Source organism: Rhipicephalus sanguineus, chromosome 4, assembly GCF_013339695.2.
Source record: "Rhipicephalus sanguineus isolate Rsan-2018 chromosome 4, BIME_Rsan_1.4, whole genome shotgun sequence".
In the NCBI taxonomy this organism is placed as follows: Eukaryota; Metazoa; Arthropoda; class Arachnida; order Ixodida; family Ixodidae; genus Rhipicephalus; species Rhipicephalus sanguineus.
In genome coordinates, this window is record NC_051179.1 from 151,916,518 (window position 1) to 152,204,875 (window position 288,358).

The window sequence follows — 288,358 nt, forward strand, 5'->3', positions numbered from 1 at the left end:
AAACATTCGTTGCCGCGCCTGCGGAGAGAGCCATTCTTCAAGCGAATGCTCCGCAACATCAGAAAAGTGTTGTCTCTGTGGCGGGAGTCACTCTGCCGACTACTCCGACTGCTCTGCTCGTGTTCAGGAAGTACGCGTGCTAGAAATCATTGACCGCCGCCGCTGTTCGCGAAGGGAAGCTATTGACATGGTTAAAGACAGGGCCTTCGGATATTCTGGTGTTGCAGCACGCCACATTTCAAGCCTAGATTCCAACCTATCACAGGCAATTGAGTCTGCTGTGGAGAAGGCAATGACTAAGGCTATGGATAAGCTAATATCCAACCTATCTGAATGTTTGATCCAAATCATTTCAAATCAGATGACGCAAGGAAGCCAGGTTCCTCCAGCACCTCAATCAACTATCACCATTGACACCACTGAACTACATAGCCTAGTGCTGGACAAACTTTCTACACCTGTAGATAAGGCTAAGCAGTCTGTATCACAAGTGCAATCAGACCGTTACACGCCTCAGCCAAGCACAAGTGATGCCACAGATATGGAAATTGAAGTTCGAGCTCATAAACGTACCAGATCTCCTATTTCTGCCGCTCTAAAGTCAAAAACTAAAAAGAGTGAATCGTCGCATACGAGCAAAGATAACAGCAAGGAAGGGGCAAGTGCCTCTGCGGTGCACCCAACACCATTGGCCAGTTGAGGGTACTTCAGTGGAACTGCCGATCTATATTCTCAGCCTCAACCGACTTAAATTACCTTTGTACCCAAATTAATCCTGATATTGTAATTCTCCAAGAAACTTGGCTTACACCGGATAAAAATTTCTATCTTCAAGGGTTTCGTTCTTTTCGATTAGATTGCCAAACACGTGGTGGTGGTTTAATGATTCTTGTATCAAGTAAAATATGTCATAGGGCGAAAATTTCTTTCAGAATGTTGGACTCTGAATGTGAAATTATAGCATTAGATTTGTGTCTTCCAGGTTACCACCCTTTTTCGATCATAAACTGCTATTTCCCCACCGGTGTGCAAAGTACGCGCCACCTTGACAGCGTTTTGACAGCCTGTAGAAAGGAAATTGTACTCACAGGAGACTTTAATTCACATCATTTGTCTTGGGGGCTAAGAACAGATTTATGTGGGAGGCGACTGTGGGAGTGGACTATAGACAAAAATCTCTCGTGTATGAATAAAGGGCAGGTAACTTTTGTTCGAGGTCAGGCTCGCTCAGTGTTAGAATTAACGTTTTGCACAAATGCAATTAATCTTTTGTCATGGTCCGTGGTTGATTCTGCCACTAACAGTGATCACCTTCCTGTAGTTTTTGATATTACTTGTCCAATAATAACTTTAGATCAGCCAGAACGCATATATGTCAATCATAAGAAATTTCAAAGCTGTCTGCGTTCGGCCCTTTCAAAACTTCATAATGCCAGTAGTCAGGAAATTGTGTCTAAGATTGGCTCAATACTAGACGGATCTCGGAAGAAATCAGAGTTCGTTATCCCATCGAGTAAACGATCCTCTTCTCGTTGGTGGAATGATGAATGTACGCGTGATTACAGAAGGCGAAAAGCTGCCTGGAAAAAGCTGCTCCATAATCAATGCCCAACAAATTGGAAAGACTATCAGTTTCTTGCTGGCGTATTTAAGCGCACTGTTAACCGCGCGAAAGAAGAATATGACAGTAGACATTACGATTACCTTTCCAAATCAAAAAATAAGCGTGCTTTGTTCGCATATCTTCGGACAAGAAAAGTACTACCAACGCCTTTAACATTAGAATCATGTATCTTGACTCCGCAAGAAATGAACACCTCACTGGAAGAGATAGCCAAAGGTTTAGAACGTCGATTTACTACTAATCTGTCGGCTATCCGCGACATGTCGGTATCTTCGCTTGAATTTCCGGAAATTTCTTTATATGAATTGAGTCAGAATGTACTATGTTTACCGAACACAGCTCCTGGACCAGATGGAATTACGAATTCAATGTTAAAAGTGTTACTTCAGGAATCGCCTAACGTTCTTTTAGAACTTGTGAATTATTCCTTAAAGAACGCATGGATACCGTTAGAATGGAAAGTTGCTAAAATTATATTGTTGCTTAAGAAACAAGATGGAGGGTATATTTTGGATAACATAAGGCCAATCGCCTTGACATCAAATCTAGTGAAATTGATTGAGAGAATTATCCATACTCGAATCAATGGTTTTATTGACGAGAGATCCATTCTAAGCCCCTGTCAAATTGGATTCAGGGCTGGTTGTTCAATTTGGAATGCTCATGTTGATTTAGAAAGTCGTATACACTTAGCAAGACTACGTAATCAATATGCGGCTTTAGTTACTTTAGACATCGCTAAAGCATATGATACTGTAGAACATGGTATTTTATTAGATCGATTGGAATATCTCAATTTTCCGGCATACATAGGAGCGTGGATTAGGAAATTCCTTATGGACAGAAAATTTTATTGTTTCAAACGCGGCTTTTCATCGAATACTCACACACAAACGAGAGGAGTACCGCAAGGCTCAGTGCTTTCCCCGGTGCTATTTAATATACTAATGAGCACCATTCCACGACACGAGGAAATAACAACGTATGTGTATGCTGACGATATCGCTTTCTTTGCAATGGCAGATAATATCCAGACATTATATGAACGGATGCAGAATTACCTTAATACCCTGGAGAACTGGCTCGATCACAATCACTTTCTGCTTAATCCGAGTAAATGTGCCCTTCTTGTTTTTCCACTGCAATTCCCTGTGCACATCTCACTGAGTTATCATTATGAGGACATACCACAGGTGGAGTCTATTAAGTACCTTGGGGTAATTTATGATCCATTCCTAAACTGGCGACCCCACATCGAATATACTGCTGGAAAAGGTGCGCGTGCTGTTGGCATGTTGCGTAGGCTTAGCAACTACCGCACAGGTATGAGAAGAGACACACTAATAATGATTTATCGCATGTACGTTCGCCCTATTTTGGAATTTGGTTGCGTGCTATTCTCTGGTGCTCCAGCTTACAAGATACGGCCGCTAATTCTTTTGGAAAGAGAGGCGCTACGCTTATGCCTCGGCCTCCCTAAAACGGTTTCTAACCATGTTTTGTATTTAGAATCGAGGGTTCCTTCCCTTCCATGCCGCTTTCGCCTTCTGACTGTTCAGACATTCTTAAGAATTTACGAGTCACCACTACGACAATCAGAAACAGCTTTTATTTCCAATCCGGAATTATTTTTTGGGGCTAGATGGCCGCGGTTTCACACACCACAAATTATATTTGTACAACGTTTACTGGACCCTTTGAATGTACGTATCTGCGATATAACCCCGACTCGTGATAATTCGGACCCTATTGATATTCAATTTGATGATATTTTTCCTAATAATGCAAAATTACTCCCCCATCATACTTTAGACGGTTTACTACAAGAACACCTGCAGAGCATTAGAACTAGCGTTATTATTGCTACAGATGCATCACAGTGTGACGAAAAGTCAGGTGTCGGTATATTTAGCCCGAATTTGGATTGGTCGTATTCCCTTCGACTACCCGATTTCATACCCGTTTTTGTGGCTGAATTTCTGGCAGTTGTGCTCGCATTGCGCAAGTTAAACTCGGCAATTAAATCTGCCGTTATAATTACAGATTCTCTATCTCTCTGTGCTGCACTTTCTGCTGGGGCTGAATCCTACGTAATAAAGGCGTTTCGTGCACTGGTACCCGCGCATTTGAGAAAAGTTCGCTTAGTTTGGGTTCCTGGACACAAAGGGTTGTTCCTAAATGAAATTGCCGATTCTTTAGCGAAGTCGTCGATCAGTGGACCGATTTTACCTTATTTTCCAACATCCGCTTATGTGACGGCTGCGCGATTTCGCAGGCGTAGCATTATGGAAGCCTTTGCAGACACAGCACTGACAAGTTCCACAGAATATCGGCACTTATTATATCCTTGGCGGCGGTCATTTTGTCAAACCCGTAAACTGGAAGTGTCAATTACGAGATTGCGCTGTCGTGTACCGAAACTAAATTTCTATCAACACAGGTCTGCTCAGGCACCTTCTCCACTGTGCGCTTTCTGTGGTGAGCTAGAAACTATTGATCATTTCTTTCTGACCTGCAGGCGATATACTACAGCACGAAAAATCCTTTTGGAAACACCTTTACGTGCTATAGGATTGAATTTATCTGTGCCTGTGATTTTGTCTTTTGGAGCCTCTATTTCTGGGTTCTCCAATGCGAAGGTTTGCGTGGCTGTGCGGGATTACCTCAATGAAACCAATCGGTTAACTAGATAATCTATATTATTATCCTTGTGTGTAGAGACATGGATATATTTTTAAAGATTCGGCCATTGATTTTTTTTTATTTCATTATTACTATATATATTCATATTTGATCGAGCGCCAAAATTTTCTATCAAACTTGTAAAGTTTCTATTCTGTAACCTCCTTTCTAAAGTATTCTAACATGTTATAAAACCACTCACTTCTTGGCCAATCCCCCGCAGTGGGTGTGAGCCATAGTTGAAGGCAAACAAGAACAAGAACAAGACAGGGTCTGGAGCTGCCTTTCGACCTGCGTTCCTGTGCACTGTGTGCAGTGTTAGCTCGGGCAGTTCTTGCCGAATAAATAATCCCCGTAACATCTTTTTGGTGGAGGTTGCGGGTCTTACAACACCCCGACTCTGGATCTCTGTAGCGGACGCCACCTTAATCCAGCCACGATGCCTGAAGACGGCGCGCAGTCCTCGCCGTCTACGCCAGCTCCGGCACCCGTGATCCCTTCCCACTTCCTTGACCCTGGCACATTTTGCGGCACGGACACAACTGACGTCGACGAGTGGCTCGTCTTATACGAGCGTATCAGCAAGCACTACAGGTGGGATGAAACGCTTATGCTGGCCAACATCATTTTTTACCTAAGAGGCACAGCGCGTGCATGGTACGAGACGCATGAGGAAGACCTCACAAGTTGGGACGTGGGTAAGCAGAAGCTCCGTGACCTGTTCGGCCGCTCAGTTGCTCGACAGATGGCAGCCAGGCACGAACTCGCGTCACGAGTTCAATCATCCACGGAGTCTTACGTCGCGTACATACAAGACGTCCTAGACCTGTGCCGTAAGACTGACAAAGACATGACAGAGGTTGACAAGGTCAGCAACATGTTGAAGGGCATAGCTGACGATGCCTTCAACATACTAATTTGTAAGAACTGTTCCACCGTTGACTCAATCATCACTGAATGTCGCCGGTTTGAGCAAGCTAAAAGCAGGAGGATTACTCAACGCTTCAACCGACTCCCGAACACCGATGCGACTTCTTCCTGCGAAGATCCTGTGACGCCGCGTCCATTCACGAATCCTACCAACATCACAAGGATTGTTCGCCAGGAGCTGGAAGCCATGGCCCCCGCAACTTATCACCCCCTGCGCAAGACAACTTGGCAACCATATCGCTTATTCAAGCCGTCGTGCGACAAGAGTTTGCCAACATGGGTGTCCTAGTTCCCCAAACCACCAGCCGGTGTCCCCCAGCCCCTGTGCACTCCCGCCCACAACGCTGAGCAACGCGCCGCCCCACTTGTTGCTGCTGCCACTTCGGTTCCACGCTTCCCACCACACTACCGAAATCCATCAGAGTGGCGCACACCAGATGATCGGCCAATCTGCTTTTCTTGCTCTCGTGTTGGTCACATTTCCCGCCACTGCCGCAACAAATGGTATTCCCGACCAAGTTTTCCGAACGACCGTCCTCAAGATCGCGGACAGTATTCACCACCACGTTTTGCCGATGACCACCTTCAGGACCCTTCACCTCGCCGTTCATCTCTACGCTCCGAACCATCCTACGCTGACGTCGTCGCTCAGAGACACTGGTCCAGCCGCTCGCCGTCGCCTCAGTGTCGCCAGGCACGCTCCCCTCAACGCCGCCGCTCTCCATCGCCGGCTTATTCTGCACAGGTTTCGGGAAACTAGCGCATGCAGCTCCTGGAGGTGGCGCTGCATTGACAAATCGGACCGAAAAACCTCTACCGACCGCTAATTCCAGACGAAATTTACTTACTGTTCTCATCGATGGCCTGACCGTTACCGCTCTAATCGACACTGGCGCCCACATATCCGTTATGAGTTCTCATCTTCGATCCCGCCTGAAAAAAGTTCTCACACCCGCTCTGTCTCCTACAGTGCGAGTGGCCGACGGCAGCCGAGCATCAGTCCTTGGTATGTGCACCGCCCGCGTCACTGTTGCCGGCCACCATACTTCAGTTCTCTTCGCAGTTCTCGACGCTTTCCCACACGATGTCATTCTTGGCATTGATTTCTTGACCGCGCACTCGGCCCTCATCGATTGTTCCGCCGGCACTTTACGGCTCGAGTTGCCCTTGTGTTCTGATGTCGCTTCTGCAAATCGCACACGGCTGCGGTCCGTCGAGTGTCTACGGCTACCGCCTCAGGCTGCTATGTACGTCCATATGTCGCCGTTCCCACCAGTTCCTGATGGCGACTATCTGGTAGCTCCCCTCATTGACCTGACCCTTTCGCGCAACATCGCACTTCCGCATACTGTAGTGGGTGTTGCCAACAACAGGACGCTTCTCCCTATTCTAAACTTCTCTACGTCGACCCAAGTCCTTCCTGAAGGCATTACCTTAGCAGAACTCTCAACGCTGGAGCAATGTACGGTTTCAGCTTTCACCCCTGACACCAAGACCGTAGCCGAGCCTGTCATAACCGCGCACAATAGGGCATTCTTGGACAAAATGATAGCCAGTGACCTGTTACCTTCTCAAGTTGAAGCACTACGCAGTGTTCCCTTTTCTTACCTCGACATTTTTGACATCGACGACCGTCCCCTGGGCCGCACACGCGTCGTAGCCCACCGTATCGATACCGGCGACGCCAGTCCCCTTCACAAACGCCCTTACCGTGTGTCTCACTCGGAGCGCCAAATTATACAGAAGGAGGTAGAGAAAATGCTCGACAAAGACGTCATAGAGGCTTCCTCGAGTCCCTGGGCATCACCTGTGGTGCTTGTTAAAAAGAAGGACAACAGCTGGCGATTCTGCGTCGACTATCGCCATCTCAATAGAATCACCAAGAAGGACGTCTATCCTCTACCTCGAATTGATGATGCGCTCGACTGCCTCCATGGTGCCAAGTATTTCTCATCAATTGACCTTCGCTCTGGATACTGGCAAATTTCTGTCGATGACCGCGACCGCGAGAAGACAGCATTCATCACACCCGACGGCCTTTACCAATTTAAGGGTCATGCCTTTTGGGTTGTGCAATGCTCCTGCAACTTTTGAACGCATGACGGACTCTCTCCTACGCGGTTTTAAATGGTCGACCTGCCTTTGCTATCTCGACGATGTCATTGTTTTCTCGCCCACCTTTGAAAGCCACTTTCCACGTCTGTCGGCCATTCTTGACGTTTTTCGCTGTGCTGGCCTCCAGCTTAATGCATCGAAGTGCACCTTTGGACGCCGCCAGATTAAACTACTTGGCCACCTTGTTGACGCTGCTGGCGTCCAACCCGACCCCGACAAAGTCCGCGCTGTCCGCGAATTCCCGGTTCCACGTTCCACACAAGAAGTCCGCAGCTTTCTGGGGCTCTGCTCGGACTTCCGCCGTTTTGTCATCAACTTCGCGGAAATTGCTCGGCCACTCACGGATCTCCTCAGAAAGAACGTGGCTTTCTCCTGGGGTGACGACCAAGAACATTCCATTGCGTAGCTGATTTCCGCACTCACATCACCACCTGTGTTGGCTCATTTCGACCCAGCCGCTCGAACAGAGCTTCGCACCGACGCAAGTGGCCATGGCATTGGTGCTATACTCGCTCAGATACAGAATGGCACAAACCGTGTGATAGCGTACGCTAGCCGCCTTCTGTCACCGTCGGAACAGAATTATTCCATTACCGAGCGGGAGTGCCTAGCTCTCGTCTGGGCTATCGCGAAGTTCCGTCCGTACCTATACGGACGCCCGTTCCAAGTCATCACGGACCATCATGCGCTCTGCTGGCTGTCAACACTTAAGGATCCCACAGGAAGACTAGGCCGATGGGCATTACGATTGCAGGAGTACACGTTCTCGGTAGTGTAGAAATCTGGCAAGTTGCACAGCGATGCCGACTGCTTATCACGACACCCTCTTGATCCACCCAACTCCACCGAGGTGGAAGCTGATGACTGCATCTTAGCCATCACTGACTTTCTGCAGGTGGCGGATAAACAACGCCGCGACCCATCGCTGCTCTCCATCATCGACCGCCTTCAATCCGGCGATACCGACCCTTCACTGAGCTCGTTCTTGCTTCAAGACAACGTTTTGTACCGCCGCAACTTACATCCCGATGGCGCGGAACTTTTACTCGTCGTCCCACGTCATCTGCGCAAGGACGTCCTGCAAGAACTTCACAACGCCCCAACTTCTGGACATTTAGGCGTATCCAGAACCTATGACCGCGTTCGACGACGGGTATTTTGGAAGGGCCTTTATCGTTCAGTTCGCCGCGACGTTGCATCGTGTGACCTGTGCCAGCGCCGAAAAAAACCTACAACGCTCCCCGCCGGACGCCTTCAACCTATTGAAGTCCCAGCCGAGCCGTTTTATCGAGTGGGGTTGGACTTGCTAGGTCCCTTCCCAACTTCGACAACAGGTAATAAGTGGATCGCAGTAGCTACGGATTATGCTACTCGGTATGCAATCACTCGAGCGCTACCGACCAGCTGCGCGACGGACGTTGCAGATTTCCTTCTTTACATCATTCTCCAGCATGGCGCTCCTCGTCACTTACAGATCGTGGTCGCTGCTTCCTGTCTCGTGTAGTTGACGACTTACTTCGATCTTGTGCTACTCGACACAACTTTACGACTTCTTACCACCCTCAGACTAACGGGCTTACCGAACGCCTCAACCGGACACTGACGGACATGCTTTCCATGTACGTTTCTGACGACCACAGCGATTGGGACATTGCCCTCCCGTTCGTCACCTTCGCCTACAACTCGTCGCGTCATGAAACTGCCGGCAACTCACCCTTTTATCTTCTCTTTGACCGTGATCCCTTACTACCTTTCGACACCCTGCTTCCGCCTGACCCACCATCTACCGCTTCATACGCTCAAGATGCCATCACCCGTGCTCTCATCGCACGTACAGTAGCCCACGCTCGGTTCTCGTCATCCCAGACTGCACAAAAGTCCCTCTATGATAGTCGACATAGGGATGCCAATTTTCCTCCGGGCTCTCTCGTTCTACTCTGGCTCCCATCTCGTCGTGTTGGCCTTTGCGAGAAGCTTCTGTCGCGATACGTTGGGCCCTACCGAGTCTTGCGCCAGGTGACACCTGTCACGTATGAGATTTCCTTGACCACAATCTCATCCACTGCTACACCCAGAACTGACATCGTGCATGTTTCTCGCCTGAAGCCCTACAACGGTGACACGCCCTTCTAACCATAAGAGGCACCGGGACCAGGGGCGTAGCCAAGGGGGGGGGGGGTTGGGGGGGTTCAACCCCCCCCCCCCGAAATTTTTCAGTTTTGCTTGCGTACATAGGCATGCACACATACAAACGAACGCACGAACATACATAAAGTATGGTTGAACCCCCCCCCCCCCGAAAAAAATTTCTGGCTACGCCCCTGACCGGGACGGTGCTTTGCCGGCCGGGGTAATGTCACGGGTATGGAAAGGTCACTCTGGCACGGGCGCCGCATTGATACCGGATGGATGAAGACGACGACGTTGTTGCTGTGGGGACAGGGTCTGGAGCTGCCTTTCGACCTGCGTTCCTGTGCACTGTGTGCAGTGTTAGCTCGGCCAGTTCTTGCCGAATAAATAATCCCCGTAACAATATGATAAGTACACTTTGAAAACCGTGACGTCACGCGGGGAGATTTCAGCGCGAAATTTAAAAATGAAACTTTGAACTTGATTTTCTCCTCTATAATTAAACCTATGATGGCGAAATTAACGACATTAGACTTCTCACAGCACAATTTATCGATCTAAACCAATTCAATGTTCCTGTTCAGTGTCCCTTTAAGGTGATGCATCGGGAAATTCAGCGGAAGGTAAGTGCTGGTTCTGAGCGCATTGGACCGAAACTTTCGGTAAGTTCATGCAGCAATGACGGGACCACGGGAACGCTGTCAACTCCTGCCATCCACATTAGCGCAAAATTATGTTAAGAAGCTTATTTCTTAAGCACGGAAGCATCGGATCTTCAGACCTGCATGGTGCGCTGAGCCTTGCCTGACGATATCAGGAGGGGCCGTAACTATTAGTGCGACGAAATTACGCAATATGTTTTCAATTATTGTGAAAGCGAATGTGGAGGAGAATAAGTGGACAAAGTTTATGAAATATAAAAAATGGTTTCTTTAATTGTCGTCTGAAGTTTCCATTGTTCGGTGTTTTCTTGAACTTAGCCCGATCGTATCTCTTTACTGAAAAGTTATATAAATATAAGCTTCAGGAGTTTGGTAGATAAGTACGCGAAGAACGTAATGCGGAATTTTTGTCGCTCTGCTACAAGGCTTTTTTGAGATAAAAACCTTCAAAGTAAAGAAAATAACGTTTCCTGGGCCAATTTTGAGGTTTTTTATAAACACATCTACACTACACATCAAAACAAAAATACCTGAGAAGAAGCAAAAACATGCATATATTTAGTGAAAGAAATTTCAGCTATCTAACTTTAATATATTTTGTGCAATTCATAACGAAAGTTGGCCAAAACAGCAGAGTGGATGAGCGCCCCACTCCACCTCTCCGACATTATTGATTTCCTGTGCCTCAAAAAAATTTTTGGCGGCAAAACAAATTGCGGGTCTCTTCTTTCCACTCATCAGGCAATGTTATATAAAATATTGAAATAAATTTAAGAGGTCGACCAGCCATCGTTTGTTCGATCTTACGTGGAATCACCCAGGCAGACATTGTTTCGGGCACATTTCTTAGTTTTGCACATCTCTACTCTGCTTGCTATTAGGCGCCTGCCTACGCATGTCAATTGATCGCAGCTTACGCTCGCACCTTTACACCCACTGGGTAATTCGAAATAGGAATGCACTGGGTTCTTCGAGAACTCCTTCTTGGATTAGGACTTGTAGTGAGGCTGGTTAAAATGTAATGCGTTTTATTATGGTATACAACCTCGCAAAGGGGAAACAGACGCAAAAGTGTGGAACAAATGCTGGCGATAAGACTTGTGCTTCTTTCCCATTTTCTCGTACCAGCGTCAAGCTTGCATCGCCCTGGCATAGTTACGACTTTCTTGGGAACACCCGCTACGCACTGCTGCAGTCAACAGCTCCATAGGGGGATCGATGTCAGGAGTGGCAGCCCTTTGTTTTAGGACGCGAAATTATTCATGCGCGTTAGGTCTGCAATATCTGAAAGCGACATGACGAATTTCAGAAAGCACACGGCACGAAACCATGTAAAATCAGGCTCCAGGACCCTTTCTTTGAAAAGGATAAACATCGACGTGTCACGCCTACGGTCGATATAGACATTTTTTTTAGTACTGTGAACAGTTTTTAATAACGATTGGCGAGCATATCTTGTCGAGATGTTTCTCGAAAAGATATGCTACAAGATATGCTTTCTCGGACCGGCACGGTCATGGCATCTCTAATGTCCTTGTATGTTGGTCTCCTTAGCGACGTTGAACGAAGGCAGTAGTGTACTGGACAGACGTGCAGCGTTTGTGCCCGAGACAGTCTCCTTAGCTGCTGCGTGTGGTGGCTGTGAATAAGTGGCTCATTAACTCCACAGCGTTCGAAGACGCACAGCTAAAGCAACCCACCAATTCTTAGGCCACGAAGTTCCTTTTTTGTTGTTGACCTTGGAAAAAATCTACTACAGCTGCTCTCGATGTCGTCAAAGTCAAGCGGCTTACCTGACTGACAACTCTATATACACGTCAAGTCTCACTGCGCGACTGATGACAACTAAAGTAGTACACCGGTGTCTTGATGAGCTGACAGAATCGTTGCGCACCAACCCAACTTTCTCGGACATTGAAGACCTAATATTTCAAGTGAGTCTCTAACAGCCAAAGGCCACAAAGAGCTTCATATGCCAGCGTTACTCTCGGACGTTATCTATATGACTTGACTGCAACCGTGTTGTTCTGGTATCTAGGAGAAAGTTTTAGTGTTGGTGCATGTTAGTGCTGTTTCCGCAGTTCTTCAATTTAAACAAGTTTCGGGCCGTTATACTTGCTAACAAGCCGAGATGATACTTATCGATTTCGTCACACCTGTAGTTCGTGAGAGAAGTTCACTGTGCTGACTGTTTCTATTTATGTTCAGTTCCGTTCCTTCGGTGTCGGTAAGTTAATGTATTATTTCACGTGTACTGTACGAAATTTTATCATGTGCTATAGCACCCTCTAGTACTAAAGTTTACCCTGCGCTACAGGAACTAAGAATCACTCTTGACGAAACCACCGACGCTTACTGAGAAGACTATAGCCTTTTTATTATCGCAAGTTGACCATCTTTAGAAAATGAGGCGCACTGCTTACGCGCTCATAATCCTATTGAATATCCACCCGCATATTTTAGCTTCACAAGACGAATCACCTGAATACGTAGTCAAAATTCTTCAGCCTTACATTGGGAGGTACGATCGCCAGGCAATAGCCACTTGTAATGGCCATTGGAACACAGGGGACAAACTCCTGCTGCATCATTTGCCTTGGCCCCTAACGCTGTGGACACTACCAAGTAACCATTTTCTCCGTTATCTCGACGCTAATGCCGAATACGGTATAAGGACGAACGTGATTGTACCAAGCCCTGGCCGTGGATTGTCCAGCTGCCTGATCGCCTGCCTGAGCCGTTCCAGAGCTTTACATTTGGTTGATTGGTTAGTGATCGAATGCAGTGATGAAGCGAAGGCCACATTCAAGAAATACGTGGCCACACCTCCAGGAAGAACCTTTTCTTGCGACGTCACTGGAAACACCATTGACAAACAAAGCGCAAGTTCTTTTGTTCGACCTCCAGCTGCGGATAATCTGTCAATATTCACAAGAGAGTGCCATCACAGGTATCGTGGTATCCATCAAGGTTTTCTCGGTGAAAACCACCTCAGAAATTCAATAATATACGTATTTCCGAATGACCGCTACGTATCAAGCAGCGTTTTATTTGTTTTAGATGCACTGCGGTTATACAATGTATCGATAAATAGGGTGTTTGAAAACGCGCGGCATACTATGTTGCTAAAACTCCAGAAAGGATATTTCGACATCTTAGGCGAGATGTGGCCGATGCACGATGACTTTGGAAGATTGCTAGACATTTCTGCTGTCATTGAAGAGGCCTATGAAACGTTCTACAATCAGCGTGGAGAATTCTCCCTCATCTCTGTTGTCGGCATTCTCTTGGAGTCTCACCTTGCAATCTGCTTGCTCTTAGTTGCAATGGTTTGTGCGATACTGGTGTTAGCTGTTGCTGACCAGAAGGAAATGAACGCGTGGAATTCAGGATCAGCTATCGACAGCTTCTTGTTCCTTCTTGCCTCCTTCTATGCAACTTCGTCAACTCACCCTCGGAGACGGCGTTGGCCAATAACTCGCGCTATCGTGCATAGTTCTTGGCTCATCGCAATCCTTCCGTTATCCAACTATATCCGATCTGAGCTCGTTTCACAGCTTACCTTGCGGTCCCCGGCTGATGTTGTGGACACAGCTGCTGAACTTGAGCTTGCCCTTGGCAGGCAGACGATAGCTCCTTGTTTTGTCGAGGGAACCGTAACGTATATGAATATTAAGGCAGGCCGTAAGGACGTAGGCCTTTACGCAAATTTGAACTTAATAGTGAATTCGAGAAGAGACAGAAAGTCGCTGCAAAAGGGAAACGCGGAAGACTGCTTATCATGCGCACGCAAACACGACCACGTTTGCTTGATGCCCGCGGGATTTCGGAGTGTGTGTTGCAAAGATTATTCCCGGACCTTATTGAATCTCATGATAAGCTACACAAAGTATTTCTCGCCATCCCGGTACGCAAGAATTTCGCGCTCAGAAACGCCTTCCGTAATTTCGTGAGAAGAATTGTGGAAACCTCCCTTTTAAGGAACTCCCGGGATTGTACGCAATTTCCGCCCTTGGTTGAGCAACACGACGAAGGTACTGATTCGCTTCACATTGGGGAGCTCTACAGATTTTTCGCGCTGTTCGCGGTGTTGTTAGGTTGCTGTAGTGTCGTTTGCTTACTGGAAGTGATCGTTGCAAACTGGATGGTCTGCTATGCTTGTTCGTGTCACGTATTGCGACGAACATGCGCTATTATTGTACATCGATTAATGCAACCGAGGTGATGATATATGCGCATGTGCGAGCGATTGTGGTAACTGGAATGTTGGAATAACTTTGTTTACATCATTCTGGTGTACACATTGCTTCCCTTAAATTGCACTTGTAATGCAACTTGCTGTGTGTATTCTGCGTGGTATGCAGGACATTGTTTGAACTTCAATTTTACGTCACCTTTGCTGGGGTGCGATGCCGGGCTGGGCAGTATCGTGATACAAGAGTACAGCGAGAGTATTTCAGAGATACTTTTGTGTATCTGTATTTCTGTATCGAGATACATTTGAAAAATGTATTTGTATCTAAGTAGTGAAACACTTTGACGATGTATCGTTTGTATCGCGATACTATGCAGGACACGGGTGTCTCGTTTGCATTTTATTTTTGTCGGAAATGAGTTGAGGCGTGTTTCCAACGGGGGAATGACGTTTTTCTTTATTGCGATAGCAATTATATGGACAGTCTCGGCTAGATTTTGTCGTCGCCGTCGCCGTCATGCACCGTATATGTATAACTATGTATATATATATATAAGCCCCAAAGAAAAATAATTCAGAAAAATGCTTCCGAAGCGCGGAATCGAACCAGGGACCTCTTGCTCCGCAGCGAGCGGCGCTAACCACTACGCCACGGAACGCAGGTACTCCACGTAGCTAACGGCGAGCGTTATATACACACCCTTTACCGCTGGATGGACTCGGAGACGGCCGGCGCTTATAAGCGTTTCTTCATTACCAGCGAGATGGCGCTAGGAGCGCGACGGGCGCATTTAAAAGCCGTCGGCGAGCTCCCTCGCTGTCTGCTCGCGCGGTTTTCTAGGGGTGAGGGTAAAAGGGATGTTTCAAGCTTTCACCGTGATGTCCGCGCCCATGTTACGGAGCGTACGAAAGTCACTCGAGCTCAAGAGACGCCTCTAAACGAACAAACAGATGATGAGCGCAGACTATCAAGTGTCACAGCTCGACACTTGAAGCACGCTAGTTTCCTTCGCTGCTTCGGCCGCCTTTGCAACAGGAGCGCTGTTCAAACTGAGAGTATCCATTGGCGAGCCTCACTTCGTACAGCATTAGTTTCTTGTTTTGGTGCCAAGACAAGCAAAGGCGTGCCGCCGGTCGCCGACAGATAGGGCGGCGATGGCTTCCCCTCAAGCACGGAATGGCCCATGTGGTAAAGTGCGCGACGCCGCTGACAGCAGAATCGCGGAGGCAGTGTTAGCCTCTGCCGACGAAAGTCGCTGTCTCTCAAGGCCAGTGCAGCACGCCTAATATTTTTTTCGGGTGGCACGCCATTACTTCGCGACCCCCGCGCGGATACCGCCTTGGAACAGAGGTGTTGCAATGCTTCGCGTGCGTTCAATTCTCAAACCGGCGGCACTTCCAAAAGCAGTTCCCGTAGTCGCGGCGGAAGTGACTAGAAGATGGGTATCTTTGTCCCGCTTTCAGCCACCTCTCCAACGTGTCAGGGTGCGTTCCTAATTGATTACAAGCGTGAAACGGTTTTTTTGTGGTACCAGGCTCCCCGACCGCCGGAGCCGACTTCGCCTGTTGCGGCTTGCTGAAATAGGTGCTGGTAGCGTCGGTAGTGGTGACAGCTTTATTGAAGAGTGACCATTTCGGCCCAGGCCACGAGTGCTTGCTGTAGATTTTGATGGGGTGCTCTGAGCAGCTGTGCCTGTTTCCACGTCTGTTTAGAGAGATAGCATGCGCAACTTGGGAGGGCTTAAACCCTCTCACCCACAAAGAACGCGATTTTAGGAATTGCCAATGTTTGAATTGTGCAGTTTTGATATATTGGGCTGCATTGCGCGTAGGTAATTATGGACGGCCTATATGGGCAGCGGAATTCTCAACCATCTCACTCGGTGCCGACCGCGTCAGACAGCTGAGAATTCCGAAGATGGGGACAGACTTCGGCGTCTGAACGCTCAGAAGAAACCACGCGAGGGCGGAAGTGTTTCGGTACCTGGATGACCTGATATGAAATATCACCACCCTACAGGGCAATCCGGCTATGAAGGCGGTATTTATTCACTGTAACACGAATTCGTGCTCGGCTTCAGCTGTAGAGAGACTTTCTTTCGCGAGCTTTGTGCTGAGGCTGAACTGACGCTGTCTAGAAGACAGCCTATTTGAGAAGCCTACAAAGCAATCTTGCCAGCAAAGCTGATCTTATGTGCTTGATAAATGTATGCTTTTTCTCAGTCCATTGGTGTTGATTAGTGATTCGAGTGATTTGCTTAAACTGTGCCATTTCTAGCATAGCTTATTTTGTTGTCACCAAGTATGTGAATTTCGGTGTCCATTGCTTGTTACTGTTGCTGTGAAATAGTGCATTTTTTATTGCAATTTACACTAGTAGTTATGTCATTATTGCTAATTATGTACGCTGTACCCCCCCCCCCCTGCAATGTCTTAATGGCGCTGAGGGTATTGTAATAAATAAATAAATGAACTGAAGGCTTCAATGTACTGCAACTTTAATTACAACATTATGCTGTACTAATAAATGTCTTTGCGGACTACGAGCATCCTTATAATAAAAAAAAAAATAGTCCAGTATCTGGATCGCTGTAACTGTACTCCGGAATAATTTTTTCTTCTTATTGCAAAAGTATCTCCGAAATATCCCTTTACGTTAAAGGGAGATGTATCTCAGTATCTGTATTTTGGGATTCCAGTTCCTGTATTTCGATATCTGTATTCCGGAATACTTTTCTGAGTATCTCTGCCCAGCCCTGGTGCTATGCAGGATGGCCCGAGGTTCTCGGGAACACGTGTTTGCTCCCAGCTCGCACTACGGCGAACGTGATAGGAACGCAGGGGGAAGAGCGCGATAGCAGCATTAATAAAAACGGCTAGAAGAACGAGCATGGCGTCACAAACACATGTGCGGCAATTGCGGCGGTTTTCAAAAGAACACCGCGTGCGAACGCGTCAGCGCCGCGACTCATTCATCATTTCAATAGTGCAGCGACGTCAGCGTGATTGTCGCGCTATCGTTTTGCCAACTGATCATCGCGCCTCCCACGGGCGTGTTCGTGGGCGTTTGTCCTCTTTCGGAAAGTTCTTTCGTTCCACCTGCAGCATGGAAATTTCCACTCTCGAAGCAACAAGGGCGCACACGCAGCACTCACGTGCAGCTCGTTTCGCTTCTCTCGAATATTACAGATAAAGAAATGGACAAGTTCCTCCTACACTCTAAGAAAAAAAGCCAGGCCTGCGCTGAAACCGCAGCACAGTCACAGCGAAAGCTGGAAGAGCGGCGTTTCTAGAGCCCGTTAAGCTCTCTTGGGGCTACAATACAAGTACACTAGAAAGGTACCCACTACGCCACAAATCAAAATTTTTGTGAAGTTGGGAAGCACCCACTAAGCCATTATTCGTCATTCTATGGAGAAGCGAGGCACCAGCTACACGTCTGTAAGGCATTATGTGCACTTTGTTGACGTGACGACTGATGACGATGAAGAATTATGGCTCAGCCCTTTGTAATGGGTTGAAATCTTTAAACGGCCCACCAGTTATGTAATTTGCATTGGGCGACGCCCGGTCGCTATTTCCCTCTCCCGTCATGCTGTATACGTTGACGTGGAAGAGAGACGGGGGGGGGGGGGCGAAGAACTTTATTGAGACCCCGAGGTAATGGATCATGCGCTTATGGGCTTCCTTGGCAACCAATACAAGTGCACTTGCGAGGAACCCACTACGCTATAAATCATTGTAATCTGACTGAGACCCCGAGGAAGTGGATCATGCGCTTATGGGATTCCTCGGCAACCAATACAAGTGCACTTGCGAGGAACCCACTACGCTATAAATAATTGTAATTTTTTAGAAGTAGGGCAGCAGGCACTGTGCCATTTTTCGTCATTCTACAGAGGGCGTTGGTACCAGCTAAACGCATGTAAGGGATTATGCGCACTTTGTTGATGCTGTGCCTGATGACGATAAAGAATTATGGCAGAGCCCTTTTGTAATGGGTTGGAAGCATTCAACAACCTACTCGTTGCGCAATTCGCAATTGTTTGACGCCTGGTTACAGAATTCGCGTTGTGCGGCGCTTGGTGCTTATTTTAATCTTCTACCACGCTATATTGCATATGCTAATGTGGTTCCTTCCCGACATGAAGCCTGTATAGGACCTTTTTGCAAAGCAGTTTCAAGCACCGGCATGGCTCAGAGGTTGAATACTGGGCTCCCACGCAGAGGGCCCAGGTTCGAACCTCGTTCCATCCTGGAATTTTTTTCTTATTTAGTTTTTTTTCTTATTTCGAGCGATACTGTTACGGACACCAACGGCGGCGGCGGCGGCGGCGGACAACTACGGCGCCAAAAACGGCCGGAGAAATGATCTCATAACAGCTTTCGCTGTAAAAAGAGAGTCAAAAGAGGGTCATGGAACCGTGACTCTCTTCGGGTGTCCATCTGACCCCTTTTGGAAAGTACAGGCAGAGAAAAAGAGTTCGCATTTGGGAAGGAGTCAGTGGACCCTCCTGAAGCGCGTTTCGATTGGCTTCGGTATACGGAAGAGCCGCCGTATGCGCCATACATATCGCACGCTCGCCCTTTGGCGCCGTTGTGGCGCCTTGCTCGGCAACGTAGACGGGGCTGGCGCCTGGGTGCCGCGCCGCTCTCCTCTCTCAGTCGTTTCAGTATGTCTCAGTCTCTTGGTCTATTGGAATGCGTTGCGTGGTTGCGTAGGTTGCGCGTCATCGGTGGTGTTGACGCCAGCTCGAGCCGTGCACGAAGTGACGCTTGGAGGGCGGAATATTCATGGAGCTGCAGACACCGACAACGGGCGCCAGTTAACGGTGAGTGTACTGCTTTCGTAGGTACTAATTATACAGCTTTAGCTGGACGTCTGCAGCAGCTCTGCGGAACCTGCCAGCCATTTACAACGGTAGCCTGTATCCGCGGGGCTGTTGCGGATGCCCAACTAAAGCTGTCAGTTAACGAGTTGCCACCGTTATGCGCGTTGCTGCATAAGCTCCCATAAAGTGAGCGATGGAAACAATAATCGAGGGTCATTTCTTGCTGATCGCACGTCGTGTCTGCAGCACTACTGACGGTGCAAGATGTCGTTTTGAGATGCACTTTAGTCTACTTCATAATAACATTTCCATCGACCTTGATTGTGCAGCGTGCTTCCACGCGTGGGAACGTGAAAAAAAAAGCCTGTGTACAGAACGCTCAGACGCACTATATGTAATGGTTTTTGTTGGCTTAAAGACGGTAGTTTGAGGTGCAGAAATAGTACGGTGGCTTCCAGAACGTACGCGGTAGTCATTCAAGTTGGACACGCCTCGCCGGTAAAGTGAAAAAAAAGCCGGCAGATCCCACGCATTGTGGGAATCGATGTAATGCGAAGCAGCCAGAAAAGAGCTGCATACATCGTCTTGTATGTCATTGAGGAAAATGCGTGTCATGGTTTTCATGTTAACTCCTATTATTTATGTTTGTCACACAGTAACGTCGCGCAATACCAACTTCGGGGTCGATCAAGCTAGAGAAACGGCCGCCAGCGCCCCATGAGCGTGGCACGCAAGTCATGCTGTACATGACATACGTGTCATGACTTTCATGTTAACTCGTGTTATTTAAGTTCCTCACACGGTCACATCGCTCAAAACCAATTCCCGGGTAGATCAAGCTAGCGAAACGGCCGCCAGCGCGCCATGATCGTGGCACGTAAGTGATGTTGTACATGAAATGCGTGTTATTATTTTCATGTTAACTCGTGTTATTATGTTCGTCACATATTCACGTCGCGCAATACCAATTTCGGGGTAGATCAAGCTAGCGGAATGGCCGCCGGCGCTCCATGAGCGTGGCACGTAAGTCATGCTGTACATGACATGCGTGTCATGATTTTCATGTTAACTCGTGTTATTGATGTTCGTTACACAGTCACGTCACAAGATACCAATTTTGGTGTATATAACTCTAGCGAAACCGCCGCCAGCGCCCCATGAGCGTGGCACGTAAGTCATGCTGTACATGACATGCGTGTCATGATTTTCATGTTAACTCGTGGTATTTATGTTCGTTACACAGTCACGTCACAAGATACCAGTTTTGGTGTATATAAATCTAGCGAAACCGCCGCCAGCGCTCCATGAGCGTGACACGAAAGTCATGCTGTACATGACATGTGTGTCATGATTTTCATGTTAACTCGAGTTTTTATGTTCGTCACACAGTCACGTCGCGCAATACCAATTTCGGGGTAGATCAAGCTAGCGAAACTGCCGCCAGCGCTCCATGAGCGTGGCACGTAAGTCATGCTGTACATGACATGCGTGTCATGATTTTCATGTTAACTCGTGTTATTTATGTTCATTACACAGTCACGTCACAAGATACCAATTTTAGTGTATATAAAGCTAGCGAAACTGCCGCCAGCGCTCCATGAGCGTGGCACGTAAGTCATGCTGTACATGACATGCGTGTCATGATTTTCATGTTATCTCGTGTTATTTGTGTTCGTTACACGTTCACGTCGCAAGATACCAATTTTGGTGTATCTAAAGCTAGCGAAACGGCCACCAGCGCACCATGAGCGTGGCACGTAAGTCATGCTGTGCATGACATGCGTGTCATGATTTTCATGTTAACTCGTGTTATTTATGTTCGTCACACAGTGACGTCGCAAGATACCAATTTTGGTGTATATCAAACTAGCGAAACGGCCGCCGGCGCACCATGAGCGTAGCATGTAAATCATGCTGTATGCTGTACGTGACATGCGTGTCATGATTTTCATGTTATGACTTGTCATGTATGTTCGTCATACAGTCATGTTACGCCATACCAATTTTGGCGCACATTCGATGAACCAAGCGACCAGGAGAGCACAAAGTCGTAGGCGGATAGATAGATAGATAGATAGATAGATAGATAGATAGATAGATAGATAGATAGATAGATAGATAGATAGATAGATAGATAGATAGATAGATAGATAGATAGATAGATAGATAGATAGATAGATAGATAGATACGCTCAAAGTCGCAGAAGTTCGCTAAGAAATGCTTCGCATTTAAAAGCTCTAGACTTTCGACGGCGCGCGTTGTTGCGGCCTCCGGTGTGCACTCTTTTCCCTCGTTTCTGTTTGCTGTTTTCGTGGTTTGCAAACACTGCGATGACGTTGGGCGCTATAAAACAGAATCGAGTGAGTGTACGTGATTGTGGGAGTTATGTGCGCTTATTCTAGCATATGACATGTCTGATCTCGACGTAGACGGCGTACGCACGCGCTGGGTGTCGTTCGGGCCCTAGTACTCGCATCTGTTTATCTGAGTATTCAAGGATGGGTTACGTTTGTAAAACATGCGGTCAATAACCGCTCACGGCATGCCCCTGGCTGCCGGAGGATGTGCTTTGTTGTTTCGTTGTTAGCTTTTATTATGTCTGTGTGAACCACTTATTGTGTAGGTTTTGCAAACCTTTACTGCAATTTCATTTTCTCATCATAATATCACGTTCTGCTTTTCAGATACGGTTTTTCATGGTGCTCACGCTGGACAGGAGCGACAACCTAGCAAGCCACAATTCTGATGCCTCAAGCCGTCACCACTTTTTGATTTATTCTTCATCACAAGGAATAAATATGGAAACATGATGGCGATTTCTGCTGTTCATTTAGCACCATATGACACTGTGCACATCACAGTCACACATTTTAGTTGGCTATACTCATAGAAGCATGTAAATGAGGAATACCCAAACTTCTTAATAGGAAATAACAGACCATCTTTTCGCGCTTTCTATATAACTTTGCTGGAAAATATGTGTTGTCTTGACGAGTTTTATTAAAATAATGCTAAAACTGAACTATTCTTTCTTTACAGTCGCTGGGCAGAACGGCAAGTATTATTCGACTTGCTTAAAATGAATACTCCACTATTTTCAACAGTAGTCGCGCAAAAGTAGAGCAAGGATCAAATGAGTAGCTTAAAATACTTGTGGAGTCGCTTGATGCTTCGGTGTGGGTCCCTTGACCCCCCTAGGAGCGTTACCGGCAAGAGTCGTCTGACTCCCTATAAGTGGTAACGTGATCCTCCCGATGAGAGTCTTTGCCCTCTTCCTAGAGGGTCAGGGGACTCTCCTAGAGCGAGCCGACCCTGACCCACCAAGAGAGTCACCGTGACTATTTCAAGAGAGTCCTATACGTGGCAAGTCAGAACTCTCCGAAAAGAGTCACGCATACTCTTTTTTTCTTAGAGTGTACTTACATTTCACGTCGGGAGATTTTTCTGCAGTAAGGAATCGGTAGAAACAATGTCTCCACAAACAAGTAAATAGCAACATTTCTCGCCGAAAATGCCACCAGGGGTGCTTGCTTCATGGCTGTGAGTGGTATGTCGTGAGCGCGGGGAAATTGATAGGGAGACATCGTAGCCACGTGACGATATAACATTTAGTTTTTCGTGCGTGTGTGCATAGTATGTGCGATTACGCTCATAGATGAATCGTGCCGCTCGCTGGCGTTGCGTCGTGAGCACTGTTCCTCGGCAAGAGGAGACGCGGTGGGCGGACCTGATCTTCGCCGCGGGCGTCTGTATATCAAACTGATTGACGCGCGAACTCGGGTACGAACTCGTTGTTTCTGAAAATGCCCTAGTTCAACTCGTGACTGTCGTAGGGCCGGTGTGCCTCTCAAGCGTTTCATGTGGTGGACACTAAGCAACAGCTTCTTCGCATATAAAATAATTCGGTCAGCTTGCACTACTTGTGCAAGGCTGGAGGCATCGGAGGAGCGTGTGATAATCTAGCTTTTTCCAGCTTTTTACGTGGCTCGTCTGCTCGGTCTTCTCTAGAGTGAATGCCACGTATGGTCGGTCTAAATTTTGATATTAATTAGCTAGGTCTTAATTGACGTGATACTGAATAGTTCCAGCTGTCTTATGTGGTAATGCTTTAGTCAACACGGCATTAATTAGTCAAGTGTAATTATCAAGGTATTAGATAGCATGCGGCTAATTAGCGTAATCCTATTCAGTACGATCATAATTAGCATGACCTTACTGAGGAAGGCCATAATAGGCTTGGTTTTAATCAGCGCCCCTAATTAGCGTCGTGTTAATTGGTATGTCATTAATTAGCTATGTCAGCTTCTCGCGGCTTCATTACCATGGGCTTTGTAAGATGCGGCTTAATTAGGTCAGTATTACCATGACTTGGCTTAATAAGCTTGGTCATATCTTGTCCTAGTTTAATTATCTAGGTATACGGCCCAGCCAATTAGCTAATCGGCCGTGCGCACGTGCTCGGGAACGGAGTAGGCGATTATTAAGAGGACGATGAGGGCGCGCGCCGGCCGGGCAGCGCGCTAGAATGTACAGACCGACCATGACGATTAAACACGTGGCCCTGGCATTAGCTCCGGCCGCGGCGTTGTAAGGCGCTCGGCCGGAGCTAAGTTCAGAGGCCGCGGTGCTGATTATGCTGAAGGATGCTTAGTGCAGACATTAAACACTTGAAAAGAAATTGAAACAGGCCGGACCTCTAAAAAATATCGTTAGTAAACGTTAACTGACACTTTTCTTGCATGGGTGCACTTCTGCACTCCGTGGAAAGACAAACAAATGAAAGAAGATGCCTCTCGTTTGAAGACACCACCCGACTTTGTCGACCGCCCTTGACGTGACGCCGCGTTCTATCGTAACCGACGGAAAGCAGAGCGCGCTGAGGGATGCAATCGACCTTTTCGCACTGTTTGCTCGTTCAAAAGAGGGTGTCGCCAGAGCTCGGAAATATTCCGAGTTTCGCCAAACTCGGACCATCCTGCATAGCACCCCCTGTTCCCACTTTGTAGTATCCGCGACGATGGCTGGCAGGCGGTTAGCCCACTGAGCTATCGCGAAACACATTGCGGAGGCGACATGAACGCGCCTTTTATCTTTCACACTTGCCTTTCTCAGCGCTCTTGGATTAATGGATGGATGCTGTGAGCGTCCCCTTTATAAGGGGGTGGTGACATCTGTGCCACCAGGCTCGAAAAAAAAAAATAACAAGAAAAAGTCACAGCTTCGCCGCAAGGGCGAAGCAATGAATGCGATAGCAAGAAACTAATGCTATACGAAGTGAGGCTCGCCAATGGATACTCCCAGTTTGAACAGCGCTCCTGTTGCAAAGACGGCCGAAGCAGCGAAGGAAACTAGCGTGCTTCAAGTGTCGAGCTGTGACATTTGATAGTTCGCGCTCATCTTCTGTTTGTTCGTTTAGCGGCGTCCCTTGAGCTCGAATGACTTTCGAACGCTCCGTAACATGAGCGCGGACATCATGGTGAAAGCGTGAAACATCCCTCTTCCCCTCAGCACGAGAAAACCGCGCGAGCAGACAGCGGAAGGGCAAGGTTCTCCCTGCGCAAATATAAGAAGCGAGCGAGCTCCCCGACGACTTTTAAATCTGCCCGTCGCGCTCCTAGCGCCATCTCGCTGGTAATGAAGAAACGCTTATAAGCGCCTAGCGTCTTTGAGTCCGTCCAGCGGTAAAGGGTGTGTATATAACGCCCGCCGTTAGCTACGTGGAGGATCTGCGTTTCGTGGCGTAGTGGCTAGCGCCACTCGCTGCGGAGGAAGAGGTCCCTGGTTCGATTCCGCGCTTCGGAAGCATTTTTCTGAATTATTCTTTTTTGGGGCTTTTATATATACATACATATTTATACATATACGGTGCATGGCGGCGGCGACGGCAAAATTCAGCCGAGACTGTCCATATAATTGCTATCGCAATAAAAACGCGCCGTTTGCAACGCCCATCCCATTCGGCGCGTTTCCAACACAATTTCGTCAACGCTTTAAGACGCCTTGAGGTGGCGGCTTTAGCGCAAGCCTCGCTGGTGATGACGAGCGTGTTTTGGGACAGGAAGGGGTTATTGCTTTGCGAATTTACGCCTCTCGGTTCAACAAATAATGCGGGCCGCTACTGTGAGACGCCGAAGAAACTTCGCGGTGCGATTCGAAAGGAGAGGTGTGCTCACGAAGGGAATACGTTCGCATCAGGACAACACTCGTCCGCACATCGCCCGTGTAAGGAACGATCTCATCCCCAATTTTGCATAGGATGCTGTCACACACCCGCCCTACAGCCCAGACATATGCCCAAGAGACTACCACCGCCTCCCTGAATAGAAAATCAAGGACAGACACCTGGTTAGGACGCATTTCAGAACCAGGGAGGAGCCGAAAATTGGGTTTTATGCTACATTCGCGGCTCGGCGGGAGAGTTTTAGGTTTCGGGCATAAATAAAATTGTACACCGCATGCAAATATTCACTGATCTCAAGGGCAATAATTTAATAAAATAGGAGAAGATCTCAGCTTTCCAAGAATGTATTTTTCAATGCCGGTAACCATGTTTCTCGTTGTGAAAAATCATTGGGAACTTTATTTTATGGACAACCCTCGTATTTCAAGGTGAAGCGCTTTACTGCTTGAAGCGAGGTGTGGTTGCCTTAGAACGCGCAGTTACAAAGCGATAGTCAATAAAGAAGAAGGAAAATACACATGCTGTTGGGAAGCTAAAGAAACGACGGCGCATGTTCTGATTTAATGTGTAGATATCCACCCCGATTTATGTTTTGGCGCAAGCCTGGATGAAGCCTTGAATTTTAGGGGCAACAATGGAAAGCTGAACACGTGCGCGATAGAAATAAGTAATACCCGCGTCACACGGACACTAAAAAGCCTTTTAAGCAAGAAGACTTTTTCCGAGAAAGAGTTCCGCGCGCTGTCACACGACAGAGAGCGATCTCCTTTTCAGAAGCGGTCTTTTCTGGAAACGGCGTTTACGGCGGTAAAGGAGTAGCCTCGAAACCAGCGGGCGCCAGCATTTATGAAGCGGTGAAAAAAATTGGCAACTCTTCATTTCGGTGTCGATTGGGCTCACCATAAATATAAATTTCATTTGTCGTAAGCAGCGTAAGAAAACCATTTAAACCTTATTTTTTGTGTATTATCGTAAACATGGTGAACGGGTCGGGGTTATGTCCGCCCGCATAGACGCGAGCATGGACGCGAGTGAGCGCGGAAAGGCGAACGCCGGTGTGCAATCAGCCCGTCGCCGCGTCTGCTCGCCGCGTCTGCCTCGTTTTCCAGAGAGAGATGGTACACTCCAAGACTTGCAATTGTCACTTTTTCCTCCGTACGGTCATCCACGGCGAGGCAGACAAGAGCCAAACCTCCTTGACAAGAGCGCTAACAAGGAAAACAGACGCCCACTGTTGCCACAATAATATATAAAGGCCGCCAGTTGGGCAAACGCTGCTTAAGATACTACTGCGTGAACCTTTTTTTTTTCAACTGGAGTTGTGAAATTTATGTCACCAACTACGCCATACAATAAATTTGGACATCTTCTATCGAGATACATAATTTTCTTTTCACTGGTTCTGTTTTTAAAGCGAGCGCCACTCTTTTGGTAGTGCATTGGGAAGGAACCTCCAAAAAGAGATCGTCAATGCCGTGTGACTGCGAGGGAACGCCTCTTCATAAACAGTCATTCAACATAGTGAAATACCGCTTGCGTAAAAGACTTTTTGCACGTCCGTGTGACACGGGTATAAGAGACGGTTAGAGTATTGGTGGCAAAGTAGCGGGAAAAATAAGGTCATTGTGACGTAAGGGGCAAAAGCTGGGCTGTGAATTTAGGTTTTTTTTTCTGTAGTAATATTGATTCAATGAAAGTAGACAAGACATTAGGCTATCTCAAAAAGTGTTTTAGCAGCAAAGCTGTTTAAGGCAGCGCTGTTACTGTGATCCAGCTTTTGCGGCCTGTGTGGTATGTGCCACCGAAATGAGGTGAATCCCACTAGACGCCACTAGTCCACTAAAAAAAAGTCAGAGTTTCGCCGCAAGAGCGAAAGCAATGAACGCGATAGCAAGAAATTGAAGTGTCACACGAAGAACGAAAAGGAGCTCGATATTTCCAGAGCGCCGGTGCAGCCCAAAGAAGGACGCTCTGAAAGAAGACACATACATGCACAGGGCAAGCGTCGACTAACAACTGTCACAGTTCTTACGTACAGTACGGTCCACTGTTAAAGGGAACACTCGAGTGTGCTCCTTTCAAATTGCTGGCCTCCTAACTTCAAGTACCTGTGAAAACATTGGTCGTTCACTGCACGAGTCTGTCAAGAGAAGTCAGAAGTGTCAACTACCAGTAGTCTTATGCAAATCGATGCCACTGTGATATCGCAAAAGATCAAAATCTGGACATGCCCTGCACGTAAGTGTTCCCTTTAACAGTGGACCCGTCTGTACATGTGCTAGAGCAACGCGCTGCAAGTGTCGACAATGGAGAATCAGAAGCTCTTAGATATTTCTTCTTCTTTTAAACTGCGGCGCGTGGAGTGACCCCCTGCGTCTCCTGCCACAGGGGGGCGTCTGCTGCAAGGTGTGCCTAAAGTCACTGGAACGGGAAGAGTAGCACGTTCGTTTTCTCTTCGCCGCTGCGCCCTTTCGGTGGCTTCGCCACATAAATGGGCCAGCTCGCTCGCCTCGCTAGTGTCTCCCGGCCGCCGACGCATGGCGCTTTGAAGGGCGATTGTTTTTATAGCCTTAGAGAAGCGTGCAGGGACATCACGACATCCCGCATCGTTTTGACACTTCATCGCAAGCCTGTCGAGGCATCGAAGAAGGCCTGGATTCTGCGCTTTTGGGTCCAGCAACAGGCGGGGAAACGGGCAAAGCCATCTTTGCTATTCCCAGCGGGAAAAATGATGCCAAGCGACGGGCTGTGTGGCTGCGTGCACAGAATACGGCGCGAAAAATTTGTTCCCACGACTGATACCCGCGTTCGTGAGGCAAGCGTTTCATTGCCAATTCGCAAATGTTCTTTCGAGGAATGTTTGCGTCTCCGCTGCACCAGTGCAGCTTGTTTCGCGTGGATGCCGCAGAAGGTTCATGCACAATAATGATTCCCGGCCCGCTCTTAATCATGCTTGGCGTAAAATTGACGCCTTCGGGCTCACACATGACGATCAGTGCGCCATGAAAACTGACTGCTACAGATTGGTAGTGCGTGACGTGACTGTATGACGAACATAAATAACAGCGTGTACCATGAAAATAATGGCACGCATGTCATGTAAGGCATACCATACATTCCATGCTCATGGTGCATTCGCGGCCGGTTCACTGGCTTCATATGCACCGAAATCGGTATTTCGTGACGTGACTGTATGACGAACATAAATACCAGGTGGTAACATGAAAATAATGGCACGTATGTCATGTAAGGCATGATTTACATGCCAAGCCCATGGTGCACTCGCGGCTGGTTCGCTGGCTTGATATGCACCAAAATTGGTAGCACGTGACGTGATTTTATGTGGTAGAGTTGCACCACAGGCGCATACATCGCCTTGTTCGTCTTTGAGGCAGATGAAGTCATTCATGTCATGACATCTAGTTCACTATATATTGCATGTTTGTGACGTATGCATGGATGTAGAATCTGGTATACACAACGCATGACATGTAATTTATGTTCGTCACACACCCATATCATGCCATACCAAATTTGGTATACATCCAGTTAATAAAACGGCCGGAAGCGCACAAAGACAGTGTAATGTAAACCATGCCGTACGTGGTATGCATGTGATGATTTTCACGTTACCACCTGTCATTCATGTTCGTCATACAGTCACCTCGCGCTATGCCAATTTTGGTGTATATCAAGCTACCGAACCGGCCGCGAGCGTACCATGAGCGTGCCAAGTAAGTGATGCTGTACATAACGACAAGTCATGATTTTCATGTTACCACCTGTCACTAACGTTCGTCATACAGAAATATCTCGTCATATCAATTTTGGTATATATGCATTTCATTAAACGACCGCGAGCGCCCCGAGACCATGTCATGTAAATCATGCTTTACATGCCTGCCATGATTTGCACGTTATGACCAGTAACTTATGTTCGTCATGCACTCTTGTCACATCATATCAATTTTGGTGTGTATCAAGCTAGCAAAGCGGCTGTGAGCGCACCATGAGCGTGGCATGTAAGTCATGCCGTATATGACGTACATGTCATTATTTTCATGTTACCACCTGTAGCTTATATTCGTCCTACAGTCATGTTATGCCATACCAAATTTGGTAGAGGGAACCCAAGCTCAAGTTTGCGGCGCGACGACAACGCCGCGCCAGCCGCGGTGCGGCTCTGTCGGAAAGCTCTGAACCTTCGGCGCGGCCGACTGAGCCCCTTTCACGGTAGCGGTAGCGCACGTGCGCACGCGTTCTTCTCTCGGTGCGGGTAACTGGGGGGCGGTCAGCTGGGTACGTTGAACCTAGGGGCTTGCTGTGCGAAGCTGGGCATTTCAGCGATGGCAGAAGCGACCCCGCGGAAGCGCAAGCGTGGTCCGAAGTATTGCGGTTTAGCGGCCAGCCACAACAGTGCTGACAACACCAAGGCACGCGATTCACGTGTTAAACTGTATCGTTTCCCGGGCGTGTCGTACGAGAAATAAAGGCGGCAAGCGTGGATAGCTGACAGCGCTGTCTCGCCTTCTATTTTGGCTGTCTGAGTTCATCGCTTTCGTTCGTTCCGACTACCTGAATCGGTAAGTAACGCGGCGCATGCACGCAGCGACTACATTAATGATTACTCGCTGTCTTCTCGTATTGTTAAAGTCCAGTTACGGTTGTAGGTGAAGCAACTTTGTGTTTTGATTCCCCGTGTTCGTGAGACCTACCAGTCGTTGTTGAACGTTCACATTCGCGTTATACCGTTAGCATTGCGCGGTTGGTTGAATTCAACTGAACTTGGCACATCGTCAGAAGTTCGGCGCCTGCATTTCACGCGTCGGGAAGGCTGCTTTATCACGCCGGAACGGACGTCTGTGCATTTGCAGCAAGCTTTGACATCGTTCTGCAGGTTTGCTTTGTTTTTGTCACTTTATTAGGGTGATATATATTTAAGCCGCTAAATATAACTGGCACTTAATACATGCTTTGCAATTGCAACCTTGAAGTAACCACCTTCTGACTTTGTGCGATTTTCTAGCCGCGTTCACGCAGCAGGTTTTATACGCCTGTCAAGTCGATATCATAAAAAGAGACTGCAAGCATGACGCGAGAGCCGAAAAAACGAGGCGAGCAGTTCATCTTGCTTCACAGTGGTTGAAGCTCAGCTAGCTGCCTCGCGTCTTAATCGGCGGGTGATTCTCCAGCGGCACGGAGGACTTGACTCTTACCTTCTCAGGAAGCAGTGCCATGGGCGTATAATCTTTTTTTCGCACGCCGCAAACGTTTGTTCACGAAAGTACACGGCTGCTACTGTAAGTATGCCATATCAAAACAACAAACATATGATTCGTAGTCCACGCCGCAGAACATCGATAGCGTGTACGGCTTCATTTCGGAGTGCATGTGGACCATTATTCATCTTTAACATGACAGAATGAGACTTACCTCGAGGTATACGTCCTACACGGTGTAATCGCGACTTGGGAAATGCATTTCGCTTTTAGTCGGGCGTCGTTGTCGTCGATCGACTGCTCTTCACCATTAACGTGATTGACGAGCCTTTCTCATTTTATCAAGTTCGCTTTTCGGAAGTGCCAGTCAAGCTTGAAATTCCTTTTGAAGCCGCATTGCAAGCGGTACATTGTGAGGCGGCGCAAGTGCACCGCGAGAGCTCTGCACGTGCAAAGCGAGCGGCAACGCGGTGGAGAGAAGGGAAAACGCGCGCTGCTAACACCCCAGTTTCTCTTTTTCTGCCAGAGATGGCGCTGCCTGTGACATACTGCTTGTGTAAGCAGTATGTCAACAAAGAGCGTTAAGCGAAAAGTCAGAGAGGCGGAGAGGATTTACTGGATGACAGCTATGGAGAAAAAACCGGCTTTGAGTAACTACCGAAAGGGCAAAAATGAAATAAGGAGGGAGGCATTTTACGACAATTCAATGGGAAGCGCTTTACTGTTTGAAGCGAGATCGGGTTGCCTTAGAACGGGTAGTTATAAAGCGAGATTCAGTAAAGAAGAAGAACAATGCACGTGCTGCGGGGAAGATCAGGAAACGGCGGAGCATGTTCTGATTGAATGTGGAGACATCCACCCAGGTGTACGTTTGGGCACGAGCCTACATGACGCCTTGGGTTTTAGAGGCAATGGAAAGCTGAACACATCCGCGATTGAAATAAGTAAGAGACGGTTAGAGTATTGGTGGCAGAAAACTAGAGAGAAAGGACAAAAATAAATAATGGGGAAAAAAATAAGGACATTCTGCCGTAAAGGGCACAGAACGAAGCTGAAAACTTAAGGTTTTTTTTTCTTCTGGAGTAAAATAGTTTTAATTGAAGTAAAGACACTAGGCCAACGCTAAAAAAAAAGAGTAAAGGTTTTTTTTTTTTTTTTCGAGCCTGGTGGCACACTTGTCACCGCCCCGTTATAAAGGGGACGCTCATAGCATCCATCCATCCATCCAGCAGCGCCGCTAAACGTTGCTTGGGAAGCCTATACATCTCATAAATGAAACGGCCAGGAGAGCACATAGTCGTGGGCGGCTAGATAGATAGATAGATAGATAGATAGATAGATAGATAGATAGATAGATAGATAGATAGATAGATAGATAGATAGATAGATAGATAGATAGATAGATAGATAGATAGATAGATAGATAGATAGATAGATAGATAGATAGATAGATAGATAGATAGATAGATACTATGTTGAAACTCGCGGAAATTTGCTAAGAAATGCTTCGCATTTATTAATGCCGACAGCCGAACGCGCAAATGCCGCGCAATTCGCATTTCTTTATCACCTTAGTACGCGTGCGTGCGCGTGTATCCAAGTGAAAAGTGCTGCTATTTCTTTCCTAATCAGGTAGAGAACAATGGTATACTTGAAATAAACAGCGCGAAAAACGGACGGCGACGGAAAGGAGACAAGTTTATTGACAAGTTTATTTCAAGTATGCACAGCCAATTAGTTCTCTCAGCTACATTGTTAACAATGGTACGCTTCATTCGGGGCTGCAAAAGCGTACGCACTGCGCACGCATTCGTTGCTCCACGTGAAATCAACACCGCGCCGCCGCAGCTTCGGCCGCGCTGAACCAAATATGGCGGCGGGCAGGACGGTCGCGGTACTTTTGCTATGGTGTACTGGAATGGGGTAGTGTGCCGTCTGGCGCCTGAGAGGTGGCTCTTTTTGCGATGACGGTCTCGTCAACAGAGCACACCGTTCTGTGGTGGCGCCACCACGCGTTGGCGCTTGGAGTCATTGTTTGTCAGGGGATAATGTACGGCCTCCGAGATGGGCTCGGCTTTCGCGGAGGCCATGTTCAACAAGCACGACTTAGTGCACGAGTGTTTCGCCTATCTTGGCGGACAGTTGTTCCTGCGGCGTTCACTTGTGTTCTTAGCATTGGTGAATCTTTGCGACTATCTTCAATTTGAATGCGCTGTATGCAAAAGGAAATGGCATGTGCCTTATTGCCACGTTTTTTTTTTTGTTCTTTTTTTTAATATAAATTATTTGTGGTTGCGCGCCATGAATTTCTCGGATCGGGCTCTTCGCGCGCTGATCAATCAGGCTATTATAACGCGCAGTTCTTGTTTCCTTAGGCGGGGTAACAAAATCAGCAATTAAAGCTACAGTTTCACTGCTAATGCGACTGTATTATTATATATGCTGATATGCAACTGGGTTGTGTATGACGGTGCGCGCGCGCGCACGCGTGTTTTATCGCATGGTCCTTCTGCTATAAACGCACCGGACTCTGCGATATTATATTCGCCCTTTCAGATGAATATAAGAGGTAGCGCTGGATGTTTGGCTTTTTTGTCGGCCGTACTATCTTTCCTTTTTTTTTTTTAATTATTTCCCTCGAGACGAATAGAAAGCGTTTTTCGCAAAAGTTAGTACACAGATCTACCTTCACATCTTGATTGTTTTTTCGCTGTTGTTGTAGTAGTTGTTGTTGTTGTTGTTGTCTCGTTGTTGTTCTTTTGGTGGTTTTAATGTTTCATAAAACATATATTGCATGGTCAAGGGACAAAATAAAAAACACCAACCTTGTTCATATGTATACTAGCTAGTCTTTGGAAAATTATTGTTATATCTATAGGGAGGAAGAAAGGCGATGGGTGCATTTATTTTCAGAATGCCTTTATTCCCAGGAAATGAACGTGTGATATATAAAAGTATAAAAAAGTCATACACACGTTTTGTGCGCATGCCTACTTGGATCTCCTTAGCTTAAGGTGCTTCATTTGTTCTCGTTTGCAAGAGCGCTCTCGATTTAGGGACTTCACGAAGAAGCAAAGGCGCAGCAACACATAAAATTCGAGCACTCGAAGCGTTAGCTCCCTGTTGTGTGCGCCGCAGCCGAGCTTGGGCAGTTCCACTCCTTCGAGAAAGCTCGCGAAGTCAGACATGCTTGCCGCCGTAACTCTCCTTGTGCTGAAGAACACCGTGAACGAATCTTCGAGCACGCCAACTAGACTTGCCATGCAGCCGGACGGGTATACTAAGCCGCCCAAGTCAAACTGTTCGATGAATTGATTTCTGATGTCCATTGTTGCACGTGTTCTCGATGCAGACAAGCATTCAGCACAATCTTTGCAGTTGGTTTTCTGGAGAGTCTTGCGCGCCACATACCCCGCGATATAATGGCTAAGACGGCTGGAACTCTTGGTGACCACGTACCCTTCATGGTCTTCAGGTGGAAGTAAGTCCAGGGTCACTTCCGCGTCATTTATGTTGCCTTCGTCGACAAGCTTATCAAGTGAGTCTATGGCACGTTCCCTGGGAACCTCCGCTGTTTTGCAATTACCTAAAAACGCACTAACGAGCTCAGGTCGACAGTTACCTGCCATCGGCGGCTTAGCCAAATTGTAAAAGGCAAGCGCATTTAAAGTGAAAAGAAATTGTGTGGGGTTTGGGTAGTCATTCGTGCCATTCGACCTTCTCACAATACCATACAGATTTTCCCGTTTGTCTTGGCCTAATCTTGAAGTCATAATGTATTTGAAGTTGCATTTTGAGCAGAGGTATTGTACAATATCAAGTGTGGACTGTAGGGTCACGCGGAGACCTTCTGCTGTGCTTTTACTTAAGAAACCGATTTCATTGGCATGAGTCTCTCAGGTGTTCAAGAAAACAAGGAATTGTCTTAGAAAATCGGTGTCGGCCGAATTAGGTCTTAAAGCCCTCTTTGGTGCACGTGATGTCATTATTTTGATGAGCCTCGACATCTTCGAAATGAACGCCTCAGTTTCTGACGCAGAGCCATACGCCTTCTGAACTTGCTTTCGGTAAAAAAATAAGCCTTTAAGTACTTCTTCGCTGAAAAGGCGTAGTGCGGGCCCAGCTCTCATTTTCTCAAACGCGTTTGGGAACAGGTGTATTTGGTTAATGTGCGGCATTGACCTTTAGTGTTACATTCTCGTTGTCCTTCCTCCATGCTTCCCTAATGTAGTCAGCGTGCACGCGGCCTTCTGGTGTATTGAAACCCCTACTCAAGAACGCGTTGCGCACGTTCTTTACCAAGTGCACAAAATCGGAAAAAAAGTAGAGGGCCCGGCTGTCATCCACTGGGTGCGGACACTTGCAACGGACGTCTGCAGTGGAACCTGCGTGTTTCATAACGTACAATGAAATAAAACATTCAGGTAACGCGACACAAATGGCGCTCATCAGCATGGAACAAAAATCTGTCAAGCGAACAAATGTTTCTGTCCTTTTTTTTTTAAAGGAATGTGGAAATATGTGGAGGGAGTGTTTATATATAGTATTACGTTTAGAATTTCTTTTGTGTGTACGTGACAAAAAGATTGCTGCGGCTGTGCCGGGGTAATAATAAGGAGCAAAAAGAGGCACCTTTTATTCCGAAGATCTTCCACATGCTCCGATTCCAACTCGCCGCGTCACATGTTAGCCCGTCTACTCGAAGTCCTGCCTCCTCACATAGGAACGTGGCTTGCAGCATGATTTTCGCCAGGACAGGTGCCTTCACGTTGTTTTTCGAAGCGAAAACTCCCAGTATTTGAACACAGTTTCCTGCAACAATATACAATTACATGCACGGCGCTTTTTCTCTTCTCATATGTTCATTTTAACTGGAAACATTAAGCGGAGATAGTTAAATAAAGGATGCACTACAATTTAATATCGAAATGATGTACCTGTAAAAGGCTGAAATAAAACGACCAAACCATGGTCGGCAAGGTCGCTGGAGTTCCTTTCACCGAACTCTGCTTGGTCAGCGAACCCTTCAATAAGACCTAGATGTGGTTGAATCAAGGGGAAAGAAAAACAATACGATTCTCACTGAAATTACACGTTTCTCACAATAATCATAAACAGCATATAATTGAAACACGCAAAGCAACGTAAAACGGCATAAAAGCTATAGGTACGGAATGTCTTACCTGAGGATTTGACGTCGATGTGCTCACTCAGCTTCATTTCATCGAATACTATTGCACCGTGTCGGCTGAACTCGTCCATTGTTTCTGTTTTTTTCTTTCAGCGCTCTGAAAACAGCTGGATTGAAGCCAAAGCCACTCTTGAAGTGTTGTACGGCCTTTTTTATGCAACTCCTCCCAGGCAGCGCTAGGATTTCGTGTCTTCTCAAGTGCTCGTACAATTTAGGGCTCCTCATGCGCATCAATACGCACTCAAGCAACCAGTCTCTGTCGTATCTCATCCCTTTTTTTGATTTTCGGCGAGCTGCTTCAAAGCACGCTTTAACGCCAGCTTGCTGTTTTTGTGGAAGGCCTTTGATTTTGCTGGCGAGTGCTTCTTCTGTTAGCATCTCATTTTTCGTTTTCATTTGGCTGAGGCTTATGTTCGCTTTTTTCAAGCGAGAACGCATCCGTCTTATCGTCCGTCGAATTGCAGTGTTGTTCTTGCTGGCGACTTTCTGACGCCGTCTTCTGGAAAGCTGATTCAGCACCAGCTTACGTTGGTATTTGCAGTATATGCATGGCCTGTCTGAACTTATTTCGACAAAAAGAGAGCACTTTTCTGAAAAAATTGAATGATGAATGATGAACGTTGAATGATGCACATTTTCCAGCCACAGGTTGTATCGCTAGACCAGGGCACAGTTTCAGCTCGGCGACATGTTCAAGCAAGACTTCGGCTTCTTCTGGCGTAGCAACCTCTCTCTGAAACGACTTCTTTCCTTTCAAGTGTACTTCAGCGACAACGACGCCTTGATGTACTTTAGAATGCAGCGCTCCGATTTTGACCAGTTTCTTTAAGGCCAATCTGCTTACTGTGGCTTCAGCAGCGTCCAGTTCACATTCTCCATATATAATGAAACTTGGACGCATTGACAGTTCCACTTTTGTCCACCCTTGCGGCGTCTTGAGGTCAGCAAATTGCACGAGCTCACCTGGAGTTTCACTCGTTGCATTGTTATCTGGCGCCGACGTGATTTCAGTTGTCTCTGTTGTATCCGGTGTCACATTACGTCGCCTTTTTGCTGGCTCTTGCTCGGCCATGTCTTCATTTTTCTCTCTTCGCTCGCTCTTGCTCTCCCGTGCATATTGGTGCTCTGAGGAATAACGATGGAACAGCGTCCCTACTCAAAAGCGGCAGCCCCCGTGGGATTTCCACGATTTCGCCATTAACTGTCGTCTTGTACGATCTCTCTATGTAGCGTGGCTCAAAGTGCCGTTCACATACTGTGCAGGCTTCATTAAGCTCCCTGTCAGTTCTTTGAATGACTTGAGACCAGACTTCACGACGTTCAGGTTCCTTGGGCACACGAAAAAGAGACCACTTTTCCTTGCAAGACCGGTAGCCGCTCCTACAGCCTGGTACAAAACAGGTCGTGTCCCTATTCTCCCTCTTCCGCTTCTTCATGTCCTTTGTTTCGCGACTTTGCACACACGTTGGAGATGCACTTCAATCAGAGGAACAAGTTAAACGTAGACTCATGCGAAAGATAGCAGCAGTAGCCAGGGCAGCACCGTTGCGAGTCTTGCGGACACCAGCTACATAGTAGCAGACGATCGCGAAAAACACCCGCATCATTCAGCAATTATCTTTCGTTTTTATTACCGTCTCCAGAGTTCATTTATTAATTTTAGCGAAAAGAGATTTCTTTTTATTGCATTATGCAAACACAAGGCCTACATGCACAAAAAACGAAGTCTTTTGCCGTCTGCATTATGTGCAGACGACGCTCAACACAACCAGTGAAAGCAGACGATTAGAAATGTAGTGCCGTGCACGTATGTTATTATTGTTTCGTTTCCTGATGTTACCAGTGTGTTAAGAACTTCGAAGCCGTTATGTTACGCCGCATTTTGAGCTCTTCATTCAGTACGCAACGGCAAAATGTGGCCTCCAAGCTGGCTTAAGTGACATCAAGTAAGTATACATATTCGCTGCCACAATCGCACTCTGTGTGCGGGCACGTTTAGGAATTTCTTCTTATATTTGTCGGGGGTTAGTCGCCTAATGGTATGAAACCGAGAAGCAAACAAAACTGTGTGAAAGGATGATGCTTTTTCTGCTTAAACCACCATTAGGCCCCGCTAAACAAATTCAAATTTCGCGCCAAGGGCACACCGTTCGATCGCAGCGCCCTTCTGGTGGCGTCATCGCAAAAGTGACCACGTCGCTCGCATTGCTTTCCGCCGCAGACGGCACACTACCCCATTCTAGTACACCATACTTTTGCCGTTCCAGTGGTTTTAGGTGTGCCCGGTGTTCTTTTTTTTTTTTCCTTCCACATCACGAGTGGGTACAGAAAATGGCCACTTTGTCGTGCGCGTCTCAAGGGCAGCATTCGAATTGAAAGAAAATTAGGAGCGCTGCGTCTGCAAGTGTCGACAATGAAGAATCAGACGCTCTTAGATATTTCTTTTTCTTTATAACTGTGGCGCGTGGAGTGACCCCCAGTGTCTCCAGCCACACGCGGACGTCTGATGCAAGGTGTGCCCGGTGTTCTTTTACATGCGAAAGCATCTTATGCTCGGGGCAGTGTCAGTTCTGCGGCGTCCGCACCCATACTGCGCATGCGCCAACTCTCCCCCTCTCCTCGCGTGAGCGCGAGGAGGTGGCGTGAGCGTTGCCTCCACTTCGTTTCTCCTCTCCCGTTTCTCTCTCTCCGCCACAGCTGGGCGCTCGTACATAATGCGGCGCGCGCTCGCTCCCGTTGCACTCTCATTCGCAACGGCGCTATGGACGCTCGCGAAGCTGAACGTAAACGGCAACGCCGTTTTACGTTCAGGAACACTACCGGTAAAAGCACTACCGGTAACGGTAGTGTTTTTACCGACATGATGATTTACCGGTAAAACACTACCGGTAAACGGCAACGCCGTTACAGGAACACTACCGGTAAAAACCTTTTTAGAGGAGCGAGGTTTCTATATGCCATGGGGCTCCGATTGCTTAATATGTAACCAACCTGAAACAATTGACCACGTCTTTCTGCACTGTTGGGAGGGGGTGTACTTTTGGGACGTGTTCAGAGGACACTAAAAAAAGAATTTCCGTTAGACCCTCATGGAATTCGGTATTTAGCAATAGACAATGAGGACGGACTACCTTTTGACCTAATCATGATGACTGGCTTGCACAGTATATGGCGCTCACGAATGGCTGGATTTTACTGTGACCCGGATAGAAGACCAGCAAGACAGTATTTTCAAGAAAGTATGGCCCGGTTTCTTGAAGTAGAAAAAACAGAAGAATGTGTTCCTTCATGGTTGGCTAGGGTAGAACCCCTGCTTACTATGAAGGAATTTTAAATCATAATGTTGGTTATCCAGTAGCTGACGGTAGATGTGTGCCTACATGTTTGTGGTGTCTTGTAACATAATTCTGTTATCCCCATTTGTGTGATGTACAACCGGAAATAAAGAAAAAAAAGTGTGGTTGAGTTGTCTAACGCACCGCGCTGTGGAGAGCGGAGTTGCTGGTTCGAATCCGCAGTCGGGTACTTCAGAATTTTTTCTTCTACTTTATTGTTCTTTATGCCTGCTACTTTATTTTTCTTTGTGGTTTTTTTACGGCGACGGCAAAATTCAGCCGACAGTGTCCATATAATTGCTATCGCAATAAAAAAGTCACAGTTTCGCCTAAATGGTGAAGCAATAAATGCGATAGCGAGAAATTGGCATGCCACATGAAGAATGACAAGCAGCTAGAAACTTGCTACGTGCTGATCAGGCACGAAGGACACAGGAAAAGAAAACACACAAGGCGAGTGCAAACTAACAACTGTCACAGCTCGACACTTGCAGCGCGTTGTTTAAACGCAAAGAAAGATGCACGAAAAGAACGCACAGGTATAAATAGGACGAGCTCGAACTGTCACAGTTGTTACTTCAACTAACCCCTAATTCGGCTCTTCTAGATAGCAGATAACTGCTGTCGCAAGCGTGGCCGCTGCTGCGAGCAAAGTGACCTTCGTTTGGTATATAGGTTCAACGCAAACTTCGCGGTGAAAGCACTAGACGTACAGAACTCCCCCTCAAGAGACAATCGCGCCAGCACGGTCGACCACGCCGTGTATGTTAAAGTACAAATCAAGGCGCACATTCCAACTCCGGCGAAACACTGGACAGTTTTAGAATTGTGGACCCAGAGAATTTGCGAGCCGTTAGGACGTATGCGCAGAGCGCAAGCCACTCTCGGGCCCTTGCGCTCGCGTTGTCCCGATACCCTGCAGAGCCTTCCTTTGGGCGGCAAACAAAACCGCAGAGCGCACCACGCCAAGAAAAGAAAATTAAGACGGCTCTTGGCAGTGTTACGTAAAGCCATGGCTCGCGTTCTCTGTGGGCGTCGATTCTGGTCACTAGAATAAAACTTCATTTGAATCTAGTTGGTACATTCCTGGGGCTAAAAGTAGAGCGCAAACGCACTTCTTTGTCCTTCTTACTTATTCTTTACTTCGTTGTCCCTGCACCCATCTCAATATAATTTCATGTCTTCGTGCATCTGATACACTATCATCCTTGTTACACGTTTTGGTTTAGAGCTATTCTTGTGTGCGCATCTGCGGTAAGTTGGCCATGCGCGTATATATGCGTTGGAGTATGAAATAATAAAGCAATTGTTAGTCAGCGCTTCTGTCGTACGTTTCTTTTTTTCGTGGTTGTCTTGTGCATTTGCGCTGTAATTTTAGCCTTAGGATTCTGGTCGCGGTGTAACATATGTTGAATTCCAATGGCAGAGTTGGAGCAGCCGATGGACTCTGCGAGCGAGCAATCGACTGTGGCGTAGAGCAACGCCTCCAAATCCGCGATTGGAACACTATCCGCGCCGCCGGAGCAAGCATGGGAGCAAGAAGGAAGCGGAAGTGCTTGAGTTGCCCAGAATGCCTTGCGTGTAGTTATTCCATTCTGCTAATTGCGCTGTGGAATTCCCACTCGTACGCGGCATTTTCAGCGTTGCTGTCACTATCCGATGAATCACTCGTGCAGGAACTGGAGTTTGCTCACTCGGAGCTGTCGCTATCGATCAGCGGAAGCAATGCTGCACGATTAGCCCAGATGCCCATGCTGTCCGCCATTGCTGACAAAACAAGCGACAGCGGCAAAAAGGAAGTACGTCACGCCGAGTTCCGGTCGACTCCGGCGATTTTGGCTGAGCAACTTTTCCTGCTCTACGGAGTGACTCCCGCTCCGAATCCACTCCGGCTCTCCCATTGGAACGTTTGACTCTCGCCTTTACTCTGCCATTGGAACACACTTGTTCCAAAGGGAGCAGATAAGCTTGTTCCGACTCCGCCATTGGAATTCAACAATATATACTGTGATTCTGGTTCAGCCGTCTCGTTTATCCCTCCTGAGGCATAAGTCTGCATACCTGCCAAGTCTCCCGGATTACCCGGGAGACTCCCGGATTTTGAACGTTTCTCTCGGTTGTACGGGTCATAAGAAAATCTCCCGGAAATCCAGTTTTGCCCCACGCGTCCAGTGCATTGCGCGCCCCGTGCGTCACGGTGACGCGAGGTGGGACGTTTCGCGTACAGATGCGCTACACGCAATTTAAAAATTGATCCTAAATGTGTTATAGGTTATATCAGCCGCTAAAGGGCCCCTCACCAGGTTTGGCAATTTTGAGCTAACGAGCGCAATACATACAGTGGGCGTTCACGATCATGTCTGCCAAAATTTGCAACGCTACGCGCCGCGGAAATGGGTCAAATTTCAAGGTGAACGCTACTTGCCCTTCCTCTCGCGGGCGCGCGCTTTAGAGAATGAGGGGATGACGTACATGAGAAAATGGCCCTACGTAGGTGGTAGTGCTGTGACGTCGCTCCTCGACGTAGACGATTGTGCTCTGACGTCGCCAACAGTAGCACGTGACACTGCAATAATTATTTGACACAACATGTGTAGTTTGTGTAATTTGTTGCTTGAATAGATTAATAAAATTTGAGAGAAATATAGAGAGACACAAAGGGAATGTATGCGTCCTTTTCATTTTTTTTTCGCGAATTGCAGCGAGATGCGGGGCTAATGTGCCTCCCTTTCCCGGGCGTTCGTGTCCCCGCGGTTAGCGCATCGAGCAGACGCCAGCCCTGGAAACGAAAGTAATGTTCTGGCGCGTTCGAGCACTCGATCATTATGCTCATTTATTCTACCGCGTCCAAGTAAACGTTAATGCTGCACTGGCTCATGATACCACCACTCTCGTGCCCGTACAAATGTCTCAACTTTAATGCCCGTCCCGCAGAAACAGGCAGTACACCACAGAGAACGCCGACAAAACGCCCACGGCCGCCACATAAAAAAAAAAAAAAAGGTAGCGACCGTGCAACGCCGCTCGCGTGCTCGGGCTGGCTGGGGCACGTCATGCGCACGTGACCATGCATGCGCATGACGTGTTAATACGTATGTGTCAAGTGAAGAGGGCAGGGAAGGGATTTGGCTTGCTAAGGCTACACGGGGTGAGTGGCAAGGGTTTGAAACTCGCCTCCTCGCGTCATGGTTTCGCGCCGCTACAAATTATTGTTTTTCTCAGCTCGTAGTGAACCGATTTGAAAAATTCTTGCGGCATACTGCTCTTCATTCGGCACACAACAACTTCCAGCGTCTAACTAAAATTTGCTATGTGGCCTGGTGAGGGGCCCTTTAATATTTCGTACATGATGCGTCTGTGTACACAAAAATCTATCCCACAAGTTATCTCGCCTTCAAAATTTTGTGTCACTACTGCTTTAAGTGGAGAGCCCAGCACTTAAAGGGTAGCCGTTACCGATGTCTGTCGAGATAGCGCGTTCGCCAGCGCTCGCGACCGTCCCCGTCTCAACGGCGCCCCTTATGGTCCCTTGCCCGACGAAATAACTGGTAAGCAAGCGACGACAGGCCTCGCACGCGGAGCGATGTTATCGCATGTGCCCTTCGCGCGACGGTGACGGCCGGGTCGTTTCATCTCTGCTTCAACCGCGTTCGTCCCTAGCGCTAGCGCGCTTTTACTCGCACGTGAAACAGACGATGCATAAGCGATGTTATCGGTTTTGACTCTGTACAGGTCAGCGGCGACCGCAAAATCCCGCTGACAGTGTCCATATAATTGCTATCGCAGTACTCCCCCCCCCCCCCCCCCCCCCGTTGAGTAGATCTCCCGGATTCCGTTTCTCCAAACTTGGCAGGTATGAGTCTGCAAGAGCCAAAGTGTTCTCACTAGCTCGCGCCACCACGAGCCACGGGACGCTCTACTTTTAGATGCGAAAGCGTTTTACGCTCGGGGCAGTGTCCGTTCTGCGGCGTCCGTACGCATACTGCGCATGCGCCAACTCTCCCCCCTCTCCTCGCGTGAGCGCGAGGAGGTGGCGTGAGCGTTGCCTCCGCTTCGTTTCTCCTCTCCCGTTTCTCTCTCTTCGCCATAGCTATGCGCTCGTATATAATACGGCGCGAGCTCGATCCCCTTGCCCTGTCCTTCGCAACGGCGCTATGGACGCTCGCGAAGCTGAACGTAAACGACAACGCCGGCAAGCGAATCTCGGAGCTGCGAGGCTGCGAAATCGCGCGTTCGCTGTCCTTCCGTCATTCGCTCTCTGTGCAACGGCGTGCGATACGCCATAAACAACATCAACGTCGGCGCTAGTTGCAGCGGCAGCGCCATTGCCGCGGAGCAGAAGAAGGCTCGGGAAGCCGAACGTAAACGTCAGCGTCGGCAAGCGGTAATTCAAACGCCTCGACAACCACCGTCTCATAAGTCACATAAGAGAAACGGAAACTCGATGCGCAGCTCCCGCGATCCTCTCGGATCCCACGATTGCCCGTAGGGGGAGATGTGTAATTTTTTCCCCTGGCCGACTGACCACGAGTGGCGTGGCGCTACGACCCCAAAATGGAAAACCATCGTGGGTCACCAGCGATCCGACGCAAACGCAGCGCGGGCAACAATGCGCATGGCCCGCGTCTCTAATAATTTTAATTTCGCCACGTGTGGCGTCCCGTGCGTTTCATCCAAGTCCGCGTGCGTTTGTATTCTGAAGCAAAAGGAGCTTGATGTGGGCGAGTTGGTGAAGCATACTGGTAAATTTAACGTTGCGCAACGTACACGAAGACAAGAAAGGAACACTTAAACAGACAAGCGCAAACTATGAACTGAAGTTTATTTCAAGAAACACTGATATTTATACACGTAAAAACCACACGTCACATCATCACATGCTCAGGCTCTATCGCGACATGAAGCCGAACCAATTGAACATGAAGCCGACGAATTTTGAATCAGACTTAATTCTTAGCACTATCCAGTGATAGAGAGGGAGATCCTCGAAGCGTTTCACATTGCACGTGCCGGAGACAAGTGCATCAGCTGCGCGTCAGTAGCACTCCAAGAAAAAGAGATTACCTTCATGTCGCGATAGAGCCTGAGCATGTGATGATGTGACGTGTGGTTTTTACGTGTATAAATATCAGTGTTTCTTGAAATAAACTTCAGTTGATAGTTTGCGCTTGTCTGTTTAAGTGTTCCTTTCTTGTCTTCGTGTACGTTGCGCAACGTTAAATTTACCAGTTTGTATTCTGCCGTTAGTATCCTGGAGAACGAATGAGGCATGGCGTAATTCTCTAAGACAGCGAGCTGTGAGTGAGGGAACGGAGATTCGAAACCACCGTCGAGCGCACGGAATTCTTTCTTTTGAATTATGTTTATTTGTGGTGTTTATTTACATATATATAGATATAAATATCCGGAACATGACGGCGACGACGACGGCAGAAATCCACCGAGGCTGTCCATATAACTGCTATCGCAATGAAAGAAGGCCAGAGATAGACCAACAAACGGTTATATGCCACACAAATTTGTGCGGCCTACGAGAAAACTATCATAATCATTAACGAGTATGTGCCACAGAAATTAGGTAAATCCCACTACTCACCACTGGTCCACTAAAAAAATTACACCATCTCCCGCTAAAGGGGACCATGAGGCGATGCGAAGCCGGAGCACTTGCACGATCGCGTTCCGTTGCACGATCGCGTACCGACCTCGCGTCGTGGAACGCGAAGAGGGACGCTACGCGCGTCGTATCTTCCATCTAGCCTGGCCGTTAATTCTCACGGGGCGAGCGGGGAACGCGGTCGACAGGCGGGCGAGAGGGGGGCAGCGTAGGAGAGGAGAGAGAAGGGGAGGGGACGCGCGTGCGCTCGAGCTCATCGCGGCGTTGCGCAGGAGAGAGTTTCGGCATGTCTAGCCCGCGTTTCTGGGAAGAGTGGAAAGGGTGAGGGGAGAGGGGAAGTGGAAAGGGGTATGGGATAGGGGAGTGGAGAGGGGGAGTGGAAAGGAGGTGTGTGGAGATGGTATGCGCAGTAAGGGCGGTCACGCCGCACACCACCACCACCACCACCGGATTGAGCTCCGCCTTAAGATACTTCGCATCTAAAAGAAGGCAACCGTTAGCCGAACACTAGGGAACGGGAAAAGCTACGGCGGCTGCGAGGAGACCCCGAAGCGATAGAAGCCCTAGGCCAACGACGACCTGCCCGTAGATCTATGAGAGGTGCGAACACTTGGTTTCACTGTGAGTTACTGCCTGTGGAGTTTGGACATCTGTGTTGTGTACAGGGTTGCCAGGTCGAAAAGACGAAAAATAACCAAACAAAATTGGAAAAACCAGCCGAGAATTAGCCAAACTAGAACTAAGCGCCGTAAAAGTAGTCAAATTGTAGCCTGGGATGTATGAAAACAACTGCGACGTGTTCATTTAAATGACTAAATGCAAATACGTTTCGGTGGAAATATAAATAAGTACAACGAAAACCGCTCAGGATCATAACAAGGGATATTCATATTTCTTTGTGCTCGGCAACTCTGGGCGCGTCCGCCATTTTTTGTTGGGCGCTGTCGAGGAATTGTCTGCTAGCGTCTCCATGAGGAGAGGCCACGGAGAGGCTGAGCCGCAGTCGTTGGCGAAGCTTTTGAACCTAGAAAATACGGCTCTTTCTTTCGTAATCCAGCGCCGAGCGGTCAGTGAAACTCACTGCCATGCCACAAATCGACGAGAACGCAATATCGGAGCTCCGCGCGCTTCAAAACTCCTCCGGACGGCAGCTGCACGAGGCTCATCACTTCGCAAAGCCGAAGTGCTGTACTCTATTGGCGTGTGCTTCCGAACTGAGGTAAGCGTTCAAGAAAAGTGTGCATTGTTGAGGAGATGTGACTATCAAACTTCTAAGATAACCTTGCAAAGCAATACAGCTCCACTGTATTTCCCACGGCGACTATAAACACGCGTCTGATACTGAAACCACGCTGTTTCTGCGCGACCTGTGCAACGCTGTGCTGCATTCCTCGACTCATTTTAGGGGCGAAGCTCCTTAAAACGGCACCTGTTCGTCCCCGTCGTAGTGCGTAACCAGTCTTAACGCTAGTACCAGATCTTGACCTCCAAGGTGGTGCCGGTGGAAGATTTCTCCTGTGCGTTGTTGAACAATAAAAAATTGGCGGCGTGCGCGTTAACTAAAAGCCGAATTCTTCTGTCTCTCATTCCCCATTAGCAGACATTGGCATGTTCTAGTAGGAAACGTTAGTAGAAGTAGAAGTGTAAGTGTTAGCTAAAAGCCGACTTCTTCTGTCTCTCATTCCCATTTCTCCTGTGCGTGATTAAACAATACAAATTTTGTTCAGAACGCCGTTGATTGATGAAATAAACCAACGAAAGACGCCAGATGTTTTCTAAAAGCAAAACGAAAAGACGCCAGATGTTTCTAAAGCAAAACGAAAAGGCGCCAGCTGCTTAACAAAAGACGCCAGATGTTTTCTAAAGCAATGGTTTTCTAAACAATGAAAATTCACAGCGTACATGTAAAATTAAAGTGAGCTGCAAGTCGTCATAACTCTCATCGAACCTTTAGTATAAACGTGCCCGATCTCACGTCGGTGATGATGTACTGGGCAGAATTCACGGAAGATTCACGGTTTACCGATGAACCTCCGCAGCTTCGCCCACTCATCATCATTCACTCCGTGGATATGCTGTGATTTTTTCTAGCCACACCTATCTCTAGATCCTTCGCAATAGCGTGGGTCGTAGTTTTGCGAAATGAACAAGGCTTGGACATGTTCGTGAGCGGTGCGCCGCAAACCAAACGAAAATACTGATCGGGCGTTTGGACTGTGTACAGAGAGAGCGGCTCAAGCAATGCTCTTTTAATGAACTCTGGTTGTTTATTATCCTTGTGGCCGTAATCTTTCGCGTTGATTTAGTATTATCGCTCTGGTTTTCTATACGTGAGCGTTCATTGCGCTCTTTGCTTTCGCATGCCACAGATGCGTGCATTTTCGCGTGCCGCGCGGCATTGCGAACAGCATACAAGCGTACAAATGCCCGCGATGAGCTGAAGGATGAGTACGATGATCTACCGAACAAATATCAGCGCACGCTGACCGAAGGAAGCGAAAGGAAAATAAAAGCGGAGGGGATAAGGGGCTGTAAAGCGAAGGGCAGACGCGCTGTGCGGACTATGCACTTCGGCGCACATTACCTTGCGAAGCTTGAAAAGCGATGACTGTGTTCATCTTTGTGATCGGGTCTCGAGTGGCGGCACTTATTTACCGCAGACGCGCGCAGCAGCGTCTGTGGCACTGTTTACGCACGTTTATATGCGGAAATCCTTGCTTTCGTCGATCTGCAACACCGACAAGCGATGTTCATCAATCATGCTCTCTCACGCGTGTGCGACGTCGGCCGTCTGTGTTAAAATGCATACATCGTAATATATTTTAGGGGTGTAACACCTCTTAGTCTAACCTTGTCACGTCTTCGTTGTCCGGCGTAAACGGATCTCCCGTACAGTACGTGATATGTATGGCCCTCTCCTCTCCTACGCTTCCCCCCTCTTTCTCCTCTCCTACGGTCCCCCCCCCCCCTATCATGCCTCGCGGCGCAGAGGCGCCGACGCAGGCAGCGTCGCGAGGCAGCGTCGCGGCAGCGTCTTGGTTGAAAAAACCGACCGCTCGCGCTGCACAACCGTTCACTGACCACCCCGTATATGTATTGGCCTCGAGGCCCACCACTGGAAACGCCGGCGCCACCGTCGGCGTGACGTCTTGGCAGGATCACGTGGTCTCAGGGGCCGCGTCGGCTGCTTGTGGCGCACTGCCGCGTGCTTTGAAAACGAGTTTCAAGTCCCACATGCGCTGCGGTCTGTTCAAATTCGGAAGTTTTCTCTCATTTTCTACTCAATTGAAACCATTGTAATAGAGTGGCTGCCTCCAAAGGCGACGAACATGGGGCTCTACCGCTCGGTGCCGCAGTGCCGCGCTTACGCAAAGGAGCCCAGTGTCAGCCTGCACAATGGTAACCGCGGGACAAGAAACAGCGTGAAGCATGGGTTGTAAAGCTAAGAACCGGCAAGTAGCCATCCGCTACGAGTCTTGTGTGCAACAAGCACTTCCGCGACGAAGACTTTTGTTACTGCGTCGGGCCTGCGATGTTCGGTGAGTAGCAGACAGCGCGCACTGAGACGATGGCTCACGCGCGCTTCCCGGCGGCAAATGATGCTTATCTGCCACAGGATGATAATAGCGCTACCTTTCACCACGTAAGATGCCATCTCAGAACCCTCCAATGCGACCTCTTGATCGTCGGCCCCGTGCTCAGCGTCCACAAAATCGGCAGCAGATGCGCAAGTCATTGTTTAGATACGTTAAATTAAAAAACGCACAGGGTCCCTTATGCATTCGTTAAAGATGACTAGAAGGCGAAGCCATCTTCTTGTCAGTCGATGTACTGATTCTCCCGCGCCCCCCTCCAAAAGCGTTGTGCACCTAACGCGGTTTTGCACGGCGTCCGTGACCGATCACGAAGGCAATGCAAAGCGACCATGACGTGTGAATCATGTCACGTCACATTATGTGACGTCATAATGACGCTACATATTTTGGCGATCTGTGACGTCATGATGACGTCATATGGTGACACCATCACGTGACGCTTATTTTTTGCATCACTAGTGTTGACGCCGCCGACGCGGGACGCCGACGGGCAACCTTCCCATTTGATGAGGCATGTCTTGCTTCATAAGCTACATAAATTTTGCATTGCCTCTGTGATCGGCCCACCGATGATCGGCCCACCGGCCAACCCCATGTATTTTCTTGGAGCCTCATTTATTTACGTGGGAAAGATGCCACCTTGTTGGCGTTAGACACGGCACTGCTGCCAAAATTGCTGTAGTACACGCCAAATAATTACTATCCTGTTTTGCGGCTGCTGGTTGCTGCAATACCTTCTATTTTATTCACCGCTGTTTCAAGTTCATGTGGGTCCTAGTTCACAGCCGACGTCTGCAAAACAAGTCCGGCAAACGTGACTGTATTTTCTTTTTTTTTCCTAAGAGTCGCGTGCTACTACATGCTCGGTCTCGTAGACTGGTTCTCCTTCCACCAGCAATCTCGAAGTGGTGAAGCTTTGGTCTATGAATTTGTTGATCACAGTGAGCGGCAAGTTCACTGGAATGCAAACGGTACGATAATTAAGGAGCATTAAAAAAAGGCGTCGCATTTGCTCACGTTTTGTGTGAGCACCAAACGAAACGAATGCGCTGAATAAAGAAACAGAAGCAGCGGCATTTGCCCGCTGAAAAGACCGATCAATACGCAGTGCGAGACAACTTGTCAAATGACATTGAAACGTACCCGAATTTAGACCGAAAAAGAAAAAAAAAACACTGAATCATCGGGACGGCAGACCACGAAGTTGCCATGCGCACCAAAGCCGCAGTTGCAAGGAAATTGTTTTTGAACTGCTCTGATAGCGTCCGCGCAACAGTAGTCGTTTGTTTACTCACAAATTCTCATATTTTGCTGCCTAAAGTTCACAGCGCGGTGCCAAAACGCGCTCGTATAGCAAAAGCGAAACCATCAGTACGAACATACATGCAGACGCTCATACATGCAGAGGCACCGTCAGTCGTCGCGAACTCGTGCGATCGCTGGCTTGAGGCTTCTTTCTGTTATGCTCCGTTTGGTTATACAGGCAGTCTACTCTAAAGAGATATTTCACATAATTTGCACTCAGCGAATGACTACCTTCACGCAAGAAGCCGGTTCAAGGGTCTCCAACGCGGTGACAGCGTGAAGCGGGTGCTCGGTTTTCTGCAAAGAGACAGCGACTGTAGACTATCTTGTGCTTTCAGTTCGTCAAAAATGATTATCTTGACAGTAAAGAACACAGTTCATTTCGAAAGTACTTACAGAAATGCCCTGGAGGGCTTCCGCGATGTGTTTTTGTTGAGCGCCGACAGCAAAACCTATGGGGAGCGGGCTGGCGGTATCCTGCCTAGCACGCAATCGAGGCGCGTCCGATAGAGGGCGACTCCGTAACTCCTCGAGGCCCATATAGGCACTGGATTTTGACCTCCAAGGTAGTGCGTGTGTGTGATTTCTCCTGTGCGTGACTAAACAATGAAAATTCACAGCGTACATGTAAAATTAAAGTGAGCTGCAAGTCGTCATAACTCTCATTGAACCTTTAGTATAAACGCGCCCGATCTCACGTCGGTGATGATGTACTGGGCAGAATTCACGGAAGATTCACGGTTCATCGATGAACCTCCGCAGCTTCGCCCACTCATCATCATTCACTCCGTGGATATGCTGTGATTTTAGGGGCGAAGCTCCTTAAGGCGGCACCCGTTCGTCCCTCGTAGTCGTAGTCGTAGTGCGTAACCAGTCTTACGCTTTAACCTCCAAGGTGGTGCCGGTGGGAGATTTTTCCTGTGCGTTGTTGAACAATAAAAAATTCGCAGCGTGCGCGTTAACTAAAAGCGGCATTCTTCTGTCTCTCATTCCCCATTAGCAGCCATTGGCATGTTCCAGTAGGAAACGTTAGTAGAAGTAGAAGTGTAAGTGTTAGCTAAAAGCCGACTTCTTCTGTCTCTCATTCCCATTAGCAGCCATTGTTTACCTCCAAGGTAGTGCCTGGTGAGATTTCTCCTGTGCGTGATTAAACAATAAAAATTTTGTTCAAAACGCCGTTGATTGATGAAATAAACCAACGAAAGACGCCAGATGTTTTGTAAAAGCAAAACGAAAGAACGCCAGATGTTTCTAAAGCAAAACGAAAAGACGCCAGCTGTTTAACGAAAGACGCCAGATGTTTTCTAAAGCAATGGTTTTCTAAACAATGAAAATTCACAGCGTACATGTAAAATTAAAGTGAGCTGCAAGTCGTCATAACTCATCGAACCTTTAGTATAAACGCGCCCGACCTCACGTCGGTGATGATGTACTGGGCAGAATTCACAGAAGATTCACGGTTTACCGATGAACCTCCGCAGCTTCGCCCACTCATCATCATTCACTCCGTGGATATGCTGTGATTTTTTTTTCTTTAAAGGGCCCCTCACCAGGTTTGACAATTTTGAGCTAACGAGCGCAATGCATACACTGGGCGTTCACGATCACGTCTGCCAAAATTTGCAACGCTACGCGCCGCGGAAATAGGCCAGATTTCAAGGTGAACGCTGCTTGCCCTTCCTCTCGCGGGCGCGCGCTTTAGAGAATGAGGGGATGACGTACATGAGAAAATGGCCCTACGTAGATAGTAGTGCTGTGACGTCGCTCCTATACGTAGACGACTGAGCTCTGTCGTCGCCAACAGTAGCACGTGACACTGCGATAATTATTTGACGCGACATGTGTAGTTTGTGTAATTTGTTGCTTGAATAGATTAATAAAACTTGAGAGAAATAATGAGACACACAAAGGGAATGTGTGCGTCTTTTTCATTTTTTTTCGTGAATTGCAGCGAGATGCGGGGCTAATGTGCCTCCCTTTCCTGTGCGTTCGTGTCACCGCGGTTAGCGCATCGAGCAGACGCCAGCCCTGGAAACGAAAGTAATGTTCTGGCGCGTTCGAGCACTCGATCATTATGCTCATTTATTCTACCGCGTCCAAGTAAACGTTAATGCTGCACTGGCTCACGATACCACCACTCTCGTGCCCGTACAAGTGTCTCAACTTGCATGCCCGTCCCGCAGAAACAGGCGGTACACCACAGAGAACGCCGACAAAACGCCCACGGCTGCTACATAAAAAGAAAAGGTAGCGGCCGTGCAACGCTGCTCGCGTGCTCGGGCTGGCTCGGGCACGTCATGCGCACGTGACCATGCATGCGCATGACGTGTTCGTGCGTACGTGTCAAGTGAAGAGGGCAGAGAAGGGATTTGCCTTGCTAAGGCTACACGGGGCGAGTGGCAAGGGTTTGAAACTCGCCTCCTCGCATCATGGTTTCGCGCCGCTACAAATTATTGTTTTTCTCAGCTCGTAATGAACCGATTTGAAAAATTCTTGCGGCATACTGCTCTTCATTCGGCACACAACAACTTCCAGCGTCTAACTAAAATTTGCTATGTGGCCTGGTGAGGGGCCCTTTAAGGTGGCGGTCCCACTCCGGCGAACCCCCCTCCGCATTTTAAGCATTGTTTGCGGATGCGCTGTGCTCGCTGCGCTTGACAAATAAATATTAATTGTAATAATTCAGAAAGCTTATGATCTCCGCTTTCTAATGACACCTGGTGTTAATGCTTGTTCGGAAGCGTTACCTAATAGCAATGAAAATAGTGTGAGCAACAAAAGGCATTTTCGTTGTACAAGCCTCCGTTGTACTGCCAGTACGGCGAAACTGTTCAACATAACAAGACCAAATTTACCGTGCCTTTAGAACAAGTGCTATTTAAGGTTTCTATGAAGAGATATTAGCCATAAAATAATTGGTAATTTATTTACGCTCCAATGAAAATGGGCAAAATATTAAAAGTTTTTGTGAGAATATCTTTTTTACTTTTCAAAGCAGAACAATAATATTTAGTGGCTACGTAGACTACATTACACTTATTTTCCATGCGAAGTTGCTTTGTGTTCTGACGAAAGCTTGATGAATTATTATTGTGTCAATGCGGCAGTTTATGGCCGTACTTGGTCACGCATTACCGATGAAGCGACAAAACTATACAAGCTGATACTATGAACTTCTACATAATGAAGAAGCAAGGCCCTTTCTATGATTCTATGAAGAGAAAATTCCTTTATCTTTATTAGGGAACCTGCAAGACAGCAGTGAATTTACGTAATTTTCCTGCTGACCAGTCCCGTAGAAACTCGCTTTTTTTTTTCGTTTAGACGCTAATTGCCAACGAGTATTGCACATTAGTAGATGCATATTGTGTCTTTTATCTACTTGTGCTCACTAACTTGACCACTCAGTGCTTCAAACAAAATATTTTCAATGAATCATAAGTCTCACAGGCGTTTTTTGGTGGTAGCTCCATCTATGAAATGAAACATCAAGTTGCTTTATGCGAGTTCAAGCGTTCGCCAAAAGTGGCGCAATTAAACATAATAAAACGGGTAGAACAGGCATGAATTATATCTCCAGGCCTCATAGTTTGCTTCACTAGCTAAGTCTAGTCGCCGCGCGTAACAAACGCCAACCGTAAAAGGAGGAGGGCTTAGTGATAAACCCTTTCCACTCGTCCCACGTCAGCAGGTGGGGCGGTCTCATCAAGCGGCAAATGGTTTCGGTATGCAGGAAGATTGCGCGTTCGTCACGCGTTCTTAGAACCAGTGTTCCCCGGCACGTCTTTAGTAATGTGCATCTCTTTGTGGTTCAGCTGCTCGTGTTTTGCGCGTTCCTTTGAGTGTTTTCGTGCCTGTGAGGTTCGAAATTGTGAAAGGAAGGACGCTGACATGCCGTGTGAATGATTCGTATGTAGCGCCGCTTCAAAGGGGACACGATGGTGAACGTATGAAAGCTTGTCATTGCCGGAATTTTCAAAGTATGCCTGTCGAGCACTGTGCCGACAACTTCCACTGACCAGTAGTGGTAAGTTGTACCCAATCAGGTAATTACATCCTAGTTGCAACGATGCGACAGAAGCGAGACTTTGTTGAAGATGCAGAACGTTCTAGTCAACGTGGCAGAATATTCAATATACGGGACCCTGGAAAAGTTATATTGTGCTTTGTGAAAAGACGCACTCACTTCGGATAAGGCGATCACTGTCTTTGCCACTAATGAGCGCTACGGTGTCAGGAAACAGTTCGACTGAGGAGGACTACTCTACCTAGTGGGATAACGCTGTTGCGCACTGCTACTTTGTCGTAAAGCGGCTTGCTGCGTAGCCAGAACTACTACTAATGATCGGATAACAACTAGTTCGTAGCAAAGTACAAGGCGGACAGTGCAATGTCTGGTCAACGAAGAATAAGCTGACTTAGACGCACGTGAGAGTGGCCACATGAACAAAACAGTGCCGATACATATGCTACTGACGAACATTTTGTTGAAAAACTTTTGCGGCAACCTAAATGAAAAACGTGTCGATGGTGCCTGTAAGTCAAAATAAAGGAAAACCACAGCTTTCCACAACTAATAAATGTATTCATGCTTTTATAGAACAAGCATAAATAAAAACTGGATTCTGTAAAAGCCTACATGACCGGTCATGTAAGCCCCCAAGGCGACCCTGTCCAGCTCTGACCCAGTGCAGCAACAAGCCCTGGTCGACCGTCGTGCCCGGGCGGCGGCAAGAGCCAATGGTCTTCCGGACTAGGAGGCCCACCCCCAATAGCGACTTATTTCTACCAATAAATGTTGTATTCTCTCCCTCCCAAGAGGGGGGGGGGGGGCGCCCAGCCCCCTCGTGTGCACGCCTACACTGGCCGATGTACCTATGCCTATACTCAGTTTCATACAATATATGCAACGCTGTGGAAGCTATACAAGAAGTTCAGTCAGCAGTATGTGTGACTACGCGCGTCTTGCGCCTGGCTTTCATCGTTGTAAACGCTCGTGCGAGGCGACCACGAACGCGCCTGCACAGCGTCGCGAAAGGTTACAAATGAGAACAAAGAGACGAAAATAACGGGGTGTCTTGCCCTCCAACGCACAAACCATCTTGGTTTATTACTGTTCCCAAGAGAAAAAAAATCATGCCTCACATGGAAAAATTATTGTCTTCTTCCTCACGCAAACGCATTCATTGTAAGACGTCTCGCTGGCCGAAGCATGTGTTCTAGGAGGTTCTAACTCCGGTAATTAGTGGTAGTCATGTGTTCAACTGATCATCAAGATGTACTTTAATTTGATAACCGTTTATTGCAGTTTGAGAGGATGAAATTTCGCAGATAACTCTCGACTTATAATTTCCTGAAATCTGTCTGTCCATTTTTTCCTCCTCCAACTGTAATAAGCAAAAGCACGCCCCCCCCCCCCCCCCCCCCCCCCCACACACACACACTCACACACACACAAAAGACATGCGCTCGCGCGATGCTATAAAAGTCACTGGCACGGTTGCTAAAATGAACCAAAATGATTGTTTTAGTAGCGGCCGTGCAATTCCACTGAAACGCTGCGAAGCGTTTGATTGATGTTTTGTTCAATACTATTTCACTGAGGCACATTATATTATGTGAGTGAGTGCGTTAGTGGGAGCGTAGCGCGTGCGTGTGGGTGAGAGCGTGTGTGTGTGCGTGTGTGAGTGCACGCTGTTGTACGCACCAGTGTGCGTGTGTGTGCGTGTTTTTTTTTCTTTTGTTCTCAAGCGATTGTATTTAGACGCTGCGCTGTCCTTTCTCAAGGGCTGCAATAGGAAGCGAGCGTTTGTCCTTACAAACTGGGGCACTTATCGTTATGTCGTTGAAACGACGCCAACAGTTGGCCCCGATTGTAGGTGAAAGGCGCCGTCCGCGTTTGTGCTCCTTGCTTTTTGTCGGCCGATTTCCGTCACCTAGCGCGACATATAACATATAAAACACGCGCGAGGCGACGCTGACCATACTTGGCGCGCAATTTTCTCGCTTTCTGCAAACGTGGATGAGTGGCGTCGTCTGTTGTCATTTTTCGAACTATTGGCAAGATGGTGGTAGTGGAACCGCCACCTTAAGTCTAGCTTATGCTGCAGGCGAATAACTAAATTGCACGGAGAAATAATAACTCAGGTTGAAGAGCCCCATTGCGCGCACGGGTCATTTCCGAACCAAGACACAGTGCCGATGTTGTTGATGAAACAAGTTCGCCTCGGTACATCTTTTGATTCTTTCAGGTAACTGATAAATTCGATTAAATTAGTGTTACCTTGTTCCCGGCATTCTCACGGCTCCCTCGTAGCCTGAACAGCGCGCGAGGCATTAGGAACTCATAGCAGAACGAAGATAAATAATCAGCAACTAGCAGCTGAAAGGCTGCGATATGCGACTGGTTTCGTTTACGCGCCCAACAAAACATGGCGGAGCGAACTTACGCGGTGGTCGACAGAGTGCAACAAAATGTGGATTGATGGTATTCAATGATCACGAAGACCATGTGGTCTTTATACAGGGCCAAAAAATACCGAGGGTAAGCGAGTACAAGTACCTCGGAGTATGGGTAAATGAGGGGGATAGATATATGGAGGTACAAGAGAAAGCATCGGTAGCAAAGGGAAAGAGGAATGCTGCAATTATGAAGCACAGAGCTTTATGGGGATACAATAGGTACGAGGTGCTTCGAGGGCTGTGGAAGGGTGTGATGGTCCCGGGGCTTACATTTGGGAACTCAGTAGTGTGCATGAAGTTAGAGGTACAATCAGGAATGGATGTAAATCAAAGGACGGTGGGCCGCCTCGCGTTGGGCGCTCACGGGAAGACGACAAATGAGGCTGTAAAGGGTGATATGGGATGGACAGGCTTTGAAGTGAGGGAAGCTCAGAGCAAAATGAGATTCGAAGAGAGGCTGAGGAAAATGAAGAACAGTAGATGGGCAGAGAAGGTTTTCAGGTATTTGTATAAAAAAAGCGTTGACACGCAGTGGAGAAAAAGAACTAGGAGGCTCACCAGTAAATATACGGCTAGCAGTGCGGGCGATATGGCAACAAGGAGCATTAAGCGGAAGGTCAGAGAGGCGGAGAGGACTTATTGGATGGCAGCGATGGAAAAGAAGCCGGCTCTGAGTAACTACCGAAAGGGAAAAAACGAAATAAGGAGGGACAGGTTTTATGATAATTCAAGGGGAAGCGCTTTACTGTTTGAAGCAAGGTCGGGCTGCCTTAGAACGCGTAGTTATAAAGCGAGATTCAGTAACGAAGAAGAACAATGTACATGCTGCGGGGGAACTAAGGAAACGATGGAACATGTACTGATTGAATGTGGCGATATTCACCCAGGTATACGTGTGGGTACGAGTCTACATGAAGCCTTGGGTTTTAGGGACAACAATGGAAAGCTGCACACGTCCGCGATAGAAATAAGTAAGAGACGGTTAGAGTATTGGTGGCAGAAAAGTAGAGATAAAGAACAAAAATAAATAATGGGGAAAAAATAAGGTCATTCTGCCTTAAGAGGCAGAGAGATGGACCGTGCATTTATATTGTTTTGGTATAATAACATAGATTTAATCAATGTAGATAAGGTATTAGGCCAACATGAAACAAGGAAGCTTTTTTTTTTTTTCTTCGAGCCTGGTGGCAGACATGTCACCGCCCCGTTTTAAAGGGGACGCTCATAGCATCCATCCATCCATCCAGTCGATTCCCCCGGTGAGTAAAAGTACGCAAAGGAGCGCAACCGATGAAGATGTAGTACTAGAGAATTTCAATTGGAAGAAGGCCGAAGGAAAAATTCCTAAGCGCACTACTCCGGGCTTAGATGGGGTTCCCGTCAGCCTCATTAACGAACTCGGACATAACACTAAAGAAGCACTGCTGAAAGCCGTAGAAAAGTGCTTGCAGAAGAGGGAAATACCAGACAGTTGGCGAAAAAGTAGAATGAACTTAATCTATAAAGGCAAGGGAGAAAAGGATAACATTCGCTCGTATAGAGCGCTAACCATTACATCAGTGCTATACAGGTTGGCGATGCAGGCAGTAAAATTTAAAATAGAAGGGTGGGTAGAACAAAATGATATTTTGGGAGAACTGCAGAATGGATTTCGAATCGACAGGCGGTTAGACGATAATCTGTTTGTTCTTACCCAGTGTATAGAAATATCGAAAATAGAAAACAGACCCTTATACTTAGCTTATCTAGATATCACCGGGGCGTATGACAACGTTAATCAGGAAATTTTGTTGGATATATTGAAAGAAATGGGCATAGGGGACGACTGTATACAGCTTTCGAGGGAAGTATACCGAGAAAATACAGTTTGTATAGAATGGGAAGGAATAAGTAGCAAGGACAGCGTTGAAATTAGCAAGGGGCTGAGACAGCGATGTCCTTTGTCCTCGCTGTTATTCATGCTGTACATGGTGAGGATGGAAAAAGCGCTAGAAGGTAGCAACATTGGATTTCATTTGTCACATAAACAGGTAGGCACGATGGTTGAACAGAAGCTTCCAGGTCTATTTTATGCTGATGATATTGTCTTATTTGCGGACAGTCAAGATGATATACAGCGACTGGCAGATATATGCGGAAGGGAATGTGAGGCACTAGGACTAGGATTTAGTGCAACAAAATATGGATTGATGGTATTCAATGATCACAAAGACCATGCGGTCTTAACACAGGGCCACAAAATACCGAGGGTAAGCGATTACAAGTACCTCGGAGTATGGGTAAATGAGGGGGATAGATATATGGAGGTGGAGGTACAAGAGAAAGCATCGGTAGCAAAGGGAAAGAGGAATGCTGCAATTATGAAGCACAGAGCTTTATGGGGGTACAATAGGTACGAGGTGCTTCGAGGGCTGTGGAAGGGTGTGATGGTCCCGGGGCTTATATTTGGGAACTCAGTGGTGGGCATGAAGTCAGAGGTACAATCAGGAATGGATGCAAATCAAAGGACGGTGGGCCGCCTCGCGTTGGGCGCTCACGGGAAGACGACAAATGAGGCTGTAAAGGGTGATATGGGATGGACAGGCTTTGAAGTGAGGGAAGCTCAGAGCAAAATGAGGTTCGAAGAGAGGCTGAGGAAAATGAAGAAGAGTCGATGGGCATAGAAGGTTTTCAGGTATTTGTATAAAAAAGCGTTGACACGCAGTGGAGAAAAAGAACTAGGAGGCTCACCAGTAAATATACGGCTAGCAGTGCGGGCGATATGGCAACAAGGAGCATTACGCGGAAGGTCAGAGAGGCGGAAAGGACTTATTGGATGGCAGCAATGGAAAAGAAGCCGGCTCTGAGCAACTACCGAAAGGGAAAAAACGAAATAAGTAGGGAAAGGTTTTATGATAATTCAAGGGGAAGCGCTATACTGTTTGAAGCAAGGTCGGGCTGCCTTAGAACGCGTAGTTATAAAGAGAAATTCAGTAACGAAGAAGAACAATGTACATGCTGCGGGGGAACTAAGGAAACGATGGAACACGCACTGATTGAATGTGGCGATATTCACCCAGGTATACGTGTGGGCACGAGTCTACATGAAGCCTTGGGTTTTAGGGACAACAATGGAAAGCTGAACACGTCCGCGATGGAAATAAGAGACGGTTAGAGTATTGGTGGCAGAAATGTAGAGGTAAAGTACAAAAATAAATAATGGGAAAAAATAAGGTCATTCGGCCTTAAGAGGCAGAGAGATGGACCGTGAATTTAAATTTTGGTATAATAACGTAGATTTAATCAATGTAGATAGGGTATTAGGCCAACATGAAACAAGGAAGTTTTTTTTTTTCTTCGAGCCTGGTGGCAGACATGTCACCGCCCCGTTATAAAGGGGACGCTCATAGCATCCATCCATCTATCCAGTCCCGATTGCTGAGACTAGAGCATAAATTTTGAGTTTAGTAATAATTTCGTGAGGCCTGACAAAGATACTTGTGCTGTTGCAGAATGTTTCCCTGCATGCGTATTGCGTGAGTTTTCTAAAAAAAGACAAGGGTACCAACTTTGGAGCGACAGACGATAAAAATGAGTACTGCATGAGTGTGTTCAAAATCCAAGTTGGAGGGATTGAAGCGAAAATTGAAGTTACCTTCGGAATCGCTTCGCGCGTGATGACTCTTAGAAGCCGAAGTTTTAGGCACTAAAAAGCACGTTTTACAGCGAAAGCTCTTATGAGATCATTTCACCGGCCGCTTTTGGCGCCGTAGTTGTTCGCCGCCGTCGCCGCCGCCGCTGGTGTCCGTAACCACTTCCGCTCTAAATAAGAAAAAAAAAATCGAAGAAAAAATTTCTGGATGGACCGAGGTTCGAAGCTGGGCCCTCTGCTTGGGAGCCCAGTATTCAACCTCTGAGCCATGCCGGTGCTTAAAACTGCTTTGCAAAAAGGTCCTATACAGGCTTCATGTCGGGAAGGAACTACATTAACATATGCAATGTAGCGTGGCAGAAGAGTAAAATAAGCACCAAGCGTCACACAACGCGAATTCTGTAACCAGGCGCCACACAATGCGAAATGCGCAACGAGTAGGTTGTTGAATGCTTCCAACCCATTACAAGGGGCTCTGCCATAATTCTTCATCGTCATCAGGCACAGCATCAACAAAGTGCGCATAATGCCTTACATGCGTTTAGCAGATACCACGGCTCTCCGTAGAATGATGAAAAACGGCACAATGCCTGCTGCCCTACTTCTCAAAAATTACAATGATTTAGAGCGTAGTGGGTTCCTCGCAAGTGCACTTGTTTTGGTTGCTAAGGAAGCCCATTAGCGCATGATCCATTCCCTCGGGGTCTCGGTAAAATTACAATGATTTATAGCATAGTGGGTTCCTCGCAAGTGCACTTGTATTGGTTGCCAAGGAAGCCCATAAGCGCATGATCCATTTCCTCGGGGTCTCAGTAAAGTTCCTCGCCCCCCACCCCCGTCTCTTTCCCACGTCAGCTTATGTTATACAGCATGGCGGGAGATGGAAATAGCGACCGGGCGTCACCCAATGCAAATTACATAACTGGTGGGCCGTTTAGAGATTTCAACCCATTACAAAGGGCTGAGCGATAATTCTTCATCGTCATCAGTGGTCGCGTCAGCAAAGTGCACATAATGCCTTACAGGCGTGTAGCTGCTGCCTCGCTTCCCCGCAGAATGACGAATAATGGCTTAGTAGGTGCTTTCCAACTTCACAAAAATTGTGATTTATGACGTAGTGGGTACCTTTTTAGTGTACTTGTATTTGTAGCCCCAAGAGAGCTTAAAACAGGCTCTAGAAACGCCGCTCTTCCAGCTTTCGCTGTGACTGTGCTGCGGTTTCAGCGCAGGCCTGGCATTTTTGGTATCGTGAAAGAGTATTTTACTAATAGAAGAAAGATCGTTTTGCTCTTTAATGTCCCTTTAATATTTCCGAGTCGCAGTCTATGCCTAACATTAAGAAATATCAGCAAGGACAGTTCGTCAGATATCCGATTTCCAATGTCAATGATTGCAAAGCTTCCTGGATGGGGAGCACTTCTGACTGACCTGTTCGCTTCCAATTGCAGTTTAAAGTCGTGTTCGGCAACAGATGTTCTTCAATACGAGGCCCCTGGAACAGCTTTCCCCGGTGTCTCAACCACGTATGCAAACATACTTTCTTTTGTGTAACGCAAGCGCGATATTCAATTCCGGCAGCTGGAAACACTCCTTGGTCGCCATGTCTTGACACCGCATACTCAAGCGCCAGAGGCTGCGACGTCGCAATATATTGATTATATGGTTGAAATCGAGGGAATAAAAAAAGTAGGCAAAATAGCCAAGTAGCCAAGGTATTTTATCTGGTGCCATCGGCCTCAAAAAGTAGTCAAAGTGGCCCAAAGTAGCCAAACCTGGCAACCCTGGTTGTGTCTGTGACTGTATGTGAGGTGCAAACGCTTGGTTTCAGCGCGAGTTTCTGTCTCTGGAGTTTGGACATCCTTGTCGTCTCTGTAACTGTCAGTGGTTGAACTCGAGCTCGCCTCCAATGAAAATCAACGTAGAAACAACCTAGCACCACCTAGCTAAAGCTTAGCAACAACCTTGAAGCAACCAAAAATCAATCCTCATAATCTGTCTAAGGTCTAGAAACAACCTAGAAGCAACCAGATTAGTCTTCAGAATTGTCCAGTTTTGCTTTTTTAAGGCTTGCGCGGCTTTGTGCTTAGTGCAAGCTACGCCATTTTTAACAGGGACGCTGTCCTTGGTCGAACCTTTCATGTGCAGGATCCATGGAAACGCTTGTGGGCATCATAAACGGATATGCGCCAGAGACATTTGGTAAATCTCACTACTCGCCACTGGTCCACTACAAATGAAGCCAACAGTTCGCCGAACAAACGGGTATGCGCCACAGAAAGCTGTGCGGCCTGTCCGAAAACTATCATCATCATAAACGCGTATGGGCCACAGAGATTCATTACACACCACTTACACTAAAAAAGACGAAGTCAACAGTAAGCCAAACAAAGGGCGTGCGCGTTACCACAGTCACACCAGTCACATGATACTTGGTGGTTATAATAGCTGGTGGCTACACAAAGAATGTTTATGGTATAAGGCGGGGCAAAACGCGATAAAAATTTGAAAATAGTGAATATCTTTTTTTTATTTCACTCGTTACCATAAAATGTCAACACAGGAACTTTCTTTTGGGTACAAGGTATGCACTACATAAATATTGCCATGTTGTGATGGTTCAAAATATTATTATAAAAAGAAACAAAAGATGCCCCACATGTCTCATTTTGCCTCAACCTGCGGGGCAAAACGAGACGCTGCGTGATGCAACACGAGACAGCATGAAAAAATTTTATCTTTTCAGTTCTTGCAGTAGAAGCACTTAAAATTCACTTCAATGCATGCAGTCTTTGCACTGCATGCATTGAATCCACACAGAAACCGAGGCTGTGCTGCTCCGAAACTCCTGAAAAGCATTCTGTGCTTTTTTCATGTCGCTTTCCTCCCAGAAAACTGTAGATGATATTGTCTTGTACGTCCGCACCATCCTTAACAAAAAATATCATATATAATGAGCGTAAATAAATGGTCCACTTAATAAGACACTCTGTAAGGCAATTCAATGCTTTTTGTCGCGTTTTGCCCCTCTCACATGCCCGAATTAAAAAAAAAAATTCTCTTTTGGCCCACGGCACCAAATGAAGTAAACTTTTGGTGGCATGTAGCTAGTGGCATAAAGTAACAACATAAATAATTACATTGCTGTACTGATGCCGGAGTAGCTTCATGCACGGATCCCAAAATTTGGCCGAGCAGAATTTCACCCCTTTTTTGTGGGTCCTGAACACACTGACATCAAGTACGGTCTACAGTGAGAACCTCTATGGTTTTCACCTGTGCTGTGATGCTATAACACCGTAAATGCGGGGACGCCTTTGTGCGTTTTCTGATTTTGGACTTATGTTTATTTCTTTCATCTTGTTTTCCACCATGATACACCGCGCCCATCGAACAACATTGCTTTCTTTTAACATATTGTAATGCAATGTCTTTGATCGTTTGCCTTGCAACGCTCGACATCATAAGAGATAGACTTACGGAAAGCCCTTCTGTCGAGCTGGCCTTCAAGCCAGCATGAAGGAATTTTGGCGCGATTCTCAATTTATGAGCGTGCCATCTGCTCAGAGGATGAAGCTATTATCATTATCTGAACACTCAGAGTGTTTTCACTTGAGTTCGTGAACAATGCTTGTGTCTATGACAGCCTGAAATTTATCTGTCTCGCTGGAGTGGTCAATGCCATTAGGAACTAAAGTTTCAGTACTTTCTTTCTCGAGAAAAACAGGCATCAAGAGACGTGCTGTTGCTCACTGATGAGCATCGGCGGACACATAATGGTCTGGTTAGTTTCTGCATGCAGGGAGCAATCGGTTGCGACCTCTTGATCAATCGGTTGCGCTTCGCACTTCACAGCACTCCGTAATCCTAGACATCTGGATTGAGTATCAAGACTACTGCCAATCACCATCTTGTTTAAGCCTCGGTATGAAAAGACCGGGCTTCAGGACTCATAACAAAGTTTTGTGAATGAACGAAAAGCGTGGCTCTTCGACAAGCAGGTCCTGGTGAAATTTGTTGAGCTCAAACTCCTTTCTGCATATACTTTGCAGCATCACCATTGTCGCGTTCTAGCTGGAGCCTCTGTATAAGAGCTTCAACATCTTCGCGTGTTGACCAATGAGCGCCTTGCATTCAAATTCATGAGTTTCTTCTCTCTCTTCCCGTGTGCTTTTTGCTTGTTCTTCTGCCCTTGCTCTAAGTTGCGCGCCCCGCAAACGAAGCTTTTCGCCTGCTTCGATTAGCTCTATCTTCCGTGCATTGAGGTGCCAAAGGTTATTACTGCCGTGCGCGTGCTGGCGCGTTTATGCCACCGTTTTGCCGTCGACGTCGCTCCGATGTCGGGGTATTTCGTGACAACAATCCAACGGCATATGAATCACTAATAGACAGATTTAGTTGTGCTTCCGCGGCAGCTCTGTGGACGCAGCCTGCCAGCCATTTCCCATGGCAGCCTGCGGACGTAAACCAGTTGCAGACGCTCAACTAAATCTCTTCAATATTCAAGCATCAGGTAAGAAAAATTAGTTCACATGACTAAGTGAAATGTTGTGCACAGCTACTAAGCGCACCACATTCTTTCTTAGGAAACGAGTGTACGGTTCGCGTGAATGTGTCCCTCGTATACGGTAATGATAGGCTATGTCAAACGAAGAAACAAACATACAAAACATCAAACGAGGCAGACACAGGCAGGCACAGCGGTGGGGCGTTTCTGAAAGATCAACACCAGTGAAAGATAAGGAACTTATACTGCAAGGTGGGAACAGCATAGGTGAGGTAAAATTCAAGTTCACACAATTTTATTGAAAACCAGCAGATAATGAAGCCAAAGAAGCCAAACCTACGACATTCGGACCCTAGGTTCGGTCCCTGCCAGCGGCAAGTTGTCTTTTAGTCCACTTTACTTTCTTCACATCTATATCACTATTATTACAATACACTTAAAACAGCACAATTACCATAACCTATAGCTTCATTGGCTTTCCTTTTATCAAGTTCACACAGTGTGCTACATACCATAGAGAATGTATACACCAAGTCGTATTACACGTGCATTTCAAGTAAGCAAGTTGTACAACCAGATATAAACAAGCTTACTCCAAAAACAATCGCTGGCACATGTGCCGATTGCGTTACTCGGTTGCGTTGCTGGATGAACGTCAGTAGCGCATGCCAAAGCGCTGCATGGCAACACGTGACGCGAACATTAAGTTAGGGCAGACTTTCCAGTTCGCAACGAACACTTCCAGTAAGAAAACGACACTGCAGCAACCTAGCAACATCGCGAACAGTGCGAAAAATCTGTAGAGCTCACCAATGTGAAGCGATTCAGTATCTTCGTCGTGTAGCTCAGCTGAGAGTGGCAAAGGAGTACAGCCGCGCTTGTCCTTTATAAGGGACGTTTCCACCATTCTTCTCACGAAATTACGGAGGGCGTCTTTAAGCGGGAAATTCTTGCGTACCGGTATGGCTAGAAATACTCTGTGTAGCTTATCTTGAGATTCGAGAAGGCCTGGAAATATTACTTGCAACACACACTCCGCAACCCCGGGCATCAAGCAAACGTGGTCATGCTTGCGAGCGCACGATAAGCACTCTTGCATGTTTTTCTTTTGCAACGACTTTCTGTCTTTTCTCGCATTCAGCATGAAGTTCAGCTTTGCGTAAAGGCCTACGTCTCTACGGTCTGCCTGAATATTCATGTACGTTATGGTCCCCTTCACAAAACACGGAAGAATCGTCTGCTGGCCAAGGGCAAGTTCAAGTTCGGCAAGTGTGTCCACAACATCAGCCGGGGATCGCAAGGTAAGCCGCGAAACGAGCTCAGAGCGGATGTAGTTGGATAACGGAAGGATTGCGATGAGCCACAAACTGTGCACGATAGCGCGAGTTATTGGCCAACGCCGTCTCCGAGGTACAGTTGAGGAAGTCGCATAGAAGGAGGCGAGGAGGAACAAGAAGCTGTGTATAGCTGATCCTGAATTCCACGCGTTCATTTCCTTCTGGTCAGCAATAGCCAACACTAGTATCGCACAAGCCAGTGCAGCTAAGAGCAAGCAGATTGCAAGGTGAGACTCTAAGAGAATGCCGACCACAGAGGTGAGGGAGAATTCTCCACGCTGATTGTAAAACGTTTCGTACTGCTCTTCAATGACCGCAGAAATGTCTAGCAATCTTCCAAAGTCATCGTGCATCGGCCACAGCTCGCCTACCATGTCGAAATATCCTTGCTGGAGTTTTGACACCATCATAGTATTCTGCGCGTTTTCAAAGACCCAATTTATCGATACATTGTATACCCGCAGTGCATCTAAAACAAATAAAACACTGTTTGATACGTAGCCACCATTAGAACCTACATAAATTACTGAATTTCTGAGGTGGTTTTCACCGAGGAAACCTTGATGGATACCACGATACTTGTGGTGGCACTCTCTTGTGAATATCGACAGATCATCAGCAGTTGGAGGTCGAACAAAAGAGCTTCCGATTTGTTTGTCGATGGTGTTTCGAGTGACGTCGCAAGAAAGGTTCTTCCGGTCGGTGTGGCCACGTATTTCTTGAATATGGCCTTCGCTTCATCAGTGCCTTCAATCACTAACCAATCAACCAAGTGTAATGCTCTGGAACGACTGAGGCACGCGATCAGGCAACTGGACACTCTATGGCCAAGGCTTGGTACAATCACGTTCGTCCTGATACCATATGCGGCATTTGCGCCGAGATAACGAAGTAAATGCTTGCTTGGGAGCGTCCACAGCGTTAGAGGCCAATGCAAATGATGCAGCAAGACTTTATCCCCTGTTTCCCAATGGTCTTGCATGTAGCTATTGCCTGGCGATCATGTCTCCCAATGTAAGGCTGAAGAATTTTGACTACGTATTCAGGTGTTTTCTCTTGTGAAACTAAAATATGCGGGTGGATATTCAATAGGATTATGAATACGTAAGCAGCGCGTCTCATTTTTGTAAAGATAGTTAACTTGAACTTGCGATAATAAAATGATTAGTCTCGTCAGTAAGAAGCGTCGGTGGTTTTGTGAAGAGTGATTCTCAGTTCCTGTAGCACTGGTCAAACTTCTCGACTAGTGTGTGTTATATTACCTTATAAATATTTCACGCAGCACACGTGAAAAAACGCAGTAGCTTACCGACACCGACGAAGAGAAACCGAACAGAGATAGAGCATGTCAGGAAAAGACATTTGTCTGCACGAATGGCAGGTGTTACAAAATAAATTAACAATGTCTTGGCTTGCTGTTAGCATAAAGATAACTAACCTGTCATAAATCAGGAAACTACGCAAACAGCACCAATATGCACCAACACTAAAACTTCTTCCTAGCTACCAAAACCACATGCTTGCAGTCAAGTCAGGTAGGCAAAATCAGAGACTACAGGTAGCAAATGAAGCTGCTTGTGGCCTTTGACTCTTAAAGACTCACTTTAAACGTTAGCTCTTCAACGCCCGACAAACCCGCTAATTAAGTTGGGTTAGTGCGCAGCGATTGTGTCAGCTCAGCAAGACACCAGTGCATGTGTACTTTTTTCTAATTGTCATCGTTCTTGCAGTGAGATTTAAGGTATATAGTTTCCAGATGCAGGGGGACCGTCTGACTCCAAAGACGTCCAGGGTAGCTGTAGTCGATTTTTGCCACGGTCAGCACATACACCCACACACACAAAAGATGCTCCGGAAACTCCGCGCCCAGGTGGGCCACCTCAGAGGACCACCTTCGAACTTTGTGAAGTTAACGAACCGGTTATTCACAGTCACCTCGCGCAGCAGCTGGGGAGGCTTATGTCTAGGGCACAAACGCTGCACGTGTGTCTATCGTCTTCTATCGACGCCGCTAAGGAGACCAACTTACAAAAGCATTTGCAACATATAACAGCACGAAGGACGGGACGAAAGACACAAAAACCACAAGACGAGTGCCGAGACGTCATGACGGTGCCGGTCCGAGAAAGCACAAGCTGCACCTTTCTGTTGGCTGGTAGTCGCGCCTGTATAAAAAAAATAGCATTGATCATTCTAACGACGGCGAAAACTGTCTTTGCTTTTCTCGCATAAATTGAGCACACACGTCAGCATCGCCCCTAAGGGTCCTTCCTGTATAAACGCTCTGGCCACATGACCATCGCAGAGCAACCAATGGTACGCAAGCGAACAGTTAGCACATGAAAATGGCTGCCACGGACACTTTAAGCAGCTAACACAAACCGAGGTCCGTCCATATTATGGAATTATAGAAACAGATTATTATGCAAAACTCGCCCTACGGGGTGCTGATTTAAATAAACGCTCGCTTTTAGCATATAGCTGTAACCTGTATTACGCGCAAACTGGAATTTCGTGCAGTACTTGTTTCGCAAGCAACGTGCTCAGCATAAATGCCCATTTTACGTACCCGCGCAATTTTCACCCGCACCTTGGCACGGCTGAAAGTATTGTGGATGTTTTCAACATATCGACAGGGCAGGCTTACCGAAGCCCATTAAAAACTGTCCCCACTGTGAAAAATAAGAAAGAATGTCCATGTCGACCATAGGCGCGACACGTCTGTGTTTTTCCCTTTGAAAGCAAGGGTCTTAGAGCCTTCTCCTACGCGGTTTCGCGTCGGGTGCGTTCTAATATCCACAATGTTGTTTTCGCACATCGCAGATGTGACGCGCCCGCATAATTTCGCGTCCTAAAACACAGGACTGCCACGCTTTACATCGATCCCCCTGCGCAGCTGTTGACTACAGCAGTGCGTACCGGGTGTTTCCAAGAGAGTCGGAACTATGCCAGGGCGATGCAAAAGTGACGCAGGTACGAGAAATAGGAAAACAGGCACACGTCTCAACGTCCGCGTTTCTTTCACACTTCTGTGTCTGTTTCAGCTTCGCGGCGTTGTACTATAATTAAACGCATGACATTCTAACCAGCCTCACCGCAAGCCCTGATCCAAGTGAGACTAGAGTTCTAGAAGAAGAAAGTGCAATTTTTCTTGGAATGTGTGAACGTGAGCTGCTATTAATTGGCACGTGCATAGACAGAGGCGTAAGTGAAATAATGAGAAAAGAAATGCGAAAACTAAGAAAGCTTCCCGAAACAATGTCTACCAGCAATAATAGAAGCTGACGGCAGTTTGGCCTACTAGCTTAAAGTCTCTTGCTTCGTGAACGAATAAAATTTTCTTCCTTTAGAGGTTTTTAGCTTTTACATATACTCTTTAACGTTACCGTGTTACCAAAAGCACCGGATTACGTTTACCATGTTACCAGAGGGAAGGTCTAGGAAAGTTTTAGCTCTCCCCATACCTATGCCAACGTGTACGCTTACGCAAACCACTGAATAATGATGACAACTACATTTAAACTATATTTAATTTATATAAGATTCAATCATCGCGGTGGCAAAATCGTAATAGAGGTCTTTAGCGTCTACGGTATTCCGCTATACGCAAAGGCGTGTAGGAATACCGGGTTGCCGGACGATGGTATCAGACTTTGTGGAGTTTCGTATAACCACATTCATAGACAAGTGTGTTTTCGCCTAGTTTTTTTTAGGGTAAAAAGGTGAAAAGGGCAACTAATTTGTAATTACACCGCTACAAGGAATTTACACGAGAACTGTTTTTTACACCAGATTGTCAATAACAATCTTGCGCTTCCTTGGTTCATCTCGGTCCCGCTAGTTGGCAGTACCTATCCAACCGCTTGGGAGCTTTACGCTTCTGACGTTTACGACATCGGTGTTCTATAGGTGACTCTAGCTTCGGTAATCCGACTCAGACAACGTGGTCGTATGAATTGGCCCTCGAAATTCGGCTTATGTTGGCTCGGTGGTGGAGCCTCCGTAAAGCGTATATCACGAGTAGCCACGAACGGAGAGAATTCACGAGATATGGCGGTAAACGTAAAGTGTATCCCCCGACTGGTTTACGTTCCGTGAAAGCATGTATACCTTCAGTAAAGGTGCGCGCATGCGCAGATTTCATCAGCTATTCCGGTAACACGGTAAGGTGAAAAGTATGCGGACAAGCTGAAAGCCTCTTTTCCTTTTACAAGGATACTGAACAAAACTTTTGCCGCCGAGATTTTTAGGCCAAGCGAAAGGTTGGGTGCTGAAAGTGGTTAACAATACCTTGTTTTCAGGCAGGATCGGGCAGAGAAAAATCAATTTAATACATTATAGAGCGGTAGCCCCGCTCCGTCCTCTCGGTAGTCTCCCACTCCTCCCGGTACCAACCCAGAAGGCGCCTTCATGGATGAATCTGACCTTCAGTATCCGCCAAGGTCAACGCCGGCGAAGTACTGCAGCGAAAACACTAGAGCGGCCCGTTCGTGCAAATGTAGACGGGCTGAAATTGAGTCTTTCCTGCCCAAGGCGCTGACTGCATCTAAGTTCAGAAAAGAAAGGAGGTTAGAGGACAATCTATATTCTCATTGACGTTGTATCAGTAATGGCGGCTGACCGACAGAAGACGCCAGCTTATGCCGAGGGAAGAAAAGCGTAATAATTTATTGCGTCATATTTAAAGCCACATTGGGCGAGGAGGGTAGCGTGAAAAGAAAGGGAAGGAAGTTAGTACAAAATGAAACACCGGCACGTTTGTGCTCAAAACCAAAGTGGGCGCACAAGCAGACGGTTCTTCGGTTCTCGGTGCATGCCTCAACCGTGCCGTAAGGAAACGAATGACTGCGCACGCAACATTGGCAGTTTCAAACTATCCTAGAATGCCTACTGCAAGTACAGTTGTTAAGTTTCCCCTACCCCATAATTCTAACTTTTGCGAATCAGCGAAGGCCCCACTACGCGTCCGTAAACGCAACACGCGAACCTACTCAGCTGGTCACTTTGTTGATGCTTTTGCAGCTGATGATGTTTCGATATGTCTGAGTGCTGTGTAATGGGTGGTCCTTTAAAACACCTACTCGTTGAGCAATACGCATGTTTTGACTCCTGGTGCGATTCTACGCTTTTGCCACACAATATTACATGCGTTAAGGAGACTCCTCCCACTCATGTCATTCATATAGTGTTTTCTTCAAAAGCAGTTTCATACAAATGGCTATACAGCTACAAGACTTTTATCAACAGCTACAGTTCCAGCCGGACTGGTATCCACTGTTCATGAAATGCACTGCTCTGATTCCCCTTTAGAACACAGTGTTATTTGTAACTACGTTTTTGCACGTATATGTACCGCAGAGCACATAAGCGCGAAGACGAACGGCACAAAGTGGACGGCAAAGCACTTTGTCGCCAACTACGTGTCTTTCGTCTTTGTCCTGCCTTACTCTGTTGTAAAACACATAGCAAGGCCTAAGCGCCGAAAAGAAAAAAAAAATAAAGCTACAGAAGATGTGGGTCACGGGTGTCAGCTCTGTACGTGCAGGTTTCGCGAAGCTGTAGTGTGCACCACTGACTTCGTCGTAGCGCATGGACTCGGATGAAAGTGCGAAGGCCTCGTCGAGGGCTCAGAGGTAACACGAAGCGGCGGGTCGAACGAGTCTCTCTCCGTGGTCTGTCTATTGCGAAGCCGCGTGGATTAATGTGACACGAACCCACACCACGTCAGGACAAGGGATCTCTCTCTGTACGCACCACAACACGGTCTGGCTGCGTTGGTTTACCTCTCGCGTCTCGCTTGACCAAACACGCGACGGCCAAGCTTTTCGGCCCGAAAGCTGATGTGGAAATTAATCCCCTCGGGACCGGGAGCGCAAGCACGGCAAGCGTTGCAACACTGCAGAGCACGATGGCCAGCAACGGTGCTGCACGGGGTGAACAGCATCTCGTGGGGGCGCTGACGCGTTGCGCACTCCGGCCCCGTTACTCAACGAACACGCCAAGCCTAGTTTTTACGGCTGCGGGTCGTTTGATGCCGACTACGAGTCGAGCCGTTGGCTATATGCTGTAATTTGAGGTGTTGCCATAGGCGTACATGAGAGCATAGATTCTTCTATATATACCTTAAAGTATATAGGAGGTAATGATGAGAAATAGAGCCCACGTCTGGTTAAAAGGCAACCGAAAAAAAAAAATTCACCCACGATTGCAACATTGCCAAATGCGAATTCTGAGTGCAGTTTCGTGTTGGGGCAAGGCCAACTGTTTGAAGTTTTGTCTTTCCGCATGGTATCGACTACGCCATAAATCATAATTTTGTGAAGTAGAGAGCACCCACTACGCCATTATTCGTCTTTCTGCGGATAAGCGAGGTACCCGCTACACATCTGTAAGGTATTATGTGCACTTTGTTGGTGCTGCATGTGGCTGATGGCGATGAAGAATTATGGCTGAGCACTTTGCGGTGGGTGGGAAGCATTAAATCACATGCTCGTTGCCGAATTAGGATTGTGTGATGACGGTTCTTATTTTACTCTTCTGCCACGCTATATTACATAGGTTAACGCGATTCCTTGCAAGACATGACGCCTGTATAGGGTCTTTTTGCAAATGATTTTGAAGCACCAGCGTGGCTCTGTGGCAGAACTGCCACGCAGAGGGCCCGAGTTTAAATCCCTTTTGATCCTGGGTATTTTCCCTCATGTAATTGTTTCGTAGCTATCGGTTACATTTTCATGTCTATCGGTTACGCCAGCAACGACGACGCCGCTCAACGCAGGAAGGGGCGCCTAAGAGCTGCACTCTAAAAATGCCTGAGATCATAAGTAACCAGATGAATCCAACATACATTCAAGCCAAGGAAGTTGTGCGTTCGGTTCCTACCGACGGAAAGGGTGTTTTTTCGCCCACTTTAATTAATTTCGGTTGGATATTTCAATCGACTGTCCATTGCAGTTACTACATAATTACTACATAGCACTTAAAAAACATGCTTTCCTGGGCTTGAATTTCTGTTTGATTCATGTGGTTGTGTCTAACAAAGAAACGAGTCCTTTCAACAATTACCCTTCTTGAAACTATAAATAAAATTAGGCTGTTTACAATTCTGGGGTATTCAGCCTCAAAACCACCACGTGATTGTGACCCCGGGTCCTCGAGCATAGCAGCGCTATATCGTATCCGCTAAGCTACTACGGCGTCTAACTGGCGTTCGCCGTAAAACCTGGGCAGGGAAAGCGCACCAACTTCGTTTGTTTGGCTTACCTTATCAAGTCATTTGAAACTCAAATAACTGTACAAGCGGGATAAAAAATTTCGGCATCGATGTCATGCGAAGCATGCAGCTGGAAGGTAACTGTGGAGCAATTTCTATACTATTGAGCGAAACGTTACTAAGTGACGCTAAAGATATTGCCACGCCCATTCTTGTTTCATGTTATGTTTTTTGGGTTTGACCAGCAAGGACGGTTATCAACGCTCGAGGCTGTCCGTGAAGTAGTGTTCGAGAAGCTTCTCGATTGTAGTAGATCGTTTTGTTAAGATTTCGCGCCGCACGCGAATGTTCCAGCTTATCGAGAGATAACGCCGCCACCAGCGATATCGCGGAAAGTTCGATAGCGGTATAAAAGCCGACGCACTTAGCCGCTGGTCAGTTGATCGACGGTCGACGCTCTGTTCGACGCTATCAGTGTATGCTGTAGTTTGAGTTTCAGTTTCCCGGCACACAAGTTCGGCCAAATAAACAGTTTCATATCGGACGTGCTGACTGCTGTCTTCGTCGACGTCACGACACAGTGACAATATGTACGAATCTTATTCGCACAAATATGTCGAAGGGGCATGTGTTATATAACCAGGTGTTTACAGTTATATAACGAGTTGTTTACAAATATGTCGAAGAGTCATGTGTTATATAACCAATTGTTTACTCTTGCGTAAGATGTGAACAGCAGCATGGGTATTACCGACACCAGAAGCACACACATGTGGGCTTATATTGCCCAGTTATGACGAAAACGCCACACGCTCATGAACCCCGCGTGTAGGTGTGCAAGGGGTTCTTGACAGTTCTTGAGCAATGTCACCATCACCGTGATACCAGCAGCTGGACATGACTTGTTTTGTATCCGTCGTGATCGCGGTGACGGGCGTCTATGTGTAGTGAAATATGAGGTATAGTACCGCTTGGAAACCATGGATGCCTCATACGAAGAAATTATCTGTCCTGTCCTGGACGTGGGAACGAGGTCTTGTGATGCGCTGACACAGAAAACGTCTCTATGTAGTGTAAGAACCAGGCGTTGTGGATTTTGATAAATCGATGTTGATGTCACGACAATGATGAGGGGCATGATCCTGTCGGCAGAGTTAATGTAGGAAGCATTCACCCCCGTTTTTTGCGTAGTCGACGAGGTACGTTGATAAGAACCACTAGATGGACTCCTTTGCGCTCAGGTTCAAGTATATGGTGGCGAGCGCAATGTCTTAGTTTGATGATATGCGCAACTCAGATGTCGCCGCTTCGGGCTTGTCTGTGTGTGCTCGGTGTCTTGCGGCCCGCGAAGTGTGATGCGGCCTACGTCGAAGTTGTGCATCACCGTGTTCTGATGTATGGCCGCTGCTGAAATATTTTTGTTTATGTATATTTTGACAATAATTATTTATCAAGATAGCTAATTACGAATTGTTGTAAGATGGATAGTAAACGCTACAACCACAGCTGACGTTACACCACAGCTGTTGTACTAGGTGAGTGATCATGATATCTATTCTCGCAATACGTGGGATGTGCCGAAATTTCAATGTGTATGCTCGCTTGCTGTTTTGATTGAGCCTGTGAGTCACCTGTGACGCTTACCCGCAACATGAACTGCGGTGTGCGGGTATGCGCACGTGTGACTGAGGGAAAAGGCTTCATGACGTACGCGATAGGCGTTTGCATTATCGTGTCATGACCAGTGAATCGTTTCGTCATACACTGATGCCCTACTATGCCAATTTCGTATGTACAGAGAGACATAGAGAGAAGAGCAAAGGAAACGCACGGAAGCAGGGTGGCAACCGATTTGCTACCCTACACGGAGGAGGGGAGAGGGGAGAAAATGAATAGAGAAATAGGATAGACGGCCGCCTGTTGCACATGTGGGAGGCCAAACGATCATTACAGCCCAGGTGGCAGAAACAAAGACAAACAGGAAGTTGCGTAAACGCGTTGCGTTACTCAACAAACAAATTCAACAACATCGCAGAAGTCTTAGTAAACAGCAATGGACGAGATCTGCAACACGATGGACGGACGGATTGGCACGGTCACACGTGGCGTCTGCTCCGACGTCTGCTAGACCCGACCAAGACCACGGTAACATATAGAAAAACCGTGCGCAGGATAATACACCACACACACACACCACACACCCACACACACACACACCACACACACACACACACACACAAACACACACACACACACACACACCACACACACACACACACACACACACCACACACACACACACACACCACACACACACACACACACACACACACACACACACACCCCAACACACACACACACACCACACCACACACACACAACACACACACCCACACACACACAACACACACACACACACACACACACACAACACCAAACACACCACACACACACACACACACACACACAAACACCACACACAAGCACATCAAGACGAAGAAGAAATCCTCTCCGAGCTCTGCGACAGGTACGCTTCTCAGAACCAGGTCATTCCACACGCGGAATACATGGGAAAACTGAACCCTCTCTGGATAGAGACTTTGACGAGGCGGAAATCTGGGCCGCTCTGCAAAAGCTCAGCAGCAAATCGGCCCCGGGACCGGACGGCATAACCAATAAGCCCTTCGTAACTTAGACAACGATACCGTCACCGAACTGACCAAGTACATCAACGAATGCTGGACCCGAGTATCCATACCTGACCAATGGAAAAGAGCGAAAATGGTGCTCATCTTCAAGACCGCAAAACCCCCAAATCTTGCCGACCTTCGCCCCATATCCCTTACGTCGGGCGTCGGAAAGTTGATGGAACACGCCTTCCTCAGTCGTATCAACGCACACTTGGACGAGATCGCAGTGTATCCGGACAGCATGCTCGGGTTTCGAGCTCATCTCTCCACGCAGGATGCAGTGTCGAAAATCAAACACGGGATACTTGACAACAAGACGAGGAGTATGAGGCTCTTCTAGGATTAGACCTCAAGAAAGTCTTCAAACAGCGCAGCCCACGCAGCCATTCTACGCAACATAGCCGCCATAAATCTAGCACAACCGAGCGTACAACTACGTTCAGGATTTTCTCGCAAACAGGAGAGTCGTGTTAACGCTGGGCAAACTCGCATCTGAAGACAGCACCCGAAGGCATGGGCCACGTCGGCACCCCACGGGCTCCGTCATCTCGCCGATGCTCTTTAATCTCATTATGATCGGCCTCCCCGAACGCCTAAACTCCCATAGAGGGAGTGCATCACGCCATAAACGCAGACGACATTACGATTTGGGTATGCGAGGGAAGCGACGGAGAAATCTGGCAGCGTCTACAGGCCGCGGGTTGAGGTAGTGGAACAGTCCTCGTAGGAACCAGTTTTCTCTACTTGCCGAAAAATGGGAACTTCTCGCCAAGATACGTTTTCTATCCCGACGCGTACCCCGGCGACACGTGCCCCACGTGCGGATACATGGCGACACTCACACACGTGCTCTGGATGTAGAAACGCTCATCCCGGCTCTACCTCAGACAGTGGGAGACGCCCTCAGAAGCTCGCTTCTCGCCGACCAGCAATGGGCTGTCCACGAGGCCCATGAAGAGGCCGCCAGGTATTCTCTGGCGGTCCCTGCGTGGGAGAGGCCCGCCACGCGCTAAGCTCGTGCTGAAGGACATAAATATTTTCCAATCCAATCTCCTCTGCTGCCCGATGCTTAAGACCCCCAAGTGTTAAATCCGGCATGCTGAGTACGAAGAAATTTGCGTACGCACCAAAGAGGGACAAGAAATGCCCAGGGTCAAGCAGATTGAGGTGCTCGGACTCATAATGGAATCTAATGGCGCCAACGGAGCAACGATCAGGAATCTGGAAACTAAAGTGACGACACGATGAGGCTCATCAGAAGAATCACCAAGAGACATCGGGGTATGAGGAGGCCAGTGTCGTCAGACTCATAGACTCCCTCGTCATTAGTCACGTAACCTACGAGACCGCCTACCACAACTGTTACACTGCTTAAAAGAACAAGCTTAACATTCTAATTAGAAGAACACACAGATGGCGCAGGGCCTTCCAGATATAACTTAACAAGGTGTGGGTTCGAGCTAGTTGGTACTCCATGATCAACACTTCTTGCGCAAAATTTTCTCAGACAACGGATCCTGCGTGGAGGCAGCAAAAATGCAACGGGAGGGCAGCAACTGCGTGAGCATGACGTCAGTGTCGTTGACACAGAAGGAAATGGCCTTCTTGGAAGGAACACTACATTTGGGGAGGGAGTAGCTGATGCGCGCTGACACACTGCACACCTGTGCCATTGGTTTTTCTTTTGTTATAGTCATATTGTGTACATATATATATATGTCACTTGTTGAATAAAAATCAGTTGGAAGTTTGCGCCCGTCCGTGTCTGTCTCGTCCGTTGTCTGAAAAATTTGCGCAAGAAGTGTTGACCTTCCAGATAGCACGAGCACGGAACTTTTACTACGGCTGGGTATCCACAATAAGCTCGAAGAGTAATTAAAGGCACAATAAATCTCGCAACTCTAGAGACTAACCAGGACACGAACGGGCAGGAACGTCCTAGACAAACTGGGAACAGCCTATCAAAAGGAGCACGGCGACAAGATATCCCTCCCCAGCTCTATCAGAGAAAAGCTCCAGGTGGCTAACGCACCTAAGAACATGCATCCCGAACTCAATCAGGGTCAAGAGACAGTAGAGCCGGTATATACTACAAACCTTCGGTAGGGACAAGGAAGCGCGTTTTGTAGACGCAGCAGAATACGCGGATCGACGAGTCTTCGCAGCGACAGTCCGCAAGACTGATAAACAATTCGTCAGCTCGTGTAGTGTACGCGGCAAAGACCCTGACATAGCGGAAGCAGTGGCTATCGCCCTAGCCATCGTTTGCCCCGGTTGCAGATACGCGTATGTACCAAGCTACTCGCAGGCGGCGGTGCAAAATTATGCACAAGGCAGAATTTCGCCTGAGGCCGCGGCTATCCTCAAAGCCAACGCGAACTGTATCATCTCTGAAGAGACGGAAGAAGGACGCAGCATTATATGGTTTCCGGCTCATACGTCCGCCCACACCCCGTACCCAACCTCAATAGAGAGCGGTCTCACGTTCCGACCCCTGTAAAAACGACCCCCCCCCCCCAAGCCCCAAACTCGACAGGGGCCAACCCACACCTTCCTCAATCCCTTTCATCTTAGGAGCATATACCCAGACATCTCTTCAGATGACAACTGCAAATATGCGGCTGTACTCGCGCATCTCTTAGGCACATTCTCGGGGAATGTGCGGTTATAGAGAAGAAAATGCAATCTCCCCAGGTGAAGCTGCGGCGCGGTAAACGGCCGCACTGCTCAGGTCAAACCTCCAGGGTAAACTGTGGGCCATCCACCAAGCCCGTGCGGCGAGGAGACAGGGTCTCCGGTCCTCCTCGGGAGTGCCTAGGCCCAGACCATGAATTTGTCGGAGTTCCTAAAAAAAGTTGTTACCACCACCTCCTGGGGGTAACACCGCCAGGAGGTGGTAAAGACAGGGAAACTAATACGCTCGCATGCATAGCAGCGTCCATCGCGCATACCGGAAGGTTTCAAACTGCGAACTGTTACAAGTACGATTCAACTACGCCTTTCTTATATAAAGTACACTGCAACCCATGATGTTAATGAAGGCTTGCAAGCAGTAGCTTCAAGGTATCCAGGACTTGCAGTTCACTTCGAACTGACGGGTTGTCATTCTGGTGAGGGTGTGCGCATTGTGCTTATCAGCGACACAACACAGCGATGAACGTCGGTCTTCGTTGCGGAGATCGTCATTGGAATCTTGTGCCGGCTTTCTGTGAGTACGCATGACGGCCAAGTGAATCCGCCGCCGCTTTCATGGCCTCTGCTTCTTTTCGGCTCTCCTAAGTACTCGTGGCTGGCGGTGATGGCGGTGGCGGCAGTGGGGGTAGCTGTCGGCAAAGAGAATTCCGGTGGTCCGATGGAGTAGGAGATCGCGGTGACGGTCCAGATTGAGCAGCAGTTTGTTAGGCCTCTGTCGGCAACGGGTACGTGATTGTCGCTTTTGACGACATCAGCGGACTCTTTGTATGTCGAGCCACCCTTTACCATCTGTTCAATACGCTCCATTCTTTTCTCTTTAATGGACAGCCCCTTGAAGAAGCTTCATGCGATCCATGGCAGTTGGGACATTTCAGGGCAGTTGCTCGACAGAATTCTGCATTGTGGGGCTCTGCACATCGGCGAGGAGGCGACCAGGTGAGCGCCCAGTCAGTAGATAGATAGATAGATAGAGATAGATAGATAGATAGATAGATAGATAGATAGATAGATAGATAGATAGATAGTAGATAGATAGATAGATAGATAGATAGATAGATAGATAGATAGATAGATAGATAGATTTCGCATTTAAAGGACACACAAGAGTAACAGCGCGAAGACAGTTGAAGGGCAGACAGTTAAAGCGAATTTCTGTTAACCCATATGCCCAAACTGAGAAAAAATGACAAAACAAATATTTTTTTTTTCACAAAAAGTGTACTTCTACCCTCAAAAGAAAGCACAAGTTCTTTATTTACTGCCAGGTAAACGCAACACTGTTTTTCAAGCCGTCTTATACATGGGTAGCCAGCGCTGCCCAGGTGGCGCGCCTAAAATGTACAAGCTGCGCCGCCCTGGCGAGCTAGCTGAGAACATCTAGTAATACAGAGCCGCCGCGAGGCGTTACGACGGCATGTTTCAACTTGCCCTCCACATACCTCGTGGCACGTTCAAACGCATGCTGAACGTCATTCGGACACTACCGCGGCTTTTGCTAGATGTGCGTTCGTTTGTAGGTACTTTGGAACGCGCAAGACTAGTGAAGATCGGGACACTTCACTGCACTATGGCGCAGCGGGCGAGCAGCGAGCCACCGATTATTCTCCGATGCGGTTTCAGCGATGTGATTGTGTGCGGACGTGTACCTTCGCGAGAGTGTGCTGTCGAAAGGACGGAAGCTGTCCAATGCGATGTCTCTGACGTGGACGAAGCTGTTTTTCGCAGAGACTGCGATTGATACCTTTCGGCGAAGTGTCAAGCACCGTACGACGTAAACTACAGGTAAGTGTGTTCAAATTGCGCTAGAAAGCTCGACGGTGTATGCAGTGTGCTCGTTGTGCACCCGCTTTGAAATAAAATTAGTGCCTCAGGCAGCACCGAGAATATTCAGCCAGCGGAAGCGTAGCCAGAAATTTTTTTGGGGGGGGCTCAACCATCCTTTTTTTATGTTCGTGCGTGCGTATGTATGTGTGCGTGTATATATACACGTGCAAAATTGAAAAATTTCAAGGGAGGGGGGTTTCAAACACCCCAACACCCCCCCCCCCCTGGCTACGCCCTGAAGCCCAGTGAGTGACATCTGCTTTGAGCGAGCATATCGCATTTACGTAATCTGTAGTTACAGCTCTCGTACTGTATTACAGAAGCTGTTTCGCTACACGCTTTCCTTTGCGGTGTTTAACGGCTTGCATGTGCCCACTAAATGCTAGTATCGCAGTCTTTAAAAAGAAACGTTTTTGTAGCTGACGGTGAAGCGTGAAATAAATGCAAAAAGGCCGGTGAAAGTGGAGATCAGTGGTGTTAGCGGAAATACAAGTATGTCGCAGGTCTCGTGCTTTAACGACTTCGACTCGCCATCATCTGCAGACCGTTTGCAAACCTTGCGATCGGCCGTCGTCTAAGCCTGATACTTAAAAAATGCCTTTGAGGAACCTAGTGGTAATTGACTTCGTGGTGGTTCCGAGTTTGACATGCAGTGTGTGATCAGCAATGGAACATGCGTAGACAACACGGTTTTTCTAGCGGTCATGGATTTGTAACCAATCTAGAGCTGTGCACGTGACAGTGACGTATAATACCGTTTTACTCGAATGTAACGCGCGTTGTTTTTTTTCTAGATTTTCGCAACCTAAAGTCAACCCTCGCGTTACAATCGAATACCGAAATTCTATTTTTTCTTCCTGGACGTAATGAAATGTCACCCCTGGCGTTGCAATCGTGGTCATGTTACAATCGAGTAAATACGGTATGTGTAATGTACGGCGCGATGCTTACGCAACCTAAGCTGTTATGTGTTTTCTCTAAATTTTTCAAGGCCAGTTTCAAATAAAAGATTGTGATGTTTTCCAGAGCGCTCAACCCGTGTGCATCGGTGGAAAGCAAGGGCCGAATGGAGTCAACTATGCTCTGGACTATATTTTTTTCAGTTAATAAAGACATTTGTGATTGTGGTATTTGTGAATACAACAATACCGCCGGCCTCGACGCTTCTTTTACCTCGTTTGATGATCGCGCACGGCGGCATGGTTCACGTTGGCAGCCACTCGTATTTGTTTGTATGCCCGAGTGGTTTCCGACCGTGCCCGGCAGGGCGGCGCACCCTGTCCGCGGAAACTCCAACGCTGGTTCCCCATATAGGACACTGGGCATTAGGGCTGCTATGTGCGGGTGTGGTAAGCCTTGAAACATGTCACGTGCACACCGACATTGCACTTCTTCCTCTATACATGACGTTCTTTCACACAAAGCACGCGTTTTCCCGGAGAAAGCGGTCGGCACAGGGAAGAATGAAAAACAAGAAATTTCTAGGCTTGCACACGTTGAGAATGAGGCCTGCTGATGTTGCTGTAGGTGGCACTAGTCATCAGCTAAGAAATAGCGAGGTTAGAGTGCATCAAGAAGCGTCCTATATGTAGGACACTGGGCATATATGGGTTAACACGAACAACTAGCTCCTCGAATGCCCTTCGCTTATTTGATTGATTGATGAGGTTCGACGTGAGAGATATACACTAACGAGAGACGCTGCAGCAGAGAGAGAGAAAGGGAAGGGAAGGAGGTTAACTTAGTTTCACCTCGTTGGCTACGCACCCACGCTTGTGGCAGGGTATGCGGGGCGGAAAAATGACAGGGAGTGGGAAATGGTGAACAAGTGACACGACAGAGCGCTAACCTCAGAGGAGAAAGAATGCTGGGATCATGTCATAGGCCGTCATCCGCTCTCCTGGCCATGGTGCTGTTTCACTTTTCGGAGACAATTGATGTCTGCGACCACTTATGAATGCTGTGCAGTTTATGAACGCAGATGGTGGGGTCATGGTGCAGAAAGTGTGTTCGGCTTTACGTGCCCCTGCCCACTTGCCTGATAGGCCAACTGAACCACGTTTCTTCCGACTCGTCCAGAAGCTCGCACAGAGTCAAGATCGTGGGTTCTTCTTCCCAACCATTTCATTGGATCGTGAAAAGGACCTGCACCAAGATTACGGTGCTTGTAAAAACATTTCCGCCACCGGATTCTGCTAACCGGGAAGAGAAACAAGCTTGGAGGCGCTAGCAAAAGTATTACACCAGCAATTTTAAACTAACATCTGTAAGGACACAATTTGCGAAATCGACCAGCCATTAGTCGGGCTCGGTGGTACAGTGGTTACGGTGCTCCGCTGCTGATCCGAAGGCCGCGGGTTCGATCCTGGCCGCGGCGGTCGCATTTCGATGGAGGTGAAATGCTATAGAGGTCCGTGCACTGTGCGATGAGAGTGCACGTTTAAAGAGCACCAGACGGTCGAAATTTTCGGAGTCCGCCAGTATGGCGTACCTCATAATCATATCGCGGTTTTGGCGCTTGAAACCCCGGTTATTATTATTGTTATTATCGACACGCTGATATGCGAATGTCGGCAGATGGCACCATCCCTGAAAGCTGCTTCGGTATCCACTTCTGAGACGCATTTCTTCTAAACACCTTTGTTCCAGCGTCGCATCTAGCAGAGCCTATTTCAAATGGAGATGCGAAATACCCGTTCAAGTGGTCATTTGGTAACACCACTACTTCGCAAATAGGGTCCACGAAGGTATTTCTGTAAGAGAACGCCGCTTGGCATGGAAACATTCGCACATTGGATTTAAGCTCCCTCGTCATATTATATAGCACTGAATTGGTTTAGCAACGCAATTAGGAACGCTACAGCTGTTCCCTTTTATTCACTCATGGGCGTACGTTAAAATGTCATACTCGATCGCGCTGACCTGGTTTAAATCATTTTTAACACTCTATTTGACAAAGAAGTAATGAACAATCCGTGCGCCCGATACAATAGGCCGGACCATTAGGTACGCGTACGAAGGTGACGTTCTTTCGTCTGTCTCCAGCAAGACTTGTTGATCAACGCGACGTTGCTCAACCCGAAGCGAGTCCTTGACGAATGCTCGTTCGTATCACCTGTATCTTGCGCACTCTCTCGCGCCCTGCCAACGTTACTATACAGCCCGTGCACGCTCGGCAAACATTGACCTCACTTTTGCTTCCCTCCTTCTTTCGGCGTACTTCTCCGGCGGCCTCCGTGACGCCAGCTTTAATAATTTAGGGTCACTGCCCGCTTTGCAGTCCTGTGCAATAACCACGGCAGCGTACCTGTGTGTAACTTTGTGGCTATTCGTTGGTTTTTGCTATGACGTAAGCGGACTAAACGTATGGTCTTTATGGAGGGCGTAGCGGGTTTTTTGCATCCCCTTTCACGTCTATACTGAACTATTCTTGCAGGGGTATGTGCAGGATGCATAGGAAGAATTACGTTACGTAGCTCGAGCAAGGAGGGCCCTTTTGTAAATTGAACCGAGTCGATGCTCGCTGAATGCACGAGACAGTAATTCAGGGTAATGTTCGCGAACGAGTACGGGGCTTTGGGATATGACAACGAGGACAGCATTCAACCAAACACAGAGAGAATACATGATCGCTTTATATGTAAAAAGGAAATGTTGGACAATGGTTTGCGTCTCTATAATACATACGATGACATCTGCATGTGTATCCGAATGTGCATATCCCTTCAGGCTCAAATTATGATGCACTGTTGGCAAATTTGTCAAATTCGCATGGCATGATTTCAAGGTAGTCAGTATTACATTCCAAGGAAGAAAATGAAGGAATGTGTTGTTTTGTGCAAGTTTCAGTAATTAACGTTAATTAGCATGTCATTAAATATCTAACTATCAAGCAATCAGTCAGCTTCAATCCTTGCATAAAAAGAATCAAATACTAGGCCCAAAATGCATGCACAGTTTGTTTTTGGTTGCATTCAATTCAAGCAAAGAACAAAAACACTCTTGACGTTGCTCGTGGAGTGCAGCACGTCGAACGTTTGCCGAACATGGTAGTGTCTCCAGCAAAGTGATCCTCTGCAGCAATGCGCAGTGCATTGAAATTAAATGACCGCCACTTGTCCACTCAGGAAGCTTGCACGAATGTGCACACTGCTTTTCAAGCCATTTGAAGAAACACTCGGTGCGTGATGTGCCTCTGATGTTGATGTGTGCGATTGTACACACCACCGCTGAAGGGGATATTGACACCGCTGCCCGTCACTGAGGTGCGTAGAGGGCTGAGCATCGCATGGGTAATGAACTCGTTGTTCAAAGTGCCATGCTGGGAGCGTTCACATGTGTAAGTATAGCAGGGTAGCTTTCTAAGCTATAAATTAACGTCTGCAACTGACACTACCCTGCTCAACCGCGCTGTACGTGGTTTAAAACTGACGAGCGAAAATAGTCATCGGTGTTTTGAGGACTAATACGCCATGGTTCAACAGCTTAACATCGGTAGTCGGGACTCCAAAAGCTGCCCGACCGGCCCCACAACTGTCGTTGGAGCCTACGTTTCGGCGAGCGGACTTGTCTTGGCCCAGGCGAACACGAAACAGACAGGGCCCTGACGAAGACAAGTCCTCTCGTCGAAACGTCGTCTCCAGCGCCATTATATGTTCTCACACTTCTCATCACTTCAACCCTCCACGTATAACTTCTGTCTTGTGTGGCCTTACAAATGTGGTTCCTTCTTTGTGTGACGAGGAAGTTTATCTCTAAAGGGCGACCCAAAGATAACCGAAATTGTTTCATAAAAACATGGACAGGCAAGATAACTTAAAAAGCGATTAAAGTCTTGTGATTGGTGGATGACTAACTTCTAATACTCAGATGTGATCCCGTGAGTTTTGAGAGGAATATGCACTGTGTTCTGAAATAGTTTTAAGTTGGGATCGAAATCTTACATCAATGACTCACACACACCTTGGAGGATTGGCCAAGGAACGGATAGTCTAACAAAATAGGAGACATATGAATGGTATGACTACTTAAAAATCAACATAAATTAATAATGCTAACTTAATAATTTAGCGTGTTCAAGCACACACGGCAGCGTCTCATTATCATCCATGAGCTGCCGTTTCAGCTTTCGCTGCGGTGTCTGTAAGTTTCGCTGAAGGTTAGGCATGATCGCTTATGTTTGTCATATGAGCCACGTGGCAGAAAACCCTCCTTACCTTTCGCTTCAGACCACACGCAGTTAGTTAAAAGGTCGACGGTGCAAAAGTGTCGTGCGAGGGTCTTGCAAAAGCAGGGAAATACATCGCATGCAAGACAGCGGCTGGAAGCAGCGAGGTATCCCCAACATCTCGTCACGTGATTTGCTGAAAAAGCGTACATATTCACGTAACATCATGCATGAAAGGGAATGTAATGAGATACGAAGACCGCGATGGCCGCAGAAAGGTGAAAGTAATTCCCTGCGCTTCACTTCGTGTGTGTGTGTTGTCTTTTCGTCCTTACGTCAGTTCTTGGCAGCGGCAACAGTCATGAAGTAATCACACGACGCAGTAATGCCAGGAAGATGCTTTACTTGCATGTATCCCTACATGAACCACGAGGCTCAAACTTTAAGTAAGATTGGTAAACCAGCATTTGTGAAAATCGTTATGTGGGCATCTGAGAAGTTATCTGGGCTATGCATTGCTACCTCTCCGGTTAAGAAGCTGGAAAAGAGTCGTGTTGTCAACCATCGCAACACGTTTGTGGATTGTTCGGAGGGAGTGTTGTATAGAACTCAACTGCCTTGTGGCCGAGTTTGTTTACGCCACACTCAGTGGAGCATCAACATCAGAGAAAGCATTACAATAAGGTGCGCAAATGTTTTGACGATAATTTGGTGGCGCACTGCCACGAATGTGATTGCCAGCCATTTTCTGATACTACCGTTGTTTTGGATCGGGGCTCGGACACTAATTTCAAGTTGAGTGTTGATGGTTGGTTTATGATGTTTACCGTACCAAAGCAACTCAGGCTATGGGAGTCGCCGTAGAGAAGGGCTCCAGATGATTTCGACCACCTGGGGTTCTTTAACGTGCAATGAAATCGCGCAGTACACGGGCCCCTAAAATTTTGCCTCCACCGCAATGCGGCGGCGACGAACGGAATCGAACCCGCGACTTTCGGGTCTTTCATGGTGGCGTTTAATCTGGCTTTTATACAAGTGCACGATGCGCCGGAGCAGGATTCCGGTTAGTTTTGGGAACACACAAGTCATTGCTTGAGTGTTCCCAGTTTACAGGAGTTTACCTTCTTCAATTGAAGCTATACGGCCGAAAAGCCACTCGAGGACGAATCTGACAAGAGTTATTTTCGAAGCGGGCCACGTCCCTTAAACCTTGCTCGTCTCGCTCGACAAGCGTCGTCATCGAAGGGTGCGCTTTGCCCAATCTGAATAATATAATGAGGACGCGAGCGAACCAGTACGTACAAAACAGCGCTACCCGTCACGCCTTCGCGTGCGAGCCCGTAATTAACCGGCCCGTCTATACAAGCCAGGTTTGGTTGCACGCCCGTCTGCTTTAGTCGCGGGTAGGCGTTCTGTCCTTTAGTGCTGTGGCCCTGGGTTGCGGAAAAGCCGCGCAGTTGTACAAGCTGCCCGTGCTTCTTTCGACGCGCATGTGCTGTCGACATGTGGCTCGGTATCGTTAGATGCCAAAAGGAAATAGTGGCCCATCTAGCTTCCTCTTTGCAACGCGTATGGCTTTAACTCTTCTCAGTCCAGCTACGACCAGATAACGGACACGCCCTGAGGGCTGAGGTAGTGTGCGCGGTCAACGTTTCGCGTTTCGCAAAAGCGCCTCCAGGCTTCACAAATACTGTCGTTCCGGAACCATCCTCGTGCTCCATTAACGCCGACGTTGTCGTTCATTTGCCTTTTTAAATTCTTTGCGAACGAGCAGTGCGTCACTCTCTCGTAGCTGTTTTTTTTTTCACCGTATGCCTTGAGGCCTCGGCTGCTGCTGACACCGTGGTTTCGGCGCTGTAGGTGCTTGTACAAAGAGAGGGAGAGGAGGATATAGGAAAGGCAGAGACGCTATAGTATAAGATTGCTGTGAAAGTCCCCTGAGGGCTCACACGCAGCACTGCCGGTATTATACACGTCTGTGCATGGGGCTCGATTAACTTAACGGGAGGCGGTGTCAAAAAGACAGGAACAACGCATTATGACCGTCGTTCTTTGTCCCTTATCTGGGCTCAGCAAATACCTGCGCATTTAAGTTCTGCGCAAACCGGCAAGACGAAATTATTCGGCAGATCCCACACCTTGTGGGAAACGGTTTCATGCGAAGCAATCAGCCAGTAGTTCTATGCCGCATTGTTTTTTGCTTCGAGTCAAGAATTACGAGGTGGATCGACGTATGTAGTAAGTGTAGTAGCTGCGTGCACATCGTGGCCTTACCATGCACGTCGAAAACACTGGCATTTAAAGGGTGACTTACGGTATGACGTAACGTCAGCACTCACGTTAGAGCACATGCGTAATTATTGTCGAAACGAAGTGCACCTTGTGGCGCGATGATGTGAATATCGTACGTAACTTCCGTTAGCGTATTCATCCAGGATCGAGCGACGCTTGATTATAGCTTGCTGAATCATAGAAATACCAATATAATGTTTATTAGACTGCTATAAAAGCGGAACCAGCACTGGAACCACAGGCGTTAACCTGACATGACCCCTGCATCGTAGGAGTACATGTGTAGCGCTTATTCTTTGTTATAAAATTTAATAGCCAGCACCTCAACCACAATTGACGTTGCACCGAGATTACGCTTGCATAGGGTGTTTTTCCAAAGCAGTTTCCAGACCTGGCGTGGCTCTGTGGTAAAATACCTAACTGCCACGCAGAATGATTGGGTTCCATTCCTACTGAGATCCTGATTTTTATTCTTTGCATTACTCGCGTCAGCGCTGCAGGTGTCGGTTTTTATCAGTGTCTGTCTTCGCCGTTCTTTGGTAGATATAAACTATCAATCACCTGTCGCGCATAGCCGCATATTCATGGTAAACGGGTATGTTCCACATGTGTCTGGAATAAAGCGTTTGACGACGTACGCTACAGGATTTTCACGTTATTCATGTCATCACCAGACAGTCATATTCTTCATGTCCTCTTACCATCCCACGCTAATTTTGGTCTATACCAAGTTAAAGAGGCGATCACGCGGCTGCATTTTCGATGGAGGCGAAAATGTCTGAGGCCCGTGTACTTTGATTTAGGTGCACGTTAAAGAACCCCAGGTGGTCAACATTTCCGGAGCCCTCCACTACGGCGTCTCTCATAATCATATCGTGGTTTTGGGACGTTAAACCCCAGATATTATTATTATTAAAGAGGCGATCACGAGAGCACCCAAATGTAGGCGGATAGATAGATAGATAGATAGATAGATAGATAGATAGATAGATAGATAGATAGATAGATAGATAGATAGATAGATAGATAGATAGATAGATAGATAGATAGATAGATAGATAGATAGATAGATAGATAGATAGATAGATAGATAGATAGATAGATAGATAGATAGATAGATAGATAGATAGATAGATAGATAGATAGATAGATAGATAGATAGAAGCGCCAAAAGTGCCAAAGGTTCGCTAAGAAATGCTTCGCATATAAAAAAAGTTTAAGAAAAAAAACGTTGTCATGCTACCTGGCAGTATAATATGAAGCTAAAATAGAAATCTGCATGGGTTCCTTCAGTACCTCGAATTGTTTCACCATTGAACGGCCTTCTGGTTAGATGAGTTGGTAGCATGCAAGTTTGGACAAGGCGGTATAGTCCTGCTTACATTACTCAAACCGCGGCTATTTTTTCTTCGACTGCGAGCCTTTTGTCATACTTGCACCCTTTTAAGTGAATCCGACAGACAATGAAACCAAGGAAAGCGTACGGGACACTTGTTGTTTTCAACTGTGGTGGAATACTTATGACGTAAATTGAAAGGAGTTAGATTTGATGAAAAAAGCACCCTTTTCTCTCGGTGTAATACAAACCCAGAACGTTGAATTACGCGTCCGACGCTCTACTAAACGAGCTACGATGGAAGGCGTTTCCTGTCCGGGGAAGCGCCTTCAGTTCTTTGTAAACAACAAAACTTTCAATGTCACGCAGCCTCAAAAATGCACCATGCAGTTTAGAACTCCGACATCTGCGTTTGGGTGCAGAGCTAAGAGTTCGCAACAATATGGTGACAACTGTATTCCTTTTACTAGTTTTTGGAGACTTTTGTAACAAATGTGATAGCTTAGCATTATATATACGATATGCTTTCCATGACACACTATAGTGATATCCTCAGGTATTACTACATACCGTATTTCAACATTTAACGGAACTGCGCTATGATATTCCATAGCGCAGTTCTGCATATATGATATCTGCACAATGCTGCGTAAGCCTGCATGTATGATGATAAAAATGTTTTGTTGACAGGAAAAGAGAAACGGTAATTACGAGAACAGTGGTCTGATTCATATTCCGGGATTCCATCGCCAAAGACCGCCGCCCTGGCTCTTTCCACAAGAGCTTGCTAGTCAGGGGCGTAGCCAAGGGGGGGGGGGGTTGGGGGGGTTCAAACCCCCCCCCCCCCCCGAAATTTTTCAATTTTGCTTGCGTATATAGGCACGCACACATACAAACGCACGCACGAACATACATAAAGTATGGTTGAACCCCCCCCGAAAAAAATTTCTGGCTACGCCCCTGTTGCTAGTCCTTGATGGTCGAGCTAGGCTGGGCTGCTTACCATCCTTCCCACGTTGGCGGTTGTGTGGTGTCGATATTGGCACAAGCGAAAAAAAATCATGCTGCATTTCTAACCTGAGGTCTGATTCTGTTTATGCAAAAACAGAACATGAATGACTTCAGCATAGTTACGCATTTAATTACAGTTTAATTACAATTAATTACTGTAAGACACATAAATCAGCTTATTATTATGGCTGCTTAGGTATAACAAAATGTTGTTTAACCCTATTCCTCACACGAAGTAGCCTGTCGGTAAACCGCGTCTAATGTAATCACATGCTCTATGGGACTTATATTTGTATAGAAGAGCCTTTTGGACGATTATCTGACAAACAACTGCATGCATTGTTTCCTTGGCCCGTCGAGAAAGAGAGAGGGACGGAGTCTATTTGTTTTTTTTTTTTTTCTTCTTGCCTTTGTGTGACCAAACTGAAGTAAGTCCGTAATTCTCTCGCCACCGCTGACCCGTGACATCATATCCGTAGAAAAAGAAGAAAGAGAGAGAGAGAGGAGAGAGGAAGAGAGAAAGAAGGAGAGGCTGGGAAGGATAAACTTTGTTTTCCAGCCACAGTCACGGTCTGCACGGCAGGACGATCCCACTTGAAACGGTGTAGAAGAAGATGCAAAAACGGCTTGCGCCTTCCGCGACTCTCCCTCTATATTCCGCGTGCCTGAGACTGAACGTGAGCCCGTTCCGGAAGACCGTGCCGGAATCAGAGCTCCGCTACACTTCACTCGCGCACGCTTTGTTCTCTCCGCTTTGTTAATCCGGCGCAGAGACCGAACACATCGTCGTCGCCGAGTCGCCTGCACGCACGCACACACGTTGCGCACGAGTCCGCGGTCTCGTTATCCGCCGCTGAGCTTGGGAAGTTATGTAATCTGCATGGTGCTTCCTCTCCTTCCCTCTCTTCTTCTCGCGCGGGTTCATTCACACAGAAGGATACACGGCGGCGGAGAGCGTGAAATTCTAGAGCAGTTCGGGGCTCTGCGAAAAATGGCGGCGCAATCGAGAACGATGAAATCTTTCAAGGAGTTGGTTCGACGTTGTTTGAATCGTAAGGCCGTGTGAGGAATGGTAAATCAGCGCCTTTGTGTCTGTGTTTTACGCATTCCTCTTTCATCCGCGTCTTTCCTTTCGCGCTGCGTTACGAGTGCTGGAGGCAGAAAACGCGGAGTGCAGCGCGCATTCGCTGACAGTGCGAACCGTTGCAGAGTCGCGTGTGTGAGCAACGCGATCGCCGCGTGACTCGTGAAAAACGTGGTATGACGAAAGGTTGGAGGTCAGGCGAGTAAGCGTGACGGCGTTACATTGCTCGCGCGGCCTCTCGACATAAGGGCAGCAGGCCTTCTCGGGCCTTGTGAATGCATTTGTCACTTAGGCTGCATCGCGTATGACGAGCCTATGTGAGTGGGATGTATTTGTCGCTGTGCGAGAATGGATAAATTGGTGGCATACGCGTGCATATAGAGGGGTTGGGGTTGAGCAAGGGGGGAGGGGGGAGGGGGGCTTCCCTGATCATCTAAGGGGGGCGCGAAGTAAGTCGCACATATTTACTCAGTCTGGCGATTCCCATCATTCTCTAATTTGTAGGGTTATCGCCATGTAGGTTTTTGTCATGTGGTGACCGAGGACTCCTGATGTAACGTACCAAGAACGGTTTACTTTATCACTCTCATTCACTAAAAGCCAGAGACCAAAGATGGCACCTTGTGAGCAGCACATCATCGGTTCATTTTAATTGTTCCATGCGTTGTGAAAGTTTATTACTTTTTTTTCTTCAGCAGGGCTCTCGTGCTTTTGTGCTTTTTGTTACGCCGTTACGCGTTCGCAAAAACTATCATGGTGATGAATGGCCTCTACCTCCTAGCGCGTGCTACGCAACTCGGCCGACGCGCTCTCTCACCGTCCTCTTCTTCAACTTCTGCTTCACCCCCCGAACATGTGCGCCCGGCGCGCGCTCTCTCTCTATCGACACACCGAGATCAAACTACACGAGAAATAATTGAAGCTTGTAATATCAGAAAAAGGGGAGAACAGTGCATTAGTGTGCCTTCTATTGCCCTACATGATAGCGAGGTTAGGTTTCTAGATAGCACGATATCTTAACTTCTCTGGTGCTGGAGAGTACACGTGGTCTGCGTAAGGCTCTTTATTGTTCAGGATGTCAGCTGACTTGCCGTTTCATTGGTTTTGTGTGTCACATGGGTGTAGGGTTGAAGTGCCCCCCTTTTTTCGTTCTTGTCTTCTAATAAAATATTCAGTTGCGAGTCAGCGCTGTGGTTTGTCTCCTCTTCTCTTGTGTCCTCGTCGTCGTTGCGCTGTGTTAAACATGTTCACGTACGAAATGTAGTTTTATTATGGTTCGGCTATATATATATATACATATATATATATATATATATATATATATGTATAGAATAAAGAGAAAAATTCTTGGCGAAACAAATTTCTTGACGAGGCGGGATTCAAACCTCCATGCCCATAATCCGAAGGCGATCACCGTAACCACTCGGTTGTCCAGGCACGCCAGCAGAGCAAAACATAAAACTTCTATGGTGTGGTATAGTATAGTGTAGTACAGTATAACAAGGGGTTGGGAAAGGGAAGTGATGGTGAGGAGGACCGATGCGAGGGTGAGGAGGAAGGAAAGGAGGAGGGCAGATAGTAAAGCATAGCATAGAGAGAAAGAGAGAAATAGAGAGAAAAAAACAGAGACAGAAAGTGAGAATCAAAGAAAGAGAGAGAAAGACATAGACAGAGAAAGATACAGAAAGGAAGAGGAATTGAGAAACAGAGAGGAAGAAAGACAAAGGAAGATACAAAGAGCGTGAAAGAGGAAAAGCCGGCAGATCCCACGCGTTCTGGGAATCGATGTAATGCGAAGCAGCCAGCAAAGAGCTGCATATATCGTCTTGTATGTCATTGAGAAAAATGCGTGTCATGGTTTTCATGTTAACTCCTATTATTTATGTCCGTCACACAGTAACGTCGCGCAATACCAATTTCGGGGTAGATCAAGCTAGTGAAACTGCCGCCAGCGCTCCATGAGCGTGGCACGTAAGTCATGCTGTACATGACATGCGTGTCATGATTTTCATGATAACTCGTGTTATTTATGTTTGTTACACAGTCACGTCGCAAGATACCAATTTTGGTGTATGTAAAGCTAGCGAAACGGCCGCCAGCGCACCATGAGCGTGGCACGTAAGTCATGCTGTACATGACATGCGTGTCATGATTTTCATGTTATGACTTGTCATTTATGTTCGTCATACAGTCATGTTACGCCATGCCAGTTCTGGTGCACATTCGATGAACCAAGCGACCAGGAGAGCACAAAGTCGTAGGCGGCTAGATAGATAGATAGATAGATAGATAGATAGATAGATAGATAGATAGATAGATAGATAGATAGATAGATAGATAGATAGATAGATAGATAGATAGATAGATAGATAGATAGATAGATAGATAGATAGATAGATAGATAGATAGATAGATAGATAGATAGATAGATAGATAGATAGATAGATAGATAGATAGATAGATAGATAGATAGATAGATAGATAGATAGATAGATAGATAGATAGATAGATAGATAGATAGATAGATACGGTCAAAGTCGCAGAAGTTCGCTAAGAAATGCTTCGCATTTAATAAACATATATAGAGAGAATAAAAGGAGATTGAAATAGACAGACTAAAAAGTGCATAGAAAAATAGAGGGAAGAGAGAAGAGTAAAGAAAGGGACAAAGAAAGAAAGAGAAAAATGAAGAGAAACAGAGAAAGCCACCCAGATCAGCACTTCCTTTATACTTGCACCGCGAGTGCGAATCTGCTTTCACCTTAAGCACATTGAGTGCTTCTATCTACGTATATATCTAGCCGCCTACGTCTGGGTGCTCTCGTGATCGCCTCCTTAACTTGTAGACCAAAACTGGCATGGGAGGGTACGAGGATTTGACGAGTATGACTGTCGGTTCGTGACATGGATAACGTGAAAATCCTCTCGCGTACTTCGTCAAACCCTTTCGTCCAAACACGTGTGGCACATACCCGTTTACCACGGGCCGCTGTGTACGGGTATGCGCCACGGGTGATTGACAGTTTATATCTAACTAGGAACGGCGAGAACAGACATTGGTAACTTAAATGCGAGAGCGTTTAGAAAAACCGACATCGGCAGCGTTGACCCCACTAATGCAAAGAATAAGAAATTAGGATCCCAGCAGGAATCGAACCCAAGCATTCTGCGTGGCAGTCAGCTCGGGCTACAGGTGGCAGCACCGTCGCCGCGCTAGTGTGGATAGGCGGTTTTCTGCGCGTATACAAACATGCACAACAGCGCTTCGTTGCGAGCGATGTGACCCGATTTCCAGCAAACAAAATGCGTTGACTGCAGCTTTGTGGTAATATCTGCGCTCTTCATTCGCGAATTAATGCGCGAAGCGCGCCGAACGTTACAATTACTTGTGAGAGAAGCGCATTCTGCCAACGAACGGATTGCTCGCCTTCGGCGACAGTCGGCGTTTTCGCAATGGGTGACGCTTTCTTGTTGTTTTATTTTTACATGTTTAGCTTGTGTTCCGCTTACTACGCACTGCTGTATAGCGCGACTGAATTAACTATTTACTCCTTGTTCATTTCGATGCCCCTCAACAAAAAGAAAGCCCGCATTCCTGCACGATGAGTTGAAATAGCACTTTGTGCACTGCGTGCTCAAATATTCATTCGCATTTCTTATTCAGTTCTCCATGAAATATAAGACAGTTGATAGCTTTTCCGAGGAAAGCTACGTGGCTGACAGCGCTTTAGCGCTACGGAGACGTTTAACACGCACACGCTTGTTTTTATTCCAGTAACAGTACACAAAGGTAACTGTACAGCACGGCAATTTTTTCGATTGATTACTTGCACGACAGTAACAGAACAAAGGTCCGGTTATTTCACGGGGCCAAAGTACGTTTTTTCATACGAATAATGTCCGCTGCATTCCGTCAATCTAAACAACGCAACACAAACGCTCAAGATAATGTAAAGAAAAAAAGATGTGGCTTCGCGTGAAATTACTATGACATAAATGTGAAGTATGCCGTTTGGATTAATTTTGACTATCAGCGCTCTTTAACGCGCACCTTAATCAAGTACACGGGTGTTTCTGCATAAATTTCGCCACAAGTTAAAATTGCGCAAGGCAACTCAGTTTTGCGATTTCCGTGTCATTTCATTTTCTGTTGTTTTTAGGGGACAATTTAAGTACCCAAGTGTCAGACGTGACTTAACAGTAATATTTCTCTCTAGTGAGACGAGGACCGTACACAACTAGAGCTCGTCGTGTAACGTATCAACAACACCTAACCACAACGCAAAAGTACATGCGAGCCTTTTTTTTTACCACCGCGCCGCTGAAAGGCTATATTCACAAGAGATTTAATACTTCTCATCTTTAAGGCAACGCCAAGTGCACTTTGCAATGCGCTTGAACCACAGAGCGGCACCTACACTGATATGACTCTCGTGATCGGAGGGTACGACGACCACACACAGCACTCTCGACAAGTGCACTCTCTGATCTTATTACAATACATATACAGCCGATCATGGCCAAATGCTTCTTTACATCGTGTTAGGCATACGTATGAGCGGTTAAAGTTGCACTAACGCGACGGAACAAACCGCCTTTTGAGGATCTGCATGACGTACGCGCACATGCAAACACAACGGGGTTAGCAGACGACGCATGGAGCAATCCACACTAGGCGCGGTTCAGCCAGAAGCCGCTAGGCGGCGACTCCGCTCGATCTCGCGGCCAATACTAACCACAGAGCCATGCCAGATCTACAAACTGCTTTGGAAAAACACCCTATGCGGGCGTAATGTCTGCTGTGCAACGTCGATTGTGGTTGTGGTGCTGGCTATCTAATTTTGCAAGAAAGTAATAAACACTACATATGTACTCCTACGATACAGGCGTCATGTAAGGTTAACGTCTGTGGTTCTAGTGTTGGCTCCGTTTTTATAGCAGTCTAATAAACATTACATTTGTATTCCTATGATTCAGCAAGCTATATGCAATCGTTGCTCGACCCCGGAGGAATACATTAACGAAAGTTAAGTGTGATATTCACATCATTGCACCGTAAAGTGCACTTAGTTTCGATAATACTGATGTATGTACTCTAACGTGAGGGCTGACGTTACGTCGCACCATAAGTTACCCTTTAAATGCCAGCGTTGTCGCCGTGCCTGGTAAGCCCACGATGTGCACACAACTCTTACACTTACAAAAACACGCCAGTCCACCTCGTAACGCTTGGCTCAACGCCATAGAATACAACACAGAAGTACTCGCTGACTTCTTTCCATGAAACCGATTTCCACAAGGGGTGGGATATGCCGATTTCTTTTTTTTTTTTGTTCGGTCTCATCCACTGAAAAGGGAGGGTGGGGGGAAGGAGCGTTACAAGAAAACCTGAGCCCCCTTTAATAGACAACCCTGCATGCGCACGCCTATGATCGGCGGTCACCTTCCTCAAAAGGCAAGTGTATTCCTGAAAGACTTCATAGTGATGCAGAGTTAGATGGATGTTTTTGATAAATAGTCACGTGCAGTTATATACGGATGCCCTAGTGGTCTCTGCTGGGGACGAAGTGAGAATACGTGTGCGTTCGTGAACTCTCTGGCAATGAGCAATGAACTCTCGCCAGTGAAGTCTCATATTCGATGTTGTTATGTTAACTTACTTCATTTTATCTGTTATTCATACATTTACTCTGTACGTATTCTGTAAGCAAGTAGCGTCTGTAAGAAAGTCTGCGCTTTCATTTTGGCCAAGATTCTCATTTTGACTGCAAAAACTTCTCTAGTTCCGAAAGTATTTACAGAGATGTCCAGAAGAGCTCCCGTGAGGTGTTTTCGTATAGCACATGGCCGCCAAACCTTCGAGTAGCGTGCCGGCGTTATCCTTCATAGCACGCAAGTGCGAGGTACGTTCGATAGAGGGCGACTCCGCAACTCCTCGCCCCCAATATTAATGAAAAGAACTCTAGAGAGGCATGTACGTAAAGTTACAGACTATCCTTTATTTGATGTTTTAATTATTCCTTAAATATTTCTTTTAATTGTCGTTATTTTTCGTTTTTCGTTCCTTTTTGTCATTTTTGCGATTATTATTATTATTTTTAATTTCCTGTGTAACTTCGGCTTTGACGGCGTGAGCTGCAGTTGCATCTAACTTGTTACTTTATATTTCTTTATCCCTTATATTATTTTTTTCTATTTTTGTTGTTTATTTTTTATTAGTTTTTACTTCCTGTTTCGGCAGCGGAGGTTTCATAGTAATCCAGCCGGCCTCGGCAAAAGGAAGAAGAGCGTCATGTGATCGGAGGCGCGCGACACTTACAAAAATATATTTATACAGTCTATAGACACTGTAAAAGTGGGTTCAGGCAGTCTATAGACTGTATAAATTGATTTTTGTAAGGGAAGACAGGCGCGTACGACGAGGGCCAACAAGGGATGGCGCTCAACGCATGATTAAGCACCTAAGAGCTGCACTCGAATAGGGTTTACCTAAGTGGTAACGCAAAACAGCATTCTATCTGCATCCTAATTGATTCTAGCCCATCCTGCTGCGCTAGTCCGGTGAGAAATGTAGAAAAATGTTGCGAGCCGATGCAGCTCTCGATTCTGTAATAATCATCACTTGGAAGCGGAGCCTAAACATGCCAGGTACGCGCACTGTAGACCAGTCAAGGCGGTAATGCGGGATACTTCGTTGTGATCACTGGCATTAATTTCGGTAGCGCAAAAAAAAGAAAAAAAAATGTTTCTACACGTAGGTAGGACCTGTCAACACGTATACAGACTGCGTGTCAAGGGAAAATAAAAATGAGAGGGGTGCAACGTCCTTTGACAGTTTGTCACGAATAGTGTCCCCGTTTCGGCTAAAGCAACGTGTTTCTGAAAGCCTTCTCAAGAATGGAAAAAAAAATGTTGCTTTAAGTGCAAACGTGTTTGTTATGTGCATTCGGAATGCAACCGCGATGGCCTCCGCGTTCGTGCCTGACTCAAGCGACAAGCATTTTCGCGCCGAAGAATTTGTAAGGGTGCCAGCGAGCGCCTTTGAGAGCCGCGCCCATATGTTTTTTTCTTGGAACGCATACAAGAATGACTTCACCAGGACTGTTCTTTCTTTAGTGGACTGCAATGCAAGGATGTCTCATCCGTTACGAAGTACGTGAAGCGCAAATGTTTGTCAGGGCTTCAACAGGGCGCAAATATTTGTTATATAGTACGGTGTGCTTGAGTGTCGAAATATTACCGACAGTTTGCCAGCTCAGGAACTGTGAGTCTTTCATAGCGAGTGACCGCGCCGCACTGGGCAGAGATGTTCTTTACGACAAAGTGGAAATCTTAATCGCCGCACGCGTTTCTTAGCGAAGTTATCGAGCTGACTTTCTAAGCGGCTTTAGTGACACGGCTGGACAGATATCGATATATAAAGACAGATTGCTGAATACACGTACAGCCACTCATCGAATCGCGTAAAATGATACAAAAAAAGCCAATTCTTTGATGTACAAAGAAACGGACAGAATTTTATACACTCCGCTCCTTCCAAAGTTAGCGCACATGTTGCTTCCGTGTTCATGGTTCTTGCCTCGTTTCAGCGCTTAAAATTTGTTACCACATATGATTATGCAAGTCGTGACTGCTGCTGGCGTACGCAAGTGCACGCGAATAATTAAGTACAGCTGGAGGCGGAATTAGGTCGTAGTTATAAGACGCCATTCTCATCATTCTTCAGTACAGTCATCAACAATCAGCATAGAATTTTGCTTCGTACGTACAAATGTGTGTTTCTCGAAGTTACGCACTTTCGATTACGCGTATATATGTTCCCGATTTCGTTTTGCGACCCATTTGAAGCTTACAGCGACATGACAACTTCCTGGCTCCGGCGTTTTCCTCATCCGAACTGTTTCTTTTTTTTGTTTTTTGTTTTTTCAAAGCACGCATAAGATAATTCAGGAAAGCCGAAAAAGGAATATCGACGTGGGAAACGAACAGTCATTAATTTATCTGCAGTCAAGTGAAACAAACGTCGGAGAATGGCTTGTAAGATAACAATTAATGGGAACTTAACAGACAACCAGGGACGATATGTAACAGCACTTCGGGGACGAAGTATATAGGCAAAAGAAAAAAAAGTCGAGCAAATGAGACGCGCGGCCAATCTGGTGGAACGGCCGGGCAAGGCTGGCAAGGCGCGGCCTTATATAAATAGCTGTGCGGGCGTCTCCCGTATAAAGCGCAGACAAACTCTCTAGTCCCCGTTCGAGCCTATGGTAAGATTCCGATGCGACGCTTCCGTTTTCCGCCACTCAAAGCAAGCAGAGTTTACTATGTGGCGGGTCGTGTGTCGCTAATTGCATTACAGTGCAATCGGTGAAAAAGTTTCGCCGGTTGCCACTTTGCAGGATGCCTGCCAACTTTGGAAAAAAAAGGGCGTGATTCGTTTTTCTTTTTTTTTTTTGCATTTCTTGAAGGTGCTGGTTGACTAAAATTTATATGCGAGTGCGGGATATCAAACGACGTATCTATGGCTTTGCGAATAGACGGGAAAACTGACTCTTCCGCTTTTAATAGCAGAACGCGGTTCCTTTGTTTTAAAATGAATTGAGAGGGTTAATTCCGAACATCAAGCCAGCTGTAGAGAAATTTCAGGAAATCTGTCATTACGTGCTTTAAGGATCGATCAGCTGGCTGTGACCTGCCCCCAGACATCGTCTCACTGGCAAGTGCGCGCGTGCACACAACACAGACACACAAACAGGTGCACAAACTGTTCGCACATGCAGCGACGCCCGAACACTGACAACCACATACACAAACACGCACATGCACATACACCGCAACACACATGTACACAAGAACACAAAAGCAGTGGCACATTTCCAGATTGAGGCACTGGCAATCTACCCGCCGCCGTAGCTGCTGCTCGTGTAAATATAAATACCGCTAGCACATATAAATATCGCTAGCACATTTATATTTTATATTTTATGGATGTGCTCATTTACATGTATAACTAATTCTCATGTGCTCCTTGTATAGCATTGAAGGTGTTCTTTTTTACTAGTATGTTCACTATTCACCTACGTTTGCACTGTTTGATTTTGACCTGCTGTGGTGATTAATTATTTTATGTTTGTCGCTAACCGAGGGTCCCCCTGCAGACGCTCGACTTTGGGATCCTCGTTTGCATTCTACTAACCATGAACCTTTGTATATTGAACAAATAGTAAAGTGAACTGAACTGAACTGAACATCGAACATCGCCACTTTTGCCCAAAGCACTTTTGCATGAGCATAGAAAACCGCGGATTTACGTTCTTGAGCAAGCATCATTTCTAGCGGCATTTTCAATGCTCCTGCTACATACAAATAGGCAACAGTCGTAAAAGAAAAGATACAGAAAGAAAAGACGTATAGAAGGAGTGAGGGACAGAATGACGCCAGTGCATCGCATACGTTCTTGTGGAGCCTGAAGTTTGTGTTCGAGGAGACAGCTTTCTGCGTTCTCTGTGTCGCTTCATAGAACGTATAGGTTCTCTATAACGGTAGCTAGTATTTTTGCATTAGCAGTTTCTGCAGCGTTGACATAATCGAGAAATGGTGTAGTGCTACCACGTTTAAAACTCAACCGTTTTCTTTCTTCTTTTTTTTTTTTTTGCAATATGTATTTTGACTGTGGAAGAATCATCAGTGGAACAAGAAGCTACCAGTCGACTCGCCACCTCACGTACAAAATAATAACTGATTCGGCGATTCGGTGTGAACTCAGTCTCACGTAAGAAACGGCTTCGCCAGATGCCGTACACGTGTATATCTCGACGCAATATCCATGAAATGCAAAAAGAAGATAACGATACAGTCTAGCACAACGTTACATGAAGCGGCTTACGGTTTATGAGACTCCTCCGCTAACAGATCGCTGCGTAGCTTCAGGGCAGTAAACACCATAATTCACGGTGACGTTTATTTATCATTGAACACCAGAACCTTGAATTCCATCTGAATAAAAATGCGCTTCCATACGACGAACACCAGCTATGATGACATATCCTCATTTAGAACACAACCTGAACGCGCTTGCAAATACAAATGAGGCTGTAGTGCGTAGTATCGATTACGTTCTCAATGCTCAACAGTCGATGACTGTTGAGCATTGAGGACCAAGAGCCATTATTGACTTTACGTGGAAGTCATTGGCCTGCTACCCAGCTGTAACTGACGGGAATAGTATATCTTGCGAAACCTATCACAAGTTTAGTCGGCATCGACCGCGATTTACCTTGGCCAAAACACATCGTAGCATTAAGAGAACGCTAGTAACTTTGTTCAGGTCGTTCAGCATATTCCTGGAAAATGCTCAGGGCCATCGAAATCAAAGCAAGCACGTTTTAACATCTCCGATACAGTGCGCCTGCCTAAGACGACTCGAAAGCGAAAGCCATCTCGTGTGGCTATTTCATCTTGCACTAGATATCGACATCCACCGTTCTCTAATTACCTCTAGAGAATCAACTGTCACGAATCTCACATTCACTAAGTTTCGCTAATTAACTTTGACTAACTAACTCAGTACTCACTTGCTTGTCCATCATATAATTTAGTTTCACTAACTTAACACCTGCTGCGCCAGGAGATCATCTTCTTTATCTTAGTGGTTATTGCCTCGGTTTCATGTTTTCGCAAAGGGGAAGTAAAAGTCACGCGAACGACGTTTTCTTTTTTCTTTTTGTTAACTTACGAAGTGATCGCGCAGTTCGCGCGCCTGAAGCTACGAGGAGCGTGGCTGGCCTTTCTTTTTATTTCATGCGCTTTTTTGTACCTCACAGCGCGTGCTTGCAACATAGAGATCTAGAGCTTTCGCCTTAGATCTCTATATATATTTCTAAATAAGGAGATATAAGGGATCTATATTTCTATAACTAAATATTTGAGGCAGATGCCTCAATTATTTGCCTGCGACAACTACCTCGATGGCCTTCTAGATGTGTCACTAGCTATTACAGAACCACGCGCTTGCACAGTTCGAATTTGCCACTTCGGCTGGGACTGGCATTACTGACTAGGCATAGAGACCATTAACTGTCACGCATTACTTGTACGTGGCCTAACACTGCCTACTCAAAAGCCGTGATGTCGCAGCAATATATGCCACAGTCGGTACTATGGAGTCGTTCTCCGCAGCACGTCAACACAGTCGGTACGCCGCAGGACATTTTAAAAATTCCGCCATTGACGATACTCTAGCTGATGCAGAGCCTGTTGAAATAAAGCTTTACACGTTCACATAGATTGCTCGCATGTTCGGATATTTCGAGCACGTTTTTGCAAACTGGTCTGTAACACAGGCCTCTTCAGTGGAAGCTCTTGCAGTAGGTGTAATGGGCATCACTTCAACGGTTAAAGATGACGCAAAGAACATCGGCGTTTAGTGTCGATGAGATGATCAGTATCCGACATGCATTCCGTGGCATGCTACAACAAAGATTTGCGAAATGGGCAGTACATTGTGGTTCTAAGCCGGCACTCCCAGTGATAAGCAATCATATGAAGCAAGAAACAGCGTAACAGTCCACTCGTTTAGGACATCATGAATCTGCCGACTGAGGAGGGCTTTCGTGTGGGCAACTCGGTGCGACATTTGCGAAGTTAACCAGCACGAAAGAGGAGACGAAAGACACATGTGCAAACAGGACCAGTGCTGAACTACCAACTGAGCTTTATTTGATAAAAGTGCTTTTTTTTATAGTGCCACTCGTCACCACCGTCTAGAAACTGCGCGCACAAATTTAGGCAGTGATAACAACAAGCGTGACTGCTATCTCTGAACAAGAAATAAAGCGGCAAGATGGTTGAATATACACTGCAATCACAAATTATCACTGTGTAACATGTTAGTACGCATATTCAGCATCTCGTTAAAACACAGCACTGGCGTGCTCCTCCCAAATCAGCAAAGAAACCAAGACATTAAGGTTACTAGAACGTGCCAGGTTAAAGATAATAATGCACTCAATTCGAAAACTGAAAAAAAAAGAAAACCGGGAGATCGAGGATGCTCTGTCATACAGAAGTCTGGTCATCGTACGAAAAGCTAGCCTTGTTGAATTAAAACCTAGAAACTTAAGATTGCTCATACATGGCCTCCCAAGAACGCCGTCTCGTCTTTTGAAAGAAAGATGGATGGTTTGCGAACCCCAGCCTTTTTGATGAGAAACACCTGCATTATTTTTCTTTCTAATTCGTTGCTCGCTGATTTTAGAAAACTGCTCCTCTGAAAATCTGGTTCATACGCAAACCTGTGGCAGTTCTCTGCCAGGTGCCCTCCCGCATTGTTATGCACATTTAGCCTATGCTCTTCGTGCCCTCTCATTAAAACACCTGCCCGTTTGGCCGATGTATTTCTGTCCACAGCTGAGTGCAATTTCATAAACGACTTGAGATGAGCAGTCAGTGAATTTGTCCCTGTGCTCATTCTCGCACAATTCTGGCCACCCTGTCTACTAGGGAATAAACCTTAGACAGCTTCTGAGGGTCGGAAAAAACAACATTGACACCGTATGTTGTGTGATACTCTGTGTAGGCACGGAATTACGTGTACTGTCTTCTTTTCCTTCTTGCTGTTCCTACCCTCAGCATGTTTTATTGTCTGAGGCAACTGGTCACACACGGAAGTAATTGTTAATGCCGGGTATCGTGAACACAACAGGTGCGTAATTTGGGAGGAAGAACCCGATTGCACAGAATTGGAACAAGACTTCCTTAACTATGCGCCAAGACAAGTGATGGTGATCACTCTTTTAATAGTTTTTGAATGTGCACTATCATACGGAAGGAACCCTGTGGCGGAACGCGGATTGTACACCCAGCAGACATGAGCTTCATGAAAATGCATGCGTACATCTAAGAACCGTATGATGTTGTTCTCTGGTTTCTCAAAAGTCAAACTTAACCCACTGCCATACAACATGAACGTTCTGATCACACCATCAGTGCAACCGTCAAAATCAGAATTAGGAACACATTTCAGCACAACTAGTTTCAAGTTTCAAGTTTATTTCGCATTTCCTTTTTACAGGAAAAAATAAAACGCAAGGGCAAGGAACAAAAAGCTGCAAAATAGCAGCTTGATGAGGTTCCTGCCCCCTTTATTTCAGCGTACATAAAAAATGTCAGCGTACATAAAAATCATAAATCATCAGCGTACATAAAAAATTTTACCATCGTTGAATCAGAAAGATTAGCCTGCAGATCGTGATCAACTACCAGTTGACAGTTCAGCACTGGCCCTGTTCGTAGCTCTGTCTTTCTTCTCGTCTTTCGTGCTGGTTAACTTGGCAACTGCTGACTGAGGCGTCTCAGTCTGGGCATATTATCACACTGCAGAGCATTCATAATGACGGTCGGGCTGGAAATGAGAGGGCCGGCGTATAAGCAAAAAACGGCTCAAAGCCTTTATCAGTTAGTTTTTCCCAGTACGACATTAAAGGGACACTAAAGAGCAAAACGATTTTTCTCGCGTTAGTAAAGTAGTCTTCCAGGATACCAAAAGCACCGCGCTTGCTGCGAGAAGACGCTTAATAAGCGGGAAAACGCGCAAAAAGAAAATACAGGTGGCGACGCCACCTTGGAATTCCCGCACCATTTGCCGTGACGTCACATATTTTTGACGGCGCCTGCTTGGGCCTACGTAGTTCCTAATCGGTTAAATCGAAGTATATTGTCGTCTGAGGGGGCCAGAGACTTGACATAACGAGTTTGTGGAAATTTCGTCGAGCCAGTGGCGCCAAAATACGTTAGATGCTCTTTGAAGTCTTTTACGTCACGAATTACAAAGTTCGACGCGAAATTTAAAAATGAAACTTTGAACTTGGTTTTCTCCTCCAATAATAAACCTATGGTGGTGAAATAAACTACACTAGAGTTCTCCGAGCACACTTTATCAATCTAAACCAATTAATTGTTTCTCTTTATTGTCCCTTTAACACCTTTGTCACTAGCTCCATCAAAACTACATTGACTGGACTGTGAAAAGACCTTCACCATCGGCCGTAGCGCTTCCGCTTACTGGACACGCTTTTTGCAATTCCCTTCCGGCTTCTACTCCTGGTGCGAAGAGGCCAGAAAATACTAATCCTTAGATTATGGCTGAGTCTTTTGCACTCTCGCCACTATCTTCACAACAGAGACGGGGAGAACACCATAGCTCTTGCGTTTTTCACACTACAGGGACTGTACATAGATAACATAGTTACATACATAATATAGCACAACTACACTCAATATAGTTGTGCCATCAATACGCGGCTGTGCGAATGTCACTTAAGTATAACGTGCACCGTCTGAACTCCCGGACGTTTTCAAAATGAGAAGGTTGCGGATGCATGGTGACGTGTGGACCACGTCCAGCGTGGTTTAAAATTCATGTTAACATTTTTTGTTTCTATCGACCATGTGCGATGTTAATACTACTGCGCGCACTACAGCTATAGGGAAGTTTCGTGCACTGGACAACGTGTAGACAGCAACTCACTGTAGTGCAGCATAGTCACCTGTCATCTAGCTCTCTATTCCTGTCGCTCTCATTTCTCCTTTTCCCGGCGAGGAGCAGTAGTAGGTTACATAATAAGCAGAGGGGCGCGATACAACAGTACACAAAAGGAAAAGAATGGACACGGGACGACGCGCTACTAGCAACTGAAAAATTTTATTGCGATAGCAATTATATGGACAGTCTCGGCTGGAAAATGTCCGTCTCTGTCGCCGTCATTCACCGTATATGTATAAGTATGTATATATATAGAAAGGCCATAAAGAAAAATAATTAAGAAATTCTTTCCGACGCGCGGAATCGAACGGGCGACCTCTCGCTTTACAGCCCGCCGCGTTAGGCGTTAGGCCACGACAACACCGTCTCTCAGCCTGCTAACGGCGAGCTATTTATATACACCATGTAATTCAGCATGCTTTCTTAGTGGTCACATAGATGGCGCGACGTGCGCGCGTGTTGCGCGCTTTAAAGATCGTCGCACCGCCCCTGCAAACGCCGTTGCTGTTCGCTCTACAGGGCGTCGTCGCTTTCGTGCGCTTATCTCAAGGAAAGAAGGGGCGGCCGGTGGGGTGCTTCGCTTCGCTCACTGCAGCGGCCGCGTTTGCGAAAGGAGTGCGCTGTTCAAACAGAAATAAATAACTACTGTGACAATTAGTTCGCGCTCTTCTTGTGTGTACCTGTTCGTTTGTTTCGTGCGTCCTGCTTTATGTTTGAGCAGTGCGCTTCAAGTGTCGAGCTGTGACCCATTAGTTCGCGCTCGTCCTGTGTGCGTTCTTTTCGTGCGTCCTTTGGGCTCGAGCGATGCGCTGTCAATTTCGAGCTGCTTTCCGTTCTTCGCGTTACATTACAATTTATTGCTATCGCAATCATTGCTTCGCCGTTGCGGCGAAACTGACTTTTTTTTATTCAGGACGACATATTTATCCCCCGTGCAACAGACACGTTCTCTAAGCCAACCTCTCCTCCTTTGTCTTCATTCACTCTTCTGTTCCTCATGATCAACACAGTGTGTTGATGTCGATTTGCTGTATTCTTTAGTGTGGCCAGTGACCGCATATGGGCAGGTCTTCTGGCTCCTTCTTCGTGTTTGTATATTCTGAATGTGATAAGAGATCACTATGGGCGCATACAGAACAGCATGCCTGTCAACTTTAGTGACAGATCTTGGCCGTATGGTCTATCGTACACTAAAGCCTGCCCTTCCATCTGGCGCGAGTTCGGGCCCATTTTGGCAGATATTCAGCGGCTCGAGAAGTAACTAACCAAATGAAGGGGAAATTTGCGCACTGACATCCGCAGAAAGCTGCAGAGCAAGCCCATGCGGAAGATTCATAATACTGTCCAAATGGTTGACGTTTTTTTCTTGCAGTCTTCGTCCAGTGGACTTGCGGATTTCCGCATAACTGTTTCGCGACACTGACGATGTAATCCGAGCAAGAATGTAATGTAACCCTCCTCGAGCGACTGTCGTAACCCGTGCTTGTTAAGAAACGGTCGCATATTTTTTTTTCTTCTTCTTCTTCTTTAGGCTTACGTGTCACCCGCGCGTGAGGGTTAATTCCGAGCGAGGTTCGTGAGGCTGTGGCTCGTTCCCCGCACGCGGGAACGTCGCTGCAACGAGGTTACCGGAGTTGCATGACAACAAACAACGTCGGATCGCCGGGGCCGCATTCGCACGTTATTCGCGCTAAATACTTTCGCGGCGTTTTCTGATTCTTACTTCAGCAGAAAAAAAAAAGAGAAAAAAAAAAGAACGTGGGGAGTGTACGATGGAGGAGGGCGACCCATTGGTGTTACGGAGAGTTATAGCGCCTCAAGCAGCGGGCATCCAGGAAGCGAGAGAGCTTACGGCAATAGCAGGAGTAAGCGGCCGGACTCGGGAAACTCCCTCCTCCGACGTGCTTTCCAGCCTCCGTTCGCTGCCTGGAGAGCTGCTCTTGACCGCCTTGATTCGAGCGCGAGCGCTGTCCCTCTCGCGTGCGTCGACGCTACCTGCTAACGCCGGCGGCAGCGTTGTCTCAGCCTACACAACGCGCTCTCTCCGCTTCACTCGCACCAGCGACAGTATTGTAGTAGCCAGACTGAACGCCTCTTGTTTGTTTTTGTTTCGTCGGCGGTTTTCCCTTTCTAGCCGGCACTTCCCTTTCCTTCCTGCTGGCTACAGCGGCGGCCGGAACTGCGGTGTATGTAGACCGGCGCACCGAGAAAGCCTAAAGGGGGGCAACCACGCTCAGATCTAAACGAATATCACCCCCCCCCTTCCCTTCACCCCCCACCCCCCACTATACGCACCCCCCCCCCCCTACCTCCGAAGGCGAGGAGACACTCGCTCCTTGAGGCACCGTTCGTGGCCAGTGCAGCGCGGGCGCCCGAGACTGGTGCGTCTCGGAAGGTTCTCCTCGTCAAGTCGTAGACTTCTCTCGTGCCTGTGGTACAGTGGTGGGTGTCGTCGTCGTCGTCGTCACAGGTCGCCAGTGGCAGGACCCCGAGGAGCGTGTGCAACCAGCCGTGAGAGCAGACGGCGCGGGGTGCCCCGCTTTTGGTCGCGCTTGAGACGTCTCGGAGGAAAAGAATCGAGGACTTTTGGTGGTTGGGTATCTCCCCGCTTCAACAAAACACGACCGCCCCCTTCGAACGCCGTCGTCGCCGTGCGTTGAAAAGCGCCGACGCCGGCCGGGACATCGGACTCATCGAACGAGAAGCTCAGTCGATGAAGATGACTGCGAATCCCTGTATTCCTGGTAAGTTCTGCCCTGGCTGTGTACGTGTGCGGCACCGCCGAATGGGGGCCTAGATTGGACCGAGGAATCATTTACTCTACTGTCCATTTATTCTTCTCTTGTTATGTCTTCATTTCTTTCTGTTCACTTGCTTGTTTATGACTAATTATCTTATCAATTTCGTCACTGTTATGATTCGGTGCACGGCAACAACGGAAATGACCCTAAGTAGCCTACTCACCAAGCGCGCAACCCACCATGTATAAACCCTGATGAAGGTTAGCAATTTTTCTCTGGTAGATTTCTATGCATTCTAGTGGTACCACATTGTCTACCCTTAAGCTCGGTTCAAATATGAGAGCTCCACTATAATATACCGATGGCATGTTTCGGGCAAGCACAGCGTTCTGTCGCCCTACATCTAAGTAAACTTTATGCTTGATTGATGATGCTTACAATTTGTAACATTCGAAATTTTCGGAGTACACGCTTTCCTTTTTTGATTGACTTGCTTAGTCAGGCGATGTAGCACTCGTGACTCAAACAGTGGAAACAATTAAGCGCGATGACATACCGTCCAGAAGGCCTTAAGTATGGTGTGTGCGCGCATCAAGTGTAGTATAGAAGGCGGCTCTGTCTGTATTGCAACTACCATGCCGATTTATCCAAGAAAACGATAATCTGTAATTCCTTGGTTAGTCCTTGCGATGGCTGAATATTACTGAGCTATACGTTCATCAGAGTCGACTCCTTGACCTGAAAGAGAGAGAGAGAGAAAAAAGGCATCACGATCGTGCATTCTTTCCGGCGCTAACTGCTGCAGATTTGGATTGCGAACACATGTGACATGGGTACGAGATATCTATTTTTGCGTATTGCTTCAAGTAGCAAGACACTCATCTGCGCAAATGATGTAGCCGGCATTAACATACAGGGTGTTTCAAGAAATGTGTCCGAAAATACTCAAAAATCAGGGAAATGCGATATTTGTCCCATGCCTTTACAATTACTTCTCCTGCAGCCGCAGGCAACTTAAGATGGCTAAAGACATCATTTGGGACAGTACTTAAGAAAGTTAAATGTTAAATTAATTGACTTCGAAGTCCTTCATGCGAAGCACCCATTGAAGCTTTCAGATTTCAAAAAAGCGGCCTCTATCTAGCAAAAACTGCGAAGTAATGAGATTCAACCAAGTTCAGCGGCGAAACCGCAACGCGGAAGAGCGCAAGATCGATATTCTTCTGAGACGTCCAGACTGGGAGAGCGTCGTTATGTCAACCATCAACCGGCTTCGTTGCGTGGGTGTTCGGGCTGCGCTTGCACTTGCACCAGGCATGGCGCACATACGTTAATGAATGCGGCAGATGTACACCTCTGTAATCGAAGTGTGGAAGAGTGGCGGCATTCTGGTCGTCTGCTTGTTCCGCTCGTCGGTGCTACGCTTTCACCGTTGAATTTTACTGAATCTCATTACGCCACAATAATTACGAGAGGTCGCTTTTTCGAAATCTCAAAGCTGCGATGGCTTCTTCTCGTGAAGAACTTCAAAATCTCCCATTTGACATAACCGCCTAACTCAACAAATTGAAAAGCTAATTAATTGAACTTCCTAATTACTGCCCCAAGTTATGTCTTTAATCATCTTAAGATGCCTGCAGCTACAGAAAAAGGAACTGTGAAGGACGCGAGCAAACATCGCATTTTCCTGATTTTTGAGGAATTTCGGACACATTTATTGACACAACCTGTATATACACTGCAAAAATGACCGGTGAGACTTGTCTTACTTTTTTTTCATGCGTACAGTCATTTTTCCAGTCAGTTTTTTTTTGTTTCGTCTTATTAAGTTTCATAAATTAAACTCAGGATTGAAGTTCGAGCTTCATGCTGTAAAACTTGGTATAAAATATGTCTTCTCACTATTAAGAAAAGCTTTCAGTGGTGGTTTCTTAAAGCCACCAAACGTTTCGTAGTAATCATAGTGGAGGTCGTTATCAGTTATTCGTTACCAGAGGGTCCGGATTCGTTGCACGCTTAGTTTAATGCGGCGCACAGTCATGTAAGGTTTACAATTCTACAACCGGCAACGCCAGTCTCAGCCACCTTCTTTCCACGGCATGTCTGCAATGCATTTGGAGCATTATGCACTTAATTACTGTTCTCTGCACATGTCGAACTGGCTTGCGTCCAGTCAGATGCAATCAGCGCCGCTGCGCACGCTCAAGGCGCCGGCTATTAATGCGGCGGGAATTAACGACGGGTCTTTGTAGTGCCACGCACGCTTATGCATGTCCGGCAAGTCCTCGATATGCCTACAGTTTCCCAGACTCTTCCAGCAGTCTCACGCAGCGAGCGCATTCAAAAAGAATAATAATAATTGTTGGCGTTTTACGTCCCAACAACCACGATACGACTTTGAGAGAAGCCATAGAGGAGGGTGCCGGAAATTTCGACCACCTAGGATTCCTTAACGTGCACCTAAATCTAAGCATACGGGCCTCAAACATTTTCGCCTCCATCGAAAATGCAGCCGCTGCGGCCGGGATTCGATCCCGCGACCTTCGGGTCTGCAGTCGAGCAGCATATAACTACTAGACCACCGCGGCGGGCACATGGTGAGCTTAGCACAGCGCTAATTGGAACGAGCCCCTGTTTGAGAATGCGGGACAACACAACGATTCTATTCAAATCATCTTCCATTTCACGTTTTGCCAGTCGTCCAAGCGCCGCTCCACTTGCGTTATCTAGTATATCACCAGGACCGACAAGGACGTCCGCGTTGCATGACAGTCGAGGTCCAAAATGAAGCGAAATAAAACAAAATGGCTGCACTACGCCGGATCAGGTTTCCATTCGATATGGCGAACTGCGCTGACGAGTGGACGGATTTTATAAGCATTCCTGGTTTAAAACGGTGCAGTAGTAGCATAGTGCCACCAAGCCTGCTATTTTTAAATTCCTGTAGCGTTTATTATGGGTGCTTTAAGATTTCTGTTTCCTGTAAGCAATCCGTTGAAACCTGCCACCCTAAACTTAATACATTATTGTTCCGCGTGCTCTCTGGATCTATGCCAGCAACTTAACCTCAATAGAACGGAGGCTAACGGTTTCTTGTTTCCGAAAGGTCGGGCTTCATCTATTGAGCTGGCTCACAAAGCTGTGCATCGGAATTTTTCTAAGCTACGACGAGACTTGACTTCTGATTGTAGTAGATGCATTAGTGTGTTACGTAATGTGTTACGGTTGCACACTCCTACTCTTCAAGAGGATGGGCGTAGTGTCCCTTAGGCTGCAAATACTACACGGGTTCCCTTTATCTGTTTTTGATGTTCAAAAGTTGCCATAGCCATCGTTTACTATTCATTAGCTCTAATTGACTCACCATTTACATTTATATTTAAAAAAGGTCTATCGCCTCAGGCACGATAACCACGCCCTTTAATTTACTCTAGATTGGCATTAGAGTGCCACAGGCAGGTCCATTTTCCGCATTCCTAAAAACCTATTTGTCTCTGCATTCACTGAATCTACGGAAAGCGAAATCCCAAAGTAGAGATGTGGGGTAAAATGCGCAAAAAAAGAAATAAAGGAGAGAGAATGTAGTTTATCGTAGAGATCAAGGTGATTATAGACAGCTTTCGGATGGCTTCGTTAGCGCTACCGCACGGCAGCAACCGGAAGCCCTTCTCGAATAAAGAAAGTAACCGAAGCGCAAAAGTGCGGCCAACGTACACTTCAACTGTTTTTGCGCTGCCAGTGCGATTATCTCGGTTCTGTCGCGCCTATGGAAACGAGCTCAGCTTCGCCTGCATGCCTGGCAGACCGTGCTTGCCCTGCGGCTTCGAGTGGCCACTCGATGCGCGTGGCCAAACGCGACACGCTTCTTTTTTTTTCGCCCCTCTACGACGACAGCCATGCTCTCTCTATAGTAATCGGATAGACAGAGGGTCTACTTCCGGTCTCGTCCGTACTTCCGCACCCTCTCCCCCCCTCTCTCTTCTCCTCCACTTCCTCGCAGTCCCACGGGTAGACACACCCCGGATGGAAGAGACAAGGAGAGCCGACCCGGTTCCGTTTCTTCGCTCTCGTATCTCTGGTGCGTACGCGGACGTGAAGAAGGGTTGATATCTCGCCGTGAGTCCCGCCGATCGTTCCTCCCGATAAGGAAGCCGATTACGTAGCCCGGCCTACGTGCAGTATTGACTCGCGTGAAAGACCCGCTGTGTTCAGTGTTGGATAAGGGAGGCTAATTCCTGTCGCGTTATCTGAGGCGTTGAGGTGAGCTGTGGGCGACGATACGTGGGGCTATCTGTATTGCGACGGTATACGTTCCAGCTCCCTCACAATCGATACAAGATGCACGCATTCTCACGTAACGTTTAGGAGAGGAATTGCGACTCGTACCGGCATGATTTTAAGGTGCGCTGGTGAGATAACTGTAAGGCCGAATATCATTTAAAAAAAACAAACAAGAAACAGTAGTTTTGCGTTGTGGGAAGTTAGCCTTGCGGGAGTCCAATCGAGAGAGACTGATTGCCATTACGTTTACGCGTACTATGCCAGCGATGGCTTCTTGACAACGCCTTAAACGATATAGTGAACTGAACAAACAACGACGATCGGCAACAAAAAAACGAAAAGGAACACAAATGTAAGAAGGTCACTAGTGCAACGATTCTATCTTGGAACTGCCGTGTCTGTAGCGTTTGGCCTGACCATGAGAACTAACAGATAACCGTACAAGGAAGGCCATGGCGCGAGAAGTCGCAGGAGAAGAATATTCTACCTATGCTTATATCAATGGCCATCGCTATACTGTAGATAAGAGTAGGCGCCCTTCTTTGGTGGTTGCTCCGCGCCGACGGGGCACGACGCATACTCAGTTTGGGTTATCGTAAGATTTTCTTTATAGGTGAATTAGACTAGAATTGTTGGACCGCTCAGGCAGAGTAGTGCACGAGACATTCTGCCGGCGCAGGACGTTCGATCCTCAGTGGACCCAAAGTCGCCTTTCTAGTTTATTATATTAAAAGACAGATAGAGATAGCCGAATAATTTCGGGACTTCAGTTTGAACCTCACTTCTAAGAAAGACAGGGCTGTCTTTGAACACTGTTCGCCTCTTGCCTTTCTCTTTCTCTTCTTTTATTTCACTAACTGTGCGGCTTTCTTTCACCTCCAACAGTAACTGACTTCAAGCGGTAATTGCATCACAGCGAGACGGTAATAACGTCGTACGGCGGAAACTTTCCGGTGTGACTGTGTAATTGCGTTTGTCCGCATCTGATTGTGTGCTCGCATGCGTGAATTCTCTCTCTCTCTCTCACCTTTATATTGCAGTTTATTATTTCTTTTTTTTTTATAAGAAAGCCAACCGGACGCCCTCCTGGTTGGCCTCCCTATACGTTCCGCTCTAAGGCTTTATCTCTACGCACGCTGAAAATCGTCTTCTAGTTCGTGTCTCTAGCTTCACTCCACAAACGATCACCGAGATATCTTTTTTTTTCTCTTTTTTTAAAGCTGCGGGTGCCTATCCTCCAACGTGCACTCGGAAGTGAAGTGTTTCCGCGGCAGAGTCCACATCGTCTGAAAAATATAAAGAAATGGAAAAGTAATCCAGAGAATAATGGTGAAAAAACGACGAAAGTCTAGCTGCCCACACATACACGGCGACACCCGTTCGTATAATACGCGGTGCCATACGGAAGTTCATTGACTTTCAAGACCCGACCGGCGAGCGTTCTTATTTCTGGAGGAATGCACGCGCGTCGCGCTTGTCGACGTTTCCTCCGCGGGGCGACAACGACTCTGCGGCCGCACGTCAGCTCACGTCACTTATCCCTCCGCGTCCAGTGATGGCGGCTAACACGCGAATTATTCGTATTGCGGCCCCGTTTAATAACAACGACGCAGTGTCGCTACATGACAGCTGTCAGCGGGCTTTATGCGTATTATTATTTTTCCTGAGTGTTCGCTCGATGTCATATATGCATTCACGTGCACCTCCTTTCCGAACTGTGTGTTGAACAGTGTGTGCTTCGTGTTTAACTCTCCGCAAACGAAGCGCTGCTCGGCTAAAGGTCTTTTGGACGGTTTTCTTGTGTTCGCCATCTCCTGTCCTTAGCTGCGGAGATTACTTGCAGGTAGGTCATAATTAGTACTGTGCCGGTACTCGAATCCACGTTCCATGTGCTTTCGTCGGTAACGAGCATTCGACTGACTATGCCGGCCCAGCTAGGCCCACATAACGACTCGGTACCGCAGCTTGGGCCATTGTCGCCGCTAAATGAGACAAACTGCTCCTCTGTTTCTGCTAAAAATCTGAGGCCTTCTGCAGCTCTGCTGCGGACCATTTCCCCTTCAATGTATTACATTCGCCTTTTACTGCGACAGGAGTCAAGAACTCAGGACTGCGTTTGCGTTGTTTGTCCGTCCGTGCCTATGGGGTCACCTTCAAACAATTTCCTCATTCTCAGCTTCGCTTGTTGTGGATCAAGCTCGCATTCTTCTTCGGTAAAATGCAGTTAGGCCAATGGGTTTACCGCTTCGCTAGCGCGCGTCTCTGGAACCCGGCTATTATACGGAATATCGCGCGTCATGGCACCTTGCGTATTTCGATATCAGGCAAAGACAGCGTTCAGTGCATCGCAAAGATGTGTTTCTGGTGAGGATGGTGATGCCTGTTGTGTGTGTGTGAGAGAGAGAGAGAGAGAAAACTTTATTTCAAAAAATCAGTCAATCACGTCAGGTTTTGCCCGTCGCCCCTAGCCGCGATTCCGGCCTGTTGTGAGAGCTACGAGACTTTCCCTGTAAACGAGTGGGCGGCTGCATGAATCTCTTGTGTCGGCTCATTTTAGCGTATACATGTGCCAAGGGGCCATAAAACTACAAGATAAGGCTTTACTTATTAGAAAAGTAAGCGACCGCATGATATATATGATATGCGCAATCGTGGAGATGTTGTCACTAAGAACACGCGAAAAAGAAAAGAAAAAAGTGCTAGAGTCGTTCCGGCAAGGGAGTGCAGTTCTTTAACCTATCCTTTCCTCGGGTATACCGCTTCATCGCTGGGGCCGCTTGCATAAATCCGTCGGACGGCGAATAAATGCCGGAAGATGTTGACCCTTCCTGGTTGCGGGTCACGGGGTGCAAGGCGGAGGTGATCACACAGCAGGTGGGACATACACGTGCTGAAGCCCTGTACTAAAAAAAAAAAAACAAGAAAAAAACCTGTTGCGCTAACATCAATAAATGCGCCTCTTGCACGATCGCACGACACGCCACCTCCGTATTACCACACTCATGAAGCTCGCGCGAATCCCGTTTATCGAACGCTTCAGTTCAAGGTGAGAGCTGCAGGTCGTCCTCCGCATCGCCGTTTCCCTCCTTCTTTTACCATCGCCATCTGCGAATCGTAAGCTTTTTTTTCGCGATTTGCATACACATTCGAAGGTGACGGTACGTAAGCTACCGGTTCGTCATGCACTCGTTGGGCGCCGATGCGATGAACTCGCGATCGCGTCGCTTTTCTTCGGTTAGCAATTCCCTGCGAATCGATCGCCTTAAGGTCGTCCTTCCCCCTGCTATCGAGAAACCGGCCGGTAGTCATGCAAAGCGGGACGCGGCCTACATTCCTATCTCTCGTATATATATATGTTTTTTTTTTTTCGGATGCTTTGTATAGGTGCGCACCTTTTGGTGCGAATTATGCGGGAGCGTTGTCAGCGAGCCGCTCGCTGGGTCTCGTCAAGAAGGAGCAACGACATGACTTTCATAGCGTGTTTATTCGTCGTTTCCGTTAGTGAATGTTCTTTGCTTTCTTTCTTTCTTTTTTCTTTTTTGAAATATTTGAGTATCCACGCTCGCTTACCTGTGTCTGCAGGCATTGTTGACAGGCCATTTTTTTACAACGACAGTACTTTTCGCAGCATACAACTCTTATCGAAGCCCGTAGACTTAAGGCGGTTGCTTTTGTGCAGGAACCGCGGTTGCAGTTGGGCACGGAAAAATATTTTTGTGAGTGATCACGTGACGCCAATCTAGCCTGCGGGACTTGAGGGGAGAGACAAGGGGACGTGGAGAGGAAGAGAGGGACGGAAAATGGCTGGCGCTGAGCCGCGCTTCCGCAAGGGCCGCAGGAGATAGCACAGCACTCTTTGCATGCTCATCCTCCATAATCACATTAAGAGAAAGTTGTTCTCCGTTTACTTGGAATAGTGCAAAAGTGTTACCCCCTGAACGTTGTAGCCGACAACTATGCCGCCTTCGGAAGAAAGCAAAAAAATAAAAGCTATAATGTTAAAGAGAACCATGGCAAAGTTGTCAAACAAATAATCGCCGTACCGCGATCAAAGGAACCATATTGCACAGTGAAATAGCAAACAAAAGAGTGGCAGAATGTTTAATTACTGAATTGTCGATTGGAAGTTCACTTGAAGATATGAACCAACGCAAGACGGGTGCAGCTTCACTCGTAAACTTTAGTGACTGACAAATTTTTCTCTCGACGTCGGCAAGAAACAATTCGAGCCAGCCCTGTGACACGGAAGTGCGAAGCTGCGAAATCTCTGCTTGAACGATACGGCGAAAAATAAAGTGCCAATCCTAAGTAGGGGGCTTTTGTTGGCTTTACACACGCAGTGCGCGAACCACTTCCGGCGGCGCAGTAACGTTCCCAAAATCGCAATCGGAGCGAGAATGCATTAGACACAACTCTCGAAAAGTCCTCGCCTCACACACACCCTGCGCTTAAGACCTAACTAAGAGACTCCACTTACTGCTGCGACATCGCCAACTTGTATGTTAATCCTCGTTCCTATCTTTAGAGAAAACTTTCAACTTGATTGCACCCTGGGACCGGAAGTGCCCGGAATCGCGGGGACTAGGCGCGTAACGCAAACTTAACTAATAACCAGCCGTCCATACTCGCCGGTGCAGCGGCGGCAGCAACAGCAGCGCTATCAGCGGCGTTGTTGGCAAATTCGAGCGGCGCTGGCCCGAAGGTTGAACTCGTTTTTATGGCGCCTCGCGTACGCCTTGCCGTCGTGACTGGCTGCTCGCTCGCGTCCATGAATTTACGACAAGGAAAATACAAGTTACAAAACTAAGAACACCTTGCTCGAAGGAAAGGAGCATTTCGGGCAGCCGTACGCAGCCTTGTTATTACCGTGCACTGTTTTGGAAGCAGTAGGGTGTCGGCCGGCTGTTACATTGACGAAGTGGCATTCGTAAGAAGCCGTTCGCACCTTCCCTTGGACGCTAAACTTTCGCTTTCCAGAGTTCGCTCGCCTCACTTTATGTGCGCGTACTCACTCTCATCTGTGGACATCCACATTTCCGGCTACTTCTCAAGCTATGTGTGTAGTTGTCTTAATGTGCTCCAGTTACTAAACCTGTTCTTTTACTCAATGGTTCTCTGACTAATGCTAAAACAACAAGACCTACCACTACTACTACTACTACTACTACTACTACTACTACTACTACTACTACTACTACTACTACTACTACTACTACTACTACTACTACTACTACTATTACTACTGCTAAATACTACTACTACTACTACTACTGCTGCTGCTGCTGCTACTACTACTACTACTACTACTACTACTACTACTACTACTACTACTACTACTACTACTACTACTACTAATACTACTACTAGTGCCACCGGTACTATTGCTATGAGGAGTAAAACTAATAATATAGGGTGGAAGTTATGGGAACGTCAGTCAACAAGTTTCATTGGCGACCAGCTCCATTCAGCCCAAATATAGCACACATCACTGTACTAGCATTCGTAGTCGAATACCACGCGAATCTACCTCTACAATTTACCGCATTGTAATTTCCAGCAGTAGTAATAGTAGGTCCCTGAAGCATTACTTTTAATCCGGCTACTAGTGTATTGTCGCGGCTGGCGTAGTCTAAGGAGCTTAAAATTCTAAAGTTATAAGGCAATGTCGCTATAATGCAAAGCTGCTACGATAGTTTTACAAAAAAAAAAATGTAGGAGGAGAATCTCGTTCAAAAAAATACGGTCCTTCGTAGGTCAGTACATTATTATTGTTTTATTATATGTTGTATAGGAGATGTTGGCGCTTTTGTATAGCGCCGGCTACTCCTTTTCCCAGATAATACGATACGTGAAAATCAGAGAAATGAAAAAAAAAACACAAAAGAACAGCTAGGTAGAGTTCGTGTAAAGGTCAGCACACTGAGAAGTGTAGTTTTCTTAACGTCCTCAAGTGTTTAAGTGTATCGATAGTGTAACCTGATACTGCTAGTCAATCAAAAAATTCCACTGTGCACGGCCGCGGTATGGAAAACACGGCGGCCAATAGGGGCGCGTCAGCTGCCACCTCCACAGCGCTGCACTGTTTTAGTCAAACGCGGTATGCACAAGCACTCAACCGTAAAGAGAAAGAAAACAAAATTCAAATACGACAAGCAAAAATGCGCCGCGGCCGCGCCAAAACGCGCGGCCCGAGCGAAGGTCGTTCCCTGACGCGAGTAATTGTCCGCACCGCAGACATCGCACGCGATCTTATACGCGCTGTCACAGCGCTGCTCCGCAAGGATGATTGCGCATAAGTGGAGCGCGGCGGCGCGTACGTCTTGTATACACTCTCGCGGCGGGCGCACGAAAGTGCTTACTTCGCATGTATTTTTTTTTAGGGGCGCAGCAGCCACGCGTGCAATGGCAGCAACGAAACACGCCAGTTTGTCAGCGCTGCTGGCATAAACACGACGCGGACCACTGCTGCAAGTCAACAGCACGCGTTAAGGCTATAGAAGTCCTGTACGTAGAGTGCGCGCCACACAGCCGTAGTACATTGTGTGACGTCTGTAGAAAAGCGGATTGTTATGGTGTACTCTACGGTACTGCGAGTGCAAAACCATTGTTAACTCCACGGCGACGTCACCCTTACGTCTACGTTGAGATTACGCGGGAAGTCTAGCCGTAACACTACCGGTTTTCAGCGTTGAGGCCTGTACCGGTTTGTAGCGCTGTAGTAAAACTTATTCAGTCGGCGAGACATTTTTCTTTCTTCGTCGGTTGGTTTTTACTGCCCTGCAGGCATGGCCAGCGGGTTGCCCGTTATGTTCGATTTGAATACAGCAACCGAGTGCTCGTCCACTGTTTGGGCTAGCTCGAAATAACGAATAATCTAGAAATAGAAAAGTAGCTGACGATCGTCCTCACGAAAGTGTTCAGCAAGTTGAGCATGAGATAGTCTATAGCTGCCGGAGTTCGTGGCGGCATACCGACTCACCCAAGCTTCCTCTCATGCGTGCCAGAGTTCATTTCGATTTCGTTTTGTAGCTGACGAATTGTGCCACGCTCTCATAACTCCATTTCGCCGATAGCGTCGCGCAAAGCCTCATAACACCGCAATGGCACCTTTCGCAAATACATCCGGAGGAATGCCCGACAAAGGATTCTCGACAGTTAACATTGTAACGTAGAACGAGCAAGGAATAGCCGCGACCACCACATTGTACTCAACAAACTTAGCAGCACAAACCTTGCCACCGTGATCGCCTTCGTCACGTTTCGTCCTAGTTACGTTACTTTAGTTCGCAGTCGATGCTCTTCTTCATCACGTGGTTATTCTAGTTCCGTCAGGTGGCTTGCACACGAATATTTCATGTCTTCAGTCATCGGTTGACGACTGAAGACATAGAGTGGTCGAACCCTGCGCATTACCGCTCCTGTCCGAGTTCAATCCTTCATTTCACCCGCTTCGCGAGATATATTATAGTGTTATATTGCGTTGATACGCTCCCAACGTGCACTTATGCAACCGAATCGCACACGGATTACATGATGCAGGTGTACTGCACCTCATGCGTCGATCGTTAATTATTTATGAGCGGCCAAGAAACTGTAGCGTAAGAAGTGCTAATGCCGTAAAGAATAATTCGGTGCGGAATACTGTACTGATAAGCTCGTGCGACACTCTCACCGACTCTTAGATCGTATATGTATATAATTACGACAGTTGCATCAGATTATGTCATTACGGTAACTGCATGTAGAGGTCTCAGAAAAGCCGCGGCATCTGCGGCTGTTGATGTTAAAGTTTTCCGTTTGACGTAACACGTTAGCGTGAACTTAAAAGATTCTTTTCTTTCTCTCAAAATACAAGCCATCAAACTATAGACGGAACTGCTTATGAATTGAAGCCTTCTTTGACTCAGCAGTCGCTCGAAGGCGTGATTCACAGGGTTCACTTTCATTTGTTTCAGCTTCTTACGCACTGAAGGTGTCTTCTTTGTCTGAGACACCAACCAGCCTAAGCTGCTGCATTGATGTTATCTGCACATTGTACGCAACGGCTAAAAGTGTACGTGAACGATCATTCCGTATATTCAAGGCGGCGTCTCACAGTAAGTTTGCCCATATATACGTGGATGCGTTGTCGATTATCATCGCTTTCAAAAGTGTTCAGACTGCCGGCCGCATTCAAGACTGCATGGTGTAGTCGCTCTATTCCGTCCCTTTGTCTGCATCTTGAGAAAGGAAGGTGCGGCGGCGCTGGCGCTCGTTCGGAGGCCGTTCCCGTAGCCCCTTCGGCGCACGTACAGTACGGAGCTCATGGGCGTGACCGATGGTGAAACGTGAACCCAGCGCCAACGGGGCGATCACGAGAGAGCCATGCGCGCTTCCACGTCGAAGCACCGGTCGATCTTGATTATATGGACGCGGCTGCCTTCATGCCGCGTGCTCTGGCGATCACCGCCTTCAGGATAGGCTTATGTACCTTTGCCGGTATTATGCATCGCATCCGACGGCCAGCAGTTTACATCGACTTGAAGGTAAACGCAAGAGAAGCGGTAGCACGTTTGCATAATGAGTGGTTTGAGGACCACGAAAGCAGCGTGCGTAAACGGACAAGCGCAGTCACGACTGGTCGCACACGGCTGTGAAATACGCCCGATTGTAACGAGGAAGCGAAGGCTCCCCGAGTAGTGATTGGGGCGGGAGGGAAGATTGAATCTGGCGGCGTTTGCCTTTTCCAATGAAGCAAAGTCTGAAATATCTAGATGACAATGAGCGGCGCGTTAGTATACGTTAGCAACGACTTAAGCTTTCGTGTTTCCATTGTGAGCGGCAGGTAGCGCAGCACGCGATCAAGGATGGCTATAATAGAAGCGTTCGTTAGTTCTCTTTCTCAATTTGTCTCCTATTCTCTCCAACAAGGCGAAGCGCCTTTAGCAGCCTCTGGATATATGTACAGGCGAAGTGCCGCTCCGGCATGCTGTACGAAAAGCGTTGCAGTTGAACGGAACCTTGCAGCGACGTCATTTTAGTATGCTCGTTCTCTATTCGCGCAACAACGAAAAGCAGCTTACGAAGGTCGATGCAGCAAAGACGTGTGAACTTGTTATGCGTTCCTCCGCAAAGAACGTCGACTCTCCTGAGGAAGAGTAGAAGACTCTCGCGTCTTCCTCGTCAATGTGGCAATGGACGTTATCATGACGAGTGAACACAGCTCGCTGGTTTTGCGAACTCTGCGTCCTGCCGAAATTGTGTCCTAGTCGCTCGAGCAAAATTCACTCATCGGTGTTTACGGGCACGACGTGCAGCTGACAGTACAAGAGCAGACTACAGAGCTGCTGCACCCCCTCCCCTCCCCTGCCCCCCCCCCCTCGTCAGTTTGACCAGCCATCACACTGTGTTGGCACGTCGGTGATGAAAACGACCCCCTCGACATCGAAAACCGAAAAGTGGCTTTTTACGGTAGCGGTATTCCGAGGCCACACAATACTCTTTTTAGGGTTCTCGACAACGGTGTTTTTTTTCGAGCAACAGCACGACAAACTTCTAAAATTCGTGTCAGTACTAAGTTATTTAGAACGTTCTATATATATATATCTATATATATATATATTAGATATAATATATATAAATATATATATATAATATTAATATATATTATATATTATATATATATATATATATATATAATATGGAATGCTGAGTAACCTACGTAGAGGTAGGTGTTTTCGATGGCGATATGACACATTCGCACGCCACCTACGGTTGGCCACGTGTCCCTGGCGCGTCGTTCTCCACCGAGCCTCACGTTTCCGTCGCTCGCCTACACAGCCGAGCCTCCATCGGGCTTTTTCGCATCCACGTCGTCTGGGAGAGAAAGTAATTAAAGCGCGTCCCCTTTCAATGGCGCTTCAGGGAGTAGGACGAGGGAGAGGCCGCGGTCCTTTGACTGCATCGACTGGCGTCGCCAGTATAGAGAGGGCGGAATCTACCTCTACAATTTACCGCATTGAATTTCCAGCAGTAGTAATAGTAGGTACTGAAGCATTACTTTTAATCCGGCTATATGTATTGTCGCGGCTGGCGTAGTCTAAGGAGCTTAAAGTTTAAAGTATAAGGCAATGTCGCTATAATGCAAAGCTGCTACGATACTTTAAAAAAAAAGATGTAGGAGAGAATCTCGTTCAAAAAAAATACGGTCCTTCGTGGTCAGTACATTATATGTTATTATATGTTGTATAGGAGAGTTGGCGTTGGCGCTTTTTGTTAGCCCGCGGAGTACTCCTTTTCCAGATAATGACGATACGTGAAAATCAGAGAAAGAAAAAAAAAAAATACCAAAAGAGAGCTAGGTAGAGTTCGTGTAAAGGTCAGCACACTGAGAAGTGTAGTTTTCTTAACGTCCTCAAGTGTTTAAGTGTATAGATAGTGTACCTGATACTGCTAGTCAATCAAAAAATTCCACTGTGCACGGCCCGCAGCATGGAAAACGCGACGTCCAATAGGACAGCGTCAGCTGCCACCTCCACAGCGCTGCACTGTTTTAGTCAAACCGCGGTATGCACAAGCACTCAACCGTAAAGAGAAAGAAACAAAATTCAATACGACAAGCAAAAATGCGCCGCGGGCCGCGCCCAAACGCGCGGCCCGAGCGAAGGTCGTTCCCTGACGCGAGTAATTGTCCGCACCGCAGACATCGCACGCGATCTTATACGCGCTGTCACAGCGCTGCTCCGCAAGGATGATTGCGCATAAGTGGAGCGCGGCGGCGCGTACGTCTTGTATACACTCTTCGCGGCGGGCGCACGAAAGTGCTTACTTCGCATGTATTTTTTTTTTAGGGGCGCAGCGCCACGCGTGCAATGGCAGCAACGAAACACGCCAGTTTTGTCAGCGCTGCTGGCATAAACACGACGCGGACCACTTGCTGCAAGTCAACAGCACGCGTTAAGGCTATAGAAGTCCTGTACGTAGAGTGCGCGCCACACAGGCCGTAGTACATTGTGTGGACGTCTGTAGAAACGCGGATTGTTATGGGTACTACACGGTAGTATGAGTGCAAAACCATTGTTAACTCCACAGCGACGTGACCCTACGTCTACGTTAGATTACGCGGGACGTCTAGCCGTAACACTACCGGTTTTCCAGCGTTGAGGCCTGTACCGGTTTGTAGCGCTGTAGTAAAAACTTATCAGTCGGCGAGACATTTTTCTTTCGTCGGTGGTTTTTACTGCCCTGCAGGCATGGCCGCGGGTTGTCGTTATGTTCGATTTGAATACAGCAACGAGTGCTCGTCCACTTTTTGGGCTAGCTCGAAATAACGATAATCTAGAAATAGAAAAGTAGCTGACGATCGTCCTCACGAAAGTGTTCAGCAGTTGAGCATGAGATAGTCTATAAGCTGCCGGAGTTCGTGGCGTCATACCGACTCACCCAGCTTCCTCTCACGCGTGCCAGAGTTCATTTCGATTTAGTTTGTAGCTGAGAATTGTACCACGCTCTCAACTCCATTTCGCCGATAGCGTCGCGCAAAGCTCCGGCAATTTAACACCGCAATGGCACCTTTCGCATAATACATCCGGAGGAATGGCCCGACAAAGGATTCTCGACCGTTAACATTGTAAGTAGAACGAGCAAGACTAGCCGCGAACCCACCACATTGTACTCAACAAACTTAGCAGCACAAACCTTGCACCCGTGATCGCCTTCGTCACGTTTCGTCCTAGTTACGTTACTTTAGTTCGCAGTCGATGCTCTTCTTCATCACGTGGTTATTCTGGTTCCGTCAGGTGGCTTGCACACGAATATTTCATGTCTTCAGTCATCGGTTGACGACTGAAGACATAGAGTGGTCGAACCCTGCGCATTACCGCTCCTGTCCGAGTTCAATCCTTCATTTCACCCGCTTCGCGAGATATATTATAGTGTTATATTGCGTTGATACGCTCCCAACGTGCACTTATGCAACCGAATCGCACACGGATTACATGATGCAGGTGTACTGCACCTCATGCGTCGATCGTTAATTATTTATGAGCGGCCAAGAAACTGTAAGCGTAAGAAGTGCTAATGCCGTAAAGAATAATTCGGTGCGGAATACTGTACTGATAAGCTCGTGCGACACTCTCACCGACTCTTAGATCGTATATGTATATAATTACGACAGTTGCATCAGATTATGTCATTACGGTAACTGCATGTAGAGGTCTCAGAAAGCCGCGGCATCTGCGGCTGTTGATGTTAAGTTTTCCGTTTGACGTAACACGTTAGCGTGAACTTAAAAGATTCTTTTCTTTCTCTCAAAATACAAGCCATCAAACTATAGACGGAACTGCTTATGAATTGAAGCCTTCTTTGACTCAGCAGTCGCTCGAAGGCGTGATTCACAGGGTTCACTTTCATTTGTTTCAGCTTCTTACGCACTGAAGGTGTCTTCTTTGTCTGAGACACCAACCAGCCTAAGCTGCTGCACTGATGTTATCTGCACATTGTACGCAACGGCTAAAAGTGTACGTGAACGATCATTCCGTATATTCAAGGCGGCGTCTCACAGTAAGTTTGCCCATATATACGTGGATGCGTTGTCGATTATCATCGCTTTCAAAAGTGTTCAGACTGCCGGCCGCATTCAAGACTGCATGGTGTAGTCGCTCTATTCCGTCCCTTTGTCTGCATCTTGAGAAAGGAAGGTGCGGCGACGGTGGCGCTCGTTCGGAGGCCGTTCCCGTAGCCCCTTCGGCGCACGTACAGTACGGAGATCATGGGCGTGACCGGTGGTGAAACGTGAACCCAGCGCCAACGGGGCGATCACGAGAGAGCCATGCGCGCTTCCACGTCGAAGCACCGGTCGATCTTGATTATGTGGACGCGGCTGCCTTCATGCCGCGTGCTCTGGCGATCACCGCCTTCAGGACAGGCTTATGTACCTTTGCCGGTATTATGCATCGCATCCGACGGCCAGCAGTTTACATCGACTTGAAGGTAAACGCAAGAGAAGCGGTAGCACGTTTGCATAATGAGTGGTTTGAGGACCACGAAAGCAGCGTGCGTAAACGGACAAGCGCAGTCACGACTGGTTGCACACGGCTGTGAAATACGCCCGATTGTAACGAGGAAGCGAAGGCTCCCCGAGTAGTGATTGGGGCGGGAGGGAAGATTGAATCTGGCGGCGTTTGCCTTTTCCAATGAAGCAAAGTCTGAAATATCTAGATGACAATGAGCGGCGCGTTAGTATACGTTAGCAACGACTTAAGCTTTCGTGTTGTCCATTGTGGAGCGGCAGGTAACGCAGGCACGCGATCAAGGATGGCTATAATAGAAGCGTTCGTTAGTTCTCTTTCTCAATTTGTCTCCTATTCTCTCCAACAAGCGAAGCGCCTTTAGCAGCCTCTGGATATATGTACAAGGCGAAGTGCACGCTCCGGCATGCTGTACGAAAGCGTTGCAGTTGAAGGAACCTTGCAGCGACGTCATTTTATATGCTCGTTCTCTATCGCGCAACAACGAAAGCAGCTTACGAAGGTCGATGCAGCAAAGACGTGTGAACTTGTTATGCGTTCCTCCGCAAAGAACGTCGACTCATCCTGAGGAAGAGGTAGAAGACATCTCGCGTCTTCTCGTCATGTGGCAATGGACGTTATCATGACGAGTGAACACAGCTCGCTGGTTTTGCGAACTCTGCGTCCTGCCGAAATTGCTGTCCTAGTCGCTCGAGCAAAATTCACTCATCGTTGTTTACGGGCACGACGTGCAGCTGACAGTAGCAAGAGCAGACTACAGAGCTGCTGCACCCCCTCCCCTCCCCTGCCCCCCCCCCCCTCGTCAGTTTGACCAGCATCACACTGTGTTGGCACGTCGTGATGAAACGACCCCCTCGACATCGAAACCGAAAGTGGCTTTTTACGGTAGCGGTATTCCGAGGCCACACAATACTCTTTTTAGGGTTCTCGACAACGGTGTTTTTGTTTCGAGCAACAGCACGAAAACTTCTAAAATTCGTGTCAGTACTCCTTTAAGTTATTTAGAACGTTATATATATATATATATATATATATATATATATATAATATATATATATATATATATATATATATATATATATATATATATATATATATATATATGGAATGCTGAGTAACCTACGTAGAGGTAGGTGTTTTCGATGGCGTTATGACACATTTGCACGCCACCTACGGTTGGCCACGTGTCCCTGGCGCGTCGTTCTCCACCGAGTCTCACGTTTCCGTCGCTCGCCTACACAGCCGAGCCTCCATCGGGCTTTTCGCATCCACGTCGTCTCTGGGAGAAAGTAATTAAGGCGCGTCCCCTTTCAATGGCGCTTCAGGGAGTAGGACGAGGGAGAGAGGCCGCGGTCCTTTGACTGCATCGACTGGCGTCGCCAGTATATGAGTGAGGGCGAAGACTGGTTCCTCGAAACCGAGATCAAGCACGGAGTTAGGTGGTGTGGATTTTTCTGTCGCCCCAAAGATTAGGTGACCGGAGCGTCGACACGCTTCCGACGCCCTTTCCCTGTCCACTGTATCGCAGACGGGACGAAATGCCAGCAAGAAAAGAAAAATACGAGCGCTCTACGCGGAGACCCGCTGAAAGAGGGAGTCCATTTTTAGTGGAATGAACGACGCCGGCCACTCGCTTCCGGGGGGCGGTTGCCGTATGCGCGAAACCGTTTCAACGGCCAACTATATGAGCACGTGTCTTTGGGGTCAGTTGCGCTTGCGCGTGGCGGCATGCCGGCCTGCCTTATGCGCGTGCTGCTATACGAGGTTCACGTCAGCGTGTGTATACGAGGTTTATTGTGGTTGCGTGGCTGAGAACCCCGAAATAGATGAAGCGCGCACGTTTTCGTATCAGCTCAGGCGTGGAGCGCAGCTGGCATTGTAATTTCCGCGTGGAGGCAAGAATGCAGACAGCGTGTGGAGATGAAGAGAGAGGGGAGATGTGGACGTTAAGAAAACTGCAGTCACTCCCCTCATTACCTGTCTGGTATGCTGCTCCCTATCAGGTGGTCGAAGAAAGAACAGATGTGGTGCACCAGCACGTGAACTCACTCACTCACTCACTCACTCACTCACTCACTCACTCACTCACTCACTCACTCACTCACTCACTCACTCACTCACTCACTCACTCACTCACTCACTCACTCACTCACTCACTCACTCACTCACTCACTCACTCACTCACTCACTCACTCACTCACTCACTCACTCACTCACTCACTCAGAGGATCTAAGATCTGTAATATATCAGAATGCAATAAGGGACTTTCATGTGACTGCATGTCGTTTCGACCGAGAAAACAGCATCGTTTGGCTTCGCGGCAACAGTAAAAACCGGTTAAACGGCACGTTCGCTTCTTTAATAGCCCCTTCAGTCACGAATTATGATGCACTGCCTGCAAGTGCGTCAAATTCGCATGGCGTATTTGGAAGACACTCAGTATTACATTGCAATGTTGAAAATGAAAGAATGTGTTGTTTTGTGTGAGTTTCACTAATTAATGTTAATTTGCGTGCAACTAATTATCTCAGTAATCTGCCAGTAGGCAGCTTCATAATTGCATAAAAAGAATCAACTATTAGGCCCGAAATACATGCACAGCCTGTTTTTTGGTTGTATTCGTTTCGAGCGGAGAAAAAAAAATCCTCTTGACGTTGGTCCTGGAACGCGGCACGTTGAACGATCGTCTAACATGGTAGTGTCTCCAGCAAAGTGATCCTCTGCAGCAATACGCAGGACAATGAAGTAAAATGACCGCTAGTTGTCCACTCAGGAAGCCTGCACGAATGTGCACGCTGAGTTTCAGACCGTTTGATGAAAGATGCGGCGTGTGACGCGCCTCCAAAGTTCGCGTACACAATTGCGGACGCCGTGACTGAAGGAGATAGTGTGCGTTTCTTCTTAGTCCATTAATAAGGACAGCATAGCTATGTCCCATGGCATCCTGTGTTGTGCAAATGTCAGTGTTATAGCAATAGGCAATGTCCCTGCGAGTCAAACCTCGCAGTGACTGAACGACTAACTAATGCGAAGAGGACCATACCTTATAGACCGGCCAGTCCTAACTGTCGCGGAATGCCTGTTGGCTGGCAAATGTATTTGCTGTAAAATCAAGGGGACATTTAATCGTTACCAACAGTGGGCACGCCGTAGATCATTCTTCGATGGCGCAAGCAAGTGTCGACTTATTCCGAACCACGAATGGCCTTAGAACTGGGCTGGACGAGCAGCTCTACAGGACAGGTGTGTATAACGGCGACGTGACGATCGAGGCGTCGATATTACCTTCTTCCGCGAGGTTAACCAAGGGGAAGGGCGGATAAGAAGAGGGAGATTGCTCGAGGCACGCCTTTCCAGGGTTCCTTCTATAACGGAGAGCACAATAGGGGTAGTCTATTAACGTTTGTCTCATTGTTTCTTTTTTTTTATTCAATACCTGTGGCTGCTATAGTTTCATTCGATCGCTTTCGTACACAGGCAGCTTCGTTCCAAGGTGACTCGAATTGCACGGTCTGTAATGGGCGTGAGATGGGTGGAGCTCGAGTCGGGCGTGTATCGCTCTCGACGGCGTTGTTTTCTTCGCTATAGTGGCGCCTGCTTGGCGGCGATTGTCGGTTCCTTCGCGTTTGTTATTTGCATTCATCGGGCGTGCTTTTCCGAAGTCCCGAAGCACTCTGTTCCATATGTCGAAACACCGTTACCCGCGAGTCATCCTCCGCGGGAGAGTGAACTTTAGTTTTTTATTCATGACGCATGTTTCTAAATCCGAAAGCTTTCAAAGGATGATTGCTTCTTCCTTCGCGGAACGCTCATGTTTATTCTGCTTCAGACAGATGCAGCGCTTGGAACAATTTAAAACATGATTGAGGATTCTGTCAGGCAGCGTTAGATGAATATTCTTGCGATAATTTATCGCTACGTAGGCGATAACCTATCTGACGTCACCATTGCGAGGCACCGACTCGTTTGCCACGGAGTCATTGACTGCTTTTGGTACACTGTATCGTTAGATGTGACGCCGTTATAAGCGAAATAAAGCGAACATCATCGAAAAAAAACGAAAACAAAAAAAAAACGAGCACACGCACAGACAGAACAGACAGAATTTAACTTAATCTGTTTTGCATAGTGAAGAATTCGGCGAAAGCTCGTTTGGTCAGAGCAACTGTACAGGCCTCCAAACGTCCAAGCTATTCTTTTGACTTTTTCAGTTACCGTAACTTTCATTATATCACATAGTTTTTGCCAGAAATTAACGTTGATGCGCCATTGTCTGTCGAACATTCTGCTGAAACCAAACTTCCGTTTTTTGTTATCTCTTTTTCGTATTCCACGTAGAAAATTATCTTACAAGGTTTTACAACGTGCGTTCCGAATAAGGGCAGCCAAGAAATTCTCTATTTTCCCAGCATCGACGAGTGAAGCACTGGTTATCGAGAAGCACGTGAAAAGGTTCACCACCAATGTTTCGGCGCTTGTTCTCGTTATGCTAAATATTCCGACGTGGGCCGGTGGTATGCGACCGAACGCTGCAGCGCTGCATTCTCGTTTTTCTCGAATACCTTTTTAGCCAAACTGGCTCCTCATTCTGGTTGACCTGCCTTGCTTTCTCCTTTCTTTCTTTCCTTGCTCTGCTCTTTCTCCCTCGCTGTACTGCTTTCACTTTATTCACTCTGTGTCACCACACGTATACACTGTTTCCAAGTGCCGCGCACTAACCACCATCACGACGCTACGCGTGAAGCTTACCGACATGGTATGCGCTGAACGCCGTACGTTAAACTGTGTATTCATGTTTACTCGAGTCCCTTCTCTGTCTACAAGGAAGGGGGGCATAACTTCGAGTGAAAACATAGCCTTAGAACTCGTAACGCATTTGCAAACGTCGGCTCGACTGTGCAATCGACTTATTTTTCACGTTATCAAGATCGGATAGGCGACATTGATTACGACGGTTCATATACTACAAAGATACAGACCAAACAACACGAACTGCCAGCGAACTTTGGAGCTATAGGAAACGTGTGTAAAGAGAGATTACACGTGAATAACCGTGGCCAGGACAGCGCGGCGAATGCCCACTTCTCCCTCCTCCCGCGGTTTTTCCTCGCGTAAGCGTGCCGCTGGTGTATCAGTCTGCACATCTGTTTGTTATATGAGGGTAGTAGACTTGTTCTTTCCATAGCGTTGCTTCGCGTACCCGTGGGTCGCGTCTAGACAGGGAAATGAAGGGTCTGTTTACAGTTCACGGTCTGAGCTTCGCCTATGGCACGCATTCACGACAAGTTGGTTTTTCGGCAGCAATGGTAAACAGCTCTCCAGCCTCTCCTGCACGTCTCCGCAACTGTAGTCGGTGCGGCTTCAGGAATGCGACCAAGGAGCGTTCGGTTCGGGCGTGTGCCGCTCTTGGAGGCCAGATAGAGAGAGAGAGGGAGAGAAGCACTTTCCTCGGTTGCGCGTGCGTGCGGGATGGGAAGGAAGGCTCTCCGTATACGCGGTGAGCGGGCGCGTTTTTTCTCGCACGATCGCGTGCCCCGGCGACGTTTGGTTCGATTCAAATCAGGGTCGATAATCCTCGCTCGATCGACGGGGCCACGCCGAACCAATTTTTCCGTCTAGTCGTTTCGTGCGGGGACCCGACTATACGCTCGTTGACTTCGTGTAAGGGTCTCGGAGATAAGCGATCTCGGCCGCCGTCCGTGTACATTCGGGTGCGGCTTGGAAAAAGAAAAGCGCGGCACGGAATTTTGGGGTTTTCTTTTTGACGGAATCGCGGAGCGGAGGAAAAAAAAAACATTCGGTGGCCGCTTCACGCACCAGTGTGTTTTGGTCCCGAAGGTTGTTCGAGTGCAAGAAAAAAAGCAAATTGAAGCGGAGAAACTGAGAACTTTCATTTTCCTTCTCTTTCATTTTCCTTCTTTTTCTTCTCTTGAGCTTGGAAGTCTCCTGTAGCTTCGTCCCGAAGGGGCGAACGGGGCGCACAAACGTGGTATGCGACACAGCAGGTGAGATAAGGATCCGCGTCTGATGGATAACGGTTATCTGCTTTGTTAATTATCCGCTTGATCGGTGTCACATGCCCATTGTATTTTAATACCAAGCGTGAATATCCAAGAATACTGCGCTGTTTCATAGTCGCGATATGTAGTTAATTGCCTGGCTTTGTGACCCGCTCGCTGTATTGTTGAAGTTGGAAGAAAGGATGGCGAGAAACGTGGCATGAGATTAGAAAGACTCATATTTCTTCGCTCGGGTATGTCTTTATAATCTGCGTCCCCTCTTTCGAGTTTTCCGTTCCCTCGATTCGGTACAGGATATAACACCTGATGACTTTGGCATCTTTGCTGTCAGTAGATGTCCTCAAACAAGGAATGTGTGTGGATGCGACGTTTCGGTAATGGGACTTTTCTTTGTCACGGACTTGTCTTCCCGGTTCCAGGACACTTGTCCTCGGCAAGGAAGCCACTCCTACTTAATTATACACTGATGGGCTTGTTGGTTAGTTATGATATTGATGGAGCAGCGCAGGTTAGGGAGCGCAAAGTACAAACTGCGAGCATGACAGACAAAATAACCACGCAGGGTCGTCAGTCCCGTTCTTCGCTGTTTCGACCTCGAGTCGTGACAAGCATGTATAAATAATCTCCGATTATAGCCCAGCAGTCCATTGTCATTTACAATTACGTGCTTGTCTGCTTTAATTTAGAACGTGGCTCGATTAAGTACCATTTTTTTGTCTTCCCTGCAGTGCGAATGTTCTACATTCGCACTTTCTACACTGCGCAGTTTCTGCGCACTTTCTACAAGTGCGCAGTAAGTCTTATATTTAAGCGCGCGAACGAAGAGGCGGGGTTAAAGGGATGATCTCGGAGTTGAAACGTTTGCTTCCGTGTTGTTATACTTTACGGCTGAAAGTGTCATTTACAAACTGCGTCGTCTCCGTGCCTCTCGCTCTTAAGCACTTAATTTAAGCCTTACTACGGAAAAAATTCTATTCGTTTCTATACGTTCCATAAGTTTAGCTTCTGTACGTTTATGCTTGTTCCACAAAGTACCAATGTAATTTCGTAACTATATTTTTCAAAGACACTATCCTCACTTACCCTCGGCAGACGTCGCCTTGACCACAAAGCCAAAGCAGTTGTACCATATTGTCGAGCGAGCACGCGTGAACCAGCTCTTCTATATCCGAAGAACTAGCATTGACTGGAACTACCTTTCCAGCACGGTTCTTTGGAATTCTTCAGCGTTGTTTTAGTTCAATGTTCGCTAGATTTGTATTTTGTATTTTATGTTCAGTTAATTGTTGTTTCCTTGCATTCCAACCCAAGCGAGCGCAGTTGTGCGTACTTCTGCTCAAATGTTAAGTCTTATATATTGCGTTCGTAATTGTTTCTTGCTGCACTCGCCAGAATGTATTACCACTCCTTTCTGTAACTCCTAAGAGGGCCCTGGAAGTATTTAAAAATAAATAAATAAATAAATAAATAAATAAATAAATAAATAAATAAATAAATAAATAAATAAATAAATAAATAAATAAATAAATAAATAAATAAATAAATAAATAAGCGAACTCTTCAGACGGACTCCCAGTCTAGCGACGCTGATTGTACTAAAATTTTAGACGAAATATTAGTTTCATTTGCGACCGTGGTGCAAGGGGCAAACCATGGGAGGAAGGCTAGCGGTGGACAACTCACACACATACGGCAACCAACGTTTGTTATGCACGCAACGTGCCAGATGCCGTATGAGATTAGTGCTAAGGTAAGTTTGTTTTGCGCGAACAGGTGCAACTCGAAGAAGGAATAAGCAGCGAAAAATTAGAGCACCTCTGAAAGTAAAACGGCTTACAAAGTGGCTTGCATTCTACGCGTACGGGATTTCAGCCGACTGACGATGTCGAAGGGAGAAAGGCGAGAAGTACCTTCATTGTCTAACTAACCCTATTGTGCCCGTTTTTGTCTGAGGCGGCGCCGTGCGTTTTCCGTAACTCATTGTCGTCTCTGCAACGGTCTTTCTTTGTCTATCGCCGCCAAAGGCGTGCCACAGCAGCTGCCGTCTTAGGGCACGCACAAAGTTTTTTTCTTATTTAATATTATTATTTTTCTAACGGTGTCTTTTTCACGTTTATACTCCGGAAAGTGTCGCTTGGTGGCAAGCAGGAAAACGGCGGCGAATGTGCGATTGTATTGTACATACGTGGAGAAAATGTCTTCGCTATTTTTCGTTTTGCGTCTTTTTTATTTTTTTATTTTTTGTGTGTGTCTCCTTCACGGACAATGAACCTGGCTCTTGAACGACCAGGTGGCGTTCGCCCGAACGCCGTATATACACACGCATTGAGTCTTGTTTCGTCATGGCCGCGGACCGGAACAATTGCGCGATCGGCGACTCGCTTGTCCGTGACTGGCTTATACTTTTCCGGATGTTTATGCGCACACGGGGCCGGGCCTGCACTTGCGGGAAAGGACCAGCGTTTTCGATGAATGGACGTGAGGCATGGACAAGGGGGAGGACTTGTTTTATATCACACTGGTCGTCGTCAATTAAGGCATCATAATCAAAACGCTTTATAATAGAATCGATATCAATCCAGAGCGTGCTTATTGCTGAAGTACGCCGAAAGATGACGTTAATGTGCCCCTTACCAGCCTCTGAAAATACAAAAAAAAGAACGCGTTATTCTCTTCTGCATAGCGTTTCTCGTGTTTCTGGCGCGTTTCATGAAGCCAGAACAGTGATTCACGTGACGTCATTACGGTACATACTTTCTATTGGTCCATATATGCGAAATATCAGTTGTGAATCGTCACCTACCCTATTTGACATGCAGTGGCCCACTGGTTCTTCCTTTTCTCGCACGACTATCGTGCGAGATCAACTGATTTCACTTCATTTTGTATGTTTTCGACTGCGCAAGCGGAGATAACAGCCTGTAGCCCAAAAGCGCGATATCCTGATAGGCCCCACGCTTAGTGCTGGCGTTCTACACGTACGGTGCGAATAACTTTATTAAAAGCATCCTGAGAAGTGCCACCCCTTAAGGCGACACCGCGGGCGGCTCCCACTTGCTCTTAAAAAAATAAGTGGCGAGGAGAATACATCGCCTGTATAGGAAGGGTAGCGAAGACGAGAAAGTAACCACTCCCTCGTCTTTGAGCGTGGGCTGGTTAGGGGCCCTTTAACTACAAAATTCAGTTGAACAGTATTCGTAAACGACTCTCGCAAACTTTCTGTCGGATCGACACGACGCGACCATCAATTGAAGCAGAGCGAGACAGAGTTGTCGCAACGAAGACGATGTCCAACGGTCGGGTCATTGGATCGGGGCAATTTTCTTGGTAAATCCGCAAATTGTTGCATTAGGTTTATTTAGTTGACCCGAAATTTCTCACTTTTGATATCTTACGTGTCGCGAACTCACCCGATTCTTGGCCAATCACACGAAGTAGTGATTGTTGAAGGAAAGCAACAACAAAAATTGACTCTCGCCAGATAGCGCATTGATAGTGTCTGTGGACTTACCTCGTTCTGATTGTGTCGCCGTTGTTCATTCTTAAGAAAAAGAAACGTGCCAGAAAATCTGTTTAGGCAGACTGACATATAACATTTCCATGCCGGACATCTATTGCGAGCCTCTTCTTTGGGCTACTACAACGGGGACGTTTGAAACTAATTCAATTTTTTTATTACTACATACTTAGCATAAATATTGCCGTATAGCAATAATTACTTTCCCAAGGGCGATTCTCACGATAAGCCAACGTTAAGTCATTTTCCATTCACTTATTTTTTTTTTAAATTTTATTGATATCAGTGGTAAATTGGCTTCCTTTTGAATACGACCCATATCTTGGCCAAAACCCTGCATTGGATATGAGCCGCAAGCATAGCAGAACTAAACTAAATGCCAACCTACCGGAACGGGTACGTGTCATTATTTCGTCATCGTCGTCATAATCATCACCACCATTGTCGTCGGTTTCGACCTAGGTGGATCTGTGAGACAAAGCCTTGACGGCAGCTATGTAACAGGGAGGAGGACAAGTGCAATGAGGTCTTTCATGCAGCCATCTTGGGCAAGCAGGTCTGACGGCCGAACGCCTGGCTCTGAATGGTGAGGTCGCGAGGGGTCGTCGCGTGCGCGACCCCTTCGCCTTTCTGCTGAGCAGCGCTCCGCTGTCACTGCCGGCGACCAAGGACGTGCCCTCCATTGCTTCCTCCCCGAAACCGGCGCCGCGTGATTCGATTTTAAGTGACCGTTCTTTTGTGGCGTGCGGCAGCGAGGCCTTTGACTCGCAGCTCGTTGCGCAAAACGGGACGGTTTGTCCGCTCCAGCGCTTTCGCGGAGTTAAACCCTTACGAAAGGTACAAGTTGCGCGCGTTTTGTTGGCGCTCGCGGTCCGAGGCTGGGCAAGGCCGTCGGATGTTTTATCGATGGGGATGCAGTGGTTTCGGTCCAATGGCCGCGTTCGTAAAAGGTGAACATGTTGGGAAGTGGGAGAAGTGGTGCGAAATATATTGAGGTCAGAGGTCGAGTCTGTTGAAGAGATGCAGAGAAGCCAGGCCAAGGCCGATCTACAGCTTCCACCTATCTTCGCTTTAACTCGGTTTGTACGCTCCTTAGACATCGTGCCAGAAGTGAACGATTACTGCACTATGTACTACATCGCAGCGATTACAGCGACGTTTCAAAGCCATACGGTCGATCACACAGCTATGAAGGTTTAAGAAAGCGTATGAGCGAGTTTTTATTCGTTGCTTATGCATTATTCCATTCATAAGTCGTGTCTTGGAAGGCCGACAGTTCAAACCATCCGGATATTCCCTGAGTAGAGCGTCGAATTCACGAAGATTTCCCCTTCGTAAGACTTGGTTTATTTGCCGACTGCCTTCGCATGCAATAAGCACTTTCAATGTCAAGACTGCAGCCGGCACCTGATCTTGTAGTCCCCCTTCAATTTCGGTTGTTTATTGGGGCGTCAGAGGCGATGACGTTACAGATGACGTTACACGGTCAGGCGGCTCGCCGAGAACGACAGCGCGCGCTCGCCCGATAACGGCAATGCCGACGGAGAGAGCATCCCGTTGTCAGGGCTTAAGCGAGCAGAGGAAGAACGTCAATCGCTCAACCCTACCATAGAAAAACAGGACGCAGCAGATAAACGGCAACAACGCAAGGAAAATCCCAAGGTGGCAGCCAGAGAAATACAAACGAAACGTCGGTATCGAGCCTATCCCGAGGTGCGGGCGCGGAGAAATGCTGCGAAAAAAGAAACACAGGGCAGGGCGTTCTTCGCACTTCCCCAGCATTCACTTAAGAGTGGAGCTGCCCACAATTTTTCGTTTCGTTCTCTCCAAATCACAAAAAAATCTTCCCTGTACAGTTGCGCTATTACGTCATCGTTTATGAAATGAGAAATAAATCCGCTAAGTTTTTTCCAGAAGCATTGTCAAGCTTTTATTGCATGTACGATGTGCGCTGTATTCCTACAGGCTACTTCTTTAGTCCGGGCTCAGTTCATTTTAGCCTAGCGGTACAAACGGGGCCAGCATATGGACGCTGACAGATGAGGACGTTGTGGTTCTGTATCTATTCACAGACGAGCCTTTCGTAATTTACACGGACTAGCACAACAGCACAGTGGTAGAGAAGAAGAAGGCACACACACAGCGCTCGGTCTCCTGTCGTTCCCTGTCGTCCTGCGCTGCTCCGTGTGAATCAGGAATCCTAATAAACTAGCCCACAAACGTGGCACACGCGAACGTTGACCTAATCTCGGCTGTTTAGCTCTGCTAGACCACTGTATAGTTCGCGAGTATACCATTTCGCATGCATGTGCCTACTATATGCATTGCATCACTGTGCGAGCAACGCGCGACATCATCGTTCACTCGTCGACAATAACTTCATTATATAACCGCTCCCAGCAAGAGATAATGCGCTACCGCTCAGCCTCCACATGAAGAATAGGCAGTTAGCGTTGTACCTGATTCATGCGCTCGATCACGTCCACGGCAGTTTCGTGGCGTGCCCCTTGTCATATGTTCTCTCGCATGCTCTCGTTCTCCTCGCGAGTGGCACGTGCACGCGCTCACTCGCGGTGTCTCCACAGCGACGCATTCATCTGGAGCATGACTTCCGTGCTGGTCGCGACATACTATACCCCAGGAGAGCGTGTACACGGGTATACCAGCCAACGGCCATCGCCTTGTCGCACGCATCGGCAATCAGGCAGCGGCGACGGACACAGTTCGTGCCGCGGAAGAGCCGGAGGCGATGGACGAGAGCCCGCGAGACTCCGCAAAACTTGGTTCGGGAACGGCACAGCCCCGACATGCAGCTAACTTTCTGGACACGCAGGGGAGGACGTTTGAGCGTGCGTGCTCGTATGTATACTGCGAATGCGGTCACTCCCATGCAAAGCGTGTGGGCGCAGTGCAGATAGACTGCACTGCAGCTCTCTCGTGGGTTCTACGCGTGCTGTCGGGGAGCTGATCGAGGAATATCGCTTGGCCCAAGGGAGATGGATTCTGTGGGTGGGACGATAAGCAGTTGTCCGAGCGACGAGAGGATGGGGAGTGTGAATGGGGACGTAATAAAATATAGATTAGAATCTCGACAAACAGGAAGAGTGCAGGCAGGCCCATTTGTTGCGAATGACAGCGCTTATGCATTATGAATAAAAGAAAAGCGAAGACAAGGATGCATGCGAGAAGGAGAGGCATCGATCAATACGGTTATAATAGTTTTACTAAAGTTTCCTAAACGAGGGCGTCGCAACGAATTAGGAATAATGTCACATTATCGTAAATGGTTGCGTTTCGTTTGCCTATGCGTCCAATTTAGTGTTACGCGTATAGGTAGAAGATAGCAAATTGAAGTATCTGAAAAAGACGCTTCCGATCCGCATCAGCGTGCCGACTTTTCGCAAGAACATTGGGCCAAGTCCTTTTAAAGGTTTGTAGGTAGCGCGATGACACAATACACTGGCTGGCGCCTCAGGTTCCCAAAGTGAAAGGCGATATGCTGTAATGTTTCCACTGTCATCGCAAGAGATCTGCTTACTTTGTGCCGGCTGCCTTTTCGATGGCAACAAGGAGGGGCTTCCTAGGATTACACACACATATCGGGGCATGTCTCTCCTGTCTACTTGACAGTGACCCGCCTACTCTTGTCTTGATACCGTGTGATGTTCACTGTGCCTTGAGGTGGGCCTGTATTACGTTTCATGAGACCTAGTAAAATGTCGTCGATTATAGTAGAAAGATCGAGAGAGAGAGAGAGAGAGAAACAGAGAATGAAAGCTTCCTGCTGCTGCCTGATAGAAATAAGAACACACAAAAGGTAAGGCACTGTCCATTCAATGGGTGAGGTGACGTACTTTGTCCGACGTCGCAGTCTATAACTGAAGCAATACCTGGCACGAGGTGCGTATTTTCGCTGCGGGAGTGTTACTTGCATGCTTTCACACGACAATGATCTCTGCGATTGAGATACGTGTCGCGTGAGTTCGTGATGTAGTATTGCCCCGGTAAAACATTGCATGGCGTGCGAAACAGTTAGTGGTCTATTTCTCGCTCCTCCTATCACTAGGATTGAGTAAGGTGTTTATCGAGGACAGAGTGTTTCTGCTATCAGATGTGTTCAGTGGATAGAGAGCAGCCTCAGCCACTGTTTGTGTGAACCTGCATTCATTGCCCTGGATTCACTTGATAGCACGAACGCTGGCCTGCATGGTTACGGCACTAAGGACTTGGATTTTATTAAGCTTGGCTTCGGTGTCGCAGCTATACCAGCTAGCCAGGTCGCATACCTTACTGCAGCGCACACTTCAGAAGTATGTGCACCAAAATGCACGCTCCACGAGAGTTCCCGTTTCTCCCCATCCCACTGGAATGTAGTCGCCCATGCCGGGAATCAAACCCTCGTGTTTATTGGCAGAGAAGCGCCAGTGACCGGACCACGTCGAGGTGGGTAAAAAGAAAGTTTCTAGTATGGAGGTACGAGACGTACAGAGCGGCGGCTTGAATTCTTAACGCCTTTCTCCACGCGTCTTTCACGCAAACGCCGTACTGTCTGCGAGCCGTCACGCTCACAGAAATCCGACTAGAGGCCGCGATAACGACCGTTCTTTTTCTTCCGGTTATTCCGATCGCGCTCATACGCTTTGCCTGTCTACTGCTTCTCGTCACGTCCGCGAGGAGGAATAAAATGCCACGATCGGCAACGAACGTGCGTCTGCGCATGCGTTTGGCTACGAGTTCTTGCCTGTCTGCAAGCCTTCGCGGCAGGGGAACGGAGCCTGCTCAACCTCATTGACGGCAAGGCATCGCAGTCAGGTGGTGGATCCGCTTGTCCTCTTCTTTCTCTTTCCTTTCTTATTGCTTGCTTCGAGTTTCTCGCGTTGAAAGCGCGACCAGAAAGAAAATTAGGATCCACATACCGGGCGCGTGTCCGCTGACAGATGTGCTGAGGAGGACGCGCACCGCGGTGAAACGATGGCACGTTCAGGATCCTCTAGCGCATAAATTATTAGTCCTGTACGAGAATCTCGTATTTGTTTTGTTTCATCCGCAACTAGGTCTTCACGAACTGGAGGAACACGTGTACACTCAGACAACAAGTGAGAAGGCAGTTTCAATGAACACGTGTTCATGCATGGGTAAGTGTGTGCTCGCAGGTACATATATGCAGACGTTATGCGAAATTATGGGTGGCCCTTACAAACAAAACAAAACAAAACAAAAAAAGATTAAGATGTGGGAACCAGGCAGGACACAACTTCAGAGCTGAAGTCTTGTGGTCGTAATTACAAATTTAGCTGCCGGAAATGACGACTTTAGTCAAGATTACGTCATAAAATCTAAGTCGTTAGTGCCGTAACCATGCATGCCAGCCACGTTTATGTTATCGATTGAATCCAGGTCAATGAATGCAGGTGAAAAGCAATAAACCGCTCCTTTAAGGTGTGGTGCACATCGGTGGCGCCCCCTCGAGCGGTGTCTGCACGACACTGTCGTTTTCTTCTCGATGGCCACTGCATGGCGAAGCAACAGCGACACTTCGGAAAATACTGGTTGTGTAATCCTGATCGATCACTCTACGGGACATCAGTTGCAGGGTACGTCGATCATCACTTACAACGTGCGTAGTACGCGGACCCTGCCATTTGGGTTGACGGATTCAGCAGCTTATCTCCCATCAGCGTTATTCATGCGAGCAGTACAGTTCTCGAATGCAATGCAGTATTCCCGTCGCCCCAGCCAGGATCGAGTCGGCGTAGGCTGCAAAAAAAAAAAGTAAACATATGCACAAAAGTAATGGAGTGTTAATAGGTATTTTTAACTTGACGCGTTGTTTCTATTTCTAACTTGACGAGTTATTTCTGTTTATGTATTTCTAATTGTGACGCGCTATACACGTTATGCCCATTTCTACATGCGCGTGTAGTACCGCAGACTACTGCATAGGTCACCAAGATTGCATAAGAAATAGGCAATGCGTCCCGTTAAAAAAAATTTCCCTTTTAAATCGCAAAAAAGCTCACGTAATTTGAGATAATAATCACCGAAATTCAAGACGGCGATCGAGGCGATACCGAAAGTGAGTGCACCGGCCTCGCAAGAAATCCGTCAGTCCTGTTACATCGGATCGGAAGCTCACAGGACAATTTTTGAAGAAAAAAAAAGGCGCGTCGCAGCAGAATGTAGTCGGCAAAAACGGCGAGTCATCCCGAATACCCAAATGAAACGTTTATTCTTTGCGTTTCGTGCGTATAGTGCTTATCTATTTCTTTGTTAAACTCGTAAGAAGGGCAAATAACTCGCTCACTTGTGCGGTATAAGTTGCGCCGCAGTGGCTGCCGCCTAGTTTTAAGCTGTACAGTTAAAGAAAAGGGCGGGAAACGCGGTTTTCTTGGGTACAGCACGAAATAAATGGATAAGTACTACCCTCCAAACGCAAAGAATAAGCGGTCCATTTGGGTATTTGGGATGACTTGCTCTTTTTCCAGACCATATTCTGGTTGCGACGCGCCTTTTTTTTCAAAAAATGTCACGTGAGCTTCCGTTCTGACGTAATAACATGGCTGACGGATTTCTTGCGCAACTGATGCACTCAGTTGCGGTATCGCCTCGATCGGGGTCTTGAATTTCGGTGTTTATTAAGCGTCCCCAATTTTTTTAAAAAGGTGAACATGTCACAAATTGCCCCGCCCTATAACTCTTCCATATAAACCACGGCACTAAACTTAACTAAAAAGTTGATCAACGAGTTTTTGTTAATTGCTCATACGAACGTAACTTCAGGTGCGGCAAAGTTTTTCCGCAACGGCGTAGAGTTCGTTTTCGAAGAAGGCAGGGGCCTGACCGTCATAGCATTTTTATAAAAAATCTGCATTGTCTAAAGAAAACAACAACAAAAAAACGGTATATTCTCTTGTCCTACATCCGCGGTTCGGCTGACAGGCGGCGCATGCGGAACGTTCTAACGCATGACATATCACCTAACCCATCACTTATCCAGGCCCGTAGCCAGGGGGGGGGGGGGTGGCAAGGGGCCCGCCCCCCTTCCCCCGAACTTCTGCCGGAGGGGGGTGTTTTACCGAAAAAATGAATGAAGATTGGTGTTTTTCAAGGCTTTCAGCAAGTGGGCCCCTTCCCCCCGAAAAAAATTCCTGGCCACGGGCCTGCACTTATCACGTAAACTTAAATTCCCTGATACAATGCCTATCCAATTTATTGGACATGCGGCATGAAAGAAAACAAGAAAACAGAATTCTGAGGATGTCATGAGAAGAACTTCACTTCGTATTGGCGAGGGGAAAAATAGCTTTATTATTTTAGAATTGATATTATAATAATAATAATAATCTGACAAATCCGGCGTAGAAACGAATACCGGGAAACTAAGGACTACTGCGAACAACGAGTCGGTACTGAATCGCCTAAACTACACCTTGATTTCTTTTTATTCGACTTCACTGCGAGTTACAAAAAAGAAGAACAGACAAAGGGAAAAAAATGCGTGCTCGGCAGGCGACGTAAAGCTAGAACGCGCCAAGGAAAGTAAAAGAAAAGTTAAACCGAACTTTGGAAGGGTGCCTTCAGCATGATGAAAGCTTACCTTTGTCCCATTCAGCGCGTTAGTCATTTCAACACCTGTTTGAAAGACGAGAAAGCTAGCTTACCTTGAAATGGATGATTAGCTTCGCTGTATTTCCAGGCACACTTGGCAGAGTCATGTAAACATAGAAGTAGTTTAAAACCAGTAGGCTCAATACTTTTTCTTAGTCTTCAAAACAGCAGAGAAATTGCTAATAATTGTAATGGCGAGTGATGAGAAACATAAGTTAAAGCAGCTCATATAAAGTGTTCTCTCGAATACGTCGTTTTGTCTATTTCATGCTAGGAGTGAAGTGGGTAATGTGGGTTGTAAACTTTTTAAATTTCACGTGGAAATCTCAGTGCCGATATATAATGATGACGTTATGGATCATGAAATAAATGTATTTATTGTGCGTGTTTCGAAGAAAAGGATGAGCGGGGGGGGGTAGAGGATCTCTTTAACCGTTTTTAAAGCTTTTGAAGACCAGCTTTTGCCCCCTACTCCCTTTTTTCGAACACAACACGAATACATACGCGTGCTGCCATGTTCTTTTATGCTCTTTAACTTCCTTATCGAACTGTGCAAACTCTTCAGTTCGTTTGCTTACTCTTGCGGGGAGCTTACAAATGTAACTGAAATTTTATTGTCTTCTGTGCTTTTGTTTCTTCCAGAAGTTTATTTCCAGAAGTTTTGTTTGTCATGCGAAGGGCAGTAGCTGATATTTCTTATAAGCCATATAAATTAAGGAAATTGCATTTTTATTGATAATCATTAGACAAAGTACGAGAACAGGTGGTCGAGGCCCATAACGGCGTCCAGAATTGCTGCAAAAGCTTCAGTGGCGCACCCATGTCTCGCGTCTTTTCGGTACCAAGCCTCTGACAATAAGAATGTAAGGATGTCTTTGTTGTAGCTTTGTGCAAAAGGCACATTACATTTCAGTAAAGTCAACCTTTCTTCCCTAAGCATTTATTTAAGCTCAGTGAGATGCTTGTAATTTAATTGCCCTTTTATTTCGACAGCTCACTCTTCTGTGTTGTAGACAAGTGTCTCTAAGGTACACGAACAAGCTTGAACCGTGCAGAATGTGTGAGAGTGGGTGGTGTATCGGTCCATATATCCACTGATCGAGGTTGAGTGGTCGGACAGGCCCGAAGCCTGTCGCACAGAGGTGGCCAAGGCGGCTTAAACGCGTACCTGGGCCAGGCCACTGCGAGTGCGTCACTGTCATACTGCGGGCCGCGGCGTCATAAAATGGGCATGATGTACCATAGGGGCCGCGGTATATGTTGCGGACCTAGAGAGTGGTCACATAATTTCTAGAACTCGCTCTGATAGCGAGATCAGCCAGCGGGGCAGGCGCCTCGTTGGCGGTGGTACGCGTGGCCAGTCACACGGGTGCGGATTAAATTGAAACAAACAAACGAAAAAAAAGCACGCTCAGGAGCATCGGAGGTCGTCCGGCCAATTACGCATGCCAGCGTTTAACGCAAAGCCGCGTACGTCCTCGCTCTGCTGGCAAATCGCTATGCATGACACACGGTCGCAAGGTCGCGCTTTGGTCATCCGGGGTCTGTGATTTGGCTTTCTTGCGCAGGCGTCCACAGGGCGGTCGGTATAGATATTAAAGTGCAGCCGACGACCTTATCGCGCAAGAGTAACCGGGGTCGAACGGGGTAAAACCGGAATGCGGGGAATTACGTCCTCAGAGCGCCATCCACTGTGTCGCCACTCTATGCGGAGAACGCATGCAGGATAGGATTAAAAAATAAATAAATGAGAACAAAGTAGGCAATGTACAAAAACAGAGAATGCATAAAGTGGGAAGGTGGACGGGTTCGGGGGGGGGGGGGGAGTGGGTCATGTGAAGTCAAGATGAAATAAGACTTAATAGTGACGAAAACAGACAACTCATGGTTTTACTAGCCTTCTTGCTTTAATAATGATTGGGAGAGAGAGAAGAAGAAAGGGCAGACAGGTAGGTTATACGGCAGTCGTTATGAACATAATTTCTTGCCCTACAGTGTGGGGAAGGGTGAAGGTATGAAAAGGAATTCAGGATTGAAAGGGAGCCAGCTGAGGCCGGTTTGTCTCGGTCTTCAAGGACAGCATAGAAGATTTAAGAAAGTACTGAGACCAGGAAGAGAGAGATATATATAATATTCTTTAATGAAATGCCCGGAGAGGTTAGCCTGGTTTGTCGCCTGGCTTGCTACTCCAGGTGTCGGGTGATGACTATCGTGTATGCAATGATCACATACACACCCAGTGCTGGGCAGTATCGAAGATACATGTATCTTAGATACTCTATGGGTATCTTGTATCTGTATCGCGATACGTCTCGAAATACGAGTATCTGTATTTCCGATACATTCGATAATGTATCGTGTATCTTAAGATACAAGATACCTCTACCGCAACACAACCGTGCGAAACAATAATCGTTGGCCAAGTTCCACTTCTCAAGTTGGTATTGGTGTCACTAAGCCATCTGAATACATCTAAGGGCAGTGACGTGATTTTATTTTTACGCCAGAGTCATCCAGTGACGGTAGAACATCAGGAAGACAAGCACGCGGACGTGTACGCCCGGCCCACGTACCTTTTGTTTTCTCGATTTATTTTCTGTTTAGTTGCGCCAATGCAGCGACACTTTCTCTTAGCCACTGTCCTGCGCCGCGTACTCCACTGCGTGCGGCGTCTGTCGCCGAAATTCCGATGTTGTTACAGTGCCGTTATTGAAGATTCTCTTGCGTCTTGCTCCGTAACGAAATGCGATGCGTGCAAGAATGGGGTTGCTTTGCCTCGCGTGGATTTTACATATCAGCGATATGAAGGATCTCATGGATGTAAGTTTGACCTGCATGCAATGAATTAGCTTATATGCAAATAAGATTCTAACAACTTTTGTACCACTGCCTGATGCTAGATCTAATAGAGCAAGCGTTTACCTAACAGAAAATATATTGGCTTACCGTATTTTTCACTTCCATCTACATTTATTCAAAGAATTTATGAAACCATAATTTCGTTATTAGCACAAGTGCTTTCTTAGCTGTCATATTGCATCACATACATAACCTAGGTCTCTGCACTGTTTTTCCGGTCTGGTCACTACAGTATGTCGTTTGTAACGCACTCCCAAAGTAAGATTGCTGCTTTATTCTTCTGTCTGCTTTATTTCTACAACTGTTTCCACATTTACACGTTGCCAAGGCGATTTTGAAAACAAATATATTATTTTGTGGGCGTGCCTTGAGTATACAGTACAAAACATTCTGCTTACCGCGTATGAAAATAGCGAAATTGAGTTTGAATTATAATAATGAAAATCATTAGGAGCCATCTTAAAGATGTTAGGAAGGGTATCCGAGAAACATTGTTTTACTGAATGCTCCGTTTTACATGAGCGTTCCAATGAGCCATTTCAAGCAATTCTCCATGTGCACTGAATTTTCTATTGTTTCAACAGGTAAGTTGACGATACTTCATGCTCATAGCTACTAAGGACGCCGGCTGTATTGTGTTTCTGTACTCATTCGATGTGAATGTTTGATACACAACCACCTCTCTACTTAAATTATATTTGTTTTCCTGTTTTAGGCCTTAAATATTTTTCGTATTACTAATCGCCACGTTATGGGAGCTATAAGCGGCAACAGCGCGAATAGCGGCGGTGTCCTGCGACTCTTTGTGCAACTGTACAATACGTCTGAGACATTTCTTTGTTGCACATGCGCTCTCGTTGAGGAAAAATTACTAAAAGTTTGCATGTTAGTGAGTATATCAACAAAGAATCCCTTACGCCAGCAGTAAATAGAACATGGAAATTCATTGCAGAGAGAGAGAGAGAGACTCTTTATTGGAAAAACAGAGATTTTTGCCGGCGTCAGTATACCGCTGGCATGCTACTCTGTGTAGGGATGGGGAACGGGATTGACAGACTAAAGAAGAGAGGGAAGGAAATAATAATAAAAAGAAAGAATATAAAAGAATGAAATGCGCAAGTGAACCTGATAGAAATATTTACAACGAGTGTGAAATTCATTGCAGTTTTACGTCATCTACGTATATACCAGGGGTCTCAATCTCAGCTTATAGCCAGCGGGCCGCAGTCGCGAAATTGAGCTCCAAGGGCCGCGACAGTGAAGATGATGGGGTCGGAGAGAGTTTGAATAAAATGACGTTGGCATTTGAAAGGAAGCCTTTCCCATATCTCATATATAGGTCATTTCTGAAGGGTATTTGGAGTCAGGATTCGAGAAACATCGATACCGATGTACACTGTCGTCCTTTATGAAAGGGAACACGCGAGCGCGTGGCCTGAGCTCTGCTGCGGCTGCCTACAGTGCCATCAACCGACAGCGAAAGAAAGCGCACCCGCTTTTGGCGTCATCTATTGGCAAACAAAATAACGAGTCATGGCCGGTGGGCAAGCGCTGCTAGATTACGCTCCCGCTTCGGTCGCGCAGCGGGCGATGCCGCCAAAAGCGGACGTGCTTTCTTCAGCTCTCGGTTGATGGTGCTGTACGCTAGCTGCCGCAGCGCGCAGGCCGCGCGCTCGCGTGTTCCCTTTCATAAAGGACGACAGTGTACACAACGAGCGAAATGTGGACGCGGATTGAAATATAGAGTTTTTGTTCCACGGTTATGTTTCAGCACATGGGGACCACATGTTCCTCACGAAATAAATGCTTGAGGCCAGTCATGCCTGTGTAGCTCGCGAACATAGTTAGAAAGTAAAAGCAAATGGGACGGATACGGTCATGTGTGCCTGCCGGCCGGTCCGCTAGCGAAGGGCATCAAACTCCGTATACACCGTGCTTTCCCCGCCCCACTCCCCCTCCCCCCCCTTCAAAAAAAAAAAGTCGCTACCAGCGTTGTTGCTGCTGTACACCTGTCCGGATATACGGTATTGCGCAAACTGTCTTTTACGGACAAGGTAAAAACTCCACACCGGTATTTGCGCCGTCGTGCGAAGGCTTCTTATTGGTGTTATTGTGATTACATGGCAACCCGCTAGCTGGTCGGCAAGCTGAGTAGCGACTCCCATCAATTGCAAAAATGACAAGCAGTAACCGCAGTCAGCGAAATGTATGAAGAGTTGTCCTGTGAAGAAGCTAAAACAAGCTCCAATAAGTTGTTTTGGAAGAAAACTAATGTACCTTGAGCAAGAAGGGCAAAACTTTTGAGATACTAAAGATATTTCATTCAATTGAAACAATATAGGTCACAGTTAAGAAATTTTCAAGCAGGCATTTTCGTGTATAGGTGTTTGCTGCTACATTATATGGATCTATAATAACAAATTTGAGAATGTATCGAAGTATCTTAAGATACAATTGCCAAGTATCGTATCGGATACAATTATTGCGGCAGTATCTTGTATCTGTATCTCCAATACTTTTTGCCTGAGTATCTTGTATCGCATCGCGATACAATTTCAAAGTATCCTTGCCCAGCGCTGTATACACCATATACACACAAATAGTTCGTACAGTCACAAACGCACATAGTCTCCACGTACGTACTGGGAAAAGAAAGGATTACGTCACTGACAGATAAACAGATAACTTTAATGATTCATAAAAGTTAAGGCGTACAAACACAGTCACAAGGGAAAACAACGCTGCAACACAAGCGCCGACTGGTGTTCGTGTCGGCGAGCCTTACCTTTTGTGATGAGTCACTAACCAACTAGCTTAACATTCTTTCGCTCCAGACACCGGTATATTGAGCTTGGAAGCATATAATGACTAGGCAAGAAACATCGCTATCATCATCATATCTTATAGTCCGCTGGGAAGACAGTCTATCCCTGCGTCCTCCAATTATCCGCCTTCCGCCAGCTGTCATCTCATTACGCTTTCGAATTTCCCCGTTTAATCCTACCAAGCAAGTTATGTGTTGTTTTCCGGCGTCACTATTTCGGCGTCACTATTTCGGTACCCCCAATGGGCTACCCGATATCCATTGTACCAATTACGGAGCCTGCTCAACTTCGATTGCTGATGTTGTTAATCTCTGTTTGCACATTGGCCAACCATGCTTGCTCGTTAATCCTCCCTTTGGTCTTCTCTGTTAACGTTACACGTGTTTATCAGATTTCGTCAAACTGCTTGTTACGCGGTCCGCATAAGCTTCTAGGTTAAGCTCGAGGAAAAGCTGATGCCGACATGACTGCACGGGAAATCCCGCAAACAAGGCCGGTGCGTTCCGATTGCAATCTCTAGAGCAGACTCAGTGAGACAGCTTTGTCTACAGGCTTGCACGGTCTCATTAGCCTGGTGGAAAACCCCTCATACAAAACTAACGTAACTAAACGGAATAAACCATTGCAAAAAAATCGAACTTTTGCTTGGTCCGCAACGATGCGTTGCATTTATTTTGTCTTGGTCGTGACCAATGCTATAGACCAATCTTAGATCCCACTTATTTCTAATTCGAATGGCTAAAAGGCCTGTGTGTATACTGACTGCGGCTGCAATCACCTATTGTTCCACTGTCCTCGATTAAGCATACAAGGGCAGTCAATGCCCAATGCAGTACGGCTTCTATAGATGACTGTCCACTGAGCATATAGATTCGCCACTGGCCCCAATTGCCATCGGATAGGAGAGCTGTAAAAGTACCTTTATGCTTTTTGAAAATGACTCTCCTGTGCGAGTGCCTCCGACTGCATGGTGTTGTGCAGGGACTTGCGCGGGAGCACACATTCGCCGCTTTTCACTCTCTTCTCTTTCTATTCAACTGTCCCCATCCCCCAAAGGAGGGCAGCCGACTGGACGATTTTGTCGTTATGATCTCTGCATTTTCTCTTTATTTATTTTTTAAGTTTCTGTCCCGTATATTTTTGCCATTTGAATGCAATGATTGTACGCTTTTATTCGCAAGGATAGCGGTAAACTGCCGGTCATGACTTCGATATACGAGGGTGGTCTGAAAAGTTCTCGGCCTGATGTAGAAAAAAGCGTCTGGGACCTTCAAAATTATTTTTATTTTTCAACATAGTCTCCTCTAGACTGTACACACTCGGTCCATCGATATTCCAGAGCGAGGATTCCGTCCTTAAAATGACTTTGTGGAAGTCCTGAAAAGTACTCATCCACAGCAGCAATCGCTTCTTCATTTGATCAAAAACGTTGCCCACCAAGAAAGATTTTGTGTTTTGGGAACAGGTGGTAGTCCGACGAGGCCAAGTCAGGAGAATGGGTTGGGTGCTCCAACAATTCGTACTTCAAATCGTGAAATTTAGCCATTGCAAGATGTCCTTTGTGCACCGGTGCATTGTCCTGATGAAAGATGATTTTGTTCTTCTGCAAACCTCGTCTTTCCTCGCGAATTTTCTTATTCAATTGAGTCAAACGGTCAGAATAATACTCTCCAGTTATGGTTTTAGCCTTTTCAAGATAATCCACAAGCAGAATGCCTTTAGCGTCACATAAAACAGAGGCCATCACCTTTCCTGCGAAGGGAACCGACTTGGCTTTCTTTGGTGCAGAGGACCCGGCTTCAGTCCACTGCTTTGATTGTTGTTTCGATTCCGGTGTGTAATGGTGAATCCAAGTTTCATCCATTGTTATAAATCTGCGCAAAAAGTCCGCTGGATTTTTGTTATACAGCTCCAAAGCACGCTGTGACATCGTCATGCGGTTGCGTTTTTGCTCAGGAGTAAGGATGCGCGGCACCCATCTTGCACAGAGCTTGTTCATGTGTAGTTCGTTATGCAAAATGTGACATACACGTTCCACTGAGATGCCAACAGCCTCTGCAATTTCACGCAACTTCACTCTCCTGTCTTCCAAAACCATATCGTGCACACGGTCAATCAATTCAGGAGCTGTTGCACTTTTTGGCCGCCCTTCGCGCGGGTCATCTTCAATGCTCTCTCTCCCCCGCTTAAACTCAGCAGCCCATTTCTTGACTCTGGAGTATGAAGGTGAATCTTGCTTGTAAACTTTAACGAACCTTTGGTGAATTTCATTCGGAGATAAACCTTCTTTTACAAAGAACTTTATCACCGCACGGTACTCAAGCTTCTCCATGCCTTCCGGTGCTTCACACTACACCCACTGTGATCGACTGTCAAAGCCAAACTGCTAATCGGCACTAGATGGCGTTTCATCTGAGACTTGCAGAGACTTGTATGAACGTGCACATGAGTGCTGCAAGTTCTCGCTCGCGTGATTCTTATTGAGGCCGAGAACTTTTCAGACCACCCTCGTACCTGGTGCGTGGAATAGCGACCACTGCTAACGTTCGGTAGTTATGTAGAGTTTCGTAAAGAGGCACCTCTTGTGTAAAGCAGTGCGATAAACATAATGCGAACAAATGTTTGGTTTATGAAGCATATGGATATAAACAATAAAGATTTTGTACCTACATAGAATGTCCCCTAACGCAGACTAACAATATATATGTCTCTACAGGCAGGGCTGCTACATTTTCGGTCAATGCATCCAGTGTTCAAATAAAGCATGCAGTTTTTCGGTATGCCAAGGCGCTTTCTCAGCCTAAATTTATTATCGCGCGGGTTCGAACTCAACGAGATCGATTGCGCGCTCCTGCCACTTGTACAGCAAGATCCACTCGTCAAGTATTCGTACATTATCTCAAAATTGCATGAGATTTCATCATTAACGCTTGTTCAGTCTATACATGGTTTTGGTATTGATTAACAGAATCAGTATTGGTCGATGTACCTCAATGCGGCGTGGCACTCTTTTGCTGCACGCACTGTGGTTGCCAACGATGTAGATAGATGAACGCGAAGAAATGCAACAAAGAGAACAACGTACGAGGGCGTAATTATTTAGGCTACAGACGTTACTTCACATTCATTACTGCACATGCCGGCCAAGTCCTCCCTAACTTGAAGACACAGAGTCCTCGCAAGCTATCCCATGTCTGGAGTGAACCGACCTTGTCAAGATGGGATGTTCGAGCGAATGAATCTTATTCACTTACAAGTGGCCTGGTACGGCGAAGTTGTTTCTAACACAGCAGGCTCAGTCGTTTCATTCCAGACGCGAACCGTTAACGTAGACTTTCCAATGTACAGAGCTAGCAATGCAATCTTCAGATTCGTGTGTATCGATCGTTATTGCAAAGCGTTCGCTCGTGTGCGATCTAGAGCCGAATGGTTATTTATGGGGTTTTACGTGCCAAAACCACAATATGATCATGAGGCACGCTGTTGTGGTGGGCGCCGGAAATTTCGACGTTCTTGTGTTCTTTGACGTGCACTGGCATCACATAGTACACGGGTCCCTAGCATTTCTCCTACACCAAAATGCGACCGCCGCGGTCGGGATCGAACCGGCGACCTTCGGGTCGGCAGCCGCGCACCGTAAGCACCATACCACCGCGGCGGACCAGAAAGCTCAACGTTACCCTTGTTATGTAACCTGCACTTTTTCTTGCCGTGTGCATCAAACCGCTGCTTTGAATTCGAACGATGTAACGATTGTTAAGCCATCGGGAGAGGCATTTTTCAAGCATCCTGGCTCTGCGTGTACGTGAGGTAGTCGTCAATTCGACTGATTGCCGCCATTCATATCTGGTGGTATCGCCGCATATACGGGTCATGCCGGCATGTGACCCCGAATTCCGTACCTTATCAAAATAAATCCACCGGATAGGCTGTCTAAGCGTATAACTTCGCTTGAGGCTGATCGTCAGTGGCGTCGCTTTTGTGCGTCACGTCTCAATCCCATTAAGCGTCTCCTTGGATAACAGCCTCCACCAGCCTCCCCGAAAGGCATCGCGGCTTCGTACAGCACGCAAGTCAGCCGCCGGCTCGGGAAGTGGGCGGATCGTACTCCGTAGAGTGCGCCTCGAGCTCTCAGCCTTGAAAGCGCACCGATATTCGTGTTAAGTATATGCTGTCTAGAATGCACTCGATTCAATGCCTGTTTTCGAGACGACCGCGACTGCCGGGTGTACACCCTGAGAATAAGAAACGACTTCACTGCGTGTATATGCTGGCACTGCAGTAATTTTTGTGTGCCTGTTGCATACATGCTGTAGAGTTTGGTAACATAGGTGAATCGGAAGACGCCTTTCGCGTTCTAGGGTAGAAAAAATCTGCGGAGTGAACGCCACTGAAGACGCCCTAGTTTGTTATTGCAGAGGTGCGTAGCTAGCAACGGCATACTCTTGTCCCTTTATACTTATTAACGCCTATTTACTAAGTCCTGATGACGCTCTAGATGCACTGATGCTAGTGTTGAAGTAACAGAGTTTCCAGAGAGCAGGCTATTCAGATCATTTTACGTAAGAACAAAATTACGTAGACGGTCAGTCCTACAAATGTTTACTACTTTGGTTTGCGCTATGTGCGCGGTCAACCAAGTGAACACAAGCTAGCCGACTGAGATCTCCTCTATTATTACCCTTTCCCACACTCCACGTGTAGGGTAGCCAACCAACCCAGTGCTTGGTTAACCTCCCTGCCTTTCCCCTTTGATCCTCCTTCCCTCCCTCCCTTCTCCCCCTCCCCTCTCTGTTTCTCCTCTTGCAAATATCTTTTTAACTCCGATAAGGGGTTCGTCGTGCTCTGGAATGACGAGGCAGCTGATTGGCCTCGTCCTGTCGGCTATCCCACTATGACGAACGAAAGGTAGACAGAAAGTTGGAGAGAACAGGAGCTAGTTCAGTCTTTCGTCTGCAGGGCGCGTGAGGTAGTCGAGAGACTGCCTGTCTTCAGCAAGTACTGGTTTGTTCCCTTCAGATAGCCCGGTAGTGTTCAGATGATATCCTTACGGGCTGGCCACGAAAAGTTATCCGGATCAATCAAAAGGTAATAGGATCAAGACGGGTCATCGTCTAAGCTTGCATTTTATTTCTCAGTCTGAACTTGCGATACTTTCCTGACGAGAATGCTGTGTCAGACAAACAACGGTCGTGTTGTGACCTGGGTACATTAGGCGTGCAGCATTACAGAAGAGAATGGGGCTCGTGAACGACGACGACAGTTGTGTTGGGGAAGCGATTAGCTCGAAAGGACATAAGCTTGTTTGGGAGCGCACAAATGTCACCCTTTTACATTCTCTGTTCCGGTCGCCTCTAACTCCTCTGGGATCCCGCGGGAAGCATGCTCAGTGTGGAATAAAAAAGGAATACTTAAGCGCGGAATTTCTTCTTATCGGGCAGCAGTTCATTGTCCGTCAAGTGATTGCAGCTTGTACGCGCTACATTTAGGGTACCCCTACACTTGTGCGCTACAAATATTCCTACGCAGGCACGAACTTATCGTGAACGTGCGGAGCTTATACGTGAACTCAACATTAATCGATACATCGCCACCGTCATGTTAGGATGCAGAGAGAACGCCAAGATTCCTAGAACCGTATGTTGAGGACTGCATGCAGCGCTGTTTCTGTGGTTTAATCGGTATTTGTCAGTCCTGTACAACCGTCAAGTACCGCGTCTTTTGTAAACCCAGTGTACACATCCCAAGGTTTGAAAGACATAGCTTAGGAAAGGGCATGAGCTGCTTAAAGGAAATAAGTAAATTTGCACGCAGACTTCTCTGCAAGATTACAAATACGGGGTGTACAGAGAGTAGGTATAGTATCGTTCATCTATGGGCAACATACACTGTGGACACAATGCTTCACAGACTGGCGGCCATCCATAGTGGGCAATAAGCCAAAGCTATTGTCCACCGCGTATTGTCACTGCTATCGTCGGAGCTATTGTCCAGTGGCTATGACAGCGCGGCTTTGCAGTTTCGCGCAGGCTGCTTAACGCCGCGGTAAGAAGAAACGACTCTCGCCGGCAAAATCTCGCTGTTCACAAAAAACCGCTTGTTCACAAAAAACCGCTCTTCAGTGATGGAAACGATTGGCGCCCTAGCGTGCTGACGGAAGTGCCATTTCTCGTCCGATTCAAACCGTAAAACGTCCCCATTAAACAAGCCGCCATGCTTCGACACGCGGCTCCCTCATTACCTATTCCGCTTTCAATCTTTCTATCGCGAACACTTGTCAGCCGTCATGCGTGCACAAGCCGCACGCGATTGCAGTCACGCTTGCTGTACACAACGCTTTTCATGTCACGTGACAACGAACATGACAAGCAATATCGGTGCGCGTACTGCCACACGTCGACGTACAAAACTCTGCTTCTCATTATCCAATAGCCAAGGCTCAATCAAGCAGCCAAACCGAAAGCTGCCGTTCTGCCGAACGGAAGTTGCTTTTGCGTCGAGCACGTTCTAGTCTTCTAGTGCATTTGTTCCTGCCTGCGCCTGCTTTTGTATTTGCGCCCGTATGCAGAAGAGCACGTGCCCCGTGCACGCGTCTGCACGTCCGTTACGGACCGGGCTGCAGAGAATTTCCGGCTGGCCCACGGAGGCGCCAACCGTTATCGCGTGGGCGCGCATTCGGGCCGGTCAGCGGCGATCGGCAGTGATCGATACCCACTGGTCAGTCTGTGGCCCTTCCTTCCGTTCCGATTTCGCGAGGCCCACCGAGCTGAAGACCACGATTCGTGTTCTTCACCGACGGGCTCACAACGCGGCGAATTCCAGGCCACCGCTTCGAACAGTGAACCGTTAGATAGTTGCTTTTCTTTAACTCATTTTTTTTCGTGGATTTCATCCAGCTGCTGTGATGTTGACCATTACGTGTAACCTATAGCTGACACGATTTTCGTAGTTTGCTTTCGCCGCAGCGCTCACTAATCGTGTGCGGCGCCGAGAACAAGGTGTACGTGAGCGTGTATGTACGAGCACGCTTGTTGGAGAGTGGTACGCAACAGGCAAGACGCGGAGGGACCCGTGAGATGTATGTCTAGACTAACATTCCCACGAACACTCACGTCCATTACGATACGGTGAAGGTGGAAGAGAAGAATCGTTAGCCCGGCATCGTGGTCATGGCAAATGAGTCGACTGCATTGGAAAGAAAGAATGAAATAGGAATGGGAGTTAAGAGAAGGACATGACCGTGTCTGTACTATGCCGCGACGGCATCAGAACACCTATTGTACGCTCGCTGCTCGCGAGTGTGGTGATTTTAACGACGTAATTGCTTCCTCCAGAAGCTTCCAGTCGACAGCAAGGTTTTCCTCGTAGCAGTGTAAAAGGTGTTACTTGCGTCTAACAGGCTTAACTGAAAGTTAGGCGAGGGAATGCGACACGGTCAGGAACAAGTGAGCATGAAAAGCGCCCAACGCCAACAATGGAGAAAATTTTAAAATGGAGCAGACGGCGTAGGGCCGTGAACAAGATAATAGGCACAGCAGCCGCCGTAGTGTAGCCAACGCCTTATACAATACGTAATAGAGCTCAGCGAAGTCCTTTTGTATAATAGAGGTTGCTTTTGTGTCGAGCACGATGTAGGCTTGCAGTATTCGTATGCCTCGTTAAAGAAACAATGTCAGAGGGCTCCGTTTTCGTAGATGGTAGCGCGCAGCGGCACAAGAGGCGTTCATTTTATTCAAATACCACATTTTCCTGAATCCAGACATGTACCTCTCACCCTTCCTCTTTGCAAAACACAGAAGAACAAAAAAAATCTTTAAAGGAAACAGGAAAAGAGAGAAGCGTGAAGAGGTGTGCGTGCGTGCTTGTTAAGATTGTGCCTTTTTGCCATGGGACAAAGAAGCTTAATGGAGCATAAGATCGACAATTTATTTTGTGAGATATCAGGAGCGTGTCTGGAACAGGCTGCCCGAACTGTGGCACAAAGTATATAGTACCAAGTGACACGCGAACGGAAAGATTAAGAAGTAATGTAGTGAAAGGAAGAAGCTTAGGTTACCTCTATAGGCGATAATTTATCTTACCTCGGAAACTACACTCATCTCCTTAGTTCCACATTTTCCTCTCAGGCACATTGCTTTTCCGAAGCTACGAAACTTCTCCCAGTTCTCGTTACGATCACTATTGATCTCGTGATTTGATGACCGTAGTAAGGGTAAACATAGATAGATGGAATACGCTAGTGTAAGAAGTGCGTATCTACAGGTTATGTTTTTGAGCAGTTACACTGGTGGAAGTCCCACAACGTGCAGGCCACACATATGCTGGTGCGAGCTTTGGAATTGTCTCTTTGAGATGTAACGTCAGTAAAGACATGTACAACATGTTTCAAGTGCCCGAAATTAATACACACAGTGACAGCTACGTTAGTGGAGTAGCGCAAACATAGAGACAGGGACACAGAAGGCAAGACAACGCAGGCGCTTGTGTAATTGCCTAGGTTTCTGCATCCCTGTCTCTAAGTGCGCGCTATTCCACTGACGTTGTATACCAAAAATCAATAGCTGCTATCCTGAACAGGAATATCTAGACACGGCGAGTATGTCACGGAGTCACCAATAGAGATATGCAATGGGATCACGTGAAGTTCCCATCTGAATAACCAAAGCGTAGTAAAAGTCTAGATCGACAAGCATTACCAGGCAACGTGCTTCATTCCTTACAACTACGGTTATACTTTACGTATGTTAGAGGAAACACTTTCAGCGGGCTGCCGTTCGAGCGTGCTTCTTTCATCCGGTGTCGAAACAGCGGCGCACGCGTTTTGCTCGTGGCCTCGCAGATACCGTGAGCACGATAAGCGACTGCTCCGTGGGTGGTGGCGGCACGGGCGACAACGCCGTATACCGACGCTCGAACCACTCCCCAAACTGCAGTTACCGACGGTCGTTAACGAAACTCACCCGAAACTCGGCCTAACCTAATCCTCCGCGAGGAACCTAAACGACGTCTCTCGAGGTCGATGTATTGTTTTGACGTGTAGACCAAAAAAAAAAGAACCGAAATGAAGCTTCGCATTGCTACTCGCGTGTTTGTCATGCATGGTTTCTTTCGTTAGCGTTCATCTTAACGTCAACCCTTCGCTCGCCGTTATCGAAATAAATAAATAAATATATAAATACGGATGTCAAGGCTCACTTCTTCCCGGCACTACGTATATAACATGTGGGCAAATGAAATCGGCACTATGCCTGTGTGTGTGTGTGTGTGTGTGTGTGTGTGTGTGTGTGTGTGTGTGTGTGTGTGTGTGTGTGTGTGTGTGTGTGTGTGTGTTGTGTGTGTGTGTGTGTGTGTTGTGTGTGTGTGTGTGTGTGTGTGTGTGTGTGTGTGTGTGTGTGTGTGTGCGTGTGTGTGTGTGTGTGTGTGTGTGTGTGTGTGTGTGTGTGTGTGTGTGGTGAGTACTTTGCAGAGTTGCACTAGCTTTTTGTGTCAGCTCGCCCAAAAGAAAGCAGAACAAAAGACCGCGTAGGGACTCCTGCAAGAAGCATAAACCAGCCGAATGACAAAAGAACCACACAAAATAAATGAAACGCTATTGTGAAATACAGGCGAGTAGTGCACGCGCCACGACGAGGCAGCGATATTACAACGGCAGGAGCGGCGGTACGTGCTACGGAGTGGCTTTTCGTGCTAGGGCAGCGTGAAAGCAACGGTACAAGAAACCATTTCATAACAGCGCCGGACCGCACCGCGCACACATTTCGCGCGCTCCACTTGTTCGCCAGGCCGGCAAAGCAAAGCGGTGTAGACTGCGCCGTGTTGTTAGCATAGGGGCTGCCCTTGAGTAACTCCGACTCAACGAACGGCATACGGTTGTTGGCTTCACGCAGAGAAAAAAGTTTCTCCTTGATGGCCTTTCGAAACCGATTAGCATCGAATTAATTTGTCACTTCTCACTAACCTAAACTGACTTAAACCATTAGCGTACAAACAAACGCTACACCATCAGTTACTATTTAACCCACCTTGTTTTTTTGCACTCAAATGAGCGCATTCGTTTCCCAGTGTGAGTAAAATATTACTCACTCTTACCATTGATGTCCGAAATTCTGTATTTATTAGTGGCGCGAGCTCTGTGTCACACTGTTGGTTTTCTTCCGAGCGCTTCCGGTCGAGCACTTACTTCCGGTTTTCCGAACACAGTCAAACTATGCTACAACGAACGCTCCTACTACTAAACAGCCTGTACAACGAAGCATATGCCACATCTCCTGGCCAGTTTCTTACCTTTCCTATGTATTGTGAACACCACTACAAGGAATACCACCACAGCGATAACACGACCATGGTGTATAACGTCACTTCGTTAGCACAATGCAATGTGTGCGATGTATATGTGTGCGAAGCACAACTTCAGGTAAGGGCCGGGTAACTATCAGGATAATTAATAAAAATTATTTGATTGAATTCAATGAGAGATTGTGACCAGCTGGGACCGCTGCGACGCCTGGCGGAGCGGTGACACTCGCGCGCTTCTCTCTACGCGGCCTCCGTGATCCAGTTCGGCAGCGCGCAAAACACAACATTAACCAAAGGAACACAACAAGGCATACGAACGCCAACGTGCGAGCGCCACTACCAGACAACTAACACAAGGATTATGGACGCCCCCCAAATTTTTAAATCATGAGAGTAAACGCACTAATCTTGATGCACGGGACGATTCGGTGAAACGAGTGGCTAACAGGAAATACAATGGTGGAAGCAAATAAGTCTTTTGCCAATTAAATGACAGTAGGAAAGAAGCGATAACTTTTCAGGAGTGAAATGTGCAAGAAAAATATCTTCGTATTTGCAAAATAAAAAAAAGGGGGGGGGAATGAATTGAACAAACGTAGTACACTTGTGCGGAATTCACGGGGCACTGCTCGCGAGCGGAAATAATGATTTCGTGCGCGAAACACGAAACAAAACGCGCACTCTTTGTACCAGGAGAGCAGCTTCCGCAATCTCAGTTGCCTGAAGTGACTGTGCATCGGGCGTTCAGCGCCCTAGGGAGCTGTCAAAGAGGTCAGGAAAGCCTTGCTGGCACACCGTGAAAAACTGGAAGGATGTCAAGTGTCTAAATCAAGCATCTGGAGATCCACTCTCCTTCCTTTCTTTTTTTTTCTTTTGAGATCTTGTAATCAGATAGGAAACCCTGGAAGAGAGCCAGCAGGCAGATCGAGGTGCGTCCATCTGTCCTTAGCGGCTTTTCGTTCAATGATTCTATCCACGGTTATATCCGGAAGAAGAACAGCGGAAGCGCGGAAACGTCAATATATGTACACAGTGCTTGACTTCGCGTTGCTTCCCGTCGAAGTTGCAGCAATGCAAGCTCTTTGATATTTGAGGAAAGGGTATCTCTAGCCATTATTGTATGGCTACGTTTCCACGCGAGTGGCGGCCCCTCGCAGCGGCCGCAATAATTACCGAGCGCGCCATGCTCAAATCAGCCAATGGCGTGGCACCTGCCTGTGACGCCGTAAGCATCATTTTTTTTTGTCGAGAAAAGAGGAAGCGCTCTTTAGCTGACCTTGCGAATTCATTGTAAATCCCAGGCCGCGTGCTGCGCTATAATGTTTGGCCCGCGTGTTTTCGGGAGCCTCGACTACCGATCGGCAGCGTTTTCTGACCATGCTGAAGAAGTGTTGCAGGGCCCCTTTAAGTCGAACATCTCTGCGCTGAGAATCAACGAATAAACAGCCTAGCATCACTTCGCTAAAGCCTAGCAGCAACCTAGAAGCAACCTAGAACCTGCATCACCTAGCTAGGTCCTAGAAACAACACTGAAGCAACCTGATTGTAGTTTTCAGAATCGTCTAGTTTCGCTCTGTCAAGCTTTGCGCGGCTTAATGCAAGCATAGCCATTTTTTTTAATTTTGCGGTGTGAGTACGAGTGCAATAAAACATCAAAGCAAAAGAAGTATAACCTCAATGTAGAGCCACCTAATTTTTTAACCTGAATGCGCGAGCGTCGACAGCCGTGTCGAAAATTGACGAGAATACACGCATGCGCGATGAGCAGTCTTGAGCAGCTGTCTTCTCTGGGCTGTTCCGGGAACCGTACACCACCTGCGCTTTTTCGAGCACCATTATCGGCATCCTTTTGTTCAAGTGCAACGCGTTTCTTAGCGTACCAAAGACACCTTGACCGTTTCTATCCGTATTTCTGTCTATATATCTAGCCGCCTACGTCTTGGCGCTCTCGAGGTCGTCTCCTTAACTTGGCATGTACCAAAACTGGAATTATAGGAAGTGAGGGTATGACGAACACGACTCGCAGGTCATGACATGAATAACGTGACTTCCATGCCGCCTACGTCATGAAATCCTTTCTACCAGTCACGTGTGGCACATACCCGCATACCGTGGACCGTAGAATGCGTGTAAGTGCGACATGTGATTCACTGTCTATGTCAATTCCGTAATGACGAGGATAGGCATAGGGAATGTTAACGCGATAGCGTTAACGAGCCCTTGTCGCAGAAAATTCTGCATCGGCATCGGCGCAATTGTCGGTGAGTGGGAAATCCCGACGAATAAAAAGAATAGAAATCAGAATTCCAGTCGGAATCGAACCGAGGCATTCTGCGTGGCAGTCAAGTATTCTACCACAGAGCCGTCTTAGTGCTTCTAACTGCTTTGGAAAAAGACCCCATGGTAGCGTCATGTCGGGCAAGACCAATCGTGGTTTCAGTGTTGGCTAACGACGTGATAAGTATCACATATGCACTCCTCTGAATCAGCAAAGTACAGACCAGCGTTGCTCGAATACGCCGTCAACTACTACTTCTAATATGCAGATTATAGCCGCGCAGCGTGGAATTCGTTACGATGAAAGTGATGTCCGTGCTGTAGCCTTAGGGACAATGGGACGTTGGTCTATGGGTTACCCTTTACACGCCAGTGTAGTCGACGTGTCTGGCAAGCCCACGGTACTCGCAAAATGGCTGAATTTACACAGTGATATCGACTCACTTCGTAACGTGTGGCTCAATGCACAAAATGCAGCATAGGCGGCTTCTCGCCGACTGATTCGCATGGAATCGATCCCCACGATGCGTAGGATCTGCCAATTTTTTTTATCAGAGGTTTATTTTTGATGCTCTGGTTATCCGGCTATTCGGTGGCCTGTTTTCCCGAGATCTCACATAACTTCATAAATACGAACGAGATCGGCATCAAACAATTGAAAATGGCGCACACATTGCTTACTCGAGCTCTTTTTTTATTTTGCCGCAGGTCCTTTGCTGCTGGCTGGCAGCGGAAGCCAGCGGCCAGCGCTTCCAGCAGCAGCGACTGGAACAGACAACAGCGGGACGGCGGCCACAACAGAAGCAGGAGGATGCACCGCGCTATCAGGATGTCCTCCCAAGATCGGCGCCGGCCATACCTCGCTACTATCCTCCGGCGCCCGTTCATTACGTCAGTATCGGCGAGAAGCTGGACGGAGAGTACCGGTTTGGCTATGACTCCGGCAACGGCCCCCTGGGACACAGCTTCCGCCAGGAGTTCCGGCTTCCCGACGGCAGCATCCGCGGCTCCTACGGCTACGTGGACTCTAGGGGACACATGCGCCGCGTGCACTACACAGCCGGCAAGAGCGGCTTCGTCATCCTCAAGGACGAGCGCATCCTGGACAAGGAGCCACCGAAGGACACACTCCTCGGAAAAGACGACTTGCTGAGCACTACGGCTTCTCCTGCAAAGGTTATGGTGAAAACATTATTTGATATAGCGCAAAATTATCGAAAGCCGCAGTTCGGATGGTATGCATTTTATCTTGAGAACAAAGAACCGATAACGAAGGGTCGTAGAAAAACAGAAAAAGAAAAAGCCGTGATTATCGGCAGTTCTACGTCGCCTGTTTGTTGACTTCTTGTAGCGGTGATGTTACATACAAAGCGTTTATGAAAGTGTAAGAGCCATAAGAAAACATTCAATGAAGGAGAAATACGGTTATCCATGTCAGAGCACCTGCAACGTTTTTAAATTCACCTGGCTGTCATAACTATTTCCTGATTAGCTGAGATAGCAAAAACTGCTAAGCAAAGGCGTTGTTACCGGGTTCGATCCCTTGACCGGTACAAAGCCTTCCTACAGAGTCTTCCTACCTTTCTGCAAGAAACTGGGTCGTGCCTATCAGTTACTCTCGGACGACCATATTTTTCTTTAATTCGCTAGGTTTAGTTTATAGTCCTATCTATAGCTTAGAAATCATTCAGACAATCTCTTTTAATTCCATTATTTATTATTCTGTCATAAAAGGTGATAGACGAAGCAAAGCTGCGCCCGAAGGGCAATCTTATGTGCCCAAGGACGTTTGCACACTGGCACCTGACGCTTTTTGCTTTACTTCATGAACGTCCTCTTGTTTCGAGCAGAATGATGAGGTGGCCCAGCGAGACCAACAGCTTCTGCCGCGAGCACCGCAGTTCCAGGAGGAAAGCCGCCATGTAGAGACGCAGCAGTCACCTAGGGCCCAAGTGGCACCCGTGCCGCTGCCTTCCAAGTCGGCGCAGGAGATTCAAGCCGAGTACTTCCGCAGCCAACTGTACGCCTCGGGCACCGTGGCGCGCGAGCAGTACGCCGAACCCGACGCCACGGCGCAGCCCGCCGTCGTAGCCGAGGAGCAGCCTCCGCAGCAGCCGCTGCAAAAGCCCCGCATCGCCAGGCCCCGCCCGCACAGGAGGAGGTACGGACAGCAGCGCCACTATGACGATGGCGGTTATCGTCGCCACGTGTACACGGGTCCTCCCGTGATAAACAAGATGCTGCTTTCCTACAACATTGGAACGGGATATTACTGAAGCGGTCTTTCATGCATCAGCTCCCTTGCGCTGCAATGGGACCTGCATCGCTTATCAGCGATCTGACTAAACCGTGCTTGGCGTAACCGAGCTGGTTCCGCTAGTTGAACCCGTCATATTCTTTGACCCTCGGCGCTAGAGCATTCCACGTAGTATTTCGCGGCTGAAACCAAAGACGAACACTTTGAAATTGCTCGAGAATAAGATGTCGCGTCAATGGTAAACGAGCTGATGAGTGTTTCTTTTTATACAGGGTGTCCCAGCTATCACGAAGCACGATTTAAAAAAAAGAGGAACGGGTTACGCGAAGCGAACCTGCTGCATATTGTTCCTAGCACACTGGAGTAGCCGCTGCTATTTTTTTCGTTAATGAGGTTTAATTAATTAGTCATAACTATATTTGTAACTCGACAAGTACTCACCTAATTGTCAAAATGCCAATGAGGCGTATCTAGGCATGTTCTAATGGCATCTAACTGGGCAGTTCTTAACAACGCACTAATTACGTGCTCATTTTTTCCGGCTGGTAAAGAAAGCCCGCGAAATATGAAAAATAACACGTCACTACGCTCCCACCCGCAAAGGAAACCAGCGCCCTCAAATAAGCTTACTGCAAACAACCGCTTTGCCTGTTGTCCGTTGCGAGAGACAGCGTTCCGCATTTCGGCAAGGGTACAGGTCGGGCTCCAACGTAATGCGCGCAATTTCGCTGGGATTCTTTCCGTTCGATAGTGCGCCACAATCATTATCCATATCTCACGGCCGACGGTTCTCACTGATAACGCGGCAGGTGTTCTGATTACGGCCTGACTGTAAAACCAAGCGGTGCGTTTCTTAGGCCGGGGAGTGGCAGATAGGGCGATGCATTTTTTTTTCTTTTTGCATTTTTTCCTTAATACTGTCTACCTCATGGGAGCCTGTTTGAGGGCGCTGGTTCCCGACGCGCGCAGCAGTCTATTCACGTGTCACTTTTCATATTTCGCGGGCTTTCTTGATCAACCGGAAAAAATGAGCGCGCAATTAGCACGTTGTTGAAAGTAGCGCAGTTAAATGCCATTTGAACATGCCTACATACGCCTCACATTTTGACACTTAGGGGAGTACGTGTCGAGTTACAAATGTAATTATGACTAATTAATCAAACCTCATTAACGAAAAAAAAAGCAGTGGCTACTCCAGCGTGCTAGGAACAATATGCAGTAGGTTTGCTTCGCGTAACGCCATTCCTCTTTTTTTAATCATGCTGCGTGATAGCTGGGACATCCTGTATATGAACCATGAGGAGCTAAGCAGCTGTCCCGTAAGCTTATGGCATCGCTGAGCTCAGGGTGAGCAAAACAAATTATTCAAGGGAGCCAAAATTCTTCACTTCAATGCACGGACAACAAGCGTTCGTTATATGGGCATTCGATACACGGTCATCGATACACGTACGGCCCCCAGGTACGAGGCTTTGTATATTTGTATTCTCCATGTCCCTGCAAAGGAATAGTGTTTTTGCTGATTCAGCCTCACAGTGTGCTTCTCTTGCGAACTGTTGCATCGCTATAGTGTTCTTTGATCAAGCTTCGCTATTCAGCTTCCTTTCTGCTGCTTCCTACAGGTTTTGTAATATTTCACACGCACTGATGTGAAGTAGTTCTGGTCAGTTATACAATTGTGAATGTCTGCTTTTTCGATATGTTAACACAGTATGATATCAAACTAATTTCAGCATGTCTGTAATTTCTCACTACAAATTGCTTACAAGAACGAGTGTGCGAAAAGCTATCGAGCAGCCGCTACCTAAAGCCGCTACCTACATAAAGTGTGCTTATACGCAAGCTAAACTTTCAGAAATGTACTCGGTCAGTTAATCCTAAAGCGCTGACGCCTACCTATATCGATCGTTTTTCAGCCTTTGGTGCTGCCTTGCACCACTGATGTTGATCGAAAGAATTAAGGGGCTGCTTGTTTAACCTTCCGCACTGTCGGTACCCTATAGCTAAAGTTAATTATGAAGGTCATACAAAGGGCCTTGTTAGCTGCACCATTGTTTGTACTATTCTTGTTTCATAATGTTTGAGCAGAGATCCCATGACTACAGTTGGGTTTAGAAACAAGTCGTATAGTGTATGGCAAGTGCGGAAAGGTTACATGTTCCCGGTCCAGCAATACGGAGTCACGGACTCTGAGCGATAACTTGCAGTGCGTTGGACTTCTTATAGCAGCTCCGAGATTCAACAGACGTGAGTAGCATTTATACACACTGCCCTAACTGCTCTCAAAGACAATAGAAAGAAATGTAAGCGTTCCATACAAAAGATGCTTCAATAAAGGTTCCGCACACCCTTGCGTCCTTTTGTCTGGAAAAAAATGTGGGAGACAGACATAAATAAAATGCCCGAAATTATGTTGAAAGAATCGCACGGGGAGCCGGAGAACCCCGTTGATGGTACGGCAAACTGGGATGTTCGCGAGCTGGATATTACTGCATGGACACACAACGTACACACACATATCATCAACGTGCTGTTGTTGATATGCTAGAATAGCGATTACGCCCATGCCATGCTAAGTTAGCAGCACGATACGGTTCCATCAACATAACAAAAAGAACAAAATAAACGACTGCAAATATAGCACTTGTGTGTTCATATAAGTGTCTTGTTTCTTCTCCGCTAAGGCGTAGAGAGGTAAGGATGAGCATGATTTAAGCATGATTGCACGTACGCATGGTCAAAATGAGCATGTATGAACATTAGCATGCTTTGGGAATATAAGAGCGTTGTGCTAAGCTGTTGTGGTTCCTAAACATCTGCAAGGCGGGATTTTTCAGTAATGAAGGAAGTAGTTAAAGAATAATGGTAATACATGAAGGAAGTAATCAAAGAATAGTGGAAACACATGGCATAACTTGTAAATTACCCGCCTAAATGGCTTTAGAAGGTCCACCTTTTAAAAAATTGGTGTTCTAGAAACACGTGAATTGCGACAAACCTAAAATATCCCGTGCAAACGCAAGATGCGTCTGCACTCGAGTATGTGTAATTCGGCGGAGAATCTTTAAACTTAAGGCTGAAGTTTTTTAGCTCGATCCTGATCTTTTTGTATATTTTTTCGCAGTTTAGGCAATCCGAATTTTTTTTTTTGCAAGTGCACAAGCCATTCGGTAATTTAGCACGCTTTATTATTTCGCAACCTGCAGCTGCCCATAAACAACGTTAGTATTCTTAGGCGACACGCCAAAACAGCTGATTGCTTTCCATCGTATTGGGCAACAACGCAGACGTCTTAAGAAGAAAGTACGGGCGGGACATAGAATGCATTACTTGTTCGAGCCCACGTAACACATGCTTATCCTATAAGTGCTTCGGCTCCACAGAGCGGTGCAGAGCTTCAGGCAAAGACGCATAGTTCTCGCATCTAATGATAACAAAAATGAACTATACGACATAATCGGCTACTTATGTCAACTTTTCGACTTAACGCACTTTCGGCTTGTATGTGCCATGTTGATTCATTACTTTATATTCTTTGTCAGCCTATTTTAAGTTCCACCATATCAGCATTGTATCTGTATCTTTCTTAGCTGTTTGTCTTATTGGCATGTGTATTTATTCTTAATGTATTCTTTCTCACTTTTTGTAGGCGCGATTACAGCAAGTATTTTGATTGTGCTCCCCCCATTTTTCAATTCTAATGCCTTTGAGCCTTCAAGATATAAATAAATGAAATGAAATATTCTTGAACACGGAATCATGGGGGGACCCCCGTCCAGCTCAAACGCTTTTAGACATATAGGAGCGTCATTCCGACAGTGCCGCATGCCCTTACAACTTGTCAGTGACTTCAGACAGATATTTTTGGAAACAAAACGCAATGACACTAAGTGTATGAACAGCAATTTTCTTTTTTATGAACTGCAAGTACAGCTTTCATGAAGTACGTAAGCTCAACTAAGCCATTGTAGTTTTATGAGACGGTATCTGTATTACTCCTCTTATTCAAAAGACGCTATGCCCATTGTCACTGCAAGCACAAAGATAACGCTTCATGCTTTTCTTAGAGCGCGTCCATAGTGCAATGAAGTTCGTTAAACAATGCTGAATGTTACACTGACACAAATATGGCTGACTTCCGGAAGGAAATCGTTCGCTGAAGCTGGGACTACCCGCGCCATTAAGAAAAGATTATTTGAAAAATTTGTTGCTTGAAGAGATCATCTACAGAAATGTAGGCCCCCCCTAAAGAAAAACTGCCATTATGCAAAGCAATTTGCTGTAGAAAACAGAATGATGTAGATTGTGATTTGAGTGTAAGATCTCATAACGAAGAATGTAGATAGTGCTTCAGAAACAATCCTGCAAAGGAAATGACAGTCAAACACTCTGAATGATTGCGAAATACCAGTAAGGCTCCGCTTTGCAGGCATGCAATATCTCAGTGTTACTATGTATAAATACATGTTGGTCAGTACCATTGAAAGCTGGCCGAGTTGGTACGGGTTCATCTTCAAGAAAACTGTGCGGCAGCACGGGACAAAAAGAAAGACCGCCATCGTCTGTCTCACTTCTTTCTTTGTGCCGTCCTGCCGCTCAGTTTGATCGAACATAACTTCATAATTATTTATGCGTTGAACTACGCTACACACTAGCGTTGTATATACGCTGAAGAAAGGGGAGTGGGGAGCAGTCGCGAAAGCATGACATGTTGATTTCAGTTTTAATCATACTACGTGCAACAAACACAGGTTTATTTATATATCCTTTGAGGCTCTCAATTGAGCTGCAACTGATAATTGCTCCATGAAGGTACGTGGAAGCGCAGAACACACAAAATACACAAGAAGAACTGGACAAGACGAGCGCTCACTTCAAACTAAAGTTTATTATGGAAAGTGGCCAGGTTTTATTGTACAAAAACCGCAACAGCAAAAGGGAAACGCGTGCGCGAAAACACCAAACTGACTCTTGATGAACAATTATCACCTCAAAGATAAAAAACCTTACAAAACAATAACAAAAGCTACTCTGTGCTCATGAGGTTCACAAAACTAAGGTTAAACAACTGTGTGGAAAACCCAGATCATGCCAAGCGTGTGCGTGGCTGCCGCTAATCCTAGCGCCAAAGACTTATTGAGATATGCCACTTCACTGTTTAGAAGGTTATTGGACGGCTGGCTGACGCACGTGGGAGCATTCTTGTGGATATGGAACGCCTCGATGACTTCTCTAGTCAGCTTGTTCCGGTGCCGGAAAAGAGCGGTCGTTTTATTGAGTTCGGGACTGCACCCGCACTGTCGACAGTGACTGGCGAAGTGTGAATAGGGGGCACCTTTCAGGGAGCTGTGGTGCTCCCTTAACCTAATGTTTAGGCAGCGGCCTGTCTGGCCTACGTAGCAATGACACGTAGCAATAATTGCTGCACGTAGAGGACGAAAAACTTGTCTCTGTATCGACTCCGTATGTGGTCCACCTTTTGATGTTTGTGTACCATCAGGTACCCTTTATATTTTTTGGCGAGTAGCTGAAATAATAGCTCTTTTTGTTTTTCAAATGAATCCTGCTTATTTACGCAAACATTTGAGCGTCCTTCAGAAGCCCAGTAATTTTTCACATCAATGTGGCACCCAAAGTGTCTGAAGCAGGGTTTTCTTTAAAAGGACGTTATGTAAAAACGGCTCCATTGTATTGGGGCTTAACGTCCCAAAACCACGATATGATTATGAAAGACGCCGTAGTGGAGGGCTCCGGAAATTTCGACCACCTGGGATCCTTTAACATGCACCTAAATCTAAGTACACGGGCCTCAAACATTTTCGCCTCCATCGAATATGCATTCATTGTATTGTTGAAGTGTCATTAATTTTTCTTCGTTTCTGTCTGTTCGTCCCTAGGAAACGCCCAAAGAAGACCACCACCACCACAACCACCACCACAGAGGCTCCCGCACAGGAGTCGAAGAGCGAGGAAGCTTCCAGAGAGGAAGAGCCACCCAAAGCCATTGAGGCACCAGAACCTCAGCCATCACCGGCTCCTCAGCGTCCCTCTTCCATCCTGAGACCAAGAAAGCTTCACCGACCACCTCTGGCTCACCTGCCCCCTCCGGGACAGCGCCAAACTTCTGTGCAAGGACCTCCTCCGCTACAGTCGCCACCGCTGGAACAAGGACCGCAACTGGCCCAGTTCCCAATTCCGGAAGTGCGGAGACCCGCTCAACTTCAGCGGGTTGCGACCGACCAGCAAGAGCTTCCTCAAGCTCAGAGACCTGTCCAAGGTCATGGAGCTCCACAAGTCATCCAAAGGCACCGTCGACCTCCGGCAACCGCAGCACCGCCACCGGTACAAGAACGCCAGCCGCAGGGGCCTCGAGACATAGAAGTACACAGGGCGCCTCAGCGCTTCGGTTCGGCACAACGCCAATCCCATGTTGTGCGTGAACCGGAGGTTCAGCGAGCCCCGACCACACGGGCTGAGCCAGCCGCCGAGCCCTACGTGCCACCTCCATCTCTAGTCGACTCGACACATGGCATTTCCGGAGGCACAAACTTTGGATTCGGCATGCGCCTGAGCGGAAGGCGCACTTCACAGACCATTGTGGCTCAGTCAGACCAAAGCCGTGACCCCGAAGTTCAGGTAGAGGAGCGACCGACTGCTTCACCGCGCCACAGGAGCCGTTACCACACAACGAGGCGGACTCGCCGACCCACTCTCTCCATTGAATCCGAGTTTCCCGAATTTCCGGTGACCAGGGCGCCGCACCGAGCCGCCGCCGGTTTGCCTTCTAAAAGAAGGCGAGTGAAGGTATCCAGGCCTGTTCAGCTTCCTCAGGTATCCACTGAAGAAATCACGACACCTGCGCCCACAACAACCACCACTCCAGAGCCTCCGCCGACAACTACTTCCAGCATCGCGACACCCGGTACCCTTCCGGTAGTCACTGTGCCTTCTGCGCCTGGGCTAGTGACTCCCGTGTTTCCTTCGGCTGAGCAGTCATTCTACAGAACGCATGGCCTCCCACAGGGTCCTTACAACACGTACGGCCAAGCCGTCACGTTGCCACAGCAACCATTCACTCAGCCTTCTCCATTCACTCCCCCAGCCACCGTGGCAGATACGCCGGCTGTGACTGCGGCACCTAGAGAAACCCCAGCTCCAGGAGATAGAGAGTCTGATGCCTCACCGCGAAGGCCTGTAGACCAGCCAAGCGCAGTTGTGTCACAGCAGGGACCACTGCTGGGACAACCAGGCGCATTCCCACTGCCCCCTCGTAGCCAGTTTGGACAGCCCTCTTTGTTGCCCGGGCAGGCACCGCCCCACCTTAATTCTCCTTTCCCTCAAAGGCCTATCTATCAGCTGCCAGGATTTAACCCTGGACAAAGTCCTCCTGTTCCACAGCACTACTTCCCACCCCTTGGAGCGCCGTTCGTGCCACGGAACAGCACATTCGTGGAAGACGTTCCCGTGCCAGGCCAGCCACGGGTACCAGAAGGCTCTCAGGCACCGCCTCAAAGGAACAGGACATCGGAAGCTTTTCCCCTTCCAGTTCAACGAAGCTTCGTTGACGCTTCGGTGGCGGCGCAAGGTGGGTTCGGACAGCAACGGCCAGCGTTGGCGAATCCCTACTCCGCAGTGCAACCCGCTCACGTGTTCGGACCCCCTCCTGGAAGCGTTCCTACATTCGGTGGATTTCCCAACCAGTTTCCTGGGGCACCATTCCGTGGTGCGCCAACGCCGGAACTAGTCGATCCCCAATTCCGCGGTCAGACATCGCTCCCACTGCCCAACCAGGCAGCCGCCGCTGCTTCCCAAACAACTCCAAGTCAGCAGCGTAACAGTTTCGTCACAGAAGCGACACCTGGTGTGACCCAAGCAAATGATTTGGGAACGACGCCTCTCTCTCTAAGCTCTCCTTCTACTGCAGCCGAGAACCAGTATGTTGATGATGTCGGCACCTCCCTGCAACTACCCACAGCCACTCCTCCTTCGGCGTCCTCGCTATCTACGCTTAATGGTGAGAGGACAACTTCAGCGCCATTCGAGTACCAAACGTCGAGACCGTCCGTCCTCCAGTACCAAACTCCATCGAGGCCTAGCGAACAGTTTGCTACTTCGCCCGCTGTGCCTCTATATCAGACGACACCGAGGCCGGCGCCGCAATTCCAGCAGTCTCTCGAACCACAGCAACGAACAACTCCGGCTCCCCAGTCCCAGCCATCTTCTCCTGGAGCGCCGCCTTCAAGCCAGAGCCACTTTAGGCTCGGCACATCACAGCAGCAGCAACAGAACACGATCGGTGCTCAACCGCAGTTCAACAGCATAGGAGGTGCACAGCAAGGGTACGATCCCTACCAGCAGCAGTTCGGAGGCGGATACCAGGTTGGAAACAACCTGTTCAGTCCCGTTCAGCAAACGTCGCAGGACCTCGGAGGAGGCTACCAGTATCCAGATTCGGGTCCATTCCAGGCGCAATTCGGGGGGCCCTATCAGCCTCAATATACCACCGTCGATGACTACTCACAGTATCAGGGATCCGCTGGCCTAGGCGACATCAGAGGTAGTGGCACAAATCAACAAGGATACAGGGCAACGACACCTCCCGCGTTCGACAGTAGATTGCTCTCATATGACATAGGGGTTCCCTATAGGTCATAGTTTTCATGTTGCTTCATTTTCCGATGAATGGTGGTAATGTGACGCTACGCTGTGCCCAGAAATGAATGTACAGAGGGAAAAAAATTGGGCAGATTCTGTTTTGAGTCTTCGGGGCGCTTGAGTGCAAGAGATTTAGGTTGATGGTCTTTGGACGAGGAGAAAAATTTATGAATTGTCTTGCTCGACAACGGCTGCTGAACGTACGTGTGCATACTACTATTTTCTTTTGTGAGCGCATTGTTTCGTTAAAAATGGTAATAATAAACAACTTCGCTCATACTGATGGAGCTATTACAAACCTCACATCAAGCAGGCGTAACATGTACTTGTGCTACACAGAACAGGGCTAGATTTTGTCTACTTCTGTTAGTTGTATCTGTGGCTTAAAATTGTTAATCTGCAGCGCTCACTTGATTATTTGAATATCCGAAACATAGAGGACCTTGACTTGATGTAAGATTAAGTTGAATGGAGCTTCGCAATATTCTTATGAGCATATCGCTAGTTTCCACAAACACGTAAGTGAAACACCTTTACTCAGACCTTTAACGTTTCTCTCGAGCAATATTTGATGCTGAATACCAATATGTCTATGTCAGAGTTTATCCAATGATTGAGTGTTTGCTTGTATGTCCATGTGTTTGCGCTCTGCCTGCCGAAGCTCTCTTATTCACTCTGATTAACCCATTATGTTCTTCTGCCGAAAGCTGGTTATTATTCATTCTTTCCCCTCAGGCATTCATGGTATTTCCGTTTTTGCTTCTTTCGTTAGACAAAGCGCTAGTTTTGTGAAGCGCACTTTTTATCCTGAAGCCAGACTCCATATCAATTGTAATCTCTGTAAGCAGTAGTTTCATTCCGTCCTTCGAATGCCAGCGATACACAAATTTAAGGGGATTAGGATAACCGATAATTCGCCCGAGTTACACTTTGCGTTTCACTTCGAATCGCGAATATTCGCTAACACTCGCGCCCAGTTTCTTGCACATTTGTTACCTTCACGAAATAGCTAACGCCTCTAGTCTGTTGGAGCAAATTCAGTTTCTGGATGGTTTATTATATTCACAACTCTTAAAACTGCCGCAATCAAAGCACATCGAAATAATCAAGATGGGTATTTAACTTGCCGAAGGGATGCGAATGAGTGACAGAAAAACATTGAGGTTGGAGAGCAGCTTGATTGAGCTGACGAATGGCTTGCAGGCTTGCTTAGTTGAAAAGTATAAGTAGGGTTACTAAGAAATGGCCTACGAAAGGGAAAACCATGTAGTGAGTCAGCAAAAATATGCTTTTTTTTTCGAGCAAAGCGCAGAGACGTTTGCTCACATTGGCGAATGAAATTGGTCATGTAGAAAACCGACCGTTGCATTTCCTCAGGCATATAAAATTTAAGATAGGAATTCAAGATGTGCGGTACGCATGCTTTTCGGGACATATTTAGACGGCTAACAGCTGTGCATTGATGTAAAAATTACTTCAACAAACTGTTGAGTACAGACGAGGCTGCTGCTCTTTTCTTTTTTACATGCCCATTTCTCAGGGTAACATATCTTTCATCTTTCTAGCAGGGTATAATTTCTCTCTGTCATTCTCAATTTTCTTTATTCGCCACATTGCAACTCTTATTGAACGCTTGTATGACAGGTGATGGAATGTTTGAGGCGTATACGTGATGTGTTCATGCTAAGGGTGAAACCTTGTTTCAACAGACTGGTGAGGCATCGTTTACGGCAGATTGGAAGAGTACGACTTCGCTTTTGAGCAGCATACCGACCATACATGGATTAACGCGGTTCGTAAATATGGCTATTCAACATGAACCACTAAAAAATGAATGGCCACTTTCTATGTCAAGTATAAGAAGAAATGACTGCTTACTGCTGCCTTGAGCACTCACGATATACAATTTTGTGTGCAATTTTGTGTCACTGCAATTAATCTCCGCAATAGACTATGGCTTGCTATGTTCACCATACGGCTACAAAGAAGAAAAATAGAACTAGAAAGGAGGCAGCCTGGCGTAATGAGTGAGTAGGCAAAGTAATTGATCGTATGACAACAATTGTCCAGAAGAGAAGATTTTCATACATAGATGACGGAAAACTGTTATCAAATCAAAGATGCCATAACGCCGTGTGATTTGGTTACCCTGTATACATTGTCTACAGGGCAACGTTTGTAAGGTGTTCATTGTTTTGTGAGGTCATCTGGAAATAACAGTGAGGCTTAGGTGCTCTGAAGGAGGGTTTAGTTTCGAAGATGTCGCTTTGCAAGAATTCTATTGGCACCGATTTGTTCTGGCATAGGCTGTTTTACGCGGATCATCTAAGTATTGAGCAGCAACGCGGCGCAGCATTAAGCTCGCTGAGGTTCTTTTCACTCTAAGCATGTCTTGATAGCAATGCGCCTTGACTCGTTCATTTTAATATTCAAGAGTTTGTCTGCGGAACACTGCGGCGAGTGCAGTATTTTTTGCCAAGATACGTGTACATATGTTTTGATGAAGCTTACACTTTATAAATGGAGCAACAAAAACAGCTCTACCTACATGGTGTTGTGACTGTGCTGTGTTTGTTATGACAAGGTTTTACTTCATTGTTGAAATAAAGAAAAATGTATTTGTTATGTACATGTGCCTACTTTTTGAGACGTATGTTGATTCTCCTTTATATTCTCCTCGTTATCCTGATTCTCCTTGTATATTACTGCCACTGAATGTTCTAAACACTCCTTCCACGTAAGCAAACAGAATGTGTGCGCGCCAGGGCACCTTCTTGGTGGACTGGCTACTTTTACCCTCATAGCTTACATAAGTGATTGATACTTGAGAGAAAGAGAGAGAGAGACGAGGTAAACGAAAGAGGTGAACCAAACGCGCGTCCCGTTTGCTACCCTGCACTGGGGAAAAGGGGATGGTTGATAAAAAAATTGTGAGAAGGAAGAGTGGAGCTTCATCCAAGAGTGTATAGCGGTACCACAGTTTGTCACGTAGGTCTGCAGAGGTCGGTTACTGAGCTCGAGGCCTGTATTCTTGACATAGTGCTAGGCATCACCTGGAGAAAACACCCGAGGTGTACGAAAGCATAAGTGAACACGATGGCCTGGACGACGAACGTCGAAGGGTTCGTCAATCGATGCATCAGTTCTTGAATGAATACGTCGGTAGCAGTCATCCTTACATCGGAATCGATACTTGTGCATGTACAGAAATATTGAGATAGAAACAGCGGAAGCGCAGGGAGGCTAACAACAACACAAAAAAAAAGTCCATGTAACACACTGCCATCAGGAAAGCGCAACAAGATACAAACCGATACGAAGGCGGAATACGACGACTATTGAAATGCAAAAGTGCTCACGAAATTCCGAGGGATTGCACGTCGCTACGCTATTATTTATGTTATACCTAAGTTCTACCTAGTATAAGAGGGACTCCGTTGGCAAAAGGTACTGCCTTTTACTCATAAGAGAAATACGCTTTCTGGGATGATGAAAAAAATTTTTAATTTTCCCAAACAGCGTCCCCGAGCTCTTAAGCTTCGGGTCACCCTAGGTGGGAGGGTCCCTCAGTCCAGGAATCCTCTGGCCGCGATCACCTCCCTGGCCCTGGCGACGAGTCCACGTTGGTCGTCTAGGTCCCGTGCGGAGATCTTAGCCTCCCACGTCTCGGCGAGGAGGTTGTTGCGTGCGGTCGTTGCGGGTTTGTTATCGGCATCTTGGTGGCGCCACGGGCACTCGAGTATGAAGTGTGCCAGTGTGTCGGGAACGTCGCAGATCGGGCAGTGGTATGCATGAAGCGTCGGGTAGATGCGATGTAGCAGGATACCGTGCGTGTACGTGTTGCTTTGCAGTCTTCGGAATGCTGTTGTTTCTTCCTTAGTCAGCTTTGGGTGAGGTGGCGGGTACACCCTGCGAGCTAGGCGAAGGTGTTGCAGTATGGCGTTATACGTCGGGGGTACGGTCTCCACTTCTGCTGCAGCGCTGGCTAACCGCGGTTCGAGCGGTTCGGAATTCGTGAAGGACCGGTTCATTGAAACGATGTTGTGACGTCCAAGGCAGTGTTACAGTTAATATTTTAACACGAAAGTGTTTTATGCCGGGGTCCACCAAGTACATCCGTCACGGATATGACGTTGATAAAATGGACGCCAACGGGTGAGAAAGAAAAAAACCAAGAAAAAGATACCCCGCTGGGAATCGAACCCACGACGTTGCGGCCGCGACGGCAAGCGCCCGACGCTCTACCGACTAAGCCAACTCGGGAGATGCTAGGCACGGCGCGAACGCGCCTTATATCTTTCACACATTCTCTTTCGCGGCGGGCGGAGCGGGGTGGTGCCGCCGTCTGTGAGAGGTGGAAAGAAGTAATGCTTCACGATCGACACTTACTAGCGCTTACTCCGAGATTGCACGTGATATCGGACGTCATGGTTAAAGCCTCTCGATACCAGAGAGGTAGACTGGCCGCGCTGGCGTCGCCGAGGCACCCTTGACGCAGTTACGTTCTTTGCCTTTGGATTCGTGTTAGCGTGCGTCGGCTCATCGGAGTAGTGCAGCTTCCACGTGCACGAACGGGATTTCTCTGCCGCCGACTGCTTCAAATGCGAGAGCACCGACTAACAAAACTGCTGCAATATGCGTTGCAGAAAGGACGCGATTTCGACGGGCGAATGTCGTGCCTTGGTGGAGCGAGAGCAGCGCCTCCGAAACAGAGGCCAGCGGGACGCACGCGTTTGCGGCTCAGGCTACGAACCTCTACCTCCCGCGTTGCTGAAGTGCAGTGTGTGTTATGTATGCATGAGCACAGGCGTCGGCTACCCATTACTAGAAAGCGCACACCGTGCCGTTTCTCTCCTTAATTGACGACGCTTTGAAGAAGTACATACCGGGTACCAGTGTTGATTATGAGCTTGTTGATATCATCCTCACGCGCGATTGACGATTCGCTGTGTCCAAATACATGTTCACACCGTCAGCTACCTCAACGGTTTTATCATGATCATGGGCGTTAGTCGTCGCGATAGAGACATGCTGTCAACATGGGTGCATCCACGTCAAACGGTGCTATAGCTGCCAAACACGAATAGACATTGTACAAGCTCTCATATATCATAAGCACTACTTCTGTGAAGACACGTTTCACTTTCGTGTTATACCGATTCCTATGACGGAGGGATCAGCCATGTTTTTTCTGGATTGACATGTCACATATACAATTTTTTTTCCTGGTTTAGGGTTTTTCGGAGATCAGGTGGTAAGATTTCTACAAGAACTGCTTCTATTTAAGAAGAGCGAGGAGAGAAAAGCAAGGCACCTGAGCTATAAGATGCTATGGTACTCTGCACTGGGGAGGCGGGTCGGGAAAGGAAACGAATGACGAGTGACGTTGATAAGGTAAGGATATGCTTATATAACAGCTATGTTATAACAGTAAGACTCCCCTTCGGTGTCTAACAATTCAACCTCTCGCAACAAGGTCCCTTTAAATTGTTTGCTAATGCCGAAAATGATTCAAAAGGAATACGCTAAGTAAGAGTGCTGCCTTTGTATTGTGCAACGTATTTGTATACTAATGCGCTACACTTTCGCAAAAATGCAGAATACAAACAACACATGCGTTCAAAAAAATATGGTGCGTTGGACTGGTTAGAAGCCGCCGATGAAGGAACGCCGCTTGAGCTAATGCTTCGATAAACGGACTCGTATTAAACGAACTCCGTTGTGAAAACATTGACGCCAGCAACAGTGTATGTTCAACGCCGTCGCATCACATGAATAGTCAAAATGATTTAGTGCCTTTACAGGGGCGGCATTTAATGCAAGATAGCCGTGAAATAATAAAATTTCCAAAACTGCTCAGCTTCGACATTATGCACCTAAGGCATTCTTTAAGGTAATTCGGTAGCATACGTTGTATGCCCACCGGTAGAAGCATTGATCTTACAGTGACTGTTATCGGGCTATTACTAAAATGGTGGCAAATATTTCGTGAGTGACACCGAGCGAGTGATTCCGTGCAATTCTGCACTAGCATTTGCGATTGTCAATTAGTGTCTAAAGTAAACGTCAGGTGGTAGCACACCAATTTTCCGAGTTTTAATTTTGCTAGTCACTTAAGTATACTAAGCACTGAACTGTTACGTGGCTGAACCTATAGTTGAAACGACAAATTGTATTAAGAACAGCGCAAGGTATGAGGCAATGGCCTCCCTACCGGTCGACTTTTGTCGAGCACGTGTAGGGCTAAATAATCTTAAGTGAATATAACCTAACCTGGTGTATTTTATGGCCTAGAATGATTGACCAATATTGCAGCACTTAGAAAAAGAAATGTACCATAAGAAGTTACACTGCGTAGCTAGATGCCCTACACCGAACACTTTATCTGCATTCACCTTGTTTGGTCGGGAAGAAGGAGTTGACTATGAACGGTACGTCAATCCATATTTTCTTCACCAGTTGGATACGCCGCGTAATCCCTCTCGTTTATACTCTTGCAGCAACCGCGACATAATAGTTGTAACGAGCAACAAAATAATAATAACAATATCTCGAGCTTTACGCCCCACAACCACGATATGGTTATGGGGGACACCGTAGTGGAGGGCTCCGGAAAGTTTGACCATCTGGTGTTCTTTAACGTGCACCTAAATCTAAGTACACGGGCCTCTAGCATTTCGCCTACAACGAAATGCGACCGCCGTGGCCGGGATCGAACCGGCGACCTTCGAGTCAGCAGCCGAGAACCGTAGCCACTGTACCACCGAGTCGGAGAACGAGAAACAAAAGGCTTCCTCACAGTTGTTCGTTTGAACCAACCACTGCGAACACTTGATTGACCTGAAAGAGTGAATTCGCTCACGCCTGACTTCAATAAATATAGTCAGCTACAGCTGGGAGGAAAAGACTGCAGAGGAAGGGCTAAATAACAAAGAGTGGTCAAAATAATGAAGCCACTGGCATCAAACGGCAGTGCCGTTCTCATCGTCAGTTTTCTTCGTGGTCCCTCTTTCGTCATTTTGCATTTACGCAGTGCTACAATAAATAATGCAACCAAAGAGCCGAAAAACGACTCACTCTTTAGTATCGTCGGGGTAGTGTAACCGACGGCCGGCTAGAAGAACTGCGCAACAGTGCTAATCCTGTATTATTTTACGAAAGAGCACACCGACCAAACACAAGCCATTTCCTACCGAATGCTGGCGCCGGTGAAGTTGCCTCAATCCTGTAACTTACAGTACTAAGGCTGAAGAACTGTACGGATGACGGCGCTCACGGGCAAACGTGTCTACTTTCTGAAAAAATCCGCTGCACAACCGCCACGTATTTTGACACACGTTCACGCAGATCCTTCACTACAGAAAAACAGAATGAAACAGGATTGAAAATAAAGGTTATGAAGTCATTTCTTGGGCGAAACAAATGCTCTGATGGGACAATTACGGGTAGTCAGAGTGTACAGATTTCAGGCATGAAAATGTCTAACAACTTGGCATTGTATATTTCACTTGAAGAGGAAGCAAGACGACGAGTTATGACAGCCGGAAGAAGGAATGCCACGTCTAGCCCGTGATCACCAAAACTGTGGCGCATTCCAAGTAAATTCACTTAGTGCACAGCAGTCACTTATATATGGACTTTGTCTTCCTTTTCTAGGTATCACCATGCTCAGCACTTCGCGTCTACTGTGTGCTGGCTTCCTCCCACGGTACATAGTGCCCGCTCAAACACTGTGATTTTAACGTTCACGCTGGTAAAAGCTTACGGTCCAGCGCCCAGGCGCAGCTGGTGCTTGAACTGAGCTGATGAATGCTGTGGGCTCCTAGACCACGATTTGAGGACATGTACACGTAACGCCATCTCTCGTCGACGACAGCGGTGGCCTGCCGTAACTTTATGGCAAACAGGCGAAAAAAAATCACATCTGACGAAAATGCTAGTTACCAAAAATGACTCCAGATTACATGCAGCATGGACACACTGGAACATTCTGGTAAAATTACAGTGTCGTACTACAAACCACGTGGCTTCCCAGAGTGTTTAATATTTTACAATGGAGACCCGTGTGTTTCTAATGAGCGGTGTTCAATTGTCCTGGAACGCCACACGCTTCGTAGTGCGATAATACAAATTTACCAGAATGTTCCAGTGGGTCTCTCCTGCATGCAACCGGGAGTCGTTTCCAGTAACTAGCTTTTTTCGTAAGATATGATTTTTTTTTGTCCTATTTCCCATTCAGTTATCGCAGGCTGCCGCTGCTGCCACCAAGAGATGGTGCCATGCACAGATGTCCCCAAATCCTGGGAATGCTTTTGTGACTTGTCACTGAGTACTTGGTGTAGGTGAAGTTTCACATGCTGCTCCAGGAAATAAATGAGAAAGGAAAATCAGAAATTGGCCACTGGCACTTCCACGATTTAGCGTACATCAGATGTGCGGACATTTTATCACTTAAAGAGGCTGTGCGTACACATGTAGAAGTAACATGCTTTCGATCGTTGCTTAGTGACGACAAGAATGAAATCTTAACTGTGGCGATGAACGCAACTGCAAGTATCTACTAAAGGACTGAAAATAACCCAGGAAAAGGGTGACTCGGAAGCTCCTGTACCACGAATGAAAAGAAGTTCGACGAGTGGTCATGTATTAGTGCCATTAAAACGTGTTCCTGCGGACAGGGCCATCCGCTGAGTCATAACGAGTACATCTAACGAATGCTTTGGCGCTTTCGATGATACAGCGCATCACTGGTAGGATGATACCACCCGTAATCAATTTAATTGTGGAATTACGATGTCTTAACTGAAGTGACTTATTCATGATGTAGGTCCCAAATTTTTCTGTATAATTTGAGCATACTGTAAGAAATATACGGTCCTTTGGGGGCCCTATGAACGCAAAATTGCAGTTCACGACTGAAAAGAGTTAGTCCAAGAGAACAAGCTAGCGCACCGAAAGCAAATACGCAAAGCAGTGATGTCGTCTCTATGCAGACGAGGAAACTGAATACCATATAAATGCATACGCCATGATGAAACAAAAAAATACGCTACTTAGCCTAAAATCTTCCAAAGCAACCAAATCCACATAGATACATTGTTCGTTCTAGATAGAATATAAGCAAGGCTATTTTATAGATAACCTATGCGAAACAAGACCAATAATGTGAGACTATTTAGCTGTCAGGCCTGTAGACTGCATAATACCAACTGTAGGTGAGTCTACACTTAGCGCATCCAACTATAGTGCTCACTGTTCCACCATATATTGTTCCGACACTGGCCGGCTTCACAGCGAGCCTAACGTGATACCCATAACTTGCCTTTACATACTATAATGCTGGCAGCTGCGTAGAATATAAAAGTTTGTTGCGTACCAGCCACAAGTGTCACGGTAAAGGGGATCTGAGCATAAATAAAAAGGGTTATGACTCGGCCAATGCGACCTCAAATGCAAAACTTCGCGGCTGTAGAATGCTTGGTAGCGCTACATCAAAGACAATGTCAACTGATTTCAGAACACACATATATCAGCACTACGCTGCTTACAGTGGTTAAACGTTAGCGGCAGAAGAAATTAATAGGCTCCTCTTGAAAAGTTGACTTCAGGAAAATATAAATTTCTGCTCGGTGTAAACCTGCACTTATACTTCGTTTAACGCTAGTTGTATAAGTTATTCGATAAAAGTAGACTTCCGCTATACTATGAAAAGCTGGTCTCGTAATTACGACGACAACCATTCTTGCCTGTAAGAAAGAACAATGCGTCCTGAACACGTGTGGCTCCTGCCAGGTATAAGCGTTTCCGACTCATTTGTATTAAACGCGAGGGTCGTGGTTACTGCATAACACTACATAAGTTCGGCGTCAGACAGTTTCTTCACTTCAAAATTTACGGTGCACTTATGTTGCCCATATGATGTCTCCGGGCAACCTTCTAATACTTGCCATTCTTATAGATGCTGCTGCACTCGCGTAAGTACATATAGCCTTCAAGAAGCATCGTACTTTTCGGCCCTAATGTGATGCAGCGATATCGGAAAAGTTCATTTTAAGTAAAGAATGCAGTGCGAAGTACAGTTCAAAGGGACACTCGTCGCTCGATAAGCAATGAGTAACCGCTGTAGGTCTCACTCTTTGTCGTTTTTTATTACTTACATTTATTTATTGAGAAGTGTACCCAAATACATTAAAACAATAAAACGATAAGAAATGATAAAGAATTAGAAGAGAAAGTCATGTCCCCAATTTACCTTCATCCCTCGGACAAATGATAGTATACTTTTCTTCCGTGCTGCACGCGATATCCCGTTATATAGAAGAAACATTTTAAAGCCTGCTAGCCAAAAGCCTTCGCATGTGTCATTGCGTGCCGCCTGCATCTGACAGCGCCTTCGTAACTGCTGAGTCCCACCAAGGAACTTTTCACGACTGAGATTTACGGAAGTTGTCTTCGCAATTATTGTTTGGCAACGCAATGAACTAATAATCCGCTATGCCGAGTTATTCGACCACCGCACGCATATATCTGGATATACTGCGGTGTACAAGTCTCATCATAAATACCGGCCAGTATGCGCAATTCATCCGGCGACTAGCAATTCCACATATTGCCATTTAGATTTTAGGATGCGCTTCTAGTGTTATACAACCTTATCTGCCATGAAAAATAAACTTTATTCATATTTACACTAACTACGCAGATGCTATTCAAGTCGATACCGATGAATCATCTTGGAAGCAAAGCTCCTCGTCGACACATTTTACACCTGCATACGAAGGAGAATAAAGCTTATAGGTTATGCCACTTTACAACGTATCCATCATCAGTCTTTCATGCAAGGCTTCTCGCTTCACATTTCATATGTCGTCAGTCAGGACTTCTTCAGTGTATAATTCCGAGTAACTCTGCGTGTCTCTGCGTAAATGAAATCAGCGTATAACAAACAAACAGCACGATGACATACGAAATACGGGAGGCATACGCCGCAACGAAATATTTACATCACGACATAATGTTTTAGCTTTATTCCAATTCCTAATGACATTATAGGAAGTGTCACAGGTTATCGCATGGAAAGTGCAGCGAACAGAAGAAGAATGAAAAAAAATTGGCGAAGCTTGCACTAAGTCGCGGAAGGCTTAACACAGCGAAACTGGACGATACTGAAGACTAATCTGGTTGCTTCTAGGTTGTTTCCAGGCCTTAGCTAGGTGATGAGGGTTGTTTCTAGTTTGCTTCTAGGTTGTTGCTAAGCTTTAGCTAGGTGATGTTAGATTGTTTCTACGTTGATTCTAAGCGCAGAGAGGTTCGAGTTAAACCACAGACGGTCGCAGACATGACATGGATTTCCAAACTCCAGAGACAGAAACTCGCGCTGAAACCAAGCGTTCGCACCTATCATCGAACCACGGGCAGGTCGTCGTTGGCGTAGGCCTTCCATCGCTTCGGGGTCTCCTCGCAGCCGCCGTTGCCTTTCCCGTTCGCTAGTATGGGACTAACTGTTGCCTTCTTCTTTTTTAGTGGAGCAGCGGTGAGTAGTGGGATTCACCGAATTTCTGCGGCACATACTCGTTTATGGTGATACTTTCTCGCAGCCACCGTTGCCTTTCCCGTTCCCTAGTGTGGGACTAACTGTTGCCTTCTATCTTTTTTAGTGGAGCAGCCGTGAGTAGTGGGATTCACCCACTTTCTGCGGCACATACTCGTTTATGGTAATACTTTTTCGCAGCCTCCGTTGCCTTTCCCGTTCCGTGGTGTGGGACTAACTGTTGCCTCCTTCTTTTTTAGTGGAGCAGCGGTGAGTAGTGGGATTCACCGAATTTCTGTGGCACATACTCGTTTATGATGATAGTTTCTCGCTGCCACCGTTGCCTTTCCCGTTCCCTAGTGTGGGACTAACTGTTGCCTTCTTCTTTTCTATTGGAGCAGCGGTGAATAGTGGGATTCACCGAATTTCTGCGGCACATACTCGTTTATGGTGATAGTTTCTCGCTGCCACCGTTGCCTTTCCCGTTCTCTAGTGTGGGACTAACTGTTGCCTTCTTCTTTTTTAGTGGAGCAGCCGTGAGTAGTGGGATTCACCCAATTTCTGTGGCACATACTCGTTTATGATGATAGTTTCTCGCTGCCACCGTCGCCTTTCCCGTTCCCTAGTGTGGGACTAACTGTTGCCTTCTTTTTTAGTGGAGCAGCGGTGAGTAGTGGGATTCACCCAATTTCTGCGGCACATACTCGTTTATGGTGATAGTTTCTCGCAGCCGCTGTTGCCTTTCCCGTTCCCTAGTGTGGGACCAACTGTTGCCTTCTTTTTTAGTGGAGCAGCGGTGAGTAGTGGGATTCACCCAATTTCTGCGGCACATACTCGTTTATGGTGATAGTTTCTCGCAGCCGCCGTTGCCTTTCCCGTTCCCTAGTGTGGGACTAACTGTTGCCTTCTTCTTTTTTAGTGGAGCAGCGGTGAGCAGTGCGATTCACCCAATTTCTGCGGCATATACCCGTTTATGATGATGGTAGTTTTCCGATAGGCCGCACAAATTACTGTGGCAAATACCCTTTCCCTAGCCTTGGGCTAACTGTCGCCTTCTTCTCCTTTAGTGGACTAGTAGTGAGCAGTGCGATTCACCCGATTTCTGTGGCACATACCCGTTCATGACGATGATAGTCTCGTGATACGAGAGAGAGAGAGAGAGAGAGAGAGAACAACTTTATTGAGGTCCGTTACAGACGTGAGAAAGAGCGTACCCCGCGCCCACCCGGCTATTCCCACGTGGGGACCGAGATACAAGGAATGATTTGCTAAACAGGTTTGCTGTTAATAGTCACTTCTGCCTCTTATCGTCGTTGTCATCGTCCGCCTGTTTTCTGTCCGCTGCAGGACGAAGGCATCTCCCAGTGATCTCCAATATGCCCTGTCTTGACCAAGCTCGTTCCATTTTGTGCCTGTAAATTTCTTAATTCCATCACTCCCCCTTATTCCAGCGGCGAGCGATGCGCGACGTGTATTGAACAACCTATGTGGGTGTTTGTCCTATGAAACGTGGTTTGCAAACTTGGTTATATGTGTTCGTGGAACACACGAAGGCATGTTACTAATCATCGACACAATTCAATGTTCCGATTAAAATCAGCTGCTCTCTGGAAACAAGGATGTATGGGCTTCGCCTAGGCACCGCCTAAAAGCTTCCTGTGTGGTATAATAAAAACTATAACTGATACTTGGTCGGTCCCGTGAAAAGGCTGGAGAAGCCACAGGGCATCTTCCACACTAAAAAAAAATGTGCCCATTCTGGTAAGACACTTTAGAAAGTGTACACGGATTCGATAGGCCAGCCACTATTATTAGGAAAATATTTGGGTCCCTAAACTACAGAAAATTTTCAAAACAACGCTACCCTGCGGTGACTAAAGAAAACAGAGTAAGCAAGCACGTGTTGAAACAGAATTAAGCTAGACGTAAATTGAAGTTAACGTAGCAAGTGAGGTAAAAGGGTGGTCAACGCATGCGCGAGCCCATACCTTAAAAAAGGCCAATTCTTTATCACATAGTAAAATGAACGGCTTTCTCACGCAGGAGCACCCCACCCACTTCATCTGAGCCGCTTCTACAATTATGCGGGTGCGGTCACATTTGCGACGGTATAAAACTGCTGTGTTGACTAATTCCGGCAGGCGACCGAACTGATTGCAATACAGTTTCTGAAAGTACTCATTTTTCGTTTAGGACGCTACTTAAACGTTCACGAAGGCATGTTGAGGCACCTTCCAGTCTGACCAACGCAGCGGGCACTAGGCGACAGAGAAATTCTGAAGACAATCCCGCACACACAATATGTTGTGTAAGGTTAAGCGCCATAACCGTTTCGTCGATGGAGGCAAAATGCTAGAGGCCAGTCTACTTTGATTTAGGCGCACGTTAAAGGACACATGGTCAAAATTTCTGGAACCCTCCACTACGGCGTTCCTCATAATCGTAACGTGGTCTTGGGATGCAAAACCCCAACCATGCGCCTCTTTCATTTTCCTATGCTGCCGGTATTGCCGAAGCGGTATTTCCAGAGGCAAAGCCTCCGAGATGAGAAGACGTTTCGCGACTTTTCCGCTAGGGGAGGGCGCATGCACCAGGGCGTCGTGAAAAAGGCGAATTATAACATTTTCGTGGATTTCGCCGTAACCGTTTGATGGATTTCGTCACGGAACTGACATCAATGAAAGCAATCATGAATATCACAGAAAAAGCTTCAGAAAAAAGCTTTTACAGCTCACTCGCAACAGACGTGGCAAAGGCTCCTCAGAGCGCCCGATCAGAGCAAAACTCACAGGGTCACTGTGCACTCACCTAATATGACTCAAAGGTGAAAGCCATCTGCTTCTTCTCAGTCGATCTACTGATCCTGCCACGCCACCCTCCGAAAGCTTTCTGCGCCTAACGTGGGCTTGCACTGCCTCCAGGATCGGAGGGACCTCACCTGGTTGGTTTTGCATTGCCTCCGTGACCGCCTACCTTTGACCAAGCTACGGTGTCATGCGATGACGTCGCAGATGTGGTTATCTGTGACGTCATGATAACGTCACATGGTGACGTCATCGCGTGACAATTTTTTGCATCACTCGTGAAGCCGCGGGACGCCTACGGTCAATTTTCGCGTTTCGTGAGGCATATAAGTCTTTCGCCTTAATACAGCAAGCTCTCGTCGCCTGGGCCGAAAGACTCGCTCCTCGTGAGGGGCCATCCTAGTGCTGGGGCCTAGCAGGCATTACCTGAGCAGCATTATAGTAAATTTTCTGCCGCCACCACCACCAGAAAAAACTTTGAGGAAGTTACCTGACCGGTGAATGGAACCTCCGGCTCCACAACTTTTGATCTTGGTAGTCGCACGTGCTCACCGCTTTGCCAGAAAACTTTCTTTTAAAAATTACGCCATCTCCCGCTAAAGGGGACCATGAGGCGATGCGAAGCCGGAGCACTTGCACGATCGCGTTCCGTTGGCGTTCGTTGGGCATGCTACCGACCTCGTGTCGTGGAACGCGAAGAGGGACGCTACGCGCGTCGTGTCTTCCATCTAGCCTGGCCGTTAATTCTCACAGGGCGAGCGGGGAACGCGGTCGACAGGCGGGCGAGAGGGGGGGGCAGCGTAGGAGAGGAGAGAGAAGGGGAGGGGACGCGCATGCGCTCGAGCTCATCGCGGCGTTGTGCAGGAGAGAATTTCGGCATGTCTAGCCCGCGTTTCAGAGGAAGAGTGGAAAGGGGGATAGGAGAGGGAAAGTGGAGAGGGGAAGTGGAAAGGGAAAGTGGAGAGGGAAAGTGGAGAGGGTGAGTGGAGAGGGGGAAGGGTAGAGGGGAAGGGGAATGGTGAGGGGAAGTGGAGAGGAGGTATGCGGAGAGGGTATGCGCATGCGCAGTGAGGGTGGTCACGCCGCACACCACCACCACCACCACCACCGCCGGATTGAGCTCGACCTTAAGATACTTCGCATCTAAAAATTAGCGCAGCTTGCACTTAGTCGCGCCAGGCTAGGTCACAGCAGAGCTGGTGGACACCTAGCTGGCCCTGGTTTCGCTAGGCTTTTAACCTCTCACCTCTCTCCTTCCCACCCCTTTCTGTACTATACTATATACATGGCTATGCTCGCTCTCTTTCTTTTTGCTTTTCGGCAGGGTCCCGTTTGGTGTTCCAGCTTTCCCGTAAGGTTGCTGTGTAATCCGCTGGCATTTCGCAAGTGCCTGTATGTTCCGTTCTACAATTAACGGATCGGACTCGCTCGTGTCTCGGAAGTAGGAAATTCATGCGTTCGGACTCGATTGCGTCTCAATACTAGGAAATCCACGCGCAACGACGGCTTTAACGGGGAACTGAATGGCGTCGCAGACGTCCGGACACTGCGTGGGCAGCGTTTCGATATATCGAACTCGTTGTCTCCGCACAGCTATGTCCGTAGCTGTACGTGCCGTGTCGACTACGCACAGCGACGTGTTCGCTGGGCCACGGCCGGACGGGAGAAACGCGCGCGCGCGTACCGTGGCTCGGGAAGCTGGTTCAATAGCGTCGCAGAAGGCGTGGCGCTTCCTTTAACAAAACGCGCTCGATCTGGCTCTCCAGTGATTCGGGCACACCACGGACGCTGGAAAATACTGAGAGCCGCGAGGTGGCACGTGGGTTATTTGCGCCCCAGTGACACGGGCACACCACGCATACTTGCAAAACAGTAAGAGCCGATGGGAAAACATGCTGGACCTAACTTCAGCAACTGCTGCCGGCACAGTATCTGAGAACAGTAAATTGCCAGCATTCTCGCCTGATTGGCTGTAGCGACTGCCGACACAATATACTCGGCCTAACTAAAACAGCCGATGTCAACACATCGCACAGGCACTTGCGAAATGCACAGCGAAATACACAGGAACCTTACGGGAAAGCTAGAACTGTAAGGGCAAATGTAACCGCCAGATTTGGCGGCAGTCTGACAACACTGACCTGCAAGTCTGGCAACAGACTTCCGCAACACCAAACGGAACCCTGCCTGCTTTTCTTTGTGTCTGCTTCTTTCTAGCTCTTTCTCTTTGCGTCAATTTCTTTCTCTTTCTTCCCTTTCTCGCTCTAATTTTTCTCTTTCTTTCTGGGTCATTCCACGCCAACTGTCCCAGTCTGGGCGCTCGAGAAAAATCAATTTCTCTAAAAAAATCTGAGAAAATTACGCACATATAGACATTAGTTCTACAGTATTTTCCCAAAATATTTTGAGCGGCAAAAATTTTTCGCACACGTGAGCGCCACTTGAACTTCTCGATATGGTGGAAAACCAGGTACGAAAGAAAAATTCGCTATAAATGGACCGTTTCACGCATTCTATCGAAACTTGCTTTTCTTCTGTTTTTAGAGCATCGCGCTTTTATTATAGGACAGTCGCTTAGAGTAGCTTTATGTTTTTCACTCCTTAGCGCCTAGGTAAAATTCAGTAAACTGCAGCGTTTTCGGGAAATTTTTTACAAAAAAAAATGATTGTAGATCAAATACATCAATTATTTTTATAGAACTCTCCATAAAACGTAGCCTCTCCTAATGTTCTTGTTTTGCCTGTGTGCGGCGCGCAGGCTCTAAATAAAATCCTGAACTTGGAGAAAACGCTACATTGGCCTATGTTCAGACGTCTGTGGCACCGTAAGCTGGTCCAAGAAAAAATAAGCAGATAAGCACATACGATTGACAATCATAACAACTTCGTCCACAGAAAGCTTAATCGAGGTAGTTTTTGTTTTAGTAAAGAAAAAAAAATTGAAGTTTAGTTCCACCATTGCATTTTTTTTGCTATGGGGGCAATACAAACCGACTGAATTTACTGCATTAAAAAAAGAGGTAGTGTATTCGTAGCACATGGTTTTTCAGTTCCTTTTGTCAGCACTTCATAATGTGTAATACATATCAGGCAGTTGATAAAAGAGGTAAAAATATGAGAATACCATTGGCTTAGATGCCGAAATTCCCAATAATGAATCGCGGTACTTATTTCAAGCGGCTCTGAGAATCAGTTGGCGTCAAAATAAGTTAAGTCTCAAAGTTCATGTGAACCGAAGAAAGGAGACATGAGCATGGCCATTTATAGCGAATCCAAGCGGAGTTAATCTATCTATTCCGCAACGAACGGCGCACGATGTGACGACGCGCCGCGTATTCAAGCATTCCGTCCGTCTTCCGCGACACTACGGACGGTATATGCCAAGCTATTTTCCACATCCTTACTTGGATGGTGGCAGGCAGCAGATTTTGGTTAAAGTAGAATTTGTCTGCCTGGTAACATGCACTGTTTTACAGCTCTTATTTTTGTGGCTATTTTTGTGGCGGCCTATTTTTGTGGCGTAGTTGTCCGGTGACGCAGCCGCCGCCACTGGTGTGCGTAAACAACGCAATAAGTAACGCAATTCATTATTGGGAAATTTCGGCAATTAAGTCAATGGTATTGTTATACCTTTGTTTATCATCTCCTTGATATGTAATATACATGATGAAATACTAACAAAAGGAACTCAAAACCATGTGCTACGAATACACTACCTCTTTTTTTATGCAGTAAATTCAGTCGGTTTGTATTGCCCCCATAGCAAAATAATGCAATCCTGGGACTAAATTTCAAAAATTTTTGTCTTGACTAAAACAAAAACTACTTCGATTAAACTTTCTGTGGACAAAGTTGTTATGATTCTCCATCGTATGCGCTTTTGTGCTTAGTTTTTGTTGGACCACCTTACGATGCTACAGACGTCTGCACATAGGCCAATCTAGTGTTTTTTCCAAGATCAGGATTTTATTTCAGAGCCTCTGCGCCGCACACAGGCAAAACAGAAACTTTAGGAGATAGCGCGTTTTATGGAGAGTTCTATAAGAATAATTGATGTATTGGGTCTACAGGCGTCTTTTGTAAAAAAAGATTCCCGAAAACGCTGCAATTTACTCAATTTTACCTACGCGCTAGGGAGTGAAAAATATAAAGCTACTCTAAGCAACTGTCCTATAATAAAAGCGCGATGCTCTAAAACCACCAAAAAAGAAAGTTTCGAATGAATGCGTGAAACGGTTCATTTATAGCGAATTTTTCTTTCGTACGCGGTTTCCCACCACATCGTGAAGTTCAAATGGCGCTCACGCGCCCGAAAAATTTTTACCGCTCAAAATATTTCGAGAAAGTACTGCAGAACTAATGTCTATATGTGCGTAATTTTCTCAGATTTTTTTTTTCAGAGAAATTGATTTTTGTCCAGCGCCCCGGCTGGGACATTTGGCGTGGAATGACCCTTCTATGTCTCTCTCTCTCTCTATGCCCATTTCTTTTTCGGTATTTCTATCTTTATTTCTCTCTCTTCTATTTCTCGTTCTTTCAATGTTTTTCTTGGTCTCCCTATCTCTCTATCTCGCTCTCTTTCTGTAGCCATCCTCTCGCGTTCCATCCTTTTCTCTCTTCCTTTCCTTTCCATCTATTTCGCTCTTTCTATCTCTCTCTCTCTCTGTGTACTCATTCACGGCCGGACTCATTCTTCCCTCCTCCTGACCCTCTCTTCACTTTTCCTCCCCCTTGCTATACTGCACTATAAAAAGCCGGCAGATCCCACGCATTGTGGGAATCGATGTAATGCGAAGCAGCCAGCAAAGAGCTGCATACATCGTCTTGTATGTCATTGAGGAAAATGCGTGTCATGGTTTTCATGTTAACTCCTATTATTTATGTTCGTCCCACAGTCACGTCGCAACATACTAATTTCGGTGTATATCAATCCAGCGAAACAGCCGCCAGCGCACCATGAGCGTGACACCTAAGTCATGCTGTACATGACATGCGTGTCATGATTTTCATGTTAACTCGTGTTATTTATGTTCTTTACACAGTCACGTCACAAGATACCAATTTTGGTGTATATAAATCTAGCGAAACGGCCGCCAGTGCCCCATGAGCGTGACACCTAAGTCATGCTGTACATGACATGCGTGTCATGATTTTCATGTTAACTCGTGTTATTTATGTTCTTTACACAGTCACGTCACAAGATACCAATTTTAGTGTATATAAATCTAGCGAAACGGCCGCCAGTGCCCCATGAGCGTGGCACGTAAGTCATGCTGTACATGACATGCGTGTCATGATTTTCATGTTAACTCGTGTTATTTATGTTCGTTACACAGTCACGTCACAAGATACCAATTTTGGTGTATATAAATCTAGCGAAACGGCCGCCAGTGCCCCATGAGCGTGGCACGTAAGTCATGCTGTACATGACATGCGTGTCATGATTTTCATGTTAACGCGAGTTTTTATGTTCGTCACACAGTCACGTCGCGCAGTACCAATTTCGGGGTAGATCAAGCTAGCGAAACTGCCGCCAGCGCTCCATGAGCGTGGCACGTAAGTCATGCTGTACATGACATGCGTGTCATGATTTTCATGTTAACTCGAGTTTTTATGTTCGTCACACAGTCACGTCGCGCAGTACCAATTTCGGGGTAGATCAAGCTAGCGAAACTGCCGCCAGCGCTCCATGAGCGTGGCACGTAAGTCATGCTGTACATGACATGCGTGTCATGATTTTCATGTTAACTCGTGTTATTTATGTTCATTACACAGTCACGTAACAAGATACCAATTTTGGTGTATATAAATCTAGCGAAACGGCCGCCAGCGCTCCATGAGCGTGGCACGTAAGTCATGCTGTACATGACATGCGTGTCATGATTTTCATGTTAACTCGAGTTTTTATGTTCGTCATACAGTCACGTCGCGCAATACCAATTTTGGGGTAGATCAAGCTAGCGAAACTGCCGCCAGCGCCCCATGAGCGTGCCACGTAAGTCATGCTGTACATGACATGCGTGTCATGATTTTCATGTTATCTCGTGTTATTTATGTTCGTCACACAGTAACGTCGCGCAATACCAACTTCGGGGTAGATCAAGCTAGCGAAACGGCCGCCAGCGCACCATGAGCGTGGCGCGTAAGTCATGCTGTGCATGACATGCGTGTCATGAGTTTCATGTTAACCCGTGTTATTTATGTTCGTCACACAGTCACGTCGCAAGATACCAATTTTGGTGTATATCAAACTAGCGAAACGGCCGCCAGCGCACCATGAGCGTAGCATGTAAATCATGCTGTACATGACATGCGTGTCATGGTTTTCATGTTATGACTTGTCATGTATGTTCGTCATACAGTCATGTTACGCCATACCAATTTTGGTGCACATTCGATGAACCAAGCGACCAGGAGAGCACAAAGTCGTAGGCGGCTAGATAGATAGATAGATAGATAGATAGATAGATAGATAGATAGATAGATAGATAGATAGATAGATAGATAGATAGATAGATAGATAGATAGATAGATAGATACGCTCAAAGTCGCAGAAGTTCGCTAAGAAATGCTTCGCATTTAAAAGGCTGGGCTATGCTTTGCTGGGTGCCTCGATAGCCGAGTGGTTGGGACGCTCGCCTTCCGAACGTGGGGACGCATGTTCGAATCTTGCCTAGCCAAGAATATTTTTTCGTCCCGAATTTCTCTCTTTCCCATCTTCCTTTCTCTTTCTTTCTCTCTCTTTCTTTCTCTTTCTCTGCACTCGTTCTCTCGTCCATCAGAGTTATTACATATCCCGCGTCTGACAAACGTGCTCTGGGAGCGAAGAGGAAGGAAAGGAAGGCGACGAAGATGAGCACGAAGAGAGTGCGTGCCGGTTCATGATGATGATAATTTCCTATCTACGACATGCGGAAAACGTCGACCATAAAAGCTCTGCCGTAAAAAAAAACCACTACGCCACAAGCTCAACAAGCTTCCTCCGCAAGCGCTTCATAATACGTCCTGCTTCGACAACGATGACGCCGCCATGTAAGATCGGTGCGCGAACATACTACGCCGAAACGCGATGGGAGCGGCTCGACGCGGCGAAGCGCAGTGATGACTGCGTTGAACCAGCTGAAGGCGCTTGAGCGGAAAGGACAACGCGTCCACGCGTTCGAGGCGCTCACTGCGAACTGTGACACTCGCATGCGTGAATCCGATCGCGTCGCAACATACCGGGCTGCTAAAAACAGTGCGCAATCGGACAAATGTACCCGGCGTAGATGTGGTGTCGGGTCTCAACATGGTTGCATCCGCTTCAAAGTCTGTCACGCTTGATCAATAGCAATACTCGCTGCACAGATTCTAAAAACGTCGAACACAGCTGCAACTGCTCCTATGGAGACAAATTTCAATAATATCATGCTGATTCTTGGGGTTTTACGTCACAAAACCACGATATTATTATGAGACGCGCCATAAGGGGTGGTGCCGGAAATTTTGACGATTTGCGTTCTTTAACATGCCGCTAAGTCTAAGTACACGGTGTTCTTTGCATACACTTTTCTTTTTTGTGTTATGAATTATTCGTATGAAAGCGCGACCAAAAAACACCATTTTTTTCCTACACGCGCACGTTATCATTCACGAAAGCTCACAACTCTCGTTATTTCATTTCAGAATAGACACACACCCTATGGCTCCCCACAGCAATCATACATCCAAGTTGCGTAGTATATGCAGTGGATCGGTAAGAATTGACTTTCTAACGCCTATCAAGTTCAGACTATCCACATGTTTATTTCACGACCAGTACTCTTGAGTTACTCAGATCACGCAATGACACGGACAACGCATTAACTTGCTTTCGAAACGTATTTCCTTACAATAAAATACATAAAATGTGTAGACGCAATCATGTGCCTCTACATGACGACTTCAGTGTAACTGTGTATGTAGAAAAGAGCTCAGAGCAGTCATGATTTGTGACGTTAAATTTCGAACTGTGAAGGCATAATGTGGTTATAAACAATTTTCTGCGTACTTTCACATTTTATTGTTAAAGGGACTGTCTACTGTCCTTCATCGCTTTTCTGTTTTGTACCGCAATCAAAAGCATACAGCCTGAAGCGTCCAATCCTGCAGTGGCTTCTCTGGAAAGCGAGTAGAAATTTTTTAAACAGAATTTTTCGATCTGTGTTCGGTCTTCTTCCATTGGCGTGAAACATGCCCACAACACTGGTTGGTGGACGCGATTACGATTGTAGCCGGTAAAAATTAAAACCGAAAGCACATGTGATTTCTGTAGGATTACTTCATTTTCACTGAACACGAATGCAATGAAAGTAACAGTCGTTTTCAGCGCGCTAGCGGTTAAATGAAGCCTTATTATACGATTACAGAACACATCTTTTGTTGTACTCGCAGTATATGCATTATTTTAGCACTGCTGCTGCAATTCAAGCCAAGATGATTCATCAAAAGGAGACTATAATTGAACGCCTTGACAGCGCAGCACATGTGACACATCCTAACAGCAATACAGCGGCACGGTACAACGAGCGCGGAGGGTCGCATGGCATAACGCGTGAGTTGAAGCAGACGAAATCGAAGGTGGCGCCGCAAGAAGCGCCACCGGGCGCCTTTTTAGACGCGTGAGGAAAAAAAGGCAGATAATACTCTCTGACGCAACCGAAAGCTGCCTCAAGTGCGTAAAATACCATTTTAAGTTATACATGTTTGTTTTCAAGCAAAATGAGTCTACCTGCGAGGTCTTCTTGTCCTACCAGTAGATTGAACAACATCGCCGTTGGGTGACGCTAGCGGTCATTCTCTCACGATTTTCATCATCAAATTAAAAATATAATTCCTTTCTTATGGGACAAAAGCATGTTTGTTGCCGCCGATGTAACGAACGATCTTCTCATTTTCACCACAATCAGAAATTTTTTTTTTCCGAGCGGTAGACAGTCCCTTTAAGTAATTTATTCTTAAATATTAAATCGGATCGTCAAACAAGTCACAATGCTTGTAAGTCTTTGTCTCTCAAATATATGGAAACTAGTTCAAGGAAAAGAAAAGTTTCACGAAAAGATTTTTCAGCTCGTTTGGCGTTCCTATAGACTAAGAACCTACAACGACAAAAGAACTCACAGGGTCCCTTATACGTTCACCTAAGACGACTCGATAACGAAAGCCATCCGGTGTGGCTATATTACTGTGGGCGTAATATCGCGCGAACGTCATTTTTTCTTTATTTTTTTTTTTGTCAGGCAAATGCCGGAAGGACGTGATATTTTTCGCTTTATTTCGCTCACGGCGATTACGCCAGCTTTTAAAAGCGGAGCCGTTTCAGCCGAACGTCAGTCCGCAATCTGTGAAAAATACTATCATCGTTATGAACCGGCACCTGCTGATGACTCTGATTGACTCTCATGACTCTCATTCTGATGACTCTGATGGGTGAGAGAACGATTACAAAGAGAGAGAGAGAGAGAGGAAGAGAGAGAAAGAAAGAGGTAGAAAAAAAAGTCACAGTTTCGCCTCAAGGGTACAGCAATGAATGCGAGAGCAAGAAATTCGAATGTCATAGGAAGAGCGGCAAGCAGCTAGAAACTTGCTGCGTGCTGCTCAAGCACAAATGACGCATGAAAAGAATACACAAGGCAAGCGCGAACTCACACAGCTCGACACGTGCAGCGCGCTGCTGAAACAAAGGCACTGCATACATTTATGCAAATTACATGTACCATAACATCATCTGCTGTACATATATGCTGACATGTTCACTAAGTCATGCATATTGTGTATATACATCGCCATGTACATCGTGTATATTGTGATAAGTGTGTATGTTAGTCCTTAGTAGCATGTGTTAAGAACACCATGTGGACTTGGACATTTCTGTTAAAACGTTTCATGCATATTGGTGCTTAGTCATTTGTGTATATTATGTAGTTCTTGTGTAGACAGTGTTTCCAAGTGTTCGTAGCGTATTTTGATGGAATAAATTTTGTTCTAAACAACCGAAACAAAGAAGTATGCACGAAAAGAACGCGAACAGTAACAGTTGTTACTACAATCAACCCCGACTTGGGCTCTTCTAGCTAGCACATGCACAAACGCGACCACTGCAGCGAGCAAAGTGACCTTCGTGTGGTCTGCAGGGAACCCACGCTCAAGTTTGAACGCCACGCACGCGCTGCTGAGCTATGCCTTACTGGGGGCAGACACTGTCCGCGAAGGCGTTTGGTCGCCGGATTTACCAGCGGCGGCGGCAAGGACACGTGCACGCATGCGCTCCTCATTCGGCCCGAGCACTGCTAGTCAGCAATAGTTGCATTGTGACACACCACAGATGTCATCTGAGAGCTCTACGCGTGCGCGAAAGCGGGGGCGGCAATCACCACCACCGCATCACCAGCTGTCGGCGACCAGGGGCCGTTCCAGGTCCAGGGCCAGACGCGGCGGAAAGGGTGGCCGCGCCGCCTCAAGACCAAGCTCGGGCTCCCGATCGAGATCGAGGGCTCGCTCCGAGTCCAGAACCCACGCCGGAACCAGGCGCGGTCCCGGCTCTCGTTCTAGGTCGCGAACCCATCCCGGCACTGGTCATGGCCTGGGGGAAAGAGGTGCGGCAGCAACGTCTACCGGCCAACCGGGCCACGCTCCGGTTTCGCCATGCAGGCCCACCACCGCCAACGCCGGCTCCAAGCCGCACCACTCGGACGAGGCCAACGCCGACAGGGGAGGAAGACAATCGACCCTAACCTGGGCCAACACGGTTCGTAAAAGCACCGAGTTTGACGACGACAGAGTTATACATTGCGACCTGCCTCCAGAGGAGAATAGAGATGACGAGATAGCTAAGCTCAAGAGAGAAAACACAGAACTTAAAGAAACGGTTAATGCAATGTCCCACGAACTAGCGGAAATTAGGAAAGCTCTCGTCGCACTCCGTAGCGGCGAAAGCCGAGAAGAAACACGCGCTCTGACTGACAAACCCGTCCCCGCCCCATCTGGTGAAGGCCCCATGGCCACCAAACGCAGAGCTGTAGAAAGCAAACTCAAAAACAGGGAATCCCAAATAGAAGAAATGAAGCAAACGTTAGGCATTCTTGCCGATAGCGTCAAGACGATTGCAGACAGCGTAGCCAGCCTCACGGCCAGCGTTCAGCAAATTCAGGTGGCACTTGGCGACCCAAAAGAAGGACTCAAAGCAATAAACAATCGCATCACCGCGCTCGAGCAGCGTTACGAAGAACTACCCGTATTCGTAACGGGCGACGTACCCGCAAGCGCAGCGAGAGTGAACGTCCCTTCAATCATAGCAAGATCGGTGACCTCATCGAGGGGTGGGCAGTTACTTCGCTCAGCTTTGACCTCCCGCGATGGAGAAGAAAATAGAACACAAGATGGCCAACGATAAAGAAGTCTTTCGCATTTGGCAGTGGAATTGCAGGGGATATGCTGGCAAAAGGGCCCCCCTGCAACAATACCTCAGGACGGCTTCGGCCAAACCAAAAGTCATCGCGTTACAGGAAACAATGGTCAGCGCAGCCTCCTTATCGGGTTTCAGTGCCGTAACTGGCTCGACCGCAGGCAGGGGCGTATGCACACTAATCGACAAAAAGTTAACGCACGTCTCCCACGATCTGAAGATCAGGGGCGACGGCATTGAATACGCAATGGTCGAAATCTTGCTAGAAGAGCCACGCAAGAATCAACGCAGAAACAGCATCTTTGTGTTGAATCTGTACAGCGACCCCCGACACCGAAAACAACAGTTCAAAGGACTCTTAGAGAAGGCCTCCAGGACTGCCGGTCTCCGACCCCTAGTCGTAGCCGGAGACTTTAACGCTCCACACGGCATTGGGGTTACGTGTACGAGACGAGAAAAGGCCGGGACCTCTGGCTCGATGCCAACGAGCTGGATATGACCTTGATCACCGACAAAGCTTTTCCCACCCGTACGGGCAACTCGGCGGCTAGGGACACGACACCTGACCTCACCTTCATCAAAAACACCGAAGAAGTCGCATGGACCAACACCGCCATGGATTTTGGCAGCGATCACTACATCCTGGAAACGCGAGTCACGGTCGAGCGCAGCAGAAGTCGAGAATTCACGGTCATCGACTGGGACTTGTTTCGAAGTATACGCAGGAAGCGAACAGACGAAGACGTACCCGATGACCTTCAAGGCTGGTGCAAGAGCATTCGTCGGGACATCGAGACGGCCACCAAGATGGTCAAGACAGACCTCAACATCGAAAAGATAGATAGCAGATTGGCGCACCTGTTGGAGGCCAAAGAATCTATCGCTCGACGCTGGCAGGAGCAAAGACACAACCGGAGACTCCGTAAAAGGATATCCACCCTAAAAAAAAAATCGAGGCGCACTGTGACACCCTTTGCAAACAACAATGGGACGAGCTGTGCGAATCGATTGGCGGCCAACTCCGAAACGGGAAAGCGTGGAAGAAGAAGAAGAAGAAGATGCTTTTAATGAGAAGAAGGAGGAGAGGTCGGCCTGGAAAGCGGGTTCTAGCCTGCTACTCCTCACGGGGGTAAGGGGAAAGGGGAAAGAAAGAGAAAGAGGGAGGTGTGATGATAGGCGACGATGGTATGGCAAATGAGTCACTGTACACACTGTTTTGCACGGGGACAGGGCACGCGCAAAAGTCTTTATGCCGCACATGCTCTAAGGACGAGCATCTAAACCTGTATCACTTAGAAATCTCAATAGGCACTTTAAACTTCGTTGGGCCTGGTCTGCATGCTCCCAAGCACACAAAAGCTTCTCCTCCGAAAAAGGTCGGGAGTCCAGACGGTCTACGACGCACTGAAGTGATTGTCTTTCGGTCGCGTACTGAGGGCACACGCACAGGATGTGGTGAATAGTCTCAGACGTGTGACACACACTGCAGTTAGGGTTTCGCTCCTGCCCAATCTTGAAAAGGTATCTTCGTGTATACGCAACACCCAGCCGCAATCTATGTAGTAATGTTTCCCGGTCTCTTCTTAACCGGAATGGAATCAGAAAAGCACGACCAGAGTCAAGTCTGTAAAGACGTTCTTGGCGATAATTAGGGTCATTCCATAAGCGTGTCATAGATGTTTTCATAGATTCAGACAGCAAGCCATTGATGTCATATCGGGAAAATTGAATTGATATGACTTCGCCGTTAGTGTGCGCCATTTTTGCTTCTGCGTCAGCTTGCTCGTTCCCAGCTATGCCACAGTGACTGGGAATCCATTGCAATGCAACGGTATGCCCGGATTGAGACGCCTCAGATAACATATTCATTATGTCACACACCAGAGGACTGTATGCGGTTCCTTGCTTCATGTAATTGCTGATAAGTTGAAGTGCCGGCTTGGAGTCACAAAATAATGTCCATTTCGCGGGACTCTGTTGTACAATGTAGCGGGCAGCTTGTCGGACGCCGGTCAGCTTAGCAGCAGTAGATGATGTCCGATGCGCTATCTTGAAGCGTTTCGTGATGCCCATGTGAGGAACCGTGAAAGCTGCTGCTGAGGACGTCTGCGTGACAGACCCATCTGCAAAAATATGCACCGTATATCCGTACATATGGGCAATGTACGATAAAGCAAAATGCTTAAGTCCAGCGGTTGGTATTTTTGACTTCTTTGTTATCCCCGGAATCGAGAGTCGCACGATCGGTTTAGGCATCGTCCAGAGAGGTACTCCGGGAGTCGCTTGTGGTGCATAATTCGAGGGCAGCAGATCTTGCTGCGACATCACAGCTTCCGAGTATGAAGCATTGGGTCGTGTGTTAATAATGTCTCTCAGTGGATGGTCTCGGTGCCTTGTCAATAACCTCAGATGTACTCGCAGTGGCTCGTGTTTAAGATAAACGCGAGCTGGACAAGCGCGTGCTTCTGTAATAGTACCCTATGTAGAAGTACATCGAGGTACTCCTAGGCAAATTCTGAGGGCGCGGGCCTGAGCACTCTCGAGTGTACGGACAGCAGATGTGCAAACACGAGAAAGAACAGGAGCACTGTAGCGGAGGTATCCAACAAAAAGTGCCTGGTATAGCTGTAGTAGAGATGACTTCGATGGCCCCCACGATTTTCCAGACATATGGCGAATGACCTCCTGGACGAGAAAGGATCGAGATCCAATCAAAATCATAACCTAGCCCGAGCGCTTCATGAAGCCTGCAGAAACCAACCGGTGGAAGAAGTCATTGACCAACTGGTATCCAAGTATATGCCAATCAAAGAAGAAGGGGATAGGGTGGTCTTCCCTGAGTACGGAGGCCCACCGCTACCCGAAATGGACGAAGCTTTCACGGTAGCCGATATCAGACGCGTCGTCCAAGCGCTCAACCGAAAATCAGCACCGGGGCCGGACGGGATCTCAAACAGAACCTTAAGAAATCTCGACGACACATCTATCGAACGGCTCACCGACTTTGTCAACGAAGCGTGGAGCAGGGGCCACGTGCCGGAAGAATGGAAGACTGCCAACAGGGTGCTTATTCCGAAACCCGGCAAAGCCCCCAGCATTGACAACTTGCGACCGATCGCCCTCACGTCGTGCGTGGAAAAGTGGCAGAACACGCGATCCTGAACAGGCTAAACGACTACCTCGAAGACAACAATGTTTACACATACAACATGGTCGGCTTCACAGCCGGCCTCTCAATGCAAGATGCGATGAAACTGATCAAGCACGAAATTCTGGACGGATATTCCAGGGACACCAAGGCCATCCTCGGTCTGGACCTAGAAAAAGCTTTCGACAACGTCAAGCACGAATTCATCTTAGCGACGATCGAAAGTCTCGGGTTGGGATGCAGATTCTACGACTACGTCAGGTCCTTCCTGTCGGGGCGAAAAGCAAAACTACGCATCGGAGACCTGCACACGGAAGAGGTCACATTGGGACACCGAGGGACGCCTCAAGGCGCCGTCATCTCCCCAGTACTCTTCAACCTGTGCATGATCGGCCTCTCCAAGAAACTCGCCAACATCGACAGCATCAAGCACACCATATACGCCGATGACGTCACAATCTGGTGCGCCAGCGGCAGCGAAGGCAAAGTACAAGACGCCCTACAAGAAGCCATCGACACGATAGAATTGTACCTCCGGCCGACGGGCCTGAGGTGCTCGCCCACAAAATCAGAACTGCTGCTATACAGGAAAGAGCGAGGAGCGAGACCCAAGGGTTGGAAGCCGGTGGAAGAAAGCGACATTCGCCTTCACACGAGCGACGGCGCCGAAATTCCGAGGGTAAACAACATCAGAATCCTCGGCTTCTTCATCGAATCCGGTGGCGGCAACGGCACCGCCATAAAAAAATTGCCGCCAAGACTGACAATGCTTTTCGTTTGATCAAGAGAATCTCCGGCAGGCATCGAGGACTTAAAGAAGACAATCTGCTGAGGTTAGTAAACGCTTTCGCTCTTTGCCACCTGTCCTATGCGGTGTCAATGCACAACTGGCTAAAGTCGGAGTGGACCAAACTCGACGCCATCGTAAAGAAAACGATCAAGAATGCTCTAGGTCTACCGATCCGAACCAGGACTGAAAACCTCTTCAAGCTCGGAGTGCACAACTCGGCGGCCGAGATCGCCAAAGCTCAAGAACGATCGCAACTGGCAAGACTATCTGGCACAACGACCGGCCGAAGAATCCTCGCCGAATTAGGATTAAACCCCACCAGCGATTCCGGCGGCGACGACTATGCAAGAATACCGAAAGCGGCGCTGGAAGAAATCACGGTCGCCCCGATCCCACGCAACATCCATCCTGTCCACAACGAAGGGCGAAGAACGTCGAGGGCCAAGTCCCTACTGAAACAACTGGGCAAGAACGGCGCACCCGCACGCTTCGTCGACGCGGCCGCGCACAAGGACGGCAAGAAATACGCAGTCGCAGTCGTAGATCCACTCGAATCGGTAACCAACTGCGCCACTGTCATAACCTCGAAACCAGAAATTGCAGAACAAGTCGCCATAGCCCTCGCCCTGATCGACGATCGATGCGGGGAGGTGTACAGTGACTCGAAAACCGCCATCAAGGCATTTCAAAGAGGTCGCATCGCTAAGCAAGCGGCCCGTATTCTTAATCTTCGTGACAATAGCGTGTTTCACACCTGCACCATTTACTGGTTCCCCGCACACGTCGGCTCGATCGAGGGAGTTGCCGTCAACCCCAACGAGTCCGCCCACGAAGCGGCGCGCGCGTTAACTGACCGCACCGCTCACCTTACGGGCGACGACTCGACAACCGACTTCGACGGGGCACACAAAGATTCTCCAAGCACGTACAACGAGGTCACCAAATATTATTACATGGCCAGAAGAGAGTTTCCACCTCCTCACCCCAAACTCAATAGAGCTCAGGCGGTCTCGTTACGATTATTGCAGACACACTCGTATCCGTCACTCGCACACCTTAACGAAATCTACCCGCATAAGTACCCTGACGCCTCCTGCACCGCATGTGGTCAGGAGGTCGCTACCCTAGCTCACATGCTCTTGGAGTGCGGGTCGCTAGGCCCAACCTACAGCAAGCCCAGATGGGAAGCCATGCTGCACAGCCCGAAGCCGCAAGACCAAATCCTGGCCGTCCGATACGCCCGTGACAGGGCCCACAGGCTAGACCTGTCGGTCCCCACGTGGGAATAGCCGGGTGGGCGCGGGGGATGCTCTTCCCCACGTCTGTAACGGACCACAATAAAGTTGTTCTCTCTCTCTCTCTCACGTGGTTCTTTTTTGTATTTCGCGGGCTTTCTTTGTAGCTCGGAAAAAATGGTATACGTGCGACTTTCTTTATCGCAAATGATGCAATGGGTCTCTTTGAAGGCGCTCTCGATTTTTGGAAGGAGCCTTTCTTGCCTAAAGTCAATATTTAGGACTTTAGTTAAGTAATTCTAATTCACAAATTAAGTAATTACAAAACAAAAAACTGTCTGTAGTACGCAAGGTGGCTATCAGCATTTTGCAACTGTTTTCACTCGCCTAGCTCTAACTCAACAAGTACTCACCTAATCATTAAAATATCTGTGAGGTATGTATAGGCATGCCCAAACGGCATCTAACTGCGCTTTTTTCAGGAACGTACTAATTACGTGCTCCTTTTTTCCGGTGGATAAAGAAAGCACGCGAAGTATGAAAAATAACACGTGACTACGCTCCCACCCGCAAAAGTTGGGAGCGTAGGCTTGACTTGCTACCTTACAGTGATCCTTTTTGAGGGCGCTGCTTCCTGATGTGCGCTGCTCTCGAGTCACGTGTCATTTTTCAGATTTCGCGGGCTTTCATTCCTAGCCAAAAAAAAAGCGAGCACTTAATTAGTACGTTGCTGAAACCAGAGCAGTTAGATGTCATTGGAACATGCATACATACGCCTCATTGACATTCTAATGACTAGGTTAGGATAATTAACATAATTATGATTAATTAACTAAACATCATTAACGAAACATTAATACTGGCTACTACAGTATACTGGGAACAATATGCACTAGCCGTGCTTCGCGTAACAACGTTCCTCTTTTTTAAATGGTGCTGCGTATATTCGGGATACCCTGTGTGTGTGTGTGTGTGCGTGCGTGCGTGCGTGCGTGCGTGTGTGTGTGTGTGTGTGTGTGTGTGTGTGTGTGTGCGTGCGTGCGTGTGTGTGTGTGTGTGTGTGTGTGTGTGTGTGTGTGTGTGTGTGTGTGTGTGCGCGTGCGTGCGTGCGTGCGTGCGTGCGTGTGTGTGTGTGTGTGTGTGTGTGTGTGTGTGTGTGTGTGTGTGTGTGTGTGTGTGTGTGTGTGTGTGTGTGTGGTGTGTGTGTGTCATCCTTGTATGCCCTTCCTGCGCCTAATTATAAACCCTGGGCCATTCGTTACGCGGAGAATGATTTCCGAAATGATAGTTACAAACGCGTATTTCTAAGATCGCAACGTGGACAGAAGACGCGGAAACATCGACTGTGTGAATATCATTAACCACGCCAAATTTTACAACAAACCAAATATCAGCCCATTTCATAACCCTTGTCTCGCGGCACTACATTGCTTAGTTGCAATACTGCTAAGCTTTCGTCATGGAATAAATTGGCCCGATTCCTGTGCGAGCTTCTCGCGTATCCGCGAGTTTTTTGACGTGCCCTATTGATGTGCCCTGTTTGTTTTGAAACTGTGTTATGTATGTTGTACTAATCATAGTTCTGTCCTCCCTATGTAATGCCTTCGGGCCTTTAGGGTACTTGAATAAATAAATAAATAAATAAATAAATAAATAAATAAATAAATAAATATGAAAATATTTATTTTCATTTGGGTGAACTCCTGGCCTTATGCCTTTCTTTTTCATTTACCACCAGCTAAATTCAGGCTACGAAAAAAAATTTAACGCCCTGCAACACAATTGCACTCTGTTCTAAGACCCTGATGACGGCACAATTCTCACCGAGTGCAAGCCAGAACAATATGTGCCCAGCTCGTGTTGTTCATTCGCCCAAACAGAGGCGTTCATAACCTGCTCGCATTAAAACGTGGGTCAGGCTTTTTGTATCAAAGCCTGCACAAATTCAGTGCCGAAGTTTTTATTGCGATAGCAATTATATGGACAGTCTCGGCTGGAAAATTTCCGTCCCCGTCGCCGTCATTCACCGTATATGTATAAGTATGTATATATATAGAAAAGCTATAAAGAAAAATAATTCAGAAATTCTTTCCGACGCGCGGAATCGAACGGGCGACCTCTCGCTTTGCAGCCCGCCGCGTTAGACGTTAGGCCACGACAGCAACGTCTCTGAGCCTGCTAACGGCGAGCTATTTATACACACCATGTAATTCAGTATGCTTTCTTAGTGGCTACATAGATGGCGCGACGTGCGCGCGCCGCTCTTGCGAACGCCGTTGCTCTTCGCTCTGCAGGGCGTGGTCGCTTTCGTGCACTTATCTCGAGGAACGAAGGGGCGGCCGGTGGGGTGCTTCGCTTCGCTCGCTGCAGCGGCCGCGTTTGCGAAAGGAGCGCGCTGTTCAAACAAAAATAAGTAACAACTGTGACAATTAGTTCGCGCTCGTTTTGTGTGTACCTGTTCTTTCGTTTCGTGCGTCCTGCTTTATGTTTCAGCAGTGCGCTTCAAAGTGTCGAGCTGTGACGCATTAGTTCGCGCTCGTCCTGTTTGCGTTCTTTTCGTGCGTCCTTTGGGCTCGAGCGACGCGCTGGCGATTTCGAGCTGCTTTCCATTCTTCGCGTTACATTACAATTTATTGCTATTGCATTCATTGCTTCGCCGTTGCGGCGAAACTGTGACTTTTTTTCTTCGCTCCAGTATTTACGTCGTGTAGATTACCCACGTGGCCATGTCTCCCTGCAACGTTCTCGTCCTTACTATAATAATTGACGCCGTTGCGGTGGCGTAAGTATCCCGCTTAATTTAAACGTCTTATTTCTCCGTTCCGATCTTGTTTCTAAGAGTAAAAATTGTCACCGAAGAAAGCGGTGGCAACCGCCGCTGCTGGCCAAATAGTGAATAGCTTTGTACTGTTCTCGCCCTTTTGATTTCTCCTTCGTATTTGCGCTACTACGTTCGCCTTGCCCAGGTGCGTCCATGTGGAAAGACTGCTCTCTGCTGGGGTATTTTATAGGCCATCAAGCACGAGTCGGTTCCATCGTGAGCGAATCTCCGTCAATAAACGTTTCATGATGCACCTTCCCCGCCTTCGTACGCACTTACCTTCAGAGCAGAGTGTGTATTGGCGAACAATTACTTTGTAGAGAAGTTCCGGTTGGCGCACACGGTCTGTCTCAAAAGTTCCCCGATTTTTTTTTGGTATAAATAGTTTATCCAGAGTTAGTTTACAATCTCTTCCGAACTTGTCAATGTACTCCACCCCCCCCCCCCCCTGTTTTGATGCACCGTCGCCAACGCTTCACCCAATCATTGAAGGCGCCCTGGAAGCCGTCAACGGGAACCTCCTTCAGTGAGGTCGTCGCAGATGGTTTTATCATCTTCATCGCCCCACGCCGATTTCCTTTCAAGGTTGTTTTGATAATATGGAACAAAAAGAAGCCCGGTACTGCCATATCGAGGCTGCACCGTGGCTGGGGCAGCATTGCTACATCCATTGTGGCCAGCAACACGAAGACTATGGGCACAGTGTAGTTGCTACTTCATCTCATTATTCAGGACTTTTGGCACGATGTTCGCGCCGACTTTCCTCATTTGAATATTCTCCGTCCGAACACAACGAACGATTGTTTTGGGTATTCCACACTCCTCTGCGATCATCCAAACGCTGAATCGCCAGTTCTTGTCCAAAACTTGGCACGCTTTTGGCATCAAGTCGTCCGTTTGTGGTTTCGACGTCCCGAGCGGTCGTCGTCGTTGAAAGACTCCTGACATTCCCAGAACCTCCTGTGCCACATTTGGCCTTTTTCATTGCGTCGTCACCGTAGGCTTTCTGAAGCATTTCGAGCGTGTTCGCCCAGTTTTTACCCAGTGTCACAGAAAACTTGATTTCATAACGCTGCTCCAAAAACAGTTTTTTTTTTCGCGACAATGGTGCAATAGATACCTCTGCGCAAATCATGACCTGCCAACGACTGCCCACAGGCAATCGAAACCAAACTCGTTTTGAAGCTTATATCCTTCTCTAACTTCTCCGCCGAAAGCGCCGTCCTGTCAAGTGGCGTTGCCGGCTACCATAAAAAAAAAATTCCGGGAACTTTTGGGACACATCATGCATATGAAAGACCAGAAGGTGCGGACAATATGGGCTTCATCCTCATCAACAACGTCAACCTGGTCTATGTCCACTGCACGTCGGAGGCCTGGCGCAATGACCCGCAATTTACACTGTCTTGTGCGAGCTGACTTCATTTTATTCCTGCGAACATCTTAATTTCATTATCCCACCCAATTTCTTGCCGGCCTCGACTGCGTTTCCTATTCCTTAGTATATGCATTCCGTAGTTCTCATTGGCCATTGCTTATCTGCCCTGCGCATAGCGTGACCCGTCCATGTCCATTTTTACAGCGAAAGCTGTTATGAGATCATTTCACCGGCCGTTTTTGGCGCCGTAGTTGTCCGCCGCCGCCGCCGCCGCCGGTGTCCGTAACCAGTATCGCTCGAAATAAGAAAAAAATTGCAGGGTGGAACGAGGTTCGAACCTGGGCCCTCTGCGTGGGAGCCCAGTATTCAACCTCTGAGCCATGCCGGTGCTTGAAACTGCTTTGCAAAAAGGTCCTATACAGGCTTCATGTCGGGAAGGAACCACATTAGCATATGCAATATAGCGTGGTAGAAGAGTAAAATAAGCACCAAGCGCCGCACAACGCGAATTCTGTAACCAGGCGTCACACAATGCGAATTGCGCAACGAGTAGGTTGTTGAATGCTTCCAACCCATTACAAAGGACTCTGCCATAATTCGTCATCGTCATCAGGCACAGCACCAACAAAGTGCGCATAATGCCTTACATGCGTATAGCAGGTACCAACGCTCTCCGTAGAATGACGAAAAATGGCACAGTGCCTGCTGCCCTACTTCTCAAAAATTACAATGATTTATAGCGTAGTGGGTTCCTCGCAAGTGCACTTGTATTGGTTGCCAAGGAAGCCCATAAGCGCATGATCCATTTCCTCGGGGTCTCAGTAAAGTTCTTCGCCCCCCCCCCCCGTCTCTCTCCCACGTCAACCTATGTTATACAGCATGACGGGAGAGGGAAATAACGACCGGGCGTCGCCCAATGCAAATTACATAACTGGTGGCCCGTTTAAAGCTTCCAACCCATTACAAAGGGCTGAGCCTTAATTCTTGATCGTGATCAGTCGCCGCGTCAACAAAGTGCACATAATGCCTTACAGACGTGTAGCTGGTGCCTCGCTTCTCCGCAGAATGACGAATAATGGCTTAGTAGGTGCTTCCCAACTTCACAAAAATTGTGATTTATGGCTAAGTGGGTACCTTTCTAGTGTACTTGTAGCCCCAAGAGAGCTTAACGGGCTCTACAAACGCCGCTCTTCCAGCTTTCGCTGTGACTGTGCTGCGGTTTCAGCGCAGGCCTGGCGTTTTTTTTTTTTTTCAAGCAAAGCTTGTTATGAGCACCAGATGGTTAGAAATTGTTAGAGCAACAACAGGCCCTATGAATGTGTTTACTCTGTTCGTTATACTTCCCTCAGCAATACTCAAAGTTTTAGTTGTAGATACTCCGGCAAGACTTTCAAAGCCGTCCACTCTTGCCAACCAACAATGAGCATATATGCTGTCTTGCTCATCGGTTGGTCAGAATACTTTCTCGTAAGCTGAAATATTCTCCTTCTTGTCTTAGAAGCAGAAGATACTTATGCCATTTCAGCAGTAATATGTGTAATATGCTTGTACTCAACCCTTTTACTTTAAACAACTCTAATAACATGAAAAAAAAGAGACCAACAGATATCCGTGAAAGTATATATAACCGTCATTCTACTCCAACAGAAGAAGCAAAACAAAGTAACATACATGAAAAATATAACAGTTATAAAAAACATGCTTGTGGCTGTTCAAGGAAGGAATAAAAGTGAAAGGAAAGGCAGGGATGTTAATCAGTCTAGAAGGACCGGTATACTACCCTACACTGGGGGAACGGATGGGGGAGTTATAAAGATACAGAGAGAAAGAAAGAGAGCACGCACGCACAAAAAGTCACACACATCTCACAGTCATGCTAACGTCGTTAGTCTATAACTGCCGGTGCAAGTCTGATTCCTTCAAGAAGTCGAGCACTGCCTTCGTCGCCTTCACCCACGATGACCTCTCAGGACGACATTCCAGAATGGCTTCTGCCGTCATCGGTCTGGGATCTATACGAGCAAGCGTGACTGCGAGTGATTTTATCTGCGCATTGTAGCGAGGACAGTCGCAGACGATGTGCTGTAGTGTCTCCTCGCTACCACAGTTGTCACAAAATGGGTTGTCCGCCATTTCGATTCGAAACGAGAATGACTTTGTGAAAGCCACTCTTAGCCATAAACGGCAAAGAAGAGTGGCATCATTTCGGCGTAGTCCCGTAGGTGTCTGAAGACGTAAAGTGGTCGGGCAGTGGCGGTGGTGGTTGTGCAGTCTGCTTGCTGTATTACAAGTGGAGGAAGTCATTTCTTGTGCGGCCACTCGAAGTTGGCTAGCAGCATTGGTCCTTGATAGGGGTATTGTCTTGAGCCTGTCACCTTGAAGAGCTGATCGAGCAGCATTGTCGTTGTTCATATTTGTGTGCAGGTATACCTCCTTCCCCGGTTACAATTTACTGGGTCTAAAAGAATAGCCTCGAGTGATTTTGTTCACACCTCAGCATGACATGACATGACAAGAACTTTATTGGAGTCCTGAGAAACTCCAATCTGGGGAGCAGGAGGCCTGCAGATCAAATCGGTGGCTCAGCCCACGATGGGACTGGAAGTCGAAGTTCCGTCACGATGTCGTGGGCCCTCGGGCGGCCTGGAGTTGGGTGTGGAGATCGCTGCTCTTCAGGGATTCCTCCCATTGCTCCTTCCTGAAGGGTGGAGAGGCATTAAGGGTTGGGCACAGCCACAGCATGTGGTCGAAAGAACATGAGTCATGGCCGCATTTGGGGCACGACTGTAAGTGGGCGGTGTCTATCCTATTAAGGGACCGAGGAGTGGGATACGAACGGGTTTGCAGAAGTCTCAATGTGGTAGCCTGAGGCTTGTTCAGCTTGGGGTGGGGTAGTGGAAATTGTTTCCTGGCCAGGCGGTAGTGGGAAATAATTTCGTGAAAAGTACATAATGAATCTTTACTGATGTCGACCTCGTTACGAGCCTGGCTATTCGTGGCAGCGCGGTACGTGAAATCGCGCGCTAACCGATGAGCCTGCTCGTTAGGATTACATCCGAGCGACCCTTAAGGTCGAACCATATAGAGCGTTTTTGCCGGCGTTTCGTACGCCGGTGTCCCTCGACGTCGACGCTACCGGTGACGGTGGCCGAAACGTCCACCTCTGGACGGTCCAGACATCACGGGCGTCAGCGTCGACGCCGGAAGCAGTTCGATGGACGCAGAACCAATCAGCGTGCGGCTGGCAGCGACTTCCGCTACGTAACGGCGTCGTTGCTGCTGCCAAAATGGCTGCCGCCCGCCTCGAATCTAATAAGTCGTCGCCGTGCGCTGTGTGGCCCTTAAGTTCTCAACTGATGCTTGTATTTGACTTAGCTTGTTCCCTAGAAGCTTCGACAGCAAAGCGCTCGTGATATCTTTTGTACTCTTTCCGAGAGCCGTACTCAAGTTCATCGGTAGGCTTAGCAGGAATGAGTGTATTGACCGAATACGTGGCCTCAAAGATGTGCGGCAGCTTCAAGCTCAAAGGCCATATATTACGAGTTTGTGCTTCTTCTCAATGCCAATATCTGGCGCTACAAGTCAAATAAAAAAATAGGCTTTTCGGCGGCACTGTGACTCGTTTTTTTGCACCACAGAACTGCAAATGAGACATAAAAGCTATAATCAGGAATATATCTTGTTGGTCCATTGACGGAAACTGTACACTGCTTTACGAGGTGTCAGGTTCATTCCCTCTGGTCACACTGTGCGACGCTGAGTTAACGCTCCTCATATGGTTTGCCGCCCTCTCTGACGGCGTTGATGCGACGACGCCGAGGGACGCAACGTCAGAAAACGCCGGCCAAAACGTTCTATATGGTTCGGCCTTTATGGTGCACTGGGTGGATGTTTCGCGGGATGGGGTCAACCATGATGCGATTTCTGTTCTCCCGGGACAAGCTAACTTTCGTCGCCTGTTCATGCCTAGGCTGAATACCCGCTTCTGCCAAAAGCTTAATCCCTGGCTTAGTGAATGAAAGTCTCGTTATCCGAGCCGCTGTGTGAGCTTCTATTACCTCGTCAGCGGTGTTGTGGAGGTCTAGCTCGAGAAGCTTCTCGGTGATCGTGAAATGCGGAAGGCTGAGCACGCGCTTGAGACCAGTTCTGATGAGGGAGTCAAGCTTGGCCTTCTCTGCCTTAGCCCAATTAAGCTAAGGCGCAATGTAAAGAACATTACTGAGAAAGAATGCCTGGTAAGCTCTGAGAAGATTGTCTTCTTTGAGACCACCTCTTCTGTTTGAAACGCAGCCTTTCCAGTGAGCCTGTTGAGGGCCTTCGAGTTACAGCCCCTGGCATCAATGAGGAGACCTAGAATCTTTACCGAGTCCATCCTCGGTATGGGCTGTCCATTCTTAGCTCGAATTTCTATCGGCAATGTTTCCAGAGGCGCAAGGTTTCGGACCCCCTGCCTAGACGGTCGGTATAACAGTAGCTGTGATTTATCAGGGGCGAGTTCAAGGCCCGTGTTTGAAAGAAAGCCCTCCGTAGCCTCCAGTGCGCTTTGCAACGAGTGTTCGAGCATGGCTAGCGAGCCGCCCGGTGCCAAGGTCGTGATATCGCCCGCATAAACGGCGTGTCCCACGTTCGGGATTACAGCAAGGCGAGTGGAGAGCTTGTGCTTGGTGATGTTGAATAATACCTCAGCAATGTCCATATTAACCGCGAAGCTCTTTAAGCTAGCCGTAATGTGTCCGACCCTATCTCGAGAATTAACCGGTATGCGCCACAGAAATTGGGTAAATACCACTACTCACGACTAGTTGGCTAAAAAGGAAGAACGCAACAGTTAGCCCGAATGGCTGCGAAGCGACAGCGGTGAGCCGAAGACCTCGAGTACATACAACGAGGGAATACTAGGGAACGGGAAAGGCAACGGCGGCTGTGAGAAGACCCCGAAGCGATGGAAGGCCTACGCCAACGATGACCTACCCGTAGATCTATGAGAGGGGTGGACGCTTGGTTTCAGCGCGAGTTTCTGTCTCTAGAGTTTAGAAATCCGTGTCGGGTCTGTGACTGTGTGGGGTTTAACTCGAACCTTTCTGCGCTGACAATCAACAGAGAAATAACCTAGCATCACCTAGCTAAAGCCTAGCAACGACATAGAAGCAACCCTCATCACCTAGCTAAGGCCTAGAAACAACCTAGGAGCAACCAGATTAGTCTTCAGACACATCCAGTTTCGATGTTTCAAGGCTTGCGTGACTTAGTGCTTACTACAAGCTTCGCCATTTTTTTACCCATTGATGCTACTATAGCGCGAACCTCAGAGACGTGGGACGAAAGAACACCACACACACAACTAGCCCAAAGATGCACACTGCTAAATTTTTTTACCGTTGACGAATGCTCCCAATCATGCGTTTTATTTCAGAATTGACACACATCCTATCGCTCCACATAGCAATGATTCATCTCTTTTGCGTAAGATATGCAGTGGATCGGTAAGCACTGTCTTTCCACGTAATTGTATTTCAACTAACAGCTCGTCATTTATAATGTTGCCTTGTTCGAGAGATCTATCTATCTATCTATCTATCTATCTATCTATCTATCTATCTATCTATCTATCTATCTATCTATCTATCTATCTATCTATCTATCTATCTATCTATCTATCTATCTATCTATCTATCTATCTATCTATCTATCTATCTATCTATCTATCTAGATATCTATCTATCTGAATGCCTGCCTGCCTGCCTGCCTGCCTGCCTGCCTGCCTGCCTGCCTGCCTGCCTGTCTTCCTTCCTTCCTTCCTTCCTTCCTTCCTTCCTTCTTGTTGCAGTTTTCCCGCCAACTCGTGTGACTTAATAGTACGTGGTGTAACGGACAGACTTCGGACGCTGTGCTGAAACAATGGAAACCGAAGCCAACCACTAAACTAGCTGGGATAGTTGAATATGTTCAACTGCTCATGGGGTCATTTTCAATGAATCCGCTATTGAAAGAGTCGAACCAACTTTCTATTGGTTCAGAAACGTTTTCCTGAGCATATATTCGCGCATGCATGAACATTCATTGAGAAATAACTTGCGCTGACACTTGTTCTCAGGTTTTTACGGTCCAAAAAGACTATTTTATTACTAAACACGTTTAGGAGTCATTAGGCTCACAAGAGCCGCTGTTTAGCACAAGACGCAGAGGTCGCAAAAATTTTGAGCCACGGTGAATCAGATGCCGTGGAATTATTTCCGAAACGTCTGTCCAGAAAGCCGCTTCATCTTCAAAGGTGCGCTTAGTGAACACAAACGACACAAACGAAAAAGTACAGGACATAAGGCAACTAAGCGCACCTTTGAAGATGAATCAACACCAACTAGCCCACCTTATAGCTCTTCTCAGAAAGTCGCTTTTGAATTTAGCATATGCTCTTTTATAAAGTTTTTCATTCGGCCAGCATGCGTCTTTTTGCCGCGACACATGCGTGGTCTTGTCTGGCTTGCCGCATGCGCTAGGCGTTTCCTGCGAGATAATAATTTCACCTTGTGCATTTCTTCAAGAGGAAGCTTGTATCGCGTGACTCGTGCCGCCGTACGTGTGGCTATCGGCGTACGCGATAACTCTGGCGGGTGTGTGCCAAAGAAATCGGGCGAGCCCTGCTACTCCACTAGTCCACACAAAATGAAGAAGACTTGCGCGAGCAGGAAATGTGTGCAGAAATTGGGCAAATACCATTGCTCACCATTGGTCCAATAAATTGAGGAAGCCTTTATTGACCTATCGGGACGGTCGATTAACGTTTATGCCGTCCAATTCCCGGCATAGAGGAACTAAATGTGTAATAATTTGTATCAGTGTGTTTTCCGGTGTATGTCAACCAATACAGGATATTAAATGCGAAGCATTTCTTAGCGAACCTCTGGCACTTTGAGCGTTTCTATCTACGTATCGATCTATCTATCTATCTAGCCGCCTACGTCTGGGCGCTCTCATGATCGCCTCCTTAACTTGGTATACACCAAAATTTGCATGGGAGGGTAAGAGGATCTGACGAATATGACTGCCGGGTCATGACATAAATAACGTTAAAATCCGGTCGCGTACGTCGTTAAACCCTTTCCACTAGACACGTGTGGCACATACCCGTTTACCACGGGCCGCGGTGTTTATATCTACCCAGGAACGGCGAGAACAGACATTGGTAACTTAAATGCTAGAGAGTTAAGTAAAACCAACATCGGCAGCCTTGAGACAACGAATGGAAATAATGAAAATTAGGATCCCAGCAGGAATCGAACCCAAGAATTCTGCGTGGCAATCAGGTATTCTATACCACTGAGCCACGCCAGGTCTATAAACTGGTTCGAAAAAACAGCCTACGCAGGCGTAATAGCGGTGCAACATCAATTGTGGTTGTGGTGCTGGCTATCTAATTTTACAAGAAAGCAATAAACACCACATGATACTCCTACGATGTCTACTCCTACGATACGGGCGTCATATCGGATTGACGTCTGTAGTTCCAGTGTTGGCGCCGTTTTTATAGCAGTCTAATAAACATTACGTTTGTATTCCTATGATTCAGCAAGCTATATTGAAGCATTGCTCGACCCCGGAGGAATACATTAACGAAAGTTACATATGATATCCACATCACCGCATCGTAAAATGCATATTTGAAGTCTAAGGCGCGAATAAGACACGGACGAAGAATAGGAACGCACACACAGAGCGCCTTATTCGCGCCTTAAACTTCAAATATGTTAAACTAACAAGCCCAATCTGCCATTCTTACATCGTAAAGTGCACTTCGTCCACCAGACCGACGCAGTGTCCTCTACATTTCTTAAGAGGCTGGGCGATGGCCTCATGCTGACCGAGGATGATGTCAGATTGATTGACAGCCATTTGTAGACTAGGCTACGTAGGCCACATACGCCCAGGTAATCTACGAATAGGACAAACACCATCCGCTGATGGTCTACGTAGCACTATCCAGGCCTACCAGCCTCGACGGCCTATGCCTCACCATCGTGGAAGGTGGCTTCAGGTTCCGACATGTCGCCGGCTCTGTCGACAGACAATTTGTCGACGAAATCACCGAGGCATCCACGAATTCCGACAGCTCTGCTATACGACATACTTCACTACACATGGACCCCTCGTCACCACGATCACGACAGGATCCTATATTAAGTCATGACCAGCTGCTGGTGCTCACTGATCACGGTGATGATGCCCTTGTTCAAGAACTGTCAAGAACTTCTTGCACACATGCGCACGGGTTCGTGAAACGCGCGTGCGTTCTCGGGACACGTATAAGCACTACATATCAGCTTACCGCTTCTGGTGTTGGTAATACCCACGTTGTCATTGGCAGCGTTACGCAACCGTAAACAATTGCTCATATAACACATATGCAGCTCTTCAACATATATATGTGCGCGTATAAAATATATACAAATCTTTAGCGTCATTTTGTAACGTGTCGCTCGGTAAAAAAAGTTACGCCACAGTCACCTACCCGCCGCATGCTTCGCATAACATCGACTCCCACGGTACGTGGGAACTGCCGAATTTTTTTTAGTTTGAACTTGTGATACAACACTTGTGTACATATGAACCTATCAGACGTATATGAACTGCCATGTCGGAGGGGGAGAAATAAAATTAGCACAGGACCGGGTTGATTGGCGGAACATGGGAGAGGCCTTTGGCCTGCAATGGGCGTAGACAGGCTGATGATGATGATGAACTGCCATGTGATGTTCGGATGTGTGTATTTTCATATCATGTGTTCTACTGTATTGCATTTTGTGCCCTTGTTATTTTTCCTACTGCATATTTTGTCTTCTAAGCGAGGTGGAGTAGCCGGTGCCACTGTAATGGCACCGACCTCTCCTATTTCATCATTTCAATAAAAAAAAAAAGGAAAACGTTAGGAGAGAGCATAGCGCAATGAGAAAGAAAGAAAGAAAGAAAGAAAGAAAGAAAGAAAGAAAGAAAGAAAGAAAGAAAGAAAGAAAGAAAGAAAGAAAGAAAGAAAGAAAGAAAGAAAGAAAGAAAGAAAGAAAGAAAGAAAGAAGGAAAGAAAGAAAGAGTAGATGAGGCACGCAGGCGCGAAGCTTCACTTGCTTCCATTTTCCCGGTAGTGGAAGGGCCCCTGAGTGTCTATTGTGTTTGTTTTAGTGGACCAGTGGTGAGTAGTGGGATTCGCCCAATTGCTGTGGCACATTCCTGCGCTAGGAAGTTTCGCAAAAGGACAAACGGACCAATCCCCTAGTGATATAGAGCTTCGCTATAGTAAATGTAGAATTCATCAGCCTAACTCGAATAGTCAAAGAGGTTCAACAAAGAGTGCTGCGGTAAAGGGCACAGGTAAAATAGTAAGCGGCCTGACTCCACAAAACGCATTGCTGCAGTGCCAGTTATGGTCAAATTTTCGCTTTTATTCGTCTCGTGGCACTGTTAATCAGAGATTGACGGGGTGGTCTCGCGGTGCCATCGATGACGTTAACGGTAAACGGTAAATGGACGAACGGAAGGGCGTGCAAGCCAAACACACTTTTGCGAACTACATTGTCACCATGATGAAAACGCGTCTTTCTCTATGCTAAAAAGCCCAATAGTGTGACTGCCGGTTGCCGTCACCATAGAGTCTTCTAATAATACACTTGAGGGAAATCTGGCGCTAGTGTCTATGGGAGCTGCAACGCATGGCGCTTCAGCCAGCATGAGAATGATGGGTAGTAGATGGATTTGTCTAAGCTTCGTTCTTTCGGCTCCGCTTGGCTCCGTGTGGCTTGCAGCCGCTTTATCGCAAGACGAAGTTCAGCAAACGTTAAGAAGTTCCACTTCACCACCATGACCTTTTTAGGCTCACCAATTCAAATCGGCTTACCAAGTTCACAACGATCCGTCCTCCTATGCGAAAGAAACGCCAAAACACAACAATAAACAAAGCCACAAGTGCGTTGGAAGCCGCAAGCACGAATATAAGCAAATCCGTGTACTACCCATCATTCCCATTGTGGCTGAACGATCGCAGCGCCAGAGTTCCCTCTAGTAAATATTGTAAAAAACTACATGACCGGCACGTGGGGGAGAGTCAGGTGACCTGAGCATTAACGTCACGTATGACGTCAAACCACCAGCGTAATCTGAATAAAAGGGAAAGATTCTGCGAGGCGTTGCAAAAGTATCGCTACTTTGCCAGTGTCAGTCGTTGGCCCGTCTCACTTGGAGGCCACTAACCCACGTCCTTATTATTTTTCCATCATCACTACTGCCAAACCAGAGTAGATAGCGACTTGCCGCGCTACCAGTGGCGCAATATGTGACGTTTCTGTACACTTCATGTGACTCTCCCTCAGACAGCGACCGGAAGTTCCGCTGTCACGTTTTCTAGGATGTGGAAACGCGCGATAGAAACTTTACTCACGTCACAGAGACCTTGTTACACTTTTTTAATCACGTCTAATTTGTATCGCCTGTGGACATCTTTAAAGATCAAGCGTTACGTACCGATATTGGTGTTTATCAAGTGCACGGAACGACGTGTTTTAGATAGCGGAAATTTGGGCTTCTTGGTTCATGATATTCGGGTTGTGTGATGGAGAGGCACTAACGCAAAAGGTAGGACGAGGCGACGCAGAAAGCGTAATCTACCAACAGGTGTTTATTGTTCCCGACCACAATCTGATACGCTCGCTGAAAGACATCCCGCATAGTCAACAGATTACCGCCTGAGAAAAACAACCTCGATAAGGGACTAAATGAGTGTCGAAAGAAACACGGAATCACCTTTGCTCCCTTTCTTGAGGTAAACAGTACATCGGCCATACGGGCAGGTGCATCAATGATGGACTCAGAGAGCCCAATATCAATGTCGAAAATTGACGTATGGCTGGCTCGCCATTTATTGTAAATCCTGCAGTTGTGATGCTTTGTTCAGCGTATGCACCATTCTATGCTTTATGATCACAAGAGAGATCATTGATCTGTCAAAATCTTGAGATTAGGTCCTGCATGCATGAGCACCACGTCTGTTAACATTTCCGATAAAGAGCTTGTTTTTCGTAGTGGGTAGCCTTTCGCGCATGCGCGGTGGCCTTGCGCTAGCGCATGAAATTGTGGTTTGGAACAATAAACCCCTTTTCTTAGAGTGTTACGTTGGACTTTTATGACCTATATTGAGTCCATTTGCAGTGCACTCGCTACCCAAATGGAACGCACATCGGCTGCCGTGTGGCACACTGCCAGTGTGTCGTCGCATCAAGATTTCGCCAATTGAGGGCAGAAGGCTACTGTTATCCGTCACGACCTGTGATTGGGTGAATAAAAATGATTGTAAATGAGACATTGTATGCCTTGCCAATTTTCCAAACTGGCTCTGACTGCTATTTTTGCACTCATGGCCTGCGACTAGTCGGCATTTTCGGTTTCTTCTTGTTAAACACTAATGTGAGTGTATGTATTCAGCCGTGCAAAATAGGTTCCCCAAGTGTATTTTACGTTGAGCAGCAGTATATTTTAACGGGCTTAACGGAATAGCGCGCTTAGCAGAATAGTGGGATCCAAATGCGCAAGCGCAGTACGCTAAACGAGCCGTAGCGTTTACCGTACGCACGCTGTTTTCAGATTTAGCATTACCGTGTTTGCGTGGTTTACGTAGTGCACGTCAAACATGGCGGCGGTTTCGGACGCCCGCTTCGAACTGCAGTTGGCGTTGCTGTTGAAGGATTCACTTCGTTCGCAGCAAATGACTGCCTTCAAGCAGTTTCGACGACCGAGTACTACGGATAACTATGCGGAGTTTTTGAGATCGCTTCCGATTTCGAACGTTCCTAAGCCTAACAAGAAGATCGGTGTAAACAAATCTGCAGCATATAAATTTTCGCTTTTGGTGCGTGGTTCATATTCATTTATTTTTATTAGCAATATTGTTGCATGCGGGGACACACGCGAGCATTTTCAGTTTTTTTTTTTTCACTTTCGTTAGCGCATTAATTCTCCGCTGGGTGACGCAGCAGAAAAAGCTTGGGCTTCATCATCATCATCATCGGGCACTTAAATGGTATCCCGCAATAGACTATAGTGCCTAGAATATGCGTACTAGTGTGCCCACTGCGGGCGTAACGGTGGTATCTAGAATGATGCCTTCCGCCGGCGGCCACAAGAAGGTGATAGCCGTAGTAACCGTGCTATACCGAGCGGCGTCTCTAGCCAACGCGCGCTCGTGCTAGAGACGCTGATGTACTGTCCCAGCCCTTTTCGCGTTGCGAAACGTTGGTTGAGCTGAAAAGCGGAGACACCATACGCTACTTGCTTGAAATCCCGCTTCCGAGCGCGCATCCGATATGCATCCGAAACACAAGCGACGCGCGTGCAGCTGGGTTATCACGGTCCAAAAGTGTGTCGCCGTCTGGTGGCCTCCCGCGGAAGCCATCACCGGCGGTGCCAGCGTCTCCCATTGGAAACGCTCGGTGGTCGGCATACTAGTAGGTATGTTCTAAGCACTGTACTATATAGACCTTTTCACAAGAGAGAGAAAAACGCCTCCATGCTGGGCTGCGCACGGGAGTACAAAGGCTCACGTCATAGCCTCAGCAATGTATTTTCGGGTGGTCACGCCTATTCAGCGCAGCCCGGAGAGGATTATGGCGGCGCCCAGGAAGACGTCTGTGAGAATGCGCTAACCACAACGAAAGTTTGGGGCACCGTATTCCATTCGCCCCCGCTATCACGTTGACGCTAAACCAAAATTGTGTAATAAGTTAACAGGCCACGTTATTCTATCCCTTTCGTCCAAAACCAACGCACGTTAAGGACACTTGGGAGGGGTAACATTTCCGCACCCCATAATGAATGCGCCTACCTTTAACCTTTAGTTCTCATTTAACTAGTGCTTTCTAATATCTCGTTATGTTTCGGATACATCGTTTTGGTTGAACGTTGCTTCTGAGCTATCAATTTTTAAGTGATCTAGGCTTAACAAGGCCTACAGTATTGATTGAGCAGACAGCCCTGCTCATCCATGACTTCGCCGATGAACTGTGGGCCGTCCGGCACGCCGAGGCAGCCGCCCGTGTCCAAGGACTCGACGCCGTTGCCTAGGCCGGGGCGCCTGTGGCCCCACCCCGCCCAATACGACCGGGCATATTCAATAAAGTTTTCATTGACTCACTCGAGATTCGGCATCGCTTGCAGCAGTTAACGAAGGCGGCGATACCATCTCGGAGGCCATGGGGAACCCAAGCTCAAATTTTGGCGCGACGCTCGCGCGGCCGAACTATGCGTCACTGGGGGCACACGCTGCCCGCGAACGCGGTTTGTCGCCGATTTTGGCAGCGGCGGCGGCAAGGACACGTGCGCGCATGCGCTCCTTATTCGGTCCGAGCACTGCTAGTCAGCAATAGTTCCATTGTGACGCACCACCGGTGCAATCCGAGAGCTCTGCGCGTGCGCGGAAGCGGCAGTGCTGTGGCCGTGGATATTCCCAGTTGCGATAAGCAGTGGCGCCGCTCGACGTTGCTTTGGAAGCCTATAGATAAAAAATGATTACTTGTGCTTCGCAGCACGTACTGCCGTGAACAATATGAAAGGGAACGTGAGCAAAGTGAGGTATTGGGCTAGTTGGTTTTTCATTATTGCTTTTCATGTAACTCTAGCGCAGTTTTTACAATCATGAAAACGACGCCTGCACGCCAGCATGTGGCGAATAGCCTCAAACCCCAATTCGACCGATACTCGGATGGCAATGTTTTTTTAAGAAATAAAGTGGAAAGGCTGATGTTTTTTCCACGAAATGTCACTTACACTACGCGTCTGCTTTTACGATACGTGAAATATATGACACAAATAACAGCCGGATATTGTAGCGCCTGTTGTAGTACTCACACGCAGTAAAGATACGTACCGTTTTTAAAATAATATTTCAGGGTTTCTTGATTTTATGTTTTGCACCCACACACACGAGCCAATGGAAGGGCGGTATTTCGCGCAGAGCTGTAGACAGCGCACTGCCGCGCTCTGCTTGCCATATCCACCTTATACTCGGGAGTGGCGCGTGATGCGTAATCAGCTGCAGTATTTTATCACCAACGGTGAGGGGGGCGTGCCGAAACTTAGCGGCACCGCGGCACCCTTTCCACTTTGTTTCCGACAGCGGCCGCCGCGAATTGCCCTGCGTCGGGTTTCAGGCTATTCACCACGCGCTCGCGAGTTCCCTTTCATATTGCTCACGATAGTACATACATAGGACGTTTTCATTTGCCGAGGCTCGGCACTGATTTTTTTTTCTTTCAGAACAGCGGAGAGGACTTGCGCGTGCACTGACGAGCATCGTATCGAGAAGGCCTACTAAAGACATGCCATGACCCGCTCATACTGACAAGCTGTTAGGTCACCATGTGGCTCCCTTCTCGTATCCGTGGTAATTGTAGCGAAGCCTTGGAACTGTGTAAGGGGTCGTCCTCTTAGGCTCCATTCTGAAAGAAGTCCGTTCTCCGCCTTGACTGTCGCCATTGCGCATTGCCGCCGAGTGCCGTCCATTAAAGACCTTTACAAATGGAACTTTGCGTTTCTGTGTCGATTACCGTCGCCTGAACAAGATCACGAAGAAGGACGTATATCCACTCCCACAGATAGACGACGCCTTGGATCGACTTTGCGACGCAAAGTACTTTTCTTTGATGGACCTCAAGACGAGCTATTGCAAATGGAAGACGACGAAAAAGACCGAGAGAAGACGGCCTTGATAACATCGGACAGCCTGTTCGAGTTCAAGGTCATGCCATTTGCTCTTTTCACAGTAGCTGCGATGTTCCAACGCATTATCGACACAGTGCTGGCTGCATTAAAGTGACAGACTTGTCTTGTCTACCTGGATGACGTCGTCGTCTTCGCTTCCAATTTTTACGAACACATCCGACGTCTTGGAAGTGTCTCAAGCAATCCGGTCGTCTGGCCTAACACTCAAACAGGAAAAATGCCGATTCGCGTACGAAGAGCTCCTCTTCCTCGGACACGTCATCAGCTACTCCGGAGTTCGCATTCACCTGCAGAAGACAGTCGCCATCGCTACATTCCCGCCACCCGCCGACGAGAAGGCTGTGCGTCGATTTCCCAGCCTGTGTGCCTATTGCAGGCGGTTTGTCAAAAACTTTGCACACATCGCTGAGCCACTTACTAAACTGACCAAAGCAGGCGGCGAGCTTAAGTGGAAAACGGCGCAAGTGTAAGGATTTGAAGAATTCAAACGACGGCTGCAAACGCCTTCAATACATGCGCATTTTGACGAATCAGCCTATATCGATATCCACGCCGGCGCAACCACCGTAGGACTCGGAGCTGTCCTTGTGCAGAGAACTGACGCACTGGAAAGGGTTATCAGTTATGCTAGCCGGTCGCTATCCGAGGCGGAAGCCAACTATTCCACAACAGAAAAGGAGTGCCTTGTCATCATCTGGGTTACGTCAATGTTTCGCCCCTACCTTTACTGCAGACGTTTCAAAGTTGTGAGCTACCACCAAGCCTTGTGTTGCCTAGCTAACTTGAGGGACCCTTCAAGTCGCCTCGCACGATGGAGTCTGAGACTGCAAGAATTCGACATTACCGTCGTTTACAAGTTCGACGTAAGCACTCTGACGCCGACTGCTTGTCCCACGCACCAGTTGATCCGCCGCGGTATGACGATCCAGACGAAGACAGCATCGTGGGACCCATTAGTGCCGACGACTTCACCGAAAAACAGCGAAGTGATGCGGAACTGAGAAGCCTGGCACAGTACTTGGAAGGCAAGACCACCTTTGAGCCCAAGGTATTCAGATGAGGATTGGCTTCATTTTTCGTGCGGAACAACGTCCACGTAAAGAACTTATTACCTGCCTTGTCGTTGTACCTTCAGCACTGCGGCAGGAAATTCTTCAGACCTTACACGACGACCCAACGGCTGGCCACCTCAGTTTTTCCCGCACGCTCGCGACGATACAAGAAAAGTACTACTGGCCACGCCTTACCGCCTACGTCGCTTGCTACGTGAGGACATGCCGCGACTGTCAGCGACGCAAGAGAGAGAGAGAGAGAGATAAAAGCGAAGGAAAGGCAGGGAGGTTAACCAGGTTATACCCGGTTTGCTACCCTACACGGGGGGAGGGGGAAGGGGATACCGCTGAAAAGGCCAGCGGGATTTCTTCAACCAATCAATCCACCTCGTTAACTCTTCCAGCAGATCGCGATGGACTTGCTCGGGCCATTTCCGACGTCGACGTCCGGCAACAAGTGGATCGTCGTTGCCACGGACCACCTCACCCGCTACGCCGAAACCAGGGCCCTCTCAAAAGGAAGTGCCACCGAGGTAGCGAAGTTCGTCGAGAACATCCTACTGCGCCACAGCGCCCCAGAATTCCTTATCACCGACAAGGGTAAGGCTTTTACGGCTGACCTAACGCAAGAGGTATTGTAATACAGATATACAAGCCACTGCCGGACCACAGCCTACCATTCACAGACCAACGGCCTCGCCGAGCGTCTAGATAGGACCATCGCGGACATGCTGGCCATGTACGTCGACGTCGAACACAAGACATGGGACGCCATCCTTCCGTACATAACATTCGCTTACAACACGACAGTGCAAGAAACAACTCACATGACGCCGTTCAAGCTAGTTTACGGAAGGAGCCCATCGACGATGCTTGGCGCCATGCTGCCAACCGTCAGTGACGCGGAGAACCTGGACGTTGCGCTCTACCTTCAGCGCTCCGAAGAAGCCGGGTAGCTCACCCGCCTACGCGTCAAGAATCAGCAGACGACCGACAGCCGCCGTTACAATCTTCGGCGACGCTTCGTGGAATACCAGCCCGGCGACCGTGCGTGCATGGTTCTGGACACCGATATGCGGACGTGGACTCTACGAAAAACTTCTTCGGCGATAGTTCGGCCCGTACAAGGTGCTTCGACGTCTCGGTGCTGCGGACTAAGAGGTCATCCTGGACGGCATTACGAACTCTCAGCGTCGCCGCACACCACCTGAAGTCGTTCATGTCGCACGCCTTACACCGTCGTATATGCGTTATCGGGCCTGAGCGCTCTACTTTCTTTCTTTCTTTATTCTTTCTTTGTGCATGCATATTTTTCCCTTCCATGTTTAGTTTTAAGTATCGGGACGATGCTTTTTCAGAGTGGGCAATGGAACGCGTGCTCCTTTTTGTATTTCTATGTAACCGATCCGTCACACGTATGACCACTGCCTTTCGCAAACCCCGCCCATACGTCTGGGAACCTTCCAGAATATTTTAGAATCTTCTGATAGGCTTGCGCGCGCAAACGCGAACACTTGAGGTTATTCTGGAACTAACGCGTCCACCAGCGATAAGACTCCAATGTTCGATGCCACGTGTATAAATGCCGACTCGCCTAACCGCAGATCAGATTATCGACGGCGGACGCTCTGTTCGCCGCTATCAGTGTGTAGCGTCTATTAGTTTGGCTTTTCGTTTCCCGAGCACAAGTTTCGCCGAGTAAATAGTTTCGTATTGAACACGCCGACTGCTGCCTTCGTGAAAGTCACGACAACGTGACATGTATATATAAAAGAAGCAAGGAGAAGCGAATTTTCTAGGGTTCGTTTCTTTGTTTGACGCAACCATAATTAAAACCACCAGCACATAATGAAGCCAAGGAAGGTATAGGGAACATTAATTGTACTGTTTTAAGTGTATTGTAATAAGTGGAATATAGATGGGAACGAAGTAGAGTGGACAAAGAGACAACTTGCCGCTGGCATAGACCGAACTTTCGACACATATATATATATATATATCTATATATATATATATATATATATATATATATATATATATATATATATATATATATTATATATATATATATACACAATATTAATGACAACTAACAGACAATAATGCCAAGGAAAGTATAGGGGATGTTTTTAGTAATAATAAATGTTGGCGTCACGTGCTACGTGACGCCAACAAGGCAGAAAAAGAGTGTTCCACACTCGCCGTCATGGCTACTGGCGGCGCTGACTGACGCTCCCACGTTTAAATGCACACTTATACCCTATAAAGTGGACGGGGGGATGGCCGCCGCGGTAGCTCAGTTGGTAGAGCATCGGACGCGTTATTCGAAGGTCGCAGGTTCGGTCCCTGCCCGCGGCAAGCTATCTTTTCGTCCACTTTTCTTTCTTCACAATTACCTTACATTTATTACTAAAAACATCCCCTATACTTTCCTTGGCATTATTGTCTGTTAGTTGTCATTAATATTGTGTATAACAAAGAAAACGAGCCCTTGAAATTAACACTTCTTTCCTTCATTCCTAGCGAGGGTCTCGTTCTGGCAGACTTGATGCCTTCAGGTGGTATGCGAGGGATTATTGGTCAGCTGCCAGCTCGTATAAGTTCACGTGCTACGTGACGCCAACAAGGCAGAAAAAGAGTGTTCCACACTCGCCGTCATGGCTACTGGCGGCGCTGACTGACGCTCCCACGTTTAAATGCACACTTATACCCTATAAAGTGGACGGGGGGATGGCCGCCGCGGTAGCTCAGTTGGTAGAGCATCGGACGCGTTATTCGAAGGTCGCAGGTTCGGTCCCTGCCCGCCGCAAGCTATCTTTTCGTCCACTTTTCTTTCTTCACAATTACCTTACATTTATTACTAAAAACATCCCCTATACTTTCCTTGGCATTATTGTCTGTTAGTTGTCATTAATATTGTGTATAACAAAGAAAACGAGCCCTTGAAATTAACACTTCTTTCCTTTATATATATATATATATATATATATATATATACACACACCTAAGCATCAAGTGAATGACGTAAACACGTATGTAAATCCTCATGGTACATAAAAGCAGGAAACGAAATACGATTTCGTATATGATTTTTCAATCCAATTGTTCTGTTCAGAATCGGTAACGCTGTTTTATACGTGAACGTGCGCAAAGCGATATTATGTCGCAATTTCCCTCACAGACCTGTAGACGTTCGGATGGGAACTAACAATGCGTCTGACCTTAGCGCATACATTCATTGTGACCCCTGCCGTAAGATATTTTTTTTCTAGCACCGCCCGACTGCCCAGTGTGCCTAAAGCGGTACGCAACACTTGCATTTTCGTGCTATAATTTCTGCCCACACACCTGCAATCTGCGATTTCTTCATACCAGCCACAAGTGTCGCGGGAAACCGTAATATCAGTAAACGTTATGCCTTCGTAAATGAGGCATATGTAATACAAAATTGCACAATCGTAGCATGCTTCGCAGCGCAAGGCTACTCCAAGCGTCCAACCTGAACTCACTGTAAAACAATTCCGTTGTGGCACTACATCGCTTATTCGCGAAAAAGCTAAGCGTTCGTCAAAAAATAAATTGATGTGCTCCTCAGGATAAGCTCCCATGTGTAGACATGATGTCCAGCATCTAACACTTTCTGCAACCAGGAAGAAACGATTCGTCACTTCTTTTTATCCCATTGCCGTTTGACGCTTCCAAGAAAAAGAATGCTAGTACCACCACTTGTAAAGCTGGCACTGTAATCACAGAACAAGTTATTCTTTTGTTTGTGGCCTCTACTCTTGGATACAGTCGCAGGTATGTTTTCTTCGCCATTTAGGAATTCATCGACGAGGCTAAAAGAATGCCTCGCTAAATTCTGCCGGCTTTAAGTATTTCACTACTTATAATATGCAAGTCAAATTAATATATTACGTAACTGTAGCATCTAGTAGTGTTTCCCTATAGAACGTACTGGAAAAATTTATCCACTACTTCGCCAATCTCCTGTATGTAATGTGAGCCATTGTCAGAGGTCAAGAAGAACACTTTGTTAGGTGGAAAGCTGCTCTTTCTTCTCTTTTATTAGCTGTGACATATGAGATATTCATTTAAAGCGTCTTACTGCATTACAATGACACTTTATTCTGGCTGCTTTTTTAACGTCAGCTGTTGCTGCAGCTATAAGCAAGCACAATAGGTCATAGACAAGTGTAGTACTCGCCAAATATAAGTGCTCCTGGTCCGCCTGGATTTTAGAAGTCAGGAATATTCTTAGCGCATAAAGAACGTGTAGATCGCGGCACAGAAGATATCTATTCACTATGCAGTTTACGTCTTATTACCAATATACAATGTTTACGTACAAAGCTTTTTTCTTGGTGGTCATTGTAAGCACCGTCGCGTTGGCGTAAGTATGCCTTTCAAGGCAATGCCTCATTTTTCACTACGATGGGGTGCCACGATATTAGCAATGATGAGTTACAATTGGGCAATGCGGCGGCAACAGTAGCTAGCTTACATGGACACTCAGAATTGTATTTTTTAGTCTATAGCGAGTAATATTGTCCTCTCGTATACATTCCCTTTCTTCTTGTATATTTACATCCTTGATGTCATATTGCCCAAATTCTTTTTTATGTAGTGCAATAGCACACCTTACTGGGGTAGCTTATTGTTCCTTAAGCACGAGGTGTCCTCGTCGTAATGAATGCTCGGACTCATCCTAGCTTTCGTGGTGTATCCCCTCGGCGGTGGCACGCCCTGAGATACATGAGGAGCCCGCAAGGAAATGCCTTGTACAGGGATCCACGTTTCGGAGTAGCATGTTTGTTCTGTCAGCCGTCTTCGCCGTCCCCTAACTTGACGACTTTGACTGCGCCTCATAGAGAAGAGTGACCGCGGCGTGCTTTTTTACAGCAAAGTTGTATACGGTTAGGTTCTGGCTTATCGCATCTTGTACTTTCGCAACAATGGGGTTTCTTATGTACCACAGGATTTCATTTTGAGATCGCCGTTGATGAGGTAATATGGGTCACGCGCAAGAGCAACACAGGGGTCTTTGAGTGTATATGTCTCCTTATTCGCTCAATGCAGTCAATAATTTTTTTCCCCGAGAATTTTACTCACCGTCTCATTTCGCCGATATCATCGTTAAGGTTTCCGTTTCAGGAAGCATGGGCTCATTATGATCATTGGGACGAGCGAGCCTCTCATACTTGACTTGTCACTTAATATGCACACAGTTTCCATGCACGTCGCTTTCGACTCACTACGTAAGCGTATCCGCCATAATAGATACCTACGGTGCACATGTTCGACTGATTTCCTTGCTGTTTTGTTGGTGATTACCTGAAGCTCTTGATCACATCGTGATCGATCAGCTTTCTCTCCGCGTTCTATTCTTGTTGTCAGAAAGTAACCATGTCAAGAAGTCGATCTATGTAGGAGCAGGGACATTCTTGAGCAACCCGCAAATGGCGTTGCTCATGCCAGTTACGAGCACCCTAGTGGTGATCAACACGTTGACAGGAATGTGTCGACTTGTATGTGCAACAGGCCTCGCCCAGTGTTCAAGGTCAAGCTAGTATCAGTTAACAAGAGTGTCAACGTAGCTCGTCCTCCAGAAGTTGCACGATTTCTCAAGTTGCACTGTCTAGTTTCCAGAAGCTGCAGTGTGTAGTTTTCCTAGCCATAAGACCTGCACGCATATGAGAAGGATTCGCACAGAGGAGTCAACCGAAAAGGAACAGCTGGAGAGACGGCAGTGCAGTGGGCGAAAGGACAGCGCGTCGGGCGAAGTCCAACGGCTGCTGCAGTAGAGAGCGATATGACCTCGATAACTGATCCATTTGGTTCATGTTACTCGAAGAAAAGCTAGCGAAACCACGGGACACGAGAAAGAAGGCAGACACGCACAACGCTGGCGTCGTCTGCGTCTGTCTGCTTCTGTCCTGTGGTTTTGATAGATTTTCTTCAAGTGATAAAACCAATGCGTCGCAGTGGAAGCATATATGCTTCTCTATTGGGTGCGCGATTCGGATGCGTTGGATTGCCTAGAAGATTGGTGGATAGAAAATTGGTGGAGAGTGCTGTATCGTCACAACTTTGACCTCGATTCGATGCCCCTCGAGCTTCCATCCCGTACCGCTCGTCCCGGCGTCCCCCGTATCCGCGACCCTCCTGTCTTCACCGGCACGGATGGCACCGACGTGGAGGACTGGCTCGCGATTTACGAACGGGTGAGTGTCCCCAATAAATGGGATGAAGCAGGCAAGCTGAGCAACTTGGTTTTCTACCTCACGGCTGTGGCAGGTATGTGGTACAACAACCATGCATCCGATTTCCCGACGTGGTCCGATTTCAAGACCGCCATTGTCGACGTGTTTGGCCACCCTGCCGTTCCTAAGCTAAAAGCCGAACAGCGTTTACATGAACGAGCTCAGCAGGCAGGTGAATCGTTCACTAGCTACATTGAAGACATCCTTGACCTGTGCAAGAAAGCCGACGCGAGCATGTCGGAGTCTGACCGAATCAGGAATGTTATGAAAGGCATCGACGACGATGCTTTCACCATGCTGCTGAGCAAAAACCCTCGCACAGTGGCAGTGGTCATCACGCTGTGCCGAAGCTACGAGGAGCTGCGCCGGCAGCGCTTGATGACCTGCCGACCGCCATCACGCGACGCTGGTCTCGCTGGCTTGTCGGCCATTTCTGACCACTCCGCCTTGCTCGCCGAAAGCAAGTCTTGGTCTGTGAGGAAATTGCCCGCCAGGTCCCTTTACTGGCTCTCGCTCCACCGCAGCATGTTGACCAGCCGCCAACTACACTTCTGCCTGCCCTCCGCCGAGCGATTCAGCAAGACATCGCGGAGGTCATTCCTGAATACGACCAGCCGCCTCCAGTGCCTGCGCCGCTAAGCTACGCGCAAGTTGTAGCCAGGCCGCCCCCAGCGATTCATGTGGCTGGCCCGCGAAGTTACGCCGAAGCCGTCGTCAGACCCCAGGCCTTCGACGCGGCTGTGCCGCCTACATACGTCGACGTCATCCCCTGGCCCGGACTGGTGCCCACAATGCACTCATATCAGCAGCCGCCTCGTCCATCCTGTTCTGCGACATGGATGGGACCCGCGAACCGATGGCGCACTTCCGACAACCGCCCCATCTGCTTTGCGTGCGGCTGCGCCGTTCACGTCGCACGCTACTGCAATCGCGTGCATCCGCCTCGAGACGCATCAACCCTCACCAGCCCATCAAGCCGACCTTATTATGAACAAGCGCCACCTATGTCACCGACGTCCCACCCCGCACCATCTACCCGCCGTTCACCGTCTCCACGACGTCGCTCACGGTCGCCGATGCGGCCACGTCCGGTCTCACGCGACCAGGACAACTAGTCGTCGCAGCCCATGAGGCAAGGACTGCGACACTATCGAACTGCGAAAGCCCTCAGGGAAGCCCACCAAACGTGATAGACGTGTTTGTGGACGGTGTACGCGCATCTGCCCTTATCGACACTGGAGCCGCCGTATCCGTTATGGACGCCAAACTTAGCCGATTACTACGAAAAGTGACGACGCCACCTTCCGGGCTCTCCCTCCGTACAGCCAGCGCCCAAAGTATTCACCCTACAGCGGTATGCACAGCTCGCGTCCTTATTCAGGATGCCCTGTACGCCGTCGAATTGATCATAATTCCTACCTGCTCTCACGACGTCATCCTAGGATGGGATTTTATCTCCCGCCACGACGCCGTAATTCGTTGCGCACCAGCCGAAATAGAACTCTCACCATTCTCATATTTGACGCCAGCGGACAGTCCATCGGCTGCGACCAAGGTACTCGTCAAAGACGACACCAAGGTGCCTACAGACTCCTCAACGGCGGTGTCAGTCTACTGCGCCAGTCTCTGCGACACCGTTGTACTCCTCTCGCCATCTGACCGTGTTTGCACGAAGAAGGGCTTGCTGGTGCCTTTCGCGACCGTGCAAGTCACTCATGGCAGCAGCTCTATTTTTGTTATCAATCCATCCCCGTACAGTGTCACGTTGGTGCGAGGGGAATGTCTCGGCAGCGTGGAACCCCTCGTAGACGCACAAGTTATGGACGAACCAGATGAAATGCACTGCCACAGTTCCGGTAGGCTCAGTGCTGTTTCCACGTCTGGTTCATCACCCGCTGATGTATTTGGTTCCTCCATTGCTGACAACCTTACGCTGGTCCAGCGTTCCCAGCTTCTGGGCCTTTTGGAAGAATTTCGCTCTTCTTTCGATGTCGCTCAAACTTCTCTCGGCCGCACGTCCGCCGTTACGCATCGCATCGACACTGGCGCCCAGCCACCCCTACGGCAACGTCAATATCGCGTATCTCCCACAGAACGCTGTGTAATAGACGTCAGACTCTGGAGTTTCCAAGACGCGTGGCGCCACCTGTCGGAGAAGTATTGGATAGTACAAACACCGACTCCCTCGCACAGTTTGCTGTGGGACCAGGCGCAATGTGCGAAACAACGATTGAGATTAATAGTGCGCGTGTTTGCTCATTTAACACTCAGAACGAGAGCTGTGAATTTCTCACCGCTAGTCAGACGCGCCACCGAACCGTCATGAAGTGCCTGCTCGATCACTCGCCAGAACGACGGCGGAAACAACAGCAGACGAGACCGCCCGGCACGCTACAAAGAAACGCCGCGATCGACGCTACTGTTGCGTTGTGAATTGCCACGAACGTAAAGGGCCGCATAACAAAGTTCAGTTTTACCGATTTCCACAGTTGTACGAAGAAGAAATGCGAGAACGCCGGATACTGGCCGTTGCAAGCGTGTTGGGTAAGCGAAGTACCCGCGTTCTCCACAGCCGGTCGCATGAGAAAGTGTGATAATGCGGCCCTGCTGTTGTTTTGCGTAGCCGTGATGGAGAACCGTGGTATCCTTGACTATGACGCTCAGCAGAGGCTCTGACCGCGGTGCGTGCCGTGTAAACACACAGTGAGCAGCTAGCGGCAGACTGAAGACGCGTGATACGCACATGCGCACACTGCGACAACTTATAATTGGAGTTGGTCGTCACTACACAGCATCGCGCACGTACGTTTTGAAGGCTCAGAATTCTGGTTCTACTAGCTAACACGTGCGTCATACAAGTAAATCGCAAAATGTTGGTCGTGGCCACCTTCAGGTTTGTCTTGCCCGTGGCCTCCGCGGTTGCAGCGGCTATCTCGGAGGTTATACCTCGCGAAAGTGGACACGCACGTATCCCTATTTTCAGTACATACAAACGGAAGGCGACCATCAGGAGACCATTTGAGGATGCGTAATGAAACAGCTCCAATGCACAGGAAACGAGAGATGAATTAAGGGAGAATGCAACTGAAGAGGCGAAAAGCGCCGGGGCCATTCGTCCCTGATGAAGCGAGCTTTGTACCACTGATCGTAAGATACATAGCTAAGTAAATTGATCGTGTATGTACTTCATCGCTTTGGCATTACGTATATACCCGATTTTAACGCATTTAGGCGCTAGAGAACGGACGTTGGAGGGCTTGCTTCGAACTCCATGTCGTGCGATGCTCGCTTGTACTTGCGGTTACAGCGCGCCAGAATAACAAAACTTCTTTTGCATTGTACGCGCAGTTTGTTTTGATCAGCTTCCTGTGTTCCTGAAGCGTGGATTGGCGGAAGAAGCTTTCCAGGTCCTTGATTTTCAAGAAACCGCGCCTCGACACCGACGGAAGAGGGGGGGGGGGTATATTGTGGCCTATGCACATTTCCTTGCGGACGGCTCTCTTTGTACTACCCAGTTATCGCCAGGGCTGCGATGAGCATAGGCGTGCGCACAGGGGGGGGGGGGGGGGGGGCGCCCCCCCCCTAATCATCTAAGAAGGGGGGCGCAAAATCTGCCCCGTACATTGACCCTTCTAGTCACCTAAGAGGGGGGGGGGGCGCAAACTCTGCCCCATACATGGACTTAGTAGGGTGGGGGGGCGCTGCGATGAAGCTTCGCCCCCCCTAATGGGGAACCCTGCGCACGCCTATGGCGATGAGGGCGCTGTTGGCGGTGTTTTTCGCAGCGCCGCCTGGGCAGAGTCTGACATTTATCAACGAGCAAGTCGACGACATGCTTCGACGCGATGTAATTCGACCCTCTCACAACCCCCGGGCGTCTCCTGTCGTTCTTGTTGCGAAGAAGGACGGTTCTGTGCGGTTCTGTGTGGACTACCGACGACTCAACAAGATCACTCGTAAGGACGTGCATCCACTACCACGAATAGACGACGCGACTGACAGCCTGCAAAGAGCAGAATTCGCTATCCGAGTCCGCTATCCGCGTTAAGCTACGGAGCGATGCACTTACAACGAACGAGACGGCTCGTATAGTCGCGGTTCCTGTTGCTCGCAGTGCATCGGCGGTCGCATGTTGGTTCAATCTGTCTCGTATCGGCGCTCGCCTTCTTGCTAGACGTTTGACAGCGGTGGTTGCATGGCGCAAAAGAGACAATTTAAACTTATTCATTCCAGCAGCTTTTATTTTCTGTGAAACATATTCTTTGCTTCACCGGTGGCCGGCGCGAGCTCGTAGAACTCACCACGGCGACCGGTGTGGCGGTGCGAGTTCGCTGCGCCGCCGGCTTGGTACCGACGACGTAGCGAAGCCTTCTTACCGCTTAGAAGTTGCAGCCGGTGAAACATCGGTTCGGTGACACTCCGAGAAGCAAGCGTTACCGGTGGTCGGGGCGAGCGCGTCGCCGGCGCAGCTCTCACACCGGCCGCCGGCCGGCTTGATGCCGACGACGTAGCGAAGCCTACTTCTTACTGCTTCGAAGTTTTAGCCGGTGAAACTCCAGAAACAACCCGCTGACGATCGCAACGGCTTACTTTTGTTACCGATGAAATTATTCTTCGCACTTCTTCGTAACTCGGCACGTTGAAGCGAGGTATCCGTGGCGTGTCGGAGGCTTGCACTCGTGTGCATGGGCATTGCCGCTTGACGGGAGAATAAACACGGGACAGCCAGCTCGATGTGTTCGCGGTCGGACGCTGGCGCGAGTTGAACTTGTCTCTGACCAGAACGGTTCAGTGGAGAAAATAGTCCTACACGTCTACACAAACCAACCGGCCGTTGCAAATCCTCGCTGCACTGATAATTTCGTTCTCTGCCGACAAATGCTCACACGGCGACCCACACAAGGCACTGGAGCTTCACACCGGCGTGCTAAACAGATGCCCATACACACACGCAGATTCACACACGCACGCACGTCACGACCAAAAATGGTTTTTAAAACTCCCATAGGGAGTTTCTAACCACGTGACACGCACGTCACGACCAAAAATACTTTTTAAACCTCCCATTGGGAGTTTCTAAACACGTGATCTAAAACTCCGTGGGGAGTTTAACAAGGTCACGTCGTTCATAAACTCCCTCATTAAGCAAGGGTCGTTTTACAACGACATGTGCCGACTTCACTCCGCTACCACGGAGTAAATGATTGGGGCATGGGGGTTTTAGGGGCTCATATGCTGGAAAAGCTCCCATCTCGGCTAATTTTTGTTTACAGTCATATGTGTACATATACGGAAACTTTCTTTCTCTCTTTTCAATATATTTTTATTTCTCTTGCCTAGTTTTCTTGTGTAATTAATGTAAATTTGGTCATCATTTATAGTACTATCTTATTATTGTAACATATTTGCTGTATTCTATAGAAGATCAATGCTGCTCAACATTTTTTTCGCTATTCGCATATTCGCTGTTAACTGTTCTGCTGAGTCATTACTTCAATAATTTTTTCGCTACCGACATGTTTCCGTTCATCATTTAGCATGTACGCAAAGGTCGGGCGCCACATGTGCCGAGAAGTGAAGCCCTGCCTTGTGTTTTTCTTTTCCGAGCCTCTCTCAAACTGCAGGCCGCAGCTTTTAGCCCTGAAAATCATTCCAAATGTATTTGAAAAAATAAAGAATTTGAATTTGAATTTCGAAAACACAGGCGATGCGTATAATTTGGCATCAGTCAATTAAACTTTGCCCCCATGTATTTGCGTTTCAGGCGCAACGTGAGTCCTCAAAGAAATCAGCACCCTTCACCTCCACAAAAAACCTTGCGTGAAATATGTAGAGGACCGGTAAGAACTCGCCTTCACATTCACGTCGTAGTTGAACCAACACAAGCATTTCTAAATTTATAACCAAGGCAATAAGTAACTATAGTCAGACACTCAGACGCCGTGGTGGAACTTACAGTGCATAAAACTACTTTAGAAGAGAATGCCTCATTAAAAAGTTAGTGCTGACAGGTTTCATCGTGGACCGTTTAACCTTTGTCATTACGTGTTAGATCGTGCAAGTTTCATGTGTAGCTGTCGATGAAGTTAGAAAGGCCACACGACATATGTGGCGTTTGTTTTTTCCTAAAAGAGCCAAATCGAGAAACCGAAACTGAGTTCAATTTCACGGTAGCGTAAAGCACGCCTAAGTAACTTTCACTTTTAAAACAGTTGTAATCAAAATGGGGAAATTTCATATTGTCACGTGAACTCAAAAAGGTAGCTTTGAATAAAAAATAAGCCAATTACTGCACCTGTTTGTATCCAACTGAGCCAGATCCATTAAACCAGCGCAACGTCAGCAGTTGTGACCAAAATAACCAACACGGCCACATCCAAGTAGTTTCATTTGTGTCCTAGTTGCTTTGCTACCCTGCTTTCGCTCCACAACTGCTCTTTCTAGGACGAGTTGTCGCTTACTGAAGGACGTGATGTTGTAGGGCAAAACTCGAATATAAAAATCTGGTATCTGGAATATAAAAATCTGGAATCTGGTTTGATGAACGTACAGCAGAGGCTTTCACAAATTGAAGTTACTCTGTTGTCACTTAAGCAATATCACGAGAAAGTTGATAAGTGTGAAGCGACTGTGCACGCTATGCGCAGCGAGGGTGCCCAAATGACGATAAAAATCGATGAACTGGAAAACAGGAGCCGACGTAATAACATCGTCATATATGGTGTGAAAGAACCCGATAAAGAAAATCCTGCAGCACTTGAAGCACTTGTAACAAAAGATATATTGCATGACATTCTAGGAGTTCAGGTAAAAACAGTGGAACGTGTGCATCGAATTGGTCTCAAGAAGGCAGATAGACAGCGGCCGATCATACTACGCTTTTATGATTTTGCAGAAAAAATGACAGTTCTTCACAATTGTTCGAAATTGAAAGGAAGCGAAATTTCTATTTCTGAAGACTTTTCTGCACGAATCCATGACGTGCGCAGAAAACTATGGAAAGCCTCAGCAGACAATCGGAGTAACGGCGACAAAGTCACACTCCTTTACGACAAAATAAAGATCAATGACCAGTACAATGTACAACGCCACTGACGTTACTGTGCTTCAATGCGAGGAGCATTGTCAACAAACTTGATAAATTTGAAGAACTACTGTTATTGTATAGCCCAGATGTGATTGTCATCACAGAGACGTGGTTAAACTCTGATATCCACAATTCTGAAGTGGTTCTTCCCTCATACGTACTTTTTCGCGCAGACCGAGACGGTCGTGGTGGGGGTGTTGCCATTGCGGTTAAGCGGCATCTCTCTCCTACTGTGATAAATGGTATCGCTCATCATGAGAGCGCATGGTGTACAATAAAGGTCAATGATGCCACTTTACTCATAGGCGGTGTGTACAGACGCCCGGCCGCTCCAGACAGCTTTCTTGTAGAACTGTACGACTTTCTGCACAGCCGCGTCACCCAAAGGACCAAACTAATCTTAGCCGGGGACTTTTAACTTGGGCGGAATCGACTGGGACAACTTGCTATCTGGCAGTAAAGAAATCAAAAGTTGTGATCTCCTATTCGATATCATGCATAGTTTTTCATTAGTTCAATCCGTGCGTCAGCCACCACGAGTCCAGGGACAATCATGCTCAGTATTAGATCTTGTCTTTGTTTCGGCAGATTTAACACCCGAAGTTAGCGTAGAACAGGGTATATCCGACCATAAGATAATTTTGATTACATTTGATGGTCTTGGTACGGCTGCTAGGCGCCCTAATACTGACACTAGAATCGTAGTTAAAGATTACATGAAGGCAAACGATGAAAGTATTATTGATTATCTAGAAATGATGCAGGATGACTTCGGTGATAGCACATTGACTGCGAGTGACCTATGGTTAAAATTAAAAAATGGGATTAATCATTGCGAAAATTCGTTCATTCCTAGCAAGGTTAAAAAAATAAAGCGAAAAACGCCCTGGATTACCAGAACCATCAAACATTTGAAAAGGAAGGTGCAAAGAATGCGTAAGAGAAAGCAAAGTTCCACCTTGGTTAGTCAGCTATCGCGAGAGCTGAAGGAAAGGTTAAGACACGCGAGGGAGAACTTTTTCGCTAGCACATGGACTGAATTCATGATAAATCAGCCTCGGAAATTTTGGCGGTACATGTCAAAACCGGAAGACTCTGCCAGCGAGTTGGAAATTGACGGTGTAATTGTTGATGACGCGTGTGCTATCGCCAATTCATTCAACACATATTTTCAGTCTGTTTTCTCCCGTGGTTACGTCGCCAATATGCCTTTGCCAGAGCATGAGTCGTTGATGCCTGATATCTTCATAACAGAGTCCGGCATCCTCAACTTGCTACTAAATATAGATGTCAAAAAATCGTCTGGGCCTGATAATTTATCAAACACTTTCCTCAAGCGATACGCGGGTCAACTTTCCCCTCTCTTGCACAAAATTTTTCATGCCTCACTTGAATCGGCAGTACTTCCCGCTGACTGGTTGTGTGCAAAGGTAGTACCAATTCACGAAGGTGGAAACAAGCACCTGCTAGACACATACAGGCCAATATCCCTGACCAGCACATGTTGCAAGTTAATGGAGCACATAATTAATAAGGCGGTAATGACATACCTAGAGGAAAATAACTTATTATATTCTATGCAACATGGCTTCAGACAAGGACTGTCAACTACCACTCAACTTGCAGAAATAATACATGACTTTGCGGTTACAATCGATTCAGGACTGCAAGCTGACGCGATTTTTATAGATTTTTCTAAGGCTTTCGATCGCGTCCCACACAATTTATTCATTTACAAACTTAAATCACTAGGAATTAACTCCAAAGTCGTCTCATGTATTGAAGCCTACCTCTGTTACCGTTCCCAGTTCGTTTATGTAAATAATGCAAAATCAGACCATCTTGCCGTTTTTTCAGGGGTCCCACAAGGGTCAGTTTTGGGGCCAATTCTATTTTTAGTGTACATAAATGACATCTACTCATGTATGGAACCCGGGGTAAAAATAAGGCTCTTCGCAGATGACTGCGTCATTTACACATCTGCTAGGACAGTCGATGATCAGATAAAACTTAATAAGTGCTTAGAAAATATCAGCACTTGGTGCAAAAAATGGGGCATGCAAATTAACACAAAGAAAACCATGTACATGACAATCACTCGTAAAAAAGAACCTTTACACTTCACATACACACTAATGAACGATCGCGTTGGAACGAGTTGACTCGGTTAAGTATCTAGGTATTACGATAACAAAATCGCTCAAGTGGGACATACACATAAGTAATGTTTGCGCTAAAGCGTTTAAACAACTTGCATTTTTAAGAAGAAAACTAGCAACGGCTTCGCCCTCGGTGAAATTAACCGCTTATAAAACTCTGGTCAGGCCTATATTGGAATACGGCAGCATAGTATGGAACCCGTATCAAAAATACTTGTGCCTCGCGTTAGAAAAGATTAAGAACCGGGCCATCAGGTTTATATACACAAAGTATTCCAGACATGACAGCGTAAACGCGCTTCGCATCGAATCTGGTATACCTACGCTCGCTTGTCGGAGGAAGATAGCGTGTTTGAAATTTCTTTATTTGATTTATCACGACCTGACAAAGTTAACCAAGTCCGACTACTTGGGGCCGCCCGGACGTCGTTCTAGTAGAACCAACCATGTCAAATGTATTAGGCCAATAATTTCCCGTTGTAACACATTGAAATGCTCTTTTTTTCTCTCAACAATAGAACTGTGGAATTCACTTCCAACTGATATTGTTTGTTCGCAATCTGTGGCTGCTTTTGTATCGGCACTCGAGTTGCACCTTGAGTCGTTATCGCAACCATGACCACGATGTGTAGCATGTTATCAAACCTACCGCATACTCAGTATCTACGCGTTTTCTGTCCTTGTACTGTAGCTGCAGCTTTTCTTTTTCTTTTTTTTATGCTCATTTTTTTGCACATGCTGTTGAGTGTTTGCGATGACATGTTATTGAGTGTATACGCGTGCGCGAATATGGCTCGCTGCGTCGCTTATTTGTCATTTTTGTATAACGTGGCTTTTAATTAGGTGCCCAATGTGGATACTGACTTCTTTTATTTTTTTTTATTTTTTTTTAATTATTTTTTGACAGAGCTTGTCTATTGTATTTAGTTGTTCCTGTGTCGTTCTTGATCTCATCTGTCTTCTTTAAATGGATGCTTTGGCAGTACTTTTTTGTATGCCCACTCCTGTATGAGCCTTCGGCTTACAGTATTAATAAATAAATAAAAAATAAAAGAGCCGGCTTTGCTACTCCTTTTTGCCTCTCACAGTGGCGTAGCCAAAAAGTTTTTTCCGGGGCGGGGGGGGGGGGGCACCTCCTTGATCCGGCATTGGGTCCGGGCAGATAAGTGGGGTCGAGTGTCATTTTGTCCTCTATATTCCATGGGGAAATAAATTTCGGGGGGGGGGGGGGGGGGGGCACGGGCCCGGTGTGCCCCCCCGCCCCCCTGGATACGCCCCTGGCCTCTTACTGTTTCTTTTGGAGTTTAACGCTACAGCATCATGTCCTTCTTTCGTCCTAAGACGTTATATTTGAAACAAAAGTCAACTGAAATGAAGAATTTGGGCACCGATCTAATCCTTCAAGAAAAAGAGTGATCCGAAACGGCGCGGGCTAAAACGAGCTCAGAAGAAGAAGAAGAGCTGGAACACTTTTCAAGGCCTTCAATGGATGCCAAGAACAAGAAAACGCTGCCGACAGTCCAGAATGGGGCGCGTTTTGCCAGGAAAGGCCACTCGCTCTCGAAGTCTAGTATCGCGATTACGCCCATGCAACAAAGGATGGCACAGACGGAAGAACAAGGATGATGTTAATGTTGTCGCAAAATATTGCTATATCGTTCATTCACTGCAATTCGAACTTATCTTACGAGCTAATTCCAGCGCAAATGATATGTTTCAATCTATAAGAGCCAAATGAATGCCGACAAACTCATGAATATAAGAACTCATGAATGCCTACGATAGTGGGCTGTATAGATTTCAGCCGCAATATAGATTTAATGTATTTTGGTGACATGAGCACACTGGCTAAAAATTGTTCGAGCAGGCCCGACCACGTTGTAAGTAGCAAAAAGCTGCGTTTTTCACAGTTTCACTTAGGGTGGACTCCGCATCCGAAAAAAACAACGCATCTATGCCTCGCGGAAAAGCTGCCACAGTAGAAGGCATAACAGTCAATTCGATCAAAGATTGGAGAACTTATATTTAAAGAACTTGCGACAAGTCCACTGGTCCAAAAACGTTGTATCCAGTGATATTCCCTCTTCAAGAATTACTCAACACTTGAAGTCTCCATCTTACACTGAGGTTTTCTTGTCTGGATAGCAGTTTTTATGGATGCTGAGGACATGTCAAGCTGTCTAAATGACAGCTCTTTCCGGACGACTCTTCGTATTATTGCGCTGTATTGATGGAAAAATGAAGAACATTTTATTCGTCATGTAGAGCTTCGGAGGAAGAAAGTAATTAAAGACAATTTTCGCAAATTACCTTCGAATTGCTTTTATTGTACACGTGGACAGCTTCTCGCGCGTCTGGCGTAAGGTTTGGGTGAAGACAATACAAGTGTAGCGACGGTCACTCTAAATGTCCGCCAGTGAAACCAGCACAAAAGGCGCAATCCGAATTGCCTCGCCACCATCCCCGCTTTTCGCCTACTGTTTATTTCCTCTCGCCTTAGGGTCGCTATAGTTCACTGCCTTTCCTCAATAATGCTCAGGTGCCTCCTGTAGTGCTTTTCATTATAATGCTTGGGTGCTGAGCTGCACACCGTAATGCTCAGGCGCCTTCTTTCACCAAAATCGGCGGACCTGTTTCTGTTGTCAATAACCTTTAGTGTACTTTCAACCTTCGAACTGTCAAGACGCCTTTTCCTTCGTTTGGTGAACCAAGCTCCCAACAGGTGGCGATTCAGGACTTTTAAGGTTTCTCAAACGCTAGCCGTGGACAACAATGTTGCTACTTTGTCTGATAGAAACGATGTCACGATTACGTCTTTTGTCATGGCCGTGGAACTTCAGCTGCTCAAGTTTCTTCCCCAGAATTCCCGAGTTTGGCTTACGCAAACTGAGGCCTGTTTTCCACTGCGGCGCACCACTTCGTACACAGCAGGGTAGCTGCACGTCGTAGTCGCCGTGCCCTCCGACATAGCCGATGGCGTAGTGGTGTGCTTGCAGATATTGTGGGTGAATGCAATGCCGTAGACGGGTGAGACGGGTCATTGCGGATACGCCTTCTGTCACAACTTCCCGCTGCCACATCGACCTTAAACGCGTGGTCTTGCAGCGCCTCGAGGTATGTAAACAGAGTAGGCTTCAGCAGCTCCTATCGCGAGAGGAACGTGGAGACCAACGACCACCACGGCTGCTGTGCCAGACGCGTGAAATACTTAGTGAGCACCCTTCAAACGAGAACCAGCTACTTATTTTGCGCGAATTGTTCCGCAACGCCCCCCACAGTATGCACGTGGGCTAGCAAGCTCCGGCGATATGAGCGCTGAGTTGCTTTGCCGACCTCCACTGTTACTGCTCGTTTTATACACCACCATCTATCGCCTCTGCAAAGGTATCAGAGCCAGGAGACCGACTGTCGCGCCTGGAGGAAGCAGTCGGCTGCATCACCAGTGTACTGAGGAGCGGACGCTGACCACCAACGCAGCCATTCGACTTCGCAATCTCTCGCAGTAAATCTCGAGTTCCACCGTCACTTTCCCAAACAAGCCAGCCGCTTCAGTGAGCCCTGTTTGAGGACGGGAAACATCGGCATGCGACATATTCCCCAGTCCAGGCCACCTGGTCTTGGTCGACCATATCATCAGCACCCGCCTGGTCGTCGATACCAGAGCTGTCATCGTTCTTGCCATGGCCGGAGCTCTTAATCGCGGGGAGTCCACACCCTCCCTGCACGTAGTTAGCACTGTCATCGCGTTGTATAGGCGATGCGCAAAGCGCCGACGACGCCATCTGCCGCCACGGCTCGGAAGCGCTGACGGGTCCCGGCGAGCAGTGTTCCCGCGAGCGCCTACGCGAGTGCACGGATGGATGTGTTTTCGTCGTGATTTAACGACTCTGTCGGGCCTCAGAGATGTCGAAAAATAACTGCTGCGTTGTCGGCTGCTCAAACACACACAAACAATCGCAGGAACACACTTCTACAGGTTTCCGGTGCTATTTCATGAGCGAGAGCGAGGGCGGCTGTGGATTGAGGCTGTACGACGTAGAAAGCAAGCAATCGCGCTTTGTTTACGGCAGTGTTAGAACGATTACCGTGTTTTTATTTCTCCATTTATGTCGCTACGTATTCAGCGAACGCTACTACGTTTACGCTTGGTCGCCTCGCCTGCATTGTAGACGCTACAATGCACATGAGGTTGTTATTAGTGTGAAGACGCGATGCTTAGGCTCTCTTGAAAAACGAATGGCGCGAAGCGCAATGCCAGACAATGTGGGTAAGGTGACGGCTCCTTTACAAAAGCGCCGTGGAATCATACGCGTGCTGGACGAAATCGGCTGCATTCTACCTATTGATGGCACTGGAATACGATCATGGGTGAAGAATGTTCGCTGTGCGCTTCTGCACCGATGATGACAAGTGTATCGTTTATTTTTTCACAAGTTTATCGTGCTGGTTTCAAAGTTTTACCAACGCTGACCCTTCGCGTGGCCGCACCTGTGAAATCTACACGCCGGTGCGACAGCGCTCTTTCAAAATCTACTATATAAACACATAGCACGTAAACGAAGCTACTGTGTCGAGAAAAAAGGTTGGTTCGCGCGTCAACGCATGCAGGCATTATTGATGGCGACGTTATAACAAAGGCGGTGTACTTACGATGAGCTCCACTTCGTAGGGAAGCTTGTTGACGCTTGTCTGTGGCAAAAACTTGGCGCGTATGGTGACGTACATTGTCGTCCCACACAGCTTTGACATCGGACACATGTCGACTATTATAAAGTGCGGCTCCTTTGCGCACACTATCGCCGCAAAAGTAATTATCTGGGACGCGCACTAGCGGCAAATCGCACGCGCGCAAATGAAGCGTCTGCTACGCGACCCACTAGCGGTTCCAACGGCCGCCGCTACGCGGCTTTCAGTGGCGCCCCTGTAGGCGCAGCGCATCGCGGATAGGCTCCAATCAATGACGCAATAGACATCGGACTCGAGCATGTGCGCAGATAGGTGACTGATTACCGAAGACAGGTCTGCCATACTAGGGGCAGACTTTCTCAGCTGTTTCAACTTGGGTGTGAGTATGTGCATATCATAAGCAGGGGTTGCATACGTTTCAGTGTCAAATGACACTGAAACGTGCACGAATTTAGACCGAAAAAAAAACACTGAATCGTCGGGACGGCACATGACAAAGTTGCCATGCAGCGAAGCCGTAGTTGTAACGAAATTGTTTTTGAACTTCTCTGATAGCGTCCGCGCAGCAGTAGTTGTTTGTGGACTCACAAATTCTCATATTTTGCGGCCTAAAGTTCACAGCGCGGCGCCGAAACGCGCTCGTAGCAAAAGCGAAACCATAAGTACGAACATATATACATGCAGACGCTTTTTCTTTCTTTACTGCCTATGTACCTACATACAGCAATGACAAACAAATATATAACGAACAAAGAGCAAAAAAAAAGAGAAAAATACAGTTTTCCAGCAAGGTGTACCTGAATGGCTTCATCAAGTTGAAAGCCTTCTACAGATGAAGCAATTTTAACATACATGCAGACGCTCATACATGCAGAGGAACCGTCAGTCGTCGCGAACCCGTGCGATCGCTCTCTTGAGGCTTCTTTTTCTAATGCTCCGCTTGGTTATACAGGCAGTCTACTCTAACGAGATATTTCACACAATTTGCACTCAGCGACTGACTATACCTTTCACGCAAGAAGCTGGCTCCGGGGTCTTTATCGCGGTGATTCTGCAAAGAAACAACGACTGTAAACTATCTAGTGCTTTCTGATCGTCGAAAATTATTCTTTCGACAGGAAAGAACATATTTCTTTTCGAAAGTACCTGCAGAAATGTCCCGGATGGCTTCCGCGAGGTGATCTTGTAGAGCGCCGACAGCAAAATCTACGGGGCGCGTGCCGGCGGCATCCTGCCTATCACGCAATCGAGGCGCGTCCGATAGAGGGCGACTCCGTAACTCCTCGAGGCCAATACTGATATTTCTGCCACGCGGTTCTTGTCACGTTAAAGGACGGTTATGGCTCTCCAATATCGTTGACCTTTTCTCTCTTCGGTTTTCTCTCTTCGGACTTTCTGTCTGTTTCATTTTACAGCATGATAATTTTCTTGCGTTTGCTACTTCTTAAGGACGTCTATGTACGCTGTAAACTAAGCTTTTTCAGCTTGGGATGAATAGAAACTACACATGCTTTTCACAAGTCACGTGCAGAGTCTGTATTCAAACGTGATACATATGCGACATTATGCCAAGTTCTTAGAGTTTCAAGTTTGTTTTGCCAAAAGGGATTGCAAAGTGTTCTGTTTATCAACAAGACGGTGAGATGGGCTAGTTGGTGAACATTCGTGTTAAAGCACAAAGCTTTTAAGCGCACATAAAACGAGGACCAAATATTTAAGAACATGACAGCACAGCGCAGCGCTGTGCTGTCAAGTTCTTAAATCTTCGGTCCTCGTTTTATATGCGCTTAAAAGCTTTGTGCTTTAACATTAATGTTCTGTTTATTATTGTTTTTTATTTCTATTTATGGCCATTTTAGCATCTTTTGACAAATACAATTTCGCTGTGCTCCTCACGCAGTTGCAGTTACTAAACAGCAGCAAAGCTTAAATTTTACATACATTCGCTCACCAAACCATAAGACGCCATATAACTAGCATTAATATTTATAATTTCCTAGCTCTATCTGAATTGACTATGTTGTTTCTCTTCGTCCTCAGTGTATTCTTCATGCAAATGGAAGACATACTTGCCATCCGGGATGCCAATGCGTTGTCGCATCAAAATTTGGCCATCCTAACGCTGGGCAGGGCAACTGTACTCATGCCTTATTATCGAATGTGGGTAAATGACACGAATAAAACCTTGAATAGCACGTCAGTTTTTGCATTTGTGATGTTCCTTTAATTGCCCCTCATTGATGCAACAAAGCTCGTATTCGTTCATCGCACACTGCGCTTGTGCACGTGTGTGTGTGTGTGTGTGTGTGTGTGTGTGTGTGTGTGTGTGTGTGTGTGTGTGTGTGTGTGTGTGTGTGTGTGTGTGTGTGTGTGTGTGTGTGTGTGTGTGTGTGTGTGTGTGTGTGTGTGTGTGTGTGTGTGTGTGTGTGTGTGTGTGTGTGTGTGTGTGTGTGTGAACTGCGTAAGACAGTGTCACTAATCCTAGGTTTGCCCGTAGATTATGAGCATTTCCCTGACTTGACAGGACCATAGATTCTCCGGCAATTTTTGCTGAAATGTTGTAAATGTCGGGTATATATTTACCTATAGCTAAACGTTTCTTAACTGCTGCAGAATGAAGTCTTACAAAAGTTAGAAAGCGCAAAACTCCGAAACGTTTACCTGATGAACTTAAGAATACAAGGCTCAGCAATATGTATATAGAGTGCGAGATTTTAATCTACCTGCTCACGAATTCTGTAGTACATGGGGTATGTGGTATTAGCATCATCATCATCGTTCATCGTCATAGTGACCGGTTACGACCTCGTTAACTTGGTTCGAGTTACGAGCAGGAACGAGGACACGCGCTCTAATTTTCAGCTAGTCTGACCACCGCACGAGCTGCGCCGTTCGCCGCTTCAGTTTTCTGAAGACTCATCTCACTACATTGACATTCATATGGTGTTTTTTAAATGCGAAGCATTTCTTAGCAAACTTCTGCGACTTTGAGCGTATCTATCTATCTATCTATCTATCTATCTATCTATCTATCTATCTATCTATCTATCTATCTATCTATCTATCTATCTATCTATCTATCTATCTATCTATCTATCTATCTAGCCGCTTACGACTTTGTGCTCTCCTGGCCGTTTCGTTAATTGGATTTACACCAAAATTGGTATGGCGAAACATGACTTTATGACGAACATAAATAACACGTCATAACATGAAAATCATGATACCCACGTCATGAACGACATGATCCACATGGCACTGTTTTGGTGTTCTTGCGGCCGTTTCATTAGTTTCCTATATACCAAAATTGGTATGGCGTGACAAGAGTGTATGACGAACATAAGTGGCAGGTCGTAACGTGCAAATCATGACACGCATGTCATGTACAGCATGACTCTCGTGCCACGCTCATGGTGCGCTGGCGGCCGTTTCGCTAGCTTGATACACACCAAAATAGGTATCTCGCAACGTGACTGTGTGACGAACACAAATAACGGGAGTTAACATGAAAATCATGACACACATGTCATGTAAATCATGAGTTACGTGCCACGCTCATGGTGCGCTGGCGGTCGTTTCGCTAGCTTGATATACACCAAAATTTGTATCGCGCGATGTGACTGTGTGACGAACACAAATAACACGTGGTAACATGAAAATTACGACACGCATGTCATGCACAGCATGACTTACGTGCCACGCTCATGGTGCGCTGGCGGCCGTTTCGCTAGGCTGATATACACCAAAATAGGTATCTCGCGACGTAACTGTGTGACGAACATAAATAACAGGAATTAACAAGAAAATCATCACACGCATGTCATGCACAGCGTGACTTACGTGCCACGCTCATGGTGCGCTGGCGGCCGTTTCGCTAGCTTGATACACACCAAAATAGGTATCTCGCAACGTAACTGTGTAACGAACATAAATAACAGGAATTAACATGAAAACCATGACACACATGTCATGTAAATCATGAGTTACGTGCCACGCTCATGGTGCGCTGGCGGTCGTTTCGCTAGCTTGATATACACCAAAATTTGTATCGCGCGATGTGACTGTGTGACGAACACAAATAACACGTGGTAACATGAAAATTACGACACGCATGTCATGCACAGCATGACTTACGTGCCACGCTCATGGTGCGCTGGCGGCCGTTCGCTAGGCTGATATACACCAAAATAGGTATCTCGCGACGTAACTGTGTGACGAACATAAATAACAGGAATTAACAAGAAAATCATCACACGCATGTCATGCACAGCGTGACTTACGTGCCACGCTCATGGTGCGCTGGCGGCCGTTTCGCTAGCTTGATTTACACCAAAATTTGTATCGCGCGGAGTGACTGTGTGACGAACACAAATAACACGTGGTAACATGAAAATTACGACACGCATGTCATGCACAACATGACTTACGTGCCACGCTCATGGTGCGCTGGCGGCCGTTTCGCTAGGCTGATATACACCAAAATAGGTATCTCGCGACGTAACTGTGTGACGAACATAAATAACAGGAATTAACAAGAAAATCATCACACGCATGTCATGCACAGCGTGACTTACGTGCCACGCTCATGGTGCGCTGGCGGCCGTTTCGCTAGCTTGATTTACACCAAAATTTGTATCGCGCGGAGTGACTGTGTGAAGAACACAAATAACAGGTGGTAACACGAAAATTACGACACGCATGTCATGCACAGCATGACTTACGTGCCACGCTCATGGTGCGCTGGCGGCCGTTTCGCTAGGCTGATATACACCAAAATAGGTACCTCGCGGCGTAACTGCGTGACGATCACAAATAACAGGAAATAACATGAAAATCATGACACGCATGTCATGTAAATCATGAGTTACGTGCCACGCTCATGGTGCGCTGGCGGTCGTGTTGCTAGCTTGATATACACCAAAATTTGTATCGCGCGACGTGACTGTGTGACGAACACAAATAACAGGTGGTAACACGAAAATTACGACACGCATGTCATGCACAGCATGACTTACGTGCCACGCTCATGGTGCGCTAGCGGCCGTTTCGCTAGGCTGATATACACCAAAATAGGTATCTCGCGACGTAACTGTGTGACGAACGTAAATAACAGGAATTAACATGAAAATCATGACACGCATGTCATGTAAATCATGAGTTACGTGCCACGCTCATGGTGCGCTGGCGGTCGTTTCGCTAGCTTGATATACACCAAAATTTGTATCGCGCGACGTGACTGTGTGACGAACACAAATAGCAGGTGGTAACACGAAAATTACGACACGCATGTCATGCACAGCGTGACTTACGTGCCACGCTCATGGTGCGCTAGCGGCCGTTTCGCTAGGCTGATATACACCAAAATAGGTATCTCGCGACGTAACTGTGTGACGAACGTAAATAACAGGAATTAACATGAAAATCATGACACGCATGTCATGTAAATCATGAGTTACGTGCCACGCTCATGGTGCGCTGGCGGTCGTGTTGCTAGCTTGATATACACCAAAATTTGTATCGCGCGACGTGACTGTGTGACGAACACAAATAACAGGTGGTAACACGAAAATTACGACACGCATGTCATGCACAGCATGACTTACGTGCCACGCTCATGGTGCGCTAGCGGCCGTTTCGCTAGGCTGATATACACCAAAATAGGTATCTCGCGACGTAACTGTGTGACGAACGTAAATAACAGGAAATAACATGAAAATCATGACACGCATGTCATGTAAATCATGAGTTACGTGCCACGCTCATGGTGCACTGGCGGTCGTTTCGCTAGCTTGATATACACCAAAATTTGTATCGCGCGACGTGACTGTGTGACGAACACAAATAGCAGGTGGTAACACGAAAATTACGACACGCATGTCATGCACAGCGTGACTTACGTGCCACGCTCATGGTGCGCTAGCGGCCGTTTCGCTAGGCTGATATACACCAAAATAGGTATCTCGCGACGTAACTGTGTGACGAACGTAAATAACAGGAATTAACATGAAAATCATGACACGCATGTCATGTAAATCATGAGTTACGTGCCACGCTCATGGTGCACTGGCGGTCGTTTCGCTAGCTTGATATACACCAAAATTTGTGTCGCGCGACGTGACTGTGTGACGAACACAAATAGCAGGTGGTAACACGAAAATTACGACACGCATGTCATGCACAGCGTGACTTACGTGCCACGCTCATGGTGCGCTAGCGGCCGTTTCGCTAGGCTGATATACACCAAAATAGGTACCTCGCGACGTAACTGTGTGACGAACGTAAATAACAGGAATTAACATGAAAATCATGACACGCATGTCATGTAAATCATGAGTTACGTGCCACGCTCATGGTGCACTGGCGGTCGTTTCGCTAGCTTGATATACACCAAAATTTGTATCGCGCGACGTGACTGTGTGACGAACACAAATAGCAGGTGGTAACACGAAAATTACGACACGCATGTCATGCACAGCGTGACTTACGTGCCACGCTCATGGTGCGCTAGCGGCCGTTTCGCTAGGCTGATATACACCAAAATAGGTACCTCGCGACGTAACTGTGTGACGAACGTAAATAACAGGAATTAACATGAAAATCATGACACGCATGTCATGTAAATCATGAGTTACGTGCCACGCTCATGGTGCACTGGCGGTCGTTTCGCTAGCTTGATATACACCAAAATTTGTATCGCGCGACGTGACTGTGTGACGAACACAAATAGCAGGTGGTAACACGAAAATTACGACACGCATGTCATGCACAGCGTGACTTACGTGCCACGCTCATGGTGCGCTGGCGGCCGTTTCGCTAGGCTGATATACACCAAAATAGGTATCTCGCGACGTAACTGTGTGACGAACATAAATAACAGGAATTAACATGAAAATCATGACACGCATGTCATGCACACCGTGACTTGCGTGCCACGCTCATGGTGCGCTGGCGGCCGCTAGCTTGATATACACCAAAATTTGTATCGCGCGTCGTGACTGTGTGACGAACACAAATAACAGGTGGTAACATGAAAATTACGACACGCATGTCATGCACAGCGTGACTTACGTGCCACGCTCATGGTGCGCTAGCGGCCGTTTCGCTAGGCTGATATACACCAAAATAGGTACCTCGCGACGTAACTGTGTGACGAACGTAAATAACAGGAATTAACATGAAAATCATGACACGCATGTCATGTAAATCATGAGTTACGTGCCACGCTCATGGTGCACTGGCGGTCGTTTCGCTAGCTTGATATACACCAAAATTTGTATCGCGCGACGTGACTGTGTGACGAACACAAATAGCAGGTGGTAACACGAAAATTACGACACGCATGTCATGCACAACATGACTTACGTGCCACGCTCATGGTGCGCTGGCGGCCGTTTCGCTAGGCTGATATACACCAAAATAGGTATCTCGCGACGTAACTGTGTGACGAACATAAATAACAGGAATTAACATGAAAATCATGACACGCATGTCATGCACACCGTGACTTGCGTGCCACGCTCATGGTGCGCTGGCGGCCGCTAGCTTGATATACACCAAAATTTGTATCGCGCGTCGTGACTGTGTGACGAACACAAATAACAGGTGGTAACATGAAAATTACGACACGCATGTCATGCACAGCATGACTTACGTGCCACGCTCATGGTGCTCTGGCGGCCGTTTCGCTAGGCTGATGTACACCAAAATAGGTATCTCGCGACGTAACTGTGTGACGAACGTAAATAACAGGAATTAACATGAAAATCATGACACGCATGTCGTGCACAGCGTGACTTACGTGCCATGCTCAGGGTGCGCTGGCAGCCGCTTCGCTAGTTGATATATACCAAAATTGGTATTGCCCGACGTGACTGTTTCGTACACAAATAAGAAGAGTTAACATGAAAATCATAACACGTATGTCATGTACAGCATGACTTACGTGCCACGCTCATGGTGCGCTGGGGGCCGTTTCGCTAGCTTGATAAAGACCAAAATTGGTATTGCGCGACGTCTGTGTGGCGAAGATAAATAACAGTTGGTAACACGAAAATCATGACATGCATGTAATGTAGGTATGATTTAGACGCCATGGTCATGGCGCACTGGCGGCCATTTTGTTAACTGGATATATACCTAAGTTGGTATGGCATGACACGGGTGCCGAACATAAATAGCAGGTCACGCATCCCATATATCTAGGAGAATATATGTTTCATTAGCATGGCATATACCAGATTGTACACGCATGCATGTATCACAATCTCGCGATATATGGCGAACTAGATGTCGAGACATGAATGACTTCATTAGCCTCAATGACAAAGAAGACGATGTATACAGCACTTTGCTGGCTGCTTCGCATTACATCGATTCCCACACTGCGTGAGATCTGCCGATTTTTTTAGGGGCGAAGCTCCTTAAGGCGGCACCCGTTCGTCCCTCGTAGTCGTCGTGGTCGTAGTAGTGAGTAACAAGTCTTACGCTTTGACCTCCAAGGTGGTGCCGGTGGGAGATTTCTCCTGTGCGTTGTTGAACAATAAAAAATTCGCAGCGTTCGCGTTAACTAAAAGCCGAATTCTTCTGTCTCTCATTCCCCATTAGCAGCCATTGGCATGTTCCAGTAGGAAACGTTAGTAGAAGTAGAAGTGTAAGTGTTAGCTAAAAGCCGACTTCTTCTGTCTCTCATTGCCATTAGCAGCCATTGTTTACCTCCAAGGTAGTGCCTGGTGAGATTTCTCCTGTGCGTGATTAAACAATAAAAATTTTGTTCAAAACGCCGTTGATTGATGAAATAAACCAACGAAAGACGCCAGATGTTTTGTAAAAGCAGAACGAAAGAACGCGAGATGTTTTTCTTAAAGTGTAGTAGTAGTAGTTGCATGTAGCCACCTCGCCCGATCGTCAACGGGCGAGGTGGACCGGCAACGGCGCGAGGACCCTGCCGCACGAGAGTTAAATCACACTAAAAGACATACTTTGCGGGCGATACACTCTAGTGAGCTTTCAACTTTTCGTCTTAATGTACATGATAAAGAAATTATTTCTACGAAAAACGCAAGGCACACCTTGAGCAATATATATGGTTTTGGGACGCTAAATGGAATCATGAGGCGATGCGAAGCCGGAGCACTTGCACGATCGCGTTCCGTTGGCTTTCGTTGGGCATGCTACCGACCTCGCGTCGTGGAACGCGCGTCCTGTCTTCCCTCTAGCCTTGCCTTTAATTCGCACAGGGCGAGCGGGGAATGCGGTCGCTCTTGGCGCTCTTTCGCTCGGGAGCGGACTTCTTCCTTGCATTTCACCGATCACAAGTGATAATGAAGGGACCACGTAAAGCAACAGTACAATAAAAGTTTGATGTTTAATATATACACGATGTTTCACACTCTTTATATTATGTACTGGGCGCATTTCACGGAAGAGTTTCACGGTTTACAGATGATTCCCTCCGTAGCTTCGCCCCACTCATCATCATTCACCCCGTGGATATGCTGTGATTTTTTTACTTTTTTTTTGAAGCAGTTCCAAGCAATGGCGTGGCTCTGAGGTAGAACACCTGCTTGCCCCGCAGAAGGTCTGGGTTTGATTCTCACTCGAGCCGATGACTGTGATTATTTATTTTATTCGCGTCTTTCTCGATTTTTCTGTCACGGACAACGCTGATTTCTCCCTCAAAGTCAACGACGCCGACACCGGAATTTCAGCGAAACGAGCCCTTTAACTCTATCGTGGTGATAACTCCGCGCTTCCATTGGATAGCTCCGCGCATCCATTGGGCCTGGCCCCGCTAGTGCGAAGCTACCTTAATTCTTTTTTATTGTTTTATTTTTTATTTTCTTTGTCTCAATTGCACCTCTTTATTTCCTCCACTGCGTTGTCCCAAGCGCTCGCCCGAACGTTGTTGCATTTGTAATTTTTAAACTCTTTTGCCTTCTTTCCTAACTCTAGGCAGTGAACCCGAAGCGGCTTGGGACCCCGGTACCTTACGTCCCCAACGCTCCGTAGTCCCTAATTCTAAAACATTCCATTGTACACTTTCGACCTTGTTGTCAAGGCGCTACGCTGGGGCCATGTGAATGAGCACGGTCACTACGCTGCAGTTACGTTTAAAGCTGACTATTCGTGCGCCCGAGGCGAATAAGGCGTTACTGATGAAGCGCTGTGTGCACACTTTATCCTGACATTTCCACATATTTCTATCTTGATATCTTTTAATCCCTTCATTTCTTCTCTACAGTATTGGCCTCAAGGCCCACCACTGAAAACGCCGGTGCCACCGTCGGCGTGACGTGCTTGGCAGGATCACGTGGTCACAGCGGCCGCGTCGGCTGCTTGTGGAGCACTGCCGCGTGCTTTGAAAACGAGTTTCAAGTCCCGCATGCGCTGCGGTCTGTTCAAATTCGGAAGTTTTCTCTCATTTTCTACTCAATTGAAACCATTGTAATAGAGTGGCTGCCTCCGAAGGCGACGAACACGGGGCTCTACCACTCGGTGCCGCAGTGCCGCGCTTACGCAACGGAGCCCACTGTCAGCCTGCACCAGTAACCACGGGACAAGAAACTGCGTGAAGCATGGGTTCTAAAGCTAAGAACCGGCAAGTAGCCATTGGCTACGAGTCTAGCGTGCAACAAGCACTTCCGCGACGAAGACTTTCGTTACTGCGTCGGGCCTGCGATGTTCGGTGACGTAGCAGACAGCGCACACAGAGACGATGGCTCGCGCGCGCTTCCCGCCGTCAAATGATGCTTATCTGCCACATCATGGAAAAGGCACTACATTTTACCACGTGCGATGCCACCTCAGAATCCTCCCGTGCGACCTCTTGATTGCCGGCCCCGTGCTCAGCGTCCACAAAATCGGCTGCAGATGCGCAAGTCATTGTTTAGATACGTTGAATTAAAAAACGCACAGGGTCCCTTATGCATTGGCTAAAGATTACTAGAAAGCGAAAGCCATCTTCTTCTTGTCAGTAGTTCTTTTGATTCTCCCGCGCCCCCCTCCAAAAGCGTTCTGCACCTAAATCGCGGTTTTGCACGACCTCTGTGACCGATCACGGAGGCAATGCAAAGCGACCATGACGTGTGAATACGTCATCATGTCACGTCACGTATGCGACGTCATAATGACGCTACATATATTGCCGATCAGTGATGTCATGATGACGCCACATGGTGACACCATCACGCGACAATTTTGCATCGCTCGTGTTGACGCCACCGACGCGGGACGCCGACGGGCAATCTTCCTATTTGATGAGGCATCTAGGGCTTTCGCCTTCATAAGCTACATAAGCTTTGCATTGCTTCATAAGCTCCATAAGTTTTGCATTGCCTCTGTGATCGGCCCACCGATCACGGCGGCAATGCAAAGGGACCATGTCATGTGAATACGTCATGATGTGACATCACGTTATGTCACGTCATGGTGATGTCATAACGATGTTACAAATTTAGGAGATCTGTGACGTCATGATGACGTCATCACTTGACGATTGTTTTTTGCGTCACTCGTCTTGACGCTGCCGATGGTCAATCTTCCCGTTTAAAAAGGCATCTAAGGCTTTCACCTTCATAAGCTACGCGACGTTTGCTGGTGGACTAGCGAGAGTTATGTTGGCAATAACATTCTTTCAGTCGAGCTTGCGTTCCCCTGACGCAAGCACAATGTGCTAAGAAGCCCAAATTTGTTTGTGCCACTCTCAAACTCATGTTGGGCTTCTCCGACCCCACGTATCTTCTTGGAGCCTCATTTATTTACGTGGGAAAGATGCCACCCTGTTGGCGTTAGACACGACACTGCTGCCAAAATTGCTGGGGTACTCGCCAAATAATTACTATCCTGTTTTGCGGCTTCTGTTAGCTGCAATAACGTCTATTTTGTTCACCGCTATTTTAAGTTCATGTGGGTCCTAGTTCACAGCCGACGTTTTCAGAACAAGTCCGCGGCAAACGTTGCTGTATTTTCTCTCTTTTCCATGGCGTTGCGTGCTACTACATGCTCCGTCTCGTAGACTGCTTCTCCTTCCACCAGCAATCTCGAAGTGGTGAAGCTTTGGTCGATGAATTTGTTCGTGACAGAGAGTGGCAAGTTCACTGGAATGCAAAGGGATCGATAATTAAGGAGCATTAAAAAAAAGGCGCCGCATTTGCTCACGTTTTGTGTGAGCACCAAACGAAACGAATGCACTGAATAAAGAAACAGAAGCAGCGGCATTTGCCCGCTGAGAAGGCCGATCAATACGCAGTGCGAGACAACTTGTCAAGTGATATTGAAACGTACCCGAATTTAGACCGAAAAAGAAAAAAAAAACACTGAATCGTCGGGACGGCAGATCACAAAGTTGCCATGCGCACCGAAACCGCAGTTGTAAGGAAATTGTTTTTAAACTGCTCTGATAGCACCCGCGCAACGGTAGTTGTTTGTTTACTCACAAATTCTCATATTTTGCGGCCTAAAGTTCACAGCGCGTTGCCAAAACGTGCTCGTAGCAAAAGCGAAACCATCAGTACGAACATACATGCAGACGCCCATACATGCAGAGGCACCGTCAGTCGTCGCGAACCCGTGCGATCGCTGGCTTGAGGCTTCTTTCTGTTATGCTCCGTTTGGTTATACAGGCAGTCTACTCTAACGAGATATTTCACATAGTTTGCACTCAGCGAGTGACTACCTTTCACGCAAGAAGCCGGTTCAGGGGTCTCCAACGCGGTGACAGCGTGAAGCGGGTGCTCGGTTTTCTGCAAAGAGACAGCGACCGTAGACTATCTTGTGCTTTCAGTTCGTCGAAAATCAATGTTTTGACGGTCAAGAACACAGTTCATTTCTAAAGTACTTGTAGAAATGCCCTGGAGGGCTTCCGCGATGTGTTTTTGTAGAGCGCCGACAGCAAAACCTATGAGGAGCGCGCCGGCGGTATCTTGCCTAGCACGCAATCGAGGCGCGTCCGACAGAGGGCGACTCCGTAACTTCTCGCGGCCAATAGGGCAGCAAAGCGGACGCGCGTGTGTTGAATCGTCCAGCCTTTCTTCCCCCATCCTCCTCCTTAAAGCGAACATAATTTGAGAAATATGTTTAGTGGGGTCTCCGTGGATCAGTGGCCGTTGTTTGATAGCATAAGCGCATAGGGCGCACTCATTTCAAGGGGCTTGGCCCTCTTTCTTTCTGTGCAAAGTATTTCTTGTTTCGCTTTCACGATGTCACACAAACATTCGCGCTTTTCGCTGGAACCGTAGCCAAAGAATGGGTACGCATTAAAAAACACGACGGTGCAGAAGGTTCACGCTAGTTTGTGCATGTTATGTATTAACTTATAATGCCTGTACACATCTATACGTTATTCACCTGCAGGAACTGAATGCGCGCATACGCCCGGAAACGGGCAGCATATCGTTTCCGGCATTTATGCCGGAAACGATATGCTGTCTTTGGTCGTTATAGTGGACACATAGCCTTGAAAGGCCAACTGTGTGGCTAAATGTGGCTGAAGGGTCGTAAAAGAAAAAAAATTACACATCATCTCCCCCCACGGGCAACCATGGTGGGATGTGAAAGCATCGCGGGGGGTGCGCATCGAGTTTCCGTTTCTCTTATTTGACTTATCACACAGTGGTTGTCGAGGCGTTTGAATTACCGCTTGCCGACGCTGACGTTTACGTTCTGCTTCCCGAGCCTTCCCCTGCTCCGTGGCGGCGGCCCTGCCGCAGCAACTAGCGCCGACGCTGACGTTATTCATGGCGTTTCGCACACCGCTGCACAGAGAGAGAATGACACAAGAAAAGCTCAAAGAAAGCTTTGGTAAATGTGAGAACAACATCGTTTATGAGTTACCGCTGTCCTGTGGCAAGAAATACATAGGGCAGACGGGACGGTGTGCCAATGACAGGCTGCGTGAGCACGCAAATAACGTGCAAACTGGAGGTGTGGGAGATTTGGCTCTCCACTGCAGGAAGTATAGGTGTGATCCCATTTATTCGCTGTGCACTGCGATAGGAAGGAGCCAGGCAAAAACAACACGTGAGATAATTCAAGCGGCGAAGATTGCAAGTTATGGAGACACGTGCATTAGTGCACCTTCTATTGACCTTTCCAAAAAAGAACTAGGCTTTCTAAGCAAGGCCCACAGGGTGACTTGACGATAGCGACAGTCAGGAATGACCTCTTCATCTTGTAAAGAAGAAAAAATCCGGTATCAGGTTTTTTGATTGCTTATCACGCATACTTATTCGTGGTTTTACATGAAGCCTTCCTGTACAATATGCCTGCGTGCGCATATATATATATATATATATATATATATATATGCAACACTGTAGAAAATAAAGCATATGTTGGAAGTCAGCGCTGTGTCCGAATAGTTTTTCGTCCCTGTTCTTTTGTGCGCTCAAAAAGTGCAACATGAAAAATGACGGAAGCACAGGGAACGCGCGCTTTCGCAGCTTCGAGATTCGTTTACGTTCAGCGCTTCGCGAGCGTTCATAGCGCCATTGCGAAGGAGAGTGCAACGGGAAAGAGCGCGCGCCGCATTATATATGAGCGCACAGCTGTGTCAGAAAGAGAGAAACGGGAGAGGAGAAACGAAGCGGATGCAGCGGTCATGCCACCTCCTCCACCCCACCTCCTTCCACTTCCTCGCGCTCACGCGAGGAATGGGGGGAGAGTCGGCGCATGGGTGCGGACGCCGCAGAACGGACACTGCACCGAGCAAATGATGCTTTCGCTTCTAAAAAGAATGCACGTCGCACCGTCATATTTATTTTTTATTTATTTATTTTGTTACCCTCAATCGCCGAAGCTTTACAGAGGGGAGCGGGTTACAACATGAAAAATACAAAGCCACGAAACAAAACTTGCTATTTTATAGCACGTTTTGTTTCGTTGCTCATGCTCATGTTCGTCTTGGTACCAGCCAATCAATGTACTAGATGCAGCGGGAAATTGCTCGCTGAGGAGACCGATAAACGTAGAGTGCGACGCCACTTGAGTAATTATGAAAATCAAGCGTCGAAGATCTTACAAGAAAAAAAAAAAACGGCGCGCACAAGTCGCCGTAGGTGCCAATTTCCTTAAAGATTTTAAGGAATTTTTTTCGAAAAAGCTTTGATAACGTCCACGCAACAACAGTTACTCGTCCAATGCAGCGGCAGCGCGTTCGCATAATTTAGGCTTCATTTTGGTATGTCTCATTTATGTTTATGTATACAGACAGATCATTTTAAGAGTTAATGTGACATAGCTCACCCTAAAGGATTGCCTGCCTTTCCCGCAAGAAGCTTCTTTAGGGTTACCACGTCGCGGCGACCGCGCGCAATGTGCGCTCGCTGTACGCATTCTGTAAACAAATAGCGCCTGTAAACAATTCTGTGCTTCTTCTTTACGGAGTTTATTATTATTTGGATGGTAAAATCGTCCCTCGTTTCGAAAGCATTCACAAAAGTGACCAGGAGGGCTTCCGCGTAGTGTTTTCGTAGAGCGCCGACATCCAAACCTATGAGGAGCACGCCGACGTTATCCTATCTAGCACGCAAAAGAAGCGTGCCCGATAAAGGGCGACTCCGTAAGTCCAGTGGGGCCCTGGAGGAGGGCCACCTCCCACCGTGACCATAAAGAGCCTTAATATGAATAAACGTTTCTTCTCTATCTCTCTCTCTCCGTAACTCCTCGCCCCCAATACTCTAATTTTTGACCTGCTCACTCTGCGTACCTGCCTAAGCTCTCCATGAAATTCGATGTCGAAGTATACAAAACTGAAAAGCGAGATTTCGTTACTACAGCAGGAGGTTAATATGTGTGATTTGACTTAGCCTTGAGGAAAACTCCGCTGCTATCGTGTTCCAAAGACCTACAATAAACGACAACAGGCAGGCCACGTTACGGACAGGACTGATAACTGGCGGTCGATGAGTGCAACGGAACGGATACCAAGGGGTGGGAAATGCAGCCAAGGATGGGAAAGGGTTAGGTAGCGGGAGAGGGAGGGGGTGAAATTAAGAAACTTCAAGGCATGCAATGGAATCGTCTCCAGCAAGACAAGGTAAATTGACGATCACTGAGAAAGGCCTTCATGACGCGGTGGACGTAGAATAGGCTGAGGATCATCACGACGATAGTGATTACCATTCCTACAGAAAAATGTCGAGAACAAAAATGACACGCGGCGTTTAGTGAACGCATCGCGATAACGACAAAACACATCCAATAACGGAATGTTTTTATCAAACCAATCCCAATATTTGCCCAAGTTTCTTCAGTCGGAAAAGACTGTGAAATAAACGTCCAGAACGTTCTCATTGAATTGCGGTGGAAGAATTGAAAGATTGCGTACATCCAGGTACTGTTCTGTGACTGAGCATCAGGTTGCGTCAACCATTGCGTAGCAAAATGTCTTATAATCTCTAGCGCCTTTAACCAAGGCACTGCGACCATTCTTCGGGAGTATTATCTACGAAGACGTAGCTCTTCCTCTTGAGACTTGGCTCAAAGCAAAAAAAAAAAAAAACGATGCGTCATAGGCAGCTACTCATGCGATAAACATCCACTCGCCAAGGTTAAAATAAAAACGAACAAGGCATTGACGTTTCGGGCCCCATACGGGTGCTTTGATCACGATGGAGATGTCAGCGTGGGCATGCGGCTATTTATGGGCCAGGTGGCGCAACGTGCGGGTGTATATGTCTGGTAGATTGCCCTTTATCGCACAAGTATATTTCCTCGCCAGACAATTGTTCGTCAAACGGTTGATTATGGGCAGCTACTCGCTGAAATCACATGAAATCGGCTCCCACAATGCGTGGAATCTGACAAAATTTTCTTCGTATAATTTCAAATATTAATCTGTATTTTTTTTTTTCATCGTGATCTGCAGAGATGAAGAGTGCCCTTAGTATTTATGAAACTTGTGGAAGTTCTGCGAATGGTTTAAGTGTATAAAGACGCACAATATTGACAAAGATTACATTTTGGGGTTTCGATATGTCTCACCACCCCCCCCCCCCCAATCATAAAGAGAAAAAAAAAGACTTGCAAGAATTCAAGACAGTCTTGATATTAGGACTACAGAGGTAGAAATCCAACTTTTAAATAATGCATGCAGATTGCGCCAAATGTGTTTTCTACTGTATTCCTTTGTAGTAAAGGTACAGCTAGGACTGCAGGAGGTTTACTATTGTCGCGTATTATTAATGGCGCCCACTTGGTACCATTACCTTTCTACACCTCAAACAGCACAATAGCCTCTCAAAGATGTATCTGTCGTGGTATAGCTCTAAAGGCATACAATATACCTTAGCGCTCCCAGAGCCCTAGGACAATGCTAATAGATTCGCTTACTTTCGCCTTAAGAAATAATAAAGCTTTAAAAGAAGAGGTTATACGTGATCGTTGTCGGACGTACCTACTGTCTAAAACGCGCGAAAGGTGTTCGCGCTTCACCAAATTTACCGTTATTTTTGAGAACCTGATGCAACTACGAAAAAATGAAATGAACGCTCGCTGCTAGGTTCGGTGAGCAGTAGCGGACGAGAACAGCTATGTAACTCCATGACGCCGAATTGTGGCACCATATTGCGAAAACCACAAGGTTTGAACAATTTATTACATGGAGCAGCGCAACACGACAGGGACCGAGAGAGAGAAGGCACAAACACCCTGTCATGTTGGTCGGTTCCGTGTAATAAATCCTAACCAACAAGCCCGGCAACGCGTCTTTGAAAACATTTATTGAAATTTCTAGACCTACTGGAACAGCGAGCTGAAAGTTGATTCGTGGGAGACGACAAATCCCAAGAAATATGTGCCAGCCACTAGATGCCGTACTTTAATCGGAAGTAGTGTTGTTTTTTTCGTTCTGTTCAGAAACATTTACGACTTTTGGGCAACTTCGTAGACCCCCATACCTAAAATTTCACTCGATATTTGTAACGGTTTTACGGCCGCATATTATGTCTCTGTTTGCCCGAGATGCGGTGCTAGGCTTTAGAGACCTATTTCCTCTGGACATTTTCGAAAAATGGAGTCTATGCTTAACTGTTCGCGAAAGCCGATAAACTACCACTTGAAGCTGTCTCCATCGCGTGCCCCTTACCAATTATGAAAGGTTGTGGAATTATTTGTGTCCCGGTATAGATATCGATATTTATTAACTAACGTCATTTTACCTGATAATAATAATGACTAATAATAGTAACTACTGATTGTAACAAATGATACTTACTAATAATATTAAGTCATAACTAATAACCATAACTAATAACCACTTCCCGACAAGAAGAATTGCTGTAAAAAACTCGACTTTATGAACTGTATGAATAATTCCACTTTTCTTTACATGTAGAAGGCCGCTAGCGATTTTCTTTATTTATGTCTGGCTGTAAAACTGATGACTGAAATCATCGCCTGATTTCTCCTTTATGAGTCACATTTGCGAGAACTTTGAGCTTGCTCTACATGAGATCTTGTCCTTCGGTGGGAAGAGCTCCTAGACTCCTATTCAACATAGATTTCTCTCTCGTCACTTAAAAATCACTAATCTCGCTACTTTTATACACTCTTACCATGGTAACGTATAAATATACCGATAAAAGTGAGTAACGGATAAAACAACAGTTACATCGTTCGTATTTTTGATGTTTTCATTATTTCCGTCTCGTTCTATCGGTTACATTGCCGAAATAAACTGCGAGTGGATGCGTTTATCGGTTACCTCGGAAGTTTATCCGTTACCCCGGCATGTAACTTATATATTGTAACCCATGTGTAACGCATACACTTTTTGGTAACTTATAATCGAGATTCCAAGGAGACCTAACTAATGGAGTGGAAGTTCGCAAATTACACATGAGCAAAGTGCAGGCTAAGTTGCCTTCGTGCCCGCATGGTTAGTCTGCCTAATAAGAACGTGCACATTACTGAGTTACAAATTATGCCTCAAGGCGCCTCACTCGAGGAATAAGCAGGATGCCATACCGGAACTAGCCCGCAGGCAAATGTTGTGCGACAATAACGACGAATATTGCAAGACTTACAATAACCGACTTCACGAGTATCACAAAATCAGCGTCCTTCTCACACATGTGCCCTTGTATATCCGTATTGGAAGGCGAAAGCCATCTTTTTCTTCTCCGTCAATGTATTCATTCTCCCCCGTCCGCCTGTGAAAGTTTTATGCACCTAATGTGGTTTTGGACTGCCTCCAGGACGGGATACATTGCAAGCTTTCTGCACCTTCCCTGGTTCTGCACCGCCTCCATGATCGGCTCACTTTTTACTAAGCGATGACGTCATGACGTCATCACGTACCGTGATATTGTGTGACGTGGTGGGGACGTTATAGTGGCGCAAGGGATGCTCATCGGCGTCCCTGCCGAACGTGGTCTGCATCCTACAAGGACGCTTCGAAGGGAACGTGTGCCTCACAGCCCAAACAACGCGACCCTATTCACTCCGACCGCATCGCAGTTTTCATTGACGTCACTTTGTTAGCCATCTTGGAGCACAACCTGGTTGAAGTGCCCTGTAAGACGCGTGGAGTGAGAAACCGTGACATTACATTAATGCCGGAGCCCTCTAGCGTTCATTTGTGTTTCCCTTGACGCAGCTGGCGAACAGAAGAAAGCGGGAGAGCACAAAATAACACAGGGGCCGAACGACTGCGCGTCGTCCCCTACACTGACACTCTATAATGAGATAAAAGTCACGGTGGCAGAGAACCTATCTGTGACGTCACATGAAAACTATGTATAGGATTTCCACACACCGCGCCTCACCCCCAAGCAAGCCCGGAACCGGCTGTTCGGCCCACTCGAATTGAGTAACTGTATATACAGTAACTCTGCACTCAAAATGCTTCTATTACACTCAAGCGGGGCTGAGCGTAAGCAACACTCGGCTAAAAATATCTATTATTTAAACAAATTCGGTTACGGCGCGAGCAAGCGTCTCAACAAACTGGAATGACATAATTGTACAGAAAAAACATCTGCAATACGTCATTCGTTGCTATATTGTACATTGACACTGGTGGCCCAAAGCGCCAATTCTCGCCAGCGCGGTCTTGGTACACCGAAAAGCCACATACTGCCACTCCATTGCCGAGGAGACTTGTGGATTGATGAAATAGGCAGTGGTCTGAAGCAACAATGATCTCTTTCGCCACGCTTCAATAAAAAATGATAGCTTTCAATGCAGCATAACTCTTGCTAAGAGTGAACTCTGGTCACAAACTTTCGTTTTATTTTACTCACAATGGACGTGGTCTTGTTTAAGTGCGAGTAGCCGGATCCGAAAGTTCGAATCATGCTTCGGGGCAGAAGCAGCGGCCATGTTTCTATGGTATCTCTACATGTATTCTTGTTGCAGCGCTGCGTGTCGGGAAGGCGTTACGTAGATTAGAGCTGTGCACGGGCCGTATTTTCGAGCCCGAGCCCGGCCCGGGCCCGCGGACTTTGTGGAAGGCCCGCCCCAGCCCAACGGCAAAGGGCTGCGAGCCCGCCCGGCCCGGCCCGACGTACGAAAAACACAATCACGGGCCCGGCCCGGCCCGGCCCGGCCCGGCTTTTTGAAGGTTCGCTGCGAAAACAAAACATCGTTTTCCGGCAATTTGGCATCTTATTGAGCATATCGAATATGATCAAGCGACGCACGACGAACAGTCTCTATTACACAGATTTACAAATTACAAGTAGACGGCCTCATGCCAGCAACAATGGAATTCGCTCGCCAAAGCAGTCACGTGTATGGGGTATGCCCATGCAAGCGTCAGCTTGCACGAAGGCGATCTACGTCGGGTCGCTGTCGCGTGCATTTTCACTCATATCTAACGCGAACAGTCGCGTGGCGCCATCACTATAGCTCGGGTGGTGTTACTTCTCTGTTTGTCGGAGTGCAACAGAGTCAGTGCTTTACCTGCTCCCCTTTTGTTTAAAGTAGCGAATGGAAAGGAAAAGCGGTAAAGGGCGGTCGCGGAAAAGGCGCTGCATGCGTGTCGGAAAACAATTCCCGCTCATTCCCTATATTTCGGGCTTGAGTCGGGCTTTGTGCCGGGCCCGAGCCCGGCCCGATAAAACTGTAAGTAGCCCGAACCCGGCCCGGCCCGAGGTGAAAATGCGTCGGCCCGCCCGAGCCTGGCCCGCGGGCCGGGTCGGGCTCGGGCTTTCGGGCTACCCGGAGCCCGTGCACACCTCTAACGTAGATGGCGTCGTGATCGGTGCATGGTGTTGGCCGTGTGTGTTAACTCGCGTCGCCGGCTTCGCGCCAAGTTTATACCATTATTCCCGTTGGACGCGCTTCCGAACATATCAGCGTTGAACGTGGACTTGTTTGGAATAGCGCGCGGCCGCTGCAAAGAAGTGGGTTGTGACTGTGAACGCTACACTGTGCTCGCTTCAGCTAACGTACGGTGTGACTACTGTGATCATTGCCCCGGATCGCATGGAAGATCAGACGAACTTGGTAAGTGGTTCTTTTTCATTGTTCTGTTTTCTCTGTTTTCGGTATAGATAAGCTTTTTTTGTGCGAAAGTGTTCTCACCCGCACCTGTCGAGATTTAACGGCTGCCAGGAAAGAAAAGGAGGCTTCAGCTGTGCCCAATGGGGGAATTCGTCGCGAACGATGCCTGGCAAGGCTTTCGCCGGTTCTTTGGCGCTTTATGCGTTTGCTTTGGTCACTCCGGCTTTGTGTTCGTCGTCAGCTTCGGCAGTGCCCTTGTCATGACGTTTGTTGACATTATAACCGCGTTTGGCATTGTTTGCAGTTATTCTCAATGCGTTCTGTTTTTCGAGCTTTTATGACGGCAACAGTGTAATAGTGTCAGCAACACGTGCTCCTTTGCAAGCACTTAGAGAAGCCTACGATGCACTGTTTGTCTATGACGTTTGTCATCAACACTGTTTGTTTGTATGTTTGTCTGTTTATTTGACTGTCTTCAACGGCGACGGCGGGGTGCCGGCCTAAGGAGCTTCGCTACTAATAATTTGAGTTTTTTACAGCGTCTATGGGAGCACCTACGGCTGGAAATGCTGTCTCTAATGTGCTGGTGAACTCCGGACAGGCCGGTACCTTTAGTAATCGTGAATACGTAAAGCCAGCATTGTTTAAAATAAGTACTTACATATATAAGTAGAATAGCTGTTTTCTGTGTTTTAGTTTTACGGTATCCGCTGTAGGCAAGCGTAACGCCTTTCGTGCCGAGTATTCTTTCTAGAGGCTGGTTTCAGTTCCCCGAGCAATTAACGAAAAAGAACCTGTGATGTATCGCTCCGGGCATCGCTAGCAACCTGATTGTTGTAAATTTTAAGCAAGCGCTGAACAGCACCCATTGATTGGCAAATTACAAGAACCTTATGTTTTATTTTTTTAGCTGTGGGCGATGTTTTGATGGGATAATTTGAATCCGCCCCTTCACTGGGCGTAACTGACAGATGCCAGTGGCGCTCTCTGCGCACTTAGTTTCACTTTACAGGCGGGCTTTACAAAAAAAAAATCTGTGAGATTTAGCAAAAAAATCGAAAATATTTGGTGTAGTTCAAAATATCCATCGTCGAATTTTCAGACCGCTGTGCCGGCGATATCGAAACTGAGTGCACCGGGTGCGTCGGAAGGGCGGTCCGTGTGCTGCGTCACACCGAATCTTCCCTTTACGTAATTTCATGATGGCGCGCCGCGTGAGGACTTCGCCACGGGAAAGACGGCGTGTCATTTGAGGGGAACGAGCCCAGCAACGGTCCTTCGCGCGTGATGTGTGATGCTTGTCGCCTTCTTTGTAATTTTGACTTTGTCTTTCTTTGTAACTTTAGCTTTGACGCTCATCGCTTTCTCTGTCATGTGCGATCCTCGACCCGCAACAACACTGCTTAGCATGACGTGAGCTGTAGCGTTGAGGGGAACGCTGGCAGCGTTATCATGACCACTTTATTATCACAAAGAATGCGACAAGCACTGCAATCACGCGCGATGGACCATCAGTCGGCTTGCTCTCCTCAGATGACACACTGTTTTTCACGCGGCGAGGTCCTCGCGTGGCGCACCATCATTCAGATCACGAGGTAAGTTCCGGCGTGCCGCAGCACCTTCCGGCGCACCCGGTGTGCTCTGCAGTTGCGGCATCGCCGGCACCGCGGTCTGGAAATTAGACGAATTTTTGAATCAAATCTGCAAAAGATGTTCATTAAAAATGAGCCACTATAACAAATGTCAGCTTTAATGGCGACCAATGTCGAATAGTTCTTAGCGAATCAGCTGATAAACTTAATGAACATTAGTGTTCACATCTGTACAGCTGATTTTTATGACGCCTAACATTAATTTAAGCCTGTTGTCATAGGAGTGATGGTTCTCAATGTCCTAAATTGCTTTGTTGCAGTTGTGCATCGAGGTGGAACTTCGCTTCAATGCTAACATAGCAAGACTCGAGAGCGAACTCAATGATGGGGCAGACGTTTTCTCTGAAAAGAAAGAACGGGTCTGCACACTGGTGGATGTTATGAAGCACATACAAGGCAACGTTGGGCACAGTCTCATAAATGAGGTACGTGGACACCCTCTTCAACACTAATAGTTTGCGGCTTGAGCCCTCTCGTAGATACGCAAAAAGGATTCCTTGTGCCTCTGAAAAACCTGTTAAAAATTTTTGTATCTTACACCACAACGCTCCCACTTGTGGTATGTTGTAGCACTGAATATATGGTTTGCTAGTGCCAGCAATAATAGCTCGCTGTTCTAATTTTGCCCTTATTGGCACATGTCTTCATTTTATTCTGTGGGCAAGCGCATGCATACCATACTCCGCACCACCAACAAACTTTAGCTAGTAGTTTATGTAGTCTGTAATTTCTTTTTGTAGGCGGAATTGCCTGGTGATGAACTTCAAATATCAGCGCCTCACATTTACTGCACTCCTGACTAAGTCTGCGTTTTTGCTGGCAGCCAAGCCGAAGTCATCTCTGTCTCCACAACTGGATTACCGCGGGCACTTATTTTTTTGTATTTTGGTGTGTTATATAAAGAACTTACAGTATCCATTTGCGTATTCCCAGATGCTTGCTCTTGTGCAGACAATTGCATTGCCAGGAGATAGGCCACCAAAAAGCGTGGTTTGTGGACGCCTGAAATGTTTTTTGGCCTTTCTAAAGCAGAAAAATGTAATTTAAGCTGCAGCACTTTTCTCTGCTATCTGTGTTTATGTAGTAATGCCGCTGCATTACTTTATGTAGTTGTATTTGTGACGTCTCTTGATTCTTCATATTTTGTGTCTTTCATAGCTGTAGGGCTCTGACACTACTCGATGTGTCACCCTGATTTAGATATTACGTCTTGCAAAGAATAGATGTTTAAATAAAGTATTTCATACCTGACAGTGCTTTTTTTTGAGAAAATTCAAAAAATGTGTAAAGGAATACCTTGTTTCAAAAGTTCAGACAAAGTTAGGAAGTTCACTATTGGAATTGCCTTCAAGTTCATTTGAAATGCCATTGATATCCGAGACATTGCCCGGAGAGCTTTGCAGTGTGATTGAACTCACCTGTTCTAATACCAGCCAGCCTAAAATAAATACAAAATATAGCTGCCACAACCGTTTCTCGTCACTGCGTGTAGTCGTGCATGTTTGCGAATGTACGCGTACATGCAAAACTGAAAACTTTTGAGGGTTAGAACCACCAACCCTCCTCCTTCTACCAGCTACGCCAATGTCGAAGGAATACCCGAGTGAGCGGCAGTATATATATGTGAAAAAACTGCAGCTGATTTAAGTGAGTGGGGAAGCCCAGACAGTATTCAAGGAAGTGTGTTGATTTTTCAGGATACTTTAGCTACTTATATGGACATTTTTTTTGTTTTGATAGCACTCTGTTTCACAGCCAGTTTTAACATTTAGACGATGTCTCATGTCTAGAAATCTTGCCCACAAATTTGGTCAGTAGTGTGATTTGTCGACTTGTAGGTTCTCATGAGAGAATCTGTGTAGAAGATTGAGTAATGGGACTGAAAGTGAAGCCATATACGGGTAAAGCAGCAGTGCGAGAAAACGTCATCCACTCTTCAATGACTTGTTCAAATGCATCGAAATACAGGCGAAGTCATTTTATCAGACTCCCAATTTTGGCATCACAGTCTTCTGTGAGAACAATTGCCAGACGTGACAGTACCATTGTAAACCTCATTACAGTGAACCTAAGGTTGGCTATACCGGGTGTTTCAAGAAATGTGCCGAAAATTCTCAAAAATCGCGAAAATGCGATATTTGCCGGCTGCCTTGAGAATTGCTTGCGCTGTAGCGGCAGGCGTCTTCAGATTGTTAAAGACCATTTGGGCCTGCAATTAAAAAGTTTAATTAATTAACTTTTTAATTAGTGAAGTTAGGTGGTTCTATCAAAGGGGTGAACTGAAGTTCTTTACGCAAAGAACCCATCCCAGCTTTGAAGTATAGAAAAATCTGCCTCTGGTAAATTTTTTTGTCGTAGTGACATTCAACCAAATTCCACGGCTTTCAAAGGTGGCATCCATTGAATTTGGTTGAATTTCACTGCGACACAATAATTACTACAGGCTGCTTTTTCTATATATCAAAGCTGGCATGGGTTCTTCGCATGTAAAACTTCATTTCACTCCTTTGATACAACCACCTAACTTCACCAGTTAAAGAGTTAATTAGTTTATTTTTAATTACACTCCTAAGTAGGGTCTTTAACAATCTTAAGATGCCTGCCGCTACAGCGCAAGCAATTCTCAAGGCAGCCAGCAAATATCGCATTTTCGGTATTTTTGAGAATTTTCGGCTGATTTCTTGAAACACCCGGTGTAAATAGAGTGCAATCAAAACTAAAAGATATCAATAGCTGACGTAACCCTTAAAAACACCTTTTTATAAGTTACATTCTATAAGTTACATTACATTATAAAAAATACAAGGCTACAGCGTAACCTATATAATATCAACAATTATAAGGATTACAATGTAATTTATATTTGTAACCGTTACAATGTACCTTATATATGTATGAGTTACAATGTATCTTGCTAAGTTATCCGTTACAAAGTATCGGATAAACATGATTTTGTGCACGGATAGTAAGAGTTACAAAGTTAAGAGTGTAGCGCTGACTCCTAAGCGTGTATACGTCAGAAAGGGCAGTTTAGATACTGTGACCTCAGCAAGGCTTTTGATGTATTCAGCCACTCACCGCTTCTGGCTAGACTTACGAAGTTTAGCATTGGCTCTTGAGTTGTCGATCTCCTCCATATCTGTCTTCTTGATTGATTACGCTACGTTACCGTAAATGGCCAAAGGTCGTCTGTGCACAAGGCTAGCCAATGGAGTACTTCAAGAAGCCGCGCTTCTTCCTCATTTTTTTATCATGACATTTATTCCCCCATTCGTAATTTTGTCCTTAATACCAACTACATAAAATGTTTAATGAAATTAATTCGGTTTATAACTGTCGCACCCTACATTCTAATTTGTTTCATTTCTCTTGTGCACGAATAAAACTCACAGGGTCCCTAACGCATTCACCTAAGACGACTCGAAGGCGAAAGCAATCTTCTTCTCTTTTTCTTCTCAGTCGAGGTATCGATCTTCCCCTGCCCTCTTGCGAAAGCTTTCTGCATCTAACGGAGTTTTACACTGCCTCCAGGATCGGCGGCATTGCAGGCTTTCTGCGCATCACCTGGTTGTGCACCGCCTGCGTGATCGGCCCGCCTTTGACCAAGCTACGATGGCATGCGATAACGTCATCATACGACGCCATAATCACATAACGACAACGTCACAGAAGTTGACAATCTGTGACGTCATGATGATGTCATATGCTTGCGCCATCACGTGATGCCGATTTTTTGCACCACTTGTGCGGATGCCGACGATGCCGATGGTGAATTTTCGCGTTTGATGAGGCATCTAAGGCTTTCGCCTTAATAACCTCAGCTTGCATACTACTACGGCCAAAGTCGCACCTGTCACTCGCAAAACAGCACTCATGTCGTGTTTCTATTCCATTAATTATTTGTTGTTGTGGTGAGTCCGTGAGGTATGTAGTAGTAAAACGGCCGCTTGGGAGAGTTGGTTCGTATTTATGACAGATTTTAACAGCGGTGAGAGACAGAACACCTAGGGAGATACACACACACAGCGCTGTGTATCCCCATAGGTGTATCTCCCTAGGTGTTCTGTCTTTTTGTGCTGTTAAAATCTGCTTTGTAGTAGTAGTAGTAGTAGTAGTAGTAGTAGTAGTAGTAGTAGTAGTAGTAGTAGTAGTAGTAGTAGTAGTAGTAGTAGTAGTAGCAGTAGTAGTAGTAGTAGTAGAAAACTTATTGTCCATATAGACATCTATGAGGGGATGTAGTCTGCCAGGCCATGAATGCCACCGACCTATCTGGCTCTTGTTATGGCCCGAAGCTGGACACCAGGGTTGGCTAATGAAAGTACCTATTCTTGGTGATCTCGACGCTATCATTAATATGACCTTAAACTTTACTTCTCTCACAATGCACACTGCAATGCGAGGTCCGCTCTCTCGACTGCGCTTGCAGACTACCAAAAGAATTGAATTATCCAATACCTTTGCCCAGATTGCACACAAGAGCGTTTTCTCCAATTTGAGGAGAAGTCGGTGATCTGGAATGGCGTCTCTAAAGCCGGCAGTGACATCATGTAAAACGCATTTCTAAGCGTACGTAATCGTGGCGTTGCGACGAACGAGTTTGGATCGTGCTCTAGCACTACTGAATTATTATCATTTCCTTTACTTCGCTCCCGACGCAATCAAGCTGATCTGCTATTTCTTTTCAACGATCTTCACGTTATCACCACCTGTCCTGAGCTGCCGAGTTGCATAGTTTTCACACATCCGCGTAAGACAACCAGGCGGCATATATCTCTCCGTGTGCCTGCCTGTCATTTCCAAAACTGAATCTTCCACAGAATACTGTCTTTCTTACGCTTGCTTTACTCGTCTTGATATTGCTCAGAATTCACAGGCAATGGTTTTCTTTTTCCAGCTCTGCCTGGTTGTAATGCAGTTTCCCACAATGTTCAAGTTTATTTTGGTTCCTCTGTTTTTCTCAGCTTACCTCGTGGTTTATTGTTTGTATATTGCCTTTATCATCATTACCCTTTTATAGTCCTTTTTTGTGTTATTGTGTAAGGCCATCGCGTCCTGATTTCTTTTGCACATATTATGATTTCTTTGTAAACATTTTTTTTCCTGTAGACTACCTTCTCTAGTGCAGGGTAGCAAACCGGATGTTTTCTGGTTAACCTCCCTGCCTTTCCGCATTACATTTCTCTCTCTCTCTCTCCCTCTCTCTTGTGTAATTTTCTTACTAGATGAGTGCGCCGGCGCTAAACCCTTGGAATTTTTCCTAAGTCTTTAAGGTTGACGCGCAGAAGACATGCGCCGCCACGGTCACTATACATCGTCGGTCGGCACACTGAGGTTATATAAGGAAGTTTTGCAACGAGCTGCATTCGGCTTACATATCGGTTTCGCATATGTGCGCTCTCATCAGCCAAAATACCAACCGACCCACTTGTACATCAGCGGCGACGAACCCAGGCGGCAAGGCACAGAAGAAGTCTATTTAAAAGTGGTTGCGCTGAAGGATGAAGGAATAAAAGACGATGTAATCAGTATTTTTGTCTCTTGTGCTCAAGTCTCCGATTTATAAACCAATTGTGAAATAGCTGATTACATTTGGTCGTTCTTGCTGTAGCCTGGCATTACTGAGAAATAAGAGCTCGTAGATACAACACATAGCGACATATTAGAACCACAAATCTTAACCGAGAACAGCGTAACCTTCGTCGCTCGGCTTTACCTGTGCTGAGTAAAATTTCAAACACTATGCAACGAATGTGTCGAAAGGAAAGACTTTATTTACATGAAATAAATACACTCCACCCCCCACAATGAGTGAATATCAAGGCACAGGCTCAACGTCGAGGCTGAAAGAAAAGAGAAAACAACTGCACGCCACAGTGATAGGAGGTGTACAACTGAACAAATTGCGTATGGCTATGCTTTGATTCGGTTTGCCGACAAAGCCGTAAAAGATGTCAATACACGTGCGTTTTAACCTGTTAGCACTAGCAAGCAGAACTGCGAAAGAAACAGCTGTCTAAGGAAGTGAAAGACTTTTATATTAATTTTCCGAAAGTCTTGGAAGACAGCAGGATGAATTGGCTGGAAAAAAAAAAAACCTGGAGAGGACCAACAGAGCGCAGCTCCCGCAAAACTTGAATTTTTCCCGCCAATTCTTCACACTGTTTCAAGTGTAAGGGTCGTAATGCTAACCAACAAGGCCGCATGAATTTTTTTTTCTCAAAGTCAGACGTATTGCTCTTTAATCAAGAGTAAAAAAAACGTCAACTTTCCATTTCACAAAGTGTGCAGTTGCTCATGAACGCGAGTTGTAGAAAGACTTTCCCAGAAGCAACGTTTTATCTACGAAAAACGGCTGCAGTGGGTCCTTAAGTCAGCAGCTCACAAAGCGAATTCAGGCGTAACCTTAGTCATGTTGACTCACAAATACTAACAAGATGGGATTGCCGAAATCATTTTCTGTTCGTTCTAACCATTGGGCGAGTAGAACTTTCGTTGAAGTAAGTCCTACAAGCCGTTACTTCGAACAAATGCACAAGACGCTGTTGTTGTCCCTTTGTCTATCGTAAGCGTACTGCTATCAGAAGTGGATGAGCGTGGTCAAGGCCCTTCATATTAGCTTCAGGCGATGTCCCTTTAGCACAACGTTTATGGCTCGTCATCTCGAAACAGTGCGATTGAAGAATCTGCGCATCGAACAATACTCTACCACAGATGTTTTTTTTTAGGCACCCAGTCTGGGTAATCGGCATACGCGGCTAGTTTAGGCGTTGACAAGTCTCCCGTGAACAATAAATGCTAACTGCTGCGTCGAAGCAAGTGTTACCAACAAACAACACAGTCATGACACGCACATAAATAATACTATATTTCTCGACGCTTAACAAGCAAGTAAAAAGAAACAACCACATTTAAATAACATTGCTATTGATGGACACATACGCCACATATGCACGAAATAACAGAAAGCTTGTTCGGTGCTGAAACGGGAACCGTCCGGCTTGGGTGAACAAACTTAATTCACCCTTCACAGAAGGGGTGTCCGGAAGATCCCAGCAGGATCGCTGCAGGCCATCTTTGTTCTCTGCCATCTTGCTTCGGCCGTTTCCTTCGGGACGGGTCACTTCGCTGCTATGACAAGGCCAACTTCCAAACGCAGAAAATTGGTAAAAATATGTAAGGCAGTAAAAAGAATAAAATAGAGAAGCCAACAACAGCCCGCCACCCAGCCGCTATTTCTTTCTTTCGTTCTTAACTTTTTTCTTGAGATTACGTTTCCTTCAGCCACGGCCGTGTCCGTAGCCGCGAGCGCCCGACACTGACCGAATGGCGTCACAGTTATGCGGCCCCCTTCAAGGACTCCGGAACCGGTGCCTTCATTGTATGCCGGGGCCAGGCACGGACAAAGGCGTGGCCGACACGCCACGCTCGTGAATACCTAACGGCTTTCTTTTATTATTTTATTTTTTCCGATCCCGAGCACACACTTTAGTTTCTTGCATTCATTTCTAGAGCACTCGCCGCGGCCGGCGCATTATTCCTGTCCCAAGGGTGTTCCCACGTTCGGCCGAAACGATCGGCGCGCCGCCGTTCGAACGATCCGAAAAGTCGCTCGTTACGCGAGGCACCACGGCGCGTAGCAACGCCTCTGCATTTCAATCGCGTTACGCTACAACGTCCGGCGATAACTTTGTTCTTGCTGTGAGGCCGCGCGAAATTGAGCATCTATTATGAACTGTGATGACGGTGGCTGCCAATTAAGACGCCCGTAGGGTACCTGGCCTCCGAAGCGAGAAAGCGTAGGCAGGGCGTCTCCCCCGCATGCCACGTAAAACGTCACTCTGTACATTTAGCGGCCGGGCTGCGCGGTTGGTGGAGGTAACTTACACATACGCTTCCGAAACAAGCCGAGCGTGCGAGTGCTCCGCGTGAAATGCAAAGTCACGCGTCCCCGGCGATTCATGGTTGATTGTATTCGCTTCGTATGGCCCCGAGGGGCCGACGTGCCGGGCGGGTATAAATTACGGGTGCAACTTAAGAAACAAAAGACACCTTCGTAGCCGGAAGGAGCAGGAAATGACGGGATACCTGCTTTCCCCTTGACGTAGGTTGTAGGTTCGCACTACTTTATCGTCGCGTTCCTGCATAACCGATTCCTTTTTGTATTTGATTCCTCTTTAGCATCTTTTTTTTTCGTCAGCAGCCTCAACACAGCAGCTCGTGTACGTTTGATGCCGCCATGCCACTTTCACGCATGTTCCAGGTTCCTTCATAGAAGGCCTTGTCGAGGTCGCCTCACTATTACCGTGCATAGGCTACCGCTGGCTATCTCGAACTATCTTTATAGAAGATGTGAAAGAATCAGTGTGGGAAGCAGTCTGATAAATGTACTTCTTTTTTTCCCCATCTGTGCAGCTGCGAAGCCTTGAAAGATAAGGCCGCGCGTGTCTGCGAAAGTATTGACCATCGGAAGCACGTGCAGCATGCTTTCTCACTGGTCCCGCCGTGTATAGTGAACTAAAGGCCCAGTCGCTCACAACGTAAGCAGTCCTGATTTCTAACTTTTTAAAGCGTTTGTTCTAAACGAGGCATTTCAATAAGCAGTATTCTGAAAAGCCGAAACAAAAGTTTGCAATCACAGGTACACTTATGAAAAAAAGAAAAAAACAAAGCGCGATCTTCAGATTAAACGACAAGTTCTGCTAACGGAAACAAAAATGGCAGCTGTTTCATGCACGCAATTGCAAGAAAGTTGGGAGTAATGTTCCTATCTATGTCGTTCGACTCTTCATTTTGCAAGTTTCCCATGCTTTCGTATCCCAGCTGTTTGACACGGGGCGCACATGACATATAGCGTAATTAACGTTCATGTAGATGAATTAACATTCAAGTAATTAACATTCATGTAGATGTCAAAGGCCATCCTATTAGTGACTTCCCCTGCAAGGGTAACGCATTCTAGTGCGGTTAAGCAAATAAATTCTTTTGCCTGAACGCTTGTATCATTCGCACTTCCTTCCACACTGGTACTGTATCAACATCGCAGAGTTATTTAGAAAACAATGCACCACTTTCTATTTCTCTCTTTTTGTCGGTTTGTTTGTTTTCAGTGAGGCAAACAACAATTCTAGCAAAAGAATAAATTCACGGGTTGATTGACCTCACTGGCATGTGCGAACTTTATCAGAACGTCAGCGGTGAGGGTAAGCCCTTACACTTCGGCTAATCCGTTCTGCTAAAGCGTTAGTTGTTGCTTAGCTGCTTCAGATGGCCTTCGATATCCACATGTACATGGGGCGCGTGATGTCAGTAACATGACGTGAAGTCCGGTGTGGGACGTCGATCCAAGGTGACTGTGGCTCCGCTGGCCGTTTCTGAGAGAAGCGTTTTCTGTGGAAATGTGTTTCGCTGTCGCTTCAGCGCCTCCGTGTCTTGAGAGTTCGATATGGTGCGCTTATCGGGGTAGCCGTTTGTGTCCAGGACTACTCTCCTCGCTCTCTCTCTCTCTCCCTCTCTCACTCCTGTTGTGTCAGTGAAAATGGATGGTGTCCCGGTCCTGTGTGTTCTGCCCTCCTAAAACTGTCGGTAACTGAAACGAAAACAAGACAACATGTAAGGCAGACTCAAGACATTGTCCTCTTTCACTCTCTCACTTTATTTCACATGAAATATGCGTGTAAAACGTAACAAGATATGCGTGAATACTTCGTTGTGCACTGTCTGTGAACATTGCAAAGTCAGCGTGGAAGAGGTTTCACTGCCTTAAAAATTTTCGTTACGGGATGATGCTTGGCGTGTGGTTCATTTATGAAGTGGCCTGAACGCATTACTAAGCGCAAAACCTCGCTTTGTTCGCAGAACGCCAGCTTTTGTGCCAATAGTAAGGGGAAAGGCATGGACAATGTGGGAATGTTATAAGAAAGTTTGAAAAAAAATTAGTTAGGACAAGGAAGTATTCAAGTGATAAGTTGCTTATTCTACGCTATCTAAACAAGAAAAGAAAGGAAGATAACAGCATGCGACACAGCCTCTGCGTTCAGATAAGCTCGACAACTCCGACCGTTTGGCAGTTTAGCTGAGCGCGGAGGCTTTGACGTCTAGCCTCTAAATTCAACAACATGCAGCATAGTCAGCTTGTCATGGTGAGAAGAAGGTTAGTGCAGGCATGAGTATGAATACGCATAATGTGACCAACAAGGGGTGTGTATAATCAGTCGACAAGAACTAACGAAATGCTATATACAAAAATGTACGGTGTAACAGTGTCTGTTAAAAGTCGGGTGGTCTCTTCGAGAGCTGCATATGTAAATAGTTGATTGCACAGCATGATTAGTATGTAAGCAAATAAACGGTAGCTTCGCTTGGGATCGATGATACTAATTACGTGGCTAAGTTTTTTAGTTCGCAGTTATTTTTGGCATGCAGCCTAATTGATTCGAATAAATATGTCATTTTCTAAGTATACTCTCTTTGAGCGCTGTGACCATGCCGAGAAGAAACATTGAGGTAAGGAAGGAAGCTGTAGCTATAATGCCTAAACAACTTATCGTCTCCTTTACGACGTCAGGAGTGCTATTTCACAAATTAAGACTCGACGCTGTTCGGGTTTCTTCTACCTGATAGTTGCCTACCCGAAATATTTATGACAGAAGGGTAACATTATGTACCTATCGAACTTCACCTTAAAACATGATGTTTTCTGTTATTTCTTCAGAATGCCCACATTGCACTTCTCTAGGGAATGTTTTCAGAAATACTAAAGGCGCATTTTCGACGACATAGAGCCAGTAAGAGTTACATATTGGCCAATCAGATTTGTTTACTTCGTTAACATTTATATGGTCCGCTTTACTCAAGTGTGCCAGTTGCTTCCTTGTTTTCAGTGATTCTGACGTCGGTGCTGTTTGTTATCTGAAGTGATACTGAACAGAAACTAAACTTTGGCAAATCAAACTAGAAAGCGTTGCAGTCGATAGAAACCTGTCGAGCTTTAAAGAGAAATTAACTTTCTTGCTGTGTAATGTACGAGATGTGACTACCAGTGGACGCGACGCTTGTGAACCTTACGGAACTGCGCGTGCGAAACGCGCGCTCGAATTGCTCTTCGCTACACGTGCGCCGAAGCACTTCATAACAACGTGAGCACAGGACGAGTCCCCGTTGTGCGAGCGGCGATGGGAGTTGAATGCCGAGCATGATGAGAGCTATAGCACAGGATGGGAGTGGGAGCCTTTCGGGACGCCCATCATGGGAGAAGCCGGCGACGACTCTAGCCCGTGCCGATGTTGTACGACAGGAGTGATGCGTCAAACAAAGGCAGCGCCTTTTCCTCAACTTGCCCTTGCGCCGGTGCGCCTTGACCGCTGGGCTGGTAAAACTGCTGCGGAGCTTGCCCCTGCGCGGGTGCGCCTTGACCGCTGGGCTGGTAGAACTGCTGCGGCAGACTTGGTGCACTGTTGGCTGGAGATGCTGACGAGGAAGAGGTCTTCTTCTTCAGGTATGGTTCTTCGTACTTTTTGGGGTCGTAGAGGCCATGATCGTACAGTTCCGGCTTGTATGTGCCGTCGTCCTGGTCGTCTTCGTCATCCTTCTTCAGTGACTGCGTCGTGGAGCCGCTCAATCCCGTTGGTGCTCCCTGAGGGGCCCCGGTGTACCCCGTCTGTGGCTGCTGGGGGTAGAATCCGGCTCTCTGCAGCGGGTAGGCGGGCAGTTGAGGTGCCGCCTGCGCCGTTCTCGGAGCAAAAGAAGGAGCCTGCTGCAGGGGAGGCCTAAAGGAGTTGTAGAGCGGGACTTGACCGCCGCCGCCTTGCGGAAGAGCGTAGTTGGGCGGGGCCTTCAGCTGGGCTGGCTGTTGGGGAAGGTAGACTGGCGGCCTCTGTAGGGCTGGAGTACTGCTGGCAGGAGGTCCGTACGGAGAGAAGCCCGGTTGCGTGCTTGCGGCTCCAGGAGCGCCACCAGATGGAGCAAACTGTTGCTGCTGTGCAGGCCGTGGAATGAACTGCTTGAGGAAGTCTGCGAAGTTAGGCTTGTTGGCGGCTTTCTGGGCTTCCTGGGCGAAAATGTTGGCGATGCTGACTTTAGGCTGGGCCTGTTGTTGCTGCAGGTACTGGGCAGGAACGTACTGTTTCGCCGGAGCAGCCGCAGTCGGTGCGGTGGCTGAACGGTGAACCACCAGGCCTAGAAGCCGCGGGAGGTGGGTAGGTACCGGGTCTGATAAGGGGTAGGGGGTAGCCCTGCTGCTGAGCAAACGTTGGGTAGCTGGCTCGCTGAGAGGTGGCAGCTGGAAGCTGGAGACCTGCGAAAGGCCTGGAAGGCTGCTGGCGAAGCTTGAGGCTTTGCGTTCAACTGCGGCCCGTAGGGACTTGCCCTTGCCTGAACTGCGTTAGGCGCATACGGCACGTAGCCAAATGTAGGGGGTTGTCTGGGCGCTGACTGGGGGGCCCTCGGGGGTGGTCCCTGGAAAGGTGATACAGCCGTCGGCGCGGGCTGGCTTGTAGCAGCTGCGGACCTCTGCTCGGTTAGGTGGTGCTTAAAGTAGTCTGGGAAGGCGAGGTTGTCGACGGGCAAGTTTGCAGCGAGGCGCAGCACCGGCACATGAGAAGGACCGAGCGAGGGCTGGGAAGGAGGAGCAGTAGGTTGGAACTGAGGGTACGCCGGAGGCCGGTACTGGACAGGGGGACTTGGAGGCGCGTCGGTGTAGCTTGGAGGCTTGTACTTGGTTTCGGGACGGGAAGTGGCCGGGGCCGGTGCCGGAGCAGGTGCTGGAGCAGGAGCCGGGGCAGATGGAGCCGGTGCTGATGAAGAGGCCGACACAGTCTGCTGTAGGTGTTGAGGGATAGTGTCCTTGGGCGCCCCTTCCTGGTAGATGTCGCCTTCGGCCTTGAAACCGTCCTTACCCGCTGTGTACTTGATGATCCTCTGGCGACCGGATGCGTCGATAAAGCCGTAGGAGCCCTTCACCGTACCGTCGGGAAGCCTGGTCTCCTCGCGGAAGCTGCCAGTCTTGTCGGAGCCCTTTCCTGTGTCGTAACCGAACTTGTAGTCTCCCTCGAGTTTGGCGCCAATGCTGACGTAGTGCAGGGGAGCAGCTTGGAACACGGGCAGCTTCGCCTCCTCGGCCTTAGTGGAGCTCGCGGACGACTGTGATGTGGACTGAGGCTGGGGCTGCTGCAGAGCTTGCGCCTGCGGCTGTGGCTGCTGCTGTGAAGGCGGCTGGTATTGCTGCGGCTGCGCTGGTGGCCGGTATGCTGCGGCTGCGCTGGCGGCCGGAATTGCGGCTGATATTGCGGCTGAGGTGCTGCTCTCGGAACGTAGCTCTGCAATAGATAACATGCAATAATTGGTTAGGTAAACTTCGCGTATGCACTTAGACGCTAATGCACCCACATGATCAATGTAACACTCGTGGCTATGGCTGCTATACCTTGTTATTTTCTTACGTTTATATACGCTAACCGCTGGGAATGAAGTTGTCACAAGAAATTACATGTTTTTGAAGGACTGAGTTCAACGGGGAGTCGGCTAAAGAAGCGACGCTTTGACTAATCGTTATCCTCGTTCACGTAAATGCGACAGTAGCATCGCGTCTGCGGGCATGTTAAGGAAAAGCGATGAGACACCACTTACATGTAGCGCATTAACTTCCCCGAGAACGTAGTGCCACATGTCGCGTGAAGGAACCCATACAAAAATGAATTTAGACAGTCTATAGGCTGTCTACGTACATTTTTGCAAGGGAAGTGCCGGTACTCCAGGTTTAACATCATGCTTAACCCGTTTTTACTGGCACGATGATTTTGCCGAGAGGTTGCCGTGCCGACCAACGTTTATAGAAGCTGCCGAAAGCCGAACCAGCGCGAGGGCACCGCAGCTAATTCCTTCCCACCGCTAGTGTTGCGACCCGCCTGCGTTTACTTTTTTTTTTGCGTGAGTCGACTCGGACCCGTGCATCTACCTTCGCCCAGCGCATTAACGCAACGCGTCTTCCTAGCATCTTATCGTTGTTTACATGGGTACGATGCGCTAGAGATTTAATGAAATGCGACACTGTCAAATTCGCGGAAACGCCGCTCTTGTAGCGCTATTTCTCATCATCGCAAAGAGGACGCCGCTCTTCATGATGAAGGAAATATGTGACACTATAAACGCGTGCGTTACCAATACAGCAGCAAAGTCAGCATGGATGTAATGCGTACTGCAATAGATTATCTAACCATCATACTTCTCACGTAGAACTATCTTGTAAATTTCTTTTTGTCGCGGCTCGGAAGCGTTATTAGCATAGGAAAACGTTGCTATAGGAAATATGCTTAATGAATATCCTGACAATCATTTCGTGGTCTTGGCGCGTAAAACTTAACAAATTAGTGGACAGATTCACGTACTTCACGTACCCCCCCCCCCCCTCGAGGTACGCGAAAGGCGTATATAGTCTAGCGTTTCTACTTACAACACCAGCCGACGCGGAGGGCGGCGGTCCTTGCGGTTGGTAACCCTGCGGCTGGAATCCCTGCGAGACGAAAGGCTGCCGCGGCTGCGTGGGCGGGATCACCTGCTGCGGCACGAAGCCCTGTGGCAGCTGGTAGCCCTGGGGTCTGGCTCCACCCTGCTGAGGGCCCGCGGCGAGTCCCGAGCCATACGGTTGGTATCCCTTGTAGCCGCCGTTGAGGGGCGGTGGACCCTGGAGGTATTGCTGCTGGGCGGCGCACAGGGTCGCCGACACCGCTAGCAACCACGATGCCACAATCTGCGCAGCACAATGGGAAAGATGCGGGCATATGAGAAACGGTTGTCGAAAGAAATCTATCCTATGATCATGTTGCAGTTTGGCTATTGCATAAAGGAATTAGTAAGGATATATGTTCGATACAATAAGCTTTCTTCCATAAACTATGAATCATGACACTCAATTAGCGAGGTTGACTTAGGTTAATGTAGTAGAAGAGCAGGTGGAAGAAAAAAAAACAAAGCAGTGATGATAACCGAAAAAATGGGGTTCAGGCTCAACCTGAACCCCCAATGGATAGCTGTGATGTGTGTGAAGGTATAAAATTACCGGTGTATCCCGTTTATCCGCGTAAGTAAAGCGCGGATTCATGGGGAGAAAGCTCTTCAGCAATGACGCATCCCGCGAAGCTTGGCGCCACCTTGCGAGTACAGTGGTTAGAATGGGTAATATATTGAGCTGTCCATCATGCATGCAACATTTGCGTTGCCGTTATCATATGCGCTACCTGGAATGAGGTGAAAACACGAAAGAAATGTTCATGCCGTGACTCAATGGTGAGACCCAACAGGTGAAACACTGCGAGGATACTTGGCAAAGATTTAGCAAATCAAAGAAGTTTTTGCTAACAATACACACACATGGAATGGCATGTCAAGAGCTTTATTTTGATCTCGAGAACCTAGGGCCCGAGGGCAAAAGCCCCCAGGCTAGACATAAAACAAATCGAGCAGCATCTCGCATTACGTACTACATCACGATGCCAACCAAGGCAAACACACCCACGCTGACACTGACACAATGGAACTGCTCCCACCGCGCGGCCGTAAAACCGGTAAAAATGAAGGACGTTTAGGAAAGTGCGCCGGCTAGCCGACGCCGAGCAACTGGCCGGCGGCGCCTTGATCTTAGCTTCCCGTCTCGGACATGAGATGTCGCTAGCTGCCTTAGAGCGCGCGCTTGATATATTCCGATCACTTTGAGGGCTTGAAAACGTCGTAACTCAGTTTGTTGCTTATTGCATTGTTTAAAGGGGTAACTTTGTCCAATAGCAAGTGTAATAGCAAGTGTAATAGAAAGTGCAATAGCAAGTGCAATAGCAAGTGCAAAAGCAAGTGTAATAGCAAGCGCATATACTGTGTTTTGATATTTTTGTTTTCCTCTTCAGGTTTTCATAATGCCCTTTGGATGAAAATAAGCACCGCTCTGGGTACTTCGTGCAATGAAAAAGCATAGGTGTGCAAGCACTGTGTGGGCGGTAATGATTATTGGAGATGAAAGTTGATCCAGACATCGACAATACCGGCTTCTCATGGATCTTATGTTGTGTCCTTAAGTTAAATTTTGGCAATCAATAAACTAATCATTCAATCAACCAGACGCACCTTGTGTTTATTTCACAATACTGCAGACCAGAACTGGCACTAGCAGGGGTGGAATATAATAAATACGCAGCGGGGAAAGATATTGATTTAAAATGTAATGTTGCTAGACATAGATTGTTCTGAAAATTCACCGTAGCATATGGGCGCTTTTCTTAGCACTAAAGCATGACATACACTATTTGTGCAATTTATTTTCTCAAACACCTAATTGAAGGAAAAAATTTATCATAGTTGCTTCCGGAGATAATGCTTAGCCACGATTAAGTTTGCGAGTTTCACTGCATTACTTAATTGTAATGTGGCAAAGTAAACTTTAAAACCCTTGTCATTACATGCGATGGATGCAAATCCCTTGCCCGAAGAAAGAAAGAAAGAAAGAAAGAAAGAAAGAAAGAAAGAAAGAAAGAAAGAAAGAAAGAAAGAAAGAAGAAAAAAGAAAGAAAGAAAGAAGAAAGAAGAAAGAAAGAAAGAAAGAAAGAAAGAAAGAAAGAAAGAAAGAAAGAAAGAAAGAAAGAAAGAAAGAAAGAAAGAAAGAAAGAAAGAAAGAAAGAAACTACTCACACAGTAGCAACTCATTTTACTAGACAGATACGGAACTTGGAGCATCGATATTTTACCTTCATGAAAGGTGCCACGGTAGTCGGCGACATTGACAGGAAATTTTAGTAGACACTGATTTTAGGTGCTCTACAATATTATAATCATTGTTGAGGTATGGTTTACTCGTGCGTTTTTCCGGATCTTCCTCATCTGATTTCGTTCTATTTTATGAAAATTTACTCGCTGTTACAACACAATAAGTGAGGTAAAACTAACGTGCCGCGTCGAAGCTTACACCGAAAGAGTGCTTCACCCAACGGCTAGTTGTTATGTAACGCAGCCAGAACCTTGTGGCGCGTGTGCGAAGATGATGGACGGAGCAATTACGTAAAAGTTAGGGTGATGTAATACGATTTAATGCACACAAATCAATGCACTTGACCGCATCTTTTTTTAGGCAAGGGTGCTGTATATCTGTAACCTGCGTCCGTACATATCAAATAAAAATGTAAGTGGGGCGGGAGAGAGTGTGTGTGTTGGGGGCTGGGGGATGGGAAAGGGAGGGGGAGTTACGAAGAAGTAATGATTATAAACTGCCCACGACGCCAAGGAAAACTATTATTGTTACGATAATCATCTCTCGCTACCGACATTAACATTGTTATGTTGAATTTCACTGTGTCCCGCCGACCTATACCGATGACAAGTTGAGTTCTTCCTCTACAGAAAGTTATTCGTCCACTCGTGTCCTGGACACCAGAAAACTAGTTTGTCGCCTTTGTATGTTGTACTTGTTTTTTTTCTACTCGTTCACTCTCGCCGCCTGCAATCCTTCATCCTCGATTACGCGTACAACAGTACATGCGAACAGCTTCTACAGTCACATCCATCTTGCGAAAAACTTGAAATAAGCTTCTCGCTCTGGAGACCATTTCAGACGGGACGTTGTAGCGGACAGGACCCGAAAAGGCAGCCGGAGTAACTTGATTCCAAGGAATCACTAGCCGCAAACAGGTTGATTCGCTGCCAGTTTTCACCATTATTCAACAGAAATGCAGACAGTTATTTCTTCCGCACTTTCTTTTCTTCTATCAGCGAGACGCCCTTAGTTCTCGGCCTCGAAGAAAAATAAACCTGAAAGCTCGAGCGGGATTTCTCCTCTGTCTCGCTGTGTAGGTCACATGGAAGGTCGTCTGTTGGAAAGATGATTGCGATAACGGCGTGCCAAGCAAGGTCGGACGGGTGTGCCTTGAGAGTTGGCGATTCCGAGCCTTTCTGGCGCGAAACCAGGCTGCCCTAACCTGAATTCGTTTACCAGGACTCGTGTAAGCGCGAGCCACGTCGAGATTTCCTTATGCAAGTATAACTGCCCTTGATTGTTCCACGTGATTCGAAGTAGATCGTCTGCACTTGTCAGGAAGAGAGATTAATTCGCTGCTTTTCGCCGTTCTGTAGGCATTATTACAGCTTAGCGCATTTTTTTTTCTTTTTTCTTTGGAGAAGAAGCAGTTCAACACGTATTTTGCACTTGTCCAGCGCACGCGCGAGCAGCACAAAAGCTGTTCTCCTCAATCATGTACACTGATAAGGGACCGTTATCAGATGCGTTCGTCTTAGACCAGTGGTCTGGTGCCAACAGCGTAGCCGTGATTACATGAGCGTCCCTAGCTACTTTTCAAGCCACTGGACTAGACATGCTTCTTTAGCTCTGCCACAACGCAGTAATAATAATATGTGCGGTTTTACATGCCAGAACCAAGATTCGATTATGAGGCACGCATTAGTGGAGGGCTTCGGAAATTCCGACCATCCGCTGTTCTTTAACGTGCGCTGACATCACACAGTACGGACGTCTAGCACCGTCGCGGCCATCGACCATCGCGGCCGGGATCGAACCCGTGACCTTCAGGTCAGCAGCCGAGCACCGTAGCTGCTGCAACGTGATGGACTTGTATACAGGCGCCTAATATCTTATAATCGTCATTCATCGCTCCTTTTAATCCCTGTACCTTTTTCGCATATCAGAGTAGCAGGCCAGGAAAGAATAAATATCTCAGGCCGACGTCTCTGCCTTAATACAAATAACCTCTCTCCCTCTCTCTTGTGGAAGAGGAAGAGAGAAGAGGAGAAACGAGTGAAAGACAGGGAGGTCAATAGCCGAGATGTAGCCAGTTAGACAGATACCCAGCACTGGGAGTTAATATAAAAAGTAGCGAGTCATGTAAAGGACCCGCTAGGTAATGAATCTGCATCGTTATCGTGAACCAGCCTTGACTTCAGAAAAATGTTTGACGATTAATAGTACCACGTACTCGTCTACGGGAGCGCGGCAAGCACTCCCGATACTACCAGCCGTTATTAACTTAACATATCGAGAAATTAGCGTTTACGCTCCGCTCCAGTCAGACATCCGTATGCTACCGATTTCCACAAAAACACGTCGTGGGAACAGTAGCGCGCATGCCCAGAACGATCGTGCGAGCAGCGGAACGTAGATTGCATGTCTCGTTCGCTCGTAAAGTCGGTTGAAAAACTGTTGGGGTATTACGTCTCAAAACCGCGATATGGTTGTGAGAGACGCCGCAGTGAGGGCTCCGGAAATTTCGTCCACCTGGGGTTCTGTAATGTATACGCCTAAGCCGACAGAACGGAGCGTGAAGTCTGCAGTGCGTATACACTTGGTTTCGCCTTCATCCCGCCGTCACGCTGACCGCATCTCTACAAGACGCACTTTACCGGCTCCTGACGCTATAACTATGCGGAGCAGAACGTGCGCGACGCTCAGCAAAAAGCCTAGCCCAACGAACACTGATGATTCCACCTTTCTCTATGATTCCACTGCAATTGCCGCACCACTTGGATTCAAACCATCTTAGGTCACCCACTTCTTCCCGTGGAGATGCACCGGTGAAGACCATTGTTCTAGGCGCTTCAATTCTGTCTATTAAATCAATGCGCCTCTTAAACAAAGGCTTTGTGGCATCCCAGAAACAGTCCTTGCAAATCTTATGCTATCTCCCATGTAATCAGAAAGCAGAACCTAATCAATGCATAAATTATCAGAAAATCGTACTGGAGAAATTGCCTTGGTCGTTACTCGTGAGCAGGGTGCTCGTGAGGCCGCCTTTCGCCGCCTGGACGACCATCTTACTTTCATCTGGTTAGACGCTGTCTCAGAAATCCATATGAATTTTCTTTGGAGCTTTGTGATACGAACGAGTGGATAATATTCCTTTTAGATGCGAAAGTATCTTATCCTCAGGGCAGTGTCCGTTCTGTGGCGTCCGCACCCATACTGCGCATGCGCCAACTCTCCCCCATCTTCTCGCGTGAGCGCGAGGAGGTGGGGTGGAGGAGATGGCGTGAGCGCTGCCTAGCTCTGCTTCGTTTCTCCTCTCCCGTTTCTCTCTCTCCGCCACAGGTGTGCGCTCGTATATAACACGGCGCGCGCTCGCTCCCATTGCACTCTCCTTCGCAACGGAGCTATTGACGCTCGCGTAGCTGAACGTAAACGGCAACGCCGGCAAGCGAATCTCGAAGCTGCGAGGCTGCGAAAGAGCACGTTCGCTGTGCTTCCGTCATTATCTCTCTCTCTGCAACGGTGTGCGAAACGCCATGAACAACGTCAACGTCGGCGCTAGTTGCAGGGGCAGCGCCACCGCCGCGGAGCAAAGGAAGGCTCGGGAAGCCGAACGTACACGTCAGCGTCGGCAAGCGGTAATTCAAACGCCTCGACAACCACCGTCTCATACGCCACATAAAAGAAACGGAAACTCGATGCGCACCCCCCGCGATGCTTTCGCATCCCACCATGGTTGCCCGTACAGAGAGATGATGTGTAATTTTTTTCTTTTACGACCCTTCAGTCACCTCGCGGGCGTTCGCAGGATTGATTTGTCATACTGAGTGTCCATTTGTTTCGAGTTATCGAGTAATTCAACCTCGCGCTATGACCTGCTAGCTTCTGAGAGCAATCGCCCCGGGAAAGCATTGGTCCGGGTTTGAATCACGCAGCAGGACCAATATTTTCTAAACCAGAACAAGCTTTCTTTTTAGAGCGCAGCTCTTAGGCGCCCGTTCCTGCGTTGAGCGGCGTCGCCGTTGGCGTCGTAGTAACCGACAGAGCGAACGAGGACGAAAGATAGCGAACGCGGAGTTTGACAATATCACGAGCCACTGGCCTCTATCCTCGCTTTCTTCCTCCGTCACGCTCACTGGCCCCTCGCTCGGAGCTCATGAGTATGCAGGGCTGGCACGTGCACTGCGGCTGGCTCCGCTTGTCGTGAAGGGACTGTCGGCGTTTCACTTGGTTTGCGACGCCTGCAATGCACAGAGTGGTGTGCGTAGCACTCGAACAGTTCCTGCAGAACTAAGACACGTATATGCCAATGGGAGAACTTCCACGCTATCAGGCTACTCCGGAACCTGGCGTGATTCAGGCGAAATTGACTGGCGTGTCTACGGGACATCTCGACCGTGGGTGCGGTCGGGAGCAGTCGCCCTTGAACGTATCGTCGTCGGACGAGAAATAAATGCGAGAAATTTCATCGCGTGGCGCCGGCCGGCGCATTTTGCCGCCTTTTCGCTTTTCTCTCCCAAAGGGCGGGCCTTGACTTCATCGCATGTCTGTCTGGATACGCTTTCTACTTTCTTTATTTGCTTTATCCCTCTGTTCGCTCTTATTCTTGTTTTTTCGGCACATTCCTCGTCTCTTAAGTATCAGTGGCATGCAGCGCCATAAAAACCGGTAGTCAGGGCTGAACTTCGCTTAAGCGCGTGCCTCGTATCACGTCGTGCATCAGCGGGTGTGTACGAGGGCGCGCGCTTTTATCGAGAAAAGCGGGCTGCGCCTGGGTGCTTCGACATCGAGTCGTTGAAAGCGGCTGAATTCGTGACGGCAGCTGCGCAGCGCCATACGCGACTTCCAGAATACGCTAGAATAGTTTAAAACATACTCTTTATTCTTTCCCAACGAACATAGAAAAATTATAGGCGTAACACTAAGAAGTGGCTGGGATAAATCAGCGCAAAGAATAAGATGAAAAGCAACACAGGAAAGAACGCCTCGTCTCCTCTCTTGCTGGGACAAATCAGCGCAAAGAATAAAATGAAAAGCAACACAAGGACGCCTCGTCTCCTCTCTTGCGTTGCTTGTCGTTTCATCCTTTGCGCTAACTTATTTCACCAGTTGCCAGTTATGTAAGACACACTAGCGCAACAATTCATCCTCGTGTAACACGAATGCATAGGACGACAGCAGGAAGGAAGGAACGGAAAGCGAGAAGGTACGGAGGTTAACCAGAAAAACTAGAAAAACTGTAGGTATAGCTACACTCGGGGATTAGGGAAGGGGAGTAGACAGGTGAGAAAGAGAGAGAGGTAGGAATACAGGAGAGTGGATCACAGAAAAAGCACGAGTAGCCGATGGATACCCTTGTTGATACTATGCGGGAAAAATGAACCTCGGCAGGTTACGTTATTATGAGGACAGATAGAAGATGGTCAGTTAGAGTGCCTCAATGCATACCAAGAGACAGCGAGAACGGCTGAGGGCGCCTAAGGGCTGCGTGGAGCGAAGAAATTAAGAAATTCAGGCATAAAACCGAAATAGCTAGCACAGGACAGGGTGGGTTGGGGATCGCTGGCAGAGGCCCTCATCCTGCAACGGACACAAGATAGGCTGACGACAACGACGATAATGAGAAACATTTGTTAATGGTAATAATAATAATAATAATAA

The 288,358-nt window shown here is 47.3% G+C and overlaps 2 protein-coding genes, 1 long non-coding RNA gene and 1 pseudogene across 3 annotated transcripts in view; 2 read left to right on the forward strand and 2 right to left on the reverse strand.

Moving 5' to 3' along the window:
- Positions 1–5,961, reverse strand: part of LOC125758328 (uncharacterized) — a 16,805-nt pseudogene extending 10,844 nt beyond the window's left edge.
- Positions 5,962–10,080: 4,119 nt separating this feature from the next.
- LOC119391751 (mucin-5AC) lies at positions 10,081–172,307 on the forward strand. The gene is made up of 7 exons (XM_049415381.1): positions 10,081–10,104; positions 40,774–40,896; positions 65,354–65,513; positions 68,446–68,522; positions 161,543–162,010; positions 162,685–162,995; positions 168,989–172,307. The coding sequence occupies exons 1-7, from the start codon at positions 10,081–10,083 to the stop codon at positions 171,744–171,746; spliced, it is 3,921 nt and encodes a 1,306-aa protein (XP_049271338.1). The 3' UTR covers positions 171,747–172,307.
- A 33,108-nt stretch (positions 172,308–205,415) lies between these two features.
- LOC119389064 (uncharacterized) lies at positions 205,416–218,179 on the forward strand. The gene is made up of 3 exons (XR_007416034.1): positions 205,416–205,457; positions 212,288–212,357; positions 218,065–218,179. It is a non-coding gene; the product is annotated as an uncharacterized LOC119389064 (long non-coding RNA).
- A 55,266-nt stretch (positions 218,180–273,445) lies between these two features.
- LOC119391752 (trithorax group protein osa-like) overlaps positions 273,446–288,358 on the reverse strand; it is an 83,349-nt gene continuing 68,436 nt past the window's right edge. Inside the window, 4 exon segments of the mRNA XM_049415382.1 lie at positions 273,446–278,105; positions 278,146–278,283; positions 278,285–279,282; positions 280,418–280,714. Coding sequence (XP_049271339.1) covers positions 277,238–278,105; positions 278,146–278,283; positions 278,285–279,282; positions 280,418–280,714 — 2,301 coding nt within the window. The 3' untranslated portion in view covers positions 273,446–277,237.

Coding starts and splice junctions, on each gene's coding strand:
- LOC119391751 (XM_049415381.1), top strand. CDS start 10,081: ATGCATCGGGAAATTCAGCGGAAG. Junction 40,897..65,353: donor GCGACAGCGGCAAAAAGGAA/GTACGTCACGCC, acceptor TCTCGCATTCAG/CATGAAGTTCAGCTTTGCGT. Junction 162,011..162,684: donor CTACGGCTTCTCCTGCAAAG/GTTATGGTGAAA, acceptor TGTTTCGAGCAG/AATGATGAGGTGGCCCAGCG.